This window comes from Microcaecilia unicolor, chromosome 9, assembly GCF_901765095.1.
Source record: "Microcaecilia unicolor chromosome 9, aMicUni1.1, whole genome shotgun sequence".
Taxonomy (NCBI): Eukaryota; Metazoa; Chordata; class Amphibia; order Gymnophiona; family Siphonopidae; genus Microcaecilia; species Microcaecilia unicolor.
The window spans coordinates 17846-242573 of NC_044039.1; the positions used below are offsets into that span (position 1 = coordinate 17846).

The 224728-nt window shown below is 42.5% G+C and overlaps 3 protein-coding genes across 3 annotated transcripts; 1 reads left to right on the plus strand and 2 right to left on the minus strand.

The window, feature by feature from the left end:
- Positions 1–52732: 52732 nt before the first annotated feature.
- PPP1R3D (protein phosphatase 1 regulatory subunit 3D) lies at positions 52733–55075 on the minus strand. The gene has a single exon (XM_030214045.1). It carries the CDS (start codon positions 54409–54411, stop codon positions 53677–53679), a length of 735 nt encoding a protein of 244 aa, XP_030069905.1. The 5' UTR covers positions 54412–55075; the 3' UTR covers positions 52733–53676.
- Positions 55076–60099: 5024 nt separating this feature from the next.
- LOC115477276 (PRKR-interacting protein 1 homolog) lies at positions 60100–60804 on the minus strand. The gene has a single exon (XM_030214047.1). The coding sequence runs from the start codon at positions 60770–60772 to the stop codon at positions 60209–60211; it is 564 nt and encodes a 187-aa protein (XP_030069907.1). The 5' UTR covers positions 60773–60804; the 3' UTR covers positions 60100–60208.
- Positions 60805–61005: 201 nt separating this feature from the next.
- On the plus strand, positions 61006–187243 carry POLR3B (RNA polymerase III subunit B). Its single transcript, XM_030214044.1, has 28 exons — positions 61006–61198; positions 65789–65821; positions 70473–70529; positions 70615–70679; positions 77846–77921; positions 85898–85998; positions 87258–87349; positions 100859–100976; positions 102190–102298; positions 107460–107582; positions 109012–109128; positions 110138–110272; positions 121560–121721; positions 123777–123977; positions 126421–126583; positions 127710–127863; positions 131892–131966; positions 133817–133915; positions 140125–140252; positions 148462–148671; positions 149564–149722; positions 156282–156399; positions 159798–159940; positions 168312–168415; positions 171322–171488; positions 175506–175619; positions 177837–178010; positions 186710–187243. The coding sequence occupies exons 1-28, from the start codon at positions 61133–61135 to the stop codon at positions 186837–186839; spliced, it is 3393 nt and encodes a 1130-aa protein (XP_030069904.1). The 5' UTR covers positions 61006–61132; the 3' UTR covers positions 186840–187243.
- The last annotated feature ends 37485 nt before the right edge of the window (positions 187244–224728 follow it).

A 224728-nucleotide genomic window follows, 5' to 3' on the forward strand; every position in this document is an offset into this window, starting at 1 on the left:
ATTAGGGAGGAATGGTGAGCCCTGTCCAGAATGCATTTGCATGCTAGCAGGCCCCCCATTCCCCCCCCCCCCCATACACACCACACGCCAGCGACATGGGGACTGGAGATCCACCCAACCTCCAGTGCCCCCTCCCAAAACAAGTTCACGGGGGGGGGGGGGGGGGAGCTGGAGATCCCCTACCCCCCCTCAAAAAAGCCCTGGTGGCCCATTGGGCTGCGAATCAAGCCCATCCAACCTGGTGGTCTAGCGGCACTCTTCCCTGCCACCCCCATACTTTTGTTGAAGTAGTGCTGCCTTGAAAATGGCCGCACCCAGCCCTGCCCAGTGCATTCTGTGATGCGCTGGGTGGGGCTTCACACCATATAAGGGAGAAATGCCCTTATATAGTGTGAAGCCCCACCCAGTGCATCCCAGAAAGCACTAGGCAGGGCACCACCATTTTCAAGGCGGCACTAGAAGAGGGAGTGTACTACCTCCCTCCTCCAACAAAAGTATGGGGGGAGGGCAGAGAAGAGAGCCGCTAGACTACCAGGCTGCGAGGCTTGATTCACGGCCCACTGGGCCACCAGCGCTTTTTTGGGGGGGGGGATGCAAGAGGGGATAGGCGGGCTGGAGATCCACCAGATCTCAAGCCCCCCCCCCCCCCCCATGGACTTGTGTCAAGGGGGACAGCCCCATGTCGCGGGCTTAGGGTGGAGGTTCGGTGGGGGCACTAGGCCATCAGGGCCTTGTTGTTTGTGGTCTGGTGGTCCCACGGACAGCCCAGACCTGTCAAACAAGTGTGGGAGGATTATGCCTCAGTGCATGCTCAGGCACAATCCTCCCACACTTTACCCTATGATCAGAGAAAAGGTAAAATTATGTATCATACCTGATAATTTTCTTTCCATTAATCATAGCTGATCAATCCATAGACTGGTGGGTTGTGTCCATCTACCAGCAGGTGGAGATAGAGAGCAAACTTTTGCCTCCCTATATGTGGTCATGTGCTGCCGGAAACTCCTCAGTATGTCGATATCAAAGCTCCATCCGCAGGACTCAGCACTTAGAGAATTACACCCACGAAGGGACACTCTGCCCAGCTCACCACCGCCGAAACGGGGGAGGGGAATCCGTCCAGCTCATCCCCGCGGAGCGGGGGAGGGACACCACACCCGCCGATGCGGGGGGATCTGGCTTATCCTGCAACCGCAACCGCGGGAGGAGCTGACTGACCCTAACACTGCCGAAGCGGGAGGGGTACAAAGCTGCCCTACAGCCGCACGAAGCGGGAGGGAGTGCCGGCAGAATTTAAATCTCAATCCAGCCCCGTAAAACGGAGGGGAGAGGAATGCAGCAGCTCACTGTAACACAAACTCGTCTCAACTCTTGAAGAATCCAAGTGAAAGAAGAACTTGAACACGAAGTCCTCCTGAAGTAACTGAAGGCTAAACTTGAACCTAAAATTCAACCAGAATATAAACAGTACAGATATCTGGGAGGGGCTATGGATTGATCAGCTATGATTAATGGAAAGAAAATTATCAGGTATGATACATAATTTTACCTTCCATATCATCAAGCTGATCAATCCATAGACTGGTGGGATGTACCGAAGCAGTACTCACCCAGGGCGGGACATAGAAATCCCTGACCGCAACACTGAAGCTCCAAACCGGGCCTCCGCCCGAGCAGCCACAGTCAAGCGGTAATGCCTGGCAAAGGTATGGGCCTTCCCTGCGGCCACCTAAGCCGCTGCAATGGCTTCCTTGCCCATCTTGCCACTGTAGGCTTAGAAGCCTACAGACCCTTACGAGGACCTGTAAACAGGACAAACAGATGATCCGATTTCCGGAAATCATTGGTCACTTCCAAGTATCTGATGATGACTCGTCTCACATCCAGAAATTGAAAGCAGAGTATTCCTCTGGTTAGACCTCCCTACGAAAGGAAGGGAGACAGAGCTGCTGAATCACATGGAAGCGAAAAATAATCTTGGGCAGGAAGGAAGGCATTGTGCGAATAGTCACTCCTGCCTCAGTGAACTGCAGAAAAAACTCTCGACATGAGAGTGCCTGGAGCTCGGAAACTCTTCTGGCTGAAGTGATAGCCACCAAAAAGACTGCTTTCAACGTCAGGTCTTTCAGAGATGCCCTCGACAAGGGTTCAAAAGGCGGCTTCTGCAATGCTCTTAGCACCAGGTTGAGATTCCACGTAGGCACCACTGAGTGCAGAGGAGGGCGCAGGTGATTAACTCCCTTGAGAAAGCGCACCACATCTGGCTGCAAAGCCATGGAAGCACCCTTCAGGCGGCCCCTGAAGCAAGCCAGAGCCGCTACCTGAACTTTCAGGGAACTAAGCGACAGGCCTTTGTCCAGACCTTCTTGCAGGAACGCCAACACTGAAGAAATTGGAGCAGTGAAGGGAGAAAGCGAGCCTGCTTCACACCACGCTGCAAAGATACGCCAAACCCTGGCGTAAGCAGTAGAAGTAGAGCGCTTCCTCGCTCTCAGCATAGTGGCGATGACCTTGTCTGAGAAGCCCTTCTTTCTCAGACGCTGCCGCTCAATAGCCAGGCCGAAAGCCCAAAGGGGGAGGGATCCTCCATCACCACGGGACCCTGATGTAACAGGCCCTGCTCCACTGGCAGCCGCAGAGGATCGCCGACTGAGAGCCTGATCAAGTCCGCATACCAGGGACGTCTGGGCCAATCCGGACCCACCAGGATTACCCTGCCGGGATGCTTTGCCACCCGGTCTAACACCCTGCCCAACATGGGCCAGGGCGGGAACACATAGAGAAGCTCTTGTGTCGGCCACCGTTGGAGAAGAGCATCTACTCCCAGGGATTGAGGGTCCCGTCCTCTGCTGAAAAAGCGCGGCACTTGGCAATTGGCCGATGACGCCATCAGATCTAGGCTCGGCTGGCCCCAGCACTTCGTGATGCCCAAGAACGCCTGAGCAGATAGCTGCCACTCTCCGGGCTCCAAGGTATGGCGACTGAGAAAGTCCGCCTTGACATTCATGACTCCGGCAATGTGGGCCGCTGACAGCTGTTCCAGGTTCGCTTCCGCCCACTGGCATAGATTCATGGCCTCCTTGGCTAGAGGGGCGCTCTTGGTACCTCCCTGGCGGTTGACATAGGCCACAGCCGTGGCATTGTCCGACAGGACCCGTACAGGCTTCAACACCAGTACCGGGATGAACTCCAACAACACCAACCGAATGGCTCTGAGTTCCAGGAGGTTGATAGACCACTTGCCTCTGCAGGAGACCAGATCCCCTGCACTGTCCTTCCCAAGCAGTGGGCTCCCCAGCCCATCAAAGAGGCGTCTGTCGTGACGACAATCCACTCCGGTGTCACCAGAGGCATTCCTGCAGACAACTTGACTGTCTGCGTCCACCAGCTCAGCGCCTTGCGCACTGCTGGGTCCAAGGGAAGGCGCACAGCATAATCCTCCGACATCGGAGTCCAGCGCAGCAGCAGAGATTGTTGTAGTGGTCTCATATGAGCCCTGGCCCAGGGCACTACTTCCATCGTGGCCGTCATAGAGCCCAACAGCTGCACGTAGTCCCAAGCCCGAATAGGAGAGGCTACTAGGAACTAGTCCACCTGAGCCTGAAACTTGACAATCCGATTGTCTGGCAGGAACACTCTGCCCACTTGGGTGTCGAATCGAACTCCCAGATACTCCAGGGACTGAGTCGGGCACAGCTGGCTTTACTCCCAATTGATGATCCACCCCAGGGAGCTCAAAAGAGCAACCACCCGGTTCACAGCTTTGCCGCACTCTGCATAAGAGGGGGCTTGGATCAACCATTCGTCCAGATAAGGATGGACTTGAACTCCTTCCTTCTTCAGGAAGGCCGCGATGACCACCATTACTTTGGAGAAGGTCCGCGGAGCAGTAGCCAACCCGAACGGGAGGGCTCTGAACTGGAAGTGTCGGCCCAGTACTGCAAAACGCAGAAAGCGTTGATGAGGAGGCCAGATGGGAATATGCAAGTACGCTTCCTTGATGTCCAAGGATGCCAGGAACTCTCCTGCCTTCACTGCCGCTATAACAGAGCGGAGGGTCTCCATGCGAAAGTGCCGAACTTTCAAGGCCCAATTGACCCCTTTGAGGTCGAGGATAGGCCGTACAGAACCTCCTTTCTTTGGTATCACAAAGAAAAAGGAGTAACATCCCTTGCCAAGCTGATTTTCTGGCACCGGAACGACCACCCCCAGGCGGATCAGATTGTTCAAGGTCTGCTGCACTACCACAGCTTGGACCGGAGACTTGCAGGGAGAGAGTACAAACCCGTCTTTTAAGGGTCGGCAGAACTCTAGCTTGTAGCCGTCTCCGATGACTTCCAGCACCCAAGCGTCTGAAGTTATTGTGGTCCACTCGCCCATAAACGAGGACAGCCGTCCTCCAATCTGCACTGGGGCGTGGACCAAGGCCCCGTCATTGGGTACGAGACCCTGGGGGAGGACCGGAGGGAGCACCTCCGGGACGGCGGTCTCTGCGAAAGGAATGCTGCTTGGGGGAGAAGTTCCTCTTGAAGGAAGATGGGGCAGAGGAGCCCGACCTGCCCGGGCGGTACCGATGGGCTTCATTAAACCGTCCTCTGGAGGTACCAGGGCGAGTACTAGCCCGAGCCCTGACCTCTGGTAACTTCTTGCCCTTAGACGTGCCGAGATCGGTCATGATTTTGTCCAGCTCGACCCCAAAGAGCAGCTTGCCTTTAAAAGGCAATCTAGCCAGGCGGGATTTAGAGGCGTGGTCAGCAGACCAATGTTTCAGCCAAAGCCACCGCCGCGCAGAGATTGTCTGAGCCATGCCTTTCGCTGAGGCCCTCAACACATCATACAGCAAGTCTGCCAAATAGGCTAAGCCCGATTCCAGGGCCGGCCAATCAGCCCTCAAGGAAAGATCCGAGGGGAAAGCCCGCTGCACCATAGTCAGGCACGCCCTGGCCACATAGGAGCCGCAAATTGAGGCCTGCAAACTTAAAGCAGCTGCCTCAAAGGACGACCTTAAGGCCGCCTCCAATCTTCTGTCTTGGGCATCCTTTAGGGCCGTGCCACCTTCCACCGGCAACGCCGTTTTCTTAGTCACCGCAGTGATTAAAGAATCCACGGTAGGCCACAGATAGGCCTCACGTTCACTTTCAGTCAAAGGATAGAGGCGGGACATAGCCCTAGCCACTTTAAGGCTCGCTTCCGGGACATCCCATTGAGCCGCAATTAAGGTGTGCATGGCATCATGCACGTGGAAGGTTCTAGGCGGGCGCTTCGTCCCCAGCATAATGGCAGAGCCAACAGGGGCTGAGGGAGAGACGTCCTCCGGAAAGGAAATCTTCAAAGTGTCCATGGCCTGTACCAACAGGTTGGACAAATCCTCCGAGCTAAAAAGCCGCGCTGCAGAGGGGTCATCCGCTCTATCCGAGCGGGGATCCGTCTCCTCCAAGGAATCCGCAAAGGACCGTTGGGAGACCTCAGATACGCTGCCCTCATCTACATCGGAGGAGACAATGTCCTCCAAGGCCTGGGAATCAACCCGAGGGCATTTACCTCTGGAAACCTCAACCTCTTTACCAGACGAGGGAGCAGGGGGCAGCGTTTTGCATAAGGAAGGCCTGATGCAGCAGCAAAACAAACTCGGGGGAGAAACCCCCCAGACTGTGTACTTCCGCAGCCTGGGCAACAGCCCTAGACGCACCCTCAACCGGCGCTCGCAAGAGCAGGGGAGAGACATGCTGCGCATCCAAAATGGCGTCTGGCGCGACACTCCGCGAAGGAGCCGCGCGGGAAGAACGGCGCTTAACTTTAGCCGCTTTTGTGCCGTCGCCCAAATTAAGGGCGTTCATGGCATTAATGTCTCCAACCTCAAGGGCGGCCCAAGAAGAAGCCGTCCGAGCCGCGTGGCCGGCCAAGATGGCGGAGGCGAGGAGCGGGGGATGGGCGTTTATGGCGGGAAAAATCGCCACGCCGGAGGAAGGACCGGGACATTCATCGGCCACGAAACTGTCACCCAACAAGGGCGAATCAGGCTTTAAGACCCCCGCATCCCCTCTAGAAGCGCCCAAGCGATCCGGGGAGTGACTCTTTACGCCCTCACCCTCCGACGCCATATGCCACGTGGAGATAAATCGGGGAACCCCCTGCCCGCTATAAAAAGGTAAAAATTACCTGCTGTCCGCTCCGACCTGTAACGACCTGGTGTCCCAGTGAGTAGCTGCAATAAACGTTTAAATAAACGTTGAAATAAACGCCTTTAAGGACGTTCAAAATTTTTTTTTTTTAAGGGAGCCAGCGGGAGGGGGGAGAAAAGGAGGGACCTGGCACCACCAGGTTTGCACTTGCTCAAAAGAGCCCTCAACCCCAGGCACTCAACAAAACCTAAAAATTAGGCTTGGAGGCCTAGCCAGAGCTGCTGCTGTGTGTGACCACCACCTGCTGAGATAGAGAACATACTGGGGAGTTTCCGGCAGCACATGACCACATATAGGGAGGCAAAAGGATTGCTCTCTATCTCCACCTGCTGGTAGATGGACACAACCCACCAGTCTATGGATTGATCAGCTTGATGATATGGAATAGTGCTATTATCTCTGATCATAGGGGCAGTAAAGCCCTGCACTGTTCTAGCGCTATTTTTACAGTGTGTTTGGAACAGAATGGGGCTTTAGATCATCTGGGCACTTGGGCCCAGCTTCTCTGCTCTCTCCCTCCCCCAAACCAATGTGTCCCTCTCCTCTCTGACCCCACCCCATCCACCGTCTCTCCCTCTCTTCCCTTTTCCTTCCAGGATCTGATTCTTTCTCCCATTGTGGGTTCAACATTTGACCTCCTCTTCCTTCATCTCCTTGGGCTGGCACCTCTCTCCCTTCCCTCCAGCCCACAGGTCCAGCACCTCTCTCCTTTTTCTCCAACCCCACTTACTGCAGGTCCAGGACTTCACTCCCCTCCAATCTCCAGCCCCACTGCAGGTCCAGGACTTCACTCCCCTCCAATCTCCAGCCCCTCTGTAGGTTCAGCACCTCTCCCCCTTCCATCTGACCACCAGCTCCCCTTGCAGGTCCAGCACTTCTCTCCCTTCCCTCTGATCTCAAGCCCCCTTGCAAGTCCAGCATCTCTCTCCTCTCCCTCCGGTCCCCCTACAGGTCCAGCTTCTCTCACCCTTCCTTCCAGCCCCCCTCAGGTCCAGCACCTCCCTTCCCTCCAGCCTCAAACCCTCCCTTGCAGGTCTAGCACCTCTGGATCTGGTATCTATGCTCTCCCATTCTCTGAGCCCCAACCACATTGCTTTCAACATCTTACTATTGCACTGCCTGGCAGCAATTCATACAGGCCTGCTCCGGGGACTTCTTTATGCCATGTCCCGTCCACTTCATAGCAGAGGGAAGACCTGGGAGCACATCTGTATGAATTGCTGCCGGGCACTGCAGTAATGTAATGCTGAAAGTGCTGTGACCAGGCCGGGACAGGGTTGAGGCAGGTAAAGGCACCTCTGGACCGGCGGGGGGAGAGAGAAAGAGGAAATGAGCCAGTGAGAAAAAAAGTACAGAGTCCTATGGAAGGAGATGGGACCCCAGGCAGCTCATTTGGGGCAAGGGGCAATGTCTCCCATCCCCCTCCCCCCCAACTGCATCCATGGCAACCTCTTTCTGGATAGGTCCTGTATTACCTTGTTAGACATTGCTGCAAACTGCTCTTCAACTGATTGCACACAGCACCTGTGCAACGGGTCAGTATCCCATGCAGCGACATTCCACATGCATAAACTTCCACTTCACCAGATAAATTTGCCTTCCCTCCTTCCACCAGCTTTCCAGGAGTTTGAGGGTTGCTGTTTGCTACTGCTGGACTGTAGTATTCTGCAATCTGCACAATTAACTGAAAGGCTGTGTAGCCGCACCTGAATCAGCAGCAGAGGGTGAGACAAAGACTGGGTGGGCCTGGGCCCACCTGCAGCTACACTCCTGCCACAGAAAGAAACACACAAAAAATAATCCCTAACTTGCCTTTATTTTTTTTAATTTCCTTAAGAAAACATTTCAGTACATTACAAAACAGTTATTGTGCTATTAGCACAGAAAACATCAGCCTGAAAGATTCTACTCACTAAAAAACTTCTAGAATTCAATAAAGAACCATTTACAACTTTCACACACAGCCCACACTCTGTTATCTAGCTATATACCTCAATTATTCATGTCAAATATTTCTGATCCAGCTTTTACCTATTTTAAGCTCTTAGGTCTTGATTGCCTTGAAGCAAATTTGCTTTAATATATATAAAACTCAGGGTTATTTCTATTTTAACTCATCAGCCTAACCAGTTGCTCAATTATATTTTTATATCAGAAACAGCCTATTTTCTGTCCTAAGTCATCAAACAGCCATTTATTATTTAAAAAAAATCACATCTCACACCACCTTCTTTCTCTCTCTCTTTCATTTTTTAATACAATAAATCCAGAACAGCATCACCTTTTATTTCTGACAAATCCTTTCAATTAAACACTCTCCTTCTCACACTTTCTTTATTCATACACATACTTCAATTAACTTTCCTGTTTTTCTGCCAAGTTCTCAGTTCACACAGCGCTGGATAAAACGCAGCTTTCGCCTTCGAAGCCTCTTCTAGTTGCCTAAAGGTAACAGTTTAACACAGGACAGAAACTGTAATTTGCACAAGGCTGCGCTGCGGTGGAAGGTGAGGAGCGAGCGTTTTGATTGGCTGTCAGACATGCAGACGAAGCCTTTGATTGGCTGTAAGGCTAAAGCGGGAAAAGGCTGGTGCTAAGCAGCTTTTGTCCTGCGCTAGTAACACTGTTGCACTTCACAAAACATAAAGTAACTTTATTCCCACACTTACTCCATTACTCTGCACGTTCTTTACCTTTTATTTTGCGTGGGCCCAGAATTAACTAGGATGGCCCGTTTCACTCCCCCCCCCCAAACATTTCTCCTCCTCTCCCCAATCCCCCGCCACAGATATATAAAATACAATACATACCTCCCCCCCCCCCCCCCAAGGCCCAGCAACCCCCTTCCCCATATACCTCAGAAGCAGCCGCACTCATTCATGCACAACGCAGCAGAGGGAAGCTGAATCGCTGAGGCCGCCTCTGAGAAACATGGGGAAGGGAAGGGGGATCAGACAAGGGGGCAGATAACAGCGGAGAAGAAGAAGAAAGGAAAAAGTGGTGCAGTCCCAAATTTTTTTCCCCCAGAGCCTGTGTCCAGAGAGTAGGTACAACTCAGCGAGTAGGCAAAAAAAAGCCGAGACTGTTCAATTGTAAGAGCCAATTCCTCCACCACTAGCGGGAAAACAAACCTTCCCGTTCCCGCTAAGATAAAAATCAGCAGAAAGAAAAACACCGCGCGCAATCTCTTAGCAGCCTCACCCGCTTGCCTTTGCACCTGTCGCTACCACGCCCTCTGACGTAAGACGTCCCTTCGGCGGGGGCGAGACCGACAGACGCAGAGTGCGCGCGCGGGGGTTGGATCACGGGCCCCGCGCTGTGATTTTTCTCTGCTTCTGACGTCAGGACTGCGGCTGCACATAAAATGAGGTGAGGGTCCGGATGGGAGGAGGGTGAGCGCTGACTGGGGATGGTAAAAAGGAAAATAGGATACTGCTGGACATCGAAGTGGAAGGAGAGAAGCTTGACCGTAGCAGAAAATGAATGGAAGATCAATGGAGAAGATGAAGTGTGGGGAGGGGGAGAAAGATAAAAGATGTACGGCTTGGGGTAGAACTTGGATCCTGTGGACTCCACGGATCCAAACTACATCAACAGGAAGCCCTGCTGCAAAGATGATAGAAGAATTGGCAACGGGAGCCAGTATGATTACAGGAATAAAGTCACCAGACAACAACAAAGCTAGAAAATGTTTCTTTATTTTCTATTTAGTCACTGCAATTGGTTTCTACTATATTTTTGTTTAAATCTATTTATTGATAAATGGTACACAGATAACAATATAAGCCCGGTGAAAAGTTGAGGATAGAGAAACAGCACAACCAAGTCATACGAACTTAATTACTGCCATACTGGGTCAGACCAAAGGTCTATCAAACCCAACACCTTGTTTCTAACAGTAGCCAATCCAGGTTGCAAGTACCTGGTAAAATCCCCAAACAGTACAATACATTTTATGCTACTTATGCTAGAAATAAGCAGTGGATTTTCCCCAAGTCCATTTTAATAATGGCTTATGGATTTTTCTTTTAGGAAGCTATCCAAACATTTTTTAAACCCCGCTAAGATAACCGCTTTTACTACATTCTCTGGCAATAAATTTCAGAGTTTAATGACACATTGAGTGAAGACATATTTCCTCTGATTAGTTTTAAATTTACTACTTTGTAGCTTTATTGCGTGACCCCTAATCCTAGTATTTTTGGAAAGAGTAACTAACTGATTCATGTCTACCCGTTCCACTTCACTCATTATTATAATAGAGGTCTATAAAATAGGTATATCCTCCTCCCTGAAATTTGGTGATGTATTATTGTATAGAACAGTGTAGAAAATTTAACTCAAAATACAGCCTTTATTAGTGCTGTTTCCACCAGCTACAATCATGCTGAAGCTGTTTTAGTGATAGTTTGAGTATCACTAAAACACTAAACCTGCAAATAGGTGGGAAAATGTGGGATACAAGTGCAATAAATAAATAAATAAATTTCATGACTAGTAAAACAGGCCCGTTTCTGACACAAATGAAACGGGCGCTAGCAAGGTTTTCCTCGGAGTGTGTATGTTTGACAGAGAGAGAAAGTGTGTGTGAGAGATGGAGTGTGTGTGAGAGAGAGAGTGAGTGAGTGAGAGAGACAGAGTGTGTGTGTGTTTGTGTCGGAGAGAGAGTGTGTGTGTGAGAGACAGAGAGATTGTGTGTGTGAGAGAAAGAGAGATAGAGTGTGTGAGAGAGATAGAGTGTGTGAGAGAGAGTGTATGTGAGAACAGAGAGAGTGTGTGTGTGTGGCTCCGAGTTCCATGACCCCCCTCCCTCCCTCTCCTCTCCTCCGAGTTCTTGCCCCCCTTCCCTCCAACTTCCATGCCCCCTCCCTCTTCTCCATAGCACGTTCCATGCCCCCTTTCCTCGGAGTGTGTATGTTTGAGAGAGTGTGTGGGTGAGAGATGGAGTATGTATGTGAGAGAGAATGAGAGAGAGACAGACAGAGTGTGTGTGTGAGTCTGTATGTGAGAGAGAGTATATGTGAGAGACAGAGAGTGAGTGAGTGAGTGAGTGTGTGTGTGTGAGAGAGAGAGAAAGTGAAGCCTTCAAGCATTCGTGCGCTCTGTAAGGCTCTGTCTCCTCAATTGATGACAAGTAGTTCCGGAACGTTGCAGGAATGCTTCAAGGCTTGAAGCCTTTACTTTCTCGGCATCAGAATGTGGGAGGTGCATTTTATTATATAGGATATATCTACATACAAGACGCTTTCAAATAAAAAGCTGTAAAATAAATAAACATAAACAAAATACTTTTGTCCTCCACATTTTATGTTTCAATATATTTATTGATGACATTGATATACATCTCCAATTCTATATATGTACATACAGAAAGATATACATTAACTGGCTACTGTTTGATTATTTCTGCCATCCATTTTCTCATTATACCCCCTCCTTTTCTCCCCTCCCCCCCTCCAACCTCCCCCTTCCCCCCTCCAACCTCCCCCTTCCCCCCTCCAACCTCCCCCTCCCCTCCCCTTTCCCACTAGTATCTATGTATTAGGTTTCCCCCAGTTTACACCAACATTGTTAACAATCAAACGAAACCAAATAACCAGAGGCCACGGACTTTTCATATACTGCCTCGCGAGGAACCTTGTTTCTTATAGCCCCTCGCTGCTAGTCCCAGCCTCTATGGCTTTTTAACTAATAATAGAACCGTTCATAACATTCCCTAGATATCAATATAGCCAGCTTGCAGCATTAGTATGCTGTTGGACCTTTTGAGTCCTGGGGAGCCGATAGAAGCTCCCGCTGACTCCTACTGTTCAACCTTTTTAAGCATTATAACAGCTTTATTAGCATTCCACCGCATATCAGTTTTGTCATAATAGTAATTTTATCTCTTTCAGGGATATGTATCATACTGGCTACAATCGATTCCAGCCTTATCTGCAGTTGTATCCTTCCCTTCCTCTCCTCCCCCCCCTCCATCATTCTCTATATCAGATATATATTCCCTATTCCCTCTTCAGATCTCTATATAACATTCCTGGTGGAACTTAGGTAACCTTCAATCCATATAGCCCCCCTCCCATTCCTATCCCCTTCCCACCCCCCTAGTATGTCCTCCACGTTATCTCTAATCATCTTTTACCACAAAGATCAACAAATGTTAACTCCTACACAAATATCCAGAATTGTCTTGCAATTTTTTGCGTGTTACACTACTATCATGTTTTACCATTATCTTGTTACCCAAGATCCTCTGTACTACTAAATGTCTACTTTCTCATATATTTCCACTATTCATGATGTATGGTAAGCCACATTGAGCCTGCAAAGAGGTGGGAAAATGTGGGACACAAATGCAATAAATACATACAAAATAAATAAATAAAATGTTTTGTACTTTTTTTGGATCTTGCCAGGTATTTGTGACCTGGATTGATCACTGTTGGAAACAGGATGCTGGGCTTGATGGACCTTTGGTCTGTCCCAGTATGGCAATACTTATGTACTTATGTATATGCTTTACTTTCTATAAACGGAGCAGGGTGAGGAAAGCAATCGCTGCTCCCCTTTCGAGGGCACACTAGACCTGTGAGTAAATGAGGGGGACAAACTTACCTATTCACTTTTCTCTTACCATTACCACATTCTCATCCAGAAAGCCACCGATGTGAGCACTACTCTTCACTTCCTTTCACCCGCGTCCCTTTGGCACCAGTATTTTTACTTCCTGCTATATCCCCTGGGAGTGACCCAATGGAGAGGACAATTTTCAGAGTAAATAGCGATGCAATCACACACACTGGCTGCCTGAAAGTTATCCTGCCATATTCAAAGCCAGTTATTGAATAAATTGTGACTTAATCACACAAATTGACTGTCTGAAAATTGTCCTGCCTCAACATGGTAAGAAGTACCCATCTGCAACAACATGAGTATTGTCGATCTCATTTAAAGGTGGTGGAGAGAAAATTAACAGGCACATATTGCATTTCCAGCTCCTATCTGCTTTACTGGCATAAGTACACACATAATTAAAAAAACATTTAAAACAAAAGATTCAAACGTTCAGGGGTATTCCTCACCCACATAAAAAAAAAAAAAAGAAAAACAGATGCAAACAGTCAGGGGTATTCTGCATCCACAGATATTTTTAAAGTAGAAGTATATGTGTACTTCTGCTTGAAAAAAAAAACGGATGCAGTTTTCCTGGGTAAAAATATTCACAGACTTTCCTTTTTGTTTTAATGCATTTATTTGGTTTTATATCCCACATTTTACAAATCAGGTTTGGTTCAATATGGCTTAACAAAGAGCAGTCAACGTGACGTACAGTGTAACTAATAACAATTGATACGAATTGTAGTGGGCGATTAATACATTTACATTGGGACATAGAGAAGTGTAGCTGTGAGTCTTAAGGGAGAGTAAGATATTCAAAGTCTAAAATTAGGGGAGGTGTCATTGTTGATCAGTGGGAAAATGAGGAGGAACAGAATTGTGATGTGTGGGTGGTCATTGGTGAAGATTAACCTGCATCACTAAAACATTTTGAGTACAGGTGTGATTTTAGCATTTTGCGAAATAGAAGGTATTTGGTTAAGCTTCTAATGTTTAAGGGTCGGGTGTTCGAGGACTTGGTGGTGAGATAGAAGAACTGTGATCTAATGGGGTGATCTGAATGACTTACATAAATCCTTACTTTCTCTGCCTCCCCTGCCCTCTCCAGTGTCTATTATTTCAAAATTTGAGATACTGTAATTCTGTATATCCCTCTCAGGTATCTCACTACTGCAGTGGGGTTCATTGACAGTCCTTGAGGGTCACAGGGTGTCCTTAGGACAGATAGACGTAGTCTTCCGATGACCTAAGGTAGATGGTTCTCCCTTTGCATGAAATCACTGACTCAATATCAGTCTAAAAGTCACACTGTAATATAAGTCTTTTTCTGTTGTAGCAGTGTGCAAGTAAGTTGCAGTTGCTCCAGCATCTGTTCAAAGGTTTCAAAAGTTGTCCCAATTTAACGCGTGCATAATCAGCACAGTTCAAAGCCATCTGACAGTCCTTTCGGGCAGAGTAACTTGAGCTTTCATGGGATTGTCCTGTTTGAAACACAACCACATTAATTCCATAAAACAGTGATCAACTGTAAATTTACACCCTCCTCACTTTCCCCGCAATTACCATGCCTGGAGTTCTCCCATAATCTTCCCCCTTTATTGTACTCGTGATATTTCACAACGCTATAGGTTAATAATATAGTGTTGTAGTACATAAGTAAATGCAGTCAACATCTTGAAACAAAAGCACAGAGGCAAGATAAAGATAGGTGAATATAAGTAACCCATAGAGTCAGGTAATATATATGAACATAATTACATAAGCATTGTCAGACCAAAAGTTCATCAAGCCCTGTATCCTGTTTGCAACAGTGGACAATCCAGGTCACAAGTACCTGGCAAGATCCCAAAACAGTGCAATACATTTTATGCTGCTTATCTTAGAAATACTCATTTACTTTTAATATCACATAAGCATAGCATTGTGGTTACGTGACACTTATCTGGTCAAACTGGTGTGCTCTTGTGCCCCGACAGGTGCCTGTTTTGCAATCTGTGCTTCGTCAAGGGGGAGTTATACACCAGATCTATCAAAAAATAGAAAACATATAAACATAATAAGCCACCGTACCACCCTTAAAGTACTCCATTATCTTAACAAAAAAACAAGCCCACAGACTTACTGTTTGCCGTGTCTCGTTGCTGCCTCACGCTAACTAACAAATATGGCGAGGACACCCATCTGAAAAATGACCAAATCCAAGGCATTTGGTCGTGTGAGGAGCCAGCATTCGTAGTGACTGGTCCCCCCTCACATGCCTTTCGCTGCCCCATTTCGTTGCCCCCGACGTAAAAGCTGTCGAAACCACCGCTATCGATGCGGAGTTAGCCAATAGCAAAACACCGCCGTTTTGTATGCGTCCCCGCGCTACCCACCATTTTGCTGCTCTCGACACAATTGCTGGCGAAAACCGCCGCCATCACAACGGGTCCCGATACAACTGCACTTCCGGGCCAACATTCACTATCTGTGACCTGTGCTAATTCTCCCACACTCCCCAGCACACCCTACCGTACGTTCCCGTTATGCCACCTCTGTCCACCAAGCACCAACCACAAGGGACAAGGCAGAAGCTAGAATTGGACAAGACAAGGCTGGAGAAGACAGGCAGGACAAGGACTGAAACTACAGACAAGAGTTGGCAGGAACTCCGAGACACAGAGCTTAGTCAAGATCGGGAGGCGGGGCTGGTGGTTGGGAGGCAGGGATAGTGCTGGGCAGACTTATACGGTCTGTGCCAGAGCCGGTGGTGGGAGGCTGTACAAATTAATAAGTAAGGACGGTTCCTGCTCAGAAGAGCTTACAATCTAAAGGACGAAATGTCAAGTTGGGGTGGTCTAGATTTCCTGAGTAGAGGTGTTGTGATTAGGTGCCGAAAGTGACATTGAAGAGGTGGGCTTTGAGCAATGATTTGAAGATGGGTAGGGAGGGGGCCTGGCGTATGGGCTCAGGGAGTTTGTTCCAAGCATGGGGTGAGGCGAGGCAGAAAGGGCGGAGCCTAGAGTTGGCGGTGGTGGAGAAGGGTACTGAAAGGAGGGATTTGTCTTGAGAGCGGAAGTTACGGGTAGGGACGTAATGGGAGATGAGGGTATAGAGGTAGTGAGGGGCTGCAGATCGAGTGCATTTGTAGGTTAGTAGGAGAAGCTTGAACTGTATGCGGTATCTGATCGGAAGCCGGTGAAGTGACCTGAGGAGAGGGGTGATATGAGTATATCGGTTCTGGCGGAATATGAGACGTGCAGCAGAGTTCTGAACAGATTGAAGGGGAAATAGATGGCTAAGTGGGAGGCCGGTGAGGAGTAAGTTGCAGTAGTCCAGGCGAGAGGTAATGAGAGCGTGGCCGAGAGTTCGGGTGGTGTGTTCAGAGAGGAAAGGGCGAATTTTGCTCTTGTTGTAGAGGAAGAAGCGACAGGTCTTGGCTATCTGCTGGATATGCGCAGAGAAGGAGAGGGAGGAGTCGAAGATGACACCGAGGTTGTGGGCAGATGAGACGTTGCGGTGGAGAGCACGGCAGCAGTACTGGAACAAGCTGGAATGGTTAGAAGCAAGGGCTGGCGGACTAGAACAAGCTGAAGCAGATGGACTGGAGCAAGCTGGATCACGCGGGCTGGAACAGGCTGAATCAGGCTGTCTGGAGCAAGCTGGAGCAGAGGCCTGGAGGAGGCAAGCTGGAGCAAAAGGCCTGGAGTAAGCAGGGAGAAGCTGGATCAGGCAGACTGGAACAAACTGGAGCAGATGGACTGGAACAAGCAGGAAGAACCCGGATCAGGCGGACTGGACCAAGCAGGAAGAAGAAGCTGGATAGTGCTGGGCACTTATACAGTCTGTTCCAGAGCCGGTGGTTGGGAGGCGGGGATAGTGCTGGGCAGACTTATGCGGTCTGTGCCCTGAAGAACACAAGTACAGATCAAAGTAGGGTATACACAAAAAAAAGCACATATGAGTTATCTTGTTGGGCAGCCTGGATGGACCGTGCAGGTCTTTTTCTGCCGTCATCTACTATGTTACTATGTTACCACCCGATCCATACCCGGCTCCTTGTTACCTGCTCCCCCTTGACCCTACACCTTCGAACCCCATGCAAACGCTCACTCCCAAATTTTATTTTATTTTATTCTTATTTTAAGCACACAACTGCCCTCCGATAGTCATCACGATCCTCCATGCTTTTTTTTTTAATCCTACCTACTCTCTCATACCTGTGAGGAACAAACAGAAATATTCAGTGTGAGAAATATCGTCCCACTGTCTGAGCACTACTGCAGGGAAGGAATATGAGGCAAAAAGGTGCTTGCAGGGATGAAATTAATCAGCCACCAGCAACTGTACACAGCAATGCTCCCTTCACCGGGTTGTGATCGGCCTCCCTTTAAGGGGTGGGCCTCGTTATTAACACACGATCTGCAATTTAAATAAATAAATAAATAGAGTAATTGTCCCCAAAAGCTGCCATCTGCAGATACCAGACAGTAAAATTAGCTTTCAGTATGTAGCATGCACTGATACGACATTAATGCAAGACCTGCAATAAAAAAAGCAGTGGGAAACACCTCAAAAGCTAGTGTACACACAGTAAAATCCCACATTAATTCTCAGCAGGTACCATGCTCTAAAGGGACATTAACACACGACCTCATCTTTAAAAAACAGGGAAAATGCCCCCCACAAAAGCTGCTGTATAAAATCTGAAAATACCACACGATAAAATCCCACATTAAGTCTAGCAGGTACCACACATTAATGAATATTAATAGTTGAACAGCCATTTAAAAATGTGATACTACCCTCAAAACAGGCAGTGCACAACATGCAGACACCATGGTCAAATGGAACATTAACACACTCCGCGACCTCCGGCAAGGCCTGCAGCCCGACTCCTCTTTCCCGACACCGCTGCACCCTTTTTTCCAGCTGCCTTCGCAGACGCTGCTGCGGCATAATCTTTAACACAAAACTAAAATGGAACCATTAAGAAACCATCACACACAAGATTGTCCTAGCAGCTTCTATGCATTCTGTCCAAACGTGAGTAAATTTAGTATAACAGCGACCTTTTGGAGTTACAAGAACTGGTAACATCCCCAACCCAGTATAATTATTTATTTGCCGCATTTGTACCCCAACATTTTCGCACCTATTTGCAGGCTCAAAGTTGCAAAAGGTATAACCATAAACAGAGTAAATGATATGTTCCAATTTAACATATTAAACGCATACATGCAGCAAAGCCCTTTCATCCCACAGACATTTAAAAGTGCTCCTACTAAATAAAGCACTGCCACTCATGTAGAAACTATAGGAATTGGACATTGCTACCCTCTAGTGGCCAGAAGTTTGACTTTGTACACTAAAACATAATTGAGCCACTGCTACCATCTAGTGGCAATCAGGCGCGTATGCACTTACTTCTATTTGTTATAATAGGATGCATCATGAATGGCAGGGCAAAAACGTAGGAGAAAAAAGGTGTTACACGCTGCTACGTCCCGCCACCAAATGGCTGGTAAAAAGCGCGGGAAAAACGCAAGAACACAGCACGGCAATGTCTCCCTCTCGAAAAGGCCAACGAAAAACGCGGTAAAACAAACCGCTGGGGCAGAATGGCCGCCCTTAAGACGCCGCTGAACTGGTGAATCGCGCCACCGGCCCCATCCCGAAATGCCTGTTGAGGAGCGCTGACAGCCACACAGATATGCTGAAATTCTGTCTGTAAACCGCTCCTTTCTATGCGGCCCACGCGACTCAGCCTTTCGCCGCCCCATTTCGTTGCCCCCGACGTAAATCCTACCTACTCTCTCATACCTGTGAGGAACAAACAGATATACTCAGTGTGAGAAATATCGTCCCACTGTCTGAGCACTACTGCAGGGAAGGAATATGAGGCAAAAAGGTGCTTGCAGGGATGAAATTAATCAGCCACCAGCAACTGTACACAGCAATGCTCCCTTCACCGGGTTGTGATCGGCCTCCCTTTAAGGGGTGGGCCTCGTTATTAACACACGATCTGCAATTTAAATAAATAAATAAATAAATAGTGTAATTGTCCCCAAAAGCTGCCATCTGCAGATACCAGACAGTAAAATTAGCTTTCAGTATGTAGCATGCACTGATACGACATTAATGCAAGACCTGCAATAAAAAAAGCAGTGGGAAACACCTCAAAAGCTAGTGTACACACAGTAAAATCCCACATTAATTCTCAGCAGGTACCATGCTCTAAAGGGACATTAACACACGACCTCATCTTTATGTTTAAATCGTTTTTATTAATAAATTGACACATAACAAATGCTTGTCAAGAAAATGCATAACACAAAAATTGTCTTCTAACATCTTATGTGCAATACTAGAATAAACAATATATGTTATTTTTATTATATTTTCCCCCCTTCCTACCCTCCCTCCCTCCCTGCCTGAACTGATCTTGTGTTCCTCTCAACCCACCCCCCTCCCCACTCGGTGTCTCCACAACTTCTATATAATAGAATGGACTGAATAGGGCTCTAACCATTAGCATAAACAACTGGCCCGACTTCACCTCTCTGATATTTGAAGTGAGTTCAATACTTTGCAATATACACTGAGGGCCCTATCTAAGAGGAAGACATAGACGGGCTTTATCCCATCACTCAGTTCTTTGGGTAGGGCCAATTTCAGATATTCTCACGGATAAGTCAGAAATTCAAGAGAAGACTACGTGCTTTCGGTGTAAGGGTATTCCATAAGGGCTCCCATTGGGCCTGGAACTTTAAACCACTTGTGCTTTCCAAATCATGTATCCCACACCTGTCAATTCTCATTTGCTGTACTAATTGAGAGCGCCATACCTGCAATGGGGGCGCCTCTTGTGCTCTCCAAAATTGTAGTATAGTATTTATTCCAAAATAAATTGCTATCTTTGCAAACGCTCTAAACCCGTCTGGTGGGTCTACTGTGTATTTAAATAAGTTAAATAAGATTAACGGCTCCCTCAGGAGAGTACAATCCCACATTTGATCTATTCCCTTTAGAGCTTGTTGCCAAAATCTTGCTGTATAGGGACAGCTCCAGAACATATGGCCTAGGGTTGCCGCAGGCTGGCTGCACTTGGGGCACACACCTGTCGTGTTAAATCCCGCTTTATGTGCTCTCTGCGGAGATATGTGAGTCCTAAGCAGCCATCTATATAGCCGTTCCCTCTGCGGAATGGAAAGTCTCTGCTTATAAATGGATTTTAAATAAGTCCTACAGTCATCCTCAGTAAATGTGCAACCCAGATCCCCCGACCATTCTCGTGCTAGACGCCGGAAATCCAGCTCTGCTGTAGTATCTTTGAGTTGTCTATGGTGAAATTTTAGCGGCACCTGCATCTGAGCTCCCAATGTAAACTCTTCAGATAGAACCTCCACCACATCTTCTGTAATATCTGTCCATTCTAATGTGGCCACATAGTGTCTCAACTGGTAATATGCAAAGTAATGCACTGGGGAAATTCCGTATCTGGCCTGGAGTTCCGCGTACTCCAGAATGCGTCCCTCCTCTGTGACTATGTGTGCCAAGTATACAATCCCTTTTTTTGCCCAACTACTGAATATATTAATCCCTCTGCCGGGTGGGAATGCAGGATTATTACAAATTGACACCCACGGGGTTACACGAGAAGAAAAATGATACTTTCTACACACCCATCTCCAAGTCTCCCTGAGGGGTCGCAAAAGTGGATGCCTCTTAAATGCCATCGGTGGTAATGGGGCACCCGTGTGTAGCAAATGACTGAAATGTATATCCGGAAACACCGAAGTCTCCACCAATGTGGCGGAGAACTCAGATGTCCCCCGATACCAGTCGTTTATATGTCTCATGGAGCATGCAGTCGTTAGGAATTTGATATTTAGAAGTCCCATGCCACCTCCTTCCCTTGGCGTCACTATTTGGCTGTATGATATTCTGGGTTTCTTTCCCTGCCAAAGATATGTTTGTATTAAGCGCTGTAACTGCTTATCATCTTTGTGTTTCAAAAAGAGTGGTAGTTGTTGAAAAACATATAACCATCTAGGGGCCACCATCATATTAAATAGTGCTATTCTACCCCAGATGGTGAGCGGGAGCTCTTTCCACATCCTCAATTTACTTTTAGTCATCTCCATTAATGGGCCTACGTTAACTCGATACATAGCGGACCTATCGCACGGAATGTATACTCCTAGGTATTTCAGCTTATTCGTCTCCCACCTAATGGGGGCCTCCCCCCGCCAGAGGGACTCAGTTCCCAAGTTCATAGGCATCGCACAAGATTTAGAGAGATTGAGTTCAAATCCCGATAACATCCCATATTCTTTTATCAGAGATAGTGCCGCTTCAAATGATTCCCGTGGCTTAGTCAATAGTAGAAGAACATCATCCGCGTAAGCCAACGCTCGGATCTCCTGCCCCCCCAACTGTACCCCACGAATTCTGGGGTCGGAGTTAAGAAGGCGCAACAGTGGCTCTAGCGTTATATCAAACAATAGTGGGGACAAGGGGCAACCCTGCCTTGTTCCTCTCCCTATCCTGAACCGTGTCGAAAGTCCCCCATTAGCTGATATACATGCTTCCATGCCAGAATACAAAGTCTCAATAGTTTGGATTATTCCAGGAGGGAGTCCTATCCACTTCAATACATAGAACAGATAACTCCACCCCACTCTGTCAAAAGCTTTAGTGGCATCAAGGCTCACCAATATCCCTGGTGTCTCGTGGAACTGACACTGTGCCATTGCTAGTAACATTCTCCGTATATGTACAACAGAATGTCTTTTTGGAATAAAGCCCACCTGCGCCGGATCTATTACACTAGGTATACATCTACCGAGTCGTGAAGCCATAATCTTTGCTAACAACTTAATATCCACATTGATTAGTGAAATAGGCCTATAGGATTCTGGATCTTCAACCACTTTCCCAGGCTTCAACAGTAATGAAATACAGGCGGTGTTTTCATATAAGGGAAATTTCCCTTCTTGTATCACCGACTGGTGGTATTCAAAGAGCGGCCGTATTAAGTGAGGTTGTAATAGCTTATAAAATTCTCCGGAATACCCATCCACCCCTGGAGCTGAAAAGGATTTCAGTCCTTTAATTGCCTCTATTAATTCTTTAGGTTGGATGGGAGCTTCTAAGCCCGCTATATCTAGATCCCCGAGTTTTGGCATCTTGGCTCTTTTCAAAAAATCATTCATTTGTATTTCCCCAGCCGGGTGTTTAGCTGTGTATAGTTGTGCAAAGTGTTCTTGGAGCAATTGAAGGATTCTATCCGGGCAATTGGTGAGGCTTCCCGTCTTTTCTTTTAGTACCGATATGGTTCTACCTCCCTCCCGTCTCCTAACTATCCGAGCCAGCATTCCCCCCGTTCTATTCCCAAACCTGTGGAAGCTATACTTCTGAAAAATTCTATTTTTTTTCATTCTCTCATGCAGCAGGGAATTCACCGCTGCTTGGATAGATAGATAAGAGTCTCTATTAGTTATGGTTTGCCGTGTCATATATCGATTTCTGGCTTTCTGTAATTGTCTATTTAAGTGCAAGAGGCTAGCCGAGTTTTTTTTCCGCCTATTTGCAATAAAGGCAATTATGTTACCTCTGAGGACTGCCTTTCCAGTGCACCAAAATAATTGGGGATTAGATTCATGTTGTCTATTAAACCAACCATATTCTTCCCATTTTGTAACTAAAAATTTTTGAAAAGACTTATCCCTTGCTAAGTGACTGGGGAATCTCCATTGCCTGGTCGGTTGGTAGCTCCCAGGTGCCTCCAGTTCCAACCAGACAGGGCTATGATCAGATATCAATATTTCTTCAATTTTAGTGTTTTTAATACACGCAAATAGTGTGGGAGAAGTAAACATATAATCTATTCTGCCCCAGGTGCCGTGCGCCCTAGATCTATGTGTATATTCTCTCGAGCCTGGGTGTAAGTTACGCCATGTATCTATGACAGACAGTGAATTGCTAAATTCCTTTAACATTCGACCTCCCCTGCGGTGCTCTCTCCCCTCCTGGTCTCCCTTCGAACAGTCAATTCTTGGGTCCATCAATACATTCATATCTCCCACAATCACTAGTTGCTTACTTTCATAAGGGAGTAACTGCCTAGACAGTCTAGGGAAGAAAGAGTCATCTGGGGGAGTGGGAGCATATACATTTAAAAGGTATAGTTCCCTTCCTTGCAACCATATTTTAATCAGCACGAATCTCCCCTTAGGATCCTGTAAGATCGTCTCCACCGTGCACGCTAGCCGCCGGTGTATACAAATTGCCACACCCCCTCTCCGCCCTTCTGGAGATGCATAGATCACTTGTCCCACCCAGCCCTGTCTCAATTTTTCATGCTCTGCGGCTGTCAGTTTCGTTTCTTGCAGGCACGCAATATCTGCTTTAAGGTGCTTTAGATGCGCTAGTATCTTTTTCCTTTTAATGGGAGAGGAAATACCTCCCACATTCCAAGTGATTATTTTACAATGTGTTATTTCTTAAACTTTTTGATACCATAACAATGCGCTTGTAACATTCAGCCACTGGGTCCCAGCCCTTTCCCAGTAGCTGTGAAAGGTATATCCTGCTATTTGCTTTTCTCTTCATGCCCATGCAGTTCCTATGCAAGTTATTCTTTTGTTTAATCTGGATTAGAGACCTATGTCCTCTTATTAAAATCCCTCCCACCCTTGATTTGAAATCCCCTGTGAACTCTCCCTCCCCCCGCCCCTCGCCCTCCATTAAGGACCGTGCCCTTACCTAACCCCTAACTACTTCCCTTCCTTGGATGTAGTACCGCTTCCTGACTCTCCCCCCTCCCCCGAGCCCCTTGTTCTCCCCTAATCCAGAAAGGGGGGATGGAATTCTCCCCTCTCCCCCCCATATGCTCCCCCGGAACTTCCTTATAGAACCTTCAGGCAACTTGCTAATCAACAGTTAATACTCTGGGAACATGCAACATAACATTTCTTAAACCACTCTATACAGTAGATATAACATTACTTTCATAACTGTCTCCTTGTTGTTTTCGTTAAGGCTGCAAGCCGAACACAAAGTCCGTCTCCACACGCAGTCAGTAAATTGGAAGTCATGTTCACGGTGGTGCCTCCTCCGGCACCATGAACTCTGCGTCAATAAATTGTTGAGCCTCTGATACCGTGTGGAAGGACCGCCATCGATTCTCATGTTGAATTTTCAAAATAGCCGGATAAATCAGCATAAACCGTGCTCTCTTGTTCACCAGAGTTGTACAGAGCGGATGAAACCGGCGTCTTTGCTCTTGAACTCCGGCTGAGTAATCTTGAAATATTTTAATCGGGTTCCCGTCATATTTCAAAGTATCTCTTTTCAGTCTAAAGCCCCTCATTATCTCCTCTTTATGTAAATAGTTGTGCACTTTAATAATCACCAGTCTAGGTCGCTGCTGCCCTTGTTGCCAGCGGCCAAGCCTATGGGCTCTCTCTATACACAGTTCTCCATAGCTGTCTGATAAAGCCAATTATTTTTTAAGCCATTGCTCTAATAAATGTCCCAGGGATTTTTCAGGGATTGATTCTGATAAGCCCACAATTCTTAGGTTACATCTTCTTGCTCTGTTCTCCATATCCTCGATCTTGTCTTGTTGAGCTTTAAGTTGTTCCATTAATCGGGTGACGTCTTGTGCTGTTTGTGCTCTTGTGTCTTCCACCGTTGAGATTCTATTCTCCGCCTCTCCCATGCGTCTTACAGTGTCTGCCATAGTAGCTTCCAAACTGCTCATTTGTCGTTCGAGCAAGTCAAATCTTGGGTTAAGTGCAGCACTGACCGCCATAGTTATCTGTGCTAGTTGTTTTTCAGAAAAGTCCCCCAGCTTTTCCAGCTTCCCTTCTGCCATTTTGGCTCCTGTGCTCAGTATGGGACTCTTCCCTTTATCGTATTTGGCCCCGCTTCGAGTTGTTCCTGTTAGTTTAGGCTTCAGAAATTGCTCCATATAGAGTACGTTATGACTTTGTAAATACTGAGCGTCTGATCTTGCAGAGTGGATGCTCGTAGTGTATATATCCCAAGATGTTATATACCTTATGCCTGGGCTCCGCAAACCCTCCTTTCGCCGTTTTCCACTAATTGGGGGCCACGTCCGCGGGTCCGGAGCTCTCTCAGATTTTCCACACTGCCAAGGAGAGCGGTTCAATTCCACTGAGTTAGTTGTGCGCTTGTGTGAAATATAAGCAAGTATGAACTTAAATTAGCCCACCTACGGGCTGACTCAGTCCCGCTCGCGCTGCTGGCCCCGTATCACTCTAGGATCCCCAAGCACAATGTTCCACCTCTCTCCTCTTTCAGGTACAATCTTTGTGCAAGTAAATTCACTACACACCCTCACAGCATCCACATTAAAGACTGTATGCACTTGTGGAAGTTTTAATTTACTTGAGGTAGATGTTCGAATGTTCCAGGGGTTGTTATAGCGAACCTGGTCTTAGCCCCGCTATATTCCAGCGTCGTTTCCCCTGTTCACTCGCTGTGAATGGGGGGGGTGAGGGGAATCCGGAAGGAAACTTGTGCGTTTTAATTTATTGCACTCCCCCTTATCCTCTAGTCTGCACTCCCTTCTCCGCCCTCGCTTCAAGCCCCCGATTTCTTACTCTGGGCGTTGTGCCCTCAGCTCTGGTAGTTCTTCACGCTCTCGTGCGCTGCTCTTCCGACCGCCATTTTGGATCTGATCGCGCGAGTCACTATTTTCGGCTGCGCTGCACTCCCAGACGTTCCAGGGGATATTCTAAATATGTCCACATGCTTTGTGGAGCTTTAGGTGTTGCCAGCTCGCCATGGAGGGGTTCTCGAGAGCGGGGGGCGGAGAGCCCATCAGCGGTGTAGCGGAGCTCTCTCAAACCGCGGCCATCTTGCCGCGCGGCTCCACCGGAAGTCACGACCTCATCTTTAAAAAAAAACAGGGAAAATGCCCCCCACAAAAGCTGCTGTATAAAATCTGAAAATACCACACGATAAAATCCCACATTAAGTCTAGCAGGTACCACACATTAATGAATATTAATAGTTGAACAGCCATTTAAAAATGTGATACTACCCTCAAAACAGGCAGTGCACAACATGCAGACACCACTTGGTAAAATTTCACATTAATTCTCAGCAGGTACCATGGTCAAATGGAACATTAACACACTCCGCGACCTCCGGCAAGGCCTGCAGCCCGACTCCTCTTTCCCGACACCGCTGCACCCTTTTTTCCAGCTGCCTTCGCAGACGCTGCTGCGGCATAATCTTTAACACAAAACTAAAATGGAACCATTAAGAAACCATCACACACAAGATAGTCCTGGCAGCTTCTATGCATTCTGTCCAAACGTGAGTAAATTTAGTATAACAGCGACCTTTTGGAGTTACAAGAACTGGTAACATCCCCAACCCAGTATAATTATTTATTTGCCGCATTTGTACCCCAACATTTTCGCACCTATTTGCAGGCTCAAAGTTGCAAAAGGTATAATTATAAACAGAGTAAGAGATATGTTCCAATTTAACATATTAAACGCATACATGCAGCAAAGCCCTTTCATCCCACAGACATTTAAAAGTGCTCCTACTAAATAAAGCACTGCCACTCATGTAGAAACTATAGGAATTGTACATTGCTACCCTCTAGTGGCCAGAAGTTTGACTTTGTACACTAAAACATAATTGAGCCACTGCTACCATCTAGTGGTAATCAGACGCGTATGCACTTACTTCTATTTGTTATAATAGGATGCATCATGAATGGCAGGGCAGAAACGTAGGAGTAAAAAGGTGCTACACGCTGCTACGTCCCACCACCAAATGCCTGGTAAGAAGCGCGGGAAAAACACAAGAACACGGAACGGAAATGTCTCCCTCTCGAAATGGCCAACGAAAAACGCAGTAAAACAAACCGCTGGGGCAGAATGGCCGCCCATAAGACGCCGCTGAACTGGTGAATCGCGCCACCGGCCCCATCCCGAAATGCCTGTTGAGGAGCGCTGACAGCCAAACAGATATGCTGAAATTCTGTCCGTAAACCACTCCTTTCTATGCGGCCCACGCGACTCAGCCTTTCGCCGCCCCATTTCGTTGCCCCCCGACGTAAATCCTACCTACTCTCTCATACCTGCGAGGAACAAACAGAAATATTCAGTGTGAGAAATATCGTCCCACTGTCTGAGCACTACTGCAAGGAAGGAATATGAGGCAAAAAGGTGCTTGCAGGGATGAAATTAATCAGCCACCAGCAACTGTACACATCAATACTCCCTTCACCGGGTTTTGATCGGCCTCCCTTTAAGGGGTGGGCCTCGTTATTAACACACGATCTGCAATTAAAATAAATAAATAAATAAATAGTGTAATTGTCCCCAAAAGCTGCCATGTACCATCTGCAGATACCAGACAGTAAAATTAGCTTTCAGTATGTAGCATGTACTGATACGATATTAATGCAAGACCTGCAATAAAAAAAGCAGTGGGAAACACCTCAAAAGCTAGTGTACACACAGTAAAATCCCACATTAATTCTCAGCAGGTACCATGCTCTAAAGGGACATTAACACACGACCTCATCTTTAAAAAAACAGGGAAAATGCCCCCCACAAAAGCTGCTGTATAAAATCTGAAAATACCACACGATAAAATCCCACATTAAGTCTAGCAGGTACCACACATTAATGAATATTAATAGTTGAACAGCCATTTAAAAAATGTGATACTACCCTCAAAAGGGGCAGTGCAGAATCTGCAGACACCACTTGGTAAAATTTCACATTAATTCTCAGCAGGTACCATGGTCAAATGGAACATTAACACACTCCGCGACCTCTGGCAAGGCCTGCAGCCCGACTCCTCTTTCCTAACACCGCTGCACCCTTTTTTCCAGCTGCCTTCGCAGACGCTGCTGCTCTTAACTTCCGCTGGGGCAGCATAATCTTTAACACAAAACTAAACTGGAACCATTAATAAACCATCACACACAAGATTGTCCTAGCAGCTTCTATGCATTCTGTCCAAACGTGAGTAAATTTAGTATAACAGCGACCTTTTGGAGTTACAAGAACTGGTAACATCCCCAACCCAGTATAATTATTTATTTGCCGCATTTGTACCCCAACATTTTCGCACCTATTTGCAGGCTCAAAGTTGCAAAAGGTATAACCATAAACAGAGTAAATGATATGTTCCAATTTAACATATTAAACGCATACATGCAGCAAAGCCCTTTCATCCCACAGACATTTAAAAGTGCTCCTACTAAATAAAGCACTGCCACTCATGTAGAAACTATAGGAATTGGACATTGCTACCCTCTAGTGGCCAGAAGTTTGACTTTGTACACTAAAACATAATTGAGCCACTGCTCCCATCTAGTGGCAATCAGGCGCGTATGCACTTACTTCTATTTGTTATAATAGGATGCATCATGAATGGCAGGGCAGAAACACACGGCACGGCAATGTCTCCCTCTCGAAATTGCCAACGAAAAACGCAGTAAAACAAACCGCTGGGGCAGAATGGCCGCCCATAAGACGCCGCTGAACTGGTGAATCGCGCCACCGGCCCCATCCCGAAATGCCTGTTGAGGAGCGCTGACAGCCAAACAGATATGCTGAAATTCTGTCCGTAAACCACTCCTTTCTATGCGGCCCACGCGACTCAGCCTTTCGCCGCCCCATTTCGTTGCCCCCCGACGTAAATCCTACCTACTCTCTCATACCTGCGAGGAACAAACAGAAATATTCAGTGTGAGAAATATCATCCCACTGTCTGAGCACTACTGCAAGGAAGGAATATGAGGCAAAAAGGTGCTTGCAGGGATGAAATTAATCAGCCACCAGCAACTGTACACATCAATACTCCCTTCACCGGGTTTTGATCGGCCTCCCTTTAAGGGGTGGGCCTCGTTATTAACACACGATCTGCAATTAAAATAAATAAATAAATAAATAGTGTAATTGTCCCCAAAAGCTGCCATGTACCATCTGCAGATACCAGACAGTAAAATTAGCTTTCAGTATGTAGCATGTACTGATACGATATTAATGCAAGACCTGCAATAAAAAAAGCAGTGGGAAACACCTCAAAAGCTAGTGTACACACAGTAAAATCCCACATTAATTCTCAGCAGGTACCATGCTCTAAAGGGACATTAACACACGACCTCATCTTTAAAAAAACAGGGAAAATGCCCCCCACAAAAGCTGCTGTATAAAATCTGAAAATACCACACGATAAAATCCCACATTAAGTCTAGCAGGTACCACACATTAATGAATATTAATAGTTGAACAGCCATTTAAAAAATGTGATACTACCCTCAAAAGGGGCAGTGCAGAATCTGCAGACACCACTTGGTAAAATTTCACATTAATTCTCAGCAGGTACCATGGTCAAATGGAACATTAACACACTCCGCGACCTCTGGCAAGGCCTGCAGCCCGACTCCTCTTTCCTGACACCGCTGCACCCTTTTTTCCAGCTGCCTTCGCAGACGCTGCTGCTCTTAACTTCCGCTGGGGCAGCATAATCTTTAACACAAAACTAAAATGGAACCATTAATAAACCATCACACACAAGATTGTCCTAGCAGCTTCTATGCATTCTGTCCAAACGTGAGTAAATTTAGTATAACAGCGACCTTTTGGAGTTACAAGAACTGGTAACATCCCCAACCCAGTATAATTATTTATTTGCCGCATTTGTACCCCAACATTTTCGCACCTATTTGCAGGCTCAAAGTTGCAAAAGGTATAACCATAAACAGAGTAAATGATATGTTCCAATTTAACATATTAAACGCATACATGCAGCAAAGCCCTTTCATCCCACAGACATTTAAAAGTGCTCCTACTAAATAAAGCACTGCCACTCATGTAGAAACTATAGGAATTGGACATTGCTACCCTCTAGTGGCCAGAAGTTTGACTTTGTACACTAAAACATAATTGAGCCACTGCTCCCATCTAGTGGCAATCAGGCGCGTATGCACTTACTTCTATTTGTTATAATAGGATGCATCATGAATGGCAGGGCAAAAACGTAGGAGAAAAAAGGTGTTACACGCTGCTACGTCCCGCCACCAAATGGCTGGTAAAAAGCGCGGGAAAAACGCAAGAACACAGCACGGCAATGTCTCCCTCTCGAAATGGCCAACGAAAAACGCGGTAAAACAAACCGCTGGGGCAGAATGGCCGCCCATAAGACGCCGCTGAACTGGTGAATCGCGCCACCGGCCCCATCCCGAAATGCCTGTTGAGGAGCGCTGACAGCCACACAGATATGCTGAAATTCTGTCTGTAAACCGCTCCTTTCTATGCGGCCCACGCGACTCAGCCTTTCGCCGCTCCATTTCGTTGCACCCGACGTAAATCCTACCTACTCTCTCATACCTGCGAGGAACAAACAGATATACTCAGTGTGAGAAATATCGTCCCACTGTCTGAGCACTACTGCAGGGAAGGAATATGAGGCAAAAAGGTGCTTGCAGGGATGAAATTAATCAGCCACCAGCAACTGTACACAGCAATGCTCCCTTCACCGGGTTGTGATCGGCCTCCCTTTAAGGGGTGGGCCTCGTTATTAACACACGATCTGCAATTTAAATAAATAAATAAATAAATAGTGTAATTGTCCCCAAAAGCTGCCATCTGCAGATACCAGACAGTAAAATTAGCTTTCAGTATGTAGCATGCACTGATACGACATTAATGCAAGACCTGCAATAAAAAAAGCAGTGGGAAACACCTCAAAAGCTAGTGTACACACAGTAAAATCCCATATTAATTCTCAGCAGGTACCATGCTCTAAAGGGACATTAACACACGACCTCATCTTTAAAAAACAGGGAAAATGCCCCCCACAAAAGCTGCTGTATAAAATCTGAAAATACCACACGATAAAATCCCACATTAAGTCTAGCAGGTACCACACATTAATGAATATTAATAGTTGAACAGCCATTTAAAAATGTGATACTACCCTCAAAACAGGCAGTGCACAGCATGCAGACACCACTTGGTAAAATTTCACATTAATTCTCAGCAGGTACCATGGTCAAATGGAACATTAACACACTCCGCGACCTCCGGCAAGGCCTGCAGCCCGACTCCTCTTTCCCGACACCGCTGCACCCTTTTTTCCAGCTGCCTTCGCAGACGCTGCTGCGGCATAATCTTTAACACAAAACTAAAATGGAACCATTAAGAAACCATCACACACAAGATAGTCCTGGCAGCTTCTATGCATTCTGTCCAAACGTGAGTAAATTTAGTATAACAGTGACCTTTTGGAGTTACAAGAACTGGTAACATCCCCAACCCAGTATAATTATTTATTTGCCGCATTTGTACCCCAACATTTTCACACCTATTTGCAGGCTCAAAGTTGCAAAAGGTATAATTATAAACAGAGTAAGAGATATGTTCCAATTTAACATATTAAACGCATACATGCAGCAAAGCCCTTTCATCCCACAGACATTTAAAAGTGCTCCTACTAAATAAAGCACTGCCACTCATGTAGAAACTATAGGAATTGTACATTGCTACCCTCTAGTGGCCAGAAGTTTGACTTTGTACACTAAAACATAATTGAGCCACTGCTACCATCTAGTGGTAATCAGACGCGTATGCACTTACTTCTATTTGTTATAATAGGATGCATCATGAATGGCAGGGCAGAAACGTAGGAGTAAAAAGGTGCTACACGCTGCTACATCCCGCCACCAAATGCCTGGTAAGAAGCGCGGGAAAAACACAAGAACACGGCACGGCAATGTCTCCCTCTCGAAATTGCCAACGAAAAACGCAGTAAAACAAACCGCTGGGGCAGAATGGCCGCCCATAAGACGCCGCTGAACTGGTGAATCGCGCCACCGGCCCCATCACGAAATGCCTGTTGAGGAGCGCTGACAGCCAAACAGATATGCTGAAATTCTGTCCGTAAACCACTCCTTTCTATGCGGCCCACGCGACTCAGCCTTTCGCCGCCCCATTTCGTTGCCCCCCGACATAAATCCTACCTACTCTCTCATACCTGCGAGGAACAAACAGAAATATTCAGTGTGAGAAATATCGTCCCACTGTCTGAGCACTACTGCAAGGAAGGAATATGAGGCAAAAAGGTGCTTGCAGGGATGAAATTAATCAGCCACCAGCAACTGTACACATCAATACTCCCTTCACCGGGTTTTGATCGGCCTCCCTTTAAGGGGTGGGCCTCGTTATTAACACACGATCTGCAATTAAAATAAATAAATAAATAAATAGTGTAATTGTCCCCAAAAGCTGCCATGTACCATCTGCAGATACCAGACAGTAAAATTAGCTTTCAGTATGTAGCATGTACTGATACGATATTAATGCAAGACCTGCAATAAAAAAGCAGTGGGAAACACCTCAAAAGCTAGTGTACACACAGTAAAATCCCACATTAATTCTCAGCAGGTACCATGCTCTAAAGGGACATTAACACACGACCTCATCTTTAAAAAAACAGGGAAAATGCCCCCCACAAAAGCTGCTGTATAAAATCTGAAAATACCACACGATAAAATCCCACATTAAGTCTAGCAGGTACCACACATTAATGAATATTAATAGTTGAACAGCCATTTAAAAAATGTGATACTACCCTCAAAAGGGGCAGTGCAGAATCTGCAGACACCACTTGGTAAAATTTCACATTAATTCTCAGCAGGTACCATGGTCAAATGGAACATTAACACACTCCGCGACCTCTGGCAAGGCCTGCAGCCCGACTCCTCTTTCCTGACACCGCTGCACCCTTTTTTCCAGCTGCCTTCGCAGACGCTGCTGCTCTTAACTTCCGCTGGGGCAGCATAATCTTTAACACAAAACTAAAATGGAACCATTAATAAACCATCACACACAAGATTGTCCTAGCAGCTTCTATGCATTCTGTCCAAACGTGAGTAAATTTAGTATAACAGCGACCTTTTGGAGTTACAAGAACTGGTAACATCCCCAACCCAGTATAATTATTTATTTGCCGCATTTGTACCCCAACATTTTCGCACCTATTTGCAGGCTCAAAGTTGCAAAAGGTATAACCATAAACAGAGTAAATGATATGTTCCAATTTAACATATTAAACGCATACATGCAGCAAAGCCCTTTCATCCCACAGACATTTAAAAGTGCTCCTACTAAATAAAGCACTGCCACTCATGTAGAAACTATAGGAATTGGACATTGCTACCCTCTAGTGGCCAGAAGTTTGACTTTGTACACTAAAACATAATTGAGCCACTGCTCCCATCTAGTGGCAATCAGGCGCGTATGCACTTACTTCTATTTGTTATAATAGGATGCATCATGAATGGCAGGGCAAAAACGTAGGAGAAAAAAGGTGTTACACGCTGCTACGTCCCGCCACCAAATGGCTGGTAAAAAGCGCGGGAAAAACGCAAGAACACAGCACGGCAATGTCTCCCTCTCGAAATGGCCAACGAAAAACGCGGTAAAACAAACCGCTGGGGCAGAATGGCCGCCCATAAGACGCCGCTGAACTGGTGAATCGCGCCACCTGCCCCATCCCGAAATGCCTGTTGAGGAGCGCTGACAGCCACACAGATATGCTGAAATTCTGTCTGTAAACCGCTCCTTTCTATGCGGCCCACGCGACTCAGCCTTTCGCCGCTCCATTTCGTTGCACCCGACGTAAATCCTACCTACTCTCTCATACCTGCGAGGAACAAACAGATATACTCAGTGTGAGAAATATCGTCCCACTGTCTGAGCACTACTGCAGGGAAGGAATATGAGGCAAAAAGGTGCTTGCAGGGATGAAATTAATCAGCCACCAGCAACTGTACACAGCAATGCTCCCTTCACCGGGTTGTGATCGGCCTCCCTTTAAGGGGTGGGCCTCGTTATTAACACACGATCTGCAATTTAAATAAATAAATAAATAGTGTAATTGTCCCCAAAAGCTGCCATCTGCAGATACCAGACAGTAAAATTAGCTTTCAGTATGTAGCATGCACTGATACGACATTAATGCAAGACCTGCAATAAAAAAAGCAGTGGGAAACACCTCAAAAGCTAGTGTACACACAGTAAAATCCCATATTAATTCTCAGCAGGTACCATGCTCTAAAGGGACATTAACACACGACCTCATCTTTAAAAAACAGGGAAAATGCCCCCCACAAAAGCTGCTGTATAAAATCTGAAAATACCACACGATAAAATCCCACATTAAGTCTAGCAGGTACCACACATTAATGAATATTAATAGTTGAACAGCCATTTAAAAATGTGATACTACCCTCAAAACAGGCAGTGCACAGCATGCAGACACCACTTGGTAAAATTTCACATTAATTCTCAGCAGGTACCATGGTCAAATGGAACATTAACACACTCCGCGACCTCCGGCAAGGCCTGCAGCCCGACTCCTCTTTCCCGACACCGCTGCACCCTTTTTTCCAGCTGCCTTCGCAGACGCTGCTGCGGCATAATCTTTAACACAAAACTAAAATGGAACCATTAAGAAACCATCACACACAAGATAGTCCTGGCAGCTTCTATGCATTCTGTCCAAACGTGAGTAAATTTAGTATAACAGCGACCTTTTGGAGTTACAAGAACTGGTAACATCCCCAACCCAGTATAATTATTTATTTGCCGCATTTGTACCCCAACATTTTCGCACCTATTTGCAGGCTCAAAGTTGCAAAAGGTATAATTATAAACAGAGTAAGAGATATGTTCCAATTTAACATATTAAACGCATACATGCAGCAAAGCCCTTTCATCCCACAGACATTTAAAAGTGCTCCTACTAAATAAAGCACTGCCACTCATGTAGAAACTATAGGAATTGGACATTGCTACCCTCTAGTGGCCAGAAGTTTGACTTTGTACACTAAAACATAATTGAGCCACTGCTACCATCTAGTGGTAATCAGACGCGTATGCACTTACTTCTATTTGTTATAATAGGATGCATCATGAATGGCAGGGCAGAAACGTAGGAGTAAAAAGGTGCTACACGCTGCTACGTCCCACCACCAAATGCCTGGTAAGAAGCGCGGGAAAAACACAAGAACACAGCACGGCAATGTCTCCCTCTCGAAAAGGCCAACGAAAAACGCGGTAAAACAAACCGCTGGGGCAGAATGGCCGCCCATAAGACGCCGCTGAACTGGTGAATCGCGCCACCGGCCCCATCCCGAAATGCCTGTTGAGGAGCGCTGACAGCCACACAGATATGCTGAAATTCTGTCTGTAAACCGCTCCTTTCTATGCGGCCCACGCGACTCAGCCTTTCGCCGCTCCATTTCGTTGCACCCGACGTAAATCCTACCTACTCTCTCATACCTGCGAGGAACAAACAGATATACTCAGTGTGAGAAATATCGTCCCACTGTCTGAGCACTACTGCAGGGAAGGAATATGAGGCAAAAAGGTGCTTGCAGGGATGAAATTAATCAGCCACCAGCAACTGTACACAGCAATGCTCCCTTCACCGGGTTGTGATCGGCCTCCCTTTAAGGGGTGGGCCTCGTTATTAACACACGATCTGCAATTTAAATATATAAATAAATAGTGTAATTGTCCCCAAAAGCTGCCATCTACAGATACCAGACAGTAAAATTAGCTTTCAGTATGTAGCATGCACTGATACGACATTAATGCAAGACCTGCAATAAAAAAAGCAGTGGGAAACACCTCAAAAGCTAGTGTACACACAGTAAAATCCCATATTAATTCTCAGCAGGTACCATGCTCTAAAGGGACATTAACACACGACCTCATCTTTAAAAAACAGGGAAAATGCCCCCCACAAAAGCTGCTGTATAAAATCTGAAAATACCACACGATAAAATCCCACATTAAGTCTAGCAGGTACCACACATTAATGAATATTAATAGTTGAACAGCCATTTAAAAATGTGATACTACCCTCAAAACAGGCAGTGCACAGCATGCAGACACCACTTGGTAAAATTTCACATTAATTCTCAGCAGGTACCATGGTCAAATGGAACATTAACACACTCCGCGACCTCTGGCAAGGCCTGCAGCCCGACTCCTCTTTCCTGACACCGCTGCACCCTTTTTTCCAGCTGCCTTCGCAGACGCTGCTGCTCTTAACTTCCGCTGGGGCAGCATAATCTTTAACACAAAACTAAAATGGAACCATTAAGAAACCATCACACACAAGATTGTCCTAGCAGCTTCTATGCATTCTGTCCAAACGTGAGTAAATTTAGTATAACAGCGACCTTTTGGAGTTACAAGAACTGGTAACATCCCCAACCCAGTATAATTATTTATTTGCCGCATTTGTACCCCAACATTTTCGCACCTATTTGCAGGCTCAAAGTTGCAAAAGGTATAACCATAAACAGAGTAAATGATATGTTCCAATTTAACATATTAAACGCATACATGCAGCAAAGCCCTTTCATCCCACAGACATTTAAAAGTGTTCCTACTAAATAAAGCACTGCCACTCATGTAGAAACTATAGGAATTGGACATTGCTACCCTCTAGTGGCCAGAAGTTTGACTTTGTACACTAAAACATAATTGAGCCACTGCTACCATCTAGTGGTAATCAGGCGCATATGCACTTACTTCTATTTGTAATAATAGGATGCATCATGAATGGCAGGGCAGAAACGTAGGATTAAAAAGGTGCTATACGCTGCTACGTCCCGCCACCAAATGGCTGGTAAGAAGCGCGGGAAAAACACAAGAACACGGCAATGTCTCCCTCTCGAAATGGCCAACGAAAAACGCGGTAAATCAAACCACTGGGGCAGAATGGCCGCCCATAAGACGCCACTGAACTGGTGAATCGCGCCACCGGCCCCATCCCGAAATGCCTGTTGAGGAGCGCTGACAGCCACACAGATATGCTGAAATTCTGTCCGTAAGCCGCTCCTTTCTATGCGGCGCACGCGACTCAGCCTTTCGCCGCCCCATTTCGTTGCCCCCGACGTAAATCCTACCTACTCTCTCATACCTGCGAGGAACAAACAGATATATTCAGTGTGAGGAATATCGTCCCACTGTCTGAGCACTACTGCAAGGAAGGAATATGAGGCAAAAAGGTGCTTGCAGGGATGAAATTAATCAGCCACCAGGAACTGTACACAGCAATGCTCCCTTCACCGGGTTGTGATCGGCCTCCCTTTAAGGGGTGGGCCTCGTTATTAACACACGATGTGCAATTAAAATAAATAAATAGTGTAATTGTCCCCAAAAGCTGCCATGTACCATCTGCAGATACCAGACAGTAAAATTAGCTTTCAGTATATAGCATGCACTGATACGACATTAATGCAAGACCTGCAATAAAAAAAAGCAGTGGGAAACACCTCAAAAGCTAGTGTACACACAGTAAAATCCCACATTAATTCTCAGCAGGTACCATGCTCTAAAGGGACATTAACACACGACCTCATCTTTAAAAAACAGGGAAAATGCCCCCCACAAAAGCTGCTGTATAAAATCTGAAAATACCACACGATAAAATCCCACATTAAGTCTAGCAGGTACCACACATTAATGAATATTAATAAATGAACAGCCATTTTAAAAATGTGATACTACCCTCAAAAGAGGCAGTGCACAATCTGCACACACCACTTGGTAAAATTTCACATTAATTCTCAGCAGGTACCATGGTCAAATGAAACATTAACACACTCCGCGACCTCCGGCACGGCCTGCAGCCCGACTCCTCTTTCCCGACACCGCTGCACCCTTTTTTCCAGCTGCCTTCGCAGACGCTGCTGCGGCATAATCTTTAACACAAAACTAAAATGGAACCATTAAGAAACCATCACACACAAGATAGTCCTGGCAGCTTCTATGCATTCTGTCCAAACGTGAGTAAATTTAGTATAAGAGCGACCTTTTGGAGTTACAAGAACTGGTAACATCCCCAACCCAGTATAACTATTTATTTGCCGCATTTGTACCCCAACATTTTCGCACCTATTTGCAGGCTCAAAGTTGCAAAAGGTATAATTATAAACAGAGTAAGAGATATTTTCCAATTTAACATATTAAACGCATACATGCAGCAAAGTCCTTTCATCCCACAGACATTTAAAAGTGCTCCTACTAAATAAAGCACTGCCACTCATGTAGAAACTATAGGAATTGGACATTGCTACCCTCTAGTGGCCAGAAGTTTGACTTTGTACACTAAAACATAATTGAGCCACTGCTACCATCTAGTGGCAATCAGGCGCATATGCACTTACTTCTATTTGTAATAATAGGATGCATCATGAATGGCAGGGCAAAACGTAGGAGAAAATAGGTGCTACACGCTGCTACGTCCTGCCACCAAATGGCTGGTAAAAAGCGCGAGAAAAACGCAAGAACATGGCACGGCAATGTCTCCCTCTCGAAATGGCCAACGAAAAACGCGGTAAAACAAACCGCTGGGGCAGAATGGCCGCCCATAAGACGCCGCTGAACTGGTGAATCGCGCCACCGGCCCCATCCCGAAATGCCTGTTGAGGAGCGCTGACAGCCACACAGATATGCTGAAATTCTGTCCGTAAACTGCTCCTTTCTATGCAGCGCACGCGACTCAGCCTTTCGCCGCCCCATTTCGTTGCCCCCGACGTAAATCCTACCTACTCTCTCATACCTGCGAGGAACAAACAGATATATTCAGTGTGAGGAATATCGTCCCACTGTCTGAGCACTACTGCAAGGAAGGAATATGAGGCAAAAAGGTGCTTGCAGGGATGAAATTAATCAGCCACCAGCCTGTACACAGCAATGCTCCCTTCACCGGGTTGTGATCGGCCTCCCTTTAAGGGGTGGGCCTCGTTATTAACACACGATCTGCAATTAAAATAAATAAATAAATAAATAAATAAATAGTGTAATTGTCCCCAAAAGCTGCCATGTACCATCTGCAGATACCAGACAGTAAAATTAGCTTTCAGTATGTAGCATGCACTGATACGACATTAATGCAAGACCTGCAATAAAAAAGCAGTAAAATCCCACATTAATTCTCAGCAGGTACCATGCTCTAAAGGTACATTAACACACGACCTCATCTTTAAAAAACAGGAAAAATGCCCCCCACAAAAGCTGCTGTATAAAATCTGAAAATACCACACGATAAAATCCCACATTAAGTCTAGCAGGTACCACACATTAATGAATATTAATAGTTGAACAGCCATTTAAAAATGTGATACTACCCTCAAAAGAGGCAGTGCAGAACATGCAGACACCACTTGGTAAAATTTCACATTAATTCTCAGCAGGTACCATGGTCAAATGGAACATTAACACACTCCGCGACCTCAGGCAAGGCCTGCAGCCCGACTCCTCTTTCCCGACACCGCTGCACCCTTTTTTCCAGCTGCCTTCGCAGACGCTGCTGCGGCATAATCTTTAACACAAAACTAAAATGGAACCATTAAGAAACCATCACACACAAGATTGTCCTAGCAGCTTCTATGCATTCTGTCCAAACGTGAGTAAATTTAGTATAACAGCGACCTTTTGGAGTTACAAGAACTGGTAACATCCCAAACCCAGTACAATTATTTATAACCGCATTTGTACCCCAACATTTTCGCACCTACTTGCAGGCTCAATGTTGCAAAAGGTATAACCATAAACAGAGTAAGAGATATGTTCCAATTTAACATATTAAATGCATACATGCAGCAAAGCCCTTTCATCCCACAGACATTTAAAAGTGCTCCTACTAAATAAAGCACTGCCACTCTTGTAGAAACTATAGGAATTGGACATTGCTACCCTCTAGTGGCCAGAAGTTTGACTTTGTACACTAAAACATAATTGAGCCACTGCTACCATCTAGTGGCAATCAGGCGCGTATGCACTTACTTCTATTTGTTATAATAGGATGCATCATGAATGGCAGGGCAAAAACGTAGGAGAAAAAAGGTGCTACACGCTGCTACGTCCCTCCACCAAATGGCTGGTAAAAGCACGGGAAAAACACAAGAACACGGCAATGTCTCCCTCTCGAAATGGCCAACGAAAAACGCAGTAAAACAAACCGCTGGGCCAGAATGGCCGCCCATAAGACGCCACTGAAAAAACGCGGGAGGAACTGGTGAATCGCGCCACCGGCCCCATCCCGAAATACCTGTTGAGGAGCGCTGACACCCACGCAGGCATGCTGAAATTCTGTCTGTAAACCGCTCCTTTTTCTGCGGCCCAAGCGACTCAGCCTTTTGCTGCCCCATTTCTTTTCCCCCGACGTAAATCCTACCTACTCTCTCATACCTGCGAGGAACAAACAGAAATATTCAGTGTGAGAAATATCGTCCCACTGTCTGAGCACTACTGCTCTGAGGATACCACACGGTACCACCACCTCACCATCCCTACTGTCGTCCTCCTCCTTCCTAGCTCTCAACCTGTAATACCTCCTTCCTGCCATTAACCCTTCCCCTTTCCTCCTAAGTGCATCCCGTCTTTGGCGCCTTCGGCGCCCTTCCTCACCCACCCTTCTCCGCACTCTCTTGCTCCTTCTCCTACTATCCACGGGTGGCATCAATCCCAACCCAGGTCCCCCACACCTGTCGTCGTCCTCATCTCATCTAATCAAACGTCCCCGCGATATCTCCAATCTCATCTCTATTCCCCTCCTCCCCCCTCCTCCCTCCCCTTCTCGTGCACCCTGTGGAACGCCCACTCGATCTGCAACAAACTTCCCTTCACCCACGATCTCTTCATTTCCCATTCCCTTCAACTGCTCGCCCTAACTGAAACCTGGCTCACCCCTGACGACTCTGCCTCAATCGCAGCCCTATGCCACGGAGGTTATATTTTCTCCCATTCGCCCCGCCCAACTGGCCGCGGTGGCGGTGTCGGGCTACTACTTTGCCTTCCTGCAGTTTTCAACCTCTCCACCTACCTCAGTCTCACTGCTTCTCATCCTTTGAAGTTCACTCCATCCGTCTATTCCACCCACTGCCACTCAGAGTTGCAGTCATCTACCGCCCCCCTGATAAATCCCTCCCTTCCTTCCTTACCGACTTCGATGCCTGGCTCTCTGTTTTTCTTGAGCCCTCATCCCCACCCGTCATTCTTGGTGACTTCAACATTCACACTGATAACCCATCCAACTCATATGTTTCTCAGTTCCTCACTCTTACCTCCTCCTTCAACCTCCAACTGAGCCCCACCACCCCTACTCACAAATCTGGCCACTGTCTTGATCTCGTCCTCTCTTCTACTTGCTCACCCTCCAATTTCTACGTTTCAGCTCTTCCTATCTCTGACCATCACCTAATCACATTCACACTTCAGCACCCTCCCCCTCAATCTCGCCCAACACTAACTACTACATCCAGAAATCTCCAGGCTGTTGACCCCCCCACCTTATCCTCTAGTATCTCTGATCTCCTCCCTTCCATCATGTCCTCCAAATCTGTTGACATAGCTGTCTCCACTTACAATGCCACTCTCTCCTCTGCTCTAGACACCCTTGCACCGTCCATCTCCCATCCCACAAGGCGTACCAATCCCCAGCCCTGGCTGACCCCTTGCACCCGTTAACTTCGCTCCTGCGCCCGTTCGGCTGAACGCCTCTGGAGGAAATCTCGCGCCCATACTGACTTCATTCACTTCAAATTCATGCTATCCTCCTTCCAATCCTCCCTATTCCTCACTAAACAGGACTATTACACCCAACTGACTAATTCCCTCAACTCTAACCCACGTCGTCTCTTTGCCACCCTCGGAGTTGAGGGTGCCCTCCTCAAAGTGCCCTCCGCTCCCACCCTCCCCTCACTCTCTCCTCAATCTCTGGCTGACTATTTCCGTGACAAGGTCCAGAAGATCAACCTCGAATTCACCACCAAACCTTCTCCTCCTCTTCATCCTATAACCCACTCTCTCAACCAACCTACCCAGGCCTCCTTCTCCTCTTTTCCTGCTATCACTGAAGAGGAAACTGCCCATCTCCTCTCCATCTCGAAATCCACCACCTGTTCCTCAGACCCCATCCCCACCAACCTACTTATCACCATCACTCCTACTATCACCCCCACCATCTGTCATATCCTCAACCTCTCTCTCTCCACTGAAACTGTCCAGGACACCTTCAAGCATGCTGTGGTCACACCACTCCTCAAAAAACCATCACTTGACCCTACCTGTCCCTCCAACTACCGCCCCATTTCCCTCCTACCCTTCCTCTCCAAGATACTTGAACGCGCCATCCACAGCCGCTGCATTGATTTTCTCTCCACTCATGCCATCCTCGATCCGCTTCAATCCGGCTTTCGCCCCCTACACTCAACAGAAACGGCACTATCTAAGGTCTGCAATGACCTGTTCCTCGCCAAATCCAAAGGTCACTACTCCATCCTCATCCTCCTCGACCTATCCGCCGCTTTTGACACTGTCAATCACAACCTACTTCTTGACACACTGTCCTCCTTTGGGTTCCAGGGCTCTGTCCTCTCCTGGTTCTTCTCTTATCTCTCCCATCGTACCTTCAGAGTACACTCTCATGGTTCGTCCTCCTCCGCTATCCCGCTCTTTGTTGGAGTTCCTCAGGGATCTGTCCTTGGGCCCCTTCTTTTTTCAATCTACACCTCTTCCTTAGGCTCCCTGATCTCTTCTCATGGTTTCCACTATCATCTTTATGCTGACGACACCCAGCTTTATCTTTCCACACCAGAAATCACTGCGGTAACCCAGGCCAAGGTATCGGCCTGCTTATCCGACATTGCTGCCTGGATGTCCAACCGCTACCTGAAACTGAACATGGCCAAGACTGAACTTATTGTTTTCCCCACCCAAACCCACTTCTCCTCTCCCTTCACTCTCTATCTCAGTTGATAACACCCTCATCGTCCCCGTCTTATCTGCCCGCAACCTCAGTGTCATCTTCGACTCCTCCCTCTCCTTCTCTGCGCATATCCAGCAGATAGCCAAGACCTGTCGCTTCTTCCTCTATAACATTAGCAAAATTCGCCCCTTCCTCTCCGAGCACACCACCCGAACTCTCATCCATTCTCTCATTACCTCTCGCCTTGACTACTGCAACCTACTCCTCACCGGCCTCCCACTTAGCCATCTATCCCCCCTTCAGTCCATTCAGAACTCTGCCGCACGTCTTATCTTCCGCCTTAACCGATGTACTCATATCACCCCTCTCTTCAAGTTACTTCACTGGCTTCCGATCAGATACCAAATACAGTTCAAGCTTCTCCTACTCACCTACAAATGCACTCGATCTGCAGCCCCTCCTTACCTCTCTATCCTCATCTCCCCTTACGTCACTACCCGTAACCTCCACTCTCAAGACAAATCCCTCCTTTCAGTACCCTTCTCCACCACCGCCAACTCTAGGCTTCACCCTTTCTGTCTCGCCTCTCCCCATGCTTGGAACAAACTCCCTGAGCCCATACGCCGGGCCCCCTCCATACCCATCTTCAAATCATTGCTCAAAGCCCACCTCTTCAATGTCGCCTTTGGCACCTAATCACTACATCTCTTCTCAGGAAATCTCATCTACCCCAACTTGACATTTCATCCTTTAGATTGTAAGCTCTTCTGAGCAGGGACCGTCCTTATTCATTAATTTGTACAGCGCTGCGTAACCCTAGTAGCACTCTAGAAATGTTAAGTAGTAGTAGTAGTAAAATCCCACATTAAGTCTAGCAGGTACCACACATTAATGAATATTAATAGATGAACAGCCATTTAAAAAAATGTGATATTACCCTCAAAAGATGCAGTGCAGAATCTGCAGACACCACTTGGTAAAATCTCACATTAATTCTCAGCAGGTACCAGAGTCGACTGGGACATTAACACATGAGCTGTAATTATAAAACAGTGGGAAACACCCCAAAAGATGCTGTGTACAATCTGCAGATACCACATGGTAAATTCACACACAGTGGCGTAGCCAGACCTGACATTTTGGGTGGGCCCAAAGCTAATATGGGTGGGCACTATCCATCCCCTTTGCCAGGCATTACCCCTTCCTTTCCCTCCCCATAGCTCAGCATCAGCCCTTCCCTATCCCCCATACATCCATCCCCATAGCCCGGCATCAGCCCTTTCATCCCTACCCCTCCCCACAATCCATCCTAATAGCCCAGCATCAGCCCTTTCCTTTCCTACCATCATCATCCCTACCCTACCCCACCCCTCCCTGTAGCCTAGTATCAGCCCTGTCCTACCCCCTACCCCCTACCCCCTATAGTCTGGCATCTCCCCTCCCCCCACTCTGAAGTACACCAACATTTAAAGCCCTTTCCTTTCCTACCATCATCAGCCCTACCCTACCCCACCCCTCCCTGTAGCCTAGTATCAGCCCTGTCCTACCCCCTACCCCCTATAGTCTGGCATCTCCCCTCCCCCCACTCTGAAGTACACCAACATTTAAATATAAAACTTTTTTTTTTTTTTTTTTTATATCTTGGGCACTGCAGAGACTAACCCCACCCAGAAGAAAGCTGAGCTTGAAAGGTCAGTGGTGAAGATGAAGTGTGGAGAGGAAGTGTCGGAAGGCAGAGGGAGATAAAAGATATATGGGTTCTGGTAAAACTTGGATCCTGTGCAGCCCACTGATCCAAGCCACACCAAGATATACCAAATCAACAGGAGGCCCTGCTGAAAAGATAATAGAAGAACTGGAGACTGGGACCAATATGATTAAAGGAATAAAGTCACCAGACAACAACAAAAGTAGAAAAAAATTAATGTATTTTCTATTTAGTGACTGGAACATGTAAGGTTTGGGAATTCACTTCTGCTATATTTTTGTTTAAATCTGTTTATTGATGAATGTTACACAGATAACAATACAAGCAGGGTCGGTCTTAGCAAGTGCGGGGCCCTATGCAGATCAATTTGGTGGGGCCCCATCCTAGCCCCGCCCCACCCTAGCCCCTCCCCCACCCTAGCTCCGCCCCATTGATAAGATTATTCCATTTTTATAACATTTTTTTATTTATGAAATTTCAAATAAAGACAAATGAAGCTAAACTTGTACAAAAAAAACTGATTGAAATAATAAGCACAATGCTATCATGAAACCTCCTCTCCCCAGAAATTATTCAGTTCAAGTCCACTACAATTAGTAGTTCCAATTCTCATAACAAAGGAGAATAAAGGAAAAATATTAAGAAAAGATCCAGTACTTTCAAATTCCCCTATTACTCTTAAGTAGAGGAGTGTGGTAGCCGTGTTAGTCCACTCTTAAGGTTATCAATAGAAATCAAACAAAATAAAACATGGAAAAGAAAATAAGATAATACCTTTTTTATTGGACATAACTTAATAAATTTCTTGATATCAACTTTGTGCAAAAACACACTCAGAACCTTACTGTACCATAAATATTACACTGGGTAGAACCTAATACACCAATATACCACCCATATGGAAAATGCAGACCGTCAACAATATGAAACAAGGGATCATAATATCATGATACGTGTAAAGCCACAAAACACCCTAATTCATGTTTAATGTGGGATAAAATGCCATAAATAAGTAAATAAATATAAACTTTTAATGTTGAGCACCTGATTCTCAAAGTGGACATATTCCAAACACTATAATGAAAATACAATGATCTTTTCTACCTTTGTTGTCTGGTGACTTTGTTTTTCTGATCATGCAGGCCCAGTATCCAATTCTGCTGCTATCTGTCCTCTTAACTCCGTTTCCAGGGCTTCCTTTCCATTTATTTCTTCACTTTCCGCCTTTCTTCTTCATTTCTTCATCCGTAAGTAAAAGCTGGGTCCTGCGCAGACTTGACTGTCCAGTGGATCCGACTTCTACCTATTTTCTTCCTCCATGTGCAGTTTTTCTCTCTTCCTTTTCCCTCATCTCATCTCCTTCCTCACTCTTCCCTCCCCTCCATCCATGTCCAGCAACCCTCCTCTCCCCTCCATCCACCCATGTCCAACAACCTTCCTTATGTACAGTGCAAAATATACAGATAGCAGATTTTAATTCCCAAATCTGACAAATTTCAATCAATAAATGGAAAATAAAATTATTTTTCTACCTTTATGCCTGGTAATGCTAGTTTTCTAACCATAGTAGTCTCATTCTCTCTCTGTATCCCTTAGATCACTGTCCAGGGCCTCCTGTTCATTTGCCATGTTATATTTTCTCAATTTCTTCCACTGAGACATTGATTTTTTTTTTTTCATGCTCACCTTCCCCCAATACATTTTTTGCCTCTCAAACTTTATCCCTCTTTCTCATCCTCCAGTCTTCCACCTCCCTCTTTTTACTGCTTCTATCTAGCTCTACATCTCTTTCCCCACCCATTTCTAACATCTCCCCTCTCTCCTCTTTCCTTTCCATTGATGCCAAGCATCTCTCCTTTCTTCCCTTCCTTCTTGCCCAGCATCTTTTCCTGGTTTTCTCTTCCACCTTCCTTCCTAACCAGCAATGCCAGCATCTCCCTGATTTCTCTTTCCACCTTCCCTCCTCTCCAGCACCACCCCCTGATCTTTCCTCCCACCTTCACTCCTCTGTGCCCAGCATGTCACCCTAATCACCCTTTTTCTACCCTCCTCCATGCCCAGCATGAACGCCCCATTTCCTTTCTCACATTCCTCCATGCCCAGCATGTCCCACAATCTCCATTTCCTTCTTCCTTTTTCCCAATCTTTCCTCCCACCTTCCTCTGTATCCAGAATCTCACTCTGATCTCCCATTTCCACTTTCCTCCTTGCCCACATGCCCAGTTAATCTCCCTTTCCACCTTTCTCCATGGCAGCACAGCAAGTCCCTCGATCTCGCTTCTACTGTCCTCCAGCTCTGAGCTTGCAGCGACTCTTCTCTCCCCTGCCATCCGTGGCTTTCGCTCCCCCCCCCATCTGCCCCTTGTTATTAAAGCCTGAGGCTGAGGCGTTCTCCTCCGATGCGGCGATGCACATAGCCAGCCTGATTCTGCCTGCGTCGGAGCCTCTCTTTCTCAGACGCGTCCCGCCTCTGCGTATGACAGGAAGTTGAATTTGAGGAGGCGGGACGCGTCTGAGAAAGAGAGGCTCCAACGCAGGCAGCAGAATCAGGCTGGCTATGTGCATCGCCGGTATCAGAGGGACAACGCCTCAGGCCGACCGGAGACGGAGTGACCAGGCCAGGCGAATGGATGGGTGAGTGAGAGCGGGAGAGGGTGTGTGGAGGTGCAAGACTCGCGCGGGAGGGGGGAGGAGGCAGACACCGCCGGTCACTGCAGCATTTTGGCACTTAGGCACCATCTCTTTTAAAGAGCAGCCAAGGGAAGTCCACGATTGGGCTGGGGAGGTGCCTATGCCTTGCACCATTCGCAAGCATCGTTAGATGACAGAGACACTTCTCCTGATCTCCTGCCTGCATGGAATCCAATTTCGATTTGGCATAAGTGCACAACTGTTGGTGTCAGCAATGATGGCTCACCTCGCGTCCTCACCACCTCCGACCAGGCTCCAGCTTTTCCCGCTCAGTGACTCCCGCCCTCGCGTCCGGAAACAGGAAATACATCAGAAGGCGGGATATTGAGCGGGAAGCTGGAGCCTGGAGGTGAGCCGTTGCGCTGCAACTGTCTGTCGTCGCCGTTGGGGGTGGGGCCATCGCTGCCTGGGCTGGCTCGCTGGCATCGCTCAGTTAGTCGCCGGGGTCCAGGGACTCGGGAGCTGATGGTGGGCTCAGCGGGCCCAAGCCGGGGGTGGGCGCTACGCCGGTGGTGGCAGCAGCGGAGTGGCCGAGCCGCGGGAATGGGGATCATCTCAGGTGACTAAGGTGAGCAGTGGCAGAGGTCGGAGCGGAGGCACGAGCAAGGCAGAGTTGAGGCGTGCTGCGCGGGGCCCCCTTAGGCACGGGGCCCTATGCAGTCGCCTTGGTTGCCTCTGCCTAAGACCGGCCCTGAATACAAGCCATGTGCAAAGATCAGTACAGAGAAACAGCACAACCAAGTCATAAGAACATAAGTATTGCCATACTGGGACAGACTGAAGTTCCATCAAGCCCAGCATCCTGTTTCCAACAGTGGCCAATCCAGGCCACAAGTACCCAAAACAGTACAATACATTTTATGCTGCTTATCTTAGAAATAAACAGTGGATTTTCACCAAGTCTTTTTTTAATAATGGCTTATGGACTTTTCTTTTAGGAAGCTAGCCAAACCTTTTTTTAAACCCCACTAAGATAACTGCTTTTACTACATTCTCTGGCAACGAACTCCAGAGTTTAATTATACATTGAGTGAAGAAATATTTTCTCCAATTCATTTTAAATGTACTACTTTGTAGCTTCATTGCGTACCCCCTAGTCCAAGTATTTTTTTAAAGAGTAAATAAGTGATTCACATCTACCCATTCCACTCCACTCATTATTTTATATACCTGTATCATATCTCCCTTCAGCTGTCTTTTCTCCAAGCTGAAGAGCCCTAGCCACTTTAGCATTTCCTCACAGGGAAGTTGTCCAATCCCCTTTATCATTTTCATCGGCCTTCTCTGTACCTTTTCTAGAAGAGGAGAAGCTGGACTTCAGAGGCACCTGCAAAGGGAGATCAGGGGAGATGCAGGGAAGGGGGGCAATAAAAGAGAAGACTTGCTGGATAGGGAAGAGAGAAGAGCTGACTGACATGGATGGAGGGGAAGGAAAGAGAGAACGGATGAAAGCTGAGAGTAAAAGAACAACAGTGAACATAAATGATGGGGAGAAAATGTAGAAGACTGAGGGAGAGAAAAGATATACTAAATCAACAGGATAGAACAACTAAAAACTGTGACCAATATGATTAAAAGAGTAACATCACCAAACAACAAAGGTAGAAAATGTAAAATTTATTTTCCATTTAGTGATTGGAACAGGTCAGATTTGTGAAATGGCATCTGCTATCTTTTATATTTTGCACAGTATAGGAGGAAATGCATATTTTTTCGGGTATTGCACTGCCTGAAGTGGCTTCTTGTTTCAGGTTAATTTTTGTCTACATACAGGGGTGGCCCTATAATTAGACCAGCTGAGGCGGTGGCATCAGGTGACACTTTCATGGAGCGGCATCTCTCACTCCTCCTTCTTCCGCCATCTCTCTTTCCATTCCCCCTGGTCCAGCATCTCTCCAGGTTGCCGCTGCTGCTTCCCCTGACTGTACCTTCACTGGCCTTCTACATGAGGCTGGCGGCAGCAAAGATGCACATGCGCAGCCCTGCTGCTGGTCCCAGAGTCTTCTCTGCAATGCATTCTGCTCTCTCTGATGTAATTTTCTGTAAGCACCTAGATAGCAAATTGGTAAACGTTCCCTCTCTCCTGAAGTTAGGCACATGCCTATCTTTTCCTTCATATCTGCAGTACTATGAGTTCTACTTATGTTTCAGCTTGTATATAATAAACCAGTATAGAGATGCTATCTTTGAGCACTGCTGTCATTGCTGCAGGAGCCTCGATCCTCCACCAGACTACTGTTGATGTGTCTGAGGGCTTTGAACCTGGATATTCAACTCCAGACTATGTCTAAGTTACCCGGGCAGTGGCTGATATTCAGAAAGCAGTAAAGTATTGGGAAAGGGGTTTGATATACTGCCTTTCTGTGATTACAGCCAAAGTGTTTTAACATATTATACACAGATACTTATTTTGTATCTGAGGCAAAGGAGGTTTAAGTGATTTGCCCAGAGTCACAAGGAGCTGCAGTGGGAATTGAACCCCAGGATCCCCTGCTGCACTAACCACTAGGCTACTCCTCCACTAGCAACATTCCATGTAGAATCTCAAAAAGGGAAATGGGACTTGATATACTGTCTTTGTGTTTTTTTGCAACTACATTCAAAGCAGTTTACATAGTACATACAGGTACTTATTTGTACCTGAGGCTTTAAAGGGTTAAGTGACTTGCCCAGAGTCACAAGGAGCTGCAGTGGGAATTGAACCTGTTCCCCTGCTTCTTAGGCCACTCAACTAACCATGAAGCTGCTCTTCCACTCCACTCTGTCAAGTTTTTGATGGTGGTAGACAAGCTTTTGTTGAGGTTTCTGATGGAGAGTGGGATAAATGTAGAGCCCTGTCATGGAGTCATGTATTGTTGGAACAGAGTTCTGGATTTCTAATTATATTTTACTTGCACATAACTGTAAACTACTGTGTTCTTTCACTGAAACTGTAGCCCATGAAATATGTCAAAATAAATAAAATAACCCAGTGCACACAAAAAAAGACAACATTCTTTCAAGTCTGTCAAATATTACATCCTCACCAGTCATTCGCAAGGGGAGAAATATTAAACTTCAACAACTTTGTATATAATGAAATTAAAGCCTCTTAATATTGGGGGGAGGGGGGTTCCTGATGTATGGGGCATTTAATAGAAGTTAATGTCTACTTTCCTGCAGGGAAACAGGGGTTATAAAAGCACTGAGGCAGATACTCAGAATCACCTTAAAAAAAAAAAAAAAGATTACCAGTACTTAATTTGGCCAAAAGTTCTCCATCCAAAGTGGGTGGGATTTGGCCGGAGCCATAAGTTATATATAGATAGCACAGATTTTCAGGCATTATCCATATAAAATATCGGCTCAAGATTCAGTGGATTTCTTAAACACTGGCTGCAGGTGTTAAAAATATCTAGATATTTAGCAAAATTATTTGGATAGTGGCTGATACTGAGTATCCACATAAGGCAGAGAGTTCTGGAACTTATCCAGACAGTGACAATATTCAGTTTGCTGTCCAGATAAGTCAGGACAGCTTTCTTTGTCCTAAGTTATCCAGATAGTAGACTGAGGCTTATTACTATCCACATAAGTTCTGAGACTGGCCTAGCTCCGCCCAGAATTCACCTTGCTACTATCCACATAAGTTCTTGGACTTCTCTTAGCTCCGCCCACACTTCACTTTGGCACTATCTGCATAGTCTATAGAGCTATTCAGTGACGTGTGTGTTCAACTGTGAATGTAGAAATGGCAGGAGTCACTTTATATGGTTATCTGCATGTGGGTTCTGCATTGTGAGAATTGCAGAGATCTCTAATGGCTCCTACTAAATTACTGGACTTTGACATGTGAATACCCCTGCAACTTCCAGAACAAAAGGCGTGTTCTCTTGGCCAGTTAGGTAATGCTAAGAGGACACCCTCCTGGAGGAAAACTTTAGTATAAAACTCCAGCCATTGAAATTGCCTTTCACTCCTGCTTCCTCAGCCTTCATACCGCAGAGTGAGGGGAAGGGTCCTTGGATCTGATACCACTGCCACTGCACCAAGCTCTGGAGGAGATCAAGGATTTTGGCTAGCCCAGCTATAGTACAAAAAAAAAAAAAAACAGGAGAAAACACTCTGCAGTATTAGCACAGGAAACAACAAACAGCAGAGGTGGTCCAGAGAAGAAAAAGTCAAACATAGATTTGCCGCATGCAATTTTATTATCCAACAACCCGACTCAGCCAGGTTCCAACACAATGCCTTCATCAGGAGGATATGAGAACTAAACAGATCATGCTTGTTTGGGGAAGTTTGGATTTAACACCAGCTGAGGAGTGTGCTTATACTAGCCATTTGCTATTTCTTATATTGAAGAGTTTGCTGACCCATGATGAAGGCATTGTGTCGAAACTTGGCCAAATCGGGTTGATGCATAATAAAATTGCATCTGACCAATCTATGATTGTCTTCTCCTTCTCTGGATCTCCTCTGCTGTTTGTTGTAGCCCAGTTATAGTTCCAAAAGGAATAGAGAAGTGCCGAGTGGTAAAAGGGTGGCTAAGGCTTCTGCACTTGCTCAGAGGGCAGCACCGCAGTACCTGGATACCACCGGGTTAGCATGGGTGGCGGTAAGTGCTCCCCCTTGCATGGCCATGTGGTAAGAGCAATCTTACCTCATGGCCATTGCTATTTTCAGCCTTTTGTTTTACCCGCTGCAGTAAAAAGGGCCACAGAAAATGCCCCCCACCACTAGCACAGGGCCCTTTTCACTGCAGCTTGGTAAAAGGACCCCTTAGTGTATTCATAGTAAAAAAAAAAAAAAAAAACCTCCAGGGACTGATGTGTGCAAGGAGGAGTTACATATATAAAATAGGCTACCATTTTTAGCACTGACGATCAAATGCATAGCCTGGTTGAAATTATGCACGAATATATATGTGTAAGTTTATTTGTTCGGTGGATGGCTTTAACTCCTAACCCTTACTCATTTAGTACCCATGTTTTCTCATTGCCACCTTAGTAATTCCCTTATTTGTCCTAATTAGATTGTAAGCTCTGTCGAGCAGGGATTGTCTCTTCATGTCCTGTGTACAGCGCTGCTTATGTCTAGTAGCGCTGTAGAAATGATAAGTAGTAGTAGTCTGTAGGATTCCAGAATCGTTGCTACTGTTTGAGATTCTGCACGGAATCTTGCTACTCTTTGTCCTTATCCCTTATTTGTCCTGTTTGTCCTAATTAGATTGTAAGCTCTGTCGAGCAGGGATTGTCTCATGTCCAGTGTACAGCGCTGCATATGTCTAGTAGTGCTGTGTAGTATGGCTGAATACTTACCTCATCATGTCTGTCGCCACCTAATAACTTTAGACTCATAAACATATGCAAGTTATCTGTGCCAAAAGAGAAATGTTCACCCAACTCCTTGCTATTCTAATCATCATATTTAGGAGTTAACTTTTGAAGTGGCAGCTTTGCTGCAAAATCCATGGATCCTTTTCCCCCTGATGTCCAAAGACATCAGTCCAAAGACTGATGCAAACAGATAGTATATGCAATGGGGACAACGTAATTACAAACATTTGTTCCAACTTTTTTTCTGCAGAACACCTCCACCTAATGTGACTAAAAGCAACATCTAGTGAAACCTGCATGGAATTTTAGCACAGAAAAGGGTGGACAATTTTCAGAAAACCTATTCCTACAGTTGCAAATTCTCCCCCTATGGAATTTAACAGTCCCTTTTAAAGGGGGATTATCTGCTATCCCATAGTCTAATAATTGAAGTCTTTTTAAAAAAACTGTTTTAATTATTAGCAACATTATATAAAGCCAGCCACTGAAACAGATGAATCTCTGATATTAGACTGTGCTGGAAAGATTCCCTTGTGGTGGCTGAACACAAAAATCCCACAAGAGAAGTAACAAAAAACCAAAGCGTGTTAAACAGAAGAAGGCTCAAATGGGTCATAAAAATGAAACTGTCCAGTCTTTTATGCAACATTTTTTTCTACTGTTGCCAGTAGCTTCAGTGTGATTCATCCTGAAGATTTGTTTACACTGTTTCTAGTAGTTTGGGTCTTATTGGTAGTACAATTTTGTTTTACACTGTTGCTGGTACTTGGGTTTTATTCATCCTACAAGTTATTGTTTACAATATTCTTGGTACTTTGGGTCTTAATCCTTGTGTAGTTTTCTGTATTTTCTTCCACTATTGCCAATACTTTTGGTTTCATTACATAAGAACATAAACACTGGGCCAGACCGATGGCTCATCAAGCCCAGTATCCTGTTTCCAACAGTGGCCAATCCATGGTTTTATACTGCTTTTCATAGCTTGAGTCTTACTCATGGTGCAGTTTTATATTTTCTTACACAGTTGCGGGTAGTTTAGGTTTTAATCCTTTTACAGTGTTGCAGTCTCTTTTTTTTTTTTTTGGTACACTGTTGCTGTGAACTGTGTGTGTGGGGGGTCACCTTGCAAAGTTTTAATCGTTGTTTTTGTGTGTTTGTTTGTTTTGTAGTGTTGCCGGTAGCTTGGATTTTATTCGTATATATTTTCCAATACTGTAGCCGCTACTTGGTTGTTGTCGTTTTATTTGTGGTCCATTACGGTGCAGATGTTTTATGTTCTTGCAAGTAGTATGGGTCTTATTCATGCTGCCTTTTTTAAAGCCCGTTGCAGCGTAGGTTTTTTATTTTTTGAATGTCCAGCAGTCTGTCGAACCAATGTTCAGACGAAGTGGATCCAGCTTTGCTCGCTGTCCCTCGGCATCCTCAGGGCCTGGCTCCTGCACAGCAAGCTGTAGTTCTGGCCGTCGTTGTTGTCCCAGTACTCCTCGCCCCCGACCTGGTACCTGACGGCGAAGCGAAGCGCCGAGCCCGGCTGCAGCAGGAAGGGCGGAACGGGCAGGCAGAAGGCGAACAGATCGCTCGCAGCTCCGCCGCTCTGCCACACGGCGCGCGCCTCTTGCTGGCTCCGCCACTCGCTGACAGTGTAGCGCACCGCCACTGTCTTGTGGAAGGCCACGTTCAGCACGCGCACGGTGCCTGCCACGCCCAGCTCCTGGGAGCTCAGCACGCGCTCCAGGCTAATGCGCTGCCGCTGCAGCCTGGCCTGGAAGTCTGCGCGGTCGGCGGGTTGCGGGAAGTCGGGCTCCACGTAGCGGAAGGGCAGCTGTAGGTCGCCGCTGCAGCACAGGGCCGAGTTGATGGCCAGCCGGGTGAGGACGTGCAGCGGGACGGACGGGTCATCGGCGGCGCTGAACAGCTTCACCTCGGCCAGTTCCAGCCCCAGGGAGTCGGCGAAGCGCACCTGCGAGCAGCGGGGGAGGCACCGGGCGGCGCGGCGCCTTTCCGGGGAGGTGGGCAGGGAGCGGGTCCGGCGACGCCGCCCTAAGATGGGCCGCACGTGCGGGTCGCAGCTGGCGGTGGAACCGCGGCCCGGCGACTCCGGCCCCCCTAACATGGCTCCAAATCCCTGGCTGCTGTGTGTCAGTGACAATCCGATTCAGTGATGATTATGCAAATAAGAGCTGCGGCCCACAGCACGTGCACATGTACCACGCAGTGCAAAAGAAAGTGGAACAAGTATCCCGGAATCCGACGAGCCTCAACTTGATTTCTATATTATAAGCATACTTATGCCATTAAAAAAAGAACTGGATCTAATAAACCTTTACTCTGATGTGACAAACAGCGAATCCAGCACACTTAATTAAAAAAGTTTCTTTATTAACATATCACTGAACAAACTGATATCATGCCCTGTTTGTCACGATCTGGCCTTGTATGGCAATGCTAGTTATGTTCATAAACACCTCCCTCTCTCCCTGAACCCAACCTCCAATTCTGTCTAGAGCCCCCCCCCCACCCACTCTCTTAAAACATTTCTCTTGTAGTTTAGTAGCTCCCTCCCTCCCCTTTCCTCAAGTAAAAAAAAAAAAATTCCCTGGTGCCTAGTGACACCCTCCCACCTCGACCCCTCCTGCAGCCCACCCACTATACTTTAATAGGAGAGACAGAAGTAATGCCCATTCGTTCCTGCCTCTGACCATGCCCTGCACAGTGCATTCTGCAGATACTTTTAGGGGGGTCGGGGGTCAGTCATAGGAGGGATTAGCTTTTTTTGTGCTGTGCCAGTCTGACAGGGTGGGAGGATGGGGGTGGGTAGGAGGTATGCATGGGGACATCAAAGCATATCATTGATATTCTAACAGGATGGGTGTGGATAGGTGAGGGGTGGGGTGATCAACAGAGAAATACAGCTTTATGGTTTATAATGGGCTAGGAACCCCAGATCCTTGTTAAGTCCTTTCTGTTGGGTGTTAAAATATTCAATCATTCTGACTTCAAAGGTCTTACGTTCTTGTATGGTTTTCCGATCTGACGAAGAAGGGCAACCTTCGAAAGCTAATCAGGAAATGTATTAAGTTATGTCCAATAAAAAAGGTATCATTTTCTTTTCCATGTTTTATTTTGTTTGATTTCTATTGATAACCTTAAGAGTGGACTAACACGGCTACCACACTCCTCTTTGTCCTGTGCAAAAGGGAAACAAATCTTTCTATGCCATTCAGACCTGGTATTTGTTTTCTTGTGTTGTGCTAGCATTGTAGTTTACTTCAAAGTGTTTTTGCATCAGGGTGGAATAGCTCACATCCTATTTACCATTGATTTAAATATGCTTGTGCTGATGATCATCCTGTAAACTAACTGCAATATGCCCACATACACCTAGTAAAAAGTGCAGCTTTTAGACTACTTTAAAACATACTTAACATTTTTGATATCTTTACCACTATATATATATATATATGTACTCCGTTTAAGTGCACGTCAGATAAGCGCATGCTCTGTTTAACTGCATGCCGTACTACTGTCCTGTTTTTGGCGCCATCAATTTCTATGGGGACAAACTTCGGTTTAGCGCACCACTTGATAAGTGCAAGATTTGCTTATATGCATGGTTTAAGACTGTTCCTCTGCAGGAAAGACTCCGCATAAGCGCGTGCACGGAATATGGAAGCCGATTGGCACGTGACAACCAACGAGATTTAAAATTTACTGCCCCTTTAACTGCCACAGGCAGAATAAGTGAAAGAATGTTGTTAGAGTGTACAATGGAGTCGTCGTCGTCATGCAACTGTAAGACACTGGCTGAACGAATTGCTAAAGAATATGGTGTAAATCCCAGTCAAATTTCACGTATCTTGAAGCAGAAAGACCAGCTTCTGGAAGACTGGCAAAACAATACAAATCCACACCGGAAACGAAAATGGGCGGGAAAAGCTGAGGAGGTAGAAGATGCTCGTCGGTGGTTTTCTCAAGTCAGGAGCAGAAGATTTCCTGTCAGTGGTCCACTGCTTATGAAGAAAGCTAATCAGCTAGCTGAAAGTCTTGGACTAGCGGTCAGGCTTTCAAGGAGGACCTGGATTTGTGAGCCCTTGGACCTCTGCCGAGGAGCGGCAGTGGCAGGCAAAACCACCCCCAAACCAGAGACAAGGCAGAGCAGGCCTCGAACCCCGGACTGGAGTTGCAGCCGAGGCAAACAAGCTGGAACAAGCAGATCAGGAACAGCTAGACTTCACCTGCGCTTGACCACCGTTCCCCAGGGGTTGAGCTCCTGGGTGCAGGCGGCCGGCAGGACTTACCGGACAGGGCAGGAACTGGATACCAACAGGATACACATAGGGTCTAGAAAACACAAGGGAGGCTAGGCAGAATACTAGACTTGGACTCTCAGACAAACAATACCACACTAGGTAGAAAGCAAACAGGCTCAAGAACAAGGACTGAAAGCTGCCAAGCAGCCACTAGGCAAGATACACAGACAGACTAAAGAGCAAGGACAGAAAGCTGCCAAGCAGCTACTAAGAAAGAAACAGACAGGTAAGAGGCAGGACTGAAAGCTGCCAAGCAGCCACTAAGAAAGAAACACAGACAACCAAGAACTAGACAAGGAATACAGACCAGAAACAAGACTAGGAAACAGGCAATAAACCAAAGCTAAACTACACACAGACTGACTAGAACTGGACAAGGAACTAGACTAGGCAGAAGTGCAACAGAGCACACCAACAAACCCAGAGACCTTAGGCGATGCAAAGGCAAAGCAGAAAAGTTTCCAGGTGGCTAATAAGCCCATCAGCAGCTGAGGCTCACTGCAGCAATCTCAAGGCAGCTAAGGGTGAGGCTAGCTGCCAAACTTCAAACCAAGTCTAGAGGGTAGAATATTTGGACCGGACCGGAAAGAAAGTCTGGAATGTATAGGGAGACAGCAAGACAGTGTATGGCAGCCACCGGTTCTGGCCACCAGAGGGCGAGGCGAGCACAGCCAAGGAAAACAGTCACTATCGTGACACTAGCTGAATTCAAAGTCATTGTTGGATGGTTGGAAAGATGGAAGGAGAGGAACATAAAATTAAACAAACAGCATGGTGAAAAACAAGACGCTGATAACTTTGGGGCTGAAAATTGGGTTGTTTCAGTTCTTCCTACCATCTTGAACGAGTTTGCACCACGTGACATTTTCAATGCTGACGAAAACGGTCTCTACTGGCGAGCGATTCCTGATGGAACACTTGCATTCAAACAAGCCAAAACCACAGGAGGTAAAACGTCGAAGGACCGACTGACGATCCTCCTTTGTTGCAATATGGATGGGAGTGAGAAGCTGGAACCACTTGTCAATGGAAAGAGCAAACAGCCCCGTTGCTTCAAGAATGTTGTGACTTTCTGTGTCATACAAGGCTAACGCAAATTCATGGATGACTGGGGAAATTCGGAAGCAGTGGCTAAAGAAGCCTGGAACCATGTTACACAGGCAACCATTGTGAACTGCTACAAACGGGCAAGCTTTGTTAGGGATGTGGAGAGGGACGAAACAGATGCAGCTGTTGCAAATGCCAGGCTTCAAAACACAGTTGTTTAGCCAGGCTTTCAAACACAATTCACTTTAGCCAGCCGGGCTTCAAAGATCCACCACCCTCATCTGTCAGCATTTACCTCCAGACATCCACCCACCAGATCTCTGTTGGCAATTGTTGTTTTCCCTTGGGCACTTCCAGCAGTTACTCTTCTCCTCCAGTAACTCCTGCCCCTACCTCCATCTACTCCTCCAATTCTTCTCCCTCTACTTGTTCTAACTCCTCCCATTCCATTCCCTCATTCTCCACCCCCTCGCTCGGGTGTTCCACACTCTCCTCAGCTGATTCCATTTTCCAATCAAGCCCCTCTCCTTCTGAATATGAAGATTTTCCCTGTCCTGATGCCTCGTACATTGCAATGCATTCTGGGACCTGTAGTTTCCCTGTTTCTGCTTCCTCCCATCTTGAAATGCACTCTGGGACCTGTAGTTTCCCTGTATCTCACTATATATATATATATATATGCTAGAGCTTATTGAAATTCTTGTCCTGTAGCCTGGGGACTCCTAGGGGTCAATGCAGAAAGCCATGTGTTAGAGCCACTAACCACATAGCTTCTACCATGAGCTTTCTGCAAAACATTGCCAGATGCAGTATGCAAGGGCATGCCGTGCAGCTCATTTAATGTCCCCCCTTCCTGTCAGTGTATGAGTGGTGACTGGCTTAAGCACCGACAGGAAGGCGGACATTTAAAAGAAAAAAAACAAGCTGCCGGCATCTGCATTGACCCATGTCTAGCACCCCAGCCCCAAATCGAATCTCCTCCCCCCACATATAAAAAAAATCCCTGATAGTCTGGTTGCCCCTCCCTTCCACCATGATAGTTTAGTGACCCCTCCATCCTCCTGCTTAAGCTCACCTGTACACAGTGGCTTCTCCACCACTCACCAGGTCACCTGACTGGCCCCAGCTTACACCTTAAAGGAGCTAGGAGCAATGCTCACTTGCTCCTGTCTCCAGCATTGGTGCCTCACCCTGTGTGTTACATCCTGGAAAGCATCAAGTGTGATCAGTCTGACCCCACTCAGGTCATCCCAGGATGCACTGTGCAGGGTCAGGTACCACCATTTTTCACGATGGCAGCACCAGAGGCAGAAGCAAATGGGCACTGCTCCTGCCTCCTTCAAGGTACATTCTAGGAGGGGGGGAGGTTGGGGGTGTGGGGTGCCACTAGGTACCATGGAATATTTTAAAATAGTGCAGGTTGGGGGGGGTGCCACTAGACCAGGGATTTTTTTTTAATTGTAGGGACGAGGGGGGGGGGGGGGGTAAAGAGGGTGAAGATGATGCTAGACACTAGGGACCAGATTGGGTTGAAAGTGCTGCTAGACACCCGCTTTTATCAAACGGCCTAGAACAAATACTACTAATAAAAAAGGTTTGTTGAAATATATAAATTTGGAAAGGGTTACAGAACCATTTGTGAAGCTCTAAGACTCCACTGAACCACAGTGAGAGCCATTATCCACAAAGAGAGAAGACTTGGAAGAATGGTACATATTCCCAGAAGTGGCAGGCCTACCAAAATTAAGTCAAAGGGTGCAGTGATAACTCATCAAAGATGTCACAAATCATCCCAGAACATCCCAAAGAACTGCAGGCCTCTCTAGCCTCAAGATATCAGTGTTCCTGACTTCAGTATTTATTTATTGCATTTGTATCCCGCATTATGACAGGGTGCTGGGCTCGATGGACCCTTGGTCTGTCCCAGCATGGCAATGCTGATGTAGTTATGTTCAATGTGGCTTACATGGAACAAAGGAGGCGGTTACAAGTTATCAAGCAGGTTAACAATTTGATGGATTAGTGTGAGTCTGTGGAGTTGTCTCACAAGAGTATACAGCTCGGTTGCATTCATAGGGGTTCTGTGGTGATTGACTATTGGTAGTTACAAAAAAACCATGTTGAATAGGATCACAACATTGTCTAAAAGGTTGAATAATTAACAATATGAAAGAAATGAGCCAGTTTTTGGACATTTGAAACTGGCAGATTGCCAGTTATATCTTTAAGCCACTAACAGTCAACATTCAGCACAGGGTTTTAGTGGCCATATCTTGGCACAGGCAGCTCCTTGTGACTCTGGGCAAGTCACTTAACCCTCCATTGCCCCAGGTACAAATAAGTACCTGTATACAATATGTAAGCCACATTGCGCCTGCCATGAGTGGGAAAGCGCAGGGTACAAATGTAACAAAAAATAAATAAATAAAATAGTTTACTACTACTTAATAGTAGTATTTATTGTACTTTTTTGGGATTGTGCCAGGTGCTTGTGACCTAAAACAGAATGATAGTTATGTTGTCACACTGAAGTGAACAGAAGTACAATTGTGTCTATTCACTGTTGTTTAGTTGTTGAATTGTCTGCTCCTTGCAAACAGTTCCCCCTGTCCCGGGGGTCTCGCTGTCGTCTTCCCACTCTGCATCGCTGCCACTCTCCTCCTCTGCAAGCCCACCTCCCTCTGGCTTTCGCCGCTTCTTCAGGGCTTCCCGGCGCCGCTGCCTCTTCTTGCGCTTGCGGGCTGTGCGTTCCTCGGCCTGGCGCTGGCGCTCGGCGGTGCGTTGCTGCTCCTCCCCCTGCTGCCTCTGTTGCACGGCCCGTTGCTCCAGCTCTTGCTGCCGCTGGTACTCGCGCCGCCGCAGATGCCGATACACGTGGAACTCGCCGCTTCCGGCACCCGCGCTCGAGCCCATGACGTCACGCACAAACTCGGGGGGCGCGCGCGACTTGGCTGGCCCTGGCCGCTCAGGGATGGGTGCCGGTCGTTCCGGGTTGCGCATCAGTCTCTCTAGCTTCAGCCGCTGCTCTTCTACCGCATTGTGCGGAATGACCAAGGGCTGCGGCTCCTTCCCGGCCCGCGGGGCCTTCGGACACATTAAAGTCTTACTGGCAGACATTTTGCTCAGCTCACAAATACAACGAGCGAGCGAGCGCCGACGTCGTCTTTAAACCTGCCTGATGGTTAGGACATGGCATGATGTCACAAGAATGAAGCCGGTCTCCGCCCACGGAGGTTTTCATTCTCCCCAATGCAGCTGCCGCCATCTTGGTACACCAAAACAACGACATTGATACGGCAACAAGCTCCGCCTACTGGCTTCACCTACGTAATGGGCCGTGTAGGCTCCTCCTGCAGTCTCCTCTTGGGAATCTTCTTATCTGGTCGCAGGCGAAAGTGCGTAAGAAAAACGCGTCGCGCACGCTGGTTTCTGCCTTCTTAGTTATCGTAGGCTAATGTGATGTTTGGAAGCTGAAGCATGGAGGGTCCGGTGTTTGGAGAGATTCCACCTCAGCAGCTCTTGACTCCCGTGGATACAGTGCAGGTAGGGAGTCGCATTAAAGCTGGGGGATTGGAATAAGTATGTCAGGTCTTTGTGAAAAACTGAATGAATTCTTGGTAATGCATTGAAAAACAAAAAGAACCCAGGGGTTTGTTTACTAAAGATTACCTCCATTTATCTGCAGCAGGGCCCATTTTATTCCTGTTGGCCCTGCTGCAGATAACTGGAGTTGTGCTTTAGTAAACAGACTCCCACCCCCCCCCCCCCCCCCAAGTTAGGCAGGTTTATTTATTTGTTTACTTATTACTTTGTATACGGTTTCCAACAACATGCAGGCTAGTATTACATAATAAAATTAAGACTATCCACAACACATTTCAATTGAATGTAATCCCAAACAAGTATGCATTACAGTACTACTACTACTACTTAACATTTCTAGAGCGCTACTAGGGTTACGCAGCGCTGTACAATTTAACAAAGCGAGACAGTTTAAGCTTGTTCTGGAGCGAGAGCAGGTTCCAAAGAATAGGGGTTTTACAAGCAAATGCCCTGTGTTTTCTGTGTAAGCTTTTGATAAACGACCTTTCATAGGCAGAGCGGTTTATGAATACAAAGCTTAGAGAACAAAACAAATGTTAACTCAAATAAGCATCACTGCTGAAAGATACAAATGAGACAAATTGTAGTCATTATTAAATATAGATGCCATGGGAAAGAGCAAAGTTAATTTATTTTATTCAAAATATTTATTTATTCTAAATGTAAATATTTATTAAAGCATATAAATCAAGAATAATTAAAACAAAAATCAAACGACAAAATACAAAGAGATACTTCTTTACTTCAACAATAAATATAACCCACCTAACCACAACCTTGATAAGAGGGTGCCGTGCTGTGAATTATTTTATAGATCAGAAATATTATTTGAAACTCAGGGTTTCTTTTAGTACATAAGTAATGCAACACTGGGAAAAGACCAAGGGTCCATCGAGGCCAGCATCCTGTCCACAACAGCGGCCAATCCAGGCCAAGGGCACCTGGCAAGCTTCCCAAACGTACAAACATTCTATACATGTTATTCCTGGAATTGTGGATTTTTCCCAAGTCCATTTAGTAGTGGTTTATGGACCTCTCCTTTACGAAACTGTCTAACCCCCTTTTAAACTGCCAAGCTAACCGCCTTCACCACATTCTCTGGCAACGAATTCCAGAGTTTAATTACGCATTGGGTGAAGAAACATTTTCTCCGATTTGTTTTAAATTTACTACACTGTAGTTTAATTGTATGCCCCCTAGTCCTAGTATTTTTGGAAAGCGTGAACAGATGCTTCACATCCACCTGTTCCACTCCACTCATTATTTTATATACCTCTATCATGTCTCCCTTTAGCCGTCTCTTCTCCAAGCTGAAAAGCCCTAGCCTCCTTAATCTTTCTTCATAGGGAAGTCGTCCCATCCCCGCTATCATTTTAGTCGCCCTTCGCCGCACCGTTTCCAATTCCACTATATCTTTCTTGAGATGTGGCGACCAGAATTGAACACAATACTCAAGATGCGGTCGCACCTTGGAGCGATATAACGGAATTATAACATCCTCACACCTGTTTTCCATACCTTTCCTAATAATACCCAACATTCTATTCACTTTCCGAGCCGCAGCAGCACATTGAGCAGAAGGTTTCAGTGTATTATCGATGACGAAACCCAGATCCCTTTCTTGGTGCGTAACTCCTAACGTGGAACCTTGCATGACGTAGCTATAATTCAGGTTATTTTTTCCCACATGCATCACCTTATACTTGCTCACATTAAACGTCATCTGCCATTTAGCCGCCCAGTCTCCCAGTCTCGTAAGGTCCTTCTGTAATTTTTCACAATCCTGACGCGAGTTAATGACTTTGAATAACTTTGTGTCATCAGCAAATTTAATTACCTCGCTAGTTACTCCCATCTCTAAATCATTTATAAATATATTAAAAAGCAGCTGTCCTAGAACAGACCCCTGAGGAACCCCACTAACTACCCTTCTCCATTGTTTTTTTTTTTTAATTCATATTTTTATTGAAGGTTTTCAAAAGATACAACATAAAAGAAAACACCAAATCAATCAAACAATAGTAACACTAGAACAAAGAAAGGAAAATAAAAAATAACCGTACCAACATTCCATGACAATACTAAGATTCCAGACAAAATAGATGTAGGCGAGCCTAAGTCTTTAAAACAAACTTAACTCTATGATGTTTATGGGCAAGGAGTGCTTCATACTTTCGTATTACACAGACATAACTCCACCATTCATTATAATTGAGATTCACATTATTGTTCCAATTTGAAACAATTAAATGTAAAGCGACAGCTAACAGGATATTGAACAATTTCTTATCGGACTCTAGAAGAGGGATACTAGGAGCAGAGGCTCGTAATATCACAACTTCATATGAGATTTCCGTAGACGCAGGCAAGTGAAAAATAAGACACATTTTTGTACAAATAAGTCGCCAGTATGCTCTGACATTTTTACAGAAAAGACCATATCAACCACCTCCCCTTTGTCCACGTTTGTTTACTCCTTCAAAGAATTGAAGTAAATTGGTCAGGCAAGATTTCCCCACACAAAAGCCGTGCTGACTCGGTCTCAGTAATCCATGTCCTCTGTAATTTTGTTTTTAATAATAGGCTCTACCATTTTCCCTGGCACTGAAGTCAGACTCACTGGTCTATAATTTCCCGGATCTCCCCTGGAACCTTTTTAAAAAATGGGCGTTACATTGGCCACCCTCCAATCTTCCAGTTCCACGCTCGATTTTTAGGATAAATTGCATATCACTAGCAGTAGCTCCGCAAGCTCATTTTTCAGTTCTAGCAGTACTCTAGGATGAATACCATCCGGTCCAGGAGATTTGCTACTCTTCAGTTTGCCGAACTGCCCCATTACGTCCTCCAGGTTTACCTTGAAGTCAGTAAGTTTTCCGACTCGTCCGCTTAAAATATCATTTCCGACACCGGTATCCCACCCAAATGTTCCTCGATGAAGACCGAAGCAAAGAATTCATTCAATCTCTCCGCTACGTCTTTGTCTTCCTTGGTCGCCCCTTTTACCCCTCGGTCATCCAGTGGCCCAACCGATTCTTTTGCCGGCTTCCTGCTTTTAATATACCGGAAAAAATTTTTACAAGGTTTTTTGCCTCTAATGCTATCTTTTTTTTGTAATCCCTCTTGGCCTTCTTTATCTGCGCCTTGCATTTGCTTTGACACTCCTTATGCTGCTGCTTGTTATTTTCAGGCGGTTCCTTCTTCCATTTTCTGAAGGCATTTCTTTTAGCCCTAATAGCTTCCTTCACCTCACTTTTCAACCAGGCCGGCTGTCTTTTGGAGTTCCGTCTTTCTTTTCTAATTTGTGAAATATGTTTGGCCTGGGCCTCCAGGATGGTATTTTTGAACAGCGTCCATGCCTGTTGTACATTTTTTACCCTCTCAGTTGTCCCCCTAAGTTTTTTTTTTTCCACCGTTCTTCTCATTTTATCATAGTCTCCTTTTTTAAAGTTAAACGCTAACGTATTTGACTTCCTGTGTATAGTTACTTCAAGGTTGATATCAAAACTGATCATATTATGATCACTGTTATCAAGCGGCCCCAGGACCATAACGTCCCTCACCAGATCATGCGCTCCACTAAGGACCAAGTCTACAGTTTTTCCTTTTCTTGTCGGCTCCTGCACCAGCTGCTCCATAAAGCTGTCCTTGATTTCATCAAGGAATTGTACCTCTCTAGCGTGTCCCGATGTTACATTTACCCAGTCTATATTTGGATAATTGAAGTCACCCATTATTATCACATTGCCTATTTTGTTTTTGTCTGATTTCTTTTATCATTTCTGTGTCTACCTGGTCATCCTGGTGCGGCGGACGGTAGTACACGCCTATCACCGTCCTTTTCCCTTTTATACATGGAATTTCAACCCACAATGATTCAAGGGTGTGATTTGTGTCCTGCTGAATTTGTAATCTATCTGAGTCAAGGCTCTCGTTAATATACACTGCTACCCCTCCACCAGTTTGGTCCACCCTATCACTACAATATACTTTGTACTTAGCTGTGCTAGCGATTCTCCCAGCCCGAGAATGTGGTAAAAGCAATTAGCTTGGTGGGGTTTAAGAAAGCTTTGGGTGGCTTCCTAAAAGAAAAGTCTATGAGCCATTATTAAAACTTGGGGAAAATCCACTGCTTATTTAACATAGTAACATAGTAGATGACAGCAGAAAAAGACCTGCACGGTCCATCCAGTCTGCCCAACAAGATAACTCATATGTGCTACTTTTTGTGTATACCCTACTTTGATTTGTACCTGTGCTTTTCAGGGCACAGACCGTATAAGTCTGCCCAGCACTATGCCCACCTCCCAACCACCAGCCCCGCCTCCCGCTACCTGGGATGGGCAGCATAAAATGTGTTGGCTGTTCTGGGATCTCGCCAGGTACTTGTGACCTGGATTGGTCACTCTTGGAAACAGGATACCGGGCTTGATGGACCTTTAGTGTGTCCCAGTATGGCAACACTTATGTACTTATGCAAAAGAAGCTCTCAGTGTGAAAAATTAATTTTAACTGTGCTTTCTTTTGCAGGAGAAATGGAAGTTGCTTCCTGCTTTCTTAAAGGTAAAATCTGCATGTGGTTACTATGCATTTCAACCTATATTAGGTGTACAAATCAAACTTATGTTTTTGTAATCATGATTGTCATTTTTTCTTGAGGGAGTCATTTTAAAATGTTCCTTAGTTAATCTATTTTGTGTACAGAATGTATTTGTGTGAATGTTTTTTATGTTGTCAAATCATCAGACATGCTTGTATTTAAATTAGATTCTATTCATGATCCTACATCTTTTAGGAGAAGAGGCTTCTAGTCAAGAAGACAAAATTGAAATGTGGCAGTTGGATAAGTCTCCACATTTCCTGTGTTGATACTTTGTAGAAACAAACAGCTGTAATTACTATCAAAGGTGTTGGGATAGTTCTCCAATTAATTTGCAGACCATGATTTGTTAATATTAGATTATTTTATTTATGGATTTGTTCAAGCTGTTTAGGTCTTTGATAATCCATTAGTTGAGCCATGCATTTCTGTTTGGATTGAGGTTAGGACTCTGACTGAGCTGCTCAGACATTTGCCTTTTATGTATGTTTCTTAGCCATTCCACTGTAGCTTTGGCTGTATGCTTTGGGACATCACCTTTATTGCAGAGGAAAGCAGGTTTTCATAAGAACTGGACCATCAAATTCTGTATCAGTTTACAATAGTAACCAATCTAGGTTACAAGTACCTGGGATCAAAAAATGTAGATGTTTGAAACTCTATTTGAGAGACTTTAGTTTTGATATTGATACAACATTTTTGTTTTTGGTAAATAAAATATCTTTGATCATGATGTTTATATTTTCAAAACTTAATCAAAAAGAGTTTAAAAAGTAGATATTTACTCCCAGGAGTGGAATAACCTGTTCCACTCCATTCATGATTTTATAAACTTTTACCATATCTCTCCTTGCTTTCTCTTCTTCCAGCTGAAAAGACCAAATCTCTTTAGCCTTACTTCAGAGGGGAGTCGTCCCATCTCTTTTATTATTTTAGACATCCTTTGCTGGACCTATTCTATTTCTGCTGTAGTTTTTTTGAGATGCAGTAACTGGAATTGCGTACAATTCTTAAGCTGTGGTCCTCATGGATTTGTATGCGTTTTTTGCCTCCAGTCATTGTTCTGTTAATCCTGACAAAGGCCCAACACAGTCCTTGCCAATGAAATACCCCCATGACATAAGGGTTGGATCAAATATCCGTCAAGTTGAAGGAACTATAGATGTAGACATCAGTTTATGAATTTCTGCAACATTGCTAGAAACTTCTGACTCTGACCAAGCAACTTCTGCAGCATTAGTGGTCACGCCTGGCTCTTTTTTCTTGACCGAGAATGGCTACTTTTTTTTTTTAATTTAAAGATAGTTTTTCAAATATTGTCGAGTAAAGTGATGTGTCAGTTCGCTTTTAAAGGTAATAGAAATAAAACAAAATATAGAAAAGATAGTAAGATGATACCTTTTTTATTGGACTAACTTAATACATTTTTAGATTAGCTTCTTCAGATCAGAAATAAGCAAATGTTGATAGATATTGTCAAAAGTTTGTTTTTTTGAACTTGAAAATGTGGCACAAGAAACTCTGATGTGGAAGCAGTTTCTCTTATTACATCCTGGGGTTTTGCAGTTAGCTTTTCTTTTTAATTCCCTTGTAAATATATTTTTAAATTTGCAAAATACGTTGTCTTTGATCTTGCTCACTGACTGCCTTTACAGCAAATATAGACCCCTTTTACAAAGGGGCCCTGTGGTAGCGTTGTTGCATGGATTCACCACTCGGTGAGGGCCCCCTTTTACTGCAGTGGGTAAAAGGCTTTAAAAAAAAAATAATAATAAAAAAAGGAAATGGCCCTGCGGTAAGTGAATCACTTGCCGCGCAGCCATTTCCCAGCGGAGCCCTTACTGTCACCCATTGTGGAGGCGGTGAGGGTTCCCATGCTATCACGGTGGTAACTGGGCAACTGCCCGATTATTGCCAGGTAAAGCCCCTGCGCTAGAAAACAAAAATGCTGTAGTTGGCGTGCGGCAGAGATCCGATTTGCTGTCCTTTAATAAAGTGGCCCCTAAGAGTAGGGTTTCTGTCTAGTTTACCTGGGGCATCAAACCATATTTAAATAATGTTTTTGTAGATGAATAATGTTCCATTTTTCAAGGCACATGGACTGTTTATGGGGGCTTTTTAAGGCTTCTATCTGCTAAAAACACCCAAATAGCAATTTTGGGAAGGCAGAAAAAAAGACCAATGCTTACTCCTTCCGGAATTCTGTGTGACTGTAGTTCACAGAATTATCCAGTTGTGCAGAATTTAATATTTTTGCACAGAATCTGTGCTGTGCCTCTATGGGGAGTAAGCTGGCTGGCTGGTTGGTTTCCCCCACTGACCCTCTGAGGGCTGGCTGGCTGATTTCCCCACCGCCCCCAAGCCTCGGTGTGCCCTTCCTGGGTGTCGAATGGCATCTTCGAGGGCAGGAAAGAACCCCACTTTTTCCTGCCCTCTGTCGCCTCTTCTTCAAAACAGCTGCCGAGGCTTCAGTCGATAATCTCCTGAGACTACTGTAGGAAGTCTCAGCGGCCATTTGGAAAAAGTGGTGGCACCAGCTCAGTGCAGTGGTAGAGGGCAGGAAGGAGTGGGGTTCTTTCCCCAAAGAGGTACTCCCAATGCAGCAGCTCCTGGGGTGGAGTGGAGTGGAGGAGTAGCCTAGTGGTTAATGCAGTGGACTTTGATCCTGGGGAACTGAGTTCAACTCCCACTGCAGCTCCTTGTGACTATGGGCAAGACACTTAACCCTCCATTGCACCTGGTACAAAATAAGTACCTGAAATATATGTAAACCGCTTTGAATGTAGTTGTAAAAACCTCAGAAAGGCACTATATCAAGTCCCATTTCCCTTTCCCTCCTCCTCCAGTCCTCCTACCTCACAAGTGAGTGCAGGGACCTTCTACAAAAAAAAGGGGACCGCTTGAAAGTCATCCAGTCCGTTTCTATTTGAAAACTATGCAACGGTCTCTCGTGGTGAGGAAAAAACCTTTATAAAATTGATCATATGAGCATAATACTTTCCTCCAACTGTTTTTAAAAATTGTTTCAAAACCGGACAAGCTGATCATCTAGCGCTCCATGCAGGTAACCTAAATGGCGCAATGTAACAGACCCCTTCATTATGAAGTACATTTTAAGCCCAAGAATTCATCAGTGAATATAACCTTATTTACCAAGTTATTATCGATAGGGAACATCAGATCTTACCCGTTGTTTAAACCACTCGTATGTAGGCGTTTTTCTGACTGCATGAATATGAAAGGTTGCAATTATCCAGTAGAGATAGTATTAGTAGCTTGAGATGTTTGGTTGAGAAATAAAGTTGATCAGACAGATCAGGAAGTAATTTGTTGAAGACCCTTTGGGATACTTTTTTTTTTTTTTGTATGTTTTTTTCATTGTTAAATGAGAGTCTAAAATGACACCTAGGACTCGCGATGAAAGCAAGATCTTGAAACCCACATCTCTTATGTTTTTATATAAGTTATCCACAAGGGAAATTGATGCAGGACGAAACTAGATAAATTACTTCTTTTCCTTATTTACTTTAAGAGGAGCTAAAGATACCCAGTTTTCAGCAAAAGTAGGCTCCAATATAAGAGGATGATAGACTATTTGCAGACCTTGCTTTTAGGAGCTAGGTCAAAAATTTAGGAACCAGTGGCTGAGACTCTTCATTCCTCTCCACACCCTCTGCTAAAACTTCTCCCCAGATAATGCCAATCCAATGTCGATCAAGTAAAAGTTTTACGAAAGAACCATGCTGTGAAGGCTCTCCTAAAATCCTTGTAGAGCAATGGGGGTTGGGGGAGGATGTCAGGAAATGAGAAATCTCCTCAGAGGTCTGCTGCAACTCCTTCAGGACCTGGTTTTACTAAGGTTGTTTTCACATCCTATGTCTAAGAGAAAAGAAAGATTAGTAAATAAGACCCCTAATGTAGCTCTGCAGGCCCTGGCAGCTAGCAGACTCCATTCCCCTTATAGTATTTCTAATCTCTTACCTCCTCAGCCTATATCCTCTCGCCACCAGCAAGCAGGGAAGGGAAATAAACCCACCAAGACTTACTATTAGGGTAGCTTGTTGCCTTGATCTTCATGTTGACCTGCCACTATTGGTACATGTGCTGCTTTCTCTCTGCATCATGTTACTCTGCAAGTTTGTACTACATGGTGTGGAGCTTCTCACACTTGTTTTGGAGTCTGAAGTCTTGCAAGACCAGCATGAGCATCCCTACACCACTTGGCTCAAACTCGCAGAGAACTATGCAGTGTAGAGAGAAGGTGGTATATGTATACGTATTGCTGCTGGCAGCAGGAAAATCTTGGGTAGCAGACAGAAATTTCTAGGCACTGTGGTGACCTGAAACCCAAGATTTTTTTGAATCCTGGGCTGTTGGTTTATGGTGAATTTCTGTTTAGGAATCTCAAGAAATAGTTTTTGAGGCTCTTCAGTGTTCATTAAGATGATAGAGGTTGTTCTGCGTATGGAGGAGATGAAGTAGAGAAGTGAAATCTCATGAGATATGAGACTTTAAAGCCTAGAGTGTCTATTGGTCTCGACTGTTGTGAGAGTCAGTAGAAAGGAAATGAAAATGGAATTTCCTGTTTTTACACTGTTTTTCGTTTGTGTACAGGTGAAAGGACTTGTGAAGCAGCACATAGACTCGTTCAACTATTTCATCAATGTAGAGGTACTGTATATTGTGTAAACCTGATTTTCTCGGAAAGTATCGCAGTGCAACCATGCCTTATCGCTTAATATGTCTTTGTTTTCAGATAAAGAAGATCATGAAAGCCAATGAGAAGGTGATAAGTGATGCTGATCCCATGTGGTATTTAAAGTAAGCAGGAGAGGCCTAGAATAAGTGCTATCATGATGGGCAGACTGGATAGCTATATGTTAAAAAATAAACAAACAAACATGAGGATGAATTTGACTTATGATTTTCACCTGAAAGATGATCCACAGTATTATAGGTAGAGCTGAGTGTGATCTGCCTAGGTTGATACTGGGATATTGTGATGTGTTTGATGCACACAAAATAGTTCTTTTTCTTTAAATATTTTTTTATGTTTAATCATTTTTATTGAAAACATCATATGTTATGATACAGTAAGATCATCAACTATTATCATCTCTTAACCATACCAATATATTATACAATTCGTTTTCACTTTTATCAATCCCCCCCTTCCCCCCCCCCAAAAAAAACTGCTCTTAGATCAACCAAGATGTTCCTCAAATATAGGTCTCTCCCCCCCCCCAGTCCCAACAGATTAATACAGTATCATTGCAATATATTCTTAAAACCAACTAAAGAATACGAAACATCTTTAACTTGAATCAGTCTTCATATCTTCGCATCGTGCACTTTCTCATAAAGCATGCATCCCCCTGCCTCCCTCCCCCTCCTGTCCTCCCCCTTCCCCCCCGCCCCTAAACCACCCATCTCCCTCCCACACAGGAATATTCTAACATCCACTTCTCTTCTAACATCCAATCTACAATGTGAGTGAGTTCACCAGTAAGCTGCGAGCTCTGCCTGATAGGGCCTGCACATACGGCTCCCAGACCTCCCAGAAATGTTTACTCCTAGGACTACGGTGCACCCCATGTGCCTCCATAAGCACTAGGGAATGAAGCAAATTCCTCCAGTGCCAGAAAGAGGGCCCAATATCCTGAGTCCAGAATTGTAGAATACATTGTTTCCCTATAATTATTGCCTTATAAATGAATAAGCTCTCCGTATACCTCATATGTGACCCACTTCCCCTCAGACCCAACACTACATTTTTAGGTGGCAAGCGAATCGTCTTATGTATTAGTGTCTCACAGAATTCCATAATTTTACCCCAGAACTTCCTGATGTCTGGACATTCCCAAAGCATGTGATACAATGATGCTCTCTGAAAGTTACACTTACTGCAATGTGGTGCTTGAATCCTACCAGCATAATAGGCCTGTACAGGGGAGAAGTATGCTCTCATAATGATTACATAAGTACATAAGTACATAAGTAGTGCCATACTGGGAAAGACCAAAGGTCCATCTAGCCCAGCATCCTGTCACCGACAGTGGCCAATCCAGGTCAAGGGCACCTGGCACGCTCCCCAAACGTAAAAACATTCCAGACAAGTTATACCTAAAAATGAGGAATTTTTCCAGTCCATTTAATAGCGGTCTATGGACTTGTCCTTTAGGAATCTATCTAACCACTTTTTAAACTCCGTCAAGCTAACCGCCCGTACCACGTTCTCCGGCAATGAATTCCAGAGTCTAATTACACGTTGGGTGAAGAAAAATTTTCTCCGATTCGTTTTAAATTTACCACACTGTAGCTTCAACTCATGCCCTCTAGTCCTAGTATTTTTGGATAGCGTGAACAGTCGCTTCACATCCACCCGATCCATTCCACTCATTATTTTATACACTTCTATCATATCTCCCCTCAGCCGTCTCTTCTCCAAGCTGAAAAGCCCTAGCCTTCTCAGCCTCTCTTCATAGGAAAGTCGTCCCATCCCCACTATCATTTTCGTCGCCCTTCGCTGTACCTTTTCCAATTCTACTATATCTTTTTTGAGATACGGAGACCAGTACTGAACACAATACTCCAGGTGCGGTCGCACCATGGAGCGATACAACGGCATTATAACATCCGCACACCTGGACTCCATACCCTTCCTAATAACACCCAACATTCTATTCGCTTTCCTAGCCGCAGCAGCACACTGAGCAGAAGGTTTCAGCGTATCATCGACGACGACACCCAGATCCCTTTCTTGATCCGTAACTCCTAACGCGGAACCTTGCAAGACATAGCTATAATTCGGGTTCCTCTTACCCACATGCATCACTTTGCACTTGTCAACATTGAACTTCATCTGCCACTTGCACGCCCATTCTCCCAGTCTCGCAAGGTCCTCCTGTAATCGTTCACATTCCTCCTGCGACTTGACGATCCTGAATAATTTTGTGTCATCGGCGAATTTAATTACCTCACTAGTTATTCCCATCTCTAGGTCATTTATAAATACATTAAAAAGCAACGGACCCAGCACAGACCCCTGCGGGACCCCACTAACTACCCTCCTCCACTGAGAATACTGGCCACGCAATCCTACTCTCTGCTTCCTATCTTTCAACCAGTTCTTAATCCATAATAATACCCTACCTCCGATTCCATGACTCTGCAATTTCTTCAGGAGTCTTTCGTGCGGCACTTTGTCAAACGCCTTCTGAAAATCCAGATATACAATATCAACCGGCTCCCCATTGTCCACATGTTTGCTTACCCCCTCAAAAAAATGCATTAGATTGGTGAGGCAAGACTTCCCTTCACTAAATCCGTGCTGACTTTGTCTCATCAGTCCATGTTTTTGTATATGCTCTGCAATTTTATTCTTAATAATAGCCTCCACCATCTTGCCCGGCACCGACGTCAGACTCACCGGTCTATAATTTCCCGGATCTCCTCTGGAACCTTTCTTAAAAATCGGAGTAACATTGGCTACCCTCCAGTCTTCCGGTATTACACTCGATTTTAGGGACAGATTGCATATTTCTAACAGTAGCTCCGCAAGTTCATTTTTAGTTCTATTAATACTCTGGGATGAATACCATCAGGTCCCGGTGATTTACTACTCTTCAGCTTGCTGAATTGACCCATTACATCCTCCAAGGTTACAGAGAATTTGTTTAGTTTCTCCGACTCCCCCGCTTCAAATATTCTTTCCGGCACCGGTGTCCCCCCCCAAATCCTCCTCGGTGAAGACCGAAGCAAAGAATTCATTTAATTTCTCCGCTACGGCTTTGTCCTCCTTGATCGCCCCTTTAACACCATTTTCGTCCAGCGGCCCAACCGACTCTTTGGCCGGTTTCCTGCTTTTAATGTATCTAAAAAAGTTTTTACTATGTATTTTTGCTTCCAACGCTAATTTCTGAATTGTATCTCCCTATGTCGGGCACTAGACACTTTATATACTATCTTCTTCAGAAACTGAACTATATCTCCACTTCTAATCTCCACCCTCATATCCGCAGACCACCTCCGAGCAATTTCCTCATATCCACGGTGCGGGGAAATCATACTTAACTGTTTACAAAGTATCGACACTGAGGTCTGTTCTCTACCCTGAGGTAAAAATATATTCACCAATAAATCATATATCCCTCTATCACATCCGGCTCTATTTAACTGCTTAATATAACTATGTAATTGATAATAGTCATACCATGTCACATTCTCTGCTCCCATATCCTATAAGGCCTCTCTAGATATAACCTTCCCCGACTCCTGCATAACACCCGCCAGCAGTACTACCCCTTCCTGTGCACAATTTGTAAACCTCGGTTATACATTCCCAGGGTCAAATGCTCCATTCCCAACAAGAGGAAGCAAATCCGTACATTGTGGATTCTTATTTTAACGCTTTAATATATACTGCCATATGCGACGCATTGGATGTAATAATATATGTTGACCCCATCCCTTAGGCAGCAATTTACCCTGAACATGTAACATATAATATGGATGATAAGGCCTGAACAATGCACACTCCATACTCCATACCGTATGATCTTCAGTTTCTAGTATCCAATCTGCTAGGTGCCTAGCCAAGCAAGCCCAATTATATTGTTTAATATCTGGCATCCCGAAGCCCCCCTCTATTCTACTCCCATACATATATTCCATTTTAACTTTAGCCTTCTTTTCGCCCCAGCAGAACCGGGTCACCATTCCCCTAAGTTTATTTAGATCCTTGGTCTGTAATACGATCGGCAGTTGTCTTAATACGTACAACCATCTCGGAAACAGCATCACTGCGAATAAACCAACTCTTCCACTCAATGTTAAAGGCAGCCCCTCCCATAGTGCTAGCTGATGTCTCGTAGAATTTAGTAACTCATCAACATTTCTTCTATATAATCTTCTCAAATCCCCAGTTAGCGTAATGCCCAGGTACTTAAACTCCTGATCCGCCATCTCAGTGGAAACTTTCCCTTCCAGTTCTTCCTTACTGTGTTGTTAGTGGGTAATCCTTCAGATTTTTGAATATTCAAACTAAAACCCGAGAAGGCCCCATATTCTTCCAAAACTTCCATCAACACCGGCAGCGATCTCTCCGGTCTCGCCAGATGAACCAAGAGATCATCGGCAAATGCCGATACTTTAAATTCTCGAGGTCCCAGTTTAATTCCTTCTATCTCGACATTTCCCAGAATTTCCCGAATCGGGATCCAAGGTAATGGCGAAAAGTAATGGGGACAGAGGGCATCCCTGTCTAGTTCCCCGATTTATTCGGAAACTGCGAGAGTATGCTCCGTTTACCAATACTCTCGCCGCCGGATTCTTATATAATATGGAGATCGCTTGCGTAAAGTATCCCTCAAATCCATATGCCTTCAGTGATGCAAAACGGAACTCCCACTCAACCCTATCGAACGCCTTTTCAGCGTCGAAGCTGATCAAGAGGGAGTCCCCTCCTTCCCTACGCACTCTCTCCAGTGTAGCTAAGATCAGTCTGATATTTTTCCCACTCTGTCTCCCCGGCACAAACCCCACCTGAGGGGATGCCACTATTCTCGGCAACACTTTCGCCAGTCAAGAGACTAAAATCTTAGCCAATAGTTTAACTTCGTAGCTAATGAGTGAAATTGGTCTATATGAGCCTGGTAAGGTCGAATCCTTCCCGTGTTTTTAAATATTTTTTAATTAAAGAAATAAGCAGATAACAATATCATGAGCATGTCAGTAAGAACCAAACAGCACTCCCCTCAAGGGGATCGCACAGAATGTTTCAAAAGATAGTTTACACATGATATTTTTACTCCATTATGCTGTGTTCATGTTTTCTTTTTTTGCCCCACAAAAATCTAAAAATTACTCTTGCATTTACTTATCATGCATGGCCAGATAATGTTTCCCTAACTATATTTCAGATACTGCAAAACTTCCACATCTCAGGTTCACATACTATAGCAGAACATGTTTATTCATTCCTTCCCTAGCCGAGATAATATTCAAGCACCTTTCTGACCTCATATGCAAGTTTCTTTAAAGTAATCTTAGTTTTTTACTCCTGTTAACTCTATCTTACTTATCTATATGTTCCATATTTACTTATACCCTATGCTATCTCTTAAAATGTTTTATTGTGTTGACGTTATAATGTTGCATACTATGCCATACCTTGACTAGTTCTACTGCTGTAATTGTCTACTACTACTACTTATCATTTCTATAGCGCTACTAGACGTACGCAGCGCTGTACACTTGAACATGAAGAGACAGTCCCTGCTCGACAGAGCTTAAAATCTAATTAGGACAGACAAACAGGACAAACAAGAGATAAGGGAATATTAAAGTGAGGATGATAAAATAAGGGTTCTGAACAAGTGAATAAGGGTTAGGAGTTAAAAGCAGCATCAAAAAGGTGGGTTTTTAGCTTAGATTTGAAGACGGCCAGAGATGCAGCTTGACATACAGACTCAGGAAGTCTATTCCAGGCATAAGGTGCAGCAAGATAAAAGGAATGGAGTCTGGAGTTAGCAGTGGAGGAGAAGGGTGCAGATAAGAGAGATTTACCCAGTGAACGGAGTTCCCGGGGAGGAATGTAAGGAGAGATGAGAGTGGAGAGGTACTGAGGAGCTGCAGAGTGAATGCACTTATAGGTCAATAAGAGGAGTTTGAATTGTATGCGGAAACAGATAGGAAGCCAGTGAAGTGACTTGAGGAGAGGGCTAATATGAGCATAATGACACTGGCAGAATATTAGTCGTGCAACAGAATTTTGAACAGATTGAAGAGGAGAGAGATGGCTAAGTGGGAGACCTGTGAGAAGCAAGTTGCAATAGTCTAAGTGAAAGGTGATAAGAATGTGGATAACAGTTCTGGTAGTGTGCTCAGTCTATTGTGTATGTTTTGACTTATTCTTCCTGTGCACCACTCTGGGTAAATGTTTTCAAAAAGTACATAATTAGGATCCGATTCTGAAGATTTGCCAGTAATCTTTCTCCAACAGTAGCAAGGATTTTATTGAGAAGTGATTACATATGGTATAATCGTATGTTAGGCCCTCCTGGAGCTCTACAATCACTTGTCCATCTACAGCCAGGCTCAGGAGCACTCTCGATCTCTGTAGTTTAAAGAGATGATTCAGATGTAGAGCTCGGCATTCTAATTAAAAATAGGTGCTGTATTTTTTTTACTTTAATGTAGTAACTGAGTGAACTGCAGTAGCCGTTGCTGATATAAGAGGTTAAATTGGGGATGGGCAGCCTTGGTCCTCGAGGGCCATAACCTAGTCGGGTTTCCAGGATTTCCCCGTTGTAGATGCCTGAGATCTATTTGCATGCACTCCCCTGTATTGCATGCAGATCTCGTGCATCTACATTAGGGAAATCCTGAAAACCTGTCTTGGTTGTGGCCTTTGAGGTCCGAGGTTGCCCACCCCTGGGTTAAATAAACACATCACAATTATACTTTTTCTGTGCAATCTTATGAATGAGAATTAGCCCTGAAATAACTACTTATGTGGGCAGTATTGAAATTCTTAGCAAAATTAGAGCCTGACACTATTGTCAATAGAAAAACCATTGTTGCTTGAAATTTTCCATAGGCGGCAGGATTGATCAGGATTAAAATCCCTCTCATTTCCCTAAGAATTGCATTAATTTTTGGACCATGTAATTTAACGGAGGAGCTGAGGAGGGGATTTTATGGGGGAAGGGCCACGCATGCCCTGAACTTTACGCTGAGTTTATGAGCATATGACTTAATCCACTTATGTGCCTGCCAATCCTGTTGTCTGTAGAAAATATCTTATTATACATGAGCAATAGTATAGATCAGTGAAATAAACTCCTGCTTTAACCATTTTCAATTGTATTTATTAGACAGGATCACTCTGTGGCCCTTCCCTTTGTGTTTTCATGGTTTGTCCATTCCTGAAACTTTACTCAGCCATTTCTGGTTGCTAATGCTGGAAGTTTATTATTATATTGTAGATATCTGAATATTTATGTGGGAGCCCCTGATGTGGAAGAAAGCTTTAATGTTACCAGACCCGTCTCGCCTCATGAGGTATTACTGTAGTACAAAATCCTTTTTTTTTTCTTACACTAGTAGAGCTGGTTGCATACAATGCTTATTGTGCTTGCATTAAAGAATATTGTCTTTCATGGGTAGTAGCAGATAAACTATTTGATGCAGACCCTATTGAATCTGGCACACACACTTCAAGAGCATGATATAAACTTTTCTTGCTATGATAGACAGACCGCCTTTCTGCCTGGAGTAGATGCAGACTTCATGTTAGGGTTATGATAGAGACCATTTCTGGTTTTATTTCCCTGGTCTTTCTTGCTCTGTTCTATGGCTGTCATTCTTCCTTTTCTGTTGCTGAGGTTATCTACGTGTTCTCTGTCATCTAACAGGTAAAATGCAATGATGTCATCTGACTTGATCTTTTCCAATTCCGGAAAGCCATGCATAAACAGGAGAGCTCAAAAAAGAAGTTTCTGCTCTGCTGCTTGCTCCTTCTTTTTCAGCCTTTTTCTTTTCTTTATGCAGTTTAGAATGGACATGTGCCCCTTCCAACAACAACAAAGGGCAAAAGACTTGAAATAAAAGTAATGTCTGAAAAACTAATTTCAGGGATGAGGTCTTCCTCCTGTTATTTAACCACTCAAACTGGCTAAGAATGGCCGTCTTTTAACAACCTCTGCAGGCATCTGTACAAGTTACATAAGTGGCAAATAAAGCCATGGGATGTTTTTCAGCACAACACACAGACGTTCCACCTAAGGTGAGCAAAAAAAGGGGGAGAGATGTGGTTTCTCGCCTTCACCCCACTTCAAATTATGCAGGATACCCTTAAAAAATGAAAACATTAGGGTTCAATACAGTTCTAGCAGACACTGTGATCCAATAAAAAGCATTGCAGCCTTAAAGGAAAAATAGCCTGATAACCTACAGCTACTGGTGCTGAGTGGTGTGAAAAATTACGAGACTGGGCATCCAAATGGCAGATGATATTTAATGTGAGTCAGTTCAAAGTGATTAATTTAGGAAAGAGGAACCCATACTTACAGCTACATGATGCAAGGTGCCATATGAGGAGTCGCCACCCAAGAAAAGGATCTAGGTGTCATCCTTGATGTGTTGAAACCCTCTGCTCAGTGTGCAAAGCAAATAAAATGTTAAGAATTATTAGGAAAACAATGGGAACAAAATTCAGAATATTATAATGCCTTTGTATCCATGGTGCAACTGCATCTCGAATTTTGCTCACCGCATATTAAAAAGATATAGCAAAATTAGAAAAGGTACAGAGAAGGATGATGAAAATGATAAAGGGGATTGGATAACCTCCCTATGAGGAAATGCTAAGGCTAGGGCTCTTCAGCTTGGAAAAGAGACAGCTGAGGGGAGATTAGAATATTATAAATGCTTGGGGGGTGGATCAGTTTCACTCCCTGGGCCGTGTGTTCAGTGTTTCCAAGAGCCAGTTACAGCTCATGTAGACTTTGGAGTATTTGGGAGATCGTTTCAAACACGCTGCAGGGGAGAGGTTTCCTTCCAGAACACAGGAGACTCAAACTTTAAGATCAGGTCTGTTGCTTGCTGCAGCTTCAGATTATTTGGTTGTGGGACTATGTTCAGGTACTGGGTTCCATTGCAGCGACTCAATTTGGTTCCCTAAGCCAGGACTCACATGAGGCCCCTTCAGCAGTCCCTCCTATCCCACTGGTTGCCAGTGTTTCAAGATCAATGCAAAGGTCTATCGCTTCTTCAGCAGGAAAAAGGAGCTCGGATCAGAAGGAATAGGTGCTCTTCTTCAGGAGTGGCCACTGCTCGACTTGCTGTATCTTTCCTCACAGACCACTGATAGGCTGGGTCCTTCGAAACATTCAATTTTATCCAGGTCTTGTTATTCTGATTAGTGCTGGACTGGCCCAGGAGGTTTTGGTATGCGGACTTGGTACACCTACTCGTGGACAAACCGTTTTGACTTCCACCTCATTGGGACCTATACCGGAGCCTCATCCACATGGATGATCCCTCCCTATTTGATCTTACAGCTTGGCTCTTGAGAGGTCGCAACTGAGGAAGAAAGGGTATCTGGACGATGCGATTACCTTGTTACTTCAGGCATAGAAATATTCCACCTCCTCCTTGTATGTTCTCATCTGAAGACTGTTTGAGTCCTGGTGTTCCAAGAGAGCCGTTTTTGCCTTTTTGTGCCTCCTTGCCTCAGATATTGGCTTTCTTGTAGGATGGCCTTAAGAAAGGTCTTGCATATAACTCACTGAGGGCACAGGTGGCATTTATCCTGCTACAGGGGACGTCTCTCCAATACTTCTTGGAGGCTCATCCAGGTGTAGTACGTTTCCTCGAAGGTGTTACCCATCTTGAGTCTCCTGTGGGTTCTCTTTGTCCTGAGGAGAATCTTAATCTGGTACTCAAAGCTCTGCAGACTTCTCCCTTTGAACCCTTGAGGAATGCTACGGTTAAAGATCTGACCTTATTCTGGTTGCTATCGCTTGAGCCAGACGAGTTTCAAAACTCCAAGCCCTGCCATGTCAAGATCAGTTTCTGCGTTTTTCCTCCATGGGGGTATATCTGCGGACAGGTCCCTCTTTTTTGCCTAAGATCATATCGGCATTTCACATCAATCAGCCTTTGTTTCTCCCTTCTTTTAGAAAGAAGGATTATGGCAAGACATATAGTTCTCTTCATTTCCTAGATGTCCAAGTTCTTCATTATCTAGAGATCACTAATCAATTTTGTTGGTCTGATAATCTGTTTATCGTCTTCTCCAGGCACAGTCGGGATGCTGCGGCTTCCAAGGCTACTATTGCACATCGGATCAAAGAGTGCATTTCTTCAGTATGTGTTCTTTCTGGTAAGCCTACTCCAGTGTCTCTACAGGCTCATTCTACTACAGCACTCCACTCTCCACTTCTTCGGTGGAATCTGTCTTTTTCTCTGGAGGAGATTTGTCAGTCAGCTACGTGGTCCTCCTCGCATACTTTTGTAAGCACTATTGGGTCAATATCGTGCCTAAGTCAGATGCATCTTTTGGTGCGTTGGTCCTTCTGATAGCAACATCGGTTTCCCTCCTGACCTGATGACTGCTTTGCTACATCCCATCCGTTTCTGGATTCATCTTCTCTGATGACAAAGAAGGAAAAATGATGTACTATCTGATCATTTTCTTTCCTTTAGTCATAGCAGATGAATCCAGAGCCCTAACCTCCTTAAGTTCTGACCCTGTTTCTTGTTGGTTTTGTTAAGCCTTACAAGTTTTGCTGAGGTCTTGTAGGAGCCAGACTCGAACTTTGACAGAGACTGGAGAACTCACGGGTGTGTTTGGGGCGCAGCAACCCCGGCAGCCAGAACTGTGGTATTCCTGCCACCAGAGGCCTGTTTAATAACTGAATTAATGAACTGCAGAGGTTTACCCTTGCTATGGGTCCTGTGAAGTAACAGGCCCTGGAATCCTGTAAATAAATACTTGTTTTGCATTCCTACTTGTTGTCTGTCTGTGTTATTCCACTGGTCCACTCTCCATGCTTACTTGCGGTCTCATAATGCCCTATTAATCACAGTCCCTGGATAACTGTGATCTAAAAATCATTGTTTCATTGAGGAAGCTTGCAACAAAAACATCACTGCATGAGGAGCACACATCTCTTCTCAGTCACAAAAACTGAGCTGTCAGGATATTATCACTCAGATGGCGAGGATAGAAACTTCAGTATTGCATTCTGAGTGTTTCTATCTGTTCTCTTACGAAACAACAAGGTATGGAATCCCTGTGGGTTAAGTGTTTGGATAATAAAATATCCAAGAATTGGATAGATGATGAACTAGTGGTCATTGTAAATTTGATGTTAACATCACAGTTGTTCAACTGGTGGTAAAACTCTTAAAGTCGTCGTTCTGATCCTAACCAGAAAAAAAAATATCTATATAACGGGGCAGATATTCAGCCATCAGTGCTCAGTGTTATGCTGACCACTGCTGGTTTTATGCCCGGATATTCAAAACCAGCCCGTGTCCAGGCTCTGACACTGAATGAGTGGAAAAAAATGAAAAAGGATCTGCAAAAGTTAGAAGAATGGTCTAATGTTAGACAAAGAAGTGCAGAGTGATACATTTAGGGAGTAGAAATTCAAGGGAGCCGTATGTGTTAGGTAGTGAGAGGCTGATATACACAGACAGGGAGAGGGACCTTGGGGTGATAGTATCTGAAGGCGACAAAACAGTGTGACTAGGCTGTATAGAGAGAGAGGTGTAAAACAGCAGAAGAAAGGAGATGGTGAGGCCCCACTTGGAGTATTGTGTTCAGTTTTGGGGTTCATATCTTACTAAAGATGTAAGAAGATTTCAAGCTGTCCAGAGGAAGGTGACAAAAATGGTATGGGGCTTGCATCAAAAGACATATAAAAAGAGACTGGAAGATGGGGGAAACTAAGATGGCTGCTGCACCGGGTGACTGGTGAAAACGCTCTGTGAGAAGTGAGCTGAATTACTCTTCTTTTCCTTGGCGAAATGCCCCACACCAAACTTAAGGGAGTTTTGAGGATAGTACCTCCATCTACCTCAACTCCCTCTCCGGCTCAAACATCGCTGGAGCGTTTTTTTCCCCAGTGTTCCCAGGATTCGGGGAGAGGATCCCATAGTGGGGAGGTCCGGAGAAGGTGAAGCCCTACCGGGAGAGGAAGTCTCCCTGTCTCCACTATCGCTTTCACTGATTCCTCCCAGCCCGATGTCGAGAATGGCCCTGGTGGGAAACCCCGACGACCCGGAAGGCGTGTCGAAAGGAGTTTCCAGTGAGGACCCAGGTGTGCAGGCAACGACTCGGGGAGCCCCGGGGGGAGCTTGTCTCCCACGGCACAAACTGCGGAGGTGACACTGCAAACGTTAAAGGTGATGTTGGATCAGATCACCACTAGACTTCAGAAGACTTCAGGTGACGTGCTTATTTTAAATACTAAGTTTGAGGACTTAAAAAAGACTGTAGACTCTGTTAAAAGCGATATAACAACACAAGTACAATCAGTATGGAAGGAGGTTGATACTTTGAATACCTTTAAGAATGGGTCTATGAAGGACTCTATGGATATGAGACAAAAAATAAAACAAATTGAAAATTTTAACAGGCGCCTTAATCTCCGATTTTTGAATTTTCCAGTAATAGCGGGGGTAACTCTGATACCTTTAAGAAATACCTGATAGAAATTTTGAATTTTCCTCCGGAGGCTATACCCCCGCTAAACAAAATATATTATATTCCTAAAATCAGAGAAGGAGTACAAGGTCCTGAGAAAGATAACCTTAATTTCTGATATATTGGAACAGTCCTCTGACACCATAACGAACAGAGTTAAAATGATCGTATCTGTGGTATTTGAGCAAGATTACAACGCCATTCTAAGACTCTATTTTAGAAATCTGAAAGCTCAATTCTATGGTTCTAAAGTTTGGATTTATCCAGACGTTACCAAGTCTACACAACAAAAAAGGAAGCTGTTTCTTGGTTTAAAACAAAGGACAATAGATATGGGGGCTTCCTTTTTTCTTGCATATCCGTGCAAGTGTGTGGTGAGACTAGGTCAAACTAAATATACGTTCTTTTCACCGAAACAACTTAAATCGTTTGTAGAACTGAAACAAGTGAAATGAAATAGTACCTGAAGAGAACGCAGCCGTTACTTAAATTTGAAATATTTATTTGTATTTAACTTCTCTAACTCTTTTCCCCCTCTCATTAATTGGGGTCTAAGAAAGGTTAAATATTATACCTCTTTGAATATTTTCTTTAATTATTATAATTTCTTTATATTATTCCTTAAATTTATTCTATGTGAAATTTCGGAATAATAAGTTTTAATTTCTACCTGCATTTCTGTACAAGGTTATCCTTGAATGTTGTATTTAAAAGCATAAATAAAGAAAAAAAAAGACTGGAAGACCTGAGTATGCATACAGGGGTGATATGATACAGACATTTAAATACTTGAAAGATATTAATATAGAAGCACATATTTTACAGAGAAGGGAAAATGGTAAAATTAGGGGACATGAATTGAGGTTGCAAGTAATGTCAGAAAATTCTTTTTCACGGAGAGGTTGGTTAATTCCTGGAATGCGCTCCTGAGGCAGATGGTGGAGGGAATAAAATGGTGGTGGAATGCAAAAAGGCGTGGAATGAACACATCTCTAATTAGAAAATGAATGGTATGTCAAGTGGTGCTTACATGGCAGCTCTGGCTGTAAAAAAAACTAAGGCTGGTGCTGGTCTGGCTTATACGGTTTGGGAACATTGGGCACTAATGGGTTAATACAGTTCTCCTAGCCACTTAAATGCCGCATACCAGCACTTAACCAGTTAAGTGCTGACTTTGCCCCTGGAATTCTTACAAAATAACCAGTTTAGGTGTTAATCGAACATTTTCAGTGGCAGTGTTCGGTTAAGTGGTGCTGAATATGCTGGTTTAGCCCCAGACAAACAATTTAAATGTCTTTGAATAATGACTCTGTGCAACATTAGGAGGTGTGAAGATATTCCTCAAATTGGACCTTTTAAAGGCATACTACCAATAGGGCCATTGCAGACTTCATCATAGTACCTTTAATTTGAAGATGCTACTTACCACTGACTAAAAAATCATTTTTTTTGCAAAGTAAATTTATGCTAAATAGGGGAAAAGGTTTCTTTTTGTATTCCAAGTGCCTTATCAATAACTCTAACTGTACTGTCCTACGATTTTTTTGGTATATTCAATTCTGCTACATCTAATATACCAAAAATGACCCCAGTATGTGATGGTGATGTGATATCACTACAAGAGTCTAAAATTTCAGTACATCCATAGAAAGTAAACGAATGGAAAAGAAAAAGTATTATTATGCCTTTGTATTGCTCCATGGTGCGACTACATGTCGAATTCTGTACGCAATTCTGGTCACCAGAAAAGGTACAGAGAAGGATGACAAAAATGATAAAGGGGATTGGACAGCTTCCCAATGAGGAAAGGCTAAAGCAGCTAGGACTTTTCAGCTTGGAGAAGAAATAACTGAGGGGAGATATGATAGAGGTTTATAAAATACTGAGTGGAGTGGAACGGGTAGAAGTGAATCACTTGTTTACGCTTTCCAAAAATGCAAGGATTAGGGGGTCATGGAATGAAGCTAAAAAGTAGTACATTTAAAATGAATTGGAGAAAATCTTTCTTCATTCGATGTGTAATTAAACTCTAGAATTTGTTGCCAGAGAATGTAGTAAAGACGGTTAGCTTAGTGGGCTTTTAAAAAAGGTTTGGACAGCTTCCTAAAGGAAAGGTCTACCATAGACCATTATTAAAATGGACTTGCGGAAAATCCACTGCTTAGATAAGCAGCATAAAATATATTGTACTTTTTTAAGGTCTTGCCAGGTATTTGTGACCTAACTTGGCCACTGTTGGAAACAGGATGCTGGGCTTGATGGATCTTTGGTCTGTCCCAGTATGGCAATACTTGTGTACTTATGAAAATGTGCAACCTCTAGCAGTGGACTCAGGTTTGTAAAACTTGTGGATTTTGAAAAATACTTAGAAATGTAACTGTTTAATAAACTTATATATTGCCACTCTGACTTCATGTTTAATCGCTTGTGCATAAGACATGCCTTTTTGCAACAAAGAAAATTCTTCTTTAGTTAATATGAAGGCAAATTTAAAGTCATTACTAGTACTGTCAATTCCTGGAGCGGTTCTGACCCCTTCTGGTCTGGTATATTGTGGGTTGACCCCAGGAGGTCCTGCCCTTCTAGCAAACAAATAACACCTTGTACTGAAAGACGACGGAGAATTACTTCTTTCTTCCTCAGAAGAATCTGAGCCTTCTTGAGCATAGCCATATCAAATAACTCTCACAATGTGCATGTCTGAGTCAGACTAAGGTCCCCTGATCACACTCGAAGGACTAGGTGCTTAGTTGTTTTTGTTTACTGAATGCAGAATTCAAATATCCCTTTCTGTACCTCATTTTGATTTTTTTTGTTTTAGTGTCGACTGAGAGATATGACTTACTCTGCTCCTATTACAGTGGATATAGAGTACACCCGAGGTAGCCAGAGGATTATTCGCAATGCTCTACCCATTGGCAGGTAGTATGTTTAAAGTTTTTGTTTTCTATACTGTCTCTCTGGTATATAAAGTTGCACAAGGTGGTGGACAAGAGGGATTTGTGGATAGTGAGTTTAATAGGAGCTGCTTCAGTTTATCCATTTCTTGCATGATTGTAATAAATGCAACATAACTCGCCTACTGTCAGCAGGATGCTGTAACTCTAGTAATCCATGGATGCTTTGGAAGCAAGGGGAAGTCTCCTAAGAAACCATAGTGTAGAATACCTCAGGCCACATGTTGTGAAAGACGCAGTCCATCTTATTTTATTATAAGGCCTTTGCTGAGCTACTGTCTCAATTGTTGACATACTCATAGCTGTTTTCATTAATGTACTTTAACTTAAATGTCAAGATATTCAGTTTTTCTACCGATGCTGCTTCCATTGTTTGTGAATGTTAATAAAATGTTCAGCCTTTCTGTAGACTTGGCTGCAAGATAAAATTATTCTTTATGGATTTTTTTTACAAAGCTGTGCTAGCAATTCTTGCTCGGCAGATGAGATGAAGTCACTAACACTGCTTTGTACAATAATACCATAGTGCCTGGATGCAAAATTACCCTTCAGATGGACAGTCTTTCATTACATATAGAGCTGAGGTCTTTACATATATTGTCTGGCATACCTGTTCTAATATTTGAATATTAATTTTGAGTATGAGTACTTCAAAATCTGGTATATGGGGCTCAACTGTGTTGCAAAATGCTTTGTACAGTGTAAGGACAATATGCTTGGTTTTTTTGTGTGTGTGTGTGGGGGGGGGTTCTTTCTACTGTGTTTAATGCATAGCGATCAGTTGACTAGCCTAATGGTGAGATCAGTAAGTTGAAAGCTAGGGAAACCAGATTTCAAATCCTGTTTCTCCCACTGATGCTGCTTGTGTCCTGGGGCAAGTGATTTCACCCTCCATTACTTCAGGCACAAACTTAGGAGCACTAACAGATTTAGCGCATGCTAATGATTAGTGTATGCTAAATAAGGCATCCATTATATTCCTATGGGCACCTTATTTAGTGCCTTAGTAAAAAGACCCTCAGATTATTGACCATCTAGAGCAGGGAAATACCCATTATACTTTGCTTATCTTGAGCTCAGGTGTGGAATCTGTGCAAGTCTGGCAACTCTCCTGCTTTTGGAATATTTGATGTTAAGTATTCTGTGGTCCTGTGACAAGAGCTCCTGCTGTATTCTGCCAAGTATTGTTTGTCTGAGTGTTTTGTCTTTTTCTGTTTTTTTCAGAATGCCCATCATGCTGCGTAGCTCTAACTGTGTGCTCACTGGCAAAACTCCAGCAGAGTTTGCAAAGCTGAATGAATGCCCTTTAGATCCTGGTATGTATTTACAATACCAATCTACAATACTTCTTAAGAAGTTTCCACCTAAGATGTTAACTTCAAATGGTGGCATCTTATAGATCTATTTATGGATTCTCAGAAATAGTAGTTTTCTAGTGATAGCAAACCCTGTTAGAAGAGTTTCAGGTCAGGATCCGAGATCCGTTACATCTGGGCTTTAGATTGTAATCATTTACTGTATTTTTATGCAAATAATGCACATACTTATATAATGTGTGGAAGTTACATATTTATGTAGGAAATACATGGATATAAAGCACACACGTGTATACCATGCATACGTATGTACAAGCACAGGTAGAGCCACAGAGAGAGGAAAAAACCACAAATTTTCTTTCTATTTTGATTTTCACTGCTGTTTCCAAGGTAACTCGCTTCCACGGAGGGGAGGAGAGAGAGATAGAGAACAGTACATAAAGAAAAAAAGTGTTCATTCTGCTGGAGCACATTGCAGTTATTTCAGGAGGCGTCACTTGCAAAATACAGCCATTGGATATAGCCACAAACCACCTATTTAACATGTTTGTATGGTTAGAATGGATGCAGACAGGAACGTATACGTTTATGTCAGCTGGTTGCTTGAGACGAGCTGCAGTATTCAAATGGATGGGCAGAGAAAGGAACTAAATAAAGCTGGGAACAATTCTCAATCAATTTAAGAGAGCTGGAATATTATTAATTATTTATATACCACTGGTACCACAAGGTTCTAAGCAGTTTACAGTCAACAGAAACAAAAACCAAGATAATCAGTTGGGAATTACACTAATGTACAAAAAGTATAGAAAATACCTTGGAATACAAAATAAAAACATCCTACAATGGGACTAAAATTCTATTAACATTGAAGATATCTTTTAAATTCAAGTGTCTTTACATTTTTCCTAAAGGATAGCTAAGAAATTCAGTGTTCAAAACATGGAACAATTTCCTTCCAAATTTTTGGTGCTTGAAAAGGTAAGAGATTTTCATTGTTTTATTTTTTAAATTGAAGGAAAGGATAAAGGGGCATTATACAATGTCCTATTCATATTGGAAAATTGAAAATACACAAATAGATATCCTGGACAGTCGCTATTTAAAACTCTATATAAAGTACAAGCAAATTTTAATATTCTTGCCTGAATAGGCAGCCAGTGGAGCTTGTCATTATATTGAGAGATCCTTTCAAATGTACTTAAAGAAAAAATTAAGCAGACTGCAGTATTTTGTGTAGTCTGCAATTTTTGTAGAGCTTGTTTAAATAAACCTATAAAACTAAGATTGCAATAATTCAATTTTGAGAGCAATAGTGATTGCACTAACAACCTGAAATTGCTCTAATTCAAAATACTTCCTGATTCGCCTTAAGTTTCTCATGTTCAAAAGACAATGTTTGATCTATATATAGCCTCAGAATTTTAATTATTGGAGACAAAACATATTGTTTTCATCATTTTAAAAATGATCATCCAGTGGGTCAGATTTATTGTCAAATAAAAGAAACTTGGGTTTGTCTGTGTTCAATTTTAATTTTGTCATCCAGGACCCTATCACAGTAGTGCATTTTTGAATGGTATCAGTCACTTCACTGGCTTCCGATCAGTTACCGCATACAATTCAAGCTTCTCCTCCTTACCTACAAATGCACCCGGTCTGCGGCTCCTCACTACCTCTCTACCCTCATCTCCCCCTATGTTCCCGCCCGTAACCTCCGCTCACAGGACAAATCCCTCCTTTCAGTACCCTTCTCCACCACTGCCAACTCCAGGCTCCGCTCATTCTGCCTTGCCTCACCCTATGCCTGGAACAATCTTCCTCAACCCCTACGCCAAGCCCCCTCCCTACCCACCTTCAAATCTCTGCTTAAAACTCACCTCTTCAATGCTGCTTTCGGCACCTAACCTTTCAAGAAATATAGTATGCCCTATCAGATCGACTCTACACTTGTCTTTTAGATTGTACACTTGTCTTTTAGATTGTAAGCTCCTTGAGCAGGGACTGTCCTTCCATGTTAAAATTGTACAGCGCTGCGTAACCCTAGTAGTGCTTTAGAAATGTTAAGTAGTAGTAGTTATTTGCATCAAACTTGAAAAAATTGGAATCATAACTGTAATGTCATCTACATAACTGTAAGTGTAGAATCCTCCTTTCTCAAACTCAAAGTCTAGTGCATGCAAGAAGACATTAAATAAAGTAGCGGATAAGGGAGAGCCCTGAGGGACTCCACAAGGGTTCTGCAAACTATCAAAGAATTCCTTTCTGTTTAATTCTTATCAGTTTGAAGAAGACAGCAGCACCAATGACAGTGCTGACAGGATCAACAAAGAAGAGTCTCTGCAGACAGCACTTCAGTATTTTAATGATAATGAAACTAACTGAAGGTTTTGAGGAGCTCAATGGTGAAGAGAATAATTAAGGATGTTGTTTAGGTCTTTATAACTGACCAATAATAATCTGTGTTAGATAAATACAGCTAACTAGAATTAGGCGTAACATAGACTAAAGGTTGGTTATATTATAAATAAAGTTTTTCTCAATTTTATCATTTATAGCTAGGCCTAGGCATCATTGTTGTGGTTTAAGTTGTCATATTGTCTGATGTGTTCATCTGTTTCTTTTAGTTCAGGCCCAGGACAGAAATAAAATTGTCATAGTTGTTAACACAACTGCTTCCCCAGTTTTTTGAGTGATGCATGCAACTAGTAAAAATAAACTGGTATACCACACTCGCACATATGGGACTAGATTCTATATATCACACCTAAAAATTTGGCACTGAGATGAAATTCACCTAAGCGCATTCTATAAAGTATGTCTCAATTTAAATGCAGACGCCTAAATTAGACACAGACCCAGGTGTATTCTATAACAGAGTGGAGGAGTGGCCTAGTGGTTAGAGTGGTGGACTTTGGTCCTGGGGAACTGGGTTCGATTCCCACTGCAGGCACAGGCACTGAACCCTCCATTGCCCCAGGTACAAATAAGTACCTGTATATAATATGTAAGCCGCATTGAGCCTGCCATGAGTGGGAAAGCGCGGGGTACAAATGTAGTTAAAAAAAACATGCATAGATTTTAAGAATGGCCATTCCACTTCCATGGCCATGATGCCCCTTTTGAACTATTCAACTTAGAATTTGTGCCGCACGTTATAGAATACGCCTAGACAGCTGTGCGCATAAATTCTAATGTCAGGGTCAACAATTGTTAATTGGCAATTAGCACTAATTTGCTTGTTAACAAATTAGGTTATGTGCATTGTTTCAGACTATGCTTCGATTTCCACGTGGAAATCTTGGGCACGATTATATAGAATATGGGGAATGGTGCTCGGGGTGAAAACATTTGTAAAAACGCGTCAGCAAACAAGTTGTAGGTACTGAGCTAATATTGTTTGTTTGTGACTAGTTTTGCAGAGTATCAGAGCTTTACCTTTGATGGCTAGACACAAATATATTATTTTGTCCTACATAAGTTGCCAGATTTTAGTAGAGGACTAATATGGCACATGAGTTGGAGTCCTTGCATAACTCTAGCAGAAAATCGTCTCTTAGGATTTTTTTGTCTAATTTCTTGGACAGATAAAAATAATCAAGTTGGATATAAGGGTGTACATCTTGTTGGGCAGACTGGATGGACCGTGCAGGTCTTTTTCTGCCGTTATCTACTATGTTACTATGTTATTGTGGAATTTGATAACTGTCAGAAAGGGAGTCAAAAGAAAGAAGGATGACATCCTCATGCATTTGTCTCCAACATCCCAAGCCTAAAGCAGTCCACCTTCTAAAGAGTCTAGAAGACATACTAGGGTTAAACAATGTATTGACTACAATAGGTGTAAAACAGGGCAGCTGAAAATGTAGTTCATATCCCAACTTCTTCTAGTAAAGAAAAGTGTACTCTATAGTGGAGCAGAGCTCAGCAGGCAACTTTCTCTCTGGCATCACAGCAGCCACATGAAATGATCCAAGGGTACTTCTCCCACTAGATATTGCTCAAACCTAAAATGTATACAATTGATGTTGAAACCATTCTGTAGAAGCTTTAGCCTGAGAAGCCTGACGAGAGAATATCAAATTGGGGACCCCCATACCACCCTTCTTCCTTTCTCTATAAAGCAGGGAACGTGGGAAATTAGGCTTTTTATTGTTTCATACAAACTTGATTAAGCTATTCTGCAGTCCTGCTAAGAAGCCTCTGAGACGGGTAGCTGAATGGGAAGGACTTGACCCAAGTAATATATTCATCTTCAGGGTATCTATCCTGCTAAACCAGGACAATATTTGTCTCAGCGGTCCAAGTCCCCTTTGATATCACAAATTAATGGTGGATAATTAGCCTTAATTAGATCATACCTAAGTGTCCTCTCCACCCAGGTGAAAGAAAACAATCAAGTCAAATTGTGGAATAATCTGGGAAATAAGGCCAGTGCCTCAGTCTTGGTCACGTTTACTTTGAATCCTGAGTCTTTAGCATATAACTCCATTTCTTTTACTAGATTGAGTAGGAACATTAGTGGACAAGTGAGAGAGAGAGAGAGAAACACATCATCTGCAAACAAAGAAAATTTAAACTTTTTCCCCCACACAGGCCCCAGTGATATCTTGATTTAGCATGTTTAATAGCAGCAAAAGGAAGGGGGTTGAGAGAGGGCAGCTTTGCCTCGTTCCTCTTCCCAACTCCAACACCTTGGAGATACTTACTTATACACACCCAGGCTGTAGAGGCAGCATGGGTAGCTCAACCAAAATTGAGCTCCCAACTGAAGAACGCCAGGCCTCATCAATAAGAATTGTTTCCTTCTTTTCTGTGTGGTTTGTGCTACATAAGGCAAGACGTTATTTATTTTGTCTATACATTTTTTTTAATTCCTCCTAATGAAGAGTTTTAAGATCCAGTCCTATCAAACTCCAATACAAATTTGCAGTTTGCAAAATAGTGTCACCACAGGTTTCTAATATGGATATATTTGATGGACTTAACATAGTGACATAGTAGATGACAGCAGAAAAAGACCTGCACGGTCCATCCAGTCTGCCCAACAAGATAACTCATATGTGCTACTTTTTGTGTATACCTTACCTTGATTTGTTTCTGTCTTTTTCAGGGCACAGACCGTATAAGTTTGCCCAGCACTAGCCCCGCCTTCCAACCACCAGCCCCTTGATTTGAATCTGTCTTTTTCAGGGCACAGACCGTATAAGTCCGCCCAATACTATCCCCGCCTCCCACCACCGGCTCTGCCACCTTAAACTCGGCTAAGCTCCCAAGGATACATTCCTTCTGAACAGGATTCTTTTATGTTTATCCCACACATGTTTGAATTCCGTTACTGTTTTCATCTCCACCACCTCCCGCGGGAGGGCATTCCAAGCATCCACCACTCTCTCAGTTAAAAAATACTTCCTGACATTTTTCTTGAGTCTGCCCCCCTTCAATTTCATTTTATGTCCTCTAGTTCTACCGCCTTCCCATCTCCAGAAAAGGTTCGTTTGCGGATTAATACCTAACGAGTCTAGAGAAACATTGGGAACAACCTCGCCATCCTCTTGAACTTTTTTAAATGGAGACAAATAATAAATCTATGTCATGGGCGGACAAGCTGTTTCTGGAACTTTTTTTAACACCTCAAAAATATTATTTCTTTAACATATTCACCAGTTGATATAAGGAAGATTTTGGAAAATGTGTAAGTATGAGTGTATTTTTTGTTTTATTCCTCTGCCTTCCTATAAAGGTTTAAAGAATCTTGCATAAATATCTGTTGTTTTTCCATAACACTTCGGTAATCTTTTCCAAGTTGTGAACTTTTATCTGGTTGACCCAAATCTTTTTCTAGGTGATCAGTTTTAGCAGATATGTTTATAAGTTGATATAACATTGCATTTTGTCCAGATAGAGACTTCTCCTTATTAATAATCGCTTCCAATATAGATTCTAAAGAAACAGATTTTGGCTTCTTTAAAGAAGTTTGGAAATTTTGAGGATTTATCTAGGATGAGTTTGGAAGACAGAGGAAATTAGTTGACAATGATTCTTGATGGAAATTATCCACTGCTTCTTTGTCCATCTCTCCTATACTTATCTGAAACAGCCGAAGCCTTTATCTTTATATCTCTTGGCATTACAAGGGTTACAACTCCAGCCCCTGCCCAAGGTTCACAAACAGTCATCTTGAGTTGGGCTCTACTTGGGAAAGATTCTGTGCTTGGGAGCAAACCAAGCTGGAGTGGTTGTATCCACTGCTCCCAGATCAATGATATATCACAGATAAGGGATGAGCTTGGCAAATTTTCCTCAGGCTGTCACTTAGCTGGTTTTCCTGGAGCTTCTCGACCTGGGGTCCCATAAGAATATCAATTATGGTGGATATGTAGGAAGTATCAATTCAATTATCTAAAAATGAAGAAAAGACCTACATAAGTACATAAGTAGTGCCATACTGGGAAAGACCAAAGGTCCATCTAGCCCAGCATCCTGTCACCGACAGTGGCCAATCCAGGTCAAGGGCACCTGGCACGCTCCCCAAACGTAAAAACATTCCAGACAAGTTGTACCTAAAAATGAGGAATTTTTCCAGTCCATTTAATAGCGGTCTATGGACTTGTCCTTTAGGAATCTATCTAACCCCTTTTTAAACTCCGTCAAGCTAACCGCCCGTACCACGTTCTCCGGCAATGAATTCCAGAGTCTAATTACACGTTGGGTGAAGAAAAATTTTCTCCGATTCGTTTTAAATTTACCACACTGTAGCTTCAACTCATGCCCTCTAGTCCTAGTATTTTTGGATAGCGTGAACAGTCGCTTCACATCCACCCGATCCATTCCACTCATTATTTTATACACTTCTATCATATCTCCCCTCAGCCGTCTCTTCTCCAAGCTGAAAAGCCCTAGCCTTCTCAGCCTCTCTTCATAGGAAAGTCGTCCCATCCCCACTATCATTTTCGTCGCCCTTCGCTGTACCTTTTCCAATTCTACTATATCTTTTTTGAGATACGGAGACCAGTACTGAACACAATACTCCAGGTGCGGTCGCACCATGGAGCGATACAACGGCATTATAACATCCGCACACCTGGACTCCATACCCTTCTTAATAACACCCAACATTCTATTCGCTTTCCTAGCCGCAGCAGCACACTGAGCAGAAGGTTTCAGCGTATCATCGACGACGACACCCAGATCCCTTTCTTGATCCGTAACTCCTAACGCGGAACCTTGCAAGACGTAGCTATAATTCGGGTTCCTCTTACCCACATGCATCACTTTGCACTTGTCAACATTGAACTTCATCTGCCACTTGCACGCCCATTCTCCCAGTCTCGCAAGGTCCTCCTGTAATCGTTCACATTCCTCCTGCGACTTGACGACCCTGAATAATTTTGTGTCATCGGCGAATTTAATTACCTCACTAGTTATTCCCATCTCTAGGTCATTTATAAATACATTAAAAAGCAACGGACCCAGCACAGACCCCTGCGGGACCCCACTAACTACCCTCCTCCACTGAGAATACTGGCCACGCAATCCTACTCTCTGCTTCCTATCTTTCAACCAGTTCTTAATCCATAATAATACCCTACCTCCGATTCCATGACTCTGCAATTTCTTCAGGAGTCTTTCGTGCGGCACTTTGTCAAACGCCTTCTGAAAATCCAGATATACAATATCAACCGGCTCCCCATTGTCCACATGTTTGCTTACCCCCTCAAAAAAATGCATTAGATTGGTGAGGCAAGACTTCCCTTCACTAAATCCGTGCTGACTTTGTCTCATCAGTCCATGTTTTTGTATATGCTCTGCAATTTTATTCTTAATAATAGCCTCCACCATCTTGCCCGGCACCGACGTCAGACTCACCGGTCTATAATTTCCCGGATCTCCTCTGGAACCCTTCTTAAAAATCGGAGTAACATTGGCTACCCTCCAGTCTTCCGGTATTACACTCGATTTTAGGGACAGATTGCATATTTCTAACAGTAGCTCCGCAAGTTCATTTTTTAGTTCTATTAATACTCTGGGATGAATACCATCAGGTCCCGGTGATTTACTACTCTTCAGCTTGCTGAACTGACCCATTACATCCTCCAAGGTTACAGAGAATTTGTTTAGTTTCTCCGATTCCCCCGCTTCAAATATTCTTTCCGGCACCGGTGTCCCCCCCAAATCCTCCTCGGTGAAGACCGAAGCAAAGAATTCGTTTAATTTCTCCGCTACGGCTTTGTCCTCCTTGATCGCCCCTTTAACACCATTTTCGTCCAGCGGCCCAACCGACTCTTTGGCCGGTTTCCTGCTTTTAATGTATCTAAAAAGTTTTTACTATGTATTTTTGCTTCCAACGCTAATTTCTTCTCAAAGTCCTTTTTTGCCCTCCTTATCTCCGCTTTGCATTTGGCTTGGCATTCCTTATGATCTATCCTGTTACTTTCAGTTGGTTCTCTTCTCCACTTTCTGAAGGATTGTTTTTTGGCTCTAATGATTTCCTTTATCTTACTGTTTAGCCACGCCGGCTGACGTTTAGTCTTTTTTCCCTTTTTTCTAATACGTGGAATATATTTGTCCTGAACCTCCAGGATGGCGTTTTTAAACAGCATCCACGCCTGATGCAAGTTTTTTACTCTGCGAGCTGCTCCTTTCAGTCTTTTTTTCACCATTTTTCTCATTTTGTCGTAATCACCTTTTCTATAGTTAAACGCTAGCGTACTTGATTTCCTAGTTTCACTTCCTTCAATGCCAATATCAAAACCGATCATATTATGATCACTGTTATCAAGCGGCCCTCGTATCGTTACCCCCTGCACTAGATCATGAGCACCACTAAGGACTAAGTCTAGTATTTTTCCTTCTCTTGTCGGCTCCTGAACTAGCTGTTCCATGAAGCTGTCCTTGATTTCATCAAGAAATCTTATGTCCCTTGCGTGTACAGATGTTACATTACCCCAGTCTATATGCGGGTAATTGAAATCCCCCATTATTATTGTGTTGCCCAGTTTGTTTGCGTCCCTGATTTCCTTTAACATTTCCGCATCCGTCTGTTCGTCCTGGCCAGGCGGACGGTAGTACACTCCTATCACTATCCTTTTCCCCTTTGCACATGGAATTTCAATCCACAGTGATTCCAAGGAGTGTTTTGCTTCCTGCAGAATTTTCAATCTATTTGATTCAAGGCTCTCATTAATATACAATGCTACCCCTCCACCAATCCGATTCACCCTATCACTACGATATAATTTGTACCCCGGTATGACAGTGTCCCACTGGTTATCCTCCTTCCACCAGGTCTCAGAGATGCCTATTATATCTAATTTTTCATTTAGTGCAATATATTCTAACTCCCCCATCTTATTTCTTAGGCTCCTGGCATTCGCATATAGACATTTCAAACTATGTTTGTTGTTCCTAAGTACATCATGCTTAGTACTTGACAGTATTAATTGGCAATCTTTTGTCTGATTTTTATTGTTATTTAAAGATACCCGATCTACTACAATCTCTTTTGCAACCTCACTATCAGGATACTCTATCTTCCCTGTTATGGTGATATCTTTGAAAGATACCTTATCCCGAACCATGCTCTTTTGAGCGACTGTCGGCCTTCCCCCCATTTCTAGTTTAAAAGCTGCTCTATCTCCTTCTTAAACGCCGATGCCAGCAGCCTGGTCCCACTCTGGTTAAGATGGAGCCCATCCTTTCGGAATAGGCTCCCCCTTCCCCAGAATGTTGCCCAGTTCCTAACAAATCTAAAGCCCTCCTCCCTGCACCATCGTCTCATCCACGCATTGAGACTCTGGAGCTCTGCCTGTCTCTTGGGCCCTGCGCGTGGCACAGGTAGCATTTCAGAAAATGCTACCCTGGAGGATCTGGATTTCAGCTTTCTACCTAAGAGCCTAAATTTTGCTTCCAGAACCTCTCTCCCACATTTTCCTATGTCATTGGTACCCACATGTACCAAGACAGCGGACTCCTCCCCAGCACTATCAACAATATTGATGCTCAACACCACATATCAATGTGATTGGTCAAAAAAGTCATCATATGTCTGAAAAACCTTAATCGTTTTGTGGTTGGAAAAACTTTAATCATTAATCTTTAATTCAAATCAAAAACTTCTACCATCCGCCAAGTAAAGATCGGTAGAATTGGTACTTAGCTTCAAGCTGCATAGCAAAATAAACTTCACTGTTCTTGGAAATTCAATTGTTTCCACAGGTGTCATCCATGCTGTATTTAAATATTTGCTTTTTCTAGGCAAAGGTCCCTACGGGGACCTGTTTCGCAAAGGCTTCTTCTGGAGACCCTGCCAATCCTATGGACAACTGCTGCTGTGCTGTGCAAATAGTCTGATATCTGTATTTCCTACATATCCACCATAATTGATATTTACAAGTATTTTGTGCTTTTTTTTTTGATACATGGTGTGTTGTTTCTTCTTTTTTTGGTTGTCCCATATGCCATACTGGGTTAGACCAATGGTCCATCTAGGCCAGTATCCCATGGAGGATATGGCAACTGTTCAAGCGGAGGAGTCTCTTGCTTGAACTGCAGGGTAAGTCTGGCATTTTCTTTTTGCTTTTTCCCTCCATAAGCTTAAAGGAATAAGAGGAAGCTGAAGCTGTAGTTCTCACACAGGTGCCATCTAGTAAATGTGGATGGCCGAGGATAAAAAGTTTATTGTGTGGGCAAGCCAGAAAAGAAGGGTTCAGGCTACTATCTAGGATGGTGATGTCACTTCCTCCCCTGGTAGGAACAAATTTTTCATAGAGGAATACATTATGGTAAAACAAATGTAGGATAAATGTTCAGATTACTGGGAATGACATGAAAGTTAAGTAGAATCTTAGAGAATGACATTTTATTTGTTACATTTGTATCACACATTTTCCCACCTATTTGCAGGCTCAATGTGGCTTACATAGTACCGTAAGGCATTCGCCATTTACGGTAGAGAAAACAAATACTGTCATGACTCTTGTAGCTTGGTAATTAGAAGCCCCAATATCATGGAGCATAACCCTGGCACAGCAATCACCTGAAGTCTCTATTATTTTATGGAGTCTCTTTTATTGAATAAATCACAGATAATTTACTCACAGATAGATGTTCAGGATACAGAGACTTCTTAATCTGGAGGCTGTGGGAGGTGGAGATCTGAAGAGAGGTAGTTGTATTGCAGGGGGAAGGGAAGGTAGTTGAACAGGTAGAAATAGTCCAAAGCTGGGTGACTGGAATGTGCGATATCTCATTTGGAAGAAGATATTCACAGCTCAGAGAGGTTCTGGCGGGTCTAAGAGGATTTGTTTAATAAATCCTTGGAGACGGGAGAGGTTCCGAGGGATTGGAGATCGGCGGATGTGGTCCCTCTTCACAAAAGTGGTGATAGGGAAGAAGCTGGAAACTACAGGCCGGTAAGCCTCACTTCGGTTATTGGAAAAGTAATGGAAGCGATGCTGAAGGAAAGGATAGTGAATTTCCTGGAAGCCAATAAGTTGCAAGATCCGAGACAACATGGATTTACCAAAGGGAAATCGTGCCAAACGAACCTCATTGAGTTCTTTGATTGGGTGACAGGAGAATTGAATCAGGGACGAGCTATGGACGTAATCTACTTAGATTTCAGCAAAGCTTTTGACACGGTTCCCCACAGGAGGCTCTTAAATAAACTGGATGGGCTGAAGATAGGACCCGAAGTGGTGAACTGGATTAGGAACTGGTTGACGGACAGACGCCAGAGGGTGGTGGTGAATGGAATTCGCTCGGAGGAGCGAAAGGTAAGTAGTGGAGTGCCTCAAGGATCAGTGCTGGGGCCGATTCTGTTCAATATATTTGTGAGTGACATTGCCGAAGGGTTAGAAGGTAAAGTTTGCCTATTTGCGGATGATACTAAGATCTGTAACAGAGTGGACACCCCGGAGGGAGTGGAAAACATGAAAAAGGACCTACAGAAGCTAGAAGAATGGTCTAAGGTTTAGCAATTAAAATTCAATGCGAAGAAATGCAAAGTGATGCACTTAGGAAGTAGATATCCACGGGAGACGTATGTGTTAGGCGAGGAGAGTCTGATAGGTACGGGCGGAGAGAGGGATCTTGGGGTGATAGTATCTGAGGATTTGAAGGCGACGAAACAGTGTGACAAGGCGGTGGCCGTACCTAGAAGGTTGTTAGGCTGTATAAAGAGAGGTGTGACCAGCAGAAGAAAGGGGGTGTTGATGCCCCTGTATAAGTCGTTGGTGAGGCCCCACCTGGAGTATTGTGTTCAGTTTTGGAAGCCGTATCTTGTTAAGGATGTAAAAAGAATTGAAGCGGTGCAAAGAAAAGCTACGAGAATGGTATGGGATTTGCGTTACAAGACGTATGAGGAGAGACTTGCCGAACTAAACATGTATACTCTGGAGGAAAGGAGAAACAGGGGTGATATGATACAGACGTTCAAATATTTGAAAGGTATTAATCCGCAAACAAACCTTTTCCGGAGATGGGAAGGTGGTAGACGAGAGGACATGAAATGAGATTGAAGGGGGCAGACTCAAGAAAAATGTCAGGAAGTATTTTTTCACGGAGAGAGTATTGGATGCTTGGAATGCCCTCCCGCGGAAGGTGGTGGAAATGAAAACGGTAACGGAATTCAAACATACGTGGGATAAGCATAAAGGAATCCTGTGCCGAAGGAATGGATCCTCAGGAGCTTAGTCAAGATCGGGAGGCGGGGCTGGTGGTTGGGAGGCGGGTATAGGGCTGGGCAGACTTATACGGTCTGTGCCAGAGCCGGTGGTGGGAAGCGGGACTGGTGGTTGGGAGGCGGGGATAGTGCTGGACAGACTTGTACGGTCTGTGCCAGAGCCAGTGGTTGGGAGGCAGGGCTGGTGGTGGGGAGGTGAGGATAGTGCTGGGCAGACTTATACGGTCTGTGCCCTGAAGAGCACAGGTACAAATCAAAGTAGGGTATACACAAAAAGCAGCAAATATGAGTTATCTTGTTGGGCAGACTGGATGGACCGTGCAGGTCTTTTTCTGCCGTCATTTACTATGTTACTATGAGATGTTATGGTCGGATAAGGTTCATGTGTTATATTTATTTATTTGTTTGTTTATTTATTACATTTGTACCCCGTGCTTTCCCGCTCATCGCAGGCTCAATTTGGCTTACGTGGTAACAAGAGAATACAGTCTGTAGTATCAGAATCAGTAAAGGAGGTATGTGATAGGACAAATGAACAAGAAATAAAAGGGATAGAAGAGGTATGAGAGAGAGGATAGGGATAGGTAAGGAGGTGGAGCGATAGACACATTGGGGAATCAAGTAGAGAGGAAGAGTTATGTAGTGTCTTTTACATTGGATAAGAATATAACACTCATTTAATCTGCTCGTTCTTGATAAAATATACAGGGTCTGCCTGATCTTGAACATCCTTCTGACTAAAGATCCTCTGTTTATGCCATGGTTTTGTGAATTCTGTCACTGTTTTGACCACCTTATTCTTTTTCTCCTTTCTTTGCACACAGGTGGCTACTTCATTGTTAAAGGTGTTGAGAAAGTCATTTTGATTCAAGAGCAGTTATCCAAAAACCGCATCATCGTTGAAGCTGACAGGAAAGGTGCTGTAGGAGCTTCTGTCACAAGGTGTGCAGAGCAGCAAGATATGGATATTCTTCACAAATCTAAGAACTCTTTACAAGAGGTCTCATTTTTGGGGGTTGATTTGTAATAGGGACGTGTATAGTCAGTATTTGTCTAGAACCAGGCATCTTTCATTTCACGTTTTAACTATGATGACTATCATTTGTCTTCCCTTTCACCTTTTTTAGTACATGGAATACATTTGATTTGGGCTTCCCAGATGGTATTAAAGAAAAAGAAAATCCATGCCCTACTTCAAATTCCTAACCTTTGGAGCTTCTCTGTTTAGTTTTAATTGTTTTTCCTTATTCTATAATTACTGCCCTTTTTAGAAGTTAAATACTGATGCAGTAGATTTTCTTGTTGTAAACTTAAATTTGATTATGTTATGATCACCATTACCAAGTGGCCTCCACACCATTGCCTCTTGCACCAAACCCTATGATCAACGAAGGGCTAGATCTTAGAGATCTTCCTCTTGTTAGTTCCTGAACCATCTGCTCCGTGAATCAATCTTTTCTTTCATCTAGGAACACTACTTTGTTTTTCCATTGGTATTGGGGTAATTTTAAATAAAATACCAACATTTACAGAGAACTACGGCAGAAAATGATAAAATTAAAAAACTATAAAAAGACTGCCAATACACTATGCTGAATGAGAGACTAAATACTCAAACTAACAATGCTCAGACTCTGCCACTCACTCCACAACTTCAACAAAAATACTGGGTGTAGCAAGTATTGATCATGAGCCAGAAAAAAGCTCCTGAAAATACTGTAGGAAAGACTTGTACTCACTTGCCTAGTTAAACCCCACTGAGTGGATCTGCATTTAACTGGTTAGTCTAGCTGAATACGTCTTCTAACTGGCCATCCCCCTAACCGGACTGGCAAGAAAGTTCTGCTTGGGAGGTGCTTTTTCCAGTCAAAACAATATGCATAGGTTTTGAGAATTCAAAGTTGTGTGCAATTGTTGCTTCCGCCAACCTAACCCAACATGCCGGATGACCTCTGCAGTATGTGAATAAAAGTATTCAACATAGGTATTTCTACCTGTGCACAATGTGGACAATTTTCCAAAAGTTCTGCAGTTAAATGTTTTACCTATGAAAATATCTCTGATTATTGTCCTTCAATATGTTTAGCTTCTTGCAGCTTTATTAGGTGACCTGTTAAGTTGCACTGCCAAGGCTTAATGCATCTTAATCTTGCAGCTCTACCCATGAGAAGAAAAGCAGAACTAACATCATTGTAAAGCAAGGACGATTTTACCTGAGGCATAACACCTTATCAGAAGATGTTCCCATTGCCATAATCTTCAAGGTAAATGTGCACATACACTTTGATACAGTGGGGAGCAGTGCTTCTTATGTACTTCTTCTCACTGGTAAATATTGACAGGAGATGTGCATCCTAAATTTGACTGGTTAATATCCTGCATTGTCTCCCCATGTTTTGTCAAGGCTTCAGAGTACTGTAGATGCTATTAAAACAGTGATGCTGAGGCCCAGTAATGCTCAGCCTGATTAAGCAGCCTCTTTTTATTCTGCCGTTTGGATAAATTGCCACTAATGTAATGTAATCTTTACACCCTTGTACTTTTGCACATGCAAGCCTAAATTAATTAAGGGGTCCTTTTAGCGAGCTCTAGGAAAAAGGGCCCTTCGCTAGCGACGGGGGCTGTTTTTGCCGTGTGCCAGGGCCCTTTTTACTGCAGCAGGTAAAAAGACCCCAGGCACACATGGCCATGTGGTAACAGAACACTTACCATGTGGCCGTGTGAGAGGAATCTCTTACCACCATCCATTGAGGTGGCGATAAGGGCTCCCACGCTAACCTGCTGGTAACTGGGAAGCCTCCACATCAACTGGCTCATCTTTAGCCACATGTTTATTCATGCCTTCAAATTTAGTATAGCAAATTGTGAGGCAAGACTTGGCTAAATCCATGATGTGTCCCACTAAGCCATTTCTATCTATGTGTTAAGTAATTTTGTTCTTTTAAAATAATGTCAACCATGTTGTCTAGCAGTGAGTTCAGACTCACTGGATCAGCCTTGCAATCTTTTAAAATCTGATTACTCTCCAGTCTTCAGGTACTGTAGATGATTTTAAGGATAGAAAATGATAGCAGATAAAGTCTATATGGTGTATCCAGTCAGCCCATCCATACTATCTACTCTCCCCTCCTATTCCTTAGAGAGCATATGTGCCACATTGTTGATTGGCAGAATAGTAAATCTCCTAATAAACTTGAAACTTGTCCCATGCTTTTTCTTTAATTTAGAGAGTAACATAGTAAATGACAGCATAAGAACAGTAGCTATACTGGGTCAGACCAATGCTCTTATCTAGCCCAGTATCCTGTTTTCCAAACAGTGGCCAAGCCCGGTCACAAGTACCTGGCAGAAACCCAAATCGTGGCAACACTCCATACTACAAATCCCAGGGCAAGCAGTTACTTCCCATGTCTGTGTCAATAGCAGACTTTTTTTGCAGAAATTTGTCCAAACCTTTTTTTAAAACCCAGATAGCTAACCGCTGTTACCACATCGTCCAGCAAAGAGTTCCAGAGTTTAATTATTCGTTGAGTGAAAAAATAGTTCTTCCTATTTGCTTTAAAAGTATTTCCATGTAACTTCCTTGAGTGTCCCCTAGTCTTTGTACGTTTGGAACAATTTACTTCTACTTATTCTATACCACTCAAGATTTTGTAGACCTCCAATCATATCTCCCATTATCCATAAGTACGTAAGTAATGCCACACTGGGAAAAAACCAAGGGTTCATCGAGCCCAGCATCCTGTCCATGACAGCGGCCAATCCAGGCCAAGGGCACCTGGCAAGCTTCCCAAATGTACAAACATTCTATACATGTTATTCCTGGAATTGTGGATTTTTCCAAAGTCTGTTTAGTAGTGGTTTATGGACTTGTCCTTTAGGAAACCATCTAACCCCTTTTTAAACTCTGCTAAGCTAACCGTCTTCACCACGTTCTCCGGCAACGAATTCCAGAGTTTAATTATGCGTTGGGTGAAGAAAACCTTTCTCCGATTTGTTTTAAATTTACTACACTGTAGTTTCATCGCATGCCCCTTAGTCCTAGAATTTTTGGAAAGTGTGAACAGACGCTTCACATCCACCTGTTCCACTCCACTCATTATTTTATATACCTCTATCATGTCTCCACTCAGCCGTCTCTTCTCCAAGCTGAAAAGCCCTAGCCTCCTTAGTCTTTCTTCATTGGGAAGTCGTCCCATCCCCGTGTATTATCGACGACGACACCCAGTTCCCTTTCTTGGTCTGTAACTCCTAACATGGAACCTTGCATGACGTAGCTATAATTCGGGTTCTTTTTTCCCACATGCATCACCTTGCACTTGCTCACATTAAACGTCATCTGCCATTTAGCCGCCCAGTCTCCCAGTCTCGTAAGGTCCTTCTGTAATTTTTCACAATCCTGTCGCGAGTTAACGACTTTGAAAAACTTTGTGTCATCAGCAAATTTAATTACCTTGCTAGTTACTCCCATCTCTAAATCATTTATAAATATATTAAAAAGCAGTGGTCCTAGCACAGACCCCTGAGGAACCCCACTAACTACCCTTCTCCATTGTGAATACTGCCCATTTAACCCCACTCTCTGTTTCCTATCCTTTAACCGTTTTTTTAATCCACAATAGGACATTTCCTCCTATCCCATGAACCTCCAATTTCCTCTGTAGCCTTTCATGAGGTACCTTGTCAAATGCCTTTTGAAAATCCAGATACACAATATCAACCGGCTCCCCTTTGTCCACATGTTTGTTTACGCCTTCAAAGAATTGAAGTAAATTGGTCAGGCAAGATTTCCCCACACAAAAGCCGTGTTGACTTGGTCTTAGTAATCCATGTCCTCGGATGTGCTCTGTAATTTTGTTTGTGATAATAGCCTTTACCATTTTCCCCGGCACCGACGTCAGACTCACCGGTCTATAATTTCTTGGATCTCCACTGGAACCTTTTTAAAAAATCGGCGTTACATTGGCCACCCTCCAGTCTTCTGGTACCACGCTCGATTTTAAGGATAAATTGCATATCACTAACAGTAGTTCCGCAAGCTCATTTTTCAGTTCTATCAGTACTCTAGGATGAATACCATCCGGTCCAGGAGATTTGCTACTCTTCAGTTTGCTGAGCTGCCCCATTACGTCCTCCAGGTTTACCGTGAAGTCAGTAAGTTTCTCCCACTCGTCCGCTTGAAATACCATTTCCGACACCAGTATCCCACCCAAATCTTCCTTGGTGAAGACCGAAGCAAAGAATTCATTCAATCTCTCAGCTACGTCTTTGTCTTCATTGATTGCCCCTTTTACCCCTCGGTGATCCAGCGGCCCAACCGATTCTTTTGCCGGGTTCCTGCTTTTAATATACCGAAAAAAATTTTTGCTGTTTTTTTTGCCTCTAATGCTATCTATTTTTTGTAATCCCTCTTGGCCTTCTTTATGTGCGCCTTGCATTGGCTTTGACACTCCTTATGCTGCTGCTTCTCTCTTTTCCAAGCTGAAGAACCCTAACCTCTTTAGTCTTTCCTCGTACAAGAGGAGTTCCTTTCCCGTTATCATTTTGTTTGCTGTTCTTTGAACCTTTTCTAATTCTGCTATATCTTTTTTTGAGATATGGTGACCAGAACTGAACGCAGTACTCAAGGTGTGGATGCACCATGGAGCGATACAAAGGCATTATAGTGTTTTCGTTCTTATTCACTATCCCTTTCCTAATAATTCCTAGTATCCTATTTGCTTTTTTGGATGCCACCTCACACTGAGCAGAAGTTTTCAGCTTATTATCTGCAACGACACCCAGATCTTTTTCTTGAGCGCTGACCCCCAAGGTGGACCTAGTGTCAGGTAACTATGATTCGGATTATTCTTTCCAATGTGCATTACCTTGCATTTGGCCACATTAAATGTCATCTGCTATTTGGAAACTTGTCCTTCCTTCAATATTTCACAGTCCGCACGTGTTTTAACAACCTTGAATAGTTTTGTATCATCAGCAAATTTGATCACCTCACTCGTCCTGATTTCTATATCATTTATAAATATGTTAAATAGTACTGGTCCCAGTACTGAACCCTTCGGCATTCCACTGTTCATCCTTGTCCATTGAGAGAAATGACCATTTAACACTACCCTCTGTTTTTTTGTCCAATAACCAATTCCTTATCCACACTAGAGCCTTGCCTCCAATCCCATGACTCTTTAATTTTCTCAGGAGTCTCTCATGAGGAACTTAATCAAAGGCTTTCTGAAAATCTAGATACACTACATCAACTGGCTCACCTTTATTCACATGTTTATTCACGCCTTGAAAGAAATGAAGCAAATCGGTGAGGCAAGACTTCCCTCGGCTGAATCCATGCTGACTCTGTCCCATTTAACCATGTTTGTCTGCGTGTTCTGCAATTTTATTCTTTATAATAGTTTCCACTATTTTGCCCGGCAGGTAAAGACCTGCATGATCCATCCAGTTTGCCCAACATGGTGGCCAAGGCCGCACCTGCCACTCTGTGCAGGTTACATTCCTTCATGATCAAGTACTGGCATCACAATCGGCAATTTTGCCACAGTGCCAACCACATACAGGCAGTTATATTTGATAGAGTCTTGGAAGAGTGGTTTTATAATTTTGGTTGCATCTTAGTCACGTTCGTAGTCAGAAGTCAGGACCTGGCTTCTGGTTCACTTTCTGCCTCCCCAAAGTGATGCTGTCCTTTCAGGTGTGACCTCTCTCCTCCAAGGAAGCATAGAGGTTGCCAGGCTGGAGGTAGGACTTGTCTGCTATGTCCCTGTAGGTCTCCTCGATAACAAGGGTCTTAAGATTATTTTGTATATTTTATGCATTTATTTTGTGTTTTTCTTGTCACTGAGCTACAAATAGTTTGTTGTTAATGGTGACTCACTTGCTGATGAAAATACCCTGTGGTGACCAATTTCCCTCCTGTCCTCTTAATTGTAATAATTGACTATAAATTGGGGTGTGTGGATGTTGGGTGAGAAAGAAGACTAAACTGAGCTAAAGGAATTTAGAGCCCTCGAGACAATCTAATACCTATCATTTAATGTTCTAGGGCTGTAATAACTAAGGTTAGACTAATGCAAAATAATATTAGACTTATTAAACAAGTTTTAAGTCATCAAATTTCCCACCAAAATAAAGCATATTTTATTTGTTAGATTTATTTCCCATGTTTTTGAAGAAATTCACCTAAGGTAGTGTACAGCAACAGTAAGTCAGACATAGGCAACAGACAATTAGAGCAGTAAACTTATTCAAATACTAATCCAGAGAGACTTTTTTCTGCTTTTAGCACTACTTCAGAAAAGGAAGTCAAATGGCACAGCCAGCCTTGGGTACCAGTAATGCTGACAAGCTATGGTGTATTTAGTGTAATAAATTCCATTTAGCTGAAACATGTCAAATCCTCTGCTGTCCTCTGTTCAGGCCATGGGTGTGGACAGCGATCAAGAAATCGTACAGATGATTGGGACAGAGGAACATGTGATGGCAGCATTTGGACCCAGCCTGGAAGAGTGTCAGAAAGCTCAGATATTCACCCAAATGCAGGTGAGTTAGTCTTGCCATGTCTCTTGTGCTTTCACCCAAACTTATATCGCTCATCTGCCTCGCTCCTCCCTGTATTCCTTGTACTCTGCTCACACCTTGGATTGTTCAGTGCCCTTCCTCTGCCATGCCCTCAAACTAGAATGCATCTAGCAGACTAGCACATTACATCTGTTCACATTCATGATTTTATAGACCTCTGTCATATCTCCCTCTCAGCCATCTCTTCTGCAAGCTGAAGAGTCTAACCTTTTTAGCCTGTCCTCACAGGGAGTCATTCTATCTCCTTTATCATTTTGATTGCCCTTGTCTAATTCTGCTGTAACATTTTTGAGATGCTGCAGGGCCTCATAAGGTCATCTAATCCATTGCTCAGCCAGGTGTTTATGAAATATGCATACTAGGGAGATAAAATTCCTTAATGAAATCGAGGACTGCTTTATTGAGCAGCTGCTTCAAGAACCAACAAGAGGGGGAACAATTGTAGACCTAGTCCTTAGTGGAGCGCATGATCTGGTGCAGGAGGTAATGGTGCTGGGGCCATTTGATAACAGTGATCATAACTTGATCTGATTTGGTATAATCTCTGGAGTAATTTACATCAGGCATGGATATTATTCAAAAACACCATCCTGGAAGCCCAGACCAGATATATCCCATGTATTATAAAAGATGAAAGAGAGGCCAAATGACAGCATTTTTAAAAAGTGAGGTAAAGGAAGCTATTACGGCTAAAAGAAAATCCTTCAGAAAATAGAAGAAGGATCCAAATGAAGGTAATAGAAAACAGCATAAGGAAATGGCAAGTCAAATCAAACCACTGATACGGAAGGAGAAGGGAGACTTTGAACAGAAGATTGCACTGGAGGCAAAAACGTAGTAAAAACGTTTTTAGGTATATTACAAGCAGGAAGCCAGTAAAAGAATAAGTTGGACTGCTAAGTAACCAAGGAGTAAAAGGGGCTTCAAGGGAGGACCAGGCCATAGTGGAGAGACTAAATTAATTCCTTGCTTTGGTCTTTACCGAGGAAAATATGGGGAGATACCAGTAGGAACAGGAGAAGTAGGGCTGTAGATGGTCTTTCATCTTCTATAAAAGAAGTCTGTAAAATATGTACTTATACTTGGAGCTCAGCTAGTTTCCCTGATCTAACGGGCTTGAGGACTAAACTTCTTTCATTTAGAGATGGTTTCTTTGAGAAATGGGTTACTTATGGTGATGGGCAATGCATGGGTAATGGGAAGGTTTTCAGTATAGATTGCCAGAAAAGGTAAGAGAGTTGATTTGAGAGATTCATGACATTTCCCTGAGATTTAATTATATTTTCAGCTCTGTCACTGACGTGATGTGATCTAGAAAAGTATTTTACAGTATGCTGCTTTGTGAACCTGAAGCTTTTGTGATTTGAGCTACAAATATTTTATGTATTAGGCACTAAAGTACATAGGAAATAAGGTGCGAAGACAGAGAATATGGGGTGGACCAAAGAAAACAAAAATGGAGGAAGCACGAGAACTGTTGGCATCAACTATACTTGCTCATGTTCCAGTGAGTTAACCACCTTTCATTTTTAATAATTTATTTATTTGTTTGTTACATTTGTATCCCACATTTTCCCACCTATTTGTGGTCCTAAGCTCCCCAGTTCCCTTCTCCTGGCTTCAAATGCCGCTTTACTTTATTGATTCTGCTCTTGAGTCTGTTCTCTGCCACCACTTTGTTTCCTCTTTCCTTGTATATAGAAGTTAAGAGGAAGCATGTATTTAGTTCACTGTTCAACTTGTGGATCAATAAAAATGATTTTTAAACATAAAATGTTTGGACAAAATCTTGGAGGAAAAGACTAAAAACGGTTAAGGTAGATTCCATGTTGCTTACTCTAGAGATAAGCAGTGCTTTTCCTTTCCCCAGGGCTATCTACTGATTGATATCCTGCCAGGTACTTGTGACTTGCATTGGCTAGTATTGGATAAATGATACTGAGCTTGATAGACCTTTGGTCTAATCCAGTATGTATTCCCCCAACTTTGTAGAAAATTGTTTATGCAGATGTGTAGACTAGTTAGTCTGATCTTGGTGGTTGGTAAATAATGGATTTTGGCAAATTTTTTTTAGCTGAATTATGATGAATTATAAATTGTTGTAATCCATATAGAACTACTGAATTAAGCAGACTATAAATGCCAGTTTTAAATTAAATTAAATGCCTTAATCCAGCTATATAAAAGAATTTGAGGCAGAGAGAAATCATGTCAGATAGGTTTGATAGTTTATGTGAAGTAACCAAAAAAATTTGATCAGTGGCAAAACTTGGATGTGGTAAATTAAGATTCCACTAAGGCCTTTAACATTGACCCAGAGAAGGCTTATTTAAAAAAGTTGAGCAGCCTAGGAATAGACTCGGAAGTAATAAACTGTGATCAAAAGGAGAGTCTTAGTAAATGGTGTTCATTGCAAGATAGGACTTCTTTAAGTCAAGGTCCCGAAGCTGCCTAGCCTTCTTGGGATTTCTCTTGTGATGTTACATTGATAATAAAATGTAAACTTTCTTTTCCAGGTGAAAGAATTTCATTTCCGTGCCAAGTGCATTTACACAGCTGTGATGGTGCGTAGGGTGATTCTGGCACAAGGAGAGAACAAGGTTGATGACAGAGATTACTATGGAAACAAGCGTTTGGAACTGGCTGGACAGGTAAGTGACAAGGTGAAAATGGACAATGCTGCCAATGTTTTTTTTCCCTGTACTCCCCTTTGCCTTACCCTCCCCTTTAGGGTTTATAGTGAGAGTAAAGTCTATTCCAGTCACTAAAGATCCTATGGGTGTCTGCTTAATATCTCCCCAAACTGATCATAGAATTGTCCCTGTCGTTTATTTGAAGATGTAAATTTATGCTCATTGATGTCCTCTTCTGCTATAACACAGAAACAGAGAAAAATGAAGGCAGATAGGGTCTCTAAGGGAGAGGAAAGGATAGTAGATGGTATGGATGGGAAGACTAGATAGGTCATACAGTCTCTATGTACTTACATCAAGCTTTCATGAATTCAGGTAATGTTCATTTTCACCATCTCCACCAGGAGGCTGTTCCATGAAATTGCCACCCTTTCTGTAATCCATGTACTTTCCACCTTGCAGTTTCTTGTTAAATAAAGATATCTCCTTTCCGAGATCCTAGGATGTTTCTGCTTGAAATTATGTGAGTTACCACTTATTGTGCATGAAATGCTCATCCTTCCTTCTTTTAAAAATGAATTTCTTAAATATACATTTTTATTTTATTTTTTAAAATTTAGTAATACAGCCTTTCAATTTTGGATATCAAGGCAATATACAATAAAATAGCACATACAACATATTGCCCTATGTTGTCTGTTTTTATTAGTTCAGTTAAGGCACAAAAGGAAATAGAAATACATTGCACAACAACAAGAACCAAACAAACACAGCAATATTCCACATCTCTTCTTATAGTCCACATCTCCTCTCTCCCAGTCCCTCACAGCCTATATCTATTCTTCCTCTTCTACAGCCTCTTCCCCTCTGTTCTCCTCTTCTCCTAGCTAGGATTCCTTCTTTATATTTCCTCTACTAGATCCTCACAAGAATATTTTATCTCCCAGCCTCTACTCTCTTTTACAGCTAGTTTTCCCCTCCTCTCTCAGCCCTTGCGTTAGTTCTCTTTCATTTCCTTTCTCTACTGTCTTCTCCCCTTGCATTCCTTAGCCAGCTGGTAGGAGCAGTAGCAAGACAAAAATACTTCCTTCTTTCTCTACCTGCAGCTTGGAGCTCACAGATCCTGACCCAAAGTTGTGCAGTAGACAATATTCGGAGGTGCACCAGAATGCTGAGTTGGTGCCTATGAAATATATGTTAAGATATCAGTATAACATTATACATATATACTTATCTATACAAATAGGGACTGAATATCACTGCTATCTGTATATGTTTTTGCTCTACCTTTGGCTACCCCCAAACGACTGCCTAGTTTAGACTATATAACGTTTGACTACTACTACTACTATTTAGCACTTATATAGCGCTACAAAGCGTACGCAGTGCTGCACAAACATAGAAGAAAGACAGCCCCTGCTCAAAGAGCTTGCAATCTAATAGACAAAAATAAAGCAAACAAATCAATTAATGTGTAGAGGAAAGAGGAGAGGAGGGTAGGTAGAAGTGAGAGGTTACAGGTGGTTACGAGTCAAAACAAAAAAAAAAAAAAGATATAGCAGAATTAGAAAAGATTCAAAGAAGAGCGACCAAAATGATAGCGGGGATGCACCTCATCCCATATGAGAAAAGGCTAAAGAGGTTAGGGCTCTTCATATTGGAAAAGAGATGGCGGGGGGGGGGGGGGGGGGGGGGGGGGATATGATTGAGGTCTACAAAATCCTGAGTGGTGTAGGACAGGTAGAAGTGAATCAATTTTTCTCTCTCTCAAAAATTACAGAGATCAGGGGACACTCAATGAAATTATATGGAAATACTTTTAAAACAAGAGGCAATATTGTTTGACTCAAAGAATAGTTAACTCTGGAACTTGCTGCCAGCGGATGTGGTAACAATGGTTAGTGTATCTGGGTTTTAAAAGGGTTTGGACAAGTTCTTGGCGGAAAAGTCCATTGAGATGGACATGGGGGTAGCATGGAATGTTGCTAGTAATTGGGTTTCTGCCAGGAACTTATGACTTTGATTGGCAACTGTTGGCAGCGGGATACTGGGCTAGATGGAACATTGGTCTGACCCAGTATAGCTATTTTTATGTTCTTATGACCATATACAGACTTAGGTGGCCAAATATTTTGCGTTACCCTGGCTATGAAATAATTGAAGGCAGAGCAGTTATGTAGTCTGCACCTGCTGCCAAACATGTAACTAGTTTTGTAGCTCACCATGGGGCCGATATTCAGTCAAGTGTATTTTATTTATATAGGTGAACTTTTGAAACTTATTCATGATGTTTTTTTAAAGGAAAGAGCAGATTCAAATCTGGGTTTTTACCTGGACCAATAATCAAAGCCCAATAGGTGCTTTATGGATAAATACCAGAAAAATACTGCTTTTCCCTAGTACATTTTTTCTCTCTTTTTGGCTTGTCTTATATCATCTACTCAGTTATTGTGTCTATCCTGCATGGATAGTTTCTAAGTTACACAAAGATATGTGTTTGACTGGTCTGGAAATTGTACTGAGCAATAGAAGCCCTAGATATATCCTTTGACTGTAGGCTAGAATAACTATTATTTTAAATACACTGATACCAGATAACAAGATGGTGAGTCCTGACTTAGAGGGTCTTTTACAAAGGCTCTGTAGCATTTTTAGCACACGCTAAATGCTAGAGACGCCCATAGAAATATATGGGCGATCCCGAGAAGCATACACAAATTAATTGGCTAACGAGCAATAATTAACTGCTAAGAACAAGGTGTTGATATTAATTGGCACTAGTTAGGATCTGGTCATGTAACACCCAAATCCCATCATGCACAACTCGGAAGGGGGCATGGGCCTGTCGGGGACATTCCAAAAAGTTGTACAGGCTGTTATAGAATACTGGGTCTCCACGCCCAACTTGGGGCACTAGCATCCTGATTTTCAGGATGTCCAGAATGAAAATTCATGAGAGAGATTTGAACGCATCAGCCGGATTCTTAGACCCAGAGTGTGTCAGTATAGCTGAAAGAAACCAGGCTGATCTGGGCACTCCAGAACCAGGTAAGGAAAGGAGGACAGAGAGATGGCTGAAGGGAAAAAAAAAAGGGGGGTAGTTCTCAAATGACTAGATGAATAATGCAGCATTTGGGTGCCTGCACAAAAATATAAGAAAATAAGAATTTAATCTGCTTTATTCTTTGCCTAAACCCAGCTGACATTAATAAAGAGATTTGTAACACATTAAAACAATGCACATTGTAGTTTCATTTATTTGTAATATGTCTGAGCAGGTATTTTAAAATGCCTTCATTTGAAAGAGAGAATGAAGCTTTATAAATCATATAAAAACAATAAAGACATTATATTTGAAAAATAAGGCAAAACAATACTTGCTAATTTCACATCCCCTGGGGAAAAGAAGCCTGAAATGTGCAGTAGCCCCAGATAACAGGTTTGTGTCCTCTGGCCAAATCAGTTTCCAGAGCCACCTTGTTAGACTTTTCCCTCCAGAGATTTGATAAACCATATGCCAGCTGAATTGTTAGCAAAACCAGTTTATTCTCTTCATATACCTTTTCTCTCTCTCCTTAATGTGTTCATTATTTCCTCAGCATTACCCTATTCTTTGTTGTTGCATTTTGTTTTTAAAGCTGCTTTCTTTGTACGGGTGAGATATGGAGCAGCACCAGAATCCGGCACCCCTGGAAAGCCAGGGATTTCTGTTCAGTGACAAAGGAAAGCATGCCTTTCCTTCAGAGATTGCCTAATCCCAGCTCTTCTGATAATGTAATTAAGACTGTCTAATGTCTTTAATTTTTTCCAACTGGATTGAGTGAAAAGGAGAATTTGGCACTCTAATACCTCAGATACTAAATAGCAATCGCCAAGCCTCCTAATTAGAATTCTGACATTAAACTAATTGGCAAAACTGTAATTCAGCAGCTTAATTTCTTTTTCTCAATTTGTACAATGAAGAATAATTGATTGTCAATATACATTTTACTGTGTTGGTGTTCTTGTTCCTTAACAAATATGAGATGAATATTTACTGAATATTATCTCTGCTTTCCCATTTCCTTTCTTTTATTCAGCTTTTGGAGCAAATAACATCCTTGCTTTGAAGCAGAGATCCAATAATTCATCCATGGCTTATTCACCAGTTTAGAAATAAATTTTCCATATGCTGTACTTCATCGCCACATCAGGGCAGCCTCTTCCTTTTGGCCTCACTTGGAGAATACATTGCCATTTCTCAACCTCGTGCAACCCCATTCATGCTATTTTTAGGTGTCTTCTGCATCACCCATTGTGGAGGCTCACTCAGTCTGTCTATCTATCCATATAGAAAACATTGTTTGCAAATGTGTATGTGAAACTATGTGTAGAAAGAATTAGATCAGAAGTTTGGGCTGGAAAAGGAGGCTGTTTAAATATCTTTTTCATATTCTTCCTGTCCATAGTTCCTCTCTAAGGCAGGGGTTCTCAAGCAAGACAAAATTTCTGGACACCCACAATGAACATACATGAGAGAGATTTGAATACAGTTGGAGGCAGTAAACATCAGGGGCATAGCTAGGGGGGAGGGCCTTGGGGTCGCAGGCCCACCAATTTTGGCTCAGGTTCCCCCCCCCCAATCAGGTGCACAGACTTTCTACATAGGAACGCTTTTAGAAATGGCAAGTTTTGCCCCAAGCCTCCTCCCTGTCTCTTCTCCCCCTCTTCTGCTTCTTTCCCTACCCTCCCATCCTGCATCACTGCCTCACCATTTCCCTTCCCCTCCCCCCCCCCCCCCCCCCCCCCCCGCCCATGATTTTCTCTTTCTCTCCTTTTAATACTGGCAGCAGTAGCAATTAGAGCAGGCTGGTTCCAGCTGGCATTGAAACTTTCTGCAAGGTCCCACCTACGCGGGAACAGGAGGTTTCATCATGGGATATAAGGGAAAAGGGAAAAACAGTAAGTAGATGAGATGTGAAAGGAGGAGACTAATGACTAGAGGGTGAGAAAAAAGGAGATTTAAAGTAAAAAAAAAAATGAGCAGATAAACAGAAAAAAGAAAATTGAAAAAAAATGATTAGAGCCAGACAGATGTAGAGAGAGAGAATAGGAGAGAGAAGAAATGGAAAGGCAAACATGGAAAAGAAAAATTGCCCAGACAACAAAGGAGAGAAGAGGATATAGTGGACATGGGGGGGAGTAAGGTGATAGAATGGAGATTCTGAATTGGGATGAGGGGGAAGAGAAGGGACGTACAAAATCCTGAGTGGTGTAGAATGAGTAGAAGTAAATCGATTTATTTTTTCACTTGGTACAAAATGTACAAAAACTAGGGGACACTCGAGGAAATTACATAGAAATACTTTTTCACTCAACAAATTCTTAAGCTTTGGAACTTTTTGACGGAGGAAGTAGTAACAGCGTTTAGTATATCTGGGTTTAAAAAAGGTTTGGATTAACCCGAGGGTTCCAGACCGTTTATGGTGATCTGAAGAGTCTTGAACTTTGTCCACAAGGTGGAAATATTGCGGACGCTACGAGCTAGCAAAACTTTACAAGTGGATAATCGCAAGATCTTGTTCCTCCAAATTTATTCAGTAGCGGTTCCATCCTGCTGTTGTGAATTCAGTTTGATAAGCACAGCATTATATAAGCGCCAGATTCACTTTGCACTTCTCTATTCAGCCAACCTTTGGGTTATCCACGAGGGCCGTAAGTTTTCTTTGACACCCCTGCGGAGGGACAGGCTTTTTTGGACTCAATCTCTGTGGACAGTGGCCTGCTTTCTCTATCTATGTTGGAATCTGGAGCCTGATTTGGTAGCTCGAACAAATTAACTTTCTCTTCTAGCCTCTATTGGGAACCTGTAAGATGTGGTCTATATATTTTAGTGTCTCATTGGTCAGATTGTGGACACCATTTGAGGAACTCAATGAGAGACCATATTTTGCTGGCGTGGGACTTTTTGTCTTGCGAACTTGCTAGTGTTAAATTTACTGTGTCGCTTTTGGTTTGATCGCTGTGTTGTCTGGCAAAGATTTAGGTATGCGGATGGTGTGTCTGTGGGATGGCTAATTGACTGAGCTCTGATTGGAGGGGGGTTGGTTCTTGCTGGGAAGTCCTATGGTTGTGTGTGTGAGATGGGATTGGGGGGGGGTTAGGTGGGAAGGTTGTTTTTGGAGCTGGAAGTTATACTGCAGGTTCGCTTGTGGTGTGTCTTGTTAATGGTTTATGGTATGAAATATGTATTATTTGTTTTGGTTGGCTATTTTCATTGTACAATGGCAACCTCCTTGAGGGTTTGTTCTGGAATGTGGTAGGCATTAATTCACCTATTAATGATACCCCTCCACTAATTTGATCCACCCTATCACTGTGATATAATTTGTACCCTAGTATGATAGTGACCCACTGGTTATCCTTCTTCCACCAGGTCTCAGAGATGCCTATTAATATCTAATTTTTCATTTAGTACAATATATTCTAATTCTCCCGTCTTATTTCTTAGACTTCTGGCATTCGTATACAGACATTTTAAACTGTTTGTTGTCTCTATTTATACTTTGAGCAGTTGACAGTGATAATTTGCAATATTTTGTCTGCTTTTTATTTAAAGACACCTGGTCCACTATGGTCTCTATTGTAACTTCACTATCGAGATACCCTATCTTCTCTGTTTTGGTGCTATTTTGGAAAGATACCTTGTTCTGAACCATGTGCTTTTGAACTACTGTCAGCCTTCCTCCAGGTTCTAGTTTAAAAGCTACTCTATCTCCTTTTTAAATGCCGATGCCAGCAGCCTGGTTAAGGTGGAACATCATTTTGGAATAGGCTCCCCCCCCCCCCCCCCCCCCCAAAGAATATTGTCCAGTTCCTTACAAATCTAAAACTCTTCTCCCTGCACCATTGCCTCATCCATGCATTGAGACTCTGGAGCTCTGCCTGTCTCTTGGGCCCTGCATGTGAAACAGGGAGCAGTTCTGAAAATGCTACCCTAGAGGTTCTGGATTTGAGCTTTCTACCTAAGAGCCTAAATTTAGCTTCCAGGACCTCTCTCCCACATTTTACTATGTCATTGGTACCTACATGTACCTTCGTACCAGGCAGGCAAGTGACCAGGCGATCCTCATGTCCACCAACCACCCAGCTATCTACATGCCTAATAATCGAATCACCAACTACAACAGTCATCCTAACCTTTTCTTCCTGGGCAGAAGCTCCTGGAGACTCATCCTCGGTGCAAGAGGATATTGCACCCCCTGGTGGGCTGGTCCTGGCTACAGGATTACTTCCAGCTTCACCAGGGTAATTCTGTTCTGTTACAAGACCTCCCTCCTCCAAGGCAGCACAGGGGCTGCCAGACTGGAGGTGGAACTTCTCTACAATGTCCTGTAGGCCTCCTCTATGTACCTCTCTTGTCTCCCTCAGCTCCTCCAAATCTGCTACTCTAAAGAGAACGGATTTGTTCTCTGAGAGCAATGAGCTCTTTGCATCGAGCACATATATAAAACTTCTCACCAGCTGGGAGATAATAATACATGTAACACTCGGTGCAAAAGACTGGATAGCATCCCTCTTGCTGCTGGACTGCTGTCTGCATCTTGGTATTATAGAGTTGTTTAATTAACCCTTAAGGGAGTAGGGATATCAGATGAATATAAAGAGCCTTAAGATTATGTGGTATCCTATATAATAATTTGCACCTCCGTCTGGATGCCTGGGTTCGTAACACACTTCCCATTGGTCCGCCCTGGCGATGACAGAGGGCGGATCAGTGAGAGGGAAGGGAACCCAGCACCAGCCAGCGAAGGTGAGTAGAGAATCACCCCCCCTCCCTCCGAGTTGCAGGCCCCTCTCTCCTCCTCCCCCTCCGAGTTCCATGCCCCCCTCCCTCCCTCTCTCTCCTCCCCTCCGAGTTGCAGGACGTCCCTCCCTCCCTCTCTGAGTTCCATGCCCCCCCTCCTCCGAGTTCCACGGCCACACGCCTGCCTGCCTCCCTCTCTCTCTCCCCTCCAAGTGCAAGCACGACCTGTCCTCCAGCAACCCCTTGCCTTCCTGCATGCCGGCTGTAATTTAAAAATTCTTACCTTGGGGTCTGGCATCTGCAGTGAAGGCGAGCGGCACTTCAGGCTGCCTTCCCATGTGTCTCAGCTCTGCCTCTGGTCCCGCCCTCATTTCCTGTTTCCGGAAGGGCAGGACCAGAGGCAGAGCTGAGACACATGGGAAGGCAGTCTGAAGTGCCGCTCGCCTTCATTGCTGACGCCAGACCCTGAGGTAAGAATTGTTAAATTACAGCTGGCACGCAGGAAGGTGAGGGGCTGCCGGAAGACAGGTCTTGCTTGCACTAGGAGGGGACAGGGAGGCGCGGGGTCTGAAACTCAGAGGAGGGGAGGGAGGGGCATCCTGGAACTCGAAGGGGAGGGAGGGGGTCCTGGAACTCGGAGGGGAGGGAGGGGGTCCTGGAACTCGAAGGGGAGGGGGGTGCCTGGAACTCGGAGGAGGGGGAGGGGGCTGGAACTCGGAGGAGAGGGAGGGAGGTAGGGAGGGGGGCGTGGAACCTTGCTAGCACCCGTTTCATTTCTTTCGGAAACGGGCCTCTTTTACTAGTAATATATAATTTATTTAGCATTTGCTTCTCATCCAGCTCTCTCTCCATGCAAGAAAATAGAAAAATATAGGCAGATAAAGACCATATGACCTATCCAGTCTGCCCATCCATGCCATCTACTCTCCCTATCACTGACTTACAGATCCTTTGTACTTGTCCCAAGTTCTTTTGAATTCAGATACTGTTTGTGTCTCCACTGCTTCCACCCGGAGGTTGTTCCACAAATTCACCATCCTTTCCGTGAAGAAGTATTTCTTCAAGTTACTTCTGAGTCTATCCCCTTTCACCTTCATCCTTTGCCTCCTAATTCCAGAACTTCCTTTCATTTGAAAGAGACTGACCTGTGCATTTAAGCTGCATAGGTACTTAAATGTCTATCATAGCTCCCCTCTCCTGCCTTTCTTCCAAGGAATACATATTGAGATCTTTAAGTCTGTACCCATACGGTTTATGACGAGGAAGAGAGAAGCTGGGAGGAATTCAACAACATGCTGAGAGTAATGCTTTACTTTTGCACTGGTGAAATCTTGATAGAGTTACAGTAGCTTGAAAAGATCATACAGCAGTTTCAGTTCTCAGGGGAGATATGCTGCAGACTAACTCTCCAGACCCAATGGAGAGAGGAAGGGAGGGAGGTAACTTGCCCACAAGCCAATTGAAAGAGTTCCATAAGACACAGGGAACTGGACATGTGCTCTGAAAGAACCGATTAAAGAGGATTCGTAGTCTATATATTGCCTATCATCTGCCTCCGTGCAAATGCAAATATTCCTAACTGCACCCTCTCCAAAGGAAACCACTCAATGTGACATCTGAGAACGAGTCTTCTCCGAAGTAGCCCTCAGACTCTAGAATGCATTCTTAGAAAGGTTTGCCTAATTCAAGACTGTTACTACTTCAGAAAGCAGGAATAAACTTGGCTCTTCTCCCAGATCTTTAATGGTAGAAGCAACTAGTCACACACACTGGAGGGAAATTCTATGATTTTATAAAGAACATTCCAGAATCAGCACAAATTTTGATGAACTCCTCTGATCTGTCTGTGCCCCTCCCATGGCCACACCCCCTTTTGATTTATGCACAGTCCAATTTAGTTGCCCATTGTTACTGAATAGCTAGAGCAGAGCTCAGATGATAATTAGTGTCAATTAAGTGCTTGTTAACTCCAGCAATTAAATCACTGAAGCCCATTAATTAGTTTGGGCCCTTCATAGAATCCGGGGGACAGTGACTAATACCAGCTACATATACTGTTGTTTATCCTAATCTAGCTGAAAACATTGTACCTTTTCTGACTTCATGTGTAGTTTTTCTTAAGTTAGTCACCTTTATTTCTTTTTAACTGCTGTTACTCCTTCTTACCTGGCTGTACGTTCCACTTCCATATAAATCCTGTGCTGTTTTTTGAGATATTTTACGTTGTAAGTTGATACTGTGCCATATTGCATATAGTTTGGATATGTTTAATGCTGTAATTGCCTATGTTTGACTTATTCTTGCCGTACATTGCCTTGGGTGAATTTCTTCAAATAAAGATGGCAAACAAAGCATAATTAAATAAACAGACATAATACTCCAAATGATGTATACAGAGATACTATCATTTTGTTTGCACTGATGATATCTCTGTGTACCCTACAATTCGTCTGGCTCTTCCCTCGGCCTTGTCGTACTGTTTTATAATAATGAAAATATCAACGATGATCACCTCAAGATTGCTTTTCTGTCTTAGCCCCCTAGTGTGTTGTGGTCTTCTGGATTTCTGTTCCTCAAATTCATGCTGCGCATGTCATTGGTAAAGTACAAAACTCAGTGACCACATGGGAAGTGGCCCATCTCATTATCACCCAACTCTTTATTAAAGGGACAAACTCTAGATAGAGCCAACATTTTCCCCAAAGTGTGTGTGTGGGTATAAGCCACAGATAATTTCATTGGATGTACTGGGAGCACATGTCAATGTTTTATACAGGATATTAGCTGTGCTAGAAGCCAGACCTGATAAAATGATAACTCATTCCAACATGTAGGAAATGCATTGCCAGCAATGATTGGAAGATGCTGAGTGGCAGACACTGAAGAAATGCTGTCATATTGTCATTGAAATTGATTGAGTACTGCTGGTCCCTGAAGCAATATTGCAAAACGGGGCCTTGTTGGACTGAATGGTGACTTTTATTTCCATAGGCTTCATGAGTGTTGCCATTGATGTGAAGAAAATCATGTTTTGCAGTCAGCTTGACAGAACAGATGAGTGCATGGGTATCATGAATTGTATAATTTTGGTGAATGGATTGATTATACAATTAGACACTAACTTTAAATGTTAGGGAATATTGGTAACGCTGGATGTAAGAAAGGGAGACCGTTGATGTTTTCAGTCCCTTAAATATCAAATCTTAGAACACTGGGGCAATCACCTCATAGGCAAGTGTTTATATGGGACACTACAGGTGCTTCCCAAAGGTCTTCCTTTACTCACATGAATATAGTTAGCAGTGATTTGCTTATATATTTATCATAGTTATTTCCAAAGAATTTTTGACTTGTTAACATTGTTGGATTACTCTCTGTATTCTGGGGGGTTTCTTTGTGTTACTGTAAAATAAGTATTTTTTTGGCTTTTTCAGGTACACACCCTCATGAAATTACGCCTGCATTGTCTGTGTTTTTATAGTGCTATATACAAACACTTTTGAGCTGTTGTTTTTGCAGCTTCTTTCCCTGCTGTTTGAGGACTTGTTCAAGAAGTTTAATTCTGAGCTGAAGAAGATTGCTGATCAGATTATCCCCAAGCAGAGAGCAGCCCAGTTTGATGTGGTCAAGCATATGCGACAGGACCAGATAACAAATGGCATGGTTAATGCCATATCAACTGTAAGGATTCTCCCCTCATTGTTGATGTCTTTTTTTTTTTTTTTTAATATCTCTCTTTTCCCCTCTTCCTTTCTTTTTTGTCCCTTTTCTATCCTTCCCCTTTGGTTTCAAGCATTGTGGAAATAGACTGCTGGTCTATTTCTCTTCAGGTTCCCTAAGCTGTGCAATTATTCTGGAAGGTTTGTTTTTAAAGCCAGAGACACCGAGACATGTTAAAAAAGAATAGGAAAAGTGGTTACTGCATGTTTTCTAACCCTGAGAAAATGCATTTTGTATTTTTTTTTCCTCTTAAGTTTTTATTCATAATATAGAGTTTTATCTCTCCCCCCCTCCCCCCCCCACGGTTGTTTGGGGTTGCTGTGCTTGTTTCTCTTTTTGTACCTTTCTCCAGAAATGAAAGGGATGTAGGAATTACAAACTGGAAAAATCTGGAAAGTGGATGTATGGCACACTTTAAATTGGATTGCGGAAAAATGAAATTTTGGTCTTTTTGTGGGTATTTTTCCATTTTTAATCTCTGTATTCAAACTTCTCCCAACATGGCACCCCTAGGCATTCTAGGCAAGCCTAACTGGCCACCTTCAACGTATGCTGTAGGCAAGTGGCAGGCAAACATTTTTTGGCATGGGGTGATATTAATGGCTATCATCTGCATCGGGTACTAGAGTGGAGTGCACATGAGACGTTTTGGGGTGGGAGGCATCACCCTTGGAGCAATATATTATAGAGTAAACTGACTTTTTTTTTTCTTTTAAAGCAGAGCAAAAGTCTTGGTTTTGTTTTTTTTTTTTAATTGAGCCTTTTAATACTTTTTGAAAAATGGAAAAAACGTTCCACTGCAATTTAATTTCTCTTCAGCATTGATAGTCAACCATTACAACTTAAGATGAGGGGGTTCTCCTTCCTTCAAACCCATGCAGCTATTTGCATTTAATTTTTTTCATTAAATATGACTGTACAATAAAGTTTTTACGAATGAAAAGTGCTAATGTCTGGTACAGGGCAAACAATAATTTGAACCAGAAGTGAAATATCAAATGACATCCCTTTTCCCAAGAAACCAACCTGCAGCAGCGGTCTTAAGTCGCATGCGTTAAGAGCTGCAGCCACAGCTGTGACGTAAAATGTTACTTTCGTTTGTAACAGGGAAAGTGTTGGCGCTGTTATCATCAAATGTCCGTTGTGTCTGCGCAAAGGCATATGGGATGTTGAGCCTTTGCTGCTGATATCACCGGGGGACGCTCAGGGGGTAGTTCTGTGACACTGAGCCTTTAATTGGGTACCTAGGGGGCGCCTGTTCTATAAAGGAAAGAAGTGTCTACTTTCCTGTATAGAATATTAGAGTAACAGATAAAATACATGATTATAATTGAGGTGTGAGAATGCCTATCTGCCGAAATATACACATAACTTGTATTTTATAATTTGAGCCCCTGCCTGTACTTCACGCATACTCTGCCTATCTGTGAAATACAAGATATGTTAGATCTGCACATATAAACAGAGAATAGTGCATTTGCATATATGTGCCATTATTCTAATCATTTATCTGCAGAACTGGTGTATAAATCTTTAGTGCCCACCATATAGAATTAGCCCCTCGGAGTGCTTAAGCCACAAAGTAGAGAGAAAAAATTCATTTTTTTGTAAAGGAGGAATAAGTAAGGTAAAACAGATGTACAGGCTATAACTTGTCTACCTCCTTTTTAGGATCTGTTTTTAGACCAGAAGCTACTAGAGTACAGTTGGTTTTTCATCCCTCCTTCCTTAGGCCTAAGTATGTCATCGCGTTAACTGCCTAAGAAATGATTGAAAACAGTTTTCCAATTTTTCACAAGAGAAACATGGAAAGGAAATGGCTGGATAAATAACTTATCTAGCGGGGTAATTGCTGCTTCAAAGCTCACACAAGTCTGGCCAATTAAGCCATCAATAAGTTGTGAACGCTAGGAATTTTAATGTCGTATAACTACTCTGTGAATTGTGTGTGCTGTCACAATGTGGAGTAAATGACAGTGTTATAAGAATCCAAAACTCCTTTTCCTTTGTTTTCAGGGAAACTGGTCATTGAAGAGATTTAAGATGGAGCGTCAGGGTGTGACTCAGGTCTTATCTCGCTTATCCTACATATCTGCCCTGGGCATGATGACCAGGATATCTTCCCAGTTTGAAAAAACCAGAAAAGTTAGTGGCCCACGATCTCTGCAGCCCTCACAGTGGGGCATGCTGTGCCCCTCTGACACTCCTGAAGGAGAGGTAAGAGCATAATTTAGTGTCCCACAGCCTTTCAGGATTCCTTGTGCTTGGAATTTGTGGAAGCCTGTTGCATAACCATGTTGTCCTTCCTCCACAGGTTGCCTCCATCTTGCTTCCTTCCCTTCTTCCCCACTACTTCCTGCTCCTTTGCTGCTATACCAGCCATTCTGTGCTGCAAACTATGCCTCTGTTCCAGCTAATACTCTGATCATTGGGTGACTCTATGTAGGTTGTGTAACACTGATAGTAAATTTACTCAGAAGTACAGGCCATCACTACTAGTACCTTATAAACGACTGAATAAAGCCACAATACATAAAGTGGAAAGCAATGCAGAGTATAAGAAAACAAAAACTCAAAGAGCATCAACCTTTTCTTACATGAGCACGCAGTTCTGGAACAAACTGCCACGGAACCTGAAAACGATATATGAACAAACCAACTTCCGTAAGTCATTGAAGACACATCTTTTTGATAAAATTTACGGAAAGAACCAAAACACATAAAGCTCACACGTACTATTCAGTAATACATCCACTTATGAATTCACAACCCCCTAATCTCACCACACTCGTACCTTTACTCACAGAAAAATGTATACCATATGCTTCATATAGCGCCCCTTAATTTCCCGTTCTCTCCTTCCAATGTCTCATTTCTCTCATTTTTCCTTTTAATTAATTTATTCCTTAACGATTTTGACTTTATCTCGCTTACCCTTCACAATGTAATCCATAACCCGAATTGTAACAAACTGTATTTCCATTATTCATAATGTATTGTAAGCCACACTGAGCCCGCATAAAGGTGGGAAAATGTGGGATACAAATGCAATAAATAAATAAATAAGAAAACAAAAACTCAAAGAGCTAAAATTGAGAAAGTAAACACTGACTAAAAGATATTCTATAGAAAAGCAAAGGTTGGAAACCCATTTTTAAATTTGGATTTTAAATTAAAATTGATTTGGTCTTGCGCTGAACTGTTGGCTCACTGGCAGTGGTACTGCCATGCAGAGGGATCAGGGTTTGATTCCGGTTCAAGTTTTCCGCTCTCCTGGTCAGCTAGGGCTTGGAATGCATAGGTAATGTTCACAGCTTAAGACTGACATCTAGTGGGTGGATGCTAGTGCCCATTGGACTCTGGAAGTAGCCTGGTGCATGGATTTGGGGCAAGGAGGATTGTTGCAATAGAAACAGATTCAGAAAACAAAACCACTTAGGGAAATGATGTCATTGAGCAAGATGGAAACGTGAAGGGAAAGCTCTGGCTTGGGCCAGCATAAAGTCCTTTAATCGTCTGAGCCAGTGTGACTTCAGTGATTCCTGCCATGGTGACTGAGGTACTCGGGGAGCAGTGGTAGCCAAGAACAAGAAGGCAATTGATTTGATGAAGTAGGACTATTGAAATACTCTGGCGAGGCTACAAGAAGGGGCAGCACATGGTGAATGCAGTCTATGGGAAGGAGAGAAAGAAGAGGTTTCAGAGGCATTAGTGCGCCTGAAGGAGAGAATAGTTGCTCAGAGAGGACTTACAAACTGGCTTCTAAATATAGCACAGCTGAGAGAAGCCTTAGCCAATATGGTGGCTGACCTGCAAGGTGACATATCCAAAGAGAGGAAGTGAGTGGAGGAAAACCATGAGATAATCTTTCCTTCACATGAAAACCCAAGACCTGCAGCAAGAAAATGCAGATCTAATGATAAAGATTACAGGTTAAGAGAATATATCACAGGGAAGTAATATTCGCCGGAGAGGAATCCCAGAGATTTCAGCTATGCTGTCTTCATAAAGGCCAGAGAAAATGATCAGATGCCCCAGATAAAGCTGGAGTGGGCACATTGGGCCTGGGGCCATGCAAGGAACTGCACTGAGGGACATTGTCTCATGTTATCATGACTATTCCATTGAAGGGTTGAAAGCTATGAGGAAACTAGGCCTAGGAGCAATCCCTACTTTTTCCTGTCCCAGCAGCTGCCTCTGCAAAAATGATGCCATCTGAAACCTGTCCATATTGTCCTCCCAGACTCCTTGGGAAGAGTCAGGCATCTCTGGAGGGCTGAGCTGACTCAAGCTGCCTTAAAATAAGAATTCTGTATGTATGAGTGGTACTTTAGGAGGGAAGCTCTTTGTAACATTTTAGCTCTGCATTTAAGCCACAGGGATCGCACACCTTCACACATGCACACTGTCAAAGTCTGGTGCAAACGCATGTGTAATTTATGCAAATTTGTTGTTTTTGCATACTCATTAACTATGCCAAAAAGTATGCACACATATCATTTTGTATTTCCACAGGGTGTAAATTGGTTTCTCAGTATAGAATACTTCCTGCTGAAAAGCTGATATTTTGTTCTCTTGCATTAATGAAGTAAATGCTATCCTATATTTCTGTAGTACAGTTTTCAAGGCTCTGAAGTTATGTAATTGCTTTATTACTTAGGCTTGTGGTTTGGTTAAAAACTTGGCTCTGATGACCCACATCACTACTGACATGGAAGATGGCCCCATCATTAAATTGGCCAGTAATCTTGGAGTTGAAGATGTGAACCTGCTCTGTGGAGAAGAGCTTTCTTACACAAATGTATTTCTTGTCTTTCTGAATGGTAAGTATGGTGCCCTCAATGTACTCAAGAGACAAAATTGTTATGGTTCGGAGACCAACATCAGATTTTCTTGAAGCTGATTACTTTAGCATCAGGTATATCCTTGAAGTGTTAAAATAAATCAAAAGTGCTAGAGTTAATTTTAGATTTCAGGTTGATATTTTAATTCCAGCTAAATAAATTGGTAAACAGATTTTTTTTCGTTTGCTTCATTTGAGGGCAGTTATATCTTTATTTTCAAGTTTCAGAACGATAGCCCAATCTGTTTGTTACTGCATTTGGATTATTGTAACTCATTTTATGATTCAACTGCTGTAAATCAAAGGAAAAGGTACAGGTATTACAGAATACGTCTGCTGCTAGATTAATCTGCAATCTAGGTAAATTTCATGAAGCTCCTCTTAAATGGACTACATTGGCTTAAACTGGAATCTCGCATATATTTTAATATAGCCTGTGTGGTACATAAGAGCTTTTCCACCAATACAAAAAACTCTTCTACAGAATTTCAAACCTCCTGTATCCTATCCTCTCATTACTTATGTAATTTTTATTATTTGTTATTTTTTATTGCTCATAATCATTAAAACGATCCAAAAAATTTTCTCAGCAGAAAAGGTAAAATGACTTTGCTTTTAAGCCTCTGCGCTTCAAACATGGGTCTGGCTGTCAGACTCCCGACGGGGACCCGTTTTGCCCTCCAGCTTTCTCAAGGGAGGAGTCAAGGCGCTCTGTCAATCAACTGTCATATGAAAATTCAAGCTTTCGTTGAAAAGTTCAGATTCACTGTGGTATTAACACTTTTTTTTAAATTTCAGGCTCCTGTCTATTTCATGAAATAGTAGTGTATATGAGTATGCCAAGTTAAAAAGAACAGGAGTTTGGGACAGATTACTTTTATATGAACGCTGTCTGCTAAGCACTTTGGGCACCATTTGTTACTTTGTATAAGTAGGAAGGGGGGGGGGGGAGGTTGGGAGATAAATGGCCTTTATTTTTTGGAAGGTTTCATGGGTGGGTGTAGACGGCAGGTTGAGAGTATATCACTTCATTAAGTTTTGTTAACTTGTAAGCAGTATATAAAAAAATTTAAAAATGAAGATGCTTTTCCTATGTATTTATTCAGGCAACATCCTGGGAGTGATCCGAGACCATCGGAAACTGGTCAGCACTTTTCGCCTTATGCGGAGAGCCGGCTACATCAATGAGTTTGTTTCCATCTCCACCAATCTTGGTGATAGATGTGTCTACATTTCCTCTGATGGAGGAAGGTTATGCAGGTAGAGTTCCAATAAAATGCATCTCATTACAAAATAACTGAACATAGAGCTCACTTATAAAACATTAAAAAAGAAAAATCCTCTGTGTTTTATTAGATAAGCGAATTACTGATAATGCAAATATTATCGGCGTTGATGTATGTGGCCTTTGACAGTTTTAATTCCAAGAAAAGTTAGACTCTGCATCTGAAAATATGGCAAAAACAAGTCTTTAATTGGATATCAACTTAGTGTGTTTTTTCGTCCAAAAGTGCCCCATAACTCAGTTTGTGGTTTATTCAGGGCTTAAGCGTGATTGTTACAGGTTTGTAAAACGTATTCAGCTGATTTTCCTGATGCATGCAGATGAATCATTGGCAGTTCAATTACTGTGTATTTGTTTGAAGCAACACTTGATCTGGATGAATTTTAATAACTTTAATCCTGCTAGAACAGAATTATTATATATTATCAGAAAATCCTACAGACATTTGTTGACATTTCTAGTTGCCAAAACATGTGGGGGCCAGATACTCCAAAAAAAAAAAAAAAAAAAAAAATGCTGAGGTAACACTGATGTTCAGATCTTATAGGCAAAAGTGAGCAATACAGTTGGCGGATAAGGACCAGGTGGGTTTTGTATCAGGATAGTAGGTCTCCAATAATGTCCAATGTATCTTGCAGTTGATTTGGGTAGTCCACAAGTGAGGCATTCCTACTATTTTGCAAAGCATTCGATTGGATCAGCCTGGAGCTTCCTGTGGGAATGTCTTTATAGAGGATGGGAATGGCCAGGGCCAATAAGAGAGTCACTGTGGTGAATGAACTTTGGCAGCTTTTGCAGTAAAATGGGATGGCTAAGACCATGCACTGGTGTGGGTACAGAGAGTCAGGGAACTAAATAGTAAAAGCACCCCTCAGTCAGATCAGTGGTCCATCTAGCCCACTATCTTGTTTCCACCAGTGGCCAATCCACACTGTTTGTCATTTTTGTAACTACGAAGGGGTTGTGATAGAGAAGAATTGGTGACTGCAGCAATTACTAGTCTAAACTGAAGCATTATTGGAACAAATGTAAAAGTGTGTGTTTTGGACTCTGCACCTCTGATGCCAGTATTTTTCTTTTTTTTTCCCCCACTTTAAATTTTTATTATAATAATTTTGTAACAGTCAACTTCCTGCTCATTCGTGCCCATGTCTAGACTAATACAACTTAAGCTTATCACCTAGTTCAACTCCTCTACATTGTTTGTTATATAATTAGTCCCTTAAACAACTTCCACACCCCAAATAGACTGTGCGCCACCCCCTCTCCCAACCCTCCAACCTCTTCCGGCCCCTTCATAACTTGAGAATGCCCCTTGGTTCTTTGAGGCACGCTCTGTCCCCCCTCCCCCCTTAACCCTCCCCCTCCAAGCCCATCAACATCCTCTAACTCTCCATGATCCTAAATGCGTAGTAATCGCTGTTGGAATCGAGCCCACCCACCCTTACGTCGCAGAACCCCCTCCCTGCGATAAGCGGTAAGGCGCTCCATATGTATTAACTGACCCAATTTGTATTTCCAATAACCCAATGTCGGGGGGGGTCTACCTTCTTCCAATGCTGTGCTATAAGGCACTTGGCTGCTGCCAACCCCCATTGCAGCCATTTGCTCTCCTCCCAAGAATCCCGCTCATTAAACAAACCCAAGAGGCATACCACAGGACTACACACCAATGATGGTTCAGTCAATATTACTAACGCTTTTGTAATGGCCTGCCAGAAGGGAACCACTGTTGGGCAGGTCCACCATATATGTAGAAAAGAACCCAGCTGGGATTTACACCTCCAGCATATGTGTGATGGACCAGGGTACATCCGCTTCAATCTCTCAGGTGTGTTATAACATCTGGATAAGACTTTATATGCATTTTCCTGCACCAAAATACATACCGAAGCTTTTTGAACCTCCCCACAAATAACTTCCCACTCCTGATCAGAAAAACGGCAATTTAAATCTTCCTCCCAGGCCTCCTGAAAACCAAATTGTCTGGGATCACATCCCCTAAAAAATTTATGTATCATTGATATTGGTCTGGGCACCCTCCTCAACAAAAGCCACAGATTTTCCAGACTTTCCGTCTCTTCAGGGTTGCCCCCCCCCCCCGGGCAGACCATACATAGAGCACAGCGTATCAAAGCTCTTCACCCTCCCCCCCCTGCAGCACAGCAGGGAAATTCAAGATACCCACTTGTTCCCACTGCGCAAATATGGCATTTTCTCTCCCTGCCCCAAATTTTGGTTCCCATTTGAAAGGTGCCAGTGTCGAAACCCTATCCGTCTATCCCCATGCCTTCCGCACTTCTCCCCACAATTCCACCAAATGCCTCACACATGGATTTTGTATCTCAGCCAAGATCACTCCCCCACTCCCTCAATAGTTCACAAGTAAGAACTCATCGGCCTACGCGGGCTATATAACTGCGCCAACTGACTAGTGAGCTTGGTTATCCCCCTCTCCCTGTCCATGATCATCCGCAATTGGGCAGCAAAATAATATCACTCAATATTAGGCACTACCCCCCCTCTCAGGAGCGCCCCTCAATACTCGTCCATCCAAACAGGGATGCCTACCCTCCCATATAAACTGTGACAAAAAAAACCCTGCAGTTGTTTAAGTGTCCATCTCGGAACCGCCACTGGCAGTGCCTGAAACAGAAATAACAATCTAGGCAGCACGTACATCCGGGCTCTTTACGTGATTTACCGTCCACCGTTAGCCACATCCCAAATTGGAAGAGCCACCTGTACTAGATCCCCTTTGACCTCATAAATATTGTGGCTTCTCGAAAGGATAGACGCTTTCGCAATGTAGTCCATGCCAGATCTTGAAACACTCCAATCTTACAGTTTTTCCAAAGAATCTCTTTTTGCTGCCTCGCTTTAGGCAATATCTTCTCCTTCATGGGGAAGTCGGCAAAACACACTACAATGTCCTTCAGGTGAGATTCTTGCTGCAGGCCAGCCACTCTGTGCTCTCTGGAAGCGGAGGTCTGGTAGTTGACCACCGTCCTCAGAATTCAAAATGAACCCGCACAACTCTTGAATCACTGCTTCACAGTTGCTAAATATATCCAAGTCAGGGATTCCTTTGAATCACAAATTGTTTCGGCGCAACCTATTCTCCAGGTCTTCCACCTGCTCCCTGAGTTGTTGTAATTCCCGCGTGTCGGCATTCACCACTTTATGCAGTTTCCCCATGTCCTGATAAAAGTCTCCATCCCCTCCTCCGCCTCACTGACACGCATTCCCAAGTCATGAATTTCAGCCCTAATTTCTCTTGGGGCAGTTTGTATATCCTTTCGGACCCATGCTAGATCGGCCTTCAAGTCTTGAAACCAAGCCACTACTTCCGATTTTGCAATCTCGCCAGCCTTGGGTCCCTCCTCAGCGTGCTCCTCCCTGACCACAGCCGGACTCGCCGCCATCTTTGCTTCACTCCGCTCTGGCCCCGCCGAAGCTGCCGGCATTTTCTTTGATCCGTCGAAAAACGGAATCGCTCCAGTCCCTTCTTCGGCAACATACCTCAGGGACCTTTCTCCTTCGATGCACTCTTCAGGATGCTGCTCAAGTCTGGGATTTGCTCGCTCTAAACAATGCCCCGAGGGAGCTTCGCGTTCAAGCTGCCATCCCGGTCCGTAATGTCAGTTCCTCTCTTTGCCAGTATTTTTCTTATGATGTTTGCAGATTGTTAAAGGATATTAATAAGATGGAACAAAAATAATCTTGACTATTGGGTAATGCAAAAATTACTTTGTTCCCCTGTTGGAGAAATTCTTCCCAACACCCATGACAGTAGCTGGAGCAAGGAGGCTTGTGAAGCTTGAGAGAAAGGTGGATTGTGCAAAATACAGACACATCCTGGAGGAAAACATATTTTACTCTGTCATAGACTGGGATTGGGCAGATGATTCACCATTCGGCAGGCAATGATCCTAAAAGTTAGAAGTTCTTTGGAATCTTCATTAGTTGCGAGTATCTTGACATAATGTTTTTGTTCCCACAGGCCTTATATAATTGTGAAGAATCAGAGGCCTGCAGTTACAAACAAACACATTGAAGAGCTGTCTCAGGGATACAGGTATGAGCAGTCATAGTGGCATATTTTAATTGTTCTCCTTGGTGATTTTATTTTTTCACAAATGCTCATGATCTTACTATTAGGCAAGTTAAATAAGGATTTTATCTTATTAACTCTACATCGCTTTTGAACAAAAAGGCTGACAAATAATATGAACAAATGAAGCAATCAGTGTGAACATGGGGGCAGTAATAAATTGGCTCTAGTACTTCAGACTCCGTAATCATTTTTAACCCGCAGACTTTGCAGCAATAATGAAGGCAATGTATGTATGGACTGTGTGCCCCAGAAATAATCTTTCTCTGCATATAATACAAAAACAAAAAAACTTAAACCCCACTAGTGACAGAGAAAGTAGCAGCATATATGTATGTAAACCACTTCGGTTGTACCACAGAATGGCAGTGTATCAAATCCATGACCCTTTACCCTTTTTCTGTTGGAAATAAATAGGTTTGTTTGATTCACGCAGATGCACCTGGGGTGGGTCATCCTGCTGCCATCTTCCTACCGCTGGCAACCCCTATTAACAATGAGGGCAAAGTTAACATTTTGTAGAACATGGGTAACTTTCACCCATCTAGGGTGGGCAATAATCTAATTCCCCGGTCAGTGGATAAAAGAAAAGGTTTCTGCCAGAAGCAGGAGACTGACATGTTTTTATGGTGGTGTGTGCGATTTTTTTCTGTTCGACCAAATATCAATATGTTTAAAGTTAGTGTACTTACCTTCTAACTGACATCCTCAATTCATTCAGGAAGTGATCCGATATAGTATATAGTACTATGTTTCACTTAGCTGCATACATTTTATAATTACGGTCTGGTTCATTTCTTCAACTCTTACAAAATACGTATGACATGCATGAGAGTGTGACTGTGAGGAAAGTCAAGAGTTTGAACCAGATGGTAATTATAAATTGAATTTGTTCTCAGGAGCTCATTCCCTGATGTAGCTAAGCAAAACGTAGTACTATATCGCATCGCTTCTTGAATGAATTTTAAGGACATCCATGAAGATAAATCTATTGACTATTCGTTGATGAAATCCAATATGCACCGATGACCCCTATCAATGGTCTCCATGGTGCTACTGCCAGGAGACATCCTTCCATATACAGAATATATAAGGGGGCCGAAGGGGGCATAGCATGTGAGTGGGGGGATCAGAGGGCAGGATACCGTTGGGCGTGACTTGATGATGCATTCCGGGGTGGGTGCAGTTATGGTGATACTATTGACGGGTACTGGATTGTGTGTGTGGAGGAATTGAGGGGGAGGGGACTTCACAGTGAAACTGGACTGCTCTTGATGGCAGTAAGTTCAGCTGTGCTATCGACAGGACATCTAACACATGGTAAAGACCTGATCGATAGCTGTCACAGCTGGCTACACCTCCTCTTGCCCTGTCATACCCTGAGCCAGCCCACTCCCAGGTTAATCATCTAACATTGTGTTTTTACTGCAAAGGACCCTGATTTAGCACAGTAGACAGTAACACAGGCTTACGCTGTACTGCACTGATAACGCCAGCTTTTGGAAAATATGTTTTAAGCTCCTTTTTAAATATTTTATAAGATGATTTAAGCCATAGATGAGGAGATCATTCGGAATCTATTACACTGAGAATGGACTGACATATATTAACCAAGATAATGTGAGGAAAGGACGGAATCAACAGATTTGTTTGTATAAGGATTATGTTAATGATGTGATTTTTCAATTTTTAGGAATTTATTTTATGAAACTGAATTGCTGTAAATACAGTATAAGTAAGTAGGCAATGTTTGACGGTTGCGGAATGAACAGATTTGAAGCAAAGGTTGTAACTGCATATGTCTGTCTTTTCAGGAACTTTGAAGATTTCTTGCACGAGAGCCTGGTTGAATATTTAGATGTGAATGAGGAAAATGACTGTAACATCACATTATATGAACATACAATTAATAAGTAAGTGTGGCTTTCTGGATACTGGAGAGGATGTGAGTGTGAGGCTTTGTACATGTGCTTGGGACAGATTTAAAGAAGATATTTATATAACAGAGCTCAAAACTTATTTCCTTAAGAATATATTTAGTAAAATTATATGATAAAGTTCTCAATTAGTAGTGAAAAGGAGTTTTTCTGTCAAACACAAGCAACACAGCATACGGATGGACCAGTTGACTACTACTACTACTACTTAACATTTCTAGAGCGCTACTAGGGTTACGCAGCGCTGTACAATTTAACAAAGAGAGACAGTCCCTGCTCAAAGAGCTTACAATCTAATAGACAAGTGAACGGTCGGTCCGATAGGGGTAGTCAAATTGGGGCAGTCTGGATTCACTGAACGGTAAGGGTTAGGTGCCGAACGCAGCATTGAAGAGGTGGGCTTTAAGCAAAGACTTGAAGACGGGCAGGGAGGGGGCTTGGCGTAAGGGTTCAGGAAGGTTGTTCCAAGCATAGGGTGAGGCGAGGCAGAATGAGCGGAGCCTGGAGTTGGCGGTGGTGGAGAAGGGTACTGAGAGGAGGGATTTATCCTGTGAATGGAGGTTACGGGCGGAAACGTAAGGGGAGATGAGAGTAGAAAGACTCAGACACATTGATATAGAGGGTCTTCCAGAACCCTCTAGCAAAGCATCATGGTAGTTTGCCACATATTTCCAGACCAACAGATGATGGCTGTTGAAGAGCAATGCGATCCATCCAGTCTGCTCAGTAGGATTACCAGGGCAGTACCTGCTGCACAGTGGAGGTTACATGGCTGTGGTTTCTTAGGAGAAGTGCAAAATTCATTTCACCGCTCTTTTGAGCTGAGGCGTTCCATTTTTTTGTTTCAGCTTTTTCATTGTGTGCATCTCATGTCTTTTAAAATTTCAGCACCGTTTTTCCTCCCACAATCTCGTTCAGGAGATTACTCGAGGCATCTAGTTTATTATATTAGATGGCATATTTTGCTCCATTATAGTTTATATATTGTCATACATCACATTTTATTCTCCTGGCATAAATGCAGTCTAAACGTGTAGGAAACTTTATTTAAAATAGGTCTATGTGAAGGTGAACGGCTAGAATTCTCTTCCACACTATATCCATCTTGAGTCTTACTCAAAAATAGTTTTTTTTTCTGTTTGTTATTTTTAAACTGTTAAAACCTGGCTATTTCAAATGGCCTTTGGCTAAATCCAACTCTCTGTTTCTGTTTTTCTCAGCTTATGTTTGCTGTACTTCATTTGAGCTTGTGATCGCTTCCCTTAAATTCCTCACCTTCCTTTTTGTCGTCTTCCTCATTCTTCCCACTGCCTCAGTGTGCTATCACACGATTAGCAGTATATCACGATTACACAAATAAAAAGGCTTGTTTGTTCAGTAATGCATTTTAAGTATGTAAAGATCTTTACTATATGTCCACTGTCTCTCCTGCCCTTAGGGCATAATCCAGCCTCTTGTCATACATCTTCTATGGGAGAAACCTTAGCATTTTCATTGGTATCTTTACTGAGTCTAGCTTCTTTATATCCTTAGTGAGATATGGGATCCAAAACTGAACACGATAGTCCGTGAGGCCTCACCTGAGCCCTGAGCAGGGTCATTACAATGTCCTTTTTTTTTTTTTTTTTGTGGATTATGTCTCACTAGCACCATCTGCTGTAGTCACTGCCTTCCTGCATTGTTCAGACCTCAGACACTATCACTCAAAGGTCTCTCAGTTGGTCTGTGTGCATCAACTCAACCTCTCCCCTGCTATCACATACAGCTCCTTTGGGTTTCTGCACCTGAAGCATCACTTTACATGCTTTTATATTAAAGGTTAACTGAGAAGTATTTGACCTGCCCACAGATTTGATTTAATTTATTAACTTGATATACCATTTACCACTGATGATTGAACGCAGTTAACACAGATAATCAATTAAAAAAATCAAGTAACATACATATGACAATACAAATACATAAAACCTAATGACAGAGGAGAGCCTTGACAAAATCCTAAGAGACCTTCGACCAACTACCTGCTCCCTCGATCCCTGCCCATCAAAGATAGTGCAGCAGGCAAGTATAGAAGGCGGCACAAAAATTGTGAACACCTCTCTTTCTAATGGGCAATTACCAACAGCATTAAAAAGGGCAGTGGTTTGCCCTCTGCTGAAGTAAAACAACCTTGACCACGACAAACTTGAAAGTTACAGGCCAATATCCAACATCCCGTTTCTAGGGAAACTCATAGAACAAACTTAATGAATGGCTAGAAAAGAGTAACTGGCTAGATCCATGTCAATCTGGATTCAGACCTGGTTATGGAATAGAAACGGTCCTTGTATCCCTGCTAGATGATCTTCACAGAAACCGAGACAAGGGATTTGCCTCGATGTTAGTACTGCTAGATTTCTGAGCAGCTTTTGACACTGTGGATCATGATATCTTGCTAGCACGACTGACAGAAACAGGTATCAATGGAACAGTACTTGCCTGGTTCAGATCCTATCTATCAGACAGGCAACAATCCATAATGATTGGCAGCAACTCATCACCACCATGAACACTGACCTGTGGGGTACCACAAGGATCGATACTGTCACCTATTCTGTTCAGTATCTACCTCAAGCCACTAGCTGAGCTGATTCGGTCAATGGACACTCAGTTCTACATCTATGCAGATGATGTGCAGCTACTCATACCCATTGAACCTGACTTACCTACAGCCTTGAATAAACTGATCACTTGTCTAACATCAATTCAAGATTGAGCTAAACACAACAAACTTTGCCCGAACCCAAGTAAAACCGAGCTTCTCTGGGTCCCTAACACAAGTGGATACATACCTGACATCAAAATCCCTTTTGGGAAGTATGAACTCCCCCTCAAATCACAAGTCAGGAACCTTGGAATACAGTTAGATTCAACTCTTACTCTGATTCCCAAAATCCAAGCAACCTTCAAGAGCTGCTTCTACTATTTGCGACAGCTACGCTGCCTCTCTCCTTTCATCGAGAAGGTAAATCTTATCCCAGTTGTGCATGCCATGGTAACATCAAGACTGGATTACTGCAATGCACTATACAGTGGTCTGACTACAAAGGGCCTGCACAAGCTCCAGTTGATTCAGAATGCAGCAGCAAGACTCATAGAAGGTTGCAAGCGACGTGACCACATAACACCATTTTTGCAAAAACTTCATTGGCTACCAGTACAATACAGGGCTAAATTTAAAACTCTATGTCTGATCGTCAAGGCCCTGAAAGGAAATGGCTCGAGTATCTGAAGAATAGGATGATCCTCCACACACCATGAAGGACACTAAGGTTCTCTCAAGGACTTTCACTAACTACACCCTCTCCAAAAGACATTACACGATGTGATACCTGCAAGTGAGCCTTCTCCGGAGTAGCCCCCACACTCTGGAATGCATTGCCTGAAAGACTCCACTTAACACAAGACTACCTCTACTTCAGGAATCAGGTTGAAAGCTTGGCTGTTCAACCAAGCCTTTAATGGAAGGAGTAACTAACTTGTTACTCACACTCACACATACAAGGATTGACTTGGGCTGCACATACTGCAGCGGGACATGTTTATCCACTCCTACCCTAGCTGAGATAATATTTAACCATCTCTCTGACCTCACGTGCAACTTTATTCAAATCAATCTTACTTTCTAATTCTTACTCATCTATATGTTACAACTTTGCCTTACCCTTCACTACCAATTATAATGTTCTAGTACATATTGTGTTGTCATTGCAAGTAGTATACCATGTCATACTTTGTATTGTTGTTCGAATATTTTTACTACACTCTAATTGCCACCTGCTCATGTTTGATCTATTCTTACTGTACACCGCCTTGACTGAATTCCTTCAAAAAGGCGGTAAATAAATCCTTCTCTGCACATATTCAACAGATTGCTAAAACCTGTTGTTTCTTCCTTTATAATATCGCCAAAATTCGCCCTTTCTTTTCTGAACACGCTATCAGAACCCTCATTCACACTCTCATCACCTCTCGCTTAGATTACTGCAACTTGCTTCTCACAGGTCTTCCAGTCAGACACCTCTCTCCTCTTCAATCTGTTCAAAATTCCGCTGCACGACTAATATTTTGCCAAAGTCGTTATGCCCATATCAGCCCCCTCCTGAAGTCACTTCACTGGCTCCCTATCCATTTCCATATAAAATTCAAGCTCCTCTTATTGACTTATAAGTGCATTCACTCTGCAGCCCCTCACTACCTCTCCACCCTCATCTCTCCCTATACTCCTTCCCAGGAACTCCGTTCACTAGGCAAATCTCTCCTAATTGCACCCTTCTCCTCCTTCTATCTCGCCACACCTTATGCCTGGAATGGGCTTCCTGAGCCGTTACGTCTAGCTCCATCCCTGGCCGCCTTCAAATCCGGGCTAAAGGCCTACCTGTTTGGTGCTGCTTTTGACTCCTAACTTGTCACTTGCTCGTAACCTTTATCTTGTCTTCCTCTTTTCAATAGTCCCTTTCCCTATGTGTCCTTCTGTCTGTCCTACCCTTATCCTTATTGGTCTTGTCTGTCCTGATTTAGATTGTAAGCTCTTTTGAGCAGGGACTGTCTTTTCTTCTTGTTCAATTGTAAAGCGCTGCGTACGACTGGTAACGCTATAGAAATGATTTATAGTAGTAGTAGTAGTAATAATAAATAAATAAATAAAATAAAACAACTTTAATAAAAATACAACCAAACCAGAAAATCATGTGAAAAATATATGTAGTCATCTTGGTTCAAATCAAGATCCTAAGGTATCAGAAAATAGCCAAGTTTTCAAAGATTTCCTAAATAAAATAAATCTGCTGATCTTTTGCTAATTTCACCTAAAAAGTGAAAGAATCTGAATTAAATAGAACTGAGAGGAATCCAAAGATGAGAGACAGGGAACTGCTCATAGCTGTGTTGGTGGCCAGAGTTCATCTGCGTGGTCCTTAGCAGCTTCAGTGCCTCAGATAAAGGATAGGAACAGGAACACATTGAACTAGCTGTACTTGAACTATAAGAAGAGATTGAAGAACTCAAGTCTCGAGCTGAAGCAGACTTGAAAGCAATCAACGAAACAATTATCTTTCGAAAATCTCTGAAAACATTCTTCTTCAACAAGGCCTACAATTGAGAACCTTTAGCCTCACTAAGTTACCTCACCAACCCACTCAATTATGAACGCCTACCTTCTATAGCTAACCTGATCACTCTCCTCCTCTTCTCTCTTCCCTTCCTTGATCGCTACACATTACTAACTGTATCTGATATCATGAAATGACAATGTTAACAAATCTATGTAAGCCACATTGAGCCTGCAAATAGGTGGGGGAATGTGGGATACAAATGCAATAAATAAATAAAGTTTGTAGAGGTCTTGACATTCCTGGTCAAAAGATTCTGAAAGCGCTTATCCATGCATTCAAGCAGCTATGCTTAAAGAGCCCCAGGTGTTCACATTGGGGACTGTAATGATACCCCCTTCTAAAGTGTATAAACATTTTTGCAGTTTAAGTATGTATAAAGCTTTGCTAAGGGAGGAAGAGAGAATTCATGGAATTTTACAGCTTCCATCAAGTATCCATAAAGAAAGACCATGATCAGAAAGTAATCTTAGTTGGGTAATTTGTCTTAAATCCTTATTTTTAACCCTTTTTTCAAGTTACATTGAAGACAAATGTTTTTTTCACAGAATATCACAAAAGGCTGCAATCCAGACACATGCTGTCCAACAGAAACCATATTCTTTTTCTAAAGATTTAATTCTTGCCGTTGCTTGTTCAGTGTGAGAATTCTGGCATTCACTGTCAATCCCAGAGATCTTAATCTTCAGCCATCCCGTTCTCCAAGTAGATAATAAATAAATAATAGCCTTAAATTGTGTAAAGTTAATTTTGCAGGAGGAGCTTATTTGCCTTTAAGAATGTTGTATCTTTTTAAGGCACTTTTGAATTTCATGTGGATGATAACTCTATATACTACTGCTAGAGTCATATGAAATGAATGATTATTATTATTTTGGGATTTTTGTGTTGTTCAGTTGCAGACTACTAGGGTGTTCCTCTGAAGCAAGAGAACAGCCAGGGGTATCTTGCAGGGCCTTCTGAGCTGTTTCCATTGTCTGTTAATATTTCACATCCTTTCTCCTCCACATAATTTATTTCAATTTGTTTCTTTAGAGATACCACACATTTGGAAATTGAACCTTTCACACTTCTGGGTGTCTGTGCTGGACTCATTCCGTATCCCCATCATAATCAGTCCCCAAGAAACACGTACCAGTGTGCTATGGGGAAGCAAGCTATGGGTAAGCTAGGTGGTGTTAATCCTTAGTTGATTCAGTTACTGAGGAATTGAAATGATCTGAAACATTAACCTAAAGATATTGCTTTAGTAACCATTAAGGGTATTGCACTGGTGTTGCAGGGCTACTTCGTTATGCTGCATGGAAATGCTTTTCTTGGTTGCCATCTTGGAATGCTACTATACACCATGTACATTATCTTAATGAACCAACTTTTACTTGTAACATACATATTGCTTATGCAGTAATCCTTACAAACATGAGACCTCGTCAGGAAACATGCAATATTCAGTTACATGTCCCAAATTTAATGAACTAACCAACTTTTACTTTTCATACATAATTCAAACTTGAATATTCAATACAGTACATGTTGGAAGAACAGTTTTGAAAAGCACTTTACCTGGGTATGCTGGCAATGTGAAAATTGCCTACCTTTTCTGCAGGTAAAAGTCAAACAGCATGTCTTGCTCTGCACCCGTTCAAGATATATATATTTTTTAATATATATAGAGTTTGAATACCCTGGCTCAGTAATCAAGGATTTGATATACTGCCTTTCTGTGGTCAACCAAAGCGATTTACATTTTTATTATATGTTGGTATATCCTCTGTCCATAGTAGTCTCACAATATAAGTTTGTGTATCTGGGGCAATGGAGCATTAAGTGATCTGCCCAAGATCACAGGCTTCCTTGATGCACTAACCATTGGGCTGCAGAAGTCTGTCTGAACATATAAGATTGTGATTGGTTCTTCTCTTGTCCTTAGTAGTTAATCGATCAGTGGATGTACTTGGAGACAAGGTAGTTTGTTCACAATGTACTTGCATTCAGCTTCAAATAGTTATGAATCAGCCAGAAAGTTATAAAATCCAGGTATTTGTTAAGGTGACCAGTATCAGGGTTGGTAGACTGTTTACAGATTAGCATAGAAAAAGCCACTCACAAGTCTGGAACCAGTGTGGCTAGAAGTGCAAGAAAATGTTTGAGTCAGGGATAATACTGATCCCTGGGGACCCTGGTGATGATAAAAGTAATTAAGGATACAGCAGAACCCAGAAAAACTGAAAACCTGCAGGACTCAAAAGGAAAACTAAGTGAAATGCTTATACCAATATTTGAAAGTCTACAGATGAATAGCTGATGCTCTACAGGATCAAATGTCACACTGAGATCCAAGGAAACAACAAAGCCTGATTTATTGGAATCCAGTACACATCTAATCTTGTCAATAAGGCAGTCAAATCATCTTTTTCCAAAACCTTTGACAAAAAAAGGTAAATTTGAAAGTTAGAAATGTCAGAAAGATCCAAAGAATGCTTTTTTAAGATGGGTCAGACCATCAATTTTCAAGCATGAGGAACTAGACCAGAACAAAGACAGTGATAATCATCAACATGTAAGTAAGAGACCTAATACCAGATTGTAGGGTTGGTGGAATTGTTAGAGATTCCTCCTTCTAAGAGAAATCTTTATCATTGGACTTTAACACTAGGTTACCCTTCCATGAAAAATGTCAGATTAAAACCTATTCTTGAAAAATCTTTCCCTTTTCAGGGGGGTACGTCAATGGAATGCGTTACGTCAATGGAATGCGTTACCTGTGTTCTTGAAAACACAACCTTCTGGTATACATTTTAGGAAAATGCTTACAACCTTTTTAATTTGAAAGTTAAGTTTAATTATGCACTTTGCTTTCAGTTTTGTAAACTTTTTTTTCTCTGTAATTTTTTTTTTTTGAGATTTCTCTTACATGAACCACTATGAATCCCATTTAGGAATAACATTGGTATACAATAGACCAAAGGAGGGAGAGAGTCCAAGGGAGAAACGGGAGCCTTCACTGAAGAAAGAACTTCGTACAGAATGGAAGTAAAAACAGGATGAAATGCTCCCCAATGCTATATAAGGAATCCAGACCCTAGAGTGGAGTCAAACGGTGTGGTTGAATATTAGAAGAATGAGTCTCTATTAGGAGAAGTTAAGGTGGGAGAGACAGTAGAATCTACAGGAACAGAGGGGTCTTTTGAGTTTTACAGTACTGAACTGATGCCATTTACTAAGAAATTCCCATTTTGGCTTTCTGTTCATCCTTTAGTTACAGGAAATGGGAGGGCAAGAAATAGCTTATTCTTAGATCACACCTTTCCAGTTTCCTCCTTGTGTTTTCTTCCTCAGCTGTTTTGGCTGCCTCCTTGGCTGTTACCACACACAGTTCAGTGAGATTTCTGTGTACAGAAAGGCCATTCAGAATCCGCAGAGTTCTTTTGTGTTTTTCCTTGGTGGGGGTTTTTTAACGTTTTGTTTCTCTGTCATTTGCAATTCATTGTCTGTGTTTCTGAGCTTGGTGTATTCAGCTGCTGTGACCTTAGGTCCTGCATAATTATCTTCTTAGATACAATTCTCTGACGTTACTGCTGATGCTGAGAAGACAAAAGCTGCTGAATATCCTTAGCAGAAACAAAAGGGATTTTTGATAGCTATGACAAAACACCTAACTTAAAAGAATAAACTGATCAAAGTTCATTTTAAACCCTAGCTCATGAAGACACCATAACTGAGACGTGAAATATTTGGACAGGCTAAATTATATGGTTACAATGGTTTATCCACTGCAGTAAAATGTTTACAATCTAAGCTGCTGAAAAAAATGCTTCATTTGCTTTGTTTGAACTTTACAAGGGTAATCGAATTTATTTGGAAATTCCAGGCACTGTATGTGCTTTTATGTTGGTTTCTGTTCCTTTTTGTTATAGATTTTTGGTATAATTTTTTTGATATAGAAATAAAATCCTGTTTGGTGCTATTGGTCTTAAAGCAGAGCTGAGCTTCCGTAGATTTTGAATGAGATCGAAAGGAAAGAGGAATGAAAGACTGAACTATAAGAACAGTAAGATCATGTAAAAAAGTCGTCCAAATTGGTCTGAAGAGATCTCTGGTGTTTGTAATAAGGAATGAATATTTGGGATTAAAGTAATAGCCTATACAAAATAACCATATTTTATTTATCAAAATTTTGTCCCCTCGTTCCAGAGCTTCTTTCAGTTGCAAGAGACTTTCTTCCTGTGCATTTAAGCTGCATAGGTATTTACATGTCTCTATCATGTCTCCCCTCTCCCACCTTTCTTCCATATCTTTGTCTGTCCCAATACACTTTATGACGAAGATGACTGACAATTTTAGTAGCCGCCCTCTGGACCAACTCCATCCTATTTATATTTTTGTTAAAGTAGGGTTTCCAGAAATGTAAACGATATTCAAAATGAGGTCTCATCAGGGTTTTATACAGGGTCATCATCACCCCCTTTTTCCTACTGGCCATTCCTCTCCCTTTACACCCAAGCATCCTTCTAACTTTCGCTGTTGCTTTTCTACCTGTTTGGCCACCTTAACATCATCACATCTGATCACCTGTTCCTCTGACCCCATTCCATTCAGTCCCTTAGTTCAGTTTCTTTTGCAGTCATCCTCTCCCATCTGTCACATTCTCAAACGATTGCTTTCTATTGCAATTATTCCTGCTGCTTCCAAAAATGTTACGATCATATCACTCCTCAAAAATCACCCTCTGGATCCTATTTGCCTTGGTATTATCCCATCTGCTTCATCTTATCTTTTGCATTAACCTTCACTCCTCGACTTTTCTCTCAGCTCAAGCCATTTTCAACACACTCCAGTTACTCTGTGCTCGGTGCATTCATCTGTGAGAACATAAGAACATTAGCATTGCCGTACTAGGACAGACTGAAGGTCTATCAAGCCCAGTATCGTGTTTCCAACAGTGGCCAATCCAGGTCACAAATACCTGGCAAGATTCCAGAAGAGTACAACAGGAGTAGTAGCCTACTGGTTAGTGCAGCAGATTTTGATCCTGGGGAACTGGGTTTGATTCCCACTGCAGCTCCTTGTGACTCTGGGCAAGTCACAACCCTCCATTGCCTCAGGTACAAATAAATACCTGTATATACTATGTAAACTGCTTTGAATGTAGTTGCAAATACCAAAGAAAGGCATATCAAGTATATCAAGTCCCATTCTCTTCCCTTAGAATTGCTTATGGCCTTTTCTTTTAGGAAATTATCCAAACCTTTTTAAACGCTCCTAAGCTAACTGCTTTTACCACATTCTCTGGCAAAATTCCAGAGTTTAATTGCACACTAAGTGAAGAAATATTTTCTTCTATTTATTTTAAATTTTCTACTTAGTAGCTTCATTGTATACCCCCTAATCCTAGTATTTTTGGAAAGAGTAAACAAGCAATTCACACCTACCTGTTCCACTTCACTCAGTATTTTATTTATTTTTGTTACATTTGTACCCCGCGCTTTCCCACTCATGGCAGGCTCAATGCGGTGGGCAATGGAGGGTTAAGTGACTTGCCCAGAGTCACAAGGAGCTGCCTGTGCCGGGAATCGAACTCAGTTCCTCAGTTCCCCAGGACCAAAGTCCACCACCCTAACCACTAGGCCACTCCTCTATCATATTTCCTATCAGATAAAATCCTTGAAAAAGTCTCCAGTGTCCTGTTCATGGCTAAAGTCAAAGGCCTTTAGCCTTGATCATCTTTTTACCTGGAATTTTGTTTGGTTTATTTGATATAAACTTATTATACCACTTTCAATCCTTTCTTAGACCATAAGAACATAAGCATTGCCATACTGGGACAGACCAAAGGCCCATCAAGCCCAGGATCCTGTTTTCAACAGTGGCCAATCCAGGTCACAAGTACCTGGCAATATACCTAAAGATGAAAGCTGATTTTATTTTGCTTATCCTAGAAAAAGGTAATGGATTTTCCAAAGTCCATCATAATAGTGACATAGGCTTTTCTTTTAAGAAATTATCCGAACCTTTTTTTTAAACCCTACTGTGCTAGCCACTTTTACCACATTCTTTGGCAATGAATTCCAGTGTTTGTTTACGCATTGAGTGAAGAAATATTTTCCCTGATTTGTTCTAAATTTAATACTTGGTAACTTCATTGCATACCCTGTAGTCTAGTCATGTTTACCATTTCCACTCCACTTAATATTTTTTAGACTTCTGAGTTCACTCATATCTCATCTTTACCATCTCTTCTCCAAGCTGAAAAGCCCTAGCTTCTTTAACCTTAGTGAAGTTATCCGATCTCCTTTATCACTTTCATCGGCCTTTTCTCTAACGTTTCTAATTCTGCGGTATCTTTTTTGAGATGCAGTGACCAGAATGGCACACAATATTCAAGGTTGCACTGTGGAGGATTACAAAAGCATTATAATATTCTCAATTTCATTCTCCCTTCCTTTTCTCCTAACATTCTATTTCCTTTCTTAGCTGTTGTGGCACATGGAGCAGAGGGCTTCAATATATCATCAACAATGACATTTAGATTGTTTTCCTGGGCTCTGACTCCTAATATGGAACCTTGCATTACATAGCTATAGTTCATGTTCTTCTTTCCCACATGCATCACTTTGCACTTGCTCACATTAAATATCATTTGCCATTTGGATGGCCTGTTTCCAAATCTTTTAAGGTTAGAGAAAGAACCAGTGGGGGGGGGGGGGGGGGGGCTAAAATGTGCCCCCCCCCCCCCCACCTTGAGCTCTGGACCTTCCTCCTGCCGAGGTCTGGCTATGTCCCTGGGAAGAACAAAACAAAAGAATGAGAAAGCTGCAATTAATAAGGAAGAAACAAAAAAATATTGTTCAATTTTTAACTTTTTTGTTTATTTTAACTATTAAATCAATTTGAGCCCTTCCAGGTAATGTCTCCTATTTTCTCCAAAGTCTGAGGAAAATAAATGGGTATTTACAGTAGTCTTTAAAAACATAACTGATTCATCTTAGAGTGTAATGAATGAGAACAGTGTTCTGTTTTAGCAAACCCAGAAAGAACAGTATGCCATGTTTTGTTAAGGTGGTACACAGCAGAAATGGCTTGTTGATTTAAAATATTGTGTACGAGTGGGGAAATTGAGAGTGAAAAGGAATGAAACGTTGGCTAAATAAACAGGAATGCCTGTCAATATGACTTTGTGTCATAAATTAAAATATTACAGCAAATCCTAAACGTAACTGGGATCCAATGAAGTCTCTTTAAAGCAGGGGTAATGTAATCAAATCTGTTAATGTTAGTAGGTGGGGCTACAGCATTCTGAACAAGTTGTAACCTGGATACTGGAGTGGTATAACGTGTAGTATAGAGAACCACAATAGTCAGTATGGCTTTAAAATAAATGTGAAAGCCAAGGTTTTTCAGTTATTCTAGTGTCATATCTTATTTCTACTTAGCGTGTCCTCCTTTATCTCTATTCAGTCATCTACTGATGTGCCTCAGGGTTTTTTCTCTGAATGCCCATTCTGTTGGTCTTATGATCTCCCTTAGCTTTCTAGTAGCATTTTTATATATTTATACAGACTCCCAGATCTACCTCTTTATACCAGAAATATCACCTCTAGTCCAAAATCCCTGCTTCCTTATTGCTACCTGGATGTCCCACCATCTCAACAAACTTAGTATGTCGAAGACGTATGTCCTTGTTCTCCCCAAACCCAGTTTTCTTTTTTACTCCCTTTTTTTGTGGATAAGTTTCAAGTTCATTAAAAATTTTCTATCCCTTCCATAGGAATTACCATCTAGGGTGGTGTAGGATCTAAAAATTTTAAGTTTAGAATTTGAAGGGGGTTAAAATAGTTGCTTTGTATGTTTTTCAATTGGGAGCTACTCCTATATTGTATGTTGAAACTGATAAATAAAAGATTAAAAAAAAAAAAAAAAAAAAAAAAAGAATTTGAAGGGGGTTAGTTTTAGACACCACATACTATCCACAATGGGGGAGGGGGAGGAACGTAAAATAAGGGATAAGGTATCCTAGCCCGACGTCCAGTCCCTCAGCAGCCTCGCTGAGCTTCAAAGTTTAGGGTTTGGAAATTATGGGGTAGCTGAATAAGCATCTTGAAAAAAAAATGTTTTTAGATCAGTTTTAAACTGGTCTAGAGATTGGGATTGTCGTAAAGTGTTTGGCAGAGAGTTCCAAATTTTTGGGGCCTGTACTGAAAAAATCGCTTCCCTAATATGTTCGTGATTGATCTCTTTGTAAGTTGGCACATTAAGTTGAAGTAGCTACACAGATCTAAGAACTCTAGATGGAATATATGGAACTAGATATCGTGCAAGATAAAGAGGTTCATTAGAAATGCCGATTTTAAATGCTAATAACCGTAATTTATGTGTAATCCAGTGAGTTATAGGTTAACCAGTGAGCTTTTTTAAGATGCTCAAACTTTTTAAGTCCATTAATAAGTTTTACGGCTGTATTTTGGATGAGTTGTAACCTTGACGGTCCTTTACTACTACTACTACTTAGCATTTCTATAGCGCTACTAGGGTTACGCAGCGCTGTACAAGTTAAAACATGGGGAAGGACAGTCCCTGCTCAAGAGAGCTTACAATCTAAAGGTAACAAACTATGTAGTCAGTGTAGTCAGTGTATCATGAATGGAGAAGGTGGTTAGGCGCCAAAAGCAAGGGAGAAGAGATGGGTTTTGAGTAAGGACTTAAAGATGGGCAGGGAGGGCGCATGGCGTATGGGCTCGGGGAGTCTGTTCCAGGCATAAGGTGATGCGAGGCAGAAGGGACGGAGTCTGGAGTTAGCGGTGGTGGAGAAGGGTACAGATAGGAGTGATTTGTCCTGAGAGCGGAGGTTACGGGTGGGGACATAGGGGGAGAGGAGGGTAGAGAGGTAATGGGGGGCTGCAGATTGAGTGCATTTGAAGGTCATTAGGAGAAGCTTGAACTGAATACGGTAGTGAATCGGGAGCCAGTGAAGCGACTTGAGGAGAGGGGTGATATGAGAGTATCGGTTCACGCGGTAGATAAGACGTGCAGCGGAATTTTGGACAGATTGAAGGGGGGTTAGGTGGCTAAGCGGGAGACCAGCAAGGACCCTTATGCCTTAGGAAAGAGGGTCAAAGTGTGTACATTTTTCTCTTGTTGACTCCCAGTTTTTAATCACATTGCTCTCAGTTTCCAGTAGTTTGTCAACTGCAGTTAAAATCAGACAAGCACATGGGAGTTCAGCTCAGAGTAAAACACAATTACATAGCTTAAGTGTGAGGCCTACCTAGGCTGTGACTGACAGGTTCATTCACCAGAGGCAATGATTTAGTTTGAAATGCATCACAGTTGAGTTCAGCAAGATTAAAATGAGTTTTAATTGATGTTTTGAAGGTACTATTGCTTACAATCAGAGGAACAGAATTGATACTCTGATGTACCTGCTGGCATATCCACAGAAACCGATGGTGAAAACAAAAACCATTGAGCTGATTGAGTTTGAAAAACTGCCAGCTGGGCAGAACGCCACAGTAGCTGTGATGAGTTACAGTGGTTATGACATTGAAGATGCTTTGGTCCTGAACAAGGCCTCTTTGGACAGAGGTAAGAACCAGCTGTGAAGTCTTTGAAATTTTGGAATAATGTATACTACATTGCTTATTCATAGAAAATTAACCAATGCTCAACTTGTATATCATAGTAGCCTAATACATAAATGGTAGATAAAGACCAGTGACTCTGCCCAGAAAGGTGGGCAGGGTTGTACCTGCTGCTGTGCTCAGGTTAAAAACCCACCTTTTCAATACTGCTTTTAACTCTTAACCTCAAGTCACCTATTCAGTACCCATGTTTGTTTTACATTCCCTGGTGAGAGTAACACATTTTAGGTCTCAGTATTAGTAAGATTGTGTAGTTATTGGTTTTATTAATGTTTTTAATAAACATCTACAGTAGTGTGATATATACTGATATTTTAATTATGTATTGGATTGTTAATATGTTGATGGTCATTTTTATTATATAAGTGTTATGTATTTTTGTTACATTAACATAAAAATATAATCTGTATTGAGTATGGGTTTCATTCTTTAGAAAGGTGTGATTCAAACCAATATTGTAGCACATAAAATATAAACATATAACTTGAATAACTGCAGTGTGACGAGGTTTTTCTGTCAGGGAGGTCTTCAAAGTATGCAAAAAACAGCACATATCTTAAAGCAAATTGAGGTAAAATCACAAGTCTATCCAGTAAATATGGAATGGATAAGTTCAGCTTTGAAGCATGTATTTATTGTTTATTTATGAACCAAATTTGCTTAAGAATCTAAAGTCATATTCCCTTCATGGCAGAGCAGGTTTTGGTCTCAATGTTCTCTAAAAGTCTATGTACATATCTGCAAGAGGTTTATAAAATTATTTCCTACGCTGTTAAGTTTTTTTTCCATTATTGGCAGCCGATAGATGCACTAATAGTTTCCATTTTTCCTGGTAGGCTTTGGACGTTGCCTTGTGTACAAGAATGCAAAGTGTACTCTGAAACGCTACACCAATCAGACTTTTGATAAAGTCATGGGCCCAATGCTGGATGCAGCTACGCGAAAACCCATTTGGCGCCACGAAATCTTGGATGCTGATGGTATTTGCTCACCAGGTAAAAATAGTTTTCCATTTTGCTGTCTAAAAATACTTTTGTTTTTGACAGGCACATAATTAGACGCTATCTGATGGCAACGGGTTGGAACAGCTTTCACAGATCTCCGAACTAATTGTGAAGTTTCTGGGCACGTATAGCCTTCTTGCACGCAGTAGTCTCTTTAGAACTCTGTTTTATTTTTTCTACTCTGCCACATGGATACAAAAACGACACTCTCCTCCTGTATGTGTTCCGATGTCTTTCTTTTTATGTTTTCCTAAAAAAGAAAAAAAAATAGTTTTTCTTCTTGCTTTAGTCATTTAAATTTTTATTTGATTTAGTTCTTGGTTAAAATATCCCAGACAGCCTAATCTACCTTGATTTAGACTGCAACCAGGCTGACAATAAACACCATGAATGGCTGTCTCCTGAAGCCTGAAAAGACCATCTAAATCGACTCTGCAATCACTAAGAAATTGGGAAGAAGCTTTGGGTTGTCCAAAAAGACGAGGAGAATGTTGTCTGCACAGAGATTAGCTGTCTCTGCAATTTGAGCAGGTTCTGTTTTGCAAAAGTTTCACCTTCATCCTGCACTGTAGCTTAGAGGATCCATGACACTGCTCCTTTGTGGTTGGACTCAAAATTGGAGGTTTCTAGTCCCAAAGCACCACCATCATCTGAATTCTTGCACAGGCCTGGTGAAGGTAGCACTAAGGTTCCTTTCAAAGTGCTATAGAACATAAACACATTAGCATAGATGTTGCTTAGGCATCCTCCTGTACTATCTATCATTGAAGACAGTGTGCCAGGATAATAGTGCTTATTACTCATCTTGTGTCAGCAAAATCCTCCCACAAGCCTCTCAATTCAGTGGAGACAGCACATATGATGAGTCGATTGCTTCAGTGCAAGACTTTTCTATTTTGTAATGATAGTGCATATCCAGCCAAGAGGAGCTGTCCAGTTGAGTTGCCGTCCTACCCGATGAGATGGCCTCATATGGCATCACTCGTCCTGATAACAGTAGCTGATGAGTCTCTTCCATTTGTTGCTCTTCCTCTTCCAGAGGAACTTCATTCATTCCCACAGATGAAGATCAACACCTTTAAGGACTGCCTTAAGACTTGCCATCTACCCATTATCAACTATGCAACAGTGTCTCAGTCCTCTAGTATTGCTCTTGTGGAACGAGAATCATTCAGACTCAGTGTGTTAAGGAGCCTTCCCCCCCCCCCCCCCCCCCCCCCCCCCGGCCCTAGCTATGTCCAGACCTGTCCTGTAGTGTTCTAAAGGATCACCTGAATCAGAATTTTGTTCCTCTGGAATTCTCCTTAGATCAGAAGCCAGTCTTCTGCTTCTATCGCCTTCTGCATGAAATAAATCTCCCTATGAATGCATATCTTACCCAAGATTTATTCAGTAAATGGTCAAAAGAGGTTTCTTTCCACTACAGCAGGAAACAGAGCTGTGTTCAGATGTTTTGGCATTATTAACGTTCATAGATGCCTGAAGTCCACTGTAGCTATGGTTTCCTACAAGAGCAATGGTCTCCATTTAACATTCAACCTATTTCCAATAAGATGGACATGAAATTTAAGGTCCACCCAACACCTAGTTTCAGTAGAGTCCAGTTTATCATTTCTCAATTGTAGTTGAGTAGCCCTGAAGAAACCAAGGAAATGCAGAGAATTTTCCAACATACCACCTGATACTTTTTGCATGCTTTCTTGAATTTAGATACTGTATTAATCTTCACACCTCCATTGAGAGGCTTTTCCAAGCCTCATTGCCTTTTCCATAAAGAAGTATTTCCTTAGATTACTCCTAAGTCTGTCACCTTTCACCACCTTCCTCGTTCCAGAGTTTTCTTTCATTTCAAAGAGGCCTTCTTCTTATGAATTTATGCCGTGGAGGTATTTAAATGTCTCTGTCAGATCTCCCCTCATCTGCCTTTCTTCCCCATTTGCTTTATGACAAAGCCCACAGACCACTTTAGTAGCTGCCCTGTGGACCGACTATCATGTTTATATCTTTTTGAAGGTATGGACTGTACTGTTAATCTAAATGAGATCTCACCAGAGAGAGATACCATCACCTCTTTTTTTTTTTTCTCTGCAGTGGACTAACTGATGCACTAATTGAATGCAAAAAGCCCTTCCCTTACTGATCCCTTATTGATTCGGAAAGGAACGGGCATGCATGAAGGAAATCGCATGCAAATGAGCTACTCACTGTTAACTCATTTGCACACGATTTCCTTCCTAAGGAGGGGAAGCCAGTGCAGAGCAGCCAAGCATTATGCGTGGCTGCTCTGCGCATGCCAAAGACAGCTTCATACATGCAGACAAGCTGCGTGTATAATAGCCGTCTACAGCCTTAAATAAATTGCCATCTTACAACCTTAGAAAATTACAAGTCCAGGTGAAAATGTCCCAAGTGCTCGTCAGGGACATCTTTAAAAACATTTTTTTTTTTTTTTTTTTAGAGTATGAGTGAAGGACGTCCTTCGCTATGCCTCCGTCCCTGCAACAGCAGTTGAGGACGTCCTTCGCTATGCCTCCGTCCCTGCGATGGCAGTTGAGGATGTCCAAAATGTGGATGTTTCTGTGAGAAGGATGTCCATGCCTTTGCTATGCCTCCGACACCCCCTTTATTTATTTCAATTTTCAATCACAAGTAGCAGCAGTGAGATTTGAACCAGTCACCTCTGGATTGCAAGACCAGTGCTCTAACCACTAGGCCACTCCTCCACTCCCTTGAAATTTGTCCGTCCCTGGGGGGGGGGGGGGGGGCAGTTCAGGATGTCCAAAATGTTTGAAAGAAGGATGTCCACGCCTTCGCTGTGCCTCTGCTGACACACACATACCTCCCTTGCGATGGACCTGAGTATGACATTTCAGGCTGGCAAGAAAAGTTTTTAAAGTTGTTTTTTTCAGGGTGGGACGGGGTTAGTCACCACTGGGAGAGTCAGGGGAGGTCATCCCTGATTCCCTCCGGTGGTCATCTGGTTAGTTGGCACACCTATTTGAGGCTTGGTCATAAGAAAAAATGGACCAAGTAAAGTCACCCAAGTTTTCATCAGGGACGCCCTTCTTTTTTCCATTATCACTCGAGGACACCCATCTGTTAGGCATGCCCCAGTCCCGCCTTCGCTACCCCTCCGACAAGCCCCTGGGAACTTTGGTCATCCCCGCGACGGGAAGCAGTTGGGGATGCCCAAAATCAGCTTTCGATTATGTCGATTTGGGCGACTCTGAGAGAAGGACGCCCATATCCCGATTTGTGTCGAAAGATGGGTGCCCTTCTGTTTCGAAAATAAGCCTGATAGTTATGTGATGCAAGGTTCCATATTAGGAGTCACCGCCCAGGAAAAGGATCTAGGTGTCATCGTTGATGATACGTTGAAACTCTCTCTGCTTAATGTACAGCGGTAGCTAAGAGTGCAAATAGGTATTATTAGGAAAGGAATGGAAAACAAAAATAAGGATGTTATGCCTTTGTATCACTCTATGGTGCGACTGCACCTCGAATACTGTATGCAGTTCTGGTCATCACATCTCAAAATAGATATAGTGGAATTAGAAGAGGTACAGGGAAGGGTGAGAAAAATGATAAAGGGGATGTGATGACTTCCCTATGAGAAAAGGCTAAAGTGGCTAGAGCTCTTCAGCTTGGAGAAGAGAAAGCCGAGGGGTGATAAGATAGAGGTTTATAAAATACTGAGTGGAGTGGAACAGGTAGATGTGAATCACTCGTTTACTCTTTCCAAAAATACTAGGTCTAGGGGGAACACAAAGAAGCTACTAAGTAGTACATTTAAAACAAACCAGAAAAAGTATTTCTTCACTCAACGACTAATTAAACTCTGTCATTGCCAGAAAATGTGGCAAAAGCTGGGTTTAAAGAAATCCATAAGTCATTATTAAGATGGACTGGGGAAAATCCATTGCATATTCTAGGATGAGCATCATAAAATCTGTTTTGCTGTTCAGGGATCTTGCCAGGTACTTGTGACCTGGATTGGCCACTGTTGGACATTTGGTCTGTCCCAGTATGGCTATGCTTATGTTCTTATCAGTTTGCTAATGTGTGAGCTGATTCTCCCGTGGAAGGACTTAAATGGTCTGATATGCTCCAAAGCATACCTTCCCTTTCCTGGTATTAAAAAACACTTAACCCCTCCCCCCTTCTCCCCCGCACCTGTGGCGTCAGTTGAGGTCAGAAGTTATCCTAGTTGCTTTGGTCCTCATGGCTTCATTTTCAAAAATGATGCTGCCTGGCTCTGGTACTGCCACTAGGGGTGAGGCCACCAAAGAGGGAGAGCTCCCGAAGTACCACAAGAATATTACTAAGGGTCAGATTTTGTCATTTTTGAAAATGGAGTTGCTGAGGCAGGAACATAAGAATAGCCATACTGGGTCAGACCATTGGTCCATCTTCACAAGTACCTGGCACAATCCCAAATAGTAGCAACATTCCATGTTACCAGTCCCAGTAGGCCTCAGGGGGGACAGACTATTGACAAAAGGGATTGGAAGATTTGGAGGGAGTTCTCAAATTGTGATGCGAGAGGGAGGGATGGGATGGCATTTATGTGGACCTTGCTGGTCCCTTTGAAAGATAGTGAGCTGAATTGGAGCCCACTGTTGCATTTTCCTATGCCAAGAAATGCATGATGATCCTGCAACAATACAGGAAAATAACTGTAGGATTGAGTAACCCACAGTAATTTTCCTACTGGTGGGTTTTGTAAGTAACACTCCTAGAATGTAAGCCATCTGGGGTGGAGACATTATCTACTGTCCATGAATTGTAATGTGCCTTGAAGTAATGTTTGGAAAGAAGAGCGTCTGCAGTTCTTATTTTAGAAGAATATTCGCAATTTAAATGTTCATAAACCAGGAATATAGTAACATAGTAACATAGTAGATGACGGCAGATAAAGACCTGCATGGTCCATCCAGTCTGCCCAAGACAAACTCATATGTGTATACCTTACCTTGAATTTGTACCTGTCCTTTTCAAGGCACAGACCATATAAGTCTACCCAGCAGTATTTCCTGCCTCCCAACCACCAGTCCCGCCTCCCATCACCGGCTCTGGTACAGACCGTATAAGTCTGCCCTCCCCTATCCTCGCCTCCCAACCACCACCCCCTCTTCCCCCCAACTGCTCCGCCACCCAATTTCAGCTAAGCTTCTGAGGATCCATTCCCTCTGCACAGGATTCCTCTATGCATATCCCACGCATGTTTGAACTCCGTTACCGTTTTCATCTCCACCACCTCCCGCGGGAGGGCATTCCAAGCGTCCACCACCCTCTCCGTGAAAAAATACTTCCTGACATCTTTCCTGAGTCTGCCCCCCTTCAATCTCATTTCATGTCCTCTCGTTCTACCGCCTTCCCATCTCCGGAAAAGGTGCGTTTGCGGATTAATACCTTTCAAATATGGCATCCTACACCTAATTTTACAAAGCCAGAATGAGAACATCTAAAACTGAAGAAGATGCATGTGGTCTTGGTGTGTTCTGGGCATGACTTGGTGAAATAAAAATATAGATGTTCATTCCCCACTGCAGAAGGGGAAGGAATGTTCCATATTGGTAAAGGTCGACATCGAGAGTTAGACCTGCTTCCTGGAATGTCCACAGGGCCCCTGTTGGAAGGGTCAGAAACTCTTTGCACTTACCTTGTGTTCACTGTTTGCAAAGCCTGTGTGGTACATGCAGGGAGTGTGTCCAGCATCTGTCCTTCATGTATTGCAGCAGGGCAAGTAGAGATCCATAACACCATACTCCATGGTGATGCTTCCTCAAACCACGTCCCCCCCCTCCTGGCCCCCATCCCACCCCTTATCAACAGTTTTGATCTTCTGGTGCCCCCCTTAAGTTCAATCCCTCTACTGACCCCTCCTCCCATGCCTTCCAATCCCCCCTACACACATGCCTGCTCCAGAACAAATGCTATGACACCCTCGATCCCTACTCTCTCCCCCCCCAGGCAGCAGGGTCTTTTTTTTGTTGGTACCCGGAGTTCACCAGGATCCAAGATGCTTGAAGGCAGAGGCCTTATCTTCAATCAAGGCATCTGCCTTCTCGTAGTGCTTGAAAACAGAAGCTTGGATCCTGGACTCTCCTGGTCACTAACGATCTTCGGTGGTACTTCACAGATGGTGCCACTGAAAGTGGCCGGAACCGAGCCAGCCAACAGCAGGTGCTGCCGATCTTACCAAGTGGAATAGCAGCAGTGGTCAGATAAGCTCTGTCGGCTGTCTTATACCCGTCCAGTGGAAAATAGTGAGGTGTAAATGTAAGAGCCGCAGTCAGCATTTGAAGTCAACACTGACTGCGGTGTTGAAATATCAGGGATGGGATGGGAAAGCATTCCTCTGATATTTAACACCATGATGTTTAAATCTACACCTGGATATTGGTGCTGACTGTTCAGGTATAGACTGACCAGCAGCAGGAGTTATCTGGATGCTGCCAGTATTCAGTGTCACAGGCCCTCGGTTATTTGTGATAATTTAATAAGGGCATCTCATCACTGTCATTTCCTGTTATTTTTTTCTCTTTAGGTGAGAAGGTGGAAAACAAGCAAGTGCTTGTGAATAAGTCTATGCCAACAGTGACCCAGACTCCATTGGAGGGGAGCAGTCAGCCACAGCAGCCACATTACAAAGATGTTCCCATAACGTATGTTCTTAAATTATGTTAATCACTGGTAAAGGGATAATCGAGAGCCTCTACATATCCAGCACAGAAGAGATGCATTTCCAGCTGGCTTTCATTAGGGAGTCATTACACACAGCCTCTCTCTTTACAGTTCAGAGAAGCCGCCCTTATGAATGCCAGAAGAACAAAAATAGCACTTTATTTCATAGTTTTAAAACGTATACAGTCGTGATACCCAGCAAGTGAGTAAGGTAAACAGTTCAGCATGCAGTATCACTGGTTGCTGAGACTCAGACCCTCGTTTGTATTATTTATTTATTTGGGTTTTGCTCACACCTGTTGTGGCTTTGGCATCCTCTCTCAGTCATCCTCATTGTGGAGGTTGCAAAATATGGAGAACTTTCCAGCTGTGTCCTGTGAGTGCTGTGTTCACTATCTACGCCATGTTAACACTTTTTAAAAATTCCAGGAAAGGTCTATATTTGTTTTCATTGCAGAAGTACTAGGTTTGCCCATTGCTTTTCACTGGTTAAGAACCCCTGAACTAAACTATTTCACACGGTAGCATAGTAAATGATGGCAGATAAAACCCTGCATAGTCCATCCAGTCTGCCCAACAAAGTGGCTGGAGTTGTACCTGCACTCCTGTTTTTAAATGTGAGGATTATTTAAATTTTGCTTTCATCGCAACCACTTTCTACATAGGAATCCTCTGTGTTTCTCTCAAATATTTTTGTCACTGCTTTTGTCCCCACCACCCCTACTGGGAGAATATCCCTGGCATCCACCACCCTCTCCGTGATAATATATTTCTTGATGTTTCTCCTAAGTCTACAATCCTGCAACCTCAAATCATGTCCTTCGGCTTCTCCATCTCTGAAAAAGTTGTTCATATATTTTAAGCATTTAAATGTCGTCATCATATTTCCCCTATCTCTCCTTTCCTCTAGGTTGTACATATTCAGGTCTTTCAAGTCTTCTCTTACATCTTCTGGCACAAAACTCATACCATTTTTGTTGCTTTTTCTGATATGCTTCTAGTTTCTTTATGTCCTTATTGAGATATGGCCTCCAAAACTTAACTCCAAGTGTGACCTCACTAGTGATTTGTGCAGAGGCATCAACACATTTATTTTTTGCTTGCTATACCTCCCTCTGTGCTGCCTAGCATCCTTCTGGCTATGGCCACTGCTTTTTCATGTTGTTTCGCTACCTTGAGATCCTCCAACACTGTCACCCCAAGGTTCCTCTCCTGAACTGTGTCTATCATTCTCCCGTCTCCTGTTTCATATATCTCCTTTTGGATTTCTGCACCCCAGGCACATCACTGCACTTCTTTGGTTAATTGAAGTCATCTTATATGGTCTAATGGGACTTTATATAAGGGTCCTTGGATATAAAAAGACATTATTTCTATAGACTTAAGCATAAACATTGCTTGAGGTGGCAGTTATGACTAGGAGTTAATATGTATACTAATGTATAATTTGGTGCGACGTTGTGTCTGGATGGTTGATTCTGTGTGGGATGTTTGAGAGTGAGTTGCGTGAGTGCTTGGTGTTTGAGAAATTGGCGAGTGGATATCAATAAAGGTGTCCATGAAAATTAAAGTTAATAGTGGAGTACTTTGTGTATTACAGTGTTAATTTGGGGTACTCCTATAATAATTTATTTCCCTCTATTTTTATTAAGATTATTACATTTTAACTGCCAGATCTTAGACCATTTCTTCTAAATTTTGTCTGTTGGAAATCTTCACGTCATCCACAAAGAGGCAAACTTTTTCCCTTCCAGCCCTTCAGCAATTATGCTCACAAATATATTAAATAGAATAGGCCCCAGGACCAATCCCTGATGCACTCCATACTCGCCTTCCTTTCCTCCATTTACCATTACACTCTGTTGTCTGTCAATCAACCAGTTTCCAATCCAGTTCACCACTGTGCATCCGAACTTCTGCCAGCTCAGCTAAGTCATGAGTCTCCTGTGATGAACCATATGAAAGGCTTTGCTGAAAGCCAAGTAGATTACATCTAGCGCTTGTCCTTTATCCAGTTCTCTGGTCACCCAGTCGAAGAAAACGATCAGATTTGTTTGGCAGGATTTTTCTTTGGTAAAACCATGTTGTCTTGGATCTTGCAACCTGTTGGATTCTAGGAAGTTTATTATCCTTTCCTTCAGCAGGCATCACTTTCATTTTTCCAACCACCAAACTGAGGCTTACTGACCTGTAGTTTCCCACTTCTTTCTTGTCCCATGGAACTTCTCCCTTCTCCAAGGATCTATTAAAAGCTTAAAAGATCCTGCCAGGATTTCCCTGACTGCTCTTGATATTCTAGGATGTATCCCATCTGGCCCCATAGCATTGTGCACTTTCAGTTTTTCAAGTTATTCTATGAACGTTTTTAATGCTTAGCTGTACTTTTTTTTACTCTTGCCGGAATTGTGTGCCAAAAAATTTCAAAATTCTGCGCACGTTTTGCAATTTTTTTTTGCAGCCCCTGCCTCCCACCCACTGCACCCCCTTTTTTCTAGTCCCCTCCCATCCATAGCATCCTTTCTATTTCTATTTTTTTTTTTACAGCTGCTTCCTCCTCCTTGACACCCCCACACTTGTCTGAGGTAGAAGTAGGAGCTGCAGTGGGAGTACCTCTTCGGGGGCAGGAGGGAACCACACTCTTTCCTGCCCCTCTGCCGCCACTCTCTTGTTTATTGTCATGCTTTTTCAAAATGACCACCGAGACTTCAAGCGGTGGTCTCACGAGATTACCTCTTGAAGTTTTGGCAGGAAGAGAGTGGTGGCAGCAAAGCCGGAAAGAGTGGGGTTCTCTTTCCTACCCCCGAAAAGGTCACTAGACCCACCAGATAGGCTGGGCGGCAGCAGGTGGTGAGTTGAATGGGGGATCAACTGAGCAGGCGGAGAGTCAAGCGGGCGGGGGGGGGGGTCAGTTGAGCGGCGAGTCGGGATTCTGCACGCAAATGTTAAATTCTACATGAATGGGGAATTCTACGCAAATTCTGTTCTCTGCAGTAGTGTAGAATTTTGGCAGGAGTAACTCTTAAACATGCATAGTTAGAGTCACTTAAAGAAAAGAAACTAATATCTCCTATTTAGCCAGGTTTGAATGCAGTTTCCAGCAAGTAAAATAAAGATTTCCTCCCTTGACCAGATCCTTTTTCAGCACGAGGGTAATTTTTCCATCAGGAACACGTTTGTTTTTAATAATCTATACTATGCACATTGCTCCAGTCTCTATTACACCCCCACTCCCCATGGGGAATACCTATTCAGTTCATGATGTGGATGCTTTTATCTGCAGACAGTTTGGGCATCCTATATCCCCAGTTTTAGTAAAGTAAGACTATTTGATCCCACTGATATTTCTCTAAACACGTTCTGCCTTTCCTATCACCTTTAGGTATAAGGGAGCAACAGATTCCTACATTGAGAAGGTCATGATTTCATCCAATGCTGAGGATGCATTCCTGATCAAAATTCTGTTGAGACAGACAAGGCGCCCAGAAATTGGAGACAAATTTAGCAGTCGGCATGGACAAAAAGGTTTGTAAAAAAAAAAGGTTTTTTTTAAATAAATATAGCATTCACAGTTATGCTGTAAATTCTAACAGCTAGAAATTTTCTCATGAAAAGCTCTTTTTAAAAGGAAAACACAGCTCTTGCACACAGCTCAAATATTTTAAATGCTTAAGTAAAGTTCTTACTGTATTCACAATAAATGCACAGTACACATCTGTGGTATACAAATATATGTATATGCCAATATACATACATAGAAATATAGAAAAATGAAGGCAGATAATCATATAGCCATGTACTCTCCCCTCCTCTCCCTTAGAAATCCTATGAACTTGTCCCTAGCTTTTTTGAATTCAGTTTTTGTCTCCACTACCTCGACCAGGAGGCCATTCAACAAATTCACCACCCTTTTCTTGAAGTATTTTTTTCAGGTTACTTCTGAGTCTCTCCCCTTTCACCTTCCTTCTGTGCCCCCTCATTTCCAAGCTTCCTTTCAATTGAGAGAGATTCACCTGTTCATTTATGTCATGTAGGGTTAGAGTATTTTGAGACCACTGCAGCTAGTTTCCTTAGTGCTTTGCATTCAAGAGAGTTCTATAATGTCACTAAATTCTGATAATTGCAACAGTGTTTGTGGCAATAGATCATAAGTCTCAAAAGCATTCAACTGTCTCCATTGTCGTTCAGCCCTGCTGTTGGAGGAGAGGCAGTCCTCTGTGATACCATGGACAACATTCCCTCAAAGAAACCCAAATTAATTTACAGGAAGCCACAGAATACAAAGTTAAAAGACAAAAGCTTGAAGACAAAATCATGTTATCCAACGAAGATCCTCAAAATCGACAGAAAATAAATATAAAGGTTTGATAAGCATGCTAGGATCTATCTTGCCCAGTACTCTGCTACACTTCGTAACATAGGCAGATGATTTTATTGTTAAAGAATAGATTTCAAAGGTTGCCAAAAAGTGAGCAATCCAGGAAATAGGTCATGTGGCGACACGTGAAGGAGACAGCGTAGAACCAGAGTGTGTGAGCACAAGATCCAAGGAGAGATCCACTGCATTTGTGGGAGAGGCCACATATTGGATTAAAGAAAGATAATCAAGAAGATTATTAAAACATTTATCATAGAACTTGGAAGGAGAGTCAAGATGGAAGTTACCCCCCCCCCCTTCCACCGCCTCCTCAAAATCTGTGAAAATTGAATGGTGGCCAAAGTTAGTTGGGATAATGTAGTAAAATAGTAAGTGATGGTCGCATCTCAAAAAAGATATAGTGGAATTAGAAAAGGTGCAGAGAAGGGCGACGAAAATGATAAAGGGGATGGGACGACCTCTATGAGGAAAGGCTAAAGCGGCTAGGGCTCTTCAGCTTGGAGAAAAGGCGGCTGAGGAGAGATATGATAGAGGTCTATAAAATAATGAGTGGAGTTGAACGGGTAGATGTGAAGCATCTGTTCACGCTTTCCAAAAATACTAGGACTAGGGGGCATGCGATGAAGCTACAATGTAGTAAATTTAAAACGAATCAGAGAAAATGTTTCTTCACTCAATGTGTAATAAACTCTGGAATTCGTTGCTAGAGAATGTGGTAAAGGCGGTTAGCTTAGCAGAGTTTAAAACAGGTTTGGATGGCTTCCTAAAGGAAAAGTCCATAGACCATTATTAAATTGGGGAAAATCCACTATTTCTGAGATAAGCAGTATAAAATGTTTTGTACTTTTTTGGGATTGTGCCAGGTTTTTGTGACCTGTATTGGCCACTGTTGGAAACAGGATGCTGGGCTTGATGGACCTTTGGTCTTTCCCAGTATGGCAATACTTATGTACTAAAGACCTGAATGGTCCTTCCAGTCTGCCCAACAGTCATAGTCATTATCAATTCAAGATTAAAAATAACAATGAATGTGAGATAATATACTTGATCATGGTCTTTCTTTGGTGTTTCTAGGACATAGACTGTAGATGTCCACCCAGCTCTGTCCTTATGTTCCAACTATTGGAGCTTCTGTCAAAGCCCAGTCCAGCCTATCCGAATCTGTTATGTCATTCGCGGGACACAGACCCTAAAAGTCTGCCTGGCACTGTCCTCATGTTCCAGATTACTGAAGTCTCCATTGAAGCCCTCTGCAGCTCATCCTAAACTGGAATGCTGTATGTGGGACATAGACCATAAAAAACAGCCCAGCACTGGCCTTAGTTTTTACAGCCAGAGTTGCCATCTAAGCACCACTTGACATATCATTCATTTTCTAAGTAGAAATCCTCTGTGTTCATCCTGTGCCTTTTTGAATTCCATCACCATTTTTTTTTTGTCTACTACCTGCCTCGAGAGGGCATTTCAGGCAACAGCCACCCTCTCCGTGGAAAATAATTTTCTGACATTACTCCTAAGTCTACCACCCCACAACCTCAATTCATGTCCTCTAGTTTTACCATTTCTGGAAAATATTTGTCTATATTAATACCTTTCAAGTATTAAACATCTGTATCATATCTCCTCCTCTTCTCTAGGATATATATATTCAGATCTTCCAGTCTCTTCTCATACATCTTTTGGTGCAAGCTCCATGCCATTTTTGTCTTCTTCCTCTGTACCGCTTCAAGTCTTTCATCTTTAGAAGATACGGCCTCCAAAGCTGAACACAGTACTCCAGGTGGGGCCTCACCAACAACCTGTACAAAGGCATCCACACCTCCTTTCTTCTGGTGGTCCAAAACAATTTAATGTAATTGTTTTTCATACAAGAGGGACAAGATTTTACTTTGCGAAAATGAAAGACTTCCTATTCTTTTAGATTTCATCTCTAATCAGTTACCTGGCCTGCCAACAACTGCCTATTTCTGGCATATTTCCAAGATTAAAAAAAAGAAAAAGTTCTAACAGTGTTAATACAAGACCATTATTATACATTTTATAAACAAAATATATACTGTGATGTTGTTGAATATTGAGACTGCTAAACTAGTTTTCATTGACATGTATATTTTAGAGATTTGGCAAATTTATGATCACAAAACCTTAAGATTTATGTCCTTGGCTTGACTTTTCTTGTTTACTCCATGTCAGTTTTCTACTTTCTTGAAGTAGCTTCTGTTTTCATTTATTTTTTTCTCCTCAGACTCTCTTCCTTCTTTTCCTTTACTCTCTCCTTGGCCACCCTTTTCTACCATCTTCCTTTTCATCCCTTCGGAATCTCTAATGGAGAGAAGTAGGGGCCAGGCAGAGCAGCAGGCCATCACAAAAGGAGTTGGGCTAACTCTGCCACTGCCTGCGGAAAAGTTGCTTTTCCCCCCAATCCCCACCACACTTTTAGCCCCCCCTCCCCAGTTCTTACTGCTTCTTCTGTTCTCCTCCACAGTTGGAACATCAAGGCCTTGTGGAACACTTCATTCAGGCTGTTCTCCTGCCGATCCGCAGTGCCTTTCCTCTGCCAGATCCCACCCTTCTAATGCAGCTTCCTGTTTTCAGCAGGCAGAATTGGCAGAGGAAAGGCATTGCAGGTCAGCCGAAGACATCCTGAGTGGAGTGCTGCCACCACTGGCAACCTAAGGCAGGTTTGGAGGACAGAAGCTCACAGGGAGTCAGAGATGACTGGACAGGGTTGTGGGGGGGGGGCAGAGTGAAGGAAATGATGCTGGATTTGTGGGAGTGGAGGCAGTAAAACAAGTTGTAATTCTCATTGCATTACCGTTACCACTGCAAAGTAATTAACTATAGTAATGCTGTTACTGTAGTTAATAAGTAGTTAAATGCTTAGTTAATTACTAGGAAGACGTAAATTAACTACAGTTACTTGTAATGTGGTAGGGGAGGGTGATGAGGCAGTTGTGAAAGGATGGGGATAGTTTAAGGGGTGATGAGGCAGTTGCGAGGGTCATTTGGGGCAGAGTACTGTTTGAGGGTGGTGGCAGTTGTGAGGAGTAGTTCTGGGGGGCTGTTTGAAAGGAGTATTTTCCTACCTGCTGTGTTTTACTCGGGGGCAGTGTCTCCAAATGGGTTAATGTTGCAGATAGCATAACAGCAATGAATGTTACTCTTAAGCCATGGTATGTGGAGTATGATCTCAGTGTGTTACATTTCCTGCCTGCTGTAGTATTGCATTGTGTCAAGAGAACTTCCTTCTAGATTTCATAACATATCATGTGTATTGGCAACCTAGCCAGGTTTGCTTGAAAATGCCTTTAATCAAACTTTAGGAAATATTTCTGCATCTTTCTTCCACTGCTTTTCTTGGTGCTTGAGGATCTTCTCTGTCTCTGCACAGTTCATAAAGTAACTTTTACCACTTGAAATGTTCCACAGTCAACAGGAGACAAACTGCTATCCTGTTAGTTATTAAAAGTTAACTTAATTCTTTGGATATGGAAATCGGAATGAAGAGTGAGGTGATCAAATTTGCAGATGATACAAAACTATTCAAGGTTGTTAAAACACATGCATACTGTGAAATATTGCAGGAATCCCTTAGGAAATTGGAAGACTGGGCATCCAAATGGCAGATGAAATTTAATGTGGACAAATGCAAGGTGATGCACATTGGAAAAAATAATCCGAATCATAGTTACCTGATGATAGGGTCCACCTTGAGGGTCAGCGCTCAAGATAAAGATCTGGTTGTCGTAGATAATACGCTGAATTCTTCTGCTCAGGGTACGGTGGCGGCCAAAACAGCAAACAGGATGCTAGGAATTATTAGGAAAGAGATGGTGAATAAGACTGAAAATACTATAATGCCTCTGTATCGCTCCATGGTGCGTCCACACCTTGAGTATTTTTATTTATTTATTACATTTATACCTCACGCTTGCAGGTTCAATGCGGCTTACATAGTAAATTGAATAACAAAGTATTGTAAGAAGAATATTACAAATTATAATAAACATAGTAATAGTAAGGTTTTAAGAATATGTGAATTGAACATGGAAAGGTAAACAAGGTATGATAGGCAAAAGGAAAGAGATTGTGAGGGTTATGGTGTAGGGAAGATGGAGAAGAGAAGACTGGGGATGAGTATAAGGAGTTTGGGAGACATGGTTTAAGATATAATCATCTTCAGAGCAGGAGTTGTGTGGGTGGGCTTATAAGGTTAAGTTGGGTCGTTAGGGGTAAGCTTGCTTGAAGAGATGTGTCTTCAACATTTTTCTGAAGGGTAGATAGTCGTTAATTGTTCGGATGGATCTTGGTAGAGCATTCCAAAGCTGGCTGCCCAAAAATGAGAAACTGGATGCATAGGAGGTTTTGTATTAAATTCCTTTGCAGTTGGGAAGGTGTAAATTGAGGTAAGTACATGAGGACATTGATCTGTTTCTGATTAGGAGGTCGATCAGGTCATTCATGTAGCTAGGGGATTCTCCGTATATGATCTTATGAATCATTGTATTGACTTTGAAGTTTATTCTTTCTCTGATGAGGAGCCAATTGCGTTCAGTTCTGATTGCCATGTCTCAAAAAAGATATAGCGGAATTGGACAAGTTTCAAAGAAGAGTGACCAAAATGATAAAGGGGATGGAACTCCTCTCATGTGAGGAAAGGCTAAAGTGAATCGATTGTTTTTTTTTTTTTTTTACTCATTCCAAAATTACAAAGACTAGTTAACACTCAAGGAAGTTACATGGAAATACTTTTAAAGCAAATTTTCCACATTTCTCCTTTTATTTCTAAGATTATGCTTTTAGTTCTCACCATATCTAATTGCCAAAGTAGCAATTTGTTAGTCATATTTGTATTGCTCATAAAAATGTCTTGGTTAAGAGGTGAACTGTGTGGGGAAATAGAAGAGCAAAAGAGTAGCCTTACTAGGTCAGACCAATGGTCCATCTAGCCCAGTATCCTTTTTCAGACAGTGGCCAATCCAGGTCACAAATAACCTGGCAGAAACCCAAATAGTAGCAACATTCCATTCTACCATTCCTGGGGTAAGCAGTGGCTTCCCAAGTCTGTGTCAATAGCGGACTATGGACTTTTCCTCCAGGAATTTGTCCAAACCTTTTTTAAACCCAGATAAGCTGTTGAACTCTGGCAAAGAGTTCCAGAACTTAACTATTCATTGAGTGAAAAACTATTTCCTCCTATTTGTTTTAAGTGTTTCCGTGTAACTTCATTGAGTGTCCCCTAGTCTGTACTTTTTGAAAGAGTAAAAAAATCGATTCATTTCTACTTGTTCTACACCACTCAGGATTTTGTAGACCTCAATCATATCTCCCCTCATTTCTCTCTTTTCCAAGCTGAATGTATTCAGATTTATCAAGCAGTACTATAGCATATTCAATATGGTACTGCTTGATAAATCTAATTTATTCATGAAGTAATACGATAGCTAGTGGACAGTTCTGTTTATAAATGTCTTGATACCGGTCCTACTCAAGATCATCTTGATAAGATTGATAAGCATACTAAAGTGGCTCAGGAACAAGGATTTCTTACTTGGAATGAATATAGATATTTAAATCACAAGTGTTTTTTATATTCTTCCGAAAGTTCGTAAGAATCTTCAGTGCCCCCCTTGGTCACCCTATTTCCTCTCAGAATTTTCTGCTAGAGTGAATTTGTAAATATGTGCCTTTGTGTGCTTCCTATGTGAAAGATTCTACCCACTTTCTAAATCTTTTGGCTTCCCTCCAAGTTACTAATGACCAAATTTTTCTAGTCACATTGGACGTTCAGTCATTCTATACCTCCATTCCACTACATGAAGCCCATATGATAGCGGAACAGGTGTTCAATGAACGTCCTGGACCACATACGGTTCCTGCTGATTTCCTTGTTCATCTATTGCAAATTTATTTATGGCCAATTTGGAAGAGTATTTATACTTAGACTTTTCAAGCAATCATTTGTTGGCTGAGAGATATTGATGAAGTGTTTGTTATATGGATGTTTCCCTTGGGGCACTTTCTCCAAATGGGTTAGTTTTGCTTATGCCATGACATACATGAACCTCACTTTAGCAGAAACCTTGTGCCCTAGAGACTTTTGACACCATTGTCTTTTAGCTAGTATTAGTTTCATATTTGCTGCTTTCAGTTGTTGGAAAACATGTTCTATCTTAACCAGGCAATCGGAAAAAGGAGCACTTTCGATTAAAATATCAGGGCCTCTGCATCTGAAGGGGCCTTATGTACAAAACTGTTAAGCTGTGCTGGGGAATTAAGAAACCCAAATGCTCTTCTATGTGTGTTGCTTTGTACCAGAAGTAAAGGGAGATTTATTTTGATCCTGGGGATGTACTGGAACTGTTCAAAAGCCAGATGCCAAATTAATAGTAAGATAGTAAATGTCGGCACAAAAAGACCTGCACAGTCCAGTCTGTCTAGCAAGGTGTCCGGGCAGTCTGCGTAGGTTCCACTTTTTCATGATTAAATTATTTCCCTGCCCTGCCAGGCTATCAATAGTGGGTTACTGGCTGTCCAAAGCACTTTAGCTGCCACCTCTGCCTTTTGGGCTCTCATAACTTCACACGCTTCTTTTCTTTTTGTTTGTAATTTCATAGTCATGTTGGTGTTGTCAGGTATATTTCCATACACCATCCAAGTACCAGTAGGTCCTACTAATTGATGCAGTGGTTGCAGAACTATAGGGAGATGAGGTTAGCTTGCAAGGTAGGTCTCGGAGCTTCAGGACTCTGCTGTCTCCTGCACTTGGCAGATCATATGGTCTTCTCTTGTTGACCTTAATTTCCTCATAATCAGACTCTGGAAAGACCTAATCAGTTCAATTCATGACTCCAAAATTATCTCAACAATTCATCTTGCCTTCTGATCTTTCTAGTTTTCCCCGCCCCCTTCTCTTCCTATTCCCCCATCTTACAGTCTTCCATTTTTCTTCTCGCTTCTCCTTGATGTCATTTTGTCTTTTCCGTTTCGCTTACTTGTCTTGCTGCTGCTTCTCACTGTCCTGCGTTTTTTCCTTTATCCATTTTGTTTCCTTTTATTCCTTATTATTAATTTGAATTTTGCTCACACCTTTTTCAATAGAAGCTCAAGGTGAGTTACATTCAGGTACACTGGATATTTCTCTGTCCCAGCTGGGCTCACAATCTAAGCTTGTATCTGAGGCAATGGAGGGTTAAGTGACTTGCCCAAAATCACAAGGAGCAGCAGTGGGATTTGAATTGGCCTCCTCTGGATTGCAAGACCTGTGCTCTAACCACTAGGCCACTCCTCCACTTCACTTACGTTTGTCCTCATAGAAATACTGAATATGCCAGCAGATATTGTCACCTTAGTTTTCTTCTGGGATAAGGACATGCTTCCCTCGGGTATCACTGAGAACACAGAGATATTAGGAAGTACAGATAAGCCTCAAATGTTTGAACAGTAGGCTTTGTTGGCAGCCAAGCATGCTTATATAATGTTTAATCTTGAAAAGGTTTAATTCTTTTTATTTTATAGGAGTCTGTGGTTTGATTGTCCCTCAGGAGGACATGCCATTTTGTGACACTGGAATTTGTCCTGATATCATCATGAATCCCCATGGCTTCCCATCAAGAATGACGGTTAGTTGTAGATTTCATGTTTTGATAACTAACATAAAATAAGGTGTGAGTGGAGGAGTGGCCTAGTGGTTAGGGTGGTGGACTTTGGTCCTGGGGAACTGAGGAACTGAGTTTGATTCCCGGCACAGGCAGCTCCTTGTGATTCTGGGCAGTCACTTAACCCTCCATTGCCCCATGTAAGCCACATTGAGCCTGCCAAGAGTGGGAAAGCGCGGGGTACAAATGTAACAAAAAAAAAAATACATTTGGTATACCACCCACGATGGACTGGATGTCATGAAGGTTTACAAGGAGTCTTTAAGAACTTTGAAGCATGACTTCCATTCATAAAGGACACATGAACAAACAGACAAAGAACACAAAATCTCAAGTAACGAGTAGAAGTTAGAATCCTGTAAGAATGGGTAGAGATAGCCAAGATAGACTACAGACTCAATTGGCCTGGACCTGGACCTGGACAGTGGCCAGTGTAATGCCGATATTTTAAAAGGGTTCCAGGGGTGATCTGAGAAATTACAGACCGGTGAGCCTGACTTCAGTGCCGGGTAAAATAGTGGAAACTATTATAAAGAATAAAATTACGAGAACACTTAGACAAACACGGTTTAATGGAACAGAGTCGGCATGGGTTCAGCCAAGGGGGAGTCTTGCCTCACCAGTTTGCTTCATTTCTTTGAAGGCGTAAATAACTGTGGATTTCAGGGCTCTGTTCTTTCCTGGTTTTCTTCTTATCTCTCCCATCACACTTTTAGTGTATGCTCTGGTGGATCCTACTCCACTTCTATCCCACTGTCAATTGGTGTACCTCAAGGCTCTGCCTTAGGACTTCTTCTTTTCTACAGGATCTAAATATGTTGTTAGTTTGAACCCAGCCCAGGGAGACAGAGGTAGGTGGATAGGTTTCCCTTTGAACACATTAGTGATCACGAATTTGTGTAAGTAGGATTGTAAGCTAAAGGTGAAAACTAGTTGAAAGGGAAGTCTGAGAACATTCATGCTATGATGGGAAGCTAGTACCTCTCTCTTAATAATGGCATTATGTAATCAAATATTTTGGCACCACATAGAAACTTCAGGTCTGTATTTTGCATTAGCTGAAAGCATTTGATTTTTGAAACTGTCATTCCAGCATATAAGGAATTCAATAGTCAAGCCTGTTTATTGCAAAGCCATACATCAGGAGGAATTTCATGGAACAAATCATTCTAGGCTAGAAAAGGATGTATGTTAGGGTTGATATTTTTGGGCCAAGGGTGAGCTGTTTGTCAGGAGTAACATAGTGTAATGATGCATTCTTTTATTGCTGTCTGGTACCTGTTGTCCATTTGAACTGGATGAGTGATTTCTTGTGGGAGAGTCATTTGGCAAAATAAGCAAACAGGAGTCATCCCATCCCCTTTATCATTGCACACAGTATTCGAGGTGCGGTTGCACCATGGAGCGATACAAAGGCATTATAACGTCCTCATTTTGTTGTCCATTCCTTTCCTAATAATACCTAACACTCTATTTGCTTTCTTAGCTGCTGCCGCACACTGACCAGAGGGTTTCAACGTATCATCAACGACGACACCTAGATCCCTTTCCTGGTTGGTGACTCCTAATATGGAACCTTGCATGACGTAGCTATAGTTCGGGTCCCTCGTTCCCACATGCATCACTTTGCACTTGCTCACATTAAACGTCATCTGCCATTTAGACGCCCAGTCTCCCAGTCTCGTAAGGTCCGCTTGTAATTTTTCACAATCCTCCCAGGATTTAACAACTTTGAATAACTTTGTGTCATCAGCAAATTTAATTACCTCACTAGTTACTCCTATCTCTAGGTCATTATAAATATGTTAAAAAGCAGCAGTCCCAGCACAGACCCCTGGGGAACCCACTAACTACCCTTCTCCATTGAGAATACTGACCATTTAACCCTACTCTCTGTTTTCTATCTTTTAACCAGTTTTTAATCCGCAATAGGACTCTACCCCCTATCCCATGATTCTCTAATTTCCTCTTTCATGGGGTGCTTCTTGTCATTTCTCTAAACCCACTTCTTCTCTTCCCACATTCTCTGATTCTGTGGCTAGCACTGCCATCCTCCCTGTCTGTCTCCTCAGTTTGTAACCTGGAGGTCAGTTTTGGCTCCTCTCTCTCTCTCTTTCACTGTTGATTATCCAATCATTTCTTTCTGTATAGCATCGCAAAATTCGTCCCTTTCTTTCTGTACACCCCACCAAAAACCATATCCATACTTTCTACCTCCTGCTTAGATTACTGCAACTTGGTCAGCAGAGGGCTCCCACTAAACCATCTCTCTCCCCTTCAATCTGTTGAAAGGTCTGCTGCATGATTATCTTCGGTCAGTGATGCCACGCTCACATATCTCTGCTCCTTGAGTCACTTCATTGGCCTCCTATCTGTTTCAGTATACAGTTCAGACTTTTCCTACTGGCATACAAGTGCATTTAGTGTGAAGATGCCCTCTAGGGTCCAAAAGTGGGAAAGACAGCTAGGAATTCAAAACCTGAAAATATGATTGAAATATCTTTTAGTAAGCTGTGGAGAGTAAAATACCGTTGTAACATAATATATCATGTATATTCTGGAAACTCCCTTAGACCGATCAAAGTGTATTACACATAATAGCTTAATAACTGTTCCTTAGCCCTGAATGAGTCTCCTCCACAACTGAGTTTCTGCTAACTCCTACTGAAGTGCTGCTATTGTTCCTTCAGGAAGGAAACGTAAAATTGATGAAAAGAGTTCTCTTTCCTATACTAAGAAAGAGTTCTGCATGCATTTTTGCTTTCCTCTGGGTTTCTATGTATTTCCAGTTTTCCACTCTTTTTGGTACTTTGTAATAAACATTAAATCTTGATAGATATGTAACTGTTATCCTGTGTTCTGGTTTTCAGGTGGGGAAACTTATTGAGCTCTTGGCGGGGAAGGCTGGGGTTCTGGATGGCAGGTTTCACTATGGCACAGCTTTTGGAGGCAGCAAAGTAAAGGATGTCTGCGAAGATCTCATTCACTATGGCTACAACTACCTCGGGAAAGATTATGTGACATCTGGTATCACAGGGTATGCAACAACTGTTCCTAGAGTAGAGTATTTTAAATGTAAAATCATAGAGTGAACAACATAAACTTCCTGAGCCTGAACGTCTGGCTCCATCTCTACCTGTTTTCAAATCTATGCTGAAAACCCACGTTTTCAGTGCTGTTTTTGGCTCCTAGCCACTACTCATTTGCCTCCCCCTTGTTCCTTCTCACCCAGTACTTCCCTCGCCCTTATTGTCTTGTCTGTCTGTATTATTTTAGATTGTAAGCTCTATTGAGCAGGGACTGTCTCTCTATGTCAGGTGTTCAGCGCTGCATGCGTCTGGTAGCGCTATACAAATTCTAATAATAATAGAGTGAACAACATAATCTGGCCATGCCTTATCAAGCAGCTTCAATGATAGATATTAATGGCAATAGACCAGAACCAGCTCTCAAAGAACTATATCCTCTCGTCAACCACAGGAGAGTGCTATAGGCATGGAAGTAGCAAAAATAATGAACTCTGTACCTGCTAAGTTTCTGATGAGAGTAGAAAGGAAAGGACTAAGGAGAGGTGGCATGCTGAAGCTCTGTTTTGAATGACAGAGGGGAATGAGCATGGATCAAACTTTCTTGATCCACACTAATCCAGTGCTGTTAAATGTGTATATTTTTGATGCTGTTTCATGGTAGTTCTATTGTTAGGTTTGGTTACTGTTTTCAAGTACCTCATTTATTGTATTTAGGTTTATTCTTGGTTATTTTACTATTGTTATGCTGTTAACAAAATTATAAGTTTTATGTTAAGCTGTACCTGTTGTCCACCACCTTGGGTGAATCTCTTCATAAAGGCGGTTAATAAATCCCAATAAATAAATTTTAGACAGGCCCATAACACTAAAATGGTGCAGTTGGCCCTAATAGATCTAAAAAGACAGCTAGATAAGGGGTTAAGTCTGTACTGGTGGTGCCCTAATTACGAAGCCCTTAAAGGACCCTTAGTGTTTCGTCTTTGACAGAATGCAAAGGCTGTACTAACAAAAAGTCTGACAGTTACTGTCTATTGTGTGAGATACATCCAGGTTTGATTTTATACCCTGTTTGTTTGATATTTGAAACAAGTAGGTATTTGATGATTGTTATATTTTTCTACCCCTAAGGGAGTAAGATATAAAAAAGGGTTTTTTATTGTCAAACAGCAAGAGAATGGAGTAACTTACCACTAGAACTGAGGCAGTCGGGGGCCAGTTATGTTGTAAAGGGTTAAACACCTCTCTTTTTAACAAATATATTAGCTAGCTTGTTCTTTTTTCTAATTCTTTGGTATTTACTTAATAATACCTTAAAAAACTGTTTTATAATGTTTTTCTACTGTAGTTATTGCTAGGAAGTACAATAAAATTCAGTCTCTCTCTGTCTACAACTCCACATAGAACCGTAATTGCATATTTGGGGAATTGAAGAAACTATGTTGTACTTGGAATTTACATTTTTGTCAGTATGGACAATATTTAGATTCATTGTCTGCTGTGGGAAAAGACTTTGAAGAGACTAATTTCTGTCTCATCAAAGCAAGAGATTGGTTAGATGGTAGTAAACTTAATATGGCCTGTGAAAAACAGAAATTTTCTGCATAAGGACTGTATTGAATTCCAGTGTTAAATGAATTTGTAATACCCATCAAAAAACAAGTATGGAGTCTTGTTGTGAATGCTGACTCCACTTTGTCATTTAAGGTGGGATAATGTGGGGTACAAATGCAATATATAATTAACTGCTATAGCTGAAAGCTTAAACCACTTAAAGCTTATTTTAATACTTGTGATCTTGCCTGGACATTCATGCATTCACTTATCTCTAAACTGGACTATTGCAACTCGGTTGTCCTCCCATTAAAAAAAAAAAAAAAATCCAGTATTTGCAAAATGTACCAACAGTTTATAGGTGGATAGATCTTACTAATCCTGTTCTTGAATATCTTCAATGGTTGCTTGTCCCGTTTAGGGAGCAGTTTTAAGAGCTGTTGGTAAAGTTTAAGGCCTACTTCAAGGAAAAGCTACTGTGATATGTCCAGGAAAAAAATCCGAGATCCTTCCAGAAAAACTGTTGCCGGTTCCATCTGGTGTTAAACTGATGAATACTCGGAAACAGATTTTCTCTGATTCTGTACCAATTTTATGAAACTCTTTACCAAATGAAACTGGGCTAACCTCATTTACTAGAATTCAAGCAAATGACTAAAAGAACGGTGTTTGCCATAGGCAGATGTATGTACTTGAAATAAGGCCACCAAAAAGTGCACTTATAAAGCACACAGCAGAGAGGGCACTGTCTCGAGAAAAGTGTGCACGTGTATATTCACATGGTGTGTAAGTACTTCTATGTAGTTGCACACTGGTGAAGGAGGGGAGATGGAATTTGATTACATATTTTACACAGATACTTAATGTCACAGGAAAAGCTGAATATAAATGAAAGAAGTAATGTTATAAAAACCCTAGCTCAGTCTCTTTGACAATTAATATAAATTCTCTCTATTGAGCATTTTGTAGTACTTGAAGCTTCAGATTTTAAGCCCAAAATGAAGGATTAATTTCCCACTGCCTGTTGTGTGAAGAATTGATCTCTAGGCCTGTCCTAGTGGCTCATGCACTGCTATATGGAAAACTCCAAGTTCATTTTCTTCTTTGGGCCTTCCATTTCTCTTTCTTCTGGGCATGCTGTGGAGACAGCATTTAGTTCCCCTGGGGGGGTGTAGAGGTACTTAGGATGACAGAAAATCACTTATGCAGTAATTACTCTGGACTCGTTTGTCAAAAGAGGATGATCAGGACCTAATTGGCCCCTAGGTGCGTGTAAGGCTGACTCCCAATGAAAGGAACAATGCCAAAATGGAAATATATTTATTATATATAAAAATAATTAGCAATATAGCTAAGAAAAGTGCAACAAAAATAATACTGTTTACACTACCAAAATTTTCTGATTATTACCAATAGATATCTGAAAATAAATTATATCCTGAGTAAAGTTTACCACTTAGCAACAAGATTAAGCTGAAGACCGCAGGTCTTGTTATAACCAATCAGTCACAGGCAAACTAAACTAACTAAAACCTGAGCTATAAGAAGAAAAATTCCTGCAAGCTCACCCTTGAGGTCCCGTAGGTTGAGAGATCTGCGCGCTATGATAGGTCAGGAATAGTCCAAAGTCCTTCCTCTGTGCAGCTGGTTATTCAGTTCATAGAAAGCCACAGAGCCGCTTCTGAACTGTTTCGTACAGTGCTCAGCACAGAATTCAGTTCACAGGTGTTTGGGGCAAATCAGTCTCTCTCTCTCTCTCTCTCCTCTGAGAGAGATCCATTCACTATCAAATCTTCTCTTCTGATCTTTTTTCTTTCTCTCTTGTCCAGCATTGGCATCACTGTCAGTCCAGATGACAGATATGGACCAATTACAAACTGTATACTTCTGTCCAGCAGAATTCACGGTCATGACAGTGAGAGGCCTTGTGATTCCAGCAAAGAATCTCTTATCAGTCACCTGATGATAGCAAACTCCCCTCCATGGTTCACAGATGCTCCTGGAGACTCTGTCTCTGTAAGGCACGCTCCTACGCGCCTTCCCAGGAGATAAGGTAGAGGCTAGGCTGAAGTAAATGTGTCCTTGGATGAAGTCAGCAGCAGCCAAGAAGTATTTTTCGTCTGTAGAAAGCTGGTTTCTGATGTATTCAGGCCTGAGGCTGCAGAATTCATATTAGATCAGGAAAAGATGGTTCAGGCTACCAGGCCTCTGACCAGCAAAGGTGAGACAGCAGAAAAAGACCCCTGCGGGGGCAGTTACTCATTGTATAAGGATGACACCCATGATTGCAAGGTTTTAGAAGGACTTGGCTCACAACTGACTAGACAGCTCTTTTGAAAATAAGGTAGATGTAAAGTCGGGGGGAAGTACCACAAAGGGATGTGCCTCTGCTGTCCAGACGTTCTTTTATGTATGGACCTGTACAAAGCTTACTATTTTATTATTTTTTGTTTTGTTTGCTTTTTCTGATTTAGAGAACCTCTTGAAGCATATATCTACTTTGGACCTGTATATTATCAGAAGCTGAAGCATATGGTATTGGATAAGATGCATGCAAGAGCTCGGGGACCCAGAGCTGTCCTTACCAGGTATGATTGACTCTGAAGCTCATTCTCTTTCAAAGTGCTGTGTGTTGCATTTTTCATTACTATGGCAGAATTTAAGTTCTAAATGATATAATTTGTACCATAGTGACACAATGTCCCATTATTTATCTTCCTTCCACCAGGTCTCTGAGATACTTCTTCATTTAATGCTATACTCCAACTGTTCCATCCTATTTTTCAGGTTTCTAGCAGTTGTGTAAAGCCACTTAAAGTTGACAAGGATAATTTACAATCTTTAATCTGCTCTACTAAATGCTCCTGACTGTTGCTTTTGTTACAACCTCTCTGTCAGGATGCTCAAACTTCCCTGTTATGATTGTAACCTTCATAGATATCTCACTTAGAACCATGCACCTATGTCGTCTTTCTCCCAGATTCTAGTTTAAAAGCTGCTCTATCTCCTTTTTAAATGTTAGTACCAGCAGCCTCATTCCATCCTGGTTAAGGTGGAGCCATCTTTTTGGAGTAGGTTCCCTCTACCTGGCAAATCTAAATGCGTCCAACTTACCTAACAAACCTTATAGGTTTTTAAAAAAATTTTAAATTTAGAATGGCTTCCACTGCAATTATCACTTCTTCCATAACCTAACGCAGAGCTAATAGAAAGACAGGGGGGTGGGGGGAAGAAATACAGTGGGTCCATCAGTGGTTTAGACACCATGTTGCAAATGTACTGCTCCACAGACAATGCACCTCAATCTTGGAGCCCTGCTAGATTCAAGCAACATTAAAAATTCCAGAAAATAAGTGGTGGATAGGTGATTTCAGAGGGGAGGCTCAAGAGCAAAGCAAATCTGTGTCTGGTCTGTCTCATGGTGTCATGTGACCTCCCCCACAGGTAATTATAATCTAATGCATGTAAGTCCCAAAATGACCAGCGTAACCAGAACAGTGTTTCATTCCCAGCAACATTATATACTGACTCAGATTCACTTATAGCGCCTTGAGGGGCGTTTTTGATATGACATCTAACTGTGACTTTGGATGTTTTGCTCAAAACATCCAGAATCTGAATAATGAATATAGCAGTTTTTGAAACAGCAAAATGTCCCCCCTTTTTGTTTTTCCGAAAATGACCACTTGCTGGATGTGTTTGCTCAGTGCATTTATCTTTTTGGTCCATTTTTGAAAAAAAAAAACATCCAAGTGAAAAATGCATGAAATCAAGCCGTTGGCATGTAGGAGGAGCCAGTATTCTTAGTAGACTGGCCATACAGACATCTTAGCAGAGCAGTGGGGTCCCCTAGGGGGCACTGCAGTGCATTTCACCTAAAAGCTCACAGGTACACATCTCACCATTATTTTGAATGGTCAGCCCTCCAAAACCCACCAAAAACTTACTGTACCCAATTGTACACTGCTACAATAGCTTATGTCTGCAAGTGTCACCTATATGTGGGTACAGTAAGGTTTTTTTTTTTTTTTTTGGCGGGGGGGGCTGACACTTTCCATCAAAGGTGTAACAGAGTGGATTATGGGTCAGGGTCCACTTCTCCACAGTGTACTGCACTTGCCACTAGGCTACTCCAGGGACCTTCTTGTTGCCCTAAAAGGACTGGTCATAGAGGCTGGTATGTACTGTTTCTTTCACATATTTGGGGAGTGGGAGGAAGTCAGAGGACCACTGGAGGGGATCATGCCTTAACCCTCCAGTGGTCATCTGGTGATTTAGGACACGTTGTGATTAAAACAGACCTAGACCAAAACATCTTAACTTTTAGCCCTGGATGTTTTTGCTTTCTTCTACTATGGCAGAAAAATGTCCAGTGGTTAGGAACGCCCTAAACCCACCTCTGACATGTCTCCTTGTAATTTGGATGAAACGCATAGATAAGCATCTGCAAGATAGGTTTTGAAAATAGCAATTTGAACATTTTGGCAAGCAGACTGTCCAAATGCCACTTTTTAGAGGTTTTTCTTTTTCGAAAATGAGCTCCATAGTGTACTAATCCCAACTCAATGCCAGAGAATTAGTAATAACCATACTATGTCATTCTTGGAAGTATCACTCAGTGCCCCAGAACTAACAGACACTGTTCAGTGTTAAATCTGATTTCCCATCCTTCTGATCTGGTAGTTCAATTACGGCATATCTACGTTATTGTATCCCTTTGATTTGAGTTGGAGTAAAGAAGCTTTGTTTCAGAACTCATTAATTTGAATAAACCATGCCTGGTGATAAATATTATTGTATTAAAGGCAACCCACTGAAGGACGCTCACGTGATGGTGGTTTGCGTCTTGGAGAAATGGAACGGGACTGCTTGATAGGCTATGGAGCCAGTATGCTGCTTTTGGAGAGGCTGATGATTTCCAGTGATGCCTTTCAGGTGGACGTCTGTGGACAGTGTGGTCTACTTGGATACTCCGGCTGGTAAGTAGCAGCATCTGGAGGTAGTAATGCACAAAAGCTCTTTACTGTAAGTGGGCCTAATTTTTACTGTTTAAGTGTGGAAGCATTAATGTTTCAATAACTTAATCAGCCATGATGAGTTTAATATGAATTGTGTTTTTTTGATTTTGCCTTATAAGGAGATATAAAAGGATGTTAATTTAAATTGGATGATTCGGCACAATGCCTTGCTAGATTTTTATGGTGGTATAAAAGTATCAGTATTAATACAGAATAAGGGGTCCTTTTACTAAGGTGCATTAATGGATTTAGCATGGGGTAATGATTAGCTTGCGCTAAATAAGACGCCCAGTATATTCCTATGAGTTTCTTATTATTCAGCATATGCTCATCGTTAGCACACCTTAGTAAAGGGACCCCCCAAGCGTTTTGAGGTATTTTAGGACTTTCTGTTTTCATATTTGTGATTAGTTTTATGGATGTATTGGTTTGTTTGTTTTTTTTTCTTGTGTTAATGTGTTTGGATAACATTCTGCATTTAATTATATTGTATGTATTATTTTAAATTTTGTACCATTTTTTTTAGATATTTTATAGGTATGTAAATAAGTAATTCGGTAATGGTTTAACTATATCTGTCAGTATCTCTGATTTCATTGGTCATTGTGGAAACATCTGGCTTGACTTTTGACCTCCTGACAGCTTACTAGACAGATAGTGATTCATTCCAGAGCAAGGCTTAAAGCAAATAAACTTTCAAAATACAAAGTAACATAGTAGATGATGGCAGATAAAGACTTGAATGTCCATCCAGTCTGCCCAAGAAGATTACTCGGCATGTGATATGATTTAAAATCCATAGGTTACCATGTAACTTTGTAAGTCTAAGTGCTTTGAAAATGAGCCCCATGGAGGGGCATAATTGAACGTGGGTGCCCATCTCCATGGGCGCCCATGCGAAGGGGCGGGACAAACCGTATTTTCGAAAAAAATACGGTTTGTGCCGAGCAAATGCATTGGATTCAGCCGGATTTGAGCTGGGTAACAAGTGTAACAGGTAGGGGGGGTGGGCCTGGGTCCACCTGCCTGAAGTCCACTGCACCCACTAACAACTGCTCCAGGGACCTGCATACTGCTGTCAGGGAGGTGGGTATGACATTTGAGGCTCGCATACAAGCTGGAAAAAAAAGTTGTTAAAGTTATTTTTTAGTGGTGGGAGGGGGTTAGTGACCCCTGGGGGAGTCAGGGGAGGTCATCCCCAATTCCCTCCGGTGGTCATCTGGGCAGTTGAGGCACTTTTTTGGGACTTGGGTTGTGAAAAAACAAGGTCCAACAAAAGTGACCCAAATTCTCGCTTCTGCCGCCTTTATTTTTTTGATTAGCGGCCGAAGGTGCCCATCTCTCCTTGGCCGATAAACACGTTCTCTTGAGGCTAGAGTAGCAGACTTGGTGGAGCTGAGGGAGACAGAGAGGTACATAGAGGAGACCTACAGGGATGTTGTAGAGAAGTCCCACCTCAGGTCTGGTAGCCCCTGTGCTATCCTGGAGGAGGGAGGTCTCCTAAAAGGAGAGCATCACCCTGGTGAAGTAGGAAGTACTCCTGTAGCCAGAACCTGCCCACCAGGGGATGTACTGTCATCTCGCACTGAGGATATACAGTGGGGGAAATAAGTATTTGATCCCTTGCTGATTTTGTAAGTTTGCCCACTGACAAAGACATGAGCAGCCCATAATTGAAGGGTAGGTTATTGGTAACAGTGAGAGATAGCACATCACGAATTAAATCCGGAAAATCACATTGTGGAAAGTATATGAATTTATTTGCATTCTGCAGAGGGAAATAAGTATTTAATCCCTCTGGCAAACAAGACCTAATACTTGGTGGCAAACCCTTGTTGGCAAGCACAGCGGTCAGACGTCTTCTGTAGTTGATGATGAGGTTTGCACACATGTCAGGAGGAATTTTGGTCCACTCCTCTTTGCAGATCATCTCTAAATCATTAAGAGTTCTGGGCTGTCGCTTGGCAACTCGCAGCTTCAGCTCCCTCCATAAGTTTTCAATGGGATTAAGGTCTGGTGACTGGCTAGGCCACTCCATGACCCTAATGTGCTTCTTCCTGAGCCACTCCTTTGTTGCCTTGGCTGTATGTTTGGGTCATTGTCGTGCTGGAAGACCCAGCCACGACCCATTTTTAAGGCCCTGGCGGAGGGAAGGAGGTTGTCACTCAGAATTGTACGGTACATGGCCCCATCCATTCTCCCATTGATGCGGTGAAGTAGTCCTGTGCCCTTAGCAGAGAAACACCCCCAAAACATAACATTTCCACCTCCATGCTTGACAGTGGGGACTGTGTTCTTTGGGTCATAGGCAGCATTTCTCTTCCTCCAAACACGGCGAGTTGAGTTCATGCCAAAGAGCTCAATTTTTGTCTCATCTGACCACAGCACCTTCTCCCAATCACTCTCGGCATCATCTAGGTGTTCACTGGCAAACTTCAGACGGGCCGTCACATGTGCCTTCCGGAGCAGGGGGACCTTGCGGGCACTGCAGGATTGCAATCCGTTATGTCGTAATGTGTTACCAATGGTTTTCGTGGTGACAGTGGTCCCAGCTGCCTTGAGATCATTGACAAGTTCCCCCCTTGTAGTTGTAGGCTGATTTCTAACCTTCCTCATGATCAAGGATACCCCACGAGGTGAGATTTTGCGTGGAGCCCCAGATCTTTGTCGATTGACAGTCATTTTGTACTTCTTCCATTTTCTTACTATGGCACCAACAGTTGTCTCCTTCTCGCCCAGCGTCTTACTGATGGTTTTGTAGCCCATTCCAGCCTTGTGCAGGTGTATGATCTTGTCCCTGACATCCTTAGACAGCTCCTTGCTCTTGGCCATTTTGTAGAGGTTAGAGTCTGACTGATTCACTGAGTCTGTGGACAGGTGTCTTTCATACAGGTGACCATTGCCGACAGCTGTCTGTCATGCAGGTAACGAGTTGATTTGGAGCATCTACCTGGTCTGTAGGGGCCAGATCTCTTACTGGTTGGTGGGGGATCAAATACTTATTTCCCTCTGCAGAATGCAAATAAATTCATATACTTTCCACAATGTGATTTTCCGGATTTAATTTGTGATGTGCTATCTCTCACTGTTACCAATAACCTACCCTTCAATTATGGGCTGCTCATGTCTTTGTCAGTGGGCAAACTTACAAAATCAGCAAGGGATCAAATACTTATTTCCCCCACTGTATCTCCAAGTGCTGCCCAAGAGGGGAAGGTTAGGATAGCTGTTGTAGTTGGTGATTCGATCATGAGGCATATAGATAGCTGGGTGGCTGGTGGACGTGGGGATCGCCTGGTGACTTGCCTGCCTGTTGCGAAGGTGGCGGACCTCACGCGTCACCTAGATAGGATTTTAGATAGTGCTGGGGAAGAGCCAGCTGTCTTAGTACATGTGGGTACCAATGACATAGGAAAATGTGGGAGAGAGGTTCTGGAAGCCAAATTTAGGCCCTTAGGTAGAAAGCTCAAATCCAGATCCTCTAGGGTAGCATTTTCTGAAATGCTACCCGTTCCACGCGCAGGGCCCAAGAGACAGGCAGAGCTCGGGAGTCTCAGTGCGTGGATGAGACGATGGTGCAGGGAGGAGGGTTTTAGATTTGTTAGCAACTGGGCAACATTCTGGGGTAGGGGGAGCCTATTCCGAAAGGATGGGCTCCACCTTAACCAGGGTGGGACTAGGCTGCTGGCATCGGCATTTAAAAAGGAGATAGAGCAGCTTTTAAATTAGAAACGGGGGGGGGGGGGGGGGGGGGGGGGGAAGGCCGACAGTCGCTCAAAAACGCATAGTTCGGGATAAGGTATCTTTCAAAGATATCACCAAAATAGGGAAGATAGGGTATCATGATAGTGAAGTTGCAAAAGAGACCGTAGTAGATCAGGTGTCCTTAAATAAAAGTAAAAATCAGACACCTGGTGCAAGGAGGCTAACCAGTGGGACACTGTCATACCGGGGTACAAATTATATCATAGTGATAGGGTGGATCGAATTGGTGGAGGGGGTAGCATTGTATATTAAGGAGAGCCTTGAATCAAATAGATTGAAAATTCTGCAGGAAACAAAACACTTCTTGGAATCACTGTGGATTGAAATTTCATATGTAAAGGGGAAAAGGATAGTGATAGGCGTGTACTACCGTCCACCTGACCAGGATGAACAGACAGATGCAGAAATGTTAAAGGAAATTAGGGACGCAAACAAACTGGGCAACACCATAATAATGGGTGATTTCAATTACCCCGATATTGACTGGGTAAATGTAACATCGGGGCAGGCTAGGGAGGTAAAATTCCTTGATAAAATCAAGGACAGCTTTATGGATGTTACGGTGGTGCCCAGGTTCCTGGCTCTCAGTCACCTCGGCCCCCGGTGGATAGACCTGGTAGCTGCTGTGAACTGATGGTTTACCGTTTTCCATGTTCCAGAAGATATGCTGGTCCGGTCCGGATCTTCCAGCCTTCCAGATTGTTTTGGGAGTTTTTTGGAACTAAGCAGTACCCGTACCTGGTGAACTTCCTTGTATGCTGCCTTTATTGACCACCTGGGGAGGTCTCTAGTTTGCCTTGCAACAGAGGTCCTCAGAGGCGTTTCCTTTGGTGAGAGTTTGTTGCAGTGCTGCTGTGATATTTTCTGATTCTGGCTTTGACCCTGCTTGTCCCCTGGTTTATTCTACTGTCTGCTGCCCGCCCTGACCCGGCTTGTCTTCTGATTTATTCTGCTGCTTGCTGCCTGCCTGGAACCCCGGTGTGTTCCTTCAGAAAATCCTTCAGAAAATGAAAGAAGGAACCGACTGAAAATAATAAGAAACAGCATAAGGAGTGTCAAGTTGAATGCAAAGCGCTGATAAGGAAGGCTAAGAGGGACTTCGAAAAAAAGATTACGTTGGAGGCAAAAACACATAATAAAAAGTTTTTTAGGTATATTAAAAGCAGGAAGCCGGCAAATGAATCGGTTGGACCGCTAGATGACCGAGGAGTAAAAGGGGTGATAGAGAAGACAAAGCCATAGCGGAGAGATTAAATTAATGTTTTGCTTCGATCTTCACAGAGGAACATTTGGGTGGGATACCGGTGCCAGAAATGGTATTCGAAGCTCGAAGCTGACGAATTGGAGAAACTTAATGAATTCTCTGTAATCCTGGAGGATGTAATGGGGCAGTTCTACAATCTGAAGCGTAGCAAATCTCCTGGACTGGATGGTATTCATCCCAGTGTATTGATAGAACTGAAAAATGAGCTTGCGGAGCTATTGTTAGTAATATGTAATCTATCCTTAAAATTGAGCATGGTACCGGAAGATTGGAGGGTGGCCAACGTAACACCGATTTTTTAAAAAAGGTTCCAGAGGAGATACGGGAAATTATAGACCGGAGATTCTGACGTCGGTACCGGGCAAAATGGTAGAGATTGTCAACATGGATTTAGTGAAGGGCAATCTTGCCTCACCAATGTACTACATTTCTTTGAAGGGGCGATCAAACATGTGGATAAAGGTGAGCTGGTTCATATTGTGTATCTGGATTTCCAGAAGGCGTCTGACAAAGTACCTCATGAAAGACTCCAGAGGAAATTGGGGAGTCATGGGATAGGAGGTAGTGTTCTATTGTGGATTAAAAACTGGTTAAAAGATAGAGAACAGAGAGTAGGGTTAAATGGTCAGTATTCTCAATGGAGAAGGGTAGTTAGTGGGATTCCCCAGGAGTCTGTGCTGGGACCACTGCTTTTTAACATATTTATAAATGACCTAGGGAGTAACTAGTGAGGTAATTAAATTTGCTGATGACACAAAGTTATTCAAAGTCGTTAAATCGCGGAAGGATTGTGAAAAATTACAAGAGGGCCTTACGAGACTGGGACACTGGGCGTCTAAATGGCAGATGATGTTTAAACCTTCTGCTCAGTGTGCTGCTGCGGCTAAGAAAGCAAATAGAATGTTGGGTATTATTAGGAAAGGAATGGAAAACAAAAATGAGGATGTTATAATGCCTTTGTATCGCTCCATCTTCAAGTCTCTGCTTAAAGCCCACCTCTTCTATGCTGCCTTCGGGACCTAATTCTTACCTTCAGGATATCCAGACTGCCCCAATTTGACTGCCCCTATCGAATTGACTACTCACTTGTCCTTTAGATTGTAAGCTATTTGAGCAGGGCCTGTCCTTTTATGTTAAATTGTACAGCGCTGCGTAACCCTAGTAGCGCTTTAGAAATGTTAAGTAGTAGTAGTAATGTGAGCAAGTGCAAAGTGATGCATGTGGGAAAGAGGAACCTGAATTATAGCTACGTCATTCAAGGTTCCACGTTAGGAGTAACGGACCAAGAAAGGGATCTAGGTGTCGTCGTTGATGATACGTTGAAACCTTCTGCTCAGTGTGCTGCTGCGGCTAAGAAAGCAAATAGAATGTTGGGTATTATTAGGAAAGGAATGGAAAATAAAAATGAGGATGTTATAATGCCTTTGTATCGCTCCATGGTGCGACTGCACCTCAAATATTGAGTTCAATTCTGGTCGCCGCATCTCAAAAAAGATATAGTGGAATTAGAAAAGCTGCAGAGAAGGGTGACGAAAATGATAAAGGGAATGGGACGACTTCCCTATGAGGAAAGGCTAAAGCGGCTGGGGCTCTTTAGCGTCGAGAAAAGGGGTCTATAAAATAATGAGTGGAGTTGAATGGGTAGATGTGAAGCATCTGTTTACGCTTTCCAAAAATACTAGGACTAGGGGGCATGCGATGAAGCTACAATGTAGTAAATTTAAAATGAATCGGAGAAAATGTTTCTTCACTCAATGTGTAATTAAACTCTGGAATTCGTTGACAGAGAATGTGGGAAAGGCGGTTAGCTTAGTAGACTTTTAAAAAGGTTTGGGCGGCTTCCTAAAGGAAAAGTCCATAGACCATTATTAAATGGACTTGGGGAAAATCCACTGTTTCTGGGATAAGCAGTATAAAATGTTTTGTACTTTTTTGGGATGTTGCCAGGTATTTGTGACCTGGATTGGCCACTGTTGGAAACAGGATGCTGGGCTTGATGGACCTTTGGTCTTTCCCAGTATGGCAATACGTATGTACTTATGTAGTAGACTGGGCATCCAGGTGATAGATGAAATTTAAGATGGACAAGTGCAAAATGATGCACGTTGTGAAGCATAACCTAAATCATTGCTGCATTATACTATTTACTGCATTATGAGTCACTACCAAGGGAAAGGATCTAGGTATCATCATAGATATGTTGAAATCTTTTGCTCCATGTGCAGCAGTGGCAAAAAAGGCAAATACAATTTTTGGAATTATTAGGAAAGGACTGGTGAATAAAATAAACAATAACATAATGCCTCTGCATCGATCCATGGTTAGACCGCACCTTGAGTACTGAGTGCAATTCAGGTTGCTGTATGTCAAAAAAGATATAGGGGATATGGAAAAGGTACAGAGAAGATTGACCAACATGACAGAGTATGGAATGACTCTCGTATGAGGAAATGCTAAAGAGGTTAGAGCTTTTCAACTTGGAGAAGAAATGGCTAAGGGGAGATAGTCTATAACATCCTGAGTGATGTGGAACGGGTAAATATCATTCTGTTGTTTAATCTTTCAGAGGTACAAAGACTAGTGGATGCTCCATGAAGTTACATAGTGGGATAAACATAAAGGAATCCTGTTCAGAAGAAATGGATCCTAAGGAGCTTAGCCGAGATTGGGTGGCAGAGCCGGTGGCGGGAGGCAGGGATGGTGCTGGGCAGACTTATATGGTCCGTGCCCTGAAAAGGACAGGTACAAATCAAGGTAAGGTATGCACAAAAAGTAGCACATATGAGTTAATCTTGTTGGGCAGACTGGATGGTCCGTGCAGGTCTTTTTCTGCTGTCATCTACTATGTTACTATGTAGTAGCACATTTAAAACAAATAGTTGAAAATATTTTTTCATTCAACTTATAGTTAAGCTTTTGGATGCTTTGCCCATGCAAGTGTTAAAAGCAGTTAATAGAGCTGGGTTTAAAAAAAAGTATGGACAAGTTCCTGGATGACCTGGGGAAAGCCACTGCTTATCCCTAGAATCCTACTACTTTTTGGGACTCTGCCAAGTATTTGTGACCTAGAGTTGCCACTGCTGGAAACAGGATACTGGGCTAGACCCAGTGGGGCAACTGTTATGTTCTTATATTTTCATATTGTGATTTCTCTATTTTATATCTAGAGAGAACTATTTGTGTGTTGTAAACCACAGTTGTCTCCAGATTGGATTACTTTACTAGTCTGTACTTGTGACTTCTAGAAAAAGATATAGCTAGATTGCATCTTATGCAAAATAGAGGAGAGATTGGATGGTCTGGAATGGAGAGACAGTATTTCTCAGCCTTATGAGCTTTGCTCTGATGGTCTGTGAAGGATTGTATATTCTTTCATTGGTTTTTCAGAAGTATAAAGATTTTGGAACCAGAGTATCTGAAATACTGTGGTAAATATATTTCATGTGTTACAAGTCATGCAGTCAACAATGTACTCTTGTATTTCAGTAATCATAGGTCCCTTTCTACCTCCAGACATAGCGCTTCACTTGAAACTGCCCATTTTTTTCCCGCCATATCTGAAGTAGGTGATTGAACTTTTGATATGAACATGTTGCTATCAGCTGGCTATATTTTTTTTCTTTTTTTGTAGGTGCCATTATTGCAAGTCCTCATGCCATGTTTCATCTCTACGTATCCCCTATGCATGCAAACTATTATTTCAAGAACTGCAGTCCATGAATATTATACCCCGACTCAAGCTATCCCGATACAATGAATAGAGAAACAGATGATCCACATGTATAAAGAACAGACAGCAGAGTGCGTGTGCATGCCTGAGAGTCTTTGCCAACAGCAGTGCTGAACTGTTAAGGCACATACTGAGTTCTTTTGTACTTTCCCCTGCTGTTGCTGAAAGTTGACAGAGTTTGGTTCTCTGCACACAAAGGGAGGAAAACTAGCTGGAGCCAGAAGGAGCCAGGATAAATGAGCTTTGTGACACGTCTGGAAAAAGAGTACTCAGCCCTTCTGAGCCAAGCAAGGCATTCTGTGGGGTTTTGTTTTGTTTGTTTTTTTCAAATTGTAAAATGTGTTGGAAATTAATAAAACTTTTCCAATTGTATTCTGTATATTTTTAGATTGACTAAACTGGTGGAATACTGTGATTTATTTAAATAAATGTCTTCGTGCAACTGCACAGTCCATTTCCCCATCTTAATCTTTTTCAGGAAGTTGATAAAATGTGCGTGTGTTAGAAAGGGATACTGGGTGTATGATGCCTAGATATGATTCTGTTAAATGCATGCCAATAGGTTATTTATAAGGCCATAAAGAGGGTGGGTCTGAGAGGCAGCCACACAGCCTCTTGGGGGCAGGAAAAATGATTAAAAGAAAAGTATGGGCTGGCAGCAGTTGAAAAGCTAGGAAGACTGTCTCCTCCTACACTCCACATTGGGGTGGGGGTGGGAGAGAAGAGCAAGGATCAGGGTGGAAATGCAGTGCTGTTGTTTGTCCCGGTGCTGAACTGCCTAGTTACAGCTTTGAATTCTTGTTACTCTAAGTAGATTATAGAAAACATTAGCTACAGCTGTGTGTTGACATTTTCTCTTGATACAGTATTTGGGTTTTTATTTGTTGTTGATGCAGTAGGTATCATCTTAGTTTTCAAGCCTTAAAATCCTTTATTTACTCGGTAAATCCAGCCCATTTTGTAATGATAGATTTGTGACCTACTTTGGTGACTTACGATTTACAAGTTGTTGTCTCCAATTATAAATTATTAAAGGGTGGTGTAACAAAATTAACCTTAGCGAGGTTCACAGTCTGTTCGCACTCAGCTGTAACTGAGTACAGGAGCCCATAAGCATCAGCCTTAAAATATTTATTTTAAATGTTAAATAAATTGATCTTTCATTTGAGGTTACCACCTTCGCAATCCAACACAAGCTGAAAAAATAGAAGTTAAATGATTCTCTTCAACACTGTATTAGAACTTTATTAAATGGTTGAGTGGCCCAGATTTGATCATTTTGGTGATAAAACAATTTGTTTCCCCAAGTTTAAAGTATGTTTGGACATTTTTCCACTTTTTGTCTTTTTGAGAAACACCCCTCCTGCTGAGAAGCTCAAAATGGTATCCATGACACTAGTTGTCAACCTGTATCCATCTTTTTAATGTTTGTTTTTACAGAGGACAAAGCTAACGAGTGGTGATTAGGACCACCGAGCTCTGCTGTGGGTCTCAGGGAAAAGAAAATAGAAGGAATGATGTTTGACTGTTCATATAAAGACTACATGGCAATAGTATAGTTTGCATTTGATACATCACCAACACGAGGTAGTTTAAAATAGTTATAAATGGAAAAGATAAACCCAGAAAAAGAAAAAATTGTTATAGAAAAAGGGAAAGAAATCTTCTTCTATAGCTAAGAGAGAATCCATTAAGGCAGGGTATTAGTAGAAGCAGCCAAACCGACTGCTCTTCCATTTCCTTTCTTTCTAGTACATTGAATATCAACAGACATCACTATAAAGCAAAATCTTAGGAAAAATGAAAACAAAGCCTTTATAAATTACAGGAAGAGAATCCTTGACCGTGTATTTATATGTTGGATAATTGGAAGATAATGTTCAGGATCAGAGTTTATTGTTTTGTGGAGAAATTCTGTTTGGGTGTTACAGCAGGGGCAAAGCTAAAAGCCATATCAAGAGCTTCATACTACCTGCTAAGCTGGGTTCAGTCTACACCATTGTCTCAGGAGTAATAAACTGCCATTCAACCACTTGCTCTGCATATTTTACTTCAATGTAGCTAGCTTCAGGGTAGTCCCAAATTTTGACAGAAAGTCCTTTCCATGCAGAACTTCCCGTGCAAGTCTCTACTTGGAATGTAAACGGGCTCAACAATCAGGGCAAACGCAGTTGGATATTCAAGGAGTTGAGTAGACTGAAGTGGGATGTGACGTTTTTACAAGAAATGCACTCAAGACCGAGAGATGCCCACATGTTGTGTTGCAGGCCTTTTAGGGAAGTTGCAGTTCACCGGGGAGGGGAAGTCAAGAAGAAGGGGGGAGTGGCTATTCTGATAAGGCAAAATTGTGGGTTTGTAATTAAACGGGAGTTTTGAGATACTAGTGGTTGATGCATAGCCCTCAGAGGGCTGTTGCAGGGTAAGGAGCTCACACTGATCAATATTTATGCTCCGAATGTGGGCCAGAGAAAATTTTTTCAAGCTTTATTAGGGGAGATCCAGGGATTTATTGGAGGACAGGTGGTGGTAGGAGGGGATTTCAATATTGCTTTGGATGCACATTTGGTTCACTCCACAGGGGGGAGGGCAACATAGCAGCCCTGGGCGCAAAGCTCTGCTACAATTTGTGAGAGAGCTGGAAGTGGTGGAGGTAGTTACATGGGGTGCAGCGGAACTACACCTTCTACTCACATGCTGCACAATCATACACCTGTATAGATGGATTATGGGTACATCGCAATAGCTGGCACATGGTGGGGGCGGCAGAAATAGAAGCTATCCAAATCTCAGATCATGCCCCAATGTGGATTAGACTTCAAGGGCTGGGACAGGGTTAGCGGTGCAGTTTCTGGAAACTGAATGATTCATTATTAGGCGATGAGAAAGTGCGGGAAGAGATAAAGTCCACTATACAAAAACTTTGCTGCTTTAATGACAATGGAGAGGTCATGGATGTGGTATTATGGGATGCATTGAAGGCGGTGGTGAGGGGAACTTTGATCAAGTGAGGGGCATGAAAGAAAAGGGAAAAAGGGCTGTACTCTCACCCTAAGAACGCGCTTGGTTCATTTAGAAAAATTGCATAAGCGAAACCCCACATCGCAGTTGTAGGAGGAGCTTAAAAAAGTACGGGGAGAATTAGAACAGCTGCAGGTGACAGAAGTAGACTTTATGAGAACTAAGCTTAAGCAACAATATTTTGAATTTGCTAATAAATCAAGTGCAATGCTAGCCCGTACCTACGGGCTAGAAGAATTAAAACCCTTGTTCAAAAGATGAAGGATGAAAGGGGAGGTGGCATTATGCTAATGCAGAAATTTCAAAATGCTATTTGAAGTATTATCAAGATCTATATAAGGCCCCGGAGGGGGAACCAGTGGAAGGACATAGCCCACTATCTGGATCAGATCAAATTAAAATGTTTGAGTGAAAACCGAGCGCAGCTAGGGGAACCCATTAGACTGGGGAAGGTACAGGGGGTGATTAAAAAACTCCAAAAAGGCAAGGCTCCTGGGTTGGATGGATATTCGGCACGGTTTTACAAATGTTTTGTGGGGGAGCTAGGAAACCTGTTGGTACGAGTGGGTAATGGAGTCTTGGAGGGTGATAGACTCTCGAAGGCCATGTCTGAGGTGGGGGTGACAGTCCTGCTTAAACCAGGAAAAGACCCAACTGTATGTGGCTCATATAGACCTATCTTACTGCTGAACGTCGATGCAAAGATAGTAGCTAAGATCCTGGCTAACAGATTGGCCCGGGTGATGCAGAAACTGATCCACACGGACCAATCTGGGTTTATACCAGGGAGGCAGGAAAGGGTTAATATGAGCTTCACTCTTCATTTGATATGGGAGGCGCAAAGATCTCGGCCTGGCACCGCCTTGTTGGCCATAGATGCAGAAAAGGCATTTGATCGGGTGGATTTGGGGTTTTTGAGGGAAGTGATGAACCGCATGTGTCTAGGGGATAATTTTAGTAAATAGTTGGCTGCTTAATACGAGGACCCGAAGGCCAGTCTTAATATAAATGGCGATTACACTTCTTTCTTCCCAATTGGTAGGGGGACCTGGCAGGGATGTCCCTTGTCACCACTCCTATTCGCACTATATCTAGAGCCTCTTGCATAAGTACATAAGTAATGCCACACTGTGAAAAGACCAAGGGTCCATCGAGCCCAGTATCCTGTCCACGACAGCGGCCAATCCAGGCCAAGGGCACCTGGCAAGCTTCCCACATGTACAAACATGGATTTTTACCAAGTCCATTTAGTAGCGGTTTATGGACTTGTCCTTTAGGAAACCGTCTAACCCCCTTTTAAACTCTGCCAAGCTAACCGCCTTTACCACGTTCTCCGGCAACGAATTCCAGAGTTTAATTACGTGTTGGGTGAAGAAAAATTTTCTCCGATTTGTTTTAAATTTACTACACTGTAGTTTCATCGCATGCCCCCTAGTCCTAGTATTTTTGGAAAGCGTGAACAGACGCTTCACCTGTTCCACTCCACTCATTATTTTATATCTCTATCATGTCTCCTCTCAGCCGTCTCTTCTCCAAGCTGAAAAGACCTAGCCTCCTTAGTCTTTCTTCATAGGGAAGTCGTCCCATCCCCGCTATCATTTTAGTCGCCCTTCGCTGCACCTTTTCCCAATTCCATTATATCTTTCTTGAGATGCGCGACCAGAATTGAACACAATACTCAAGGTGCGGTTGCAGAACTGATATGACACCATCCAGATATTCGGGGTATCAAGATTGGAAAGAAGGAACATCGTATTGCTTTGTTTGCAGACGATGTGCTACTTTATGGGGCGGATCCTGGACAGACACTGCCTGTGACCTTGCGGATCCTTCGGGAGTTTGAGAGGCATGCAGGCTTACGGGTTAATATGAATAAAAGCGAATTATTAGGGATTACATTAACCCATAAGGAGGAAATAAGTTTGAGAGCAAAGTTTGCCTTTAAATGGGCCAACAATAATGTCCGATACAAGGGGATCCAGATACCTAGGGATCTGGGGAGGGTGTATAGCCTAAACTATGGGAAGATAGTGGACCAAATTCAGATGGAGTTGTCTAGATGGAAGGGATTGTGGCTATCGTGGTGGGGACGTATGGCAGTAGTGAAGATGAACGTACTACCCAGACTGTTGTTATTATTTCAATCATTGCCGGTGGCGGTCCCAAGGTAGACACTTAAAGAACTACAGGGCTCCTTACTGCGGTTTATCTGGGGAGGTAGACAACCCCGCCTGGCAGGACAGGTACTATGGGGGACAATAGAGCGGGGTGGTAGAGCAGTGCCTAACATAGAGTGGTATTTGGCCGCTCAACTTAGGTCAATATTAGACTGGGAGAGGGGGAAATTAAAGCCAGCTAGCCAGGTGGATCAAGCGTATTATCCTGACCGCCTAATGAGCTCGTACCTATCGACCACCGAAAGAATGGGAAAGGTATTGGTAGGGATACAGAATTCATTTATAAGGCATCTAATGGGGTTATGGGGGGAAGTGCGGAAGAAATGGGGACAGAGTGATAGAATTTCCTCTCTCACATCCTTGAGATGGGAGCCAAAGTTTGGGGCTGGGAGGGAAAATGCCACATTCGCGCTGTAGGAGTCAGCAGGGTTGACGTGTTTTCGTGATGTGCTACAGGGGGGGCAGGATGAAAAGTTTTGAGATGCTGCGCTCCATGTATGGCTTACCTGAGGGAGATATTTTTTCCTACCTACAGGTCCAGCACTTTGTGGGTACCTGGGGTAGAAGGGGGGAGAGTCCTCAGGAGACAGAAAGCTTGGAAAACCTGTGGAGGTTATTGAAAAAGGTGCCAAGACCCATCTCTGTGGTGTATAAATTTTTTCAGGGATGGGATCCAAAACCATTTAGCTTTCAAGGAGCATGGGAAGTAGACTTAAATTATCGCTTTAACGATCAAGAATGGGAAATAATTTGTGGGGAGGTCCAGAAGGCTTCGATATGTGTATTGGTACAGGAAAACTCATACAAAGTACTTACTCGATGGTACTATACACCTGTGAGATTGAAGCAGATGTACCCGGGGGCATCGGGTTTATGCTGGAGGTGTGGGTCCCAGACGGGTTCCTTCCTACATGTTTGGTGGACCTGTCCTAGGGTGGTCCCTTTTTTGCAGGCTACTATGAAAGCATTAGTAACTATGATGGACACATCCTTGGTGTGCAGTCCCTTGGTGTGCCTATTGTACAATGAAAGGGACTCTTAGGAGAAGAGCAAACTGATACAATGGGGGTTGGCGGCAGCTAAGTGCCTCATAGTGCTACCGTCTGGTAGACCCCCCCCCCCCCCCGACACTGGGTGAATGGAAGTGTAAATTGGGACAGCTTCTACATATGGCATGCTTCACGGCGTATCGTAGGGATGAAGACCTGCGACGCAAAGGGGGGTGGACTCGAATTCAACAAAGTCTAGCAAGTATATAGGATGGGGGGGGGGGGGGTTCTGGGAGTACGATTGGGGCTCAGAAAGAATGGGAGGGGGAAGGGATAGGGGGAGAGGGTGTTTGGCCCCAAGAACCAGGGGACAATCTCAAGTTATGTTGGGGATGACCATGGAAGGTGGACCAGGGAAGGGGGAAATGTTTCATGTTCACATAAAGTTTACCTGCAGAGTGGATAATGTTAGGAGGGTTAGTGAGCTCAAAGAAGAAGAATATGCATGGGCGATATGTATTGGTGCAAAAATTTCAGCAATTGTTTGCTTTAGCGAAGCTTATAGTGAATAAGCTGTTTACCATACTTTGTGTAAATTGTTTGCTTAAAATTACAATAAAAATTTAAAGATGAAAAAAAATAATTATATCTTTTGGTCTAAGATGATAGATGTGGTTACATTTGATTGTGCTAACTTAAGCCCTGTTAAATCTAGTTGGGATTTAGCAGCTAATACGGTTTTGGATGAGATTGCTCCTGTGATTACCAGGAGGATTAGAACGATTGAACACTCTCCATGGTCTTCTGAGCAGCTTCTCAGTATTAAACTAGATTGTTGCCACTTAGAGAAGGTTTAGCATAAAACTCCGGATATAGGTGATAAAGTCACTTGAAAATTACAGTTTAATCATTGTAAAAGGAAATCCGCTGCAGCTTGAAAGTAGTACTATTTTAAGATAGTTGGATCAAGTTCCTTTGATACTAAGAAATTGTTTTGGTTAGTAAAGGAATTGACTGTTCTGTCTCTTTCTGAAAACTCCAATTAACCCAACCTATACTCGGACTTGCTAATTACTTTTCAGATAAAGTGGGTCAAATTCTTGCTGAGCTGAATCAGGTGAAGTCTACTCCTAGTGATCCAACTATTAATTGTAATGTAGATACAGATCAAATTTGGAACACTTTACACCCTATTATTATAGAGGAAGTTAACTCTCTCCTAATGAAAGCTTCCCACTCACTGTATTCTTGATACTTGTCCAGTTTTCTATTTTGACTATTCCTTTAGTTATTTTAAATTGGCTTACTTTTATGTATAAAAATTTATTGCATTGAGGATCTTTACCATCCGATATGGGTCAAATAGTGTAACCCAAAACCTAAAGCCACAGGCTTGATTTATCCCTACCATCTAATTTCCACCCAGTTACCGGTTATTCCTCTCTTTACAAAACTTACTCAGTGCTATTTGCTGATTTTTCTATGTAAGTTTTCCTGTTTACATGTTTCTCAATTTGGGTTTTGACCAACTGATAGTATGGAAACTCCTATTATTAGTTTTAACATCACATGTTAAAAGACAATTGATTCTGAGCAGGCAGATCAAATTACTTCAGTTTGATATATCCGCAGCATTTGATGCAGTGGATCATCCTTAGTTGATTGAAATTGGTCTTGCAGATCCAGTTCTCAGTTGGTTTCAAGAGTCTCTCGGTAACCGTAGTTACTGTGTAGATTTAACTCACTTTCTCAGTTTTGGTCTCCGGGCTGTGGTGTTCCTCAGGGCTAATGTATGGCCTCTGTTGTTTAATTGCTTTATGGCTTCATTGGGCAGCATCAAGTTGAATCCAGATGAATTGTTACTCTGTGGATGATATCTTGATGCTAATACCAATGGCTGATGCTTTGGATGACACCATTAAAAGTATGTCTTTGTGTACGACTAAGATGCAACAATGGTCTAGGGAAAATATGTTGAAACTTAATTCCAGTAAAACCAAAGCTCTTTGGTTCAAAAATCCAGACATTGTTACACCTAATATGTTTGTATTATCCCAAGTTAGATCTTTACCAGTTGAAGATAAATCTAGAGTTTTAGGTATTATTTTGGATTCACAAATGACTTTTGAACCACAAGTAAATCAGCTTTGGAAGAAAAAAAAAGCCTGTTTTAGAATGAGACTGCTAAGGCTGATTAGGTCTTATTTTGATCAACCTGCTTTTGACTTTTCTGGATTATTGTAATGTTTTATATTTAGATCTATCTGTTAGGTTACTGAGGAAACTTCAATTCAAAATACTTAATTTAGGCTTATTTGTAGATAAGTTTAATAGTATTTCCTCTTATTTAGAGATTTTACATTGGCTTCCAGTAAGTGAAAGAACTTTGTGTAAATTAGCTTGTTTGACATTTCAGGCTCTTTACGGTATTATATCTGATCTGGTAACAAAGCTAGTGCTGGTTCCTTTGTTTAGATTTTCTGTTCACTTACAATGCTAAATGAGTCTTCGTCCCCCTGTTCTTAAAGGGGTGGGTTTTTCTAGGATGGCTGACACTTTATTTTCTTTTTCTCTGTTCTCTAATTGGAATTCTTTTCCTTTATGCATTAGAACAGAGTTGAATTAATTAGCATTTCGTAGAAAGCTTAAGACATTTGTATTTGCTAACTGATTATTTGAGAGTAGCCTAGGTTATTCTTTAATTTTCTATTCTTATTTTTTATGTTTTTAATTTATGCTGATATATTTCAATTTTATATTGTATAATTTCAAATTGTATTTAATATTTTTTCCTTTGTAAACCGCCTTGGACTCATATTTTGAGATATAGTGGTATATAACAGCTGTATTGATACGGGTATTGGTACTGTGTGGAATGGGAGTTTAGGTAGGTGGGGCTTAAGATGCAAACAGGAGTCCCACAAGTCAGGGACAGCAGTCAACTTTCTGTCTGGAATGGGAGATCAGCTAGGCAGGGGTTAATGTGCAGCAAAGGAGTTCAACTAGTCAGGGAGAGCCCCTGTCATTAAACAGACATTCAAATCAGATGTGCAGCAACAGTAGTATAATATCCCAGTGAGACAAGAAGGGAGGAGGGAATGTGCATGCATGCTTCAGCTGCCCTTTGTGCTTGGGAATGTGGGTTTTGAGGTGGGGGTATGATATTTGTGGAGTGTATGTTATGTTCCAGTTGCTGTCAGGCTCTGCCACTGTTCACTCAGTCCTACGGCCAGCATCTCTTTGGAGTTTCACATACACATTTACACAAGTGAGCAATCCCTGTTTGCATGCTGAAGTAAGGTGTCATGACTGTAAAGAAAGTCTGAAAATTAAAACTCTACTAATCTCCTAATTTTGTCATTTTATCAGACAATATGGATAAGTAGACTGCATCAGCCACATTGTTTTTATCTATCATAATTCCTGTGTTTCTAAAAGAATCTGTTCGAAGGAGTTAGTCTGCCTAGAGACTCTAAAATGTGGCATTTTGGAAGCCCCGGTAAAATGTATTCCATAAAATGATAAATGCCAAAAGGTGCTGTGAAAGACATCTTAAGATCCTACTGAAGAAAGAGCAGAAGCATTGGCAAATTAAATGTAACATAATAAGACTAAGGGAAAATATATTTATTTTACACATTTCCCTCCGGATTCTATATTCTGTAGGTTTCCCAGAGTTGGGCAGGGATCCCAGATGTGCACATAAATGAATTCCATTAAGCAGTAATAATTATTGGAGTTAATTACTACTACTACTACTTATTTCTACAGCGCTACTAGATGTACGCGGCGCTGTACACTTGGCAGTAATTAGGAGTTATGCAAACATCTGCTGTATGCCCTTTCTATAACATGTGCAGCTCAATTTCATAATGTAAAGCAAAAGGGGGTATGGGTGGGTCACGGGCATGTCAAAAAGTACAAAGACCAGAGGACACTCAAATCACAAGGAAATGCTTTTAAAACAAATAGGAGAACATTTTCACTCAACGAACAGTTAAGCTCTGGAACTCATTGCTGGAGGATGTGGTAACAGTGATTAGTATGTCTGGGCTTAAAAAGTTTGGACAAGCTCCTGGAAGAAAAGTCCATAGTCTGTTAGTGAGGTGGACATGGGGGAAGCCACTGCTGCCCCTGGGATTGGTAGCATGGAATGTTGCTACTCTTTGGGGTTCTACATGGAATCTCGTTACTTTTTAGGGTTCCAGAATCTTGTTATTCTTTGGGTTTCTGTATAGAATGTTGCTTGTCTTGGGGGTTCTACATGGAATCTTGTTACTCTTTAGGATTCCAGAATCTTGCTGTTCTTTGGGATTCTACTTGGAATGTTGCTTCTCTTGGGGGTTCTACATGGAATCTTGTTACTCTTTAGGATTCCAGAATCTTGCTGTTCTTTGGGATTCTACTTGGAATGTTGCTTCTCTTGGGGTTCTACATGGAATCTTGTTACTCTTTAGGATTCCAGAATCTTACTGTTCTTTGGGATTCTACTTGGAATGTTGCTTCTCTTGGGGGTTCTACATGGAATCTTGTTAATCTTTAGGATTCTAAAATCTTACTATTCTTTGGGGTTCTACATGGAATGTTACTGCTCTTTGGGGTTCTACATGGAAACTTGTTACTCTTTAGGATTCCAGAATCCTCCTATTGTTTGGGATTCTATATGGAATGTTGCTTCTCTTGGGGGTTCTACATGGAATCTTGTTACTCTTTAGGATTCCAGATCTTGCTGTTCTTTGGGATTCTACTTGGAATGTTGCTTCTCTTGGGGGTTCTACATGGAATCTTGTTACTCTTTAGGATTCCAGAATCTTGCTGTTCTTTGGGATTCTACTTGGAATGTTGCTTCTCTTGGGGTTCTACATGGAATCTTGTTACTCTTTAGGATTCCAGAATCTTGCTACTCTTTGGGTTTCTACATGGAATCTTGTTACTCTTTAGGATTCCAGAATCTTACTGTTCTTTGGGATTCTACTTGGAATGTTGCTTCTCTTGGGGGTTCTACATGGAATCTTGTTAATCTTTAGGATTCTAAAATCTTACTATTCTTTGGGGTTCTACATGGAATGTTACTGCTCTTTGGGGTTCTACATGTAAACTCGTTACTCTTTAGGATTCCAGAATCCTCCTATTGTTTGGGATTCTATATGGAATGTTGCTTCTCTTGGGGGTTCTACATGGAATCTTGTTACTCTTTAGGATTCCAGAATCTTGCTGTTCTTTGGGATTCTACTTGGAATGTTGCTTCTCTTGGGGGTTCTACATGGAATCTTGTTAATCTTTAGGATTCCAAAATCTTACTATTCTTTGGGGTTCTACATGGAATATTACTACTCTTTGGGGTTCTACATGGAAAGTTGCTACTCTTTAGGATTCCAGAATCTTACAATTGTTTGGGATTCTATATGGAATGTTGCTTCTCTTGGGGGGTTCTACATGGAATCTTGTTACTCTTTGCAGTTCTACATGGAATGTTGCTACTAATTGGGTTTCTGCCAGGTACTTGTGACAGTGGATTGTCCACTGTTGGAAGCAGGGTATTCTGACCCAGTATGGCTATTCTTGTGTTCTTATGTTCTTAATTTAGACGTAATTTACTGAATCTGGCCCTTTAAGTCTCCTAGAGACCTGTTGCCTTTTGATTATGCTGACATCATCATCGGAGCATGTTCAGTGTGATTTCCTTCATTTTTCGATTGGAGAATAATGACATCACAGTGACTTTCTGTGTCTGAATGGAGACAATAAGGCAGTTAGTGCCATTCCATGGTGCAAAGAAGGGTGAGCCTGACATGCTTCATTACATGCCCTATTTGGTCTCCTTCCCTAGCCCCTGTTCTAATTTTCAATAGCAAATCTTTTTATTTGCCAGACTGCCTGAATAGCTTTACACCTTTGGCTGCATTCTGGTAGCAGATTGGGTATATTGGCCTCAATGTTTTTAATTTCATTACAATATCTATGATTAGTGGAAACAGAATACCATCAGTGCCTGAGGGAAGGAGTAAAGTGTTGGGCATTGGGTTCTCCTGCAACCTGCTTCTAGTAATGAAAGCACAGATGCAAACAAACATTAGCTAAATGGCAGTTGTTGTGCATAAAATCCATCTCAAACCTTAGGGTAGGGCAGACACAACTACCCTATCTGCTGTTCAGCTGTACTTGAGTTTGGCTGTTTTAGGGAGGGGGGCTAGTAAAAGCTGCCTCTGTCCATGGTGAAAGTAATTCAGCTGTAATCCCCTTTCTGTTTCTGTCCTGCAACTCCATTCAAATTCTAATCACAGCTTCTCCTTTCCCAAAGCAGTCACTTTCTCATTGCCCTCAGAGCCTCACTTTTACACTGCCACTTCCCTGCACAGCTTAAACCAACCAAATAAATAGCAGCCAAGTGATATGTAAACTCTGATTTTTTTTCTTTAAGTGAAGCAGCTCCACAATTTGTCTTATCTGTGGTAGTATTTTAGTTCTGTTGTAAACACACTGGTTTGTAGTTAATGCAGCCAAATTACACAAGCAAATATGCACAAATAGTAAGATATACTAGTTTAACAACTCCTCTTCTCATAATTACTCAAAAAGGCATTTGTACATTATTTGGAGCGATGGTCAACCAGAATACAATGATGTTTTATACAGTGAGAACATTTTTAAAATGTTGTTTTTCAAAGTAAGCTAGAAACAGAGCATAACCCATCTGCAAGTATACAATGTTTTTTAGTGACTTTTTGAGAAATTGAAGAAAATTGTGGTCCAATCGAAGCCTGTAACAAGAAACATCCAGGGCTGGAAGAAGGCCTCTGGAACTTTAAATAAGAAAAAAAGGTTTGGCAACAGAAAGGGGGGGGGGAGAAGTGTTGGGATTGCGCACATCTAAGCCCCCCTTTTGGGAGAACGCTTTTCTTATTCAAAACAGCATCACAATGGCTTCACATTGAGCTGTGCCACATCCCCATCTGATTAGCAACCATTCATCAGCCAGGCTGGCCTATCAATGACATTTCTCCCATCAGGGCTCCTATAAAACCAGCCCTTTTCCCAGGAAACATCCGCAAACATTTTGACGGGTCTGTCTTTGTCCTGCTGGATTTACTGAAGTCTCTCTCTATCTGTCTGCATCTTTGGGAGGGGGCTTTCCCTACCCCAGGACCTTTGGGCTTCTTTACTGTCCATGGGAAGAGCATGCACTGTGGGCTACTGGAGGAACCCGACATGGATTCCACAGGTTAGTCCTTCAATCCAGACACACTCAAACATTTACCCACCTGTTATAGACCAGAAAAATATCGGCTATTACTAGTGAATCCAAAGTATAGCAAAATAGGCTTGAGTGCAGCCATGTGCAAATACTAGTTTGGTGAAGTAGGAGGATAACAATTGCCATTAAAAGGTTTTGGAGATCATTTAAAAGTTGTGCAAAACAGCAGCAATGCTCAAAGGAAACTTGTTTTCAATGTAGAGTAGCTTCCTTGAACCTGAAGTTCTAGGACTAGAGACACTGAAATTCATTGTAGTTAATGTTTGAGAAGAATGAACTGAATCTGGGGTCTCTCCACTACAGTCCCAAGACCTTTTGAAATAACATTAAACAGTTAAGAGGATGAGGGAAGACATTCACTGTTGAAATGAATTGTAAATCTATGCGTTTCAGATGGATAGGATGTGGAGAAGATGAAAGGGGTGAAATAAAACGCTGCCAATTTCAGGGGTCTAGAGTAAAGTACAGCTGAAGTTTTAGCACGCACTGAGAAGGTTCACAATACCTTTCTGTCCTGTGAATTTCATGTCTATTCATGTGGTATCAACACATGTTAATTGCCATATATTGCAAGCACACACCAGAACATGTTTTGAACTGCCTGCTTTGCAAAGGGTACTACTGTATCATACTGTGTCATGTTATATCATGAAATGTCACATGATGCTTTCCTAGGTAACTGCATTCAGTACCAAACTATGCCTGGCCCTGATGTTTACCTGGCTGCACAGCTGTTTAGGACAGTGTTCAGGGATGAAAGTGTTTTGGAATGTGACCTTCAACAATGAAATTACATGAGTCAGTTACCCAGTTCTGTACAGGGTTTAAGTCAGGTGCTTTGATGAAGGGAAGGATCTGGCACACTATTCAGCATTGTCTATTCCATTATGGGGAGCAGTTGGGAGGTTCAGAGATAACAGTTTAGCACTTTGGATATAGAGTTCAAAGAAAGAATGGAATTAGACCCCACCTCCAAAATTTGATTTCCTAAACCTCTGAGAACAACAGACTCTCTGATGTAAAAATGTGTGCTTTAGGGCTATTCTTTTTACTTATTTCTATATTAATCAGTTTTTTAAAATATGTATTAATGACAATTCTCTGCTGCTATTTTCAGTCCTCTGTGATATTCACTATTGTGTATTAGGAATTATAGTGTTCTAGCTGGATGCTTAGGAAATCTATTGTATAGCAGCCAGGAAAGTTTATAGCACTTTGTTAAAGGTGTATATTAAAATTTGTTTAAAGAATACTTCTTGTAAGGTGCCTAGAGATTTTTTTGTTAGGTGGTATATAAAACAAAATTAAACTAAAACATTATCTTAAAGGAAGATATCACTGAAGGGAGAGATTTGTTACATTTCATTTAAAGGATATATTGTATCCAGTGAAGATAGATGGGAAAAGGTGTCACTTTCAGAGACTGAATTTCCTTTCTATCGTTTTAATCTTCTCTTTTTCCAGGACAGAGTGAAAAACCTAAACCAAATGAACATCACATAACTTTTTTACATTAAAAATTAGTAATTGAGCTGTTCTGACTTTACATGTTGTTATTTAACGTGATCCTTTTCTTAAGCCAGCATAGCTAGAAACAAGTCTTTAAAATGAAATGGACATCTGCAGTGTCTGTTTCTCTCCAATATAGTCAAAAAATGTCAGATTATAGGGTTTGTAAATGTAACAGCCTTCAAAGAACAAACATTCAGTTTTATACTTCAAAGCAGTGTGATTAACTGATTTATTTAATTAATAAAGTGATATACTGTTAATAAGATTAGAAAAAAGTCTTTATTTTTGCTAAACTCCACCCCCAAGATTCATTCTGTCATCTTCAGGCATGAAAAAGCCTTTTAATACACTACAGAAAAAGGCTTGAATGAATTAACAGATGACTTGGTGACTTTTCTTGTTGGAGAACGAGGTCATGGCTGATTAGTTTTTGCAATGGACATCTGTGAGAAGTTGCAAGTTTTCCTTTTAGAATTGTCCTAATTTGTTTAGGTCAGATTATGTTATTAAAGAGCATAATATCTCTCAGATGAAGACTTTACAGATTTAAAAATGATCTATAAACTCCAGGGTAAATTAATTCATCTTAATGTATTTTCTCTTTTACTCTCACCCGCTTCGCTTGGAAGGCAGCTGAGCTCTGTGGACTTTTCTGAAAGGATTTATTTTTCTTATTAGATCCTCTCTTTGATTGCTGTATTGGTTTTTCCTTCTTAGCAAAGCTCTTGCAGAAGTAGGCATATGTTTAACTGAGATGATATTCATCAGAGGTCAGTGGATGGAAAAGAGAAAATCTCTCTTTTAAAACATTTAATCCAATTAGTTGATCATCCCAGCCAAGATCCTTTTTCAGTGTTTCTCAGGTCTATAGCGAAGACATAGCTTAACTGGTTTAGTTTCCAGACTATCTGTAAGGAATATACAGGAGTTAGGAAACTAAAGACTCGATATTCAAAAGTTTATGCTCCTAACTTTGAGAGTTATAGGGGGTCCTTTTACTAAGGTGCATTAATGAAGTGCACTCCTCAATTTAGAATTATAAAAAGTGGGTGACACCAGGAGTAGATTTTAGGGCAGGGAAACAGGTTAGGAGTTAAGCACTCACTTTGAGCACAAACATCGTACATTAGGCTCATAGGTCTACATTTATAAGCATAAATTTTAAGCTCCTAAATTTGGATGAATTTTCAGCTGATAACTTAGTCTCCCAAGAGGTAATTTTACTAGGGTGTGCTAACCAATATAGTTTGAATTATCAGATTAATGTGTGTTGTGTTATGCATCCCATAGGCATGCAATGGACTGCGCAGGATTCAGTGTGCGCTAATCGTTATCATTCACCTTAGTAAAAGGATCCCCAAGATTGACTGTGAAATAGACACATCCAGCAGTATAAATTTAGGAACTTTTTTGAACATTGAGCCCTAAGTGTATGCAAATCCATCGTAAGCAATTTCATATCCTGAAAGCCAGACCAGTTACAGAAGGTGGCTGGACAGGTTTGAATTGCAGGTGCATGGAAAGGTCTGAGTTTATGAATAACCAGTTATGCAAATTAACCAGATTCTCAGACCAAATGTAATACAGATGTTTGCAGGATTCTGTACCTCTGTTTACATGTTTGGGGAAGACTGATGTCAAATCAGACCATTTCACGTAATTTCATATTTGACATTTTCAGAGTCGCTTTTAGGCATAAGATTGTCACTTTGGGATCCATAATATTACAGCACTAGAAGGTTCAGTAGATGAAAAACCCTTGAGTGACCTCTGGGGGAAAAGAAGACCAGCAGGAAAAGCTAAGAACCACTGGCAAGGTTTGCCATTAGCAGCTTGTCAATTGAATGTCAATATTCTCTTCGTGGGTACTGTTCCCTCAAGCACTATAAATCTATTACTACTACAGCGCTTCACAATTAAACATGAAGAAAAGACAGTCCCTGCACAAAAGAGCTTACAATCTAAATCAGGACAGACAGGACCAATAAGGGTAGGACAGACAGAAGGACACATAGGGAAAGGGACTATTGAAGAGAGGAAGACAAGATAGAGGTTACGAGCAAGTGACAAGTTAGGAGTCAAAAGCAGCACCAAACAGGTAGGCCTTTAGCCCGGATTTGAAGGCGGCCAGGGATGGAGCTAGAAGTAACGGCTCAGGAAGCCAATTCCAGGCATAAGGTGCGGCGAGATAAAAGGAACGGAGTCTGGAGTTAGCGATGGAGGAGAAGGGTGCAATTAGCATTAATAAAGACATATATCAGTCAATGGCAGATGAAATGTAATGTGAGCAAGTACAAAGTGATGCATGTAGGGAAAGGAACCCAAACTACAACTCAGTGATGCAAGTTTTCTACTGGAGGAGTCGCTGCCTGGGAAAAGAATTTAGTTGTCATTGTTGATACGTTGAAATCCTCTGCTCAGGGTGCAGAGGCAGCCAAGAAAGCAATAGAAGGTTAGGAATTGTTAGGAAAAGAATGGAAAATAAAACCGAGAATGTCATAATGCCATGGTGGTAACGCACCTCAAATATTGTGTGCATCTGAAAACACTGATAGTAGAATTAGAAAAGGGTGAGTAAAGTGGCAAAGGTGATGGAACGATTTCCCTATGAGGAAAGGCTAAAGAGGCTAGGGCTCTTCATCTTGGAGAAGAGATGGCTGAGGGGAGAAGATAGAGGTGTATAAAATCATGAGTGAAATGGAATGGGTAGACATGAATTTCTTGTTACTCTTTCTAAAAGCACACAAGACTGGGGGGGGGGGGGGGGGGGGGGATGCAATAAAGCTACCACGTAGTGCATACAAAAGAAATTGGAGAAATATTTTTTCATTCAACATATAATAAGCTCTGTAATTCATTGCAGAAAATGTGCTAAAAGCAGTTAGTGTAGCAGGGTTTAAAAATATATGACAGTTTCCCAGAAGAAAAGTCCCTAAAACCATAATTAACATTCCATGCTGCTTATGGAATCTTGCTACTCTTTGGGATTCTGCAAGGTACTTATGACTTGGATTGGCCACTGTTGGAAACAGGATAGTGGACTTGATGGACTTTCAATCTGTCCCAGTGTTGGCAATGCTTAGGTATTTGTTTATGTTTATATTTATTTATCAGTTGCTATAGCCCCTTCCATGGGCACAATCTAAATACATAAAAGAAAGGAACTACAATCAGAACAGAGAAACAGGAAAAAGAAGGGGAAAGTCTTGGGGAGCAGGTTCACCTACAGCTGCCAGACACTGCTGCCAGCCTGCCATTCCCAGGAAGGCCAGAGAGAAGAGGTGAGATTTCAAAGCACATTTAAACCTAGGGTAGGATAATTCACAGTGGAAAGAAAGTGGGACTGTATTCCAAAAGGATGGTGATGGACAGAAGGAAGTACTATGATAGACTTGAGAGCAGAAAACTGAAGGTATGGGCAAGGTGATGATCTGTGGCACAACAGAGGGGGCCATGGAGGGGGTCAAGGCAAGATAAGGGGGTAAAGCCAGTGTGGAGAACTTCATGGGTCAAGCTAAGCAGTTTATGTTGGATCTGGAAAGGAGTAAGAAGCTATTGATGAAGATATAAGAAAGGGATAATGTGTACGAAGCACTTGGAATGTGTCAGGAGCCAGATGGGAGTATTTTGAATGGATTTATAGAGCTATCTTAGTATTGCTATGCAACATTTTCATTATTTTATGGTTGTTATTATATGAAATCCTAGAGAGGACCTTTCTGGGTTTTAATGGAAATAAGTATGCAATAAATGTACTCTACACCAGAATATGCAGTGTTTAATTTATTTGACATTATTAAACAATATAACACAATGAAAGCCTCTCCCTGTGTTGCAGCTGTTATAAGTTTAAAACAAATTGAAATGAATCTGGCTCAGTATATTTGACTGTGTGTTGTCATATAGAGTACCTGGATTTGATTCCTAGGTCAAACTTCTGCTCCTCAAGTCAGCCAAAACTAGGGATGCTGGAAATGTAGTGTTTACAGCTCCTGGGCAGGGGAAGGAGAGGAAGAGGGTTCAAGTTCCACTGCATCTCCTTGTGACTCTGGGCAAGTCACTTAACCCTCGAGAGACAGAGAAAGTACCTGTTTAATATATATGAATCACTTTGTATGTACCACAGAAAGGTTTTATATTGAATCCATGACCCCCTCCTTTAGTCATCGTGCAAGAGTGGCATCTAGTGACCAGACTTAGTGTCCTAGAAAGAGTCCTGGTGTCTGTGTCTGCAATATTTGGGCTAAGTAAGTGGGGAGGGTGGTATAAATAGGTAAGAATCCAGGCTAGTTGCAAATGAAGTGCTGATAGCATTGTAACTCTGTTGAGTCCAAAGGAACAGCAGCAAATTTGCTGTGTCAAAAATAAATAATTAGAAAAATGCAATGAAGAGGGTATAAGAATATATGAACATAAGAGCTACAGTACTGAGTCATACCAAAGGTCCATCTAGCCCAGTATCCTGTTGGTACTAGGAATGGGCTGTCATTTACTACTACTACTATTTAGCATTTGTATAGCGCTACAAGGCGTACGCAGCGCTGCACAAACATAGAAGAAAGACAGTCCCTGCTCAAAGAGCTTACAATCTAATAGACAAAAAATAAAGTAAGCAAATCAAATCAATTAATGTGTACAGGAAGGAGGAGAGGAGGGTAGGTGGAGGTACATATCATTAATTAATAACAAAAACAAGAAGAAAACAACCCCTCCCCCCCAAAAAACATTTTTTTAATAAAAAAAAATCCAGGTCTGGCAAATACAATACATAGTCCCTTTTAACAAAGACCAAAATTCAGTCTTCTTTGTATATGAACCTATTGACAAAAAAAAATCTAATGGATCCCAGATCTTTCTAAACACTGAAAAGCTCCATCTCTTAACTGCAGCAATTTCTTTGTACTTAGTAGTGAGACACAGTATTTCACCTGCATTCATAGACAAGTCTGTATTGCCTTTCCAGTCAGACAGTATAGAACGTAGTGCTGAAACCAAAATGAAGACTAATCAATGAAAATAACCAAAATAAAATAATCCTGCAAACAGCATGGGAAATGAAACAAACAGCAGCCAATCCAGGTCACAAGTACCCAGCAGATCTGAAAGAATAGATCCTGTCCTTTGCTTATACAAGCAGGTAAGCTGTGGCTTTCTCAGGTCTACCTGACTAATTTTGGTTTGTGGATTTTTCCTTCAAGACTCTTCTTAAACCTTTTTAAACCCAGCTATGTTATCTGCTTTCACCACATCTTCCAAATTCCACAGTTTTATTGCATCAGCTGTAAATGGATTGGGGGATATTTGATCAGGGAAAATTTCAGTCTATGATTGATCAGTTCTTTATATACTCATATCCTAATACTGATATTAAGGAAATGATTGCAATTTGAACTGCCTTATGAATATTGTGCTCATTTAAGATGGATTAATGTAAGAATTTATTATTTTCCTTGGTTTTCTCCAGAATTGAAAATCTTGAAGTCTGCATGTAGGAAACCAGAGAGATGTAGGCAGCATTCTAATTCTGACCAAGATAATCTAAGTTGGAGGACAAGCATTAAGACCTATAAAGAACATTTAATAATGGCTAAAAGATCTTATTTTAGTGACAAAATTGACAGAAGAAGTAATGAGACAAGAGAACTTTTTCATTTGTTAAGTCAATACACTCCAGATTCATAAGTAATCCAATAGCAGTTCCATCAGCAAATGAATTGGCATCATATTTTTAAGAAAAAATTTAGATAATTAGAAGACATTTTTATGTTTTTTGGCTGATGAACCTGATAAAGGTGACTGTCTAAAACATGAAGATAACTTAGAGGTTCCAGCTGATCAGCTTTGGACAGAATTTATTCTTATGACAACAGAGCAGTTACTAAAATATCTAAGTCAGTACACAAAAAGTGACGGCATATTAGATCCGGCCCCTCAAGGATGTTGCAATCTGTACAAAGTAGTTCTTTATTTTGGACGCTGAACTTCATCAACTTATTGCTTTCTACAGGTAATTTTCCATTACAAATTAGTACTATTATCCTGACTCCCATCTTGAAGGATCAAACTACGTTATCTGAGTTTTGCTCCAATTATAGACCTATAACTAGCATCCTGTTCCTTGCTAAGATTTCTAAATCTTTTGTAACATAGTAAATGACATCAGATAAAGACCTGAACAGTCCATCCAGTCTTCCCAACAGTCACATTCTTGATTGTCTTGATTAAACCAACAATTAATGTCTCTCTTTGACATTTCTGGGATATGGACCCAGTGGCGTAGCCACAGGTGGGCCTGGGTGGGCCAGGGCCCATCCACTTAGGGCTCAGGCCCACCCAACAGTAGTACATGTTTAGTGGTAGCTGGTGGAGATCCCAAGCTCTACCAGCTGAAGACTTCCCTCTGATGGTAATGAAAACCCTACTCTCCATGATACTGGCATCTGCGCATGTTCAGTTTTCAGCGCATGCCTGCTGCAGACTGCCAGGTGGAAAGAAGCATTTTCCTGTCTGCTGAGATGTCTTTTGGTGGTGGTAGGGGAGAACATTTGGTGCCCACCTACTTGTTGCCTAGGCCCACCCAAAATCTGTTGTCTGGCTACGCCCCTGCATGGACCATAGAAGTCTGCCCAGCCCTGTCCTTAGGTTCCAACTACTGAAGTTGCCTTCAAAGCCCACTCCAGCCTATCCAAATCCATCTTGTCATTTGCGGATATGGTCCATAGAAGTCTGCCTAGCCCTGTCCTTAGGTTCCAACTACTGAAGTTGCCTTCAAAGCCCACTCTAGCCTATCCAAATCCATCTTGTCATTTGCGGGATATGGTCCATAGAAGTCTGCCCAGCCCTGTCCTTAGGTTCCAACTACTGAAGTTGCCTTCAAAGCCCACTCCAGCCTATCCAAATCCATCTTGTCATTTGCGGGATATGGTCCATAGAAGTCTGCCCAGCCCTGTCCTTAGGTTCCAACTACTGAAGTTGCCGTCGAAGCTCACTCCAGCCTATCCTAAACCATCTTGTCATTTGCGGGATATGGTCCATAGAAGTCTGCCTAGCCCTGTCCTTAGGTTCCAACTACTGAAGTTGCCTTCAAAGCCCACTCTAGCCTATCCAAATCCATCTTGTCATTTGTGGGATGCAGTCCATAAAAGTCTGCCCAGCCCTGTCCTTAGGTTCCAACTACTGAAGTTGCCTTCAAAGCCCACTCCAGCCTATCCAAATCCATCTTGTCATTTGCGGGATATGGTCCATAGAAGTCTGCCTAGCCCTGTCCTTAGGTTCCAACTACTGAAGTTGCCTTCAAAGCCCACTCCAGCCTATCCAAATCCATCTTGTCATTTGCGGGATATGGTCCATAGAAGTCTGCCTAGCCCTGTCCTTAGGTTCCAACTACTGAAGTTGCCTTCAAAGCCCACTCTAGCCTATCCAAATCCATCTTGTCATTTGCGGGATATGGTCCATAGAAGTCTGCCCAGCCCTGTCCTTAGGTTCCAACTACTGAAGTTGCCTTCAAAGCCCACTCCAGCCTATCCAAATCCATCTTGTCATTTGCGGGATATGGTCCATAGAAGTCTGCCCAGCCCTGTCCTTAGGTTCCAACTACTGAAGTTGCCGTCGAAGCTCACTCCAGCCTATCCTAAACCATCTTGTCATTTGCGGGATATGGTCCATAGAAGTCTGCCTAGCCCTGTCCTTAGGTTCCAACTACTGAAGTTGCCTTCAAAGCCCACTCTAGCCTATCCAAATCCATCTTGTCATTTGTGGGATGCAGTCCATAAAAGTCTGCCCAGCCCTGTCCTTAGGTTCCAACTACTGAAGTTGCCTTCAAAGCCCACTCCAGCCTATCCAAATCCATCTTGTCATTTGTGGGATATGGTCCATAGAAGTCTGCCCAGCCCTGTCCTTAGGTTCCAACTACTGAAGTTGCCTTCAAAGTCCACTCCAGCCTATCCAAATCCATCTTGTCATTTGTGGGATGCAGTCCATAAAAGTCTGCCCAGCACTGTCCTCACAATCCAGATTACTGCAGTTTCTATCGAAGCTCTCTCCAGCCCATCCTAAACCAGATTGCCATATACGGGACCCAGACTGTACAAGCTTGACCAGCCTTAGTTCTTCTCAACTACAAGACCACTTAGATTAATTCTGTATATTGGATCAGATGCAGTTTGGCTTTCAGAAGATGTTTACTACAGAAATATGTTTATTAGCATTAGTTATGGATTTGAATTTATTACTGGGTAAAAATATTCCTTCTATATTAATGCAATTGCACTTGGAAGCTAATTATTTAGTTGAGCACAATTTGTTACTGCTTAGGCTGGAATCTATTGGAATTACTGAAAGGGTACTTTCCTGGTTTCCTGCAATTATAAGGTTATAAAATCTGGTACTACCTCAGACTTATGGAATCCAAATTGTGGGGTCTCTCAAGGCTCTCCATGTTTGCCAGTGATGTTCAATGGATTTTTCAATTTATGACTACTAAATTTACCAGAATATCCCAATGGATGCTTTCTCGAAGCAGAAAAGAAGTCATTTAACACTAAAACACTCTCAAAGACTCCTAACCCTTCTAAGGCAGTGTAGGCAACCACCTGTATCCCCTCCGCAGATGCTCTCTCACTGTTTTTTAGTGATAAAATTGACACTCTGGTGAAATTATTTCTATCGTTGTTCATTTCTGTATCAATTGCCCCATTAACCAACCCACCTTTCCCCCATCCCCGTTTCTTTCTCACCGGTCTTTTCAGGTACTCATCTCTAATACCATCTCTGAAAAATGGGAACTACACTGTGGTGTCCCCCAAGGATCAATTTTCTCACCTCTTCTCTTCAATCTCTTTCTAAGTCTCCTTGCTACTCTGATTCAGGGGGCCTTTTACTAAGGGTCACTGAAAAAATGACCTGCGGTACTGTGGACGCGTGTTTTGGGTGTGTGCAGAAGCATTTTTTCAGCGCACCTGTAAAAAAAGGCCTTTTTAACATTTTTGCCGAAAATGGATGTGCGGCAAAATGAAAATTGCCACACATCCATTTTGGGTATGAGTCCTTACCACCAGCCATTGACCTAGTGGTAAAGACTCATGCAGTAGCCGGGCGGTAATGACCTATGTGCATCAGAAAATAAAAATGATTTTTCAGACATGTGCCAAAAATGATATTACCGCAAGATCCACATGGTAGCTGGGCGGTAACTCCATTTTTGCATTCGTTGGGCCCAAGTAGACGCTTATGTGGCTTAGTTAAAGGGCCTCTAAGTCTTTTGGCAGTTCAGTCCATATTTACGCTGATGATATTCTTTTGCTTTTTCCAACCTCTCCACTATCCCCCTCCTTTGGACCCTTGCAAACCTGTCTCAGTTCAGTTGCAGTGTGGTTAAAAGCACATCATTTGGAACTCAACACTGACAAGACTGTTGCCTTGTTGATTTTCTGGAGCTCTAACACACCCGCCCTCTCCATTTATCTCTTTGGAACTCCTATTACCCCTTACCTAGTTTCTGCTAATTAGGAGTTATCCTTGATTCCTCCCTAGCTTTTCTACTCCAAACCTCACACCTATCTAAAATTAACTTCCTGGTCTTCCGGCAATTACGGACAATTCATCACCTCTTTGATTCTAATCAGTTTTACACACTTGTTATCTTGGTTTTCACATCTCACCTGGACTACTGTAACATCATTTTTGCAGGTTTACCTCACACGGCATTAAATAAATTACAAACTCTTCAAAACACTGCCATCGTTATGACCATGATCCACCTCCTTTAAAAGTTTAAATCCAAACTCAAGCCTTGGTTTTTTATGCAGGCTTTAGGAGTACCAGAAAAATTGAGTTTGCCAGCCTCCACGCCCTCTTTTTTTGTTTCTTTACCTTCTGTACGATGTTTCTAGTTCCCCACCTGTTTTCCCTTTGTCTTTCTTAGTGTGATTGACTTTCAGTCCTATTAAAAATGGAGTTCCTTTCCTTTTTCCTGAATGTTTTGTTGTATTTACATCACTCTGCCCTGCATAGTCAGAACAGTATATCAAGCACAAATAAACTATTAACTCATAGACTGAATCTCACTATGGAAAAGAAGTTTCCAAGTCCCAATTCCAACCTGATTTTAGAAGGCAAAACTATTATCTTGCAATGTACAGTACACAGTTTAGGTACTTGGTTAGATTTTACTTTACTTAAAATGGTCACTCACAGTTGACTCATTTGATGATTTCAGTGTTTGTTCAATTATCTTTTCTTTTTTTTATTTATTTATTGTATTCATTGATATACATATAACAAGTTAACAATATTTTCCTATCAAGTGAGTTGTTTTTTTTTACATTTGTACCCCGCGTTTTCCCACTCATGGCAGGCTCAATGCGGCTTACATGGGGCAATGGAGGGTTAAGTGACTTTCACAGAGTCACAAGGAGCTGCCTGAAGTGGGAATTGAACTCAGTTCCTCAGGACCAAAGTCCACCACCCTAACCACTAGGCCACTCCTCTATCAAGTGAGTTAATACAGTTTTATAATCCTAAGGAAATGGAAAAAGAAGAAAAAAATGATAAAAGTTCCTTATTAGCATCCTTAAAGTCCACAATAAGGGAGTCCAATATTCCAACTATGGAGAAAAATGAAATATAATAATATAAACTTAAATCAAGACATATTTGTTTACAAGCTCGGTTAAACTATTTCTTAAGAGGCCTTTTTTGATGTTATAAAGGAGACTAGTTGCGAGGGATCAAAATACACATATTTTACTGATTGATAAGTAACCAAACATTTGCAGGGATATTTTAAATAAAAAGTTGCTCCTATCTGCAACGTTTCCTGTTTCAGTTGCAAGAATTTTTGTCTTCGTTTTTGCGTTTCTCTCACCAGGTCTGGAAATACACGAATAGACAATCCTTTAAAAGATTTTTCTCTTGTCTGAAAAAATGTCTTTAGTATCCAGACCTTATCCGAGGTTAACGCAAACGTGGCTAATAGATGCTGCTACTTGCTCTGTGTCCGAAGTTTCTAGCAAAGCCGAAACATCTATCACTTGATTATTTTCTTGTCTTTGTTGATTCTTTTCTATCTTTGTAGGAATGTAAAAGACCTGTAACACTGGTGGAATATGTTCATCAGTTATATCCAAAACTTCTTTATAATAAGACTTTAACATTTCCCTTGGAGAAATCAGAGGTTGAAAAGGAAAATTTATAAAGTGTAAATTATTGTCTCTAGAAGCATTTTCAAGAAATTCTGATTTCCTCCTCAGGTTTAACAAATCTTTAATGATCGTCATTTGAACTGTCTGTATCTGTTGAGATTCTTTCTCCAATTTATTAACTTGTAGTGACAATGTTTTAACCTCAGTGTCCATTTCTCTTACTTTCCCATCAAACACAACCATTTCTTCTTTCATTTTCGTTATTTGGGGACATAATGCCTTACCAAGATCCGCAATCAGCAGCCACAAACTATCTAATGTTACTTCCACAGGCCTTTTTTGGAAACTTGTAATGAAAATATCCACTGGCTCACCAGGTTGTTGTGTTTTCTCCGTCCCAACCGCTCCTCTCAAATCCTCCATAGATCTTATAACGGCGTGTGCAGTTGAAATGGGGGTTACAAAACTCCCCCTTTCATCCGATATTAGTAGACTTGCCTCCTGCCCTGAAGAACCCGCAAACTCTCTGGTACTCGGGTCTACTGGCGCCTATATCGGGGAACTGCTTCCCACCAATCTCTTCCCACGGATCTCTTCCGTTGGGGCTTAGAGAAACTTCCAGCCCATTGCTCTGCCCACTGTCTCCAATCCTGGGTTGAGCCCTCCGGCGGTATTATCGAGCTTGCGGCCCTCTGCAAATACTGAATCATCATTCCCGATGAGGCTTGAACTCTTTGCTGCTGGGAGGCAGCAGCGGTGGCAGTTCTTCCCCTCCTCTTCGGCATGTTCAAGAGGAAAAACAGAGATCAAGTGGAAAATCAGAGGAGCACTCAAACACGTCCGTCTCGATCGGCGACCATCTTGGACTCCTCAATTATGTTTTCTATGTCAGATTTGTTCACTTCTTTCAATCAATAGTCTACAGAAATTAGTAGTAGCATTCGTTCATGCCAGATTGGACTATTGTAACTTTTTCTATCTTGGTATTTCAAAATCACTCTTGTCATGTTTACAGTTATTGCAAAATACAGCTGTAAAAAAAAATCTATACCAAGACAAAATATGATAGGACTTCTCCTTTGATGCACAGACTACATTGGTTGCCATTTGCTGCTAGAATAGATTTTAAGATTTTGTGCCTGGCTTTTAAAATGTTATATGGTGATTGTTCTCTCTATCTTTCTAATCTAATAAAAATTCATCCTTGTTTGATTTCTGCTCAACAAACTCACCTAAATAAGCTAGACCTGCCTTCAATCTCCTCATTAAGATTGCCTTCTTCTGCTAAACAACTTTTCAATTTTGCAATTCCATCTCTGCGGAACTCTGTCGCCATTTATTAGATGTGAGCAGAATTATCTTAGATTTAGAAACAAGTTGAAGGTCTGGCTATTTGATAAATACCTAGGATAGTTTAAGGTATGGCCTGGTTTCTTTTTAATTTTGTTTGTATTTTAATCTTTGTATTGTAATGTTTTGATTGGTTCACAAAGATTGGGAATTACAATCTTGAGCTCCCAGTAAAGACGGAATACAAATGCTCTGTTGTGGATATTGACTGTAAAAATATATTTTCTCCAATTTGTTTTAAAAGTGCCACACATTAAATTCATGGAGTATCTCCTAGCTCTAACTCTGTTGAAAGGGTAAATAACCAATTCCTGTGAACCTGTTCCACCTCTATTATACACAGGAACATAAGCATCCCCATAACGGGACAGATCAAAGTCCATCAAGCCTAGCATCCTGTTTCTAACAGTGTCCAATCCAGGTCACATATATGGTGATCCCAAAAGAGTAAATAAACTTTGTGCTGCTTATCCCAGGAATAACCAGTGGATTTCCCAAGTCCGCCATAAAATGGTTTCTAGATTTTCTTTCAGGAACTTGCCAAACTTTTTGTAATCCCTGATACACTTACTGCTTTTGCCACATTCTCTGGCAATGAATTTCAGAGCTTAATTACACGTTAAATGAAGAAATATTAGCGTACTAGTAAAAAAGGCCCATTTCTGTATGAAATGAAACAGGTGCTAGCAAGGTTATCCCCCCCCCCCCCCCCCCTTCGCTCTCTCCCTCTGTCCCCTCCAAGTCCCACGGCCCCTTTCTTCCCTTCCAATTTCCAGGCCGTCCTCTCTCCCCTCTCCCATTTCCTTCAACTCACCACTTTGTCATTTGCAAATTTAGTCACCTCACTCATTCCCATTTCAAGATTATTAATAAATATGTTAAATAACACTAATCCTAGTACAGATCCACTATTCACCCTCCTTCGATGAGAGAATTGGACGTTTAACCCTACCCTATGTTTTCTGTCCATCAACCAATTCCTAATCCACAACAGAACATTCCCTCCTATCCCATGGGTTTTTAATTTTCTAAGGAGTCTTTTATCAGGAACTTTGTCAAATGGTTTCTGAAAATCTAGATGCACTACATCAACCAGCTTACCTTTATCCACATGTTTATTCATGCATTCAAAGAAATGAAACAAATTGGTGAGACACAACCTCCCTTGGTTGAACCCATGCTGACCTGGGTGGAGGAGTAGCCTAGTGGTTAGTGCAGTGGACTTTGATCCTGGGGAACTGGGTTCAATTCCCACTGCAGCTCCTTGTGACTCTGGGCAAGTCACTTAACCCTCCATTGCTCCTGGTACAAAATAAGTACCTGAATATAAGTAAACCGCTTTGAATGTAGTTGCAAAAACCTCAGAAAGGTGGTATATCAAGTCCCAATTCCCTTTACCCTTCCATTAAACCATGTTTGTCTATGTGTGCCATAATTTTATTTTTTATAATAGTTTCCACTATTTTTCCTGACACTGAAGTCAGGCTTACAGATTTGTAATTTGCTGGATCACCCCAGATCCCTTTTTAGAAATAGGCATTACACTGGCCACCCTCCAATGTTCAGGTATCATGGACAAGACAGGTTACAGATCACTAGCAGCAGATCTGCAATTTCATATTTGAATTCTTTCAGTACCCTGGGGTGTATACCATCTGGTCCAGGTGATTTACTACTCTTTAATTTGTTAATTTGGCTCAATGCATCTTCCAGGTTCACTGAGATTTTTTTCAGTTCCTCTTCATCAACACCCTTGAAAACCATCTTTGGTACAGGTAGGTGTCTTACATCTTCTTCAGTAAAGACCGAGGCAAAGATCACCCAGAGAACATAAGAGACTAAGATGGTTAATCAAGTCAAAGGCCACTGTGAGATCCAATGACAAGAGAAGGACTTCATCTCTTTTTTCTAGAGTTGTACAGATGCTGCCTGATATTCAGCGCTATTTAACCACCCAGGACTGGGTCCTGGTCAGTACAATATCAATTAATTGGCTATGTGTGAATATTGAGCGGGCGATGCTGGTTATCTTCCACTGAATATTCCAGGTTAGCGCTTAGCGGATAACTGGCTCTATTGTGCGATACAGCCAGTTATCCACTAACATTCAACACATTGCCAGCTAAGTTTGGTATCCAAATTGGGCTGCTGAAATATTAGGCCTATTTTTGGCTGATTTCAACTTAACTGGTCAGTGCTGAATATTGACCTGGCCGGTTAGGTTGAAACTGGCCTAAAATAAACCAGATATTTAATACTGGTCACCAAAAATGGCCTGACATTGAATATCTGGACTCAGCACTGACCGCAGGAGTCAGCCTGGCTAACTCCCATGGTCTGAATATCGGCTGCATGTAATTCAAGAGTGGCAAAAGAGAGCGCTTTGTAGTGAGGCCCTGTGTAAACTCAGTCTTATAGGGATGAAGGGCATTTACTTTATCCATTAAAGATTACACCTGTTGGGTTACTACTTTCTCAGTCACTTTATAGAGAAAGGGAAGTTGAGAGACTGGTTGGTAATAAAATGGGTTTGATAAATTCACCCCAGGGTTCTTTTGATGTGGAAAGATCGTAGCTGTTTTCCAATTGAAAGGAATGTCCCAGTACAAAAGCTTGTTGATAATGATAGGTTAGCCGTGGGTCAAATGGAGCCCTGGATGAGTTCATGCTCATGATTATAGCAGACAGGTCTGATTGGGTTAGTAATTTAAAGTTAACCATCTGCAGTTTCACAAGGTGGACAAGAAGAGCAGAGAGGAAAGACTAAATGTCCCGAATCTTCTTTTGAAAGGCAGAGGCAAAATCATCAGCATGTAAAGAATCAATGGTTGCACTGTGTTGGGAGGAGTTTAAAAAGAAAGGACGGGTTAGGGCCCTTTTTTTAAGGGGAAAAATAAAATAAATATATATTTAGACAAACAATTTATTAATTAATTGTAAAAGGTAAATAATGTTTGCACTGAAAATGTTTCTTCTGAATTACTTGAATTTAACAACTGTTGCGTAGGTAATGGTCTTTTTGTCCTGAAAAATTTCTCCGCATGTCTTTTAAGTGGGAATGTAGCAGTTTCTTGGAAGTATGCAGTTGTCACACTGATATTCAAGAGAGAGAAATCTTGATGCATCAAATCCTGCTAACTACAGACCCATCTTGAATGTAATGTTGGAAGTATGTGAGTGCAAAGTCAACTAGTACTTTTCTTGGATAAGACTTTTGCTCTCTATCTAGTACTTATCATTTCTATAGTGTTGGTAGACGTACGCATTATATGCGGGTGTTCTTAGTGGGCTCACAATTTATGGTGTTTTTTTGTACCTCAGGCAATGTAGGGTTAAATGACTTGCCCAGAGTCACAAGAAGCTGCAGTGAGAATCAAACCCAGTTCCCCAGGATCTCAGCTCACTGCATTAACCAAGAGGTTACTCCTCCATGTCAAGCAGTACTGAAAATGTATTGACTGCACTAGGTAATGAAATCAGGTGGTCCCTTGATCAAACTCACTCAGTAGCTCTCCTCTCCTGCTTGTAATTTAGTAGACCATTCCCTTCTCCTGGCTTGACTTGAATCGATGTGGTTTTCAGTCCCATATTTGACTTGGTTTCGTTTCGTTCCTACCTTTCAGATAGGACATTTCAAGTTCAGTCTTATGTTCTTCCCTACCAGCACTCTCTTCAGTCTCTCAATCTCCTTTCAGGATCCCTCAAGGAGCTACGTTAGGACCTGGCCTTTTCAACATTTTCCTTGCCACTCTCCTTACTGTTTGTCTAGAAGTGCTATAGAAATAAGTTATTTCATGTTTCAACAGTTAATAAAGACTTCATGCAAATTAAAAAAAAAGAAAGAAAGAAAGAAAGAAAGAAAGAAGTGTTAGCAAGTACTAGTAATAGTCATTCAGTCCTTAGGTATCAGTCCTTTCTTCTATGCAGATGATACCCAAACTATTTAGAATCGTCTCTCATTTGAAACTTTGTCTTCTAACTGTGGCTTCTTGGTTGCATCTATTTTTAAACATCACAAAATGTGAAGCCATATATTTTCCAAATCTGTGTTCTTATCTCCCCTTTCATCTTGTATTAATGATACACAGTCCATATACGCTGGATTCTCCTTAATGCTAAACTCACTTTTAAGGCATAGATAACTTCACTCGTTCATTCATCCTTTTTGCCATGCACTATATCTGAGCTGTTAAGCCATTTCTTCCCCCAAATCTGATCTGAACTCAGATCTTATCTCTGGTAATACCAAAAATTGACTATTGTATTTCACTTTATAATGGATTCACTTGAATTTCTGAAAAGAATCTAGTTAATTCAATGTAGCCCTGTCATTTCAACCATGTGACTCCATTGCTTGTCACTGAACACTGGTTACCAGTCTCTGCAAGAGTTAAGTTGAAAGTGCTATGCCTCACTTTCAAGGGCCACATACCTTCCACAGCGGACTGCTTGACCTTTCTTCTCATTCTATATCGAGTTCTCTGTTTCTCTCAAGTGTCCTTGTTAGTCTTACCACCTCCTTCACGGCTCTGACTTGACACAACCAAAGAGTCCTCCCTTGTTATTTGAACTACCAATGAGCATTAACACAGATCCATCATTAAAAAAATTCAAGTCCCTTAGTAAAGACCTGGCTATTCCATTCCTCTTTTGGTTACATTTTAGTTGACATTCTGCTCCCCTTGCTTTTGCTTTTTCCCTTCCTTCTCCTGCCTTCTTTATCTTTCATTTCTCTATGCAAAATTTTAGAAATCATAACTTTGTTCTTTTGTCTCTCATTTATTTGTTTGTATTGTAGACCTCCTTGTGGCACCATGTGCTTGACCCGTATATCAAGTGCTCTAAATAAAATAAATCAATTAATACCAGACATGCTCATGAAATATTCTCTTAATAATATGCAATTATAGCATATATCCTACATCACAGGTTGGAAAATTTGTTAATTTTGCATCCTTACATTAAATAATGCTTCCTTAAAATAAAATTTATTCCTTTTTTTATTTTTTTTTATTTATCATTTTACTTAATTACATTCACATTTATCACATAAATGTAAGGAAATACAGAAATTAATATAAAAAGGAAAACATTTTCTCTCAACAATATATATTTACATAATTGTCCACAATTGGAAGATCCAAGATCAGGAAAACAATCTTAAAGAAAATAAGAAAAACTCAAAATGGATAATCTTACACTTCACATTTTCTGAGGGAGGAAGGTTAATCGGTTATTGCAGCCGGTACAGTGGTAACTGAAGGAAGTTGCTGCAGAGGATTCTTCATCTGTTTCCACAAACTCTTATAATTTCTTAGGTTCAAACAAATAAGTAATAAGGAAATAAAACACTTACAAGGGAATCGCGCTAGGAAGGTCCCACCTAGGGCAATGATTCCTGGCTTAAAAGCCAAGACCTCACACCTCCCAGTCTGCGATTCCCTTGATGTGTCAGGAAATATATGCATCTTCGAACCCAAAAAACTATCAGCCATGTATCGGAAATACAATTTCAAAACATTGTTCCTATCTAAATCAAAGACGAAAGTCACTAATAATATAACTCTATCTATAACTTCTGAATTTTCCAAAATGTCGGTTAAACTTACATCTCTTTTCTCTGATAAAGAAGATTTATAAAGGAAATATAATTTTAGTCACCAATAGGTGGCTATCAGAACGTATTAGCAAAGTATCAGAGAAATATTTCTTCAAGAATTCAGTAGCTGATATATAGGATATTATAGGTAAATTTATCATTCTCAAGTTCTTGAAAATTATTCCTTTATTTTTTTCTAGATTCATGTTCCATTGCTTTTCCATCCTGTGCAGTATAAACATATTGTCTTTCTGATTTTGAGACATTGGTAGTAATGTAGAGTTGGAGGTTTTCTCAACTGTCCGTTGATTTCCTTGGATGAAGAATGTCCAATTTTCTCTTTATGTATTTGTTACATTTGTATCCCACCTTTTCCCACTTATTAGTAGGCTTAAAGTGACTTTAATTTACTCTTGTAATATTGCTTTTTCTGTTCTCTCCTCTACTAAAATATCAACTGTATTCGATGCACAGTCATATACAGACTACACAAATGTCCATTTATGGCATTTACTGTCTGACTTGAATTTCAGTAACCTATTGGACTGAGCCCCAGGCACTTCAGGTTGGAAGTGTCAGTAACATAGATGGTGACATGTGAGCCTTTTGTTTGGAGAAATTGGAGGAAACACTAGAAAGCTCTACTATAACAATACAAGGCTTGGTCCTTCATCCTATGGAACTCTGCTATCCTTGCAGTAAATCAGACATGGAAGATAATTTTATAATAGGCCACCTAATACGTTCAGACTGTTATAAAATTTTGCACAGAAATTACACCATTTTTCAAAGGGAAAGTACATATGTAGGGGGTAAAGCCCTTTGCCCCTGTGTAACTAGTGTATCTCAGACTTGAACTTGACCAAACTTGTAGTGCTGGCTTATGATGTTACGTGGATGCTCTGATACCTGTGTTGATGATTTAGGTGACACTTTTAAGAGACTAGCCTTTTGTATTGACAAAATTCAAAATTGGGCCCTGAATAACATGTTGAAATATAATGCCAATAAGACTAAAGTTGTTTGGTTTAGGAAATCAGATATTAAGGTTCCTAATACTATCGTATGGTCATCAGGCAGGTCGTTACCAGTCAAGGATAAATCACAAGTATAGGTATCATTCTTGATTTTTTGTCGACTGTGGAACCCCAAGAGGGGCATACTTGAAAGGGGTGCCCATGTTTTCCTGATGATGTCCTCGCAGGACGTCCCAGCGAAGGGGCGGAGAAACCCGTATTATCGAAACAAGATGGGCGTCTATCTTTCGTTTCGATAATACGGTCAGGGACGTCCAAATCGCGAAATTTAGGTCATCCTTAAAGATGGTCATCCCCGATTTTCAGCGATAATGGAAACCGAGGACGCCCATCTCAGAAACGACCAAATCCAACCCATTTGGTCATGGGAGGAGCCAGCATTCATAGTGCACTGGTCCCCCTGACATGCCAAGACACCAACCGGGCACCCTAGAGGGCACTGCAGTGGACTTCAGAAATTGCTCCCAGGTGCATAGCTCCCTTACCTTGTGTGCTGAGCCCCCAAACCCACTCCCCACAACTGTACACCACTACCATAGCCCTTAGAGGTGAAGGGGGGCACTTTCATGTGGGTACAGTGGGTTTCTGGTGGGTTTTGAAGGGCTCACATTTACCACCACAAATGTAACAGGTAGGGGGGGGGATGGACCTGAGTCCGCCTGCCTGAAGTGCACTGCATCCACTAAAACAGCTCCAGGGACCTGCATACTGCTGCGATGGACCTGAGTATGATATTTGAGGCTGGCATAGAGGCTGGAAATAATATTTTTAAAAGTTTTAAGGGTGGGAGGGGGTTAGTGACCACTGGGGGAGTAAGGGGAGGTCATCCCCGATTCCCGCCGGTGGTCATCTGGTTATTTAGGGCACATTTTTGTGGCTTAGTCATAAGAAAAAAGGGCCAGGTAAAGTCATCTAAGTGTTCGTCAGGGACGCCCTTTTTTTTTTCCATTATCGGTTGAGGACGCCCCTGTGTTAGGCACGCCCCAGTACCGCCTTCACTGCGCCTCCGACACGCCCCCGTGAACTTTGGTTGTCCCCGTGATGGAAAGCAGTTGAGGATGCCCAAAATCGGCTTTCAATTATGCTGATTTAGGTGACCCTGTGAGAAGGACGCCCATCTTGCGATTTGTGTCGAAAGATGGGTGTCCTCTTTCGAAAATAAGCCTGCAAGTGAACTATCTATGGCAAAAGACGTTTTATAAAATGAGACAATTACGTCTGATTTGACTTTATTTTGAGCAATCTTCTTTTGCCTTGTTCAGCTGTTGATCTTGTCTTAACTATTGTAATGTGTTGAGACTCTTGAATAAGCTTCAGTTAATTCAACATATCTCAGCTTGTTTGATACATAAAATTAAGATATTTGACAGTGTTGCACCTTTTTTGGCATAGCTGCATTGGCTTCCAGTACGAAAGTGAATTTTGTTTAAATCAGCTTGTCTGGTGTTCCAGACTTTTTATGTCTTACATCAGAATTAGTTATTAATTTAATAAGGATTCCTTTGTTCGGACATTCTTTTCGTCTACAAGCTCAAATGATACTTTCCCAACTTTTAGGGGTGTGCATTTTTTGAGAATTTCTAATACTTTATTTTCTGTTACTGTGATTCGTTTTTTAAATTCTTTGCCTAACATGATTAGAGTCTATTTATCTTTACGTAATAAATTGAAGACCTTTTTATTTGATAGTTTTATATTCTGTTATTCTGTTTGATATAAATTTTATTTTATTGTGATAGGATTTTTTAGTGTATTTTATGCTTATTTTGTATTTGCAAACTGCACTGGACCAGGTTTGAGGTTTAGTGGTATATAGGTATCATATTGTTACTACTATTGCTTGAGGTTTATTTGTTCACACAGTGAATTTAAACTACTGATGGTTCTGTGACTTTTATGGCTGTTAAAATCTGACAACGTTGTTGAAGTGGTGGTGTTGATGGCATAGGAGCCGAGGGTATTTAAACACCACCAATATTGAGCAAACTCTTTGACTGTGCCCAGGGAGGGATAATTTGCATTGGGTTTAGTACCCCCAATCATTTTGAAAAGTTGGTTCCTATGGTTGGTTGGGCAAAAGATCAGGGAGGCAAGAGCAGAGTCTCAGATTGAATAGATAGATTTCCTCTTCACTATCTATCCTTTCTCTCTTGTTGTCTGACTCCAACTTCTGCCATTTGCAGTACGCCCCGCCTAGCTAGCCAGTTTTTCCAGCTTTTTATTTCCTCCCTGTCTGTGCTTTATCTGCCCTTGATAAGAAACCAAAGAACCCAGGATGCTCTGGCTGGGTGGCAGGATGTAAGTGTTATTGAGGAACTATAGAAAAGTGAACAAATCTCTATGTTAAGAATGTAAATAAAAGCCAAGAATAAGGAGACTGATTTGGTTTTCAAATGAGGTGGCTGAGAAAGTAAGGGTAAAAAGGTTAGCATGCAAAATATAGAAGGGACCTCTGAAAGAAGAACAGAAGCCAGAATATAAAGACTATCTAAAAAAAAGGCGAGGAAATGAGTCAGGAAGGCAAAGGCGCACAGTTGGGGGAAAAGACAGCCGAAGAGATTAAGGCCATTATTGTAGAAACATATCCATGTGTAAATAAGCTACTAGGGTAGCATCCTCATGTTGGTTGCAGCAATGATTTCAACTAACTCGACACCTTGAGTGAAGCCAAGAGTAGACTATAGTTTAAAGAAGATAAAGTAGTCTAGTACTGGTGATAAGAATGCCCGAAAAGTGGTCTGAAAATCAATAATCTCGAGGAGTTCTTTAAACTGACAAAGCCAGTGGACTATAAGACTGAGGATTTTATGACCTCTCTTATCTGTGCAACCAATCGTAAATGAGAATCCTCACCTTTAGAACATGCACATGTAAATAGCAGTATTTACTGTCATGGATCACATACAATAATTTTCCAGACAGCCACTATTTATATACGGAGACCCCCACCACACAGAGATTTTAATGGGGTGCGGTTTGAGTGCTATAGTTCCTCAATGACTCTTACATGTGATTCCTTGTCTTATAAAGGGAATACATATAAAATGAGGGGGGGGAGAGAAACCCCTTCGACATGAGGATTTGCATCAGCTCAGGGGCAAGGAAAGATTTTTAACAAATTTCTTTATTTAGAATGTAACAAGCAGGAGAAGGCTCTTGGATGTAGATATTCTATTATTTTTTTATTTTATTTTTATTACATTTGTACCCCGCGCTTTCCCACTCATGGCAGGCTCAATGCGGCTTACATGGGGCAATGGAGGGTTAAGTGACTTGCCCAGAGTCACAAGGAGCTGCCTGTGCCAGGAATCGAACTCAGTTCCTCAGTTCCCCAGGACCAAAGTCCACCACCCTAACCACTAGGCCACTCCTCCACTGTTGCTACTATTTGAGATTCTACATGGAATGTTGCTATTCCACTAGCAACATTCCATGTAGAAGTCAGCCCTTGCAGATCACCAATGTGGCCGCGCAGGCTTCTGTGAGTCTGACGTCCTGTGCAGGACGTCAGACTCACAGAAACAGAAGCCTGCGCAGCCTTCTACATGGAATGTTGCTAGTGGAATAGCAACATTCCATGTAGAATCTCCAATAATATCTATTTTATTTTTGTTACATTTATACCCTGTGCTTTCCCACTCATGGCAGGCTCAATGGGCTTACATAGGGCAATGGAGGGTTAAGTGACTTGCCCAGAGTCACAGGGAGCTGCCTGTGCCTGAAGTGGGAATTGAACTCAGTTCCTCAGGACCAAAGTCCACCACCCTAACCACTAGGCCACTTGCTTCCTAATTACAGATTGGGAGAAAATATTTGATAGGCTGCCAAAAGTATCCATAGCG

What these genes read in the sequence shown, in the direction of transcription:
- POLR3B (XM_030214044.1), top strand. Translation starts at nt 61,133, where the DNA reads ATGGAGGGTCCGGTGTTTGGAGAGATTCCACCTCAGCAGCTCTTGACT. An exon ending in ATTTCTTGTCTTTCTGAATG is followed by an intron (nt 126,584 to 127,709) that starts GTAAGTATGGTG and finishes GTATTTATTCAG; the next exon opens with GCAACATCCTGGGAGTGATC. An exon ending in GAGCTGTCTCAGGGATACAG is followed by an intron (nt 131,967 to 133,816) that starts GTATGAGCAGTC and finishes CTGTCTTTTCAG; the next exon opens with GAACTTTGAAGATTTCTTGC.
- LOC115477276 (XM_030214047.1), bottom strand. Translation starts at nt 60,772, where the DNA reads ATGTCTGCCAGTAAGACTTTAATGTGTCCGAAGGCCCCGCGGGCCGGG.
- PPP1R3D (XM_030214045.1), bottom strand. Translation starts at nt 54,411, where the DNA reads ATGTTAGGGGGGCCGGAGTCGCCGGGCCGCGGTTCCACCGCCAGCTGC.